The sequence below is a fragment of the Periplaneta americana genome, chromosome 1, assembly GCF_040183065.1.
Source record: "Periplaneta americana isolate PAMFEO1 chromosome 1, P.americana_PAMFEO1_priV1, whole genome shotgun sequence".
In the NCBI taxonomy this organism is placed as follows: Eukaryota; Metazoa; Arthropoda; class Insecta; order Blattodea; family Blattidae; genus Periplaneta; species Periplaneta americana.
Window position 1 is genome coordinate 154,347,056 of NC_091117.1, and position 281,790 is coordinate 154,628,845.

Genomic DNA, 281,790 nt, shown 5'->3' on the forward strand with positions numbered 1-281,790 from the left:
TAATAGCAATAAAAATAACAACAACAACAACAACAACAATAATAATAATAATAATAATAATAATAATAATAATAATAATAATAATAATAATAATAATAATAATAATAATAGAAATGTTCTTTATAGCAATAACTACCTATATGCCTTCACAATTACATATTAGTACTTTCATGCAAGGTCTAAAGACATAAATTCCTCTACAGTATATGGCATATGATGCAGCAGCAACCTGTTGACTATGATTTTAAATTTCTTTTATTTGCTATTATGGAGCTTAGAATTTTATCACAGTCTAGTATATACAGTCACGAAGCTCAATACGTAGGGAATATGCATCCATAGATAGTTGCTAACCACTAGGATCGCTACTATTGTCTCATCACAGAAAATATGAAATAGTATCGGCATAGTCTATTGTTCCTAGTACCCTCACAACTCAAGCTTCGTGACTGTATATACTAGAATGTGATTTTATTATACATGTTTATGCCTCTATGTAACATACTTTTAAGACTAGTGGTAATTCTATGAGTGAATAAATGAATATGACTCGATGTTCTCGTTTGATACTGATGTTCTTGTTTAGGCCTACCTATAATTAGCACCCGGATTTATATTTAATATCAAAGTGCGAAATATAAATTTAGTAAATATCAGGGAAATATGTAATTAAAAATGTAATATTAATAAAATATGTTGTTTAGAAATCAATATTCATTAATCCATTAACTTCACAAAAATGTACACCGATATTCATTCATTTTATTATGATATGACTTAAGGGACCTTAAAATTATTTTAAATACCTCCATATTTTACGAAAAATTTATTGTTGTTGCTTTAGATAATTTACATAGTCTACTACAGTCCGTATGCTAACTGGCTCCACAGTGAAGCAAGCGGCAGTATTTGTCCTGGCAGTGATGTAAAGTTGGTACTGTGTAGCGTCTGGTTTGAACACGTAGGAATATTACATCTCCTCTCTCGCTCTCTCCCACCCTCCACCATTCAATTCGGCTAAGATCATTGACTCTACCTGCAAGATACCAACACAACTGCTTGAGTCCCCGCATTCTGCTTGCCACTTCTCCTGTGGAGTCAATTAGTGTACACACTGTATTTTCTAATTTTTACGCTATAGTTACTTATAAATTTATCAAATTAACGACATAATCAAAATACTTCAAGATCATTTAAAAAAAAAAGTATTATACACTCTTAATTCGCGGAATGTATTACAAAATTCATTGTTGCAGCCAATTTCCTGTTGCCCTCATGCCATGAAAATAAAAAATAAGCATTACTAAATAAAATTAATACAGTCTTAATACGGTCTTTAAACTCCCAATTAAATAACACAATTAGTACAATACCTTTTTTTTTTGTGATGTACAATTTTTTTAAGGTGGAAGTTACCATACTATCAGTAAGCCTCTCCCTTCCCCAAGTTTTGTAAACATCAGGATACACGGACATATAAAAATTGAACATGTTATCAAATATCCGATGTTTTACGTATCTTACAAGGGACAGAACAATCGGATACAAATAAATAATGGGAAGCAGATAAAAGGTTATTGACACTACAACTTCCCGTGATTCAGAAATGATCTGTTCCACAACATGGCTTTGGAAATTCCGGGAAGATATACGCAATATTGTAACACAATCTTAGCATCCGTACAAACTACACTGACTCTCCTTGGTTGAATTTATTTGGAAATTGCTACGCAACAAAAGTTCACATTATACCACTGCTTCTGCTGTTACAACTGTATGTAGCAGTTCCTACCTAAAAATGTTCAGTTTTCTGTCAGAAGTAGATATTATGTACGGTATAACACTAATAGCCAGGAATAGAAAATGATTTTTAGCACGATTACAATTGTCTTTGGCTGGATTATTCGTCACTTTGTTTGTTTATATTAAACCCAGATTCTCATAAATATCAGAAAATATACCTAACTTACCTACAGTACTTTTTTTTTAACTTCAGTAATGAATGTTTAGAAAAGTAATGAGCACAAATTTAAGGTCCCAACGTATAATAATAATAATAATAATAATAATAATAATAATAATAATAATAATAATAATAATAATAATAATAATAATAATAATGTCGTCTTAACAGCTTTCACAGCCCTTACAAAGCAAGAAATTCTAAATTTTTGGTTCCAGTATCTGATGATGATCATAGCAGTAGCTGCAAATAAAACAATAATAATAATAATAATAATAATAATAATAATAATAATAATAATTTTTTATCCATGGTGCTACAGCCCATGCAGGGCCAAGACCGACTAGCCGGCTGCTGGCCTCACGTCCACTTGCTGAAGCAGAGGTGGACGATCATCCAACCAAAATGGAGGTATCGTGTGGTTAGCACGGTCCCATGCACTGGCCGAAATTTCATGAGTCCTAAGCAGGGGCTTAATAATAATAATAATAATAATAATAATAATAATAATAATAATAATAATAATAATTTTTTATCCATGGTGCTACAGCCCATGCAGGGCCAAGACCGACTAGCCGGCTGCTGGCCTCACGTCCACATGCTGAAGCAGAGGTGGACGATCATCCAACCAAAATGGAGGTATCGTGTGGTTAGCACGGTCCCATGCACTGGCCGAAATTTCATGAGTCCTAAGCAGGGGCTTAATAATAATAATAATAATAATAATAATAATAATAATAATAATAATAATAATGAAAAAAAAAGTGTAAAAAATTGGAGAGAAATAAATACCCGTATTCTTTATGCTATAAAATAGAGTACCAGTACTGGTATACAATAAAATTATTTACTTAAAACTTCAAGCTTATTAAAAAAAACATTGTGACAGAAACATAAAACATATTCTGGAAAGCCAATCCTAAATCCAATATTCTGCTTGAAACTAATGATAGCAAAAGTAAAAGAACCGAACACCATTTAGATACCGTATTTAGTATTTATTTATCATGAAAAAGCTTTCAATTGCATAAAAAGAGAACGATTTTTTCCAATCATGGCAGAATCTCAAGAAAAGTACAAATTAATATACCTTATTATTCACAGACAACTAAGTACCGGTACCAGTAATTGTATCAGACACAAAACCCAATTTACAGAAACTTACATTTAGATTAAACAAACTGATAACAGAATAGAAGTTAAAAATCTCTATAAATACGAAAAACAATGAACCTGACCCCATTAAGAAACAAAATCGTTACCTATAAAAAATCAAGTACCTAATAGACATCGGCGAACTTCTGCCTAAGGCCCCAATCTCAGAGGGGGCCTAGGCCAAGGATAATGATATTGGTAATAATAATGATAATAATAATAATAATAATAATAATAATAATAATAATAATAATAACAGTGGTATTTGTTGGTATAAGCTACTAAAACTTTCATATATATGAAGGGACTGAGGTAACATAGTGACAAACAACAATTGAATGTATTGGTAACTCCTTTATGAATATTTTACAATAATCAGAGTAATTTTCTGTAATAAAATTTGTGATAGACTTTTCAATGTCTAATAGATCATGGCATCTTAAACTTCAATTTAAAGGTCAGGCTTTTTAATCGTTATAATTAAAAAATTTAAGAGTTGCTCTCTAGTAAAATTTGAGTGTGGTTGTCAGTATGTTGCCCTAAGCTCTTCATATGAGATCAGCCGTTCGGCTCCCCAGTCATTCACAGAATAGGAGTGGTAAGCATAATAAGCCTCAGGCTGAAGTGCAAGTCCCTCCTCCATACCAGAGAGAGAAAAAAAAGCCCTTCATATATGAATCATTCACGTGCACAAAGTTGTGTCTGCTCTCCTGCATGCGATGGGAAACGTTTTTGCGTAAATCAGTGGTACTCATTATGCAGCCCACGAGCTGCATGCGGCTCTTAACCTTCCTATTATGTTCGAAACTTTGTCACACATGTTGTGAATGGGTCAGTTTGACCCAGGCTTTGAAAAATGGATATAATAGTAAAACATCTTTTATTTAATCCTTGGTTCAAAAAAAGCATATAATATCCTATTTTCCAATGTGTGAACACAAAATAATTACCAATTTATTCTAAGCAAATGTTGCAATAGGCCTAAAATGTTTGCATGATCTTGGCAGAGGAACCCTTTGCACCTATTGCCTTTTTATAGTAATTTGGCCTTTCTTCGGTCTACATTTCATTTTGTTGCACTTTCTTCTGAACTCGTTCCTGGAACATTTTCCAAACTTAGTTTTATCTTCTGAGGCAGACTTCTTGTCATCCTTTTTTTCTCGCATTACTTGTGTTAATTGTAGGTCTAGTCCAATTCCTTCAGGAACAATCTTCATCTTACAATTTATTTGGATTGTACTCGCATGAACATATAATACATAAGCATTTATTCCTGCAATATCGAGTACATTATAAAACACACAATCAGACGATCTTTTGGCACTCCTTTTGCAAGAGTAGGTACTGGCACGTTTATCCGTGGTGTCTATTCCTCCCTTCGTTTTGTTGTAATGTAATATGATTTCAGGCTTTCTGTGTTCTTCTAAAAGATAGACTGCAGTCGTGATGCACTGTGGACAGCAAAATCACTGATTTATTCTTCTAAGGCATATACGACACCATAGTTACGTCGGACTGAAATCCGAAAATGGTTGGACACCCTGGTCTCGTGCAGTTCAGCTGCATATCTTATGGTTTGTTTTTTTCTCAGAGTTCTGACTAACGTTAGATTCCTCTTGAGAAGTTCCTCAGCCAAAATATAATAATCTGTGGCGCTACAGCCCATGAAGGACCAAGACCGACCAGCCAACTGCTGGTCTCACGGCCACATGCCGAAGTAGAGGTGAACGATCATCCAACCAGAATGGAGGTATCGTGTGGTTAGCATGATGAGCCCCCCAACCGTTATAGCTGGTTTGCGTAACCGGATTTCGCTACCTATCATAGTTCCCCAAGTGCATCACGATGCTGGGTGGGCACCGGTCCCATACATTGGTCAAAATTTCATGAGAAAATTTCTTCCCTCATGAGGACTCGAACCCGTGCGTATTCCGTAACGTGAGTCCTAGGCAGGATGCCTTAGACCACGACGCCACGGCGTGGGATCGGCCAAAATATACCGGTAAAAAAATTGTTCGTGGTGATGTTGTGATCAGTCTTTTCAATGCTACCAACATTTCTGCCTTGGTTTGTTTCTCGTGGTCCACTTTCTGGCTTTGCTTTGCACACTTCTACTGCGCAAACATATTATGCTGTTTTTATATCACAATTTTATACTATACTTGCCTCTGGATTTTGTAAGTGTGTACTGGCGGTAGGGACATTTGTCTCGAAATGGCACCAACTGCTCATATACTGTGGCATCTTGGTAGGGTAAGAACATTTTTGACATGTAGAAAAAAGATATAATAGCAGCCAATTTATCATGACGTCATCTAACTGGTCGGACTGATTTGTTGTCAAACCTGAGAAACCTGCTAGTAGTAAGAAAAAACTGAAGTGATATTGTTGCACGGAAAACAGGTCCTGTAAAGCGGGGTGACTTTGAACGCTGAGGTGACTTTGAACAGTAATTTAGCTCCTTTCTAAATTAAATGCTGTAGCCAATTGCGAAAAAACTGTTTAAGTTGTCAATAAATTAGTTCAGTTTTTTCGCAATAGGGTGTAGAATTTAATTTATAAGGGCGCTAAATTACTGTTCAAAGTCACCTCGGCCTTCAAAGTCACCCCGCTTTACGGTCTACTATACATATTGTCCCAAAATTCTTGAAGTGATTATCCAGCAGATCTGTACACACCGGCTAATATCAGTGTGAGTGAGTGAGTGAGATTGTGAGAGTGTGTGTGTAAGAATGAGTGTGTGTGAGAGTGTGTGTGAGAGTGTGTGTGTAAGAGTGTGTGTGTGAGAGAGTGTGAGTGTGTGTGAGTGTGTATCGGAACACAACATAATTAAAATCAAAATCCGTGACTGGGTCTTAATGACCCAAACACAATAGGTGTGTCAAAGTGAAAAATATGACGAAGTACTATATTTTTGTGGCTAAAAGTAATAGGAAATATTCCTAATGATGTTTTTTTAGAATTACTCAAAGTCCTGTCACATTATCTCTGTTTTTGTATGTTTTGTATTAATTTTAGTAAATGCAATGGGTCAATTAGACCCATTCACAATAGGAAGGTTAAAGACATTTATTGCAGCTCTTGAATTAATATTACTATTACAACTCATTTTTTAGAATTTTTTTTAATTATCTGTAATAATATACAACTTATAACTTTAGTTACCCTGTATCATTACTGCCAATGAAAATTTTCAACAATGACATGTATTAATTTTCTTAAAAAGAAAAGGTAGGACCATATCTAATGTGCTTATTATGTCTTGATGTAATAATGGGTTATAATAGCGTGCATTAAAATTATGATAATGAGTATCCAAAACATTCTCAATCAAAGATAGAAAAACTGAAAATGTTAAAAATGTCTGTAATATTTGAACAAAAAGCAGTGTAATGTATTTCACTGTGCATGAAAACAAATTGCCTACAAAAAAGCATTATACAGTTATGCCATTTACAGATGCGGAAATTGTTAAGTAGTGACTTCTAGCTGTAGGTGACACTTTATTTTCTAAATTTCCAAATTCAAAACAGAGTACAGATGGAATAAGCAACAAATCAACCCGCTCGTATTGATATGCTTTTTCATTTTGAATCTTTCGTACACCACTTTTAACACTTTAATATAAATACTTGATTAAATAGCGAACTAACTCGTGTTAAACTCGTGTTAAACTCGTGTTCCCCATTTAATCAAGTATTGATATGATTTCGCATAAGATTAGAAGAGCCTGCCATTCAACTTGAAATATATAGGTGTTCGGTCTGTTTCATTATATTGAAATAATAATAATAATAATAATAATAATAATAATAATAATAATAATAATAATAATAATAATAGGCCAAATAATTTAACAATTAAAAATTCGCACATTAAGCTTCAGTAGTAGGGCTACTGTAATAGTATATTACGATACAAGGCTGGAAGAGTTTGAAAAACGAGCAGAGCGATACAAATACAATATATTTTGCATTGAAAATTTTAGAGCAATTTTATTCCAAAGCCTTGGCAAAACTGCAGTGTAATGGTAACTAAGTAACAATAAATGCACTGTAATCGGTTTATTTCAGTATTATGTTATGAAGAATGGTTTCCTTAGCAACAAGTTTCTGTGTGGGAATTCTTACTTCAAGACCTAACAACAATAGCTGTAAATACAATAAAAAAACACGATCGCGCAAAAAAATATATTGTGGCTTGGGTAAATTACTATTTCTAACTTTTTGCTCTCCTCTAATTTCTAGTGAGTACCACTGACCTAAATCAACAGTTGACACTATTATAGCTATTTGAAATTACTGTTTAGTCGAACAATGTTGCTTCTTTGATGGGTAGTGATCAAAAATTACTCAGAAAGGTAAAAGACAGAAAGTTAATCTTGCTAATTGTACAGATAACAAAAAATAAGGCGCTAAAACAGTGAATGCTCATATATTTCGAAATGAAAGCAACTTGTTCCTGGAAAACTACCACCTAATGCGATAAGTAGAACAATGTTGTTATATTAAAATTCGTAATAATTTATTTGTTTACGATGACAGACGACAATAAGACATATGAATCATATGAGGAAACGAAGAGGAAGGCAGTGAAAGATCTGCCTTTGGGCAAACACTAAATGAACTAAACGAATGAACATTCATGTGCTTATTTATTTACATATTTTAAGGCAACACTCTACTGAATTATGGTCACTTTGAGTCGTTTTTTTTTATTTTTTTAATATGGTACCAAAACATCTACGGTGTCTTGAGGAATACTATAGTGAAAAATAATTTCATCACAATAAAAGTTTAGGGCAGAAGAAGGTATCAGATGGTATGCGACATTAAGATTTATGGATCATATACGGCGATTAAGAGGAAGGCAGAAAACAGGAAAGATTGGAGAATGCTGGGTTTGCAGTGAAAGACCTGCCATTAGCAGAAAACTATGAATGAAAATTAATCTTTATTGTAAGTCAGAAATTCAGTTTATCCCCTATAAGGGTAACAATATTCAGGATGCCTATTATAAACTTAAAAGTGATTTTATCAAAAATCAGATTGTTTATATTTTAACTTCAAGAAATAAGATATATCTTGAATGGCTATATCTAGAGTAATGAAACTTTGCACATATATTCAGAACAGGTCTGGTGCATGAAATGCTGCATTCATTTACACGTACGATTATTGTTAAGAAAGCTGTAATTTTTTTATGTCAGCCAGTGAAGTTGAAAAGTCAAAAGAAATCAAATGCACGCAGTATTTTTTTTACTGATGAAGTAGATATATTCACCAGGAAAAAACCAATACACTGTTTCTTTATAGAGAGTCTTAGCTTCATTTAACTTAGGAAATTGATTATCTTTATGTGAGTCCCAGATAAATATTTACTAAAAATAGAAACTATTTTTAAATAAACAATTGTTTCTGGGCATATTTTTCAACAAAAAAATTTGAGAAAAATTGTGCGCATATATTTTAGCAATATCTAACTGATGTAAAATTTTCAAGAAGATATGAAAACAGTAGAAATTAAAAAAACTCAGTAGCACATCGCATGAATTATCTATGGCGCTAGTGTAAAGACCTTGCTGATCCTACTAATGCAAGCGATTGCATTGGAAATGTTACTGAGAATCAATAGTAGGGCTATACACAATTTTAAATACATTACACATCACTCAAAGGAATATATTGCTCTACTGCACACCCAGAAAAAATAATGTGGCTAATTGATGAAAACTAATATAGTTATAATAATGTAAATTAAAATAAAATTATTCCACCTCAGACTGGCAGTTTCCAACCACCTGTTATCGGGGCAGATACTGCAAATTAAACATACAGACCTACTTCTAAGTTCAATGAAGCATAACTTTAGTACTTAAGGTAAATACTCTACAGATTGCAGAGTATCTGAATTGAAGGTGCTTGGGGACTACTGATTTAGATTTACAGAGTTAATGCCAGGGGTGTATTTTGCGGACTACCGGTTAAAGTAATTGTTAGATTTATATGCGCTCTCTGCTCTCGAAAAGAAACAAGTTGTCAAGGCGGCATTGCTGGAGAAACCGCTTGCTACATGAGGTAGTCTGTGACCGTACCGCGCACGCTGTCCTGTCGCACAACTGCCCATCCCCCCTCTCCCTTCTGTTTCCACCGTGCAGTGTAGGCCGGGTGAGTTGCTGCTTTCGTGATCGGTTTCTTCACAGGCGCGAAGCAACAATACGCTTAGCACGCTAGCTCATGAATGTGATTGTGTTCTTGCAGTGCAGTATTTTAAATTTGTGATTTGTTCGAGTGTCTAAGAGTTATATTAATTGTGAATTATTAAGTTTTTAATTTCCCAATTAAGTGATATTGTGAAAAATATGGCAGAACAAGTTTCTGGAGAGGTTTGTGTTGAAAATGACTGTGTAATAGAAGGTTTATTAAAAGTGCCTTTTAACCGTCGTACATACAACGAGAAAGTTGAAATTGTGAAAATGGAAAGACCAACTCCTGAATTAAATTTGTCCATGGACGTAAAAGAAAAACAGCGTGAGTAGACACGCCATTTCACTTCAACATCATATGGTAAGTGGAATTGGTTGTGTGGTAGTTCTAAACTGTCTAAACTATTTTGCTGGCCATGTTTGTTATTTAGCCGCGAAACTAATGTGTGGTCAAAAGAAGGTTTTCTAATATCAACTCCCTTCGAACGGTAGTCCTAAAACACGACAAATCAAAAGCTCATATTTGTAGTAGCATGAACTTTGCAAACTTTGGGAAGACAAGAATTGATTTACAGCTAGATAAGCAAAAAGCTCTACATATCAACTAACACAATGCTCCTGTGGAAAAAAAAATCGGGAGATTTTACTGCGTCTTATTAACGCAGTCTGCTTTCTAGGAAAACAAGAATTGGCTTTTCAGGATCATAATGAGAGTATGGAATCAGACAATAGAGGAAATTATATTGAATATTTAAGTTCCTTAAGTGAATTTGACCATTTACTGGCCAATCATCTTGAGAGTTCAACAGTATTTCGTGGTACTTCTCCCGCAATTCATAATGACTTAATATTTGCTATAAGTGGGGTTATGATAAAGAACATAAAATCTGAAATAGAAGAAGCACCTTTTGCGGCCATTGTTGTTGATGAAACAAGTGACTGCTCTAATCAGAGTCAATTGCCCACTGTTTTAAGATACGTCGATAGTACTGCCAATGTTCAAGAACGGTTTATAGGATTCTGACGATGCCATGAAATCATTGTATTTCCTAAGGCTAATAAATATCTGTCTGTCTGTCTGTCTGTCTATCTGTCTATCTGTCTATCTGTCTGTCTATCTATCTATCTATCTATCTATCTATCTATCTATCTATCTATCTATCTATCTATCTATCTATCTATCTATCTATCTATCTATCTATCTATCTATCTATCTATCTATCTATCTATCTATCTATCTATCTATCTATCTATCTATCTATCTATCTATCTATCTATCTATCTATCTATCTATCTATCTATTCACAAATGTCAGTTCGGGCAAAACTGCTGCTGCTTGGTTTCAGCATGTGGAAGGTGTTATAGCAGAATACAATGTCGGCAATAAGTTAATTGCACAGACATACGATGGTGCTTCAGTTATGGCGGGAAATATTAATGGCTTAAAAACAAAAGTTCAAGGAAAGTATCCTCAAGCACTATTTGTCCATTGTTACAGCCATGTTCTCAATTTAGTTTCGCAACAAACTACTTCATCCATTCCAGAATGCCGCATTTTTTTTTCAAAACACTGTCGGGTTTAGCTGCATTTTTCTCATCATCTCCTAAAAGATCAGAAAAACTCAAGAATTTATGAAAAAGAAACTCCCAAAAGTAGCACCAACTAGATTGAATTTTACATCTCGGCTTGTAAATACAGTAAAGGAATACAGAGAACAACTGACTGCTTTCTTTGAAAATATAATTTGTAATGACTCTGAAGAAAACTGGGTTGATGATGTAATTGTGCAGGCTCAAGGATATTTGTATTTTTTTCACACAGTTTCAGAATATATTTCTTCTTGAAGTCTATGCCAGAGTGTTCGCACATACAGATGTGCTCTACAATATTCTTCAGACAAAAAGTCTAGACATAGCATACTGCTTGCAAGAGGTATCAAAGTTAAAAAATACTATATTCGAGTTCAGACGTAGTGGGTTTCCGTCCATATGGAGTAATATGGAAAATGAAAATTCTTCAGCCAATACAATGGAACCACCATTAAAGCGAAGAAAAGGAGATGATGAATTGAAATACAGGCAGCTGTACTACAGCATACTAGATCGTATGCACATGGAAATTACTGACAGATTTTCTGATTATGGAAAGCTTCAGTTCACATATCTTCTAGATTCTCAAAAATGTTCTGCTTATAGAGAAAACTTCCCGAATGAGGCACTAAACAAATTATTTCAGTCCTATAACAGTCACTTTGATCAAGTACGTTTGAAAAATGAATTAAGTGTAATATATTCAGCAGAAGTCTTTGATTTTTCGAACAAACCTATCCATGAAATATTATCTTCCATATATGAAAACCAGCTGAACCAAGTTATTCCTGAAGTCCTTAAATTGGCAACATTAATTGTGACAATACCAGCTACGTCAGAATCAGTAGAAAGAACATTTTCTGCGTTGAAGAGAATAAAATCCTACTGTAGATCAACTCATACACAAGAACGTTTATCCGGCTTGGCACTGATGTCCATTGAAAAGTCATTTCTACAGAAACTTCGCAAGCGGCCCAACTGTAATTTCAATGACGAAGTCATCAAAGTATTTTCGTCCCAATCAAGATGTCTGGAATTCATATATAAATAGGTAAGGAATTTTATTATAGGGACTTTAAAATATATTTTGTGTAATAATAGGGTCAGTGGTAGCCCAGGCCCTTAAACTAGTATACGCCACTGGTTAATGCTCACCAGTAACCTACATATATAATATGTGTGTGGGTCTAGGTACCGGTACCATATTATAATGCCAACAGACATAGCTCACATAGCCAGTGCTTCAAAGCCAACATTTTAACTAAGGAAATGTATTTTAAATACTTCGTTCTCAAGAATACTATGATTTATTAACATTTTGGTTAATTTTACTATCTGCCTCTCAGTCATTGATGAAAGATATTAAAATCGTTAATGAAAACAACCATACTTGTGCAACAACGCTATTTGAACAATTTCCAAAAATCTTATTCTGTTGTTAAGTAGAAAAGGTAAATCCTTCATTAAATGCATATTTTGAGAATATTTTATAAAGTGATCATACTACAAATGTAAATAAAATCTTTTAAATGCATGAAGTGATTTCTTATAAAAGAGCATCTATTTATTGTTTGGCGAGTTGGTATAGCGCTGGCCTTCTATGTCCAAGGTTGCGGGTTCGATCCTGGGCCAGGTCGATGGCATTTAAGTTCGCTTAAATGAGACAGGCTCATGTCAGTAGATTTACTGGCATGTAAAAGAACTCCTGCGGGACAAAATTCCGACACATCCGGCGACGCTGATATAATCTTTGCAGTTGCGAGCGTCGTTAAATAAAACATAACTTTAGCATCTATTTATTTGTCTATGATCCCATCTGATGACTTTTGCTTGGTCACAATCAGGAAGGACTAATAAAATAATGAAATGAATAATAATATTATTGACGGCAGGTAAATGTCATGTTTTGGAAATAACTTTTAAACTAAGCTCTATAATGCAATGTATAAATTACGTCTTTGGATGCAATTTGATGCAATACATCAAGGTATATGGATTTACTATAGCAATACATGTCGTACACACTGCCTGCCCACTATTTCTCAAAAGTTGGTATACCTTGTACAAATTGTAGTTCAAAAGTTGCCGGACATGACACACTCCTTTTAAGGAAAAAATATGGACGTGTATATTTAGTATATGGGTGTGCTTCTATTTCACCTTTGCTGTAACAACTGTTGTAAAGGTAATTGAAAACTGTATTATTTTCTGAAAGACTAGAATACAGTTTAACAATGTTATTTTTACATTAGGGTTAGTTGAAAGTATATTAGAGGAAAAGTATGGCAATATTGTGTGCACGTGGAATCTAGGTTATGAAAGTAGGTTATTTCTGCTGTTGGAATTGTCAACTATATTTATGAAGTTTTCATACACGAGAATGTGATTTTGATTGATATTATTCCCGTTTTTTAATAGGACTTCACGAAATTTAAAATGACTGAAGAAAAGGAAAACTCTGGTACCTTCGTTAAAGTCTTGTCGAAGAAGACACGCAAACGCCGCGCTCAAGATGATGAAACCCAGATGGAAGTTGAAAGAGGAATTGAAGGAAGACGTCGGCCACAACAAACCCCAGCAAAAAGAGGCAGACAGCGAACTGGAGAACGGGCAGAAATGAGGAAAATTGCAGTACCAGCGCACCGTTACAGCCCCCTGAAAGAAAATTGGATGAAAATATTCAGCCCTATCGTCGAACACCTACATCTTCAAATCCGTTTCAACCTTAAAACACGTAATGTTGAAATTAGGACTTGTGCCGAGACTGAAGATATCGGAAATCTTCAAAAAGCAGCAGATTTCGTAAAGGCATTTATTTATGGTTTTGAAGTTGATGATGCACTAGCATTAGTGCGGCTTGACGACTTATTTATTGAAACTTTTGAAATCAAAGATGTAAAACCCCTGAAAGGTGACCATATGTCACGAGCAATTGGTAGATTAGCTGGCAAAGGTGGTAGAACGAAATTTACAATTGAAAATGTTACCAAAACGCGAATAGTACTTGCGGATTCAAAAATACATATATTGGGGTCTTTTCAAAACATTCAGCTTGCTAGAAGAGCTATATGTAATCTTATTATGGGCAGCCCACCTTCCAAAGTGTATGGGCAACTACGTAGTGTTGCTAATCGAACATCAACTATGTAAAATTGGAAGAGTTTGTAACAATAATTTGTATTTATTTAATAGAGAAAGTTGCAAGAAATAATTACAGAATTGCTATAATGGTTATTGCATTCACATCAAACAAGTGTAGGCCTATTTTCTTTAATTTTGTAATCTGGAATTGTGTTCATGGTTGTTTTGTTTTTGTTAATGTGATATTAGCGGTAACAGAAGTGTTGGATAATTTAACTAAAAGGAATGAAGTTTTGTGTTAAGGTTATCTCCCACCGTAAGGTTAAGCAAATGGTACTGTTAATGTTTTTTTAGGTTTGTTGTGTGCAACTAACCAAATATAATAGCAGTGGAAATAAACAACAGAGAATAAGGATTGTCTTTTTATCATCATTTATATTTAGCAAGAGAAATACCTTACTGATTGGACGACTTGATGTTTAATTGAATTTCATACATGTTTATTTGAAATTGCTTTCACTTCTTGGATACAAAATGTATTTGAGTGTCAGAAGTTCTTTGAAGGTCGTCCAGCAGTAAGTGAAGTTCTCTTTCCTTTCAAGTGCCTTCCTGTCATAGGTAAACATTGAATATTTCGAAGTAACATGCCAGTTCCATCATCCGGAAATGCAGAGGGGGAAGAATCTGCAGTATTGCATCTTAAAGTGTCCTAAAACCCTGTAGAATAAAATTCTGGTCTCTTCTCTCTTTCATTTTCCTCACGTCCTTCAAAGAGCAATCTCCATAACCCTAAGTATCTGTAAATTAATAATCGTATAATAATGTATTCTTCATTTCTGTCTTTAGCGTCGGCTAGGAAGGTTTCACATTGCAGGCAATTAGTAAATCCCAAATATTTTCTCTTAGCAGGTTTGATAAACTGTAAGTGGATCTGTCCGTACTGAGGGCTGCACTCTGTGCTGCTGATGGCGATTTCATTCTTAGTTGTGTATTTGTGTTATACTGAAGTACCAGTCATTTCATATCGAATGTACGTACGATTTATTTTTTCATAAACCATATTAGCCTGTCTGTTTACCGCACGAGGTGCAGCGAATCAGGCAACACTGTACTTACATCTGCCTCTCTCCGTTCTCTTTCACTTTAACAAATGGCCCTCAAGAGTCAAGCTAGAGTTTTTACTTCCACTTGAAGAGCAGCAGGAAAGAACATGCTTTATTCACTTTTTAAAAAATGTTTCGCATGCTGTGTGGAGTAGGATTTCATGTATTTTAACGCTATGAATCAAATAATTTGATACTGTTAACAATCCAAGTGATATAACAAGAGAGTAGATTTGACTTACAGGGAAAGAACGTCAAACTTTCAAATTGCTCTTCTGAAAAATTTGCTAAAGTAGACATAGCATGTTCTCTTCCTGTGCTCTTCATTTTCCGTACAATATGTTGGATCGATCTCTTACCAAGAGTTGTTCTTCAGGACTGGTTTTTTTTATTTTTGGGTTAATAATAATAATGTGTATTTTCAGGTTAATAAGAATGATGGTTCACCTAACATACCTTAATTAGGAATCATTAAATCCAGACATTTGAGATGGGCAGGGCATGTAGCATGTATGGGTGAATCTAGAAATGCATATAGAGTGTTAGTTGCAAGACCTGAGGGGAAAATATCTTTGGGGGAGAGCAAGGTATATATCCTTTTCACTGTAAGAAAAATCCTAATGTAAACACGCACATGGTTGTCCTACCCGTGATTGGCTCTCAGTTGAAACACATGACACAGGAAAATGAGTTCCGTATTTGAAAATCATAACCTTGCATTATTTGAAAATAAAAATTGAATTCTAGTTATTAAACACGATGAAACATGCAACTTAACCCATATGTAAAACGCTATGTAAAAGAAAAGCTACTTTTATATTTTATTTACATTGTAAGTGGATGAATACTAAGTAATACCAAGGTAGCCTGTTCTTGTAATATGCTGGCGCCACTTGAGCTTGTTTCCATAAGCACGTGTTAGTATGGCTTCTGCATACTCAATGTGTGTGGTTACTAAACATAAGAATGGAAACTCAAAAGTGGAGAAAAAGAAATAGTGTTGAATGTATATAGTAAGTTCCAATTAAATTATAAAGAAACAGCTTCCTAAGAAAACCAATGCATAGTAGGGAGGTTAAGTCTACTTTGACGAGTAACGGGAAATGTTTAACATGAAACAGAATGTACAGGAATGGGTGGGATCACTTACTAAAAATCTCTGGTGCCAAACTGCGGCCAATCAAGCCTCACTTCAGTCACATGCCATTGTTTACTATAGGATTATTCTTACAACGAAAAGATTATAGATGGGAGAATAATATTAAAATAGATTTGAGGTAGGTGGGATATGGTGGTAGGGACTGGACTAATCTTGGACCAATGGTGGGTTTATGTGAGGGCGACAATGAACTTTGAACTTCCAAGTTCATTAAAAGCCATTTGTAAGTAATAAGAATAATGGTAACAAATTCACAGATAGGTTCATTGTGTCCACACTCAAACTTTTTTTATTGCATGGGTCTTTGTGATTACAAGTGCATTATTAAAGTCCCGTCACTCTAATTTCCGGCAGCCAATCACGTTACAGATTGGCTACATTTAAACATGTGCGTCTTGTGATTCGCTGATGAAGATGTTAAGCATTTCCTAAGGCTGGATAAATACTTAATATATAATCGCCCGCCATTTTGGCTCTTTCGTTGGCGTTTGCAGAAAGCACACGAGGACGTTATTTGCCACTCAATTATTTGCTGAATTACAGTGAGTTTGATTTATTATCATAGGAGCTACGACATGATAATGTTTAACGGTGTGGCAAATAAATCCCTCGTCTGGTAGCTCGGGAATGAAAGAACAAAAATGGCAAATAATACTACCTACCTAGAATTTATAGGGCCTTGACTTCCTAAGACGTAAGCAAAGAGGAGGAGTCACGCCGGGAATAACAGCATCGCGATTATAGTATTTCAATATTCTTTTGAGATATATGACTATGTAGGTGAACGCATACATTGTGAAAAGATTTTTTTCGTTTCGATTGTTATTCACCCATATGAAGCCAGTTATGTAGACCAATTTACAAACAGTCATTGCCCAGGAGGCTGGTCTTTTCTACACTCACAATGAAATTGAGTTTTGTTGGGATGCCACAGAGGAACTGCAGCTTCCAGAGAGAACCACTGTGTTATCTGGACCATGGCCTTGTCCAACAGTGTTCGAATCCAGGTCAAAAGGATTGTAAGTCCAAAGCTTTGGCCACTAGATCACTGTGACAGCTGCATTATGAAAGGAAAATCAATAAGGAATCAATTTTCAGCATCATAGACAGGGCTAGAGAATATAGCCTAAGGGCTGGCTCACAGCAACATTGTAACTGGTTCCACACTCAGTGATGTGATGTCACAGATGGCACAGCCAGTTGGTCATACTCCAGGCAGAATCCATTTGGCATTTGAAAATTTATATTTGAAATTACTTAGTGTCTAGTGACATTTTAATATCAATTTCAATATACAAGTTTTAAATGATTCAAAAGGAAGGCGTGAGAATGGGAATCCAAAGCCACACTTTTAACAAAATTGGTTTTTTGCGAGAGTTCATTTCTTACACATGTGGGGAAACCACTAATAAAATATTTAAAAAATTGCTCAACAAATGACGTAACTATGTGCTGAAGAAATTAAGATACTGCACCTAAGAGCATTGGACTCTCAATCTCGCCTGTAAAAGTTTGTCTCACACCTTCAATTGTTACTTTAAGAAGCAATGTCCTCAGTTATTGATAATCGAATCCAGTACACCTCTTGCAAATGTTTAAAATTTTTTTTGTATTATATTGTTGTCTTTTATTTAAAAAATCTAACTGCTTGACTATTGTGCGAAGTGAAACACCTTGATAAAAGCTTCATTCTTGACTTTCGAATTCGTTTCTTTATCAAAACAAAAGGAATACAGTACTACATTAAAAAAGATGATTACAAATAGGTTAGCACACACTGTAACTCGTATAAATTTTTACATATAAACTATTACAGTTTTAAAAAGTTATGCAAACACAAATAGAGCTTAAAATACTTGTTTCTACCAAAAAATTAGTTACGATACATAAAATTACTAGACTAGCATCTATATCCACTGTAAGTAAAGACTTTGTATATTTCACTAAAGATACAAGTTTGATAAAAAAAATTGTCACTCATAATATCCCAACACACACTATAGCTATCACTGTAAGGAAAACTAAATATAACATCTTGCTCCCATGTTGACTTGCCTCTCACTCTCTTACAGATTCAAATTAGGCCTGTCACTCAATTTTCAATTCAATTTTTTTTTCTTGATTTAATCCACTACACATTTTTTAACCACACTTCTGACCATTTTGTTTTTTGTTTAAATATCTTAACCTTACACAAGTTTGCAATCTGGAGTGTAAGTAAATTGCTTCAGAATGCACATTTTTAAATTTCCCTTCTCAGAATACTTCCTAAAAGTGATATTACACCTTTTTGTCTCCAGTGAATCACCATGCATTTTCACATATTCAATTTAAAATTACCTAATACTGTATTAGTTTTCCATTCATTAGCTGGTTCTGTTAACCTTCCAGATGATTTGAATATGAGTGAAATCGAGCATTTAAAAAAACACTACATTTTTATAAAAGGTTCAAACTTTTTTATGTACATTTCATACATCAAAGTAAGTAGCCACATGGTGTAATTTTGATCTAACATTATTTCTTACAAATCTGTTCGCAGTCAGAGTTATAAAGATTGGCCAGTTAAGGTGTTTTATAGAGGATTCTCTTTTAATCTGTAAAAGTACAGGTCTAACTCATAGCTCATTTTAAAGCTTAGAAAATGACTTTTCGTGCTATATATTATCAAATATAATTTGAATTAAAAGGAAACAAATTTGAGATGTTTTAATATTAATTTTGAAAATAGAAACTTAAATATGTTAAAACTCTGAAAAAATATTAGCATTTTCCTTGTTATCTATTCTAATGGTCACCCAAGTTTTAAAGTGAATTCCTTTTAGAAGTGAGATGCACTACTCCACACTCTGAAGTAAGGATTATTGTGCAATTAACAAACTGCTTGGTGTTTGTGGCTTGCCACAAAAGAGAGAGTAGAGTAGGGTTTCCTAAAATGTTTTTAGAACTTTATGATTACACAAAGGCCTTGAAGCATTTATGGTCCTCTTGTTGGAAGATCAAAGGGAATGAAGAATCAGAACTAGGAAACCCCAGTCTTTCATGTGTTTTCAGAGAGAATAATCTTGTCCACTTTAAATCTCACTTCGCCAGGCTTTTACAGAATACTCAGCGAAATAAATAATGAGTGATGCAAACGGAAGCTGGTATGATGTGTGTTTTAACCCACTCAATGAAAAAATCACAAATTTAAAAAAAGACAGTATGAGGGCTATTTTTTTTTTTCAGCTTCCGATGGTCCATAAAAAAAAGACAAGTATAAATAACAAAACGAATGTATTACAAAAAGTTATGTACAAACATGGTTACTTTTCGACATAATCACTGCTTATGAAAATTGAGGCATTTGTAGGCTGACCAGATTTTTTTATAGTCCAATAGGGGACATCGACAATTTCAAGAAAAACCATAAATGCTTATCTAGTCACTCTTTGTTGAAATGTTGCAGAAAATACATGTAACAGTAGATACAATGATAGAACTTCGCACACTAAATTTGTAGAGTACTGGTATCTTAACTGTTTTAATTAAATGCATAAACACACGTAACTCCTATACATAATTTATAGCCACTAAGAATTCAATTTCAGTATTGATGCATGCATGAACTCTAACACATGCATTTCAAAAGTACTTGTCTGAAGAATATATTCATTCCCATACAGCTCTGAGCATCCCTACTTCCTACCACTCGATTGACTGTTTACCAGCACAATTGGAGGTTGGGGGGGGGGGGAAGAAAAAAAACAGTCCTCGTATTTGTGGAGTGTGACACATGCCATGTTAGTAAAACTGAAGTTCAACTTTGATTTGTCATGTCAGCTGAAAGTGTGTGCTATTTCTCGGATAAAAATTTAAAGTAGTGAACTGTATGTGTTGGAGAGTAGTTCTCAAAATCTTACTGAACTCGAATCCCATGAAAATGCACAAAGTGGTGGAAGTAGTGATACAAACTCATCTGGTATGGTCTCTAAAAGAAGCTGTGAAAAGGGCCAACATATCCATTGTTAATGAAAGCTTGGTGTCATTAGGGGAAAATTCATTAAGGAAAGAAAACTCAGTCAAAAACATTATCCGCATCAGAAATTAGAAAAAACAAAAAGTAAACTTACAAAGTATTTCTTCGGAATATGTAGTTTATTGGTTTCGTATGTTAAATATTAGGTACAGTATCTTGTTGACTAGTTTCAGCCTGTTGTGGGCTGTCTTCAGAACACGCAAAAGTAATAAACTACATATTCCGAAGTAATATAGTGTTAAAAGTTGTGTAATCAAGATGTATGAAGTATTTCATAACGAAAGCAATTACTTCAAATGAAAAACAAGACAAAAGTCATGACAAATCATGAAGGATTTAGGTTGTGAGTGAAATAAGAAATAATGGTTAATATAACATTTAATTTGGCATCAATAATTTCTATATATACACTAATCATAAATAAATATCACATAAGACATATAATGTGAATTACAACGTAAGCAGAAACATGTACAATATGTATTTATAAGTATTTGATCAGGAAAATCATATAAATACAAAGATAATAATTTTCTTGAATAACAAGCTTCAGTGTAAGTGCACATGAATCCACTTTTACTTCCACACAACCTTGTTCTATCACAACTCTTGTTAATATCCTGTGTCAAAAGTATAACCTCACTGATAAAAAAACTTTGACATAATAAGCTGCGTTCAGCCGGAACAGCGCTAACTCAGCTATTAATTTTTTTATGAGTGGCAGCAGCTGTCAGGGGCTGAACTAGAAACTACGAAAAATGGCGTTTACTGTTACAGCAAAACTGAAGCGCTGTCAGTCAGCAAGGTGTTTTCAATGATTTTGCTGCCTTAGCGCTGTCCCGGCTGAATGCAACCATAGATTCAGTAATGTTAGGATTGCAAGAAACATTCAAATTACCATTAAAGGAACTTACAGCTAGTTTCAACAAATTATCGAGAACATTTTCTTTGTTTAGGAAGAAGCTACTATGTTTCTGAAAAGGTACTCAGCATGGTGACAAACATTGAATGCCTCTTCTGTAGGATGCATTAAATTGCCTTCGCTAATAAGTGTAACCCAATCATGAGGCAACCTCTCTGAGGGTTCTACAGTACATGTACTGCTTGTTGGAACGAACCTTAGTAGCAGCTTGTAGCTTCGCGGTGCTAGTAATCAGTAAATGATGTGGGATTGTGAGGTAACTGATGAAAACGATATCTCATCTGAGACAAGAGCCAAAAACAGATCACCATTAAACCCCACTGATATAAATAACTCCAACCTAAGCAGTGGCAATAAACGGGGCAGGGGGGGAGGGCATGATCAGTTCTGCAGAGGAGATTGGCTCAGTCGATTTGGCCCAAGGAATTCAAGCTAAAACAGTGTACGTGATCATGGAGGAAAGAAGAATGCTTCTGAAAGACATATCTTTGTTTCAAACAATGCATATGAGTATCATTGGCAGGAGATCAAGGATCTCTTCAGGACAGAAGTTGGGGAAGTTGCATATGAGGGGTTCACAACCAGAGTGGATTAAGTCCTTCTGGAATAATTTTGAGAAATTGAGTCAAAGTTTCTGAGTCATTCTTAGCAACCTTCACCTTCAATAGGAAATGCTCCCCTCTGTGGAGTAACAAATGAGTTATGGGCTTGGTTTGTTATGGCAATGAATAAATCTAGCCCACTCTGGTTGTGAGCCCCTCATATATATTGAGTTGTTCCATGATGAAAATGATAAGTCTCGAGGATGTGGAATAGTAGAGTTTGAATCTGCTGACTCCATGAAAAAAGCTCTGGAGAAGATGCATCAATATGATGTCAAAGGAAGAAAACTTGTAGTGACAGAGTATTATGATGTAGAGCGAATAGGCATGGCTGTCCACAGGAAGGTGGTGGTGGTGGTGGTATGTTAAGCAGTGACAGAATTAGAGATGAACTCAGGAGCAAATGGGACCCAATTCCATCTCTTGCATCATGTCTGAACCCTACAACTGGTGGATGAAACCAAAACAAGTGGAGAAACACTCGAGTCTTTGTTAATTAATGGACCCCTTGTGACCAGCGTCTTTTTTGTGAACGTGCATTATAAGGTAGACAATACGAAACTGAAAGAAGTATTCAACATTGCTGGGAAAGTTTTAATGGCAGAAGTGAATCTTAATAAGAAAGGCAAAAGTAGAGGGGCTGGAGTAGTGCAGTATGAGCATCCTGTGAAAGCTGTGCAAGCATCATCCATGTTGAACAATCAGATATTACATGGCCGAAAGCTGACAGTGAGAATGGACAGAGTGGAGCACAAACTTGAGGGACCTTCAAATTTACCAGAAGGTTTGCGAGGCCTGGGAATGGATCTCGGCCCAGGTGGTACATAAATAATTGATGTTTCTCGAAATCTCCCAAGTGCAGAAGCCGCCACAGGTCTAGCAGGTCTGCAGGAGCTGCAGCAGGATTAGAAGCTGGATTAGGTGCAGCAGTCTCGTCAAATGTAATTGGTCCATCAAAAGCGATGTTCTTGGATACTCTAACAAGCTTATGGATTACCCAACCAGCTAAGTAATACAGACCAGACATCTGAATTATATTCATGTTCACATCACTTGGAAAGTGGGAATCATATTCTGTATGCTACTCAACTGGCCTTCGGCATGAAAAAAACGTAAGATAGTACTCACCATCATCAACATCATAGGAAGAGGACTTATCTATATGCGAGTATGAGCTAATCACATATCTCAATTTTATTGGTGTGGAATAACTATCACCAGTTTCACGCACTTATGAAAAAAAAAATTCTCAACACAGTCTGTTGATAATGTATAAGTTAATAGATCAATTAAACCTCGTGAAAATAGTTCCTCAAACAATTGAAAGTGCTTGTGGTAGATAACTGCATCCCAGTTTGAACTGGTTTCCATACTACTTTACCATTGATAAGGATGGAAACCATTCCAAGATTTTTTCAAATGCAGTAGTTTACCAACATTGCTGTTGCTAAGAACATCACTTTTATGTCTACTTACCATTACTTCATACCACTTACATATTTGTTCTATAAACCAACTTGTAGCTACTGAATCGTCAGATATGATTCCCACTGATACACAAAACAACAAAACAGAAGATGCATTACTCGAGAAAAAATATCTGGGCACAGGTACACTCTAATTTTTTTCAAATGCACTATGTATGTATATATATATTTCATTTCGTCCTAAGAATCATACAGGATGATGTTGGACACGTCAAAAGAAATTAAAACTAGAAATAGTTCTAAAACTAATACACATTAGCAAAACAATAAGTAAATATTAATATATACAGGGCTTTCTTTTCAAAACTTCCCAGTCTAAATAACTAATTATTTAAATTGAATTCAATTTAAACAAAAAAAAATCACGTCAATTTAGGTATTGAGGGGAAGTCTGAAACTAGGCTTAATTGCATTTTAGATTTCACCCCCCCCCCCCTCAGCCACCCCCATTTTGAAATTTCAAATGGTAACCCTATATTTTTATAGCCTACTTAAATATGAAAGAGTATCCAATCCTTCATTTGTTTTCGCATCTTTTGTTTTCTATCATCGCCTGGCAACCTGGATTATTGTTATTGTTGATTAGAAGTGAAGAGAATAAAGCTACAAAAACTTATTGAGCATTTCATGTAATAGTTGTGTTTGCGTATTAAATTATTTTAAAATCGTGTATTCTCTTCAAGTGAGAACATAAATCATCCTTATTGATTAAATTTAGGGCATTTACACGAAATAAGCTGTGTTTTCATCCTACAATCAACTGATAATAACAAAAATACAGGTTGCCAGGCAATGATAGAAAACAAAAGATGAGAAAACAAATGAGCTGTATAAACAATTGAATGCTCTTTCATATTTAAGTAGGCTATAAAAATATAGGGGTGCCATTTAAAATTTCAAAGTGGGGGTGGGGAGTGAAATCTAAAAAGCAATTAAGCCTGGTTTCAGACTTCCCCCTCAATATCTAAATTGAGTTTTTTTTTTTTTTTTTTGTTTAAATTGAATTCAATTTAAATAATTTGTTATTCAGACTGGGAAGTTTTGAAATGAAAGCCCTGTATATAACAACATGGTGCATAAAATTGACAAATGATTGAACACTACATCTAATACAATATTAAATACAACTAAATTTACATATATAGAAGCAACTAGGATCAACTATCTTCATTGCAAGGTTAGGAACCATTACAAGACCAACCTTTTCTTGTTGTTGAACCAAACTTGTTACATGTTTTACTGACACTGTTTAATTTCAATTTATTTTCACTCACAATTTTTTCAGGTAAGTTTATATTTTGAGTCGCAAGCAATTTCTTATGTTTTTCAACAGGTGGGAAACATCAGTAACAAAATAAATGCTTTCCTCTGGCTTACAAGGGTGTGAAATTTTACAATTAACTTGATTACTTATAGAATGGATTCCAGTAACCCCCCCCCCCCCACAAACCTCTATTATTAGAACCCATATCACTTGTAATACACTTGTGAATACAAACAATCAGGTTTTTGACAAAATTACGTAACTTATTACATTTAGTGGAATGTCCTGTCAAAACATAAGCTACAACTTTTTTCCAATGAAGTGTCAAACCTCGTACAACCTTCAATATATATTTAGAATTCCTGGGGCAAACCTTGCCTTTCTTATTAAGACTCAGTTCTGCTGTTACAACTTTCCCAGCAGATTTGAACACTTCTTTCAGCTTCGTATCATCTACTTTATAGTGCAAATTCGCAACAAAGATCCTGGTAACAAGAGGTTCATTAATAACAAAGACTCAAGTAACTGGGCTGAGACCATATGTTACCCCACTTGTTTTTCTTTCCTCCAACTGCAGGGTTCAGAGATTATTCATTGGATCCCATTTGCTCCTGGGTTTATCTCTAATCCTGGAACAAACTTGCAAACTCAATCTTTCTACTTGGTGTCCTCGAGAAAGGCAATAGGTAAGCAGCACTTCTTAAGAATTCATATCTTTTGTTACCCACAACGCACTTGTAAGGCATGTCTTATTGTTTCGTTTGACCATTTATAAGGGTTTGTGTCACTTACTCTTTGCAAATACTAATCTCGTCTGGTTTTAAAAAGTTGAGATTATTCTTCATTGTATTTTGTTTTTCTGCGAGTTGTTTTATCTACAAAAAATAAAGAAATAAATTGTCAGGGATAAACTGTGTCAAGAAAATTAAGTGTCAAACATTTTTCAGTATTTCTAATCATTTAACTTTAAAATAAAGGTACTTTAACGATTATTAAAAAACTGTACATTTTTATTTACATACTATACCTGATTTTTAAGCTTTCTATTCTCTAATTTCAGCTTTGTCATTTCATCTATAGTACCGATACCATTTTGAGGCACTCACTGACAGGCATTTCATTTAATCGTATGCCTGAAGACTTCTCTGAAAAGAAAAGAAAATAGCACTAGTCTACAAAACTGAAATGGTCATTAATATACAATAAATAAGAGTACTGTAATAAAGATTATGAAAATATAAAGAAGTTATAATATATACATTTATATATTAATTGGAAAGGGATATTGTTGTTGGGTATGATTACGACTTTTTAAAGCTATAAGGAAAATTATTTATTTATTTTAAGTGTAGGTGTCATGTCTAAATCTGTAATTAGACAACCAGAATGTGTGTTAATATGATACTATTTCTAGTTACTTGAAACAAAAAAATTGATAAATATTAGAGACATTGCATGGTTATGGTTGTGACATTTGCACTCAATGTTTTGTTTTAAAATTAAGTTTAATCTAATATATAATGTTTATTTCAGCACACCAATTATTGAAATGTCTTCTTCTCAAGAAGAGCAAACACCTCTAACAAATAGGTTTAAAAGATCATTATAACAAATTAAGTACTGTATTTAACTTTAAATACTGGTGTGACTTTTTCGGACAGATTTGTGATCTTAAATGTTCTAATGAATAACTATGAATTATGTCGAGAGTAGTGAATATCACTATTTTCCAAGAATGTACAGTTAATGAGGTATCTATTCCATAGTCTTAAAGTATTTTTGGATTATAATTCTTTTAGATATGAATTTTTTGTTTGTTACAGGCATGACGAGCACAACAAGGTGTTGAATTAAGTGTGTAATATGAAGAAATGCTTTACTTTACACCAAACCTAGGTACTATACAAATGATGTCAGAAATAGATTTGGAAACTTATTTTTTAGTGAAGTACTAGTACCTTTGGTACTCGTAAGTAGGTCACACAATTGCAAATCATAGCCTACAGTGAACTTTGTAGGCCTACTCCCTTGTACAACACTGATAAAAATTAACATCAACAGCCCCTACGAAACTGATTTGCTTGAAATGGAAAATATGTTATTTTACTAATTAACTTATTTATAAATGGCTTTTAAAGGAACCCAGAGGTTCATTGCCGCCCTCACATACATCCAATATCGGTCCCTATTTTGAGCAAGATTAATTCAGTACCTACCATCATATTCCACCTCCCCTCCAAATCCATTTTTATATTATCCTCCCATCTATATCTCGGCATCCCCAAAGGTCTTTTTCCCTCCAGCCTCCTGACTCACTATATGCATTTCTGGATTCGCTCACATGTGCTACATGCCCTGCCCATCTCAAATGTCTGGATTTAATATTCCTAATTATGTCAGTTGAAGAATAAAATGCTTTCAGTTCTACGTTGTATAACTTTCTCCATTCTCCTGTAACTTCATCCCTCTTAGCCCCAAATATTACCTAAGCACCTTATTCTCGAATACCCTTAGCCTCTGTTCTCCTCTCAAAGTGAGAGTCCAAGTGTCACAACCATACAGAACAGGTAATATAACTGTTTTATGAATTCTAATTTTCAGGTTTTTTGAGAGCAGACTGGATGACAAAAGCTTCTCAACCGAATAACGGGCACTTCCCATTTATTCTGCGTTTAATTTGCTCCTGGGTGTCATTTATATTTGTTACTGTTGGTCCAAGATATTTGAAATTTGCTGTGATCTTGCCAGAGAATCAGTCCCATTCCAAGGCTTATGTTGTAGTTTCGTAACAAGTTGTTCTTTTACAGTGATGGGTTGTTAGACCTTTGCCCAACCCCCAAGCTGGAGGACCACCCCTTATCGGCTGTCTGTGCCTGCTTATTCAATATATTCGCAGCTATCCCCCATATCTGGACACCATCTCCTCTCTCAGCAACCTGAAATTATTAATTAACTAGGAAAACAAAATAAAAAAAGTAATAAAATTTAGTCAGCAATGGTTGAATTTTGTTAACGATGTAATGAACCTTAAAAGTTGGTCATTCAGCTCACTGATGACATATTTGAGAAGAGCTTCCACTTCTCTAGGTTTTGACCAGCTATCTACTTCATTCCACTGTCAGTAAGTAGCATTCTTTTCAATATTTGTCTCAGTTTGAATGATATGGTAAAAAAAATCTTAGTTTTACAAAAATAACACAGTCTAATCATACATTTTCCTCAGTAATGTTGCAAGATAAGATTTCCAGAAGTTCTCCAGGTATTCCACGAAAATATGGTACTTGCTTTTTACAGCTTCAACATTCAAAAGTTGAAATTTACATGATAGTGGCAGATGCAAACATTGTGAAGTATCCATGTTGAATCTTTCGTACACTACTTTTAACACTTTAATATAAATAATTGATTAAATGGCGATCTTACTCGTGTTAATTATGTAAGCATGTGCGGCTTACAGCTGTTTCAGTGCTACTTGGCACCATCCTCAGAGCCTTCTGTGTCTCGGCATCATCTCAACAGGAAGATAGGACCACATGAGGTCGTAATTCGTGGAACTTGGTTAGCCCAACTCATTCACTGCCCTTAGCATTCTCTTCTGTAAATAATTGAAAGGCTTCCCTTACAATAACAACCATGTATATCTCTTCTGGGAAATATGTCACTTGCCTGTTTCTGGATCTTTGACAGACTTTGTATCTCTTTTCTCTGGAGCCTGGTACCATAACTAATGTCATCTCTACAATAAAAGGGGTACACGAGTTCAATTTGTTCTTTCTAATAGTTCTTTGGGACCTACATTTGCTGCCTTCAGTCTTTCTTAAATGCACGTGGAATTTCCGATGTTAATTTCATGAGAATAGCCTGCTGCTTTGATGGACTTTTGGGGATTGACATCTTGACTCTGCTGACAACCTTTCTGAGTGACTGAATGAACTGATACGAACCCAATGGCGACATTTCTTTCTAAGGTAGTGGCTGCATGGAAGCAAGTTTTTTTTCTTTCCAGACATTTCTTCTGACGAGCATTGTCTCTTGTTCGTTTATCGTTTTAAAATCTGATAACTCAATTTTTTCCTTGTTTCTTCATTCGTTTTCTTTCTTTCAATAAGTAAGCTTCTTTCAAGTCAGAATCAGCCATTATTTTCTTTCTCCAAGCAGCGAGTCTTTTACAGGAGGCATCTACACACAAATATATGGAATGAACCGTAAAGTAATGTTAATAATTCTTGTGGGTGATCTTGAGTAAAGAGAAACAAAAAGTCAAATACCATTTTGCTATAGTCCTATTTTGAATAGTTTTCCAGAAAAACGTGCATTTTAAAATACATGAATTATGAGAATTTGCAATGCTGCGCCCTACAACCAGCTGGGAGTTGTGTTACTCGGAACAAACCCCTCCACCAGGATTGTTGAAGGTCAATGCCATCATCCACGTACATTGCATTTAAATTCGTAAGAAAAAAAATACAGATGATATGCCTTCAATTTTTGTGTTTAAATTGTGTTAGATAACGGAGAATGAACACTGCTTGTTCCAAGTTAATATCTTAGACAATTCAAAATAAACTTTACAACCTAGTTTTAATTAAATGTTGAGAGAACACAGGCAATAAAACAGCCTTCTTTCAAACTATATGGATAAGATTAAGAAATATTTCTACGCTCCAGTTCAATTGAATATTCTAGAGATTGTGAACAATAATGATGCTTATTTCACATTATAAAAACAAAATTTTAAAACATTTAAAACTCTAAAAGGAAAAAATAAAAATACAATATGCTTACTTCACGTTGAAGTAATGAGAAACTCGCTCGAGGTTTTCGCATCGAGTCGGCCTCTGTAGCGTAGTCTGTATAGCGCTGGAATTTGTGCTCGAGGTTGCGGGTTTGATCCCGGCCCAGGTCGATGGCATTTAAGTGTGTAGATTTACTGGCATATAAAAGAACTCCTGAGGGACAAAACTCCAGCACACCAGCGACACTAATATAAATTCTGCAGTTGCGAACGTTGTTAAATAAACCAATTTTTTTCGCACCGAACGAGACTCTCTTCCAGTGTGTGGATGTCCGTTTGAATCCATGTTATCAATCTGATTTTTCTCGCAACACATTTCTCGCTAGCGAAATCTCTTCAAGTGTGTAACGGGCCTTACACACATTGGTCTACTTGATTCTTAATATTATAATTATTTATAACTTTTCTTCATTATAATAAATCCACAACTCTAGAAGTAAATACAATACCCGCACTTAAAGATTTTTATCTTTCAGAAAAAGAAAAAAAAAAAAAAAGAAAAACAATTTCTGCACTCAAAAAGTGCACAAACTTTTCTAGACATGTCTAATGAATTAACCTGGAGCCATAGAGTGTCTGAAGCGAAAAAGTAATTGCGAATCCTCTGGAGAAGTAGAAAATACTGTATTTAAATATTACTCGTATAACGTACAATATACACGCGCTTATATTGCCTCCACACCATTTCCAGCCACCAGGTGCGCTATAGTCGTCCTGTAATATATCGAAGAGATGATTGTCTTCTCCTTGAACGTATTTGGTAATACATGGGTATATATTCTTCTGTTTTAATGTTTTAAGAAGCATGCATCAATAAAATATTTAGTTATATCCCTGCAAAGACGTTTTATAGTTTCCCTGATTACGTATATGTGCTCAGGGGTATATTCGGATTTTGTATTTAATTCTAATAGGGACTTTCACTTATTCATTTAGATATTGGCTACAGTGGTACCTTATTCTAGTATATAGTCACGAAGGTCAATACGTAGGGAATATGCATCCATAGGTAGTTGCCAACCACTAGGATCGCTACTATGGCCTCATCACAGACAATGCGAAATAGTACCGGTACAGTCTATTGTTCCTAGTACCTTCACAACTCAAGCTTCGTGACTGTGACTACTTTGGGCTACTTTCGCTTGGTGTTATTCGATTGACAGAGAGAATAGAACATTTAAATTATAAGATCTAAAATTACATGATTAAAGAGGATATTAATACACCTTTTGAGATATCAGATGACAATAAATAAAATATATTTATGTTTATAATGTATAGCAAATATATCAAGGACATACTTTGTTTAGATAACCGGCGAATGCAATTACTCTCATCCAAAGACTTCGTACATCAAAGGAAATTTCCCAAGATAGCATAATGGCTGTTTAGTTGGGTTGTGTTACAGATTGTGGCAATTTAAAATGAACTAGATGAAAGTATTCATATCAAGTGAAAGAAGTATTTTTGATACTTGTATCACGGGGTATGATTATTTGTATTATTTTTCTCCTCAAATATCTTAAAACATTAATAATATCAGGAATGTAGTCTACTACATTTAAATTCTTTTTCTTTGTGGATTAGAGGAAAACATATATTTATTTATTATTAGTATGCCTTAGAATGTAGTAAAAAATAAGAATGTATGCTGGGAATCACTGTGTGGGATGATTCTCGAGTCATTCAAATGTGATTTTCATTAATAATGCTGTAAAATCTAAGTGTAAACAAGACATCTAAATATTTGTGTGACAGCTTCTTTCAAGATTCTGGACGAAGTAAGTGTAGCAAATAGCGTTTAATTTTGAATTGTTTACTTGCTTCATTCAATTAACCAAAAAATTAAAAGAATTTCAGAGTATTGAAAGTATAAACAAACTTTTGCTGATTTGGATTAGTCATAACTAACAAAATAGAACTTCTGAATTAATTATAGAATTATTGTGGCTATGATGACCATATTTTCAAGCACTAACTTAAATATAAGCTTAAATAAATAAAACACTTTAATAAAAGAAACAAATATAAGGAAAGTTATTTGTAGTCAGCACTGATTCATCTGATATAACTTACGCCTCCTAAAATAAATTTCTTGTTACTTAACTTATGAGAAAAAGACAATTATTACTGAGTGATGTCTAAATAAGATGTCAATTAGGCCTAAATATGTGTTATGAATAATTTTTTGTCCTATTAGAATATTATCATTAAACATGCATTCATACTGAACTTCAAATGCATACAACAGGCCTTACTCTTCAAGACCATAATTCAGCCATTCCATATGTTATGGATGTTACTTTTACGCTTGAGTTTAGCTTCATTTCTTTAAAATTATATATCATATGATATATGATATGATATATTTAATTATTTGTCAGCCAACTTCATAGTTATGGTGGATCTTCACATTTCTGCTTTTCGATCCACCATCCCTTTAATACACACCATCCTTTTCTATTAATATATTCATTAAAATTATATATATTTCCTTACTTCAAGTAGAAAATACTAGAATAAGGTAATCCCAAAGAAGTGGTGTTACTGGGTACAAAGGTACATCATGCTGAACATACTGCGGTTTATGCTAAAGAATACAAAAAGCCACTTTAAATTACTTTTCAAAATATTATTAATTAAGACATGTATAGAAATATGTATTAAAGTAGGCATATACAAATTTCGATAACTGGGTAGAAAAGGCCTATCTTTTACGTAATATGTCGTTTTTCCGCTAACTTAATCTCGCTAGAAAGTACTATTCGTTGTCTGTGTATTTAATTTGTTTTTAATGTTTTTTTTCATCTTTATTAAATGCCAGTGAGCAACAGTGTACAAGTGGGGTACAACAAATACAAAATTACATTCCAAATGAGTTCAGATTTGGCTAATACATTACTTTGTTAGGTAGAACATAGAACTGAAGTTGGATCGAATCTCGACTAAGTCTAAGCTAAATGTAATTTGTAAGTAATTAAAATATAAGTCAATTAGGTCTATCCTTAAGAAAACTAAGCACATGGAAAGTTCTGGCGATTTTACTCAATTTGTAGGTCTATCGTATTTTTGGTCCAGGGAAAACATTCGTCGTTTTTTAATATACTAACATGATTCACTGAAGTAAATATTAAATAAACTTCATCTCCACGAAAAGTAAAAGAAAAAAAATCAGAAATTGGACCATTTTGATTATTTTATAAAATCACCTGAACTTCCCATGCTCTAGTTTCGCCCACCCTTGCGATGTGAAAAAATCTAATATTTATTTGTGTAATACAAGAAAGAAACATTATTACTGGAATGAAGAAATCGAACGCGAAATAAATTTAAAAAGAGAAATACTTAAAATGGGATACATACAAAAACTGTAGAAGATAAAATACTGTAGCTTTTAGCTTTTAAAGAGATTCAAGCACGAATAAGACGTAAAGTTGCACAGGAAGAAAATGAAAGTTGTGAAAAAATGTTTGCGAATAAATTCAGCTCTGAAGCCTGGAGGATTAAAAAAAAATCTTCGAAAAAAATTCAAAAGAAAAATTACATGTTAATTTACATATCTGTCAAAGTGTAGGATTCATACTTTCAAGAGTTGTTAACAGAAAATAAAGAGGATTTTATGGATTTGAATGAAGAGACATAGAACAAGAAAGCAATCATGTTAATTTGACCATAGAAATAGTTAAGGATGCTGTAAATACTTTAAAGAATGACAAAACAAGTGGAATTGGTGGAATATCTGCTGAATTAATAAAATTTGGTACAGAAAAAACTAATTATATCAGTTATTACAAAATTTATTTGACAAATGTCTAAATGGAGCAGAAATCGCGAATGATTGGAAAATTGGACACATATCAGTAATCCATAAAAAAGGAAAAACAGATTATTGTAGAAATTGTAGTGGTATTTACAGTCACATATACAGTACATCGCATATATGGGAAAATTATTAAATATTTTGTGGAAAAATAATTTAACCACTTGGAAGTAGAAGAACAAGCTGGATTCAGATCTGGCAGGTTAACAGTGGGCCACATTTTTTGTTTACAGCAATTAATTGAAAAAAAGAAACCTAGAGGACAACCACTACATCTATTGTTTTTAGATATACAAAAAGCTTACGATAGTGTTCCTTGGAAAAAAATATGGCAAATTTTGAAGTCCTTCAAATTCAACAATGCTCTTGTAAGTGCAATTCAAAACTTATATTTCGATTCTATATAAAAAATTAAAATAGGAAGACATTTGTCACATGGATTCCAAGTTTACCAAAGATCTTTGACAGGTATCTTCTTTATCACCAACATTATTTAAAATTTACATAATAAAAGCACTAGAACTTTGGAGAAGGAAATTTAAAGATATGGGTGTAAACATAGAAGATACTGTATACTCATTACACTTTGCAGACGACCAGTTAATACTTTTTTTTTTATATCCAATTTAATAAACCCTATTTCACCCTGAGGTATATTAGGGTTATAGTTGGCATCAAAATACATATTTTATAACCAGTAAACAATAGTAAGGCAGTTAATACTTGCGCATGAATTTGAAGAACTAGAATATATGGCAAGAAAACTTTTGGAAGAATATACAAAATGGGATTGAACTGTTAACATGGGCAAATTCAATTACATGACAATAGACGATCAAACTCAAGACTTGATATTAGAAGAAGATATGGACATTGCGAAAATTATAAATATCTTGGAGTAATAATTGCCAAAGATGAGAAACAGTATTATGAAATCAAAAGAAGAATAACAATGGGAAAATCAGCAATATCAACCTTAAATAGCATTCTCTGGGACAGAAAAGTATTACCAAAGAAAATAAATCACAAATTTTTAGAGCAATAATAATAAGCATAACAACATATGGAACAGAAACTTGGCAGCTGAAACATCAAACAATTTCTGAATTATTAGCTGTGACCAAGAAAATCGACCCTTGCCAAGTACAGTTTAGTGAAAATAAAAGAAGCCTGCAATAAAACGTGGTTTGGTTATTTCCAAGAAAGGCATCTTCTGTGTACCTAATAAGACTGGTAAAGCTCGGATTGGATTAATTTGTATCATTCCAGGCTTGTGTCAGGGGGTGGATTTGCTTGCTTCCCCCCCCCCCCCCCCCCTGGAATTAATTGAGCTTGTTTCATTTTAGTAAAGAGAAAGGAGTCACAAGGAGCTAAATCTGTCGAATAGGAAGGGTGCAGGATCACTGTCATGTTGTTTCTCATAAAAAAAGTCGCGTGTTTTGTAGACATAGTGAGTGGGAACGTGTTGTGGTGCAGAAGTCAGTTTCAGTCATGCCAAAGTTGCTGTCTTTTACGACAAATAACCTCACGCAGCATCGTCAAAGCATCGCAATAGAAATTGGTATTAACCATCTGGTTAAGAGGAACATATTTCTGGTGTACAACTGTCGAAAAAAGGCAATCAACATGATTTTTGTTTGGCTTCTGACTTCGTCTCCAGATCATAGCCATAAACAAAGTCTCATCCCCTGTGATGATCCTTGACATGAATGTAGGGTCATCATCGACCTGATGTCTGATATCTTCACATATATTCTTCTGATCCAGAGATAACAGATGGAATACGAACTTGGCAGATATGTGTTGCATGTTCAATTCACTTGTGATAATTGTCTGAGCTGTACTGAATGTAATCCCAATGATGTCTGAATCAATTGTGCGATTTCTTTGATATCTTCAGGGTTGTGTTTGTGCGGGGTTGTCCAGACTTTTCGTCGTCCTCAAGTGATGTTCAGCCATTATTAAATCTGGAGTGCCACTCAAAACACTGAATTCGACCCAAGGCGCTGTTATTGTCATAGGTCACTTGAAACATTTCAAGGGTCTGGATAGCAGACTTTAGAAGTTTAATGCAAAACTATATGTTGTTTGTTCCAATTTCGAATCCATTTCAAAATCACAAGACCAGATTGACAATACGTTATAACATTTCATGCAGCAAGAATTACAGCATTCTCAGCTTAAGGGGTTAGGTATACAGCTTACAGCAGTAAAATTTTGGAAATATTCAACATATTTTTCTTCCATTACTGTATCTTGTACAATAATGAAAATTAGTATGTATAAAACACTGTCTTTCTGCTATATGAAAAAATATATATATATTTTTACAACTTAAAAAAATAATTTACATTTTATTTTTCAAAATTGAGTTCACTGTGCAATGATGAAGCATTTCCCACATAACTCAAAAACTATCCAACATTCTGTGATGAAATTTTTTGTGTATTTATGCATGTCATGTCTACAATATGATGCAAGATTACTTCTCTACCTTTGGTAGATTGTGTGATAAAAAATTAAATTCATTTAAAAATGGTCAAATATCAATATTTTCTTCTAACACAAAATAAAAAAAATATATATATTATTTATTAAGGAATGTAGTTGAAAGAGCATGATATTGTAAACATGAGTTTCAGCAATAAAATGAAATAGAGAGAACATGAAAAAGTTAACAAGTTTATGAGTTATGAGGGAAACGCTTCATCATTGCACAGTAAACTGCCACCATATTGAATTTTGAAAAAAAATATATATAAATAATTTTTTTATCGTAAAAATATTTTTTTCATATAGCAGAAGGACAGTGTTTTAAACTTACCAATTTTTATTACTGGACTACATGCAGTAATGGAGGAAAAAAATGTTTAATATTTCCGCAACTTTTACTGCTATAAGCTGTATCTAACCCCTTAATGCTACTTGGCAGACATACACACAACAAATTGTTTAATGATCTCTGCTGCTACAAGACAGAGTCCGGATACATTTTTATGGTACCTCATTCATAAGATAACTTGAAGAAATTTATATGCGAACTTTCGAAATTTCATAAAGAGCTGTACTGAATTTTGTGAAGCAAGAATTACAAATCAATTCTAAACAATAAGTTCTCGGTATAGCAAAAGTATGTATGGTTCTAGTAACAAAATTCTAGCAATAATATACATAACAAATTTAATGAATGAATGAATGAATGAATGAATGGATGAATGAATGAATGAATGAATGAATGAATGAATGAGTTAATTAAGTAAATATATTACTTTAAGGTTGTCTCATTTAACTAATTTAGAAAAAGGGAAGTAATTTATTACATAAAAGGTGAAGGTATCCCCTATACGTGACATGAAGCTGTTTGGAGGACATGTAGATAGAGCTCCCAGGTTTTCATGACCTCATTAGAATGATGCGATGTGGTGTGGTGTGATAAGCACCTTGCTCCAGCCACCTTTTACCCCTCTGAAAAACTCTGTACTCATATAGGAATCCGAGTGAACCTCAGGGTCATTCTGGAAGTTTTGGCAATGAAAAAACCCCGCCACCATCCAGGATTGAGCCAGAACCTTCCAGCCCATAGCCAGTTGCTCTACAGACTGAGCTACTAGTATTTTACGTAAAAATGCAAATTTATACAATTTTTGTGTAATTGTAGTTCAACAGTACTTTGTAATTGTTGCAGGTCCTTCGTTCCAGGAGTTGCAAGGTAGATCAGCATGGAGAAGACAATGATACCAGCTTCAAGTTTGGTAGCTGATTGGGTCAGTAGTATAACTTTAGTAGGTTTAAGTAACTTATGGCTGACATTCGTTAATTTCTGATGGACCAAGTTTCTGCCATTTGTAGATAATTTGATTGTTCATTATTGACCTAAGTCATTTGCTCAAGGAGTAACATGTCGAAACTAGTTCATTTTGCCCATGGTGTACCTTCAGAAGTCAATCTAAGTAACATGGGAATGATGTTTGATGGAGAAATGGTGGAATTCTGTATTTAAGTTGTTGGACCAATAATGTCTCTTAAAAAAATGAAAAAAGTGAGTTCAATAATAAGGCAGCAGTTATTTGGATTGTATTATAATTCGAATTTTCCTTATTGGTTTCCATTCTTGCAATCAGATTCAAGGTTTGAAATCTCAGAATTGAATAATTTCGAGTGGAAAAATTGTTCCGGGGCCGGGTATCGAACCCGGGACCTTTGGTTAAACGTACCAATGCTCTCCCAACTGAGCTACCCGGGAACTCTACCCGACACCGATCAATTTTTCCCCTCTATATCCACAGACCTCAAAGTAGGCTGACAACCGTCAAGCAACCAACACTGAGTGCACACTAACTCTGTGTGACTTGAATTGTGGTTTTCTGTTACGTACAGTGACGTGTATTATGCAAATCAAGCTTTCAGGAATAACTCCCTGTAAAGTTAATTTGAATAATTTCGAGGGAAAAATTGATTTGCATAATACACGTCACTGTACGTAACAGAAAACCACAATTTAAGTCACACAGAGTTAGTGTGCACTCAATGTTGGTTGCTTGACGGTTGTCAGCCCACTTTGAGGTCTGTGGATATAGAGGGAAAAATTTATCGGTGTCGGGTAGAGTTCCCGGATAGCTCAGTTGGGAAAGCATTGGTACATTTAACCAAAAGTCCCGGGTTCGATACCCGGCCCCGGAACAATTTTTCCCTCGAAATTATTCAAATTAACTTTACAGGGAGATATTCCTGAAAGCTTGATTTGCAATCTCAGAATTGTTTGACGAAGTATTTTTATGGATGATAAATATCCTTGGCATGTTTCCCTTCTGGAAAGAAATTAGGTTGAGATTTTTGATGTGGTAAAAAAAATAGTGTAGGGGGAGTTAGGGGTACAGTTTCAATAAAATTCTAGTTAAGGTGTACGAAAGACAAAAGAAGGTTGGGAACTGCTAATCTAATACATCATGATTTTTGACCACGTCAGAACTCAACTCTGCTAGCTATCATTCTGTTAAAAGTTAACATTGAAGGCAACCTATCCAGGGAAGATATAGAATGTGCAGCTCTTGTTCCTAGCATTACTACCATGTTCACTATCACCAAAAATATAATATTTTAGGACTTTTAAATCCTATTCCATAAAATTCAAGTTAAAATACTTGTTCTTTTAACTCGTTTTTAGGTGTTTAGTGGTCTATTGATGTAGAGACATTTTGGTTAGTTATTCGTTGTTCACCTGTTATTATGTTAAGACTCAGTTGCATTGTTATTTCTGTATAAATTTTAGTATTTTTGCTTCAAGAATATTGGATTGTTGAAACCTTCATACTAAAAATGCATGAAATGATAATTTACTAAAAATTATAACAGGACATTTCCTTTTGTATTAGGTTACAGTCAAAGATGGGATGTTTCAAACTGGAGGTACCGCAGACACGAAAGAAGTTCATACGCTCACCAGAATAGCCACTATGACACACGAGAACTTCCTCAAAGCTCAACAACGAAAAATGGGTGGATATAACTCTGGAAACAACAGAACTGTAGGAATAGATACATATGATTTAGATCTATACACAAATGATAGAACGAAGAGTACAAATGCTTCAAGCAAAAGTATAGCAATTGATACAAGTGACTTAGAAGCACATTATGAATATTACAAACGAGAATGTGTCAAACGCACTAAAACTGTTTCAACAGATACAAAAGACCTCGACTACCTCAAAAGAGTTTCCACTAGTGCAGCTTCAGTAGATACAAATGATTTACAAGCATACGTTGACACTCATTTCATTAATCTGAATGGGATATGTAAAATCGAAATAGATGGTGAATGTGAAGATGGTAGTGGGCCGAGAGCTGGTCAGAAAAATACCACTCGTGTCCCCCCCAGTAAAAAAGAAAGCAAAAATAAATCTAAGGAAAACAATTGTAATTCAGGAACAAAACCACCTGTGTATACTGAGGATGACTCAAGTGAGGATAAGTATGACGTTGGGCTTGATGGTCATGATAACTCTGATACAAGTGACAATGAAGGAAACTATGATTCAGCTACAAAAGACGACGATATTTCCGAAGTTAAAGCAGAAGAAAATAATATTCCTTCAAAAAGGAAGGTTGGTAGACCTAAGGGGATGACAAAACGTGTAACCAAATCAGGTGAATGGTCAGCAAAACGATTTGAATGTGAAGTGTGCAAGGCCATGTTTACTCGCAAACATAGTCTCATGGTACACCTGTGTATTCACAGTGGCCTTCGCCCTTTTCCTTGCTCAGGGTGTGGAAAAGCGTTCTCCACATCTAGCCAGGCACAGAGGCATGCTCGCATGCACAAACAAACAACTACAGATGATAGCATCAAGGAGGAGCCTGGGTATGTTTACTTTCTTCTCTTTTGTAGTGTATAATTTACTTTAGTAATTTAATGTTGTTTACTGACAGGACGTTGTACACTTAGAAAACACAGGATGGAGCTCTATGCTGGAAATCCCATGTGTAAGCTTTGTGGGTTAGAGAATGAGATAATTTTGCACGAATCTGTGAATAAATTGGGTCTTAAAAGGTAACATTTGTTTGGTACAACACTACGGATTGACAGCAATCGTTTGAAATTAAGTTTTAGGCTGTACACCTTTCAATGTAAAAGAAATATGCACAATGGGACATTTGGACCAAAGTATTCATAATTAATCAAACTCTTCTCTCGTTATAAAAATGTTTTAGGTTTAATGTTTAAAATAAAAAAGGTGTGTTCTCTCACTACTTCGGCATTGATTTAACTAAGCATATTTGTATGCAAAGTCTGTGATTAGGGAGCATTTTCATACTGTTTTGTCATTAAGTGAAGTACTCAGAAGCACGTTAGATTTACATTCTTTGTTTTTATGGTAGGAACCAGAGACCAGAACTTTGGCAGAATGTCTTTTTAAATGTATTCTTCATTTTGAAAGTAAATCTGTACGAATTATACCTTTGTGATTGAAACGCCACAGTTTTATGTTGCCCTTTTCTGCTTTTTTTAAATATAAATGCCTAATTTACAAAATTAATGCTTTTTTTTTTTTGCCTTTATTTGATTATTTATCTATTATTTATTATTAAAAATTACCTACATGTATATTTTAATTTATTTCTATAACCGCTACAATGAAAGTGACTTCACCAAATGTATATTATTGTGTCATCAGTCAGTTCATATTCTCTTTGCAACAATGAGTGCTGCCTTGCAAAAGTGTATAACAGTAAGCATTTTAATTATCGCTTGTTTTTATTTGACAAGGCAACAATGAGTGCGGGTCTAACGTTATTTTTAACGGTTATTTTTCTTTCAATTTTCATTGTGAAGTTGTTGTAGTTAGCTAAATATTTCATATCACAATATATCAGTACAACTAAACACAAAAATGCACTTTCCAAGGCTACTGGGAAGATTGTTTCTTTGCTTCCAACAGTAATTGTAACATAGAGTCGAAAATCTCAATTTGCATTCGACTTGTGTAAAGCTTTTCTTGCTGCTGAAATCCCTTTGTGGAAAGTGCAAGATTGTGGGTCTAGTGCAAGGTTTTTGTGATTGCCTTTTATTGCGTATTTTAGCTATTTATTGCCTTTTTGCCTGCCTAAACTTCCGGTCTCTGGTAGAAACATTTGGTGCAGATAGGCCTACAAATCTGCAAGTAAAATAAAATTATGAAAAGAACGATAAAAGTCGATTCTGCCTTCTTATTGATTTCAAACACTGTTCTCTTTCATTAACAACTGAACATATGGAAGAGAAGGCCTTATGGCCTTAATCCTCTCATATTAAATAAATAAATAAATATGTTAAGTAAGCCATTATCACTTTGGGAACTTTGATCATGAAATGCGATATAGTTGTGAGCACCACAGGAAGTTCTTTCTCACAAAATTGCCTTTTTAATTATTCAATTTAAGATAAACGTATTTTGGGTTAAATTGGTGTTGAATTACTAAAGAAATAAGCTTCTTTAAATGTTAAACATTAAGCTAGAAACATTGTTACTCGATTTCTATTATTTATGCAGATAGTACATATGAAGACATTATTACAAAAACAACTCTTGTCAAAATTGCTATTTTTCAGAAAAACAATAAAAATAAATAGAACACACGTCAGTTGTTTCCATACAACTAGTGTTTATCCTAGTGGCTATTGCACCTGATGTGTTATTTTTGGAGTATATAAACATTTGAAATAATAGGAAATGTGTCCTTAACTGAATTTCATTAAAAATGACTAGGGCTGTTTTTGTAATAATGTCTTCATATACAATTCAGTATATCTCGTCAATCTATTGAGACCTAACTGTAACTCAAGAAGCTGCATTTCCCTAAACTGAACTGGATTTGATCTTCGGTAGATCCTGCATGCCTTGTGAACAATAGTGATAGTCTGGGAGATTTTCTCTGAATATTTTGGTTTCATGTGCCATTTCTGTTCAGTCATTGCTCTTCATTGTCACTGTAGATCATGTTCTCCCATCTCTGATTAATAACCTCTGCAGATAAAGAAGACTAAAGTAATGATCTTTCTTCTTTTTTCGAATCCATTCTTCATTTTCCTCTGTCATCCTCCTCTCTTCTCCATCCTCTTCCTACTTTTCTTCTTCCTGCACTTTCTTTGCCTCCTTTCCTTCATCATCTTCGTCAATCTCGCAGATCTGGGCCTTACATCAATTATGCCTTCAATATAAGATTGGTGAATAACTTCAGATCAAACAAAAATGTTATAAAAATTTACCTGCTCTTATCAAGCTAACACTTAAAAGTTCTGTCAATACCAATTGTAAAATAACGTTACTGTAATAAAATGGTTCATTTAAGTAGATCAATAGTGACTAAGTAAAATGTAGTTTTATATTTTGCCCTTTTTTTTTTACTGCAACCTTCAACAAAACATTTTTTGCAGACATACTATCCTGTAGTTTCATCAGAGCACTCTTAGTGATTTATTACAATTGTTCTAGATCTGAAACTGGTGGAGCAGTTACAGATGTTAAAGGAGAAGAGGAAGAAACTGAAGTTACAACAGACGATTTTACAGGTGATTCCAACTTCCTTTGTACGATATGTGACATGAAGTTTGATTGCAAACAGTCATTCACTCAGCATAGACGTTCAGCTCACGGTATGGCAAACCGACCTCCTCGAGAATGCTTAACATGTGGCAAGGTTTTCACATGTGCTAGTGCTCTTAAATGTCATGAAACTGTTCATACCGGTGCAAGGGACTTTGCTTGTGTCACATGTGGAAAGGCTTTTCCAACCAAGACTTGTCTGAAAGCACATGAAGCAACTCATACTGGTCTGAAACGATTTGTATGCCAGACATGTGGTAAGGCATTTGCAAAGAAGGACAGTCTTAAGGTTCATAATCGTAAGCATACTAATGAACGTCCATTCAGCTGTGACCTATGTGGACGTTCTTTTGATAGAGCTTTTACTTTGAAGAACCACCGGCTTACACATACAGGAGAGAAAACTCACATGTGTGCTGTCTGTGGAAAGGCATTTTCAACTCGGGGAGCTTTAAGCACTCATGAACGTATTCGGCATAATACAGATCCAGATAAACCCAAGGTTTACAAAAGAAGAGCTCGTGATTTTGAACCCAGTGTTTGTGATCAGTGTGGTAAAGTGTACTCAAATCGTGGGAACTTGAGAATTCACAAAGCAAGTGCTCATTCAACAGAAAAGCCATTTCTTTGTACAGCTTGTGGTCGAAGTTTTGCAAAGAAATACACCCTTCAGTGCCATGCTAGAAAACATTCCAATGAACGTCCTTTCCCTTGTGATCAGTGCAATCAATCCTTCTATCGCAAATCAACACTTAAAACTCACAAACTTCGTCACACAGGGGCACGTCCTTATGTGTGCCCATTGAACTGTGGCAAAGCTTTCACTCAAAGCTCCAGTCTCTCCTATCATGTTCGTCACCATGACAGGCCACCAAGAGCTACAAATGGAAAAAAACGAAGGAGAAGGAAACCAAAATCAGGTGTCGAGCCTCCACCATTAACTATGGCTCCACTAGCTTTAGTGGGACCTGTCCCCCCACCACAAGAACCTCTACCACCTCCTCCACCATTAGCATTTACAACAGCAACTTATCAGCCTAATGGGGCACCACCTTGTGGTACAACACAGTCTTTGGCTCAACTCTGATTGGTCTGTTGATAACGAGTTTTAGCAATTCAAAAAATATGTGCAGATGATTTATGTGTTCCTTCAAGAGATGTATTACTATGTCAATTGACATGTTATCTCAACTTTCTTCAAATTTAGACAGATTTTTATATTGATATATTTTTATATAATTTTATTATATAACATAACACAGATGATATGACGTAATATATCAAATATGATTGAATCTCTATTATTTTAGTGTCTATTCATATAAAAAAATATAGAGTGTACCCTATTCTGTCTTGTAATGATTTCAAGAGCAGCTGAATTGCTATTAATGTAATTACTTCGTACTATATTTTAAGGTCTCATTAGTTGCATAGCTTTAATTAAAACTTCGGTTTTCTGAACAGTGGTCTATGTAAGAATATTTTTTCTCTCAGGATTTGTAGAAATAGTATTGTCAATTAATAGTCATTACCAAAGATGTACTTCAACCCAAATCAAATAATATTTCACGACTAGTAACTGAAAATTATAATTTTCTGACGAGGCAAACTCCTCAATTTTCAGTACCTTAAAATGGGGTGAATGGGGAGGAAGTTTTATTATTTTTTATTTCTTTCTGTCAAAGATTAAATATAATAATAAGAGAGTGTATGTTTTCATTCATAATGAGTGAACAAAAACACTTATTATTATACTAGCCATACCCGTGAGCTCTGCTGCACCTGTTAGAAATAAATATAAAGTAATTACATAATTAAAATAGGACGTTTGATCCAGGGAACAACTTTTACAACAGCGCAAGATAATCTGCTTCGCTCATTACCCAATTTTTTTTGCATTGCATTCATTGCATATATATTTTATGTATTTTAACACAATTCAATTGAGCATAGTTAAAATTTGAATTATAAAATAATGGATTGCTAAGCTAACGTACTATTACTGCATACTAAATCAATACACTCTCGTTCGTTAATTCTCCGAGATTAAAATGAGTGTACATAATTATTATTTTAAGAAATACAGAAAACGAATGTACAAAATAGCCTATCAAATTTTCTGTGCATAAGAAGCTATTTTAATCTTACCTGTCCTCTATTTACTCAGACGTTACTGTAATAACATTATAGCAGTATGTCCATCTAGAGAAACTACACTTTCCAATGGTGAAATAATAATTAATTATACAAATCGATTAATTTAGCTTCTGATATTACTTCATACAAACACAGAAACATTCTCTGTAGGCTATTTTAATAGCTTTCGATTGTTTATGTCCAAGGCCCCTTATAGACGAAGTCATTTGTTCTTAATTCATTGCACCGTCTTAGATGGCGTTATTTTAATTTTAAAACTCATTTATCTCATTAAATATCAGTCCTATCAAAATTTTGTAAAGAATAAAACTTATCGGAAATCATTTTTAAAGAAACTTTTGTTATGTAACATTTTTCACAAAAATCAATAAGCGAGATATTTTGATTTATTTAATTCAGGCCCCCTTATAACCCCCCTTTTAAATAAAGTATTTTGAATGCCATGTAGCCTAAAATCTAAGTTACAACGAACTTAATTTATATTCCAATTTTCATATAAATCGGTTCAGCCATTATTGCGTGAAAAGGTAACAAACATCCAGACAGACAGACAAAAATAAAAAAAAAAAGCGATTTTCGGTTTCAGGATGGTTAATTATACATGTTAACACCAATTATTTTTGGAAAATCGAAAATTACCAGAAAAATTTTGGCTGCAGATTTATTATTAGTATAGATTTAATCTTTGACACAAAGAAATAAAAAATAAATAAAACTTCGTCCCTATTCACCCCATTTTACCATTACATAAAATAGAGAATCTACGTTTTAAGATTAACCAGTTGTATGATTATTTGTTTCTAGTGCTTCCAGATAATAAATACCAAGACTTCTCTGGACTCTGACACCACCCACCCTTGCAGAAGCATAATTACTTAAAACTCATAATTATAATATAATTATAATAGATGATTGCTAGTGGTGTATCAAAAAATAGCTGTTTAATTTTTCCTCATCCTTCTCATTCTTTTAAACAGAGAAAATTTACAGTATACGACCCCAACTGTATTTCTCGCTCTAAAAAATCATGTAATGGCTTTTTATCACCCATGAAATCCATTGCTCTTTACTGAGTTTGAGCCCGCAACTCTTATCGATTTAATGACACAGTTGGTAACCATTTAACCATCAGGGACGAGATTATTATGATATATGAATCATAAACAACAGTTAAAATTAGTAGAAATTTAGTTTTTACACTGTTTCAGATTACCAGAACTCATTGGCCAGTTACCTGATTGCAGTTTAACAAAGAATTTATTTCATATTTATGGCAAATAAAGTGATTATGGGATATATTTCACCTAAGTATTACCACTCTCATTCTGAACAGTGTTTCAGTAATATTAAGCATAATACAAAAATAGCAGTTTTTCCACCTTGAAATTGGCACCAAACTTTTATGTTTGTTACTATTAAGAAACACATAAAAGTTTACTGAGAAACAAAAGTTTAGGGCCTACTATTCCAGTATTTACCAGAATGTAAGATGACTGTATGCTATTGAGCAGCTTTTTTGTTTAATATCAAAGTAAAATAAGCTGCATCATTAACTGACTGGTAAAATGACTTCACATTTCTTAACTTCGCCTTTATATGATGTAGCAATAAACAAATATATAACACACACAACGTGATAAAGTACTAGAGCACAGAGTGATCTTGAAATAGTTTGTACTGCTGCATCTTGTTCCTTTATCAAATCAGTTAATTGCATAATTATGTTCATTTTCATGCAGCTGGTTTTGTATCATATGAGTATTTTCGAACAAGAAGTAATAATCGTGCTTGTGCCTTACATATTAATTTTACTTTTACCAGTATTAAGATCACCATAAAGAATTGAATAAAAATGTAAATAAAATAGATTTAAGTTTAATAGTTACTAAAGTGAAATTGCTATATTTTATTCTTCTTAAATTAATTATACTGTACTTATAGTTTTTAAGGAACCCAGAGGTTCATTGCCGCTCTCACATAAGACCCCCATTGGTCCCTATCCTGAGCAAAATTAATCCAGTTTCTACAATCATATCCCACCTCTCTCAAATCCATTTTAATATCTTCCCATCTATGTCTCTGCATCCCCAAAGGTCTTTTTCCCTCCTGTCTCCGAACTAACACTCAGTATGCATTTCCGGATTTGCCCATATGTGCTACATGCCCTGCTCATCTCATATGTAATGTTCCTAATTACGTCAGGTGAAGAATACAGTGTGTGCAGTTCTGCATTGTATAAATTTCGTCATCCCTCTTAGTCCCAAATATTTTCCTAAGCACCTTACTCTCGAACATTCTTAGCCTCTGTTCCTCTCTCGAAATGAGAGTTCAAGTTTGACAATCATACAGAACAACAGGTAATATAACTGTTTTATAAATTCTAACTTTCAGTTTTTTTGAGAGCAGACAGGATGACAAAAGCTTCTCAACCAAATAATAATAGGCATTTCCCATATTTATTCTGAGTTTAATTTCCTCTCGAATGTCATTTATATTTGTTACAGTTGCTCCAAGATATTTGAATTTTTCCACTTCTTCAAAGGATAAATTTCCAGTTTTTATATATCCATTTCGTACTATGTTCTCATCACAAGACATAATCATATACTTCGTCTTTTTTGGATTTACCTCCAAACCTATTTCTTTACTTGCTTCAAGTACAATTCCTATTAGTTTGTGCATTTTCTCCTAACATGTTCACATCATCTGCCTAGACAAGCAGCTGATGTAACCCGTTCAATTCCAAACCCTCTCCGTTTTCCTGGACTTTGCTAATGGCATATTCTAGAGCAAAGTTAAAAAGTAAAGGTGATAGTACATCTCCTTGTTTTAGCCCGCAGTATCTGTCAGAAACTGCCCTGTACAGACTCTACGTTTCACTGAGACACATTTTATTTAATCAAACTAATTTCTTGGGAATACCAATACTATTTTTTTCTACCTCATTCAGTTTTTCCTTCAAGTAATCTTTCTTTTTATTCCTAAGTGTATGACTTGCTTCACATCTTTCATTGAAATAATTATCTATTCACCTCAACTGGATCCTGTAAGAATTTCAGTTTTGCCTGTTTCCTTCTTTCTACTACCATGGAACAATTTTCATTAAACCATGGTTTCTTTTTTCTAGTCTCATAATAACCTATGCTCTTCTCAGCTGCAATTTTGATACTATCTCTGATATTTTCCCCACACACTATTAATATCTAACTCCTCCTCACTTTCGTCGGAACTTTCTAAAGCGGCAAACCTATTTGAAATTTTGATCTGATAATGTTGTTTAGTTTCCTCGTCCTTTAATTTCGGAATATTGAATCTCCTAATATTAACTTCTTGTTCTACTCGCTTAAACTAATTAGGAAGAACCTAAATTCTAAAATAAGCAGCTTATATTTTTATGTTGAAAATTAAACTGAAACTCCTTCAAGTTGTTGACGAAACAAGCAAACAATATAAATGTAACCATTTAAACCATAAATTTTTACTGAATCCTGAGAAGAAATACGTTAATCTAGTATTGAATTTGGTATTAAGAAGTACGAGAGCAGTTTTCCAAAATATAACATTATAACAGATCATGAAACTATTATTAGGCCTATTGTTGTTTGCTAATGCTCTTGGCTTTGGTTGTCCTCTATTTGCAGTCTTGCATCCCAATAATATTTCCTTAGCATATATGGAACTTGAAATTAAGTTCGTGGATTTAAGCAACAGCAGTAGTGGGGGGAGACCTGTTGCTGGTCAGTTGATAGGAACACCAGAATATTCGCTGGGACTCACTGTATTAATATTTACGGTATATCAAGAAATTATATGCGTTTTTTTGGCTTTAACAGTGAATGTAATCAAAATTCTGCAGTTATTCAGCACTCAGTGCAGAATTAGAATTTCTATATTAGATAGAATATAAAAATCGATCTTTAACACAGTAAGTAATATACTGACTTTATGATCGAACTTCATTCAGATTTTATATGTTATTAGTTGGTGCACTAAAATGCTCACATGTTCGATAAAATATGAACAAATTATTTAAGAACATTAAGTGGAAGTGAACCAATACTCAAAAGTTAAAATTTTTTAACAACTTGTATAATGACTTTCTTAAAATTAACGATTTTAAAAATGGACGTTCACATAAATAACTAATTTACTGAAATTGGCAACAGCTACATAAGCTTGTATATCAGGCTTGGGCATTATTAACTCGATTGAGTCATGCAGACCACCCTTTAACTCACCTTCCACGACTGAGACAGTAATGTTTTGGTGCGGTATGAGTAGGCAGGAAAGTCAGTAACAGGTTGTATCAGATGGACATAATAGATTTTACGAACTTTCGGCTCTCTCTGGTCACTTAAAATCTACCATTGATACACAGAGCCTTACTGCGCATTTGTTTGCAAGGCGATTTAAGCAAAAAAGGACATGGGCAGGGGTTTCTCCATCTCTTTCACTCCTCCCCCCCCCCCATACCCAGAGCTGTTGGATATGCTCATAGTAATTTTGAATCATTAACAGACTATGATTTCTACATAGCTCAGTCAGAGTGTTGGCGTGCTAAGCCAAAGATCCCAGGATCGATACCCAGCCCTGGAATGCCTGCACTTGGTTGCAGTCCCATTAGATCATCTCTGCAGGTCCATTTCTGCTTTTCAGGTATAGAGGCCATTCAGAAGTAGCTTTTTTCCTCCCCCTGCTAATGTAATGATTACAGGTTCAGCTTGCATTATGGTTTTTTTTTTTCCTTTCTTGTACGGAGGAGGGACTCAAAGGCTTGCACTGCAGCCTTAGACTTATTGCACTTACCACTCCTATTCTGTGATAGCCAAATGGCTGTGCTCTTGTACAAGTCCAGCATGCTGCACCGTGAACTGAACCTGGGCTATGATTTGTGAATTATAGTCCCGACGCTGTTATTTCCGGCGTGACTCCGCCTCTTTGCTTACATTTTAGAAAGTGAAGGCTCTAAAGTCTAGGTAGGTAGTATCGTTCGCCATTTTTGTTCCTATGTTGCCAAGCTACCATACGAGGAATCTATTTGCCACACCGTTAAACATTATCATGTCGAAGTTCCTATGATAATAAATGAAACACAATGTAATTCAGCAAATAATTGAGCGGTAAATAACATCATCTTGTGCTTTCTGCGAACGCCAACGAAAGAGCTAAAATGGCGGGCGATTATATTAAGTATTTATCGAGCCTTAAGAAATGAATCTGTGAATCACAAGACGCACACGTTTAAATGTAGCCGACTGCAACGTGATTGACTGCCGGAAATTAGAGCTACGGGACTATAATTATGGCGAAATAAGTCCGGAAGTTACCCAGCAATTCTGCTTCAATTGGTTGAGAGAAAAACCCAACCATGTAACTTGTCCCAACCAGGATTTGAATCCGGGCCTGCTTGTTTCACAAGTCAGACGCACTAATCGTTACTCCAAGCAGTAGAATGCATTATGGTTTACTTGATTTTGACTAAGAAATAAATTTCAGTCTCATGGCAACGTTAATAGAAATAAATTTCAGTCTCAGAACAATGTCAATAATTCTTTATTGCGAGCACACTTCCAATGACACATCGGGGAAAAAGGATCAGGAAGGTGACATTGGGAGATTTGTTTCAGAGAAACGAATATGGAAAACAGTTTTTCTGGTAAATGGCCCTTCGGGAAATTGTCTGGAAATCATAAAGAAAGTACCTTCAATTTGATTTGCATAAGATATTGTGAAAAGCAAAACATATTGTTTGATCAATGCAACAAAAGTAATTATATAGAATATCTGATTCTATCTGAGTGTTCTATTTTAACTCAGAAGTAAATCTCATAGAGACACATGGCTGACCATATTCATAAGTCAACAAAAATTGTGTGTGTAAATGATTTGCAATAAATGTATTAACAGATAAATGGTACAGACACAAGCCAATAATAGTGTCAACAAATGAAGTTGAATAAGCAATATATATATATATATATATATATATATATATGGCTATATATATATATAGCCATGTCATCCAATAAACAGTTTCATAAGATAGGATTGCTATAAGGAAAATTTGATGCAATATGCGTTACTTATATTATTGGTTTAACTGGTAATATATAACAAACTATATTCACTTCAAAATTATTTGAATGATGTTCCTGAGAAACACAGAGTCATGAAACTGACGAACTGTAAGTGGGAGATACACACTTATATTCATGACATTACCATACTACTCCACTTGGTATAAAGAATAATAATAGTAGTGGTTATTTTTGTTGCACTCTAAGGAATCTCATCTTACATTCTGATAATTGGGCATTCTTCATTTTCACAATACGTATTTAATTACATCTATATTTTTGATCTTCCAGAATATATCAGTACTGTTAATTTGTACTGTAAACAATGGTGCAGTTCTTCCAGAAATGAAGTAAATATATTTTTTAAACAGCCAACACTTAGTATTGTTACAGCTGGCGCCAACATTTTTGGCATGTGTCGTAGATACATAGTGCCCAGTTTGTGAGCATATTGCTAGTGCAGCTGAGAATACACGTCACATCAGCCATTTGTCAAACAGTTGTCAGACTGACTGCGGAAAATGTAAAACACTCGCACTTAACGTTGCCATTACTTATTTCACATGCCAAAAATGGTGACGCAGACTTTACAACCATTAAGGAGATTTGAAAAAAAAGATTAAACATATATATATAAATAAATCTTGTAAAACTAAAAAATATTCCTTCATAAAGTAAGGTGTGTAACCTTATTATAATCTCGTATATCACAGTTGTGTCTAGGTAAAAACTGTGATCTCAGATAAATGAGAGTTGAAGGGGTTATTTGGGAAAAGGTAGTGTGACTTATTATTTTGAAGTACATATAGATAAAACTTATATTGTACACAGTGATTTTTTATTCATGATATCATCTCTATTCTTTGCAGTGACGCAGGTTTGCGACTTTTGGTGAATTTGTGATACTCCTATGTGATAAGTACTCGTGATAGAGGAAGGTTTGGCAGCTGACTGTAAAAACGGAAACATACAACACTGAACTGGAAGTGCTTATTGTGAAAACACCAGTGACAATTTTATTGCTACTATCCAAATTGCATTCCATCAGTATTTCAATGTGCACAATGGATCTAGTAAGACGAGAGTATTAAGATAAGTTCATCAATTTGAGAGGACAGTATTTTTGAGCAAGTAAAGAACATAATGGGCGATCCATCAGTGAGAACCCTGGAAAAAATTTAGGAAGTTCAACAACATATTCTGTGAAGAACCAAAGAAGAGTTTACATAACTTTCACAGCAGATGTCATACAGTACTGTCTGGAAAATCTATCAAAGCGATCTCTTAGCTTATCCTTACACAATTTAGTTCAGCCAACCATTCATCCAAAATGCTACAAGGCATTCAGTGAACTTATGAAAGAAAATTCTATTAGAAAAAATAAATTAAAAACAAACTTTTCTTACTGATTCCATTACACACATTGAAATGTTGTTGGTATGCCTTTTGGTTTTACAATAAACATATTCTCTTTAGTGCTGTACATGCTTCAATTTTTGCAATCAGCTACCAACTGACTTTCCAAACCTTTCTCTATCACAGAAGCAGTGCTTCATTATGGAACCGAGAAATGTATCAATAATTATCCTATGTTTTTAAATAATTTTTCTTTGAACTCTGCTTGGGCCTTGAAAGCCTTAAAGTTGCACGAAAAGGAGATTAAGAATTACAAAATTCTTGTGTATTGGGCAGCAATCATCTCCCCATCTACTATAATATGTTCTACATAGAGTTCCGCCACCTTTTCCTGTGGAAGAGTATAACAAATTCACCAAAAGATGCGCACCTGCTTCACTGCAAAGAAAACAAACAGTGTCAAGGATAAAAAATCACCCTGTTTAGACTGATATGAAAAGCATAACATATGTGAACATTTTTGCTATGGAAATATTACAAGATTATAAAAATTATCTCTGGAAGGAAGACTTAAAACATGTTGTAAGAACAATGGTTGAGTATTTATTTCCTATGTAGATGATGTTTAAGAAGTTGTTTAAAAGATTTAGTATGTGAATGAAAAGAATAATATCGCATTATACACACTGTTTCGAATTTAGTGATCACTGAGTATATATATATATATATATATATATATGAGCTCTTATTTTTGTGTTTGTGATTTATCACAGAATATGACGTCAGATTTGTTTTAATTTTAGTTTGTGATGTTATATAAGATCTTATTCTAAGGCAAGTATCTCTTCTTCTTATATAAGAACTTTCTTTTGTATTTCCCAAATTGCCTCTCATTGTGAATCTAGTAACCAGCTTTCTTGCTATTGTTTGCTTGACCATCCTAATGATCCTGACATTAGTTTTCTCATCATGGCAATTTTGGATATTCGGTCTTCCACCATTGTGCAAACATGCTTATCCAAGGCTCTATTGGTTCTATGACCATCATATTATTTATCACTCAAGCAGTTTCTAGCCTTGCTCAAGTGGATTTTATGTCGGGGTTGGCTCTCCTAGTCAGTTTTCAGGCACAAGCAATTTTTCATTGCCTCACTTTAGATAGTGAAGGTGAAACCACAGTCTAGTATATACAGTCACGAAGTCAATACGTAGTAAATATGCATCCATAGATACTAGGATCACTATTATCACCTCATTACAATGCAAAATAGTACCAGCAGTCTATTGTTCCTAGCACCCTCACAATTCAAGCTTTGCGACTATATATATTACATATACATATATACATATACATACAAGATTGCCACCTAGTTACTACAATGAGGCAGTGAGTTACAATTTACAGTTAGAGGTAGGAGTTCAGTTACATGGCATTTTTTTTACATTTACAGCTCCATAAATTGGAGTTACCAAGACTTGTAATTGTCCTGAACTGGGAAAGAAAGTATATTTTTCTGAAGTACAGTGAAACTTCTAGTAAGAGTCAAAGTGTGGTTCCTAAAAAAATATTAATTATTTGTAAGGATGGTTGTTTAATATTGAGTTTATATTCTTGATAATGACTGTAAGTGAATTGTCTACACAACTAGCATCATATGAGTAAATGTTGAACAGTTGATTAGTCACCATTAGTAGAAAAAAAATGCATTTCATTCATAGTTTTAAGCACAAGGGCAAGTTTTTCACTGCACACTCAGCATTCTTCATTCTTTCCTCTTTTCGGTCTTCTTCTTAGTCTCTGCAAACGATCTATGTATCTTAATATTGTCAATCATCTGATATCTTCTTTTGCTCCGAACTTTTCTCCCTGTGCACCACTGTTCCCAGTGCATCCTTAACTAGGCAGTTTCTTCTTAGCCATTGATCCAGTCAATTTCGTTCTCTCTTTCTGATCAGATTATTTTTTCTTCACCCACTCTTTATAACACAGCTTCATTTCTTATTGTGTCTTTCCATTTCCCATGGTCCATTCTTCGCCATATCCACATTTCAAATGCTTCTAGTCGTTTCTCTTCACTTCATTGTAATGTCCATGTTTCTACCCCATATGTCACACTCCATACAAAGCATTTCACTAGTCTCTTCCTTAGTTCTTTTTCCAGAGGTCTGCAGAAAATGCTTCTTTTTGTTTTAAAAGCTTCCTTTGCCATTGCTATCTTCCTTTTCACTTCCTGATGCAGCTCATATTACTACTTATGGTACAACCCAAGTATTTGAACTGTCCACTTGTTCTACCGCCTTATTTCGAATTCGTACATTTACCTTTATTTTTCTTTTGATAACCACGGTCTTCTTTTTGTTTGCATTTATCTTTATCCCATACTGCCCACAGCTGTCATTTAGCTCCAGTAGCATATCCCTTAGTATCATCTCCTCTTCTGCTAACAACTCCATATCATCAGCAAATATTATGCACTTTATTCTTCTTTTTCCCCATGTTCTGGAAACAGTTCTTCACTAAATCCTCCAAGTAACTTTGATGATAAACAATATAGCTAGAGCAGCCTTGTCATACTCCTCTCCCTAGTCCACTTCCTTCTGACATTTCTTCTGTTATCGTGACTTGTGTTGTTTGATACAAAAATAAGTGAATAGCCTCCTCTTTTTCCAATCCATACTAATTTGGCCTTATGAATGTTAAAACCATTGAAGAAAATTGTGGTTCTTAAAATAGTAGTCATTTAAGGGGAGAGGATGGTATTGTTTGGTGAAAAATGAGTAAATTAAAAAAAAAAAATCTTTAAAATGCTCTGTGATATGTGTGGAATGCATAGCATAATATTTTGTGAGTATTTGTGCCCTTATCAGATGCTGAGACGCCATTTCTGAACTTCCTGCGTTATGGATTTTTAAATAACTACTCCTTTTATTGTTGTTTCCGGTAAACTGAATTTTCAAAAATTTTTTTTTCTTTAAAATACTCTTTGATATGGGTATTTGTGCCCTTATCGGATGTTGAGACGCCATTTTTAAACTTCCTACGCTATAGATTTTTAAATCACTCTCCAGCTTTTATTGGTTTACGGTAACTTCATTTTTTTTCTGCATTGCCAGACAAAAATGGATATAATTTCTGAACTATTAAAGACACATGCATGAAATTTAGAACACACATTCTTTAGACTATTAGGAAACTTTTCTCTGTAACAGAATTTTGTTAATTGATTTCATTTTAAAACTACGTCCGTTTCTTTGCAAGAAAGGAAATCAGAAAAGTGTTATTAAATTTTATTTTTTTATTTTACAAACGTAGGGACAAATATCAAAATTCTGTTACAGACAGTTTGTAAAGCATGCTTTTGCAAGTACATTGCAAAAACCGGGATGAATCTACCTTTAAAAATGGTTTAGATATATCGATTTTAGTAAAATCCTGCACTGGGTATATTTTTTTCAAATCTGGGCCCCCAAATAATTTTTTTTTTCAAAATATTTATTTTTGGTTGAGTTTCTACAGCTATGAGATCTCTACATACAAAAAAGTAATATTTTACACCAAATAGGAAAAAAGTTTTAAAAAATAGTCCTCTCCCCTTAATATGGGTGGTTAGGAGAAGTTTTACTGCATTAGATTTTTTTTTTGGGTACATAGAAAGATTGTCCATGACAAATGTACAATGTTTATAGGCTATATAAAATAAAATTCCCTCGTGTTAGATCTATAATAGGGGATCCAGTGCTTCAGGGATTAGCGAGTTATGGCTTGCAAGGCCACCGGCCGCAAGTATACTAAATACTAAAACTTGACGCTTAACCAAGCAAGAAATGAAGAGAGCAGAAAGCTCACGCAAGTAACTTGAAAGCTCCAAAGTATCTAGAGATTGATAGAAATAATGATAAAAATTATAGTTTGAAATATTGCCCAGCAAATAGTATTGTAATTTTTCAGCTTATCTTTTACGAATATAATTAGGATTATGGATTCACTAATATCAAAATGTTGGAATAGTTAATTATATAATTTTTTTATTATTTAGTTTCATATTTTCTTTAAAGGGATACTTAATATTCAGTTGTATAAGAATTGACAATAAATAATCATTCATGTGATAAATTGTAAGATTGTATTTGCAACAGTGTGTATGATGGGGTCAAGATATTTTATTCTGAATGAAAACTTCTAAAATAGTAATGTAAGGATATTTAACTACAGAAATACCTCAGTATTTTAACAAGAACTGATCAGTAAGTGTTGTGAATTGTATTAGTACTGTAATTGTATGTGTGTTTGTTTATATGCTACACAGTAAGATATCAGTAACATAAAGTAGTTCTAACAAATTGCAGGGATTATTATTTATAATATATAAAAGTTTCGAATTGCAAACACAAAATTAAAATTGCCTATTGTCTTAGAGCATGATATTATTCTCGACACTTCCAGTTTATAGACTCTTAGGTTTATTTTTTATACTCTGCAATACATTTATGGATTTATAGTAAGTACTAGATTCATTCTGCTGTATTTTTCTCGTAACAGTTCAAGAACTGAATCAAATATAACACGAGTGCTATAATAAATTTTCAAGTTTATGTTTAAAATGCATAAAAATGCAAAGAAAAGAACAGAGACAAATATAACATGAGTGCTGTTTAATACATTTTAAAGTTTGTGTTTAAAATGCATAATAATGGATACTTGTAAATTGTAACGAGTAATATTAAAAATTTTAAGCTTGGCTAATTTGTTATACTCCAAAGCACAGAATAGTTTAAATGGAAAATTCGTCTATTTTTCATTTCATTTAATCTTATGAAAGTCCTTTGTGTCGCAAATGACAGAAGTTTGTATGACAAATTCATGTGTTACTCATTTTATTTAATCATATACACGAGCAATACTCATAGTTTTATGTACAGTAGAACCCCACTAGTGCAAACACCCTGCTAATCCAAAATTCCAGATGACCTTGGGGGGGGAAAAAAAAAAAGGTATTTGAACTGAAACTCAATTTAATGCTACAGTATTTAGAAGCTCAAAATGTGTAACATACAGTACAACTTATTGTATCACTAGTGACAAAGTGACAATATCCCACCAACGCTTCATGAACTTCGAAACTGAACAAAGTGGTGGACAGTAAATGATGTCTCCCTCCCTTTTCTACTTTATCTGAAATTTAGATAATTCGAACAGGCCCTGGTCCCAATTAGTTTGGACTAGTGGGGTTCTACTGTACTTTATTGTAACTCAAGAAACGAAAATGAAAATTGAATTTTGTTTGTAACTATTTATTTCGTCTTATTAAAGAATTTACTTCGTGAAGTGCAAGTAAAAATATAATTTTTATCTAATTATTTGCATCTTATACCATGAACTACGTTTGCGAAAATTAAATTATTTTGCTATTTATTTAATCTTATATAAAGCCCATCATGTATACGAGCAAGAATCGCATTTTTATCAAATTACTTTTACTATAAACCATAGACAATTTTGTGTAAAATACGAATCTATTTAAAATTGTCCATTTTAGCTTATTAAACATACATATTTTAATTGTTTGTATGTCTGTATATGGAAGAATCGTATGTTCAATCTATTATGTTTCAAGCCACAGACGAGTTATGGAAAAAAATTAACATGTAGGTATTTCTATTTATTTAATTTTATTTTAAAAAATTACGGATTGTTATATTAAGAGGAATAGTATGTTTATTTAATTATGCTTTAAACCACAGGAAATTTGGTGCAAATAATCTCTCTCTTTATTTAATGTTTTATAAAAATATACTCTGTAATTTATGAGCATAAATTGTATTTAATCCTTAACCAGTTTTTTTTTTTATGGAAGCAATATGAAGTGTGCAAAGATGATAGAGACACGGCCTAATTGAATATTCCAGATCTTTTTGTATTACTGCTATAAAGAAAGAGAAGAAAATCCTTTGGAATTTATATCTTAGGATTTCTTGTATCTGTGCATTATTTAGTATGTAATTTTGTTTAGGATTTCAACATATGATCAGATTACTGGTATGTTGAAGAGCTATGAACTGGAAAACCCTGCTGTAATACTTTTTAATGTAATAAATGAAACATACAGTGCAGAAATAACCATATTGTTGTAGAGAAATATTTATATACTGTGTGTAGACTAATTATATTCAGAGTACAGCGATTGTGTGTGTAGAATCCTGCCATAGTCCTATTAATTGCCAATTTATGATATTATAATTAAGAGTACTGGTATTGCTGTATAAATATATAAGTGCAGGTGAATGATTTATATAATACCTTTTAAGTTATTGAAGATAAAGGTACATGAAATAAAGAAAAATAGAGTTGCTGTTATTGTGTGCACAAATCAAATCATGTGTAAATTTTGTAAATGCAAGTTTATTGTTTGGTATAATATTTCGTTGCCATATATATTTGGATATATGACTATTGTGGCTTTAATGTGCAATTTTGAAATAACATATTGAATTAAAATAATTGAAAAAACAAAAAAAAAAAAAAAAAAAAAAGACTATGATGGACAAGTCTTTCCTCATGCATTATTGTCAATTTTACATAAGATGAACAAGGTACCATGAAAAAAAAATCATACACTGACTGGCTAAAAAAAAAAAAAAATCACTTGGAAAATTAAAATCAAATTAAGTTTCAAGTTCAGTTACGTAGTAATTAGTAATTATAAAGCTGATCTTTTTGCAACAATATGGAATTTATTTTGCATACTTTTATAATTTTTTTAATATAAAATGTAACACAATTAAAACTAATTTTACACCATTTTTTTAGGAAATGCACATAAGTGCATTACAGTCCCTGATTTGATCCAAATTTTACAGCAACATTACAATTTACTAAATTTAACTAAAGAGGAAGATGTGGCCTACAAAAATTACAGAATTCGTAATTCACCTGAAACATATGCTCCGTATTTCGTGCAACCCCCTCTGGCCCTAATTACAGCTGCCATTTTCCTGGGCATACATTGTCATGGCACAGATGCCCTCTTGTAGAATACTATCCCATTCCTCCTGAAGTGCTGCATGCAGTAGAAGTAGGGACTCTGAAGCAGAAACCCGACCTCGGATGCGCCTACCCTACATAACCCAGATGTGTTCAGTGGGGTTTAGGTCAGGACTGTGTGCTGGCCACTGTACGTGAACAAGCCCCACAATGCGAAGGTACTTTGATACACAGCATGCAGCATGGGGACTGTATAAAAATGAACTCGTCCTCGATAAGTGGAACATATGGTACAACGTGGAATTTCCTCAGTGTAGTGGTGAGTGTTGAGATTTCTATTCTCGATGAACACCAGTTCCTTACGAGAATCAGAGGAGATGCCGGTCCACACCATTATGGAACCTCCACCAAAAGGTGTTCTTGGAGAAAATGTGCATTCTGTATACCGCTTCTCAGGTCATCTCCACTCTCTGCCTACCATCTGGACCTCTCGGTCCATCGACCATTCTGAGTACTGACGAGCGAAGTGAAGTCTGAAATCGGGAGATTCGATGCTGCACGGTCAATTTTGGACCTGTAGCAGGTCGACGTGACTGGATTCTCCTAACAGTCGTTCTTTCACTCACGCTGACACTCTACACATGCTGCAGTCCATTTCGGACTTCCACGTTACACCACAGTTTTTTCAGATTTCTCAGAACTTGACTGAAAATCGGTCATCACGGTTCGAAGTTTTGCTTTTCTGCCCGATCCAGGTTTTCTCGCATAGCTCTGAGTTTCTCTGAAGCGTTTCACAGCTTCTTGAACTGTGGTATATGGGTATATGGTGCTTGTATGGCGGCAGCAGCATGGCAGCAGTCGTCAATCAAGGAGACTGCCCTTGCGACACTTTCAGGACTTAAAGGTATCTTTTGAGTGAAATTCAATGGTGAAATGATAGGGTTGGACTGTAGAAATCGTGTTATTGAATTAACAAGAAGAAAAAGAAGAGCAATTCACCGATAGAACATCTAAAAATCTTTGTGATTGAAGTGATATAATCATAGTACATTCGACAATTTTGAGAAAACCATTGTTATGAAAGAAAGTGGAGGGAAAACAATAATATTCAGCTGCGCACGTTTACAGAAGTTTAAAAAATAAATTCCATATTGTTGTAAAAACTATCAACTTCATAATTACTAAGTAATTGAGCTTGAAACTTAATTTTATTTTAATTTTCCAAGTGATCCTTTTTTTTTTTTTTTTTTTTTACTATATTCTAAGTATAAGTTTCTTTAAACAAATAGAAGTAAAATAGGCATCAGCAGCTTGTTGCTTCGTAATTCTTACATAAATACTAATGATAGTTGGCATATCGAGTTATTCCAGACAGAGGAAGCAAGAAGCATCATCCTTAATGGAACAATAAATATAGATACTCTACATATTTTTGGCCATTTTTCTCATGGAAAAAATGTTTCACTTATTATCATCTGTTAACTGAAGTCAGATACTGATATAAAACGAGAACCTCTTAGTTCTGCCAGAACCTAAGAAGTTAATGGCCAAGCCATTCTTCTGTTTACACTATTGTAGGTCTTACGTGGTTTCTGAGTTTCAAAGAAATACAAATTCTTTTGCAGATATTTAAGTATTCATACATAGACCTACATAAAACTTAAAAACAAATACAAGTATAATTGTGTATTGTAAGTCAGAACTTGCAAAGACAATCATATAATTTTTGCGTAATTATTCATCTTTATACCATGAAATTTCATGGAGAAAAAAGTTCATCTTTTGTAACATCATCAGGAAAATAAAGCTATGCATTCGAATTGAAAATTTATTTTAGTGTGTATATTTAATGGTTAAATTTATATTAGATTCATAGTCGCAATTTCTGTACATAAGCAAAGAAATTAACGTGGCGTTTAACATTTTTTCCAAATGTCATTATTTCACAAGACTTGATCTTACACAGCAGTGATAGCATCTTATTTTTCTTTTAACGACTGATTAGTTATAATTAAATATCCTGTATATTGTGAATCGGCAGCAATTTTTATTATTTTGCTAAGAAATGTACATTTTTATTGTTGCTACAGTTTGTTAATAGTATCCAGGGTTGTGGTCAAATGTACACATTGTGTGTTTGAATTTGAATACAGAAGAAGCCAATTTCATTGCATTCTGACTTGTTTGATTTATATAACCATTAGTAATAATGTTCAGATTACACTGAACATGAATCCTGTGTCATGAATAATTCTTACACATTCCTTCATTTGAACTTACATTACAGTAAAATCCCAATATAGCGCAATTGTTGGTGGACATACTTAAGGAGTTAGGTACAGCTTAGAGCAGTAAAATTTTGGAAATATTCAACATTTTTTTTCTTCATTATTGTATCTTGTACAATAATAAAAATTAGTATGTGTAAAACACTGCCCTTCTGCTACACGATAAAGATATTTTTACGATTTAAAAAAATTATATATATATATATATATATATATATATATATATATATATATATATATTCAAAATTCAAAATGCTGGCAGTTCACTGTGCAGTGATGAAGTGTTTCCCTCATAACTCAAAAACTATCAAACATTCTGAGATGAAATTTTTTGTATGTATTTATGCATGTCATATCTACAATATGATGCAAAATCACTTCTGTACCTTTGATAGATTGTGTGATAAAAATAAATTAATTTAAAAAAATGGTCAAATATCAGTATTTTCTTCTAACACAAAATAAAAAAAGAAATATTTTTATTAAGGAATGTAGTTGAAAGAGCATGATATTGTAAACATGAGTTTCAGCAATAAAATAAAAGAGAGAGAACATAAAAAAGTTACCACGTTTATGAGTTATGAGGGAAATATTTCATCACTGCACAGTGAACTGCCACCACTTTGAATTTTGAAAAAGAAAATATATATAAATAATATTTTAACTGTAAATATATATTTTTTTTCATATAGCAGAAGAACAGTGTTTTACATATACCAATTTAATTATTGTACAAGATACAGTAATGGAGGAAAAAAAGTTGAATTTTTCCAAAAATTTTACTGCTGTAAGCTGTACCTAACACATTAACTCCCACGTTATAGCTGAACTGCGATATATAGGAAGTGATTATAGTCCATGAGTTAAGGTAATTTAATGCACTGTAACTCTATACATGAATTTAAATAATGTAATACGTACTGTAATATACGAGTAAACTAAACACTCACCAGTTATGCAGTTTGTTCCTTAAAACTTGTTTTTGTATTGTTTTTAGTAATAGTTCACTTCACTGTTAATAAACTATCCTGATTTACATAGACTTAAAAAAGTCTGTAACTTTTGTTTGGCGGACTAAAATTTCTCCACATAGCCTATATAAAATATTTTCACACAATTTTACAGATAACTGCTAAATATACTTTTAATTTCGGCAGAATCTTATATTTTTAAGGATTTTATGGTACGCACAACTACTATATTCGTTCGATCATTATCAACTACATCAGTGCAACTATTCAAAGATTATGAGAGGTGTATCATTATATTTAGAACAATAGCTTGCATTCAAATCTCAACAAATCAAAATTGAATTTGGAATGAATAAGGCTGTTGAGACAGGTTTTCTCAGGATACTCCCGTTTCCCCCGCCATCATTTCATCGATTCACTATTACCATCGTCTTGTGGGAAAGCTCTGTATCTTTTTAGCCAATACTGTAAGATATTGTGGCACACAGCAGAGGTTTCAAACCTCAACAAATATTGGAGCTGAAGACAGATTAAGAAAAAACTATTTTGTATTTTGGACTTCTTATGTTCATTTAGGGGCTTGTTTGGTACTTTATTAAACTTAAATTTTGAAACTGGAAAGGGTCATGAAATAAGTAAAATATCCTCAACGCCATAAATTCCGCATATTATGCATGTAGATTTGGAAATATCCTTAACTTGCATTGCATTTGAAAAATAGTTTAGAGAAAGGCATAGGAAAAGTACAAAACTCAACTTTTATTAAGCACTTCGTAGGACAATAAGTGGCACGTTTGGAAAGCCATGCTGTGAGATTAGTGAGCTGTAATTGATAGAAGGAAAATAAATGGAGAGAACAAGGGAACAACTACATGAAAAGCTAACACAAAATTCAGAGATTCTGCATCATAGCAGATATGATACTGTACATTAGCTAGATATTTAATGTCCACGTGGCCACTATGCAATAAACATTGCAATGTAATTATAATATAAAATATGTTCCTATTTGCTAACGAATTGTAATCTATATTTAAAATATTTTTCGTTAAAAAACTAGATTTTTACAATAAGGGAGCGACATTTTTATTTTGTTGTGCCGATTTTTCGTAAAAACGAAATTCATTAAATTGAAATACTGTAACATAAATAATAAGGAAAAAATACAAAAGGACAAGATAATTTCGTAATACTGAATATTTCGTTATGCTGGCATTCGTTATAACGATATTTTATTGTACTCTTAATGAAGGAATGAAGTTATGAGGCGCCAAGGCCCTCGGATGAAGCCCATGTATTAACTTTTTAGCCACCACCACATCTCAGAAATTTTCTGGTGATTGAATATTGATCCCGTGTTGGAAGGCCACAATTTAAACTAAGGAACCATGGTTAATATTTTTTGGAGGTCGTGTAGTACCTGTATGTTCATATACGGAAATAAAATTTGGAGCTCCCTTATTGTACAAGTTTCGCTTACAAACCACTGCGCATGTGCAGTAAACAAGAACCCCTGTATATATGCTACTTGTGGACAGTCTTGTGAAAATGTTGCCTACATAAAGGTGGACTCCCATCAAGACTCGCTCCAAATTTTAATTCCGTATCTGTATACTTAAAGAGTGGTATAGCTGAAACGTAAATTAAATTCCCACACTTTATAATTATAATGAAAAATCTACATGAATAAGTGATGCCAGTAAAAAAATGTAGTTATGCAAGGACTTGTGACAATTTCCTAAATTCTTAGGGTGCTATTCATAGACATTTCGCTAGCCCGCGCTACGAGCGTGCTAAACTAGCCCCGGCTATCGACTGGTTATTTGTACAGGATTCATATCATATCGCTAACACTGGTTTATGAATACGAAAAACGTTAGTTCGCTGATCATCCACCGGAAGCCCGCGCTAAGAATGTCTATGAATACGGCCCTTAGTTTTTACTTTAACATTATGGGCCGTATTCATAGACATTTTTAGCGCGGGGTTTCGGTGGATGATCAGCGTTTTCATATTCATAAACCGGTGTTAGCGATGGGATATGATTTGAATTCTGTACAAGTAACCAGTGGATAGCCGAGACTAGCTTAGTACGCTCGTAGCGCGTGCTGCGAAATGTCTATGAATAGCACCCTATATGCTTAAGCTATTCGACGAAATCTTGAATGCTATTTCTTAACATTTAAATTAATGACTTGTATAGTTTGTTGTCTAGAATTTTGTAAGGTCTACCAGTAAAATGTTACTGTGTTTTTATTAATTTTTGAGGACTCAAGATAGCTACGAAATTTCAAGTATTTCTCAATCTTATGACTCGTGTTCGAAACTATTAATTCCAGGTTCAACTGTATTTGACTTCCTATCTACGGTTTATGCTTCATGTAACTGTCACATTGTTATTTATCGTACAGAGGTTGAATTTTATATTATTAAAAGTTACGTCAGTTATTGGTTGCAGCACCTAATAATTTTGTGATATCCTGTTGAAAGTTCGTCTTAGGAAAAGGGAAAGCTGAGCAAGTTCACGACGAATACAAACATTAAGTGGAAAGTTTGAGTGTTTTTGTTGAGAGAAAAAAAAAACAATTATTCTAGAACAAACTATACTCAATAAAAAGAAAGAGAAAAGTGTATCTAAAGCATTTATAACACTACAAAGGATCTACAGTTAATTGTGATGTGCATGGCGTAGTAAGAAGTATTCCACAGGTCAGTGAACGAAGAGCAAAACCCATAACAATGTATTTTCCTTCTTGTATTGTGTTACAGTTGGTAATATTTTTTTAAAGATACTCTCTTCATTTCTGGAGAAAAAAAAATAGAGAATACATATTTCTGTAATATATTTTTGGTATTAAAATGCAGCAAGAAATTTCAGTGAGCTAAGTTCTAACGTATAACAATAAAATTAGTACGTCCAATACAAACTTATGATACGATACTTGGTAATTCTGTGTTCGGTACAGAAGTTGTTCAGAGACAATGAGATAAGCATGCAGTATTATGACAATGGCAGAATAAACTAAACTACTTAGAAAAACAGTCAGTTTTTTCAATATGGCTATCTATACAAAGAGGATACACCTTCCAAGTTAAAAACGGGAGTACCCCGCGAAAACCTCCACTAAAAACAGTCTTTGTAAATCACAAATTCCAATTGGACCCACTTGAAACTATATTAATTAATTCATAGTGTTCTGCCCAAGGGCAGGTCTTTCACTGCAAACCCAGTTTTTTCCAATCTTTCCTATTCTCTGCCTCTCTCTTTGTTTCCGCATATGATCCATATCTCTTAATGTCGTCTATCATCTGCATTTAACTCTTCTCCCGTTCACCATTCCTTCCTGTGGATCCTTCAGTAGGCAGTTTCTTCTCAGCCAGTGACCCCCTTTCTCTTCCTGATCAGTTTCATCTATATTCTTTTTTCACCCACTCTTTCTAACACAACTTCATTTCGTATTCTATCCATTTCACACGTTTTATTCTTCTCCATATCTACAGGGTAATTCACGAGGATTTACCGCCACTTACGGAGCTTATTTTCGAAGACATTCTGAGCAAAAATGTCACATAAACATGTGTTCTAATCTCAATATTTTCAGAGTTACATAATTTGAAGTTGTTAGTAAAATACCTTTTTTCTTTATATTACAAGTAGAGAATGAACTATTCAGAAGTATCATTTCTTTAATTGGATAGTGCTTCAAAGCTGAAAATGTGTTTTTTTTGCTTTGTATAGATTTTGTTTTTCAATTTTTAACAAAAAAATTACATCATTCTTACGCACTTATCACAACAATTGTTACAAATCATACGACTTTAGGAACTTGATTCTTTACAGTTTAATTATGCATCCTAATGTAAATCTTTAAGAATTTACAAAAGTGGCGTGATTTATAACAATTGTTGTGATAAATGCGTAAGAGAAATGTAATTTTGTAGTTAAAAATCGAAAAAAAAATCTGTACGAAGCAATTATGGTATTCACAACACATTTTTAGCTTCAGAATACAATTGATATTAGAGGAGAAAAATTAGAGGTTCTACGTACCAAGCGCTCTAACCATTGAGCTACGCCGAAGTTCAATCCACAGCACCGGATAGAATCCCTCTCCTCCAATGTTTTTCCCTTTGTGGCCTACTTGGTACGTAGAATCAAGGACCCGGGTTCGATTCCCGGCGCCGAAGCGAATTTTTCTCATCTAATATCAATTGTTACCGTAACTGATAAATTATGTAACCAAAAAATTAATCTTTACGTAGATTCAGAATATTAGCCAATTAAAGAAATGATACTCCTGAATAGTTTATTATTTATCTATATTATTCTTTTACCCTTAAAGCTAAAGAATAATGGTATTTTACGAACAACTTCAAATTAGTGTAACTCTGAAAATGTTGAGATTAGGACACATGTTTACATGAATTTTTTACCCAAAAAGTCTTCGGAATTAAGCTCCGTAAGTGACGGTAAATCCTCGTGAATCACCCTTTATATTAATTATTAACTCGTTATTTGCGTCACCATAAAGCCACGTAACTGACAAAAGGACTCAACTTCGAATATAGTAATTACTCGTCCCTGCAAACTTGCACAGTCATCAGAACGATAATTGAATAATTTCAAGTAACTTAGCCTATGTTAAAATGACAATTTATTCAGCGTGTTCAACCCAGTTAAATGTATACTGTATGTACAGATTGGAATTAATATTTGTAGGGAATCTTGATGGGAGTTCACCAGTATATAAACAACAATTTCACACGATTGTCCATATGTAGCATATAGAGTATACAGGGGCTCTTGTTTACTGCACATGCGCTGTGTGTTGTAAGCGAAACATAACAAGGGAGCTCCACATTTTATTTCCGTATCTGTATTTTCTTGTAAGCCATAACTTCGAACAAAATAATATAAGAAATAATATCGTTTATCACAATTATATTGATTATACTATTAATGGATCTCTCTTGGTGCTGAGTTTTCTGTATGTACCCCAGTGATCTGCCACATACAGGAATGTTAATATAAGGTAACGATATCCCATTTAGACATCATGAAAATGCATTTGAGGGACAGATGATAGAGGTTCATGTTTCGTGACGATCTCATGGCACTATAGAGCGTTCGGAGTTTAGAAAATACCATTGGGTATAATAGCCAGGAGTCTTCTTAGCGCACATCTCTTTTCTGTGTTCATTCAGTGTTCTGCCCAAGGGCAGGTGTCTTTCACTACAAACCCAGCTTTCTCCAATATTTCCTATTTTCTGTCTTCCTCTTTGTCTCCTCATATGATCCATATATCTTAATGTTGTCTATCATCTGATATCTTCTTCTGCCCTGAACTCTTCTCCCGTTCACCATTTCTTCCAGTGCATCCTTCAGTAGGCAGTTTCTTCTCAGCCAGTGACCCAGGCAATTCTTTTCCTATTCCTAATCAGTTTCAGCATCATTCTTTCTTCACCCACTCTTTCCAACACAACTTAGTTTTTTATTGTCTGTCCATTTCACACGCTCCATTCTTCTCCATATCCACATTTCAAATACTTCTATTTGCTTCTCTTCACTTCGTCGTAATGCCCGCTTGCCGGCGAGTGACGTAAAGAACATCATAGACGGCTCTGTAGTATATTTATCTACCACAAATTCCACTTGGATTCGTCAGGATTTTAATTAAAGTCTTCAGTTTTGAGCACTGATATTTCAGCCATTTGGCTCACAGTGCGCCATAAATGTTGTCCCTTTTGTATGGAACAGCTCGTTATTACCACCAAATTGTTAATTCTGCATCAGTTTTACCCTCGATCAAATGCACCATACACATTACATGCATAGTTTTGCCTCAATTTTCTTTGTATAAAAATGATTTTGTTTCACATCATATTTTGTTATCTAGATGGCAAAAGTGTTGAACCATCGGCGTTCCACTTGCTTGCAGTGTCTAGTGTCCTCCGTTCGCTGTCACACTATTGTTAGTGCCTCTTGGGTGAGCATCCAGGTGATGACATCATGTTTCGGTCACCTTGGTTCCACATGCATTGCCGTTTCTCCCCACCTCACACCCTTAAAAATATTTGCAAATACTAAGTGCTAGTCTATAATTTGTGCGAATTTCACTGTAATACAAACACATATTAATGTTTTTACTTATGTACATGGTAAGGCTCACTGCACAAGTTCTAAATACGGAACCATGGCCTAATATAAACGGGCATTAACATCGTAACTGCGTAGTGTGTTGAAATACAAGGCTATTATCATAAGAGAAATTGCTGAATTAATACACGTCCAGAATAAATTTGATATATTCAGGGATGGGCGCATTAGGGGTAGCAGGTGTGGTAAATGGAGAGAGGGGTTAGAAAAAGAAGTGGACATGCAGAAGCAAGTTACCTGAGGAAGCGACGGATTGGCGAATTAGAACCTTTCATCGTATTTGTTTTTTGTTTGGCAGAATATTGTCGTTCGTCATTTTTCCGAAAGAAATGCACTTGCGGATAATATGTTTAAGATACAAGATACCGCATTTAATAAAATGTAATCGATTTATTAAGATCTAAGATCATATCTTCAATTGTTTTATTAGTTGCATAAAGAAGAAATTAATAAACAGGCACAAGAAAACATTACAAACTGAAATGACAAACTAAAAGGAAGTAGTATATTAGTTGCATTCCTGTTACAAGGTATAATAACTTCTTAAAATTAAAACTCTGTAGTTTGTTATAATTATTACTTTATTAGTACGCCTAATAGTAATAATATTTAGTAGTAATCATCATAAAATTAATAATTATTATACTTACTGACTTTTAAGGAACCCGGAGGTTCATTGCCGCCCTCATATAAGCCCGCCATTGGTCCCTATCCTGAGCAAGATTAATCCAGTCTCTATCATCATATCCCATCTCCCTCAAATCCATTTTAATATTATCTTCCCATCTACGTCTCGGCCTCCCCAAAGGTCTTTTTCCTTCCGGTCTCCCAGCTAACACTATATGCATTTCTGGATTCGCCCATACTTGCTATATGCCCTACCCATCTCAAACGTCTGGATTTAATGTTCCTAATTATGTCAGGTGAAGAATACAATGCGTGCAGTTCTGTGTTGTGTAACTTCCTCCATTCTCCTGTAACTTCATAATGACACAGTAAGAAATTTACCTTTCAATGATACAAACTAATTTTTTTAATATATATAAAATTCCTTAGACCGTTATATACCTTTAGTAATGAAAGTTTTATTGTAAATAACGCAATGCATACTTTTCTCTTTATAAGAGAGAGAAAAAAAAAAAAAAAACTCGCCCCCCATTCTTCTTTACATGCTCCTGCTCTTCTTTTAATCGTAATGCAGTGGTGCGTAAGTTACTGAAATTCCGTCACTGCTTCGACTTGTGTGGATTATCTACCATTAGGTCGTGGTGGAGGGAGTGAGACGACACGAGACGTTATGACGTATTTGGACCCGGGTGCCAGATTTGCCCTACTTAATTGTTAAATTAATTTTAGGTATAAATGCAATAGTAACTCAGTTTTACATAATATTAAACAAAAAACATCAATTTTAGTAATTTCACTCATATTTATAATAATAATAATAATAATAATAATAATAATAATAATAATAATAATAATAATAATAATAATAATAGCTGTAAAATAAATAGAATGACAAGCGATAACAGACTATCCTATGAATACCTACATAACTCATGGAATGTTAAAGAGGTTGAAGGTGATGGTTCTTCATCATCATCATCATCATCATCATCATCATCATCATCATCATACCCTAAAGCTTGTTACGGTCTTGCACATGGATGGGCAACTTGTGCTCACGAAGTGTTAAAAACCTTGACGCAAAGAAAGACAGACGGAGCCAGCCGCAGCAGTTACAAGTTATTTGTAGTTACGCTGCAAATGCAGTTCACTGCCATGGTGCGCAGTGGCGGCTCATGCAGGTTTTCATATCTAATCCATGATTTGTATATCAGAATGACGCATGATACAATAATTATAGTAGTTTTATAGAAAAAATTATGGTTTATTTAACGACGCTCGCAACTGCAGAGGTTATATCAGCGTCGCCATGTGCTGAAATTTTGCCCCGCAAGAGTTCTTTTACATACCAGTAAATCTACTGACATGAGTCTGTCGCATTTAAGCACATTTAAATGCCATCGACCTGGGCCGAGATCGAACTCGCAATCTCGAGCCAGCGCTTTACCGACTACGCTACCGAAGCTGACTTAGTTTTATATAAACTGTAGCTAAACATATACTAAAATTCTATTGCTGCCAAGCTTTCTTAATTAGAATACGATATTACTGTATGTAGTACTGAAAACATAAATGGAACACAATCTTTTCAAGCTACAACAAATACACCGGTAACTGCAGCACTTATTTATTATTACATTATTTGTTAATATTTGTCTTCTTTGAAACATAAAACGTGAGAGTTTACAAGTGTTTATACATTAAAGAATATTCCTCCATTTTCAGAAGATATTATCCTACATTCCTAAACAGTCACAAATTCAAGGAAGTAATTGTTTTACATGTCACGGAAATGGAATAAACCTATTCCTGAGATCTTTCTGTATGTTTAGAAGTTTGACACTTCTTTCTTGCATTAAAATCTGGTTCAAATTTGGAAGCACTTATGCCAAGTCATTACAACTAAAAAAAACATACAAGTACACACTACAAGATCAATTTAATACACCATTTCAGCTTCACTATCATTAAAAATTTGCTCAATTTATTTAACTCTCTTATATTAGTTATATTATTAAAAGCAGCAAAACCTCTAAGTTGTTAAATGATAAAATAAGGCAATATAGAGATAGATGGAGAAATCATTTGCAGAGGACGGATAAAACTCGTTACTCTAAAATGACATATGATTATCAAGCACATGGAAGAAGAGACGTTGGAAGACCGATGAAGAGATGGAGAGAGAAATGAGGCCGGAACAGGAGAAATCTCCTAATCCATGAAGAAATGATGATGATGATTATGATGATATTAGTTATATTACATATTTTATTATATGCTACATATCTATTCTTACTCAACAATTTTTTATGTAACCACTTTTTCCTTGCATTGTCTGTTTCTTGACATTCTAATAATACAGGGTGTTAAAAAGTATCCAATATTTTAGGAGGTGCTAATGCCATAAAAATAATGCCTAATAAACATGGGTCCTAAAAAACATACTTTCTGAGGTCTGAACACTTGTTCATAGGAGGTGCTCAATGTGACGTCCATTGATAGCAACGCATTCCTCTGCCCCTCTGCGCAAGGAATCACGCACTCTTTGAAATTTGTTTTAATACGTTAATAAGAAAGTCCTGATAACGATCCCCAGTTAATCTCTGTGGTAGCATGTTAGGAGAAAATACACAAACGATTAGGGACAACACGGAAATTTTACTTGAAGCAAGTAAAGCGATCGGTTTGGAAGTAAATCCCGAAAAGACAAAGTATATGATTATGTCTCGTGACCAGAATATTGTACGAAATGGAAATATAAAAATTGGAGATTTATCCTTCGAAGAGGTGGAAAAATTCAAATATCTTTGAGCAACAGTAACAAATATAAATGACACTCGGGAGGAAATTAAGCGCAGAATATGGGAAATGCGTGTTATTATTCGGTTGAGAAGCTCTTATCATCCAGTCTGCTGTCCAAAAATCTGAAAGTTAGAATTTATAAAACAGTTATATTACCGGTTGTTCTGTATGGTTGTGAATCTTGGATTCTCACTCAGAGAGGAACATAGGTTAAGGGTGTTTGAGAACAAGGTGCTTAGGAAAATATTTGGGGCTAAGCGGGATGAAGTTACAGGAGAATGGAGAAAGTTACACAACGCAGAACTGCACGCATTGTATTCTTCACCTGACATAATTAGGAACATTAAATCCAGACGTTTGAGATGGGCAGGCATGTAGCACGTATGGGCAAATCCAGAAATGCATATAGAGTGTTAGTTGGGAGACCGGAGGGAAAAAGACCTTTAGGGAGGCTGAGACGTAGATGGGAGGATAATATTAAAATGGATTTGAGGGAGGTGGGATATGATAGAGACTGGATTAATCTTGCACAGGATAGGGACCGATGGCGGGCTTATGTGAGGGCGGCAATGAACCTTCGGGTTCCTTAAAAGCCATTTGTAAGTAAGTAAGTAAGTAAGGTAGCACGTATGACTCTATTAATCTATCACCAAGAATGCCTGCCCTAAGTTGATTGAGAAGCGGTGCTGATGCCTTGTTTCTTCAACTGCATGGGGATTTTCATCAGCCTAGACATGCTGATTACCAAAATTCACAACACTAGCTCTGCTGAACCCCACTCATATCCGCAACCAGACTTTTGTTTTCAGTATTCTTTGCGACGTATCAGTATTCCATGCCAGGGGCAGAAAAATGCATTGCCATGAATGGACGTCACATTGAGTACCTCCTATGAGCAAGTGTTCAGATCTTAGAAAGTATGTGATTTAGGACTCATGTTTCTTAGACATTATTTTCTTGTTTTGATGCATACTTTCACCAGTCTAGTATATACAATACGTAGTAAATATGCATCCATAGATAGTTGCTAACCACTAGGATCGCCAATATCGCCTCATTACAGACAATGCGAAATAGTACCGGCACAGTCTATTTTTCCTAGCACCCTCACAACTCAAGCTTCGTGACTATATACTAGACTGTGCTATCAACCTCCTAAAATATTGGATACTTTTTTTTAACACTCCGTATATGAAACGCGTCCACTGAGGACATAAAATATTATGTCTACTTCATTCTGTGAGGATGTTCGTTCTTTGCTTGTGATTTATATTCTTTTGCATATAGAATGTAGTTTATAATATGCGTATGACCTCTGTAACAAATTTGTCCAATAGAAACTAGGGAGTAAATTAATTCAATTGCTCAAAATACCGTAATAGAAATGTGCGACAGTTTTAAAACATTCTAATTACAAATCAGGATGAAAACTGAAAACTAACATAATATAATCAGTAGCTGTAACAGTGTTCTTGATGTATAGCGCAAGTTCAGACTCGTCGACCGTCCATTTAGCTACTGCACATCTTTCCTCCTCGGCTAGAAACAACTATTCCAACTTGTTTTCATATTTCTCATTTAATACTTTGGTATATCCATTATTTCACATTGTCTATAAAATCAATTTTAGTACGAGGCGCATCCAGAAAGTAAGTTTCCCTATTTAAAAAAAAAGAACACACTTTCAGGAAAACATTTATTGACAACAGGTACAGCAATGTTTCAGCTATTTTTCAACATAGCCACCATCAGAATTGAGACACTTGTCGTATCGTGGGATCAACTTTTGTATCCCTCTGTCGTAGAACTCTGCCGCCTGTGAATGGAACCAGCGTGTGACAGACGTCTTCAGCTCTTCGTCGTTGCCAAAACGCTCACCGGAGGACAGAAATTTCTTGAGGTGCATGAAAACTTGATAATCGCTGGGAGCAAGATCAGGACTGTAGGGTGGATGATCAAACAACTCCCAGCCAAATTCCGTCAAAACAGCTGCTGTGCGCCGAGCCGTATGTGGACGAGCATTGTCATGGAGGAGCACAACACCTGCAGTAAGCATTCCACGCCTCTTGTTTTGAATGGCACGTCGCAATTTTCGCAGTGTTTCACAGTAACGGTCAGCGTTCACTGTTTCACCTCTTGGAAGGAAGTCAATGAGCAGAATGCCCTTCCTGTCCCAGAACACCGTGCACATCACTTTCCGTACCGACAGCGTCTGTTTGAATTTCGTCCTGACCGGAGATCCACTATGCCGCCAATGCATTGACTGCTGCTTGGTTTCCGGGGTGAAGTGCGAAATCCAAGTCTCATCGCCCGTGACGATCCTGTCGAGGAACTCGTCGCCGTCATCGTGATACCGTTGCAGAAATGTCAGTGCTGCTCCTAAAGTTGCATTTTGTGTTCGGGTGTCAGGTTTTTCGGCACCCACCTGGCACACACGTTTTTGAACAGCAGGTACTTAGTGACAATCTCATGCAACAAGGATCGCGATATCTGCGGAAAATGGCTGCTCAGCTCCGTAATCGTGAAGCGACGGTTCTCCAAGATGCAATGCCGCACCAGCTCAACACGATCATCATTCATGAGGGACGGTCGCCCACTGCGCTCTTCATCATGGACACTTTGACGACCTTCGGAAAACTGCCTACACCAGCGACGCACCATCTGCTTATTCATGATGTTCGGCCCATAGACCTTACAGAGCTGCCGATGAATTTCAATTGGCGCAATGCTTTGTGCATTAAAGAACTTTATCACCGACCGAACCTCGCAGGCGGCGGGAGAAGGAATAAGAGCTTCCATTTCGGGCCACTGCTGCCACGCTACTGGCACCAGGCGGGACCTGTCCGGCTGGCATATGATTGATACGTCATAGATCTGTTATGCATGCGCAATTGACACGGCTAATTACGTTTACTTTCAAGGGGAAAAATCGGGAAACTTACTTTCTGGATGCGCCTCGTATATTGATTTCGTGTTCCCATAGTTTACATGTCGCCAATTTAATACACAGTCTATGAGACAAGTGGGGCAGTAACTATGGCATCTCAATTTATGAGGGCCACAAGAAACGTTACATTTCAGTTCTACACCACTGTTCTTGACACCACCTCAAAACTTCCTGTCCCGAATTAAACGGATTACTGAGCCACACCTAAGGAAGAGGAAAGAGCGAAGAACGCGGGGATTTTTTTATTTTTTACACGCAAAAGTTTCAAGGTGAAAGATTTTGTCTCTTTTTACACACAAGACATCTGAAATTGGTGGTTGAGCCATCTAAAACAATTAGGGCTCCTGTAATTGTCTTCAGTCGGATTAAAATGGAACCTCATTATTATGAAATCCCCCCCTTCTACCCTACCTATCCCTCCTCCTATTCTCATAGACGTTCGTGGCCCGTGTCATTTCGATTCGCTTCATGCTTCCATAGTTTTACTATGATTCATTCTGAAAACATACAGCATTAGAGCATTTCTTTGTGCTAGATTCTGAAACAATGTGCTCAAACCTCTGAGGTGCTTATCTTGCTAGGAACGAGGTAAATATACAATGAAATGCGAGTAAACGTTTAATACAATGAATCTGATGTTTTAAGGTTTGTATGTCACTGTGACAGTGATACCATAAATGCTTATTAAGTTGAGGGAGAAAATAAGAACATTTTATTCAAATATTATGTAAAAAAATCTAACAATATTAATGTAATGAATGCAAATTAAAACTGTTTTACTTTTTCTTTAAATATTTAAGGAAAGAATTTATGTACGTTTTTCTGAGACAAGCCGCTGTCGTATCTTTTTTCATTAGCGATACCAGAAAGTGAAATAAAATTAAGTAAAATAAGGTAGAGTAGAATAGGAGTAGATTAGAGAATGTATAATAGGAGTAGAGTAGACTAGGAGTAGGAATAGATTGGAGTAGATTAGAGAATGTATAATAGGAGTAGAGTAGACTAGGAGTAGGAGTTGATTGGAGTAGATTAGAGAATGTGTAGGAGTAGACTAGGAGTAGAGTAAAGCAGAGTGTAGGAGTAGGAGTAGAGTATTCAGTATAGTAGAGTAGGAGTAGAGTGAACTAGGAGTAGGAGTAGATTGGAGTAGATTAGAGAATGTATAGGAGTAGAGTAGAGTAAAGCAGAGTGTAGGATTAGGGGTAGATTATAGTAGAGTAGGAGTAGAGTGGACTAGGAGGAGTAGATTAGAGTAGATTAGATAATGTATAGGAGTAGATTAGATAATGTATAGGAGTAGATTAGATAATGTATAGGAGTAGATTAGATAATGTATAGTAGGAGTAGAGTAGAATAGAGCAGAGTGTAGGAGTAGAGTATAGTAGAGTAGGAGTAGAGTAAGTTATAGTATAGTAGAGTAGGAGTAAAGTGGAGTAGGAGTAGATTGGAATAGATTAGAGAATGTATAGTAGGAGTAGAGTAGAGTGTAGGAGTAGAGTAGAGTAAGTTATAGTATAGTAGAGTAGGAGTAAAGTGGAGTAGGAGTAGATTGGAATAGATTAGAGAATGTATAGTAGGAGTAGAGTAGAGTGTAGGAGTAGAGTAGAGTAGAGTAGAGTAGAGTAAGTTATAGTATAGTAGAGTAGGAGTAAAGTGGAGTAGGAGTAGATTGGAATAGATTAGAGAATGTATAGTAGCAGTAGAGTAGAGTAAGTTATAGTATAGTAGAATAGGAGTAAAGTGGAGTAGGAGTAGATTGGAATAGATTAGAGTGTAGGAGTAGGAGTAGAGTGTAGGAGTAGGAGTAGAGCAGAGTGTAGGAGTAGGAGTAGAGCAGAGTGTAGGAGTAGGAGTAGAGCAGAGAGTAGGAGTAGAGTAGAGTAGAGTAGATTAGAGTAGAGTAGATTAGAGTAGAGTAGATTAGAGTAGAGTAGATTAGAGTAGAGTAGATTAAGAGTAGATTAGAGAATGTATAGTAGTAGAGTAGACTAGGAGTAGAGTAGAGTAGAGTAGAGCAGAGTGTAGTAGTAGAGTAGGAGTAGAGTATAGTTAAATGATATGAAATAAAATAAAATAAAATAAAATAAAATAAAATAAAATAAAATTAAGTAAGTCTTGTCAATTCATTAGTTTCTACAAACAGCTTCCCCACAAGCATTAATATAGCTAAGTTTCCGTAAAATTTAAACGATGAAAACGTACGCCGAAGATTATATTTTCTTTAAAAGCAACTTACCATCTGGAGTGTTAAAATACTTAAAATGAGCAAACTGTCCTAATAAGCAGTGAGTCATGGCAGTATAGTCTGCATTAACCATATAATCAACTTGTGAAGTGTGGGAGGTTTCAAAGCCTACTTGACTAACCAGTGAGATAACATCAAGGTAAAGAAAGCGCTGTCATTCCTCTTGTTTGAAACTCTATAGACTAACATTATTGGTAATACAGCTGTGAGATTATCTGAAATAATGGCTTATTTTTTTAACCAACACAAAATATCAAAGAAATGACGAAAGCTCTGTTTTAACGCGTTTGATTAGTTAAACATGCAGAAACCATAAGGGCGGCTTGTCCAATGAAATGAAGTGACGCTTCATGTAGTTTTGTAATTGAAAATCGTAATTATACAATATTATATATTATCATCGTCCCCGATAATATAATTTTCCTGCCAGTAGAGTCGAGGTTAGGGAGTTCAAACCCGGTAGTGGTGGACGATGGGTTTTAACAGCTATAAGGAAAGTAAAGGAGGAGTCTTATACCGTAAGGATATCAAGTACCTACTGTAAAACAATATCAAATAAGAGAGTTTGAAGAGTTTTTTTTTTAAAGGAAATTTGAGCGATTCTGAATTTGACGAGCCATGCATTCGTTAATGCACGGGGTTCTTGAGATATATGTAAAACTTTGAATAATTTTTGCGCTTTGGTTTCTTATAGCTTTAATTTAACTGGATTTTTTTGTGCGCATGCTGCAAAAGAAGTGTTCGGACAATTATTAAACAATTAATATTCATTTAATCACTATTAAACAATTAGGAATATTGCTTCAAAATATTTCGTGATGCGAAAGAAAGAAGTATCTACCCTAACCAATGATTAAGAGTATACTGATTGTATTATATATATATATATATATATATATATATATATATATATATATATATATATATATATACACATATACATACACTTTATTAAATAAAAATCTCTGTAGGAATATTGAATTAGTTAACAATATTCTGTCAAAAATCTGCACTATTTCAATATTTTAAGTAAGCCTAAGTTTGGTTGACACTCCAAACATCGAAAAGCGTCCTAAGATATTTTCAACAGCTGCATTGTGGAAATTAATTAGTGTTACTCGCTTATGTTTTGAAACTTACAAGTCTGAAAAATAAACCTTACTTTTCTAATGGTGTTAATAATTTCACATTATGAGTGACGTTGATATTTTAAGAACTTTCATGAATATATAGGTCTTCCAAGAAGTATGAAAATTGTTGACGCTACCATTCACCATTCGTGCTTTAAGACAACAAACTTAAATTACTTGCAAAATAAAACTTCCCATTTTTTTGTGCTTAATCCAAATTTCCATCCATAGAGAACACTTTCCGAACTTAAAAACAGTCCTACTTTTTTTTTTTTTTTTTTTTGGAAACATCTTCGCTGATTTGCTGTCCTGGGTGGGAGCGCATATAGGAGTTCTGATTGGTTACTGAATACTGCATTGTATTGTATTATATTATATTATATTATATTATATTATATTATATTATATTATATTATATTATATTATATTATATTATATTATATTATATTATATTATATTATATTATACTAGAAATAAATAAAACATACATTAAAATGATTTTCTCTCGTCATATTATGAGGTAAACCTATTAATTTGCAGTAAGTGTCGTATTCCATAACATTGAACTAATGAAGTTACAATATTTATCATAAAATAAATAATTTCCTAGTTTGAATGCCAAAATGCCGTAAATAAAATTATTAAACCTTGTAATCTGAAATGATTATATTAGTCAATAAAGTAACACCAGAATTAATTTCCTTTTCATTCATGTTAAGTTATTATTTCGGTATTTAAATCGTGGCAGTTAATCTGTATGCAGTAACAGCGGATGTTAGTGAAGGTGGGTTTGAGGAACTGCCTTGCCTAAATAACTAAAAGCTTCATTTTTCTACTTGTCTTCTCCCAATTAATATGAATAAAAACAAGATATTTTTCTCAATAGGTTTGATTTGGTATTTTAAAATCCCAACACTTGGTATTTATAATTTTATAACCGAAATCCGAAATTCATGATCAAACTTCATGAACTGCCACTGGATAAGAATAGTTACTTCGATTCCTTTTCCACTATTAAACAGAGTATTGGAAAGACAGGAGGCTGTTCAGTAATCTTTATATGAAACATTGAGTCAAAGTCAGGATAGGAGAAGAAATGTCTTAAGAAAGTGATATAGGGAGAGGAGTACTACAAGGATGCCCTTTATCATCTACCCTGTTCAACATCTACTTGGAGGATTTGGTGAAGAGCTGTTTTCAGAACATGGGATGGTTGAAAGTAGGAGGAAGAAGAATAAAGTGCATACGAGTAAGATTTGGTGATGATGCTAAGGGATATGCTACTGGAGCTAAATGACAGCTGTGACCAGTATGGGATGAAGATAAATGCAATCAAGAAGACCAAGCCTGTTTGAAGAAAAATAAAGAAGGTAAACTTGCGAATTCTAAATGAGGTGGTAGAGCAAGTGGACAGCTTCAAATACTTGGGATCTACTATAAGGAGTAATATGAGTTGCAGCCAGGAAGTGAAAAGGAGGATAGCAATGGTCAAGGAAGCTTTTAATAGGAAAAGGAGCATCTCCTGCGGACCTCTGGAAAAAGAACTAAGGAAGAGACTAGTGAAGTGCTTTGTGGAGTGTGGAATTGTATGGTGCAGAAACATGGACATTACGACGAAGTAAAGAGAGGCGAATAATAGCATTTGAAATGTGGATATGGAGAAGAATGGAGCGTGTGAAATGGGCAGACAGAATAAGAAACGAAGCTGTGTTGGAAAGAAATGTTATGTTTTATTTAACGACGCTCGTAACCTGCCGAGGTTATATCAGTGTCGCTGGTGTGCCGGAATTTTGTCCCACAGGAGTTCTTTTACATGCCAGTAAATCTACTGACATGAGCATGTCGCATTTAAGCACACTTAAATTCCATCGACCTGGCCCGGGATCGAACCCGCAACCTCGGGCATAGAAGACTAGCGCTAACCAACTGCGCCAACCAGGCCGACTGTTGGAGAGAGTGGGTGAAGAAAGAATGGTACTGAAATTGATCAGAAAGAGAAAAAGGAATTGGTTAGGTCACTGGCTGAGAAGAAACTGTCTACTGAAGGATGCACTGGAAGGAATAGTGAAAACGGGAGAAGAGTTCGGGGCAGAAGAAGATATCAAATGATAGACGACATTAAGATATCTGTATCTTATGCGGAGACTAAGAGGAGGGCAGAAAATATGAAAGACTGGAGAATGCTGGGTTTGCAGTGAAAGATCTGCCCCTGGGGCAGAATACTTCTGTATGTATTCATTACACACACATATATTCCCCATTTTATAATAATTTCTCATGTCATATTTCTTCATTATGTACACTATTGTATAAACACGGCGCAGTAGGCCTATGCACGCAAATCCTATAATTCATATTATACATGTTATTTCATCATCCTCATCATCGCCATTTGCCACCAGTTGAATCATTTGTCTCGGTTTTCACTCTTGTAGGAATTTTGAACCAATAGTAGACATTTAAAAGTAGAGGGACGCTAGTTATGTGGTTAGCATGACACAATGACATCTTATACAGCACAGTTAGAAGAAACGCTAGACTAGACGATTGACATCATCCAGCCTCTCTTCGGGAAGGAGATAAATCGTCGTCCTCCGTTTGACTAGGGTCCGTAGAACTTACAGGTCTATATGAATATACTATCACTTGAATCACACTATTAAAATTACACATGTAATTCACACTTTAAACAGAGTGTTACAGTATTTATTTAATATTTTATAGCATTCAAAGAACATTGTACTGGACGACCGAAATCAAAATGGACTGAATAATTTGTTTAGCTTCTGAATGGGTTCTTAACCCATATATTGAAAGGAAGAAGAAGAAGAAGAATTAAAGAGATCGTGCAGAATTAACTGACCTCAGAATTGTTAAGCAACTGTTTTATAGCAACTAATAATACAGGCTACCTAACAAGCAGTCCTGGAATTTTGAATGAACTGTAGGTTGTGAAATCAGTGCGCGAGCAGTGATTCTTTGCCAATGACAGTAGAGCTAAGCTGTGTCATCTGGAAGCACGAGTCTTCGTTGCATCGGTGTCGCAAGTAGCCATCAGTTGACAAGAGTTGACAGTGGAGAGAGGAGCAACAGCTGTGCGAGAATCGAGTGCAGTAGCCAATCACAGTCGAGGTGCTCTGGTGTGAAGATGTGGTGTGTAGTGTCCGTAACAGCAATACTAGCGTTCCTGCAGCATGGCAGCGCTTACACACAGGAGAGGAGATATGTTGAGGTCAGTCAATATTTATTTATTATAATTATTTTTGTTTATATTTCCTTTTTTATACTTCACGAACTGAAACAAACTTCAAAATTATTCTCCTATAAGCAACCATTTCCATTGTCAGACACTACATTTCCCCGAAACGTATTATAATTTTGATTATTTGTACAGTGGCACAGCCAGGATTTTAGTTGGTGGGGGTGATAAAATAAGATATGCTTGCTAAAATTGAAGACATAATTAATAAATTAACGTCAAGTGGGTCCGCCGCGGTGACTCAGCGGTAGCGTACGCCCATCCAAGCGGTTCGTGGTTCGTTTCCCGGCGGAGGCAATGGTACTGGATGGTTGTTCGTTGTATTGTGATTATCCTGTAATGTCTCCGCGGTAGCCCTGCGTTGTGCCAATCCCACATCTAGGCAGGACAGCAATGTGTATATGTCCAAGTGTTGATTCAGAGACAATACCCTCCATCCTCTACAACACAGCGGTCTGTAAGTCGGTGCTACAAGGAAGGTAAAACAAGTGAAGAAAGAAAGAGAAAGATTATATTATCAACTAGGATGGTATGTTTGTTTCCAGATTTTCTTAAAAACGTCACTCCATTTAATAAAGTTAAGCTTTTATTATTATTATTATTATTATTATTATTATTATTATTATTATTATTAAAATCCATTCAGTTTTATTTATGAAGAGTTTGATATTAAATTTTTAACGCATAAAGACATAAATAATTTGATTTCGTTTTATTTTATTTTATCTTTAAATCTGCAATTAACATATCAGTATAAAACAAACTGGATATCGCGCAGGCGCAGATAGCGAGAACACGAAACTGCTTAGATCACAGCCTTCTACATTCTTCTACACCGTGCATAAATCCAATGAATCGGATCACGGAAGCTATAATCGGACTGATGCATTTGAAATCTTCACTGGATTTCCGTTACGACTAAAAATATTAGCCTAATGTAAACAACAATGCACTCTTCAATCATTATTTTCGAACATTGTGTAAAATACTTTATACTTTATTGCGTTTAGTATCACTGGTTGTAGCTAATACAGTGAATATTAATTAACTGAAAAAAAAAAAAAAAAAAAAAAAAAAACTCATCTGAAGTAGATTTTAGCTCCATAGCCTACCCACGTCGTGACTGCATCAATGTAATGTAACTCTTTTGGTTGTTCCATTTACTTTTAAAAGACGTTTCAATCTCCTAAGCAAGAAATCAAATAATTAAACCATAAACGGGAAAATGTAAAAGGAGAAGAATACTACCGGCATAGCCCAGGCGTTAGCATATTTGCCTGCTAATCCGGAGTTGCGCTCAGGAGTAGGTTAAATTCCCGTTTGGGCTGATTATCTGGTTAGGTTTTTCCGAGGTTTTCCCCAACTGTAAGGCGAAAGTCAGGTAATCTGACAAATTCTCAGCCTCATCTCGCCAAATATAATCTCGCCATCACAAATTCCATTGATGTTAAATAACCCAGAAGTTGATACAGCGTCGTTAAATAACCAAGTAAAAAAAAAAAAGGAGAATGGATTGAAACCATAGTCCATTCACCATAGAGAGCAGGAGTTCGATTCTGAATGTCTTATGTTGAAACAGCTTAGTAAAGAACCATAAGACTATGAACGCGGGGACAATTTAGTAAATAGAGACGATCCCTATAAAATCGGGACAAGTGGCAATCATACTCAACATATTAATTTTGAATGTTCATCTGAAACTCGCTTCAGAACAAATTCTAACATACCTAATAATTATATTCATTATTGTTAGTTCTACATTAAAACAACTTATTTTCAGAAATTGCTTCCAAGTTTCTCCTATTAGCCCTACTATCCCTAAACCCACTATGTTCATGATTTAATACGTTACATCTGGTTTAAATTTTAGAGTAATCTCTTAGGGCCATATTCATAGACATTCTTAGCGGGAACTTCCGGTGGATGAACAGCGAACTAACGTTTTTCGTATTCATAAACCAATGTTAGCGATATGATTATATGAATCCCGTACAAGTAACCAGTCGATAGACGGCGCTAGTTTAGCACGCTCGTAGCGCGGGCTAGCGAAATTTCTATGAATAGCACCCTTTATTTTTATCTTGCGTTTAGATGTTATGAAGATTGATTATGAATCTTACATCAATCACTACAAATATTCTACATTAAAAGCATTTGCCCATTACAATTTTAATTATGCGAGTTGCAAGGAAAGAAAATTGCTCGCCCAAGTTTTGTCCACACAAATACCCCTTCCATAAATTAAAAGAACTGACATTGCTACTGAGCGTAAGCTAAATAAATTGATAAAAATTTATCCTTATTTCTCATTGATTTCTGTCGTATAACGATTAAAAAAGTAAGGCACTATACAATTCTGCGTCCAGTGCGTGTATGCGTGAGTGTGTGGTAAGCGTACATTGCAGAGATTTCTGGACCACGTTTGTGATATTTAAATTTTGTTTATACTAACGTGGAAAAGAAAATGGATAGAACTCTGTATTTAAAAAGATGTCGGGACGAGTGGCTTGTTATAGTCCTAGATGGGCGTTATACAGTGAAATTTCCTTTGTGAGCTAATTTTTAAACTAGTCGCTGACCCCAACCACAATGTCGTTTGCCGCGACTTACACAGGTTTCTATTCAAGGAATCCTACTTTATTTACAACATATGTTGAAAATCATCTCCTTCGGCACATACTCATTATCTTCAACTGATCGCAAAATCCAAAGACAACAATTCAATCTACTGCCTTTATCTCTATGAATAAGCTAGTGTACTGAGGTTTCATATGGTTATAATTTAAGCAATTTTTTTTGGCGTTTCGTGCTGACGATTTAGTAGACACTCCTGTCTCTTGGGCAAGTAATTTTGTTGGTGTGTGTTACAATCGTTCACACATCTCGTCTAACTTATGCTCTGTTAAAACCCGGAGTTTCAGATTTCGCTTCTTTTCAAGTAATATTACAGACTTTCAAATTTTTCACAAGCCTTCTAACAGTTTTTCTACTCGGAACATTAGCGTAAGGAAATTTACTTCGAAACGTCTTATTGTCCGAAGAACTCACTCAGTTTTAATAAACGAATCGTACAGAAACACTCGTTGTTGTAAAGAATATTTCTTATGCGACATTTCGATGTGCCTATAGGCAGGGCCGGGTATTTATGGAGATCGCGAAAAATCACGACATAATAGATATACAATAGCTTTTTACTAATCTTTACGAATTAAGTGATTCTGATTAATAATATACGGATAAAACAATTGTGATAAATCGCGAAATAGAATTCTAATAGGGAAATATGAACATATTCGCGAATTATTAATATTGCGTCGTTTTATAGCGAATTTCATATTCTAAGTTTTTTCGTTTTTTTTTTTTTTTTTCCACTTAAATTTGTTATATATCCATGTAGGCTACATTCATGGTATTCCAGGTGTTCTGATTACATTAGTGAACTGAAAAGACTGAGAATTAAATATTTCACTAATAATTTGAAAGTGTTAATTTGAGGGCTGCAAGTTTTTTTTTTATGAATGTGTGTTAAATACAGTCTCAATCCAACAAAGTGGCCATACCGCGTATTTACCAGAATCCAACGAACCTTTAATTATTTGGAAAGTAATAGCCTATTCATACCGAATTAATACTCCAATACCAAAATAATTGTATTTTCCAAAATTTCCATTAATCTCCGCCAAGAGTACAAATTTCCGCAGACACCAATATTAAAAAAGGCACATGATAAAATTAATCTCCATAAATACCTGCCCCTGCCTAAGGGCCTACACTACTGAATTCTTGACACTGTAAATAAACATTACTTATTGTCTCACAAAGACAGAAACGCTAAAATCATGCTAATGCACTTAGTATACAACCGACCGAATACTGCTGAACAGGCAAGATATCCTAATGACACGTCACACCCGGTAACATTGTGGGAAAGACTGACTCACGAACGAATAATCTCACTGTAGAATGTGCTTTGAAAAGTCGAGAGAAATGTAACAATTCTCTGAAAGAAACTGCGTCTAGTGACTGATCTAGTTACTTTACTTAGTAATATCAGCGGCCATCAACCATCTTATAAGCTTACAATTTACAATTATAGATATACACTCACCTCCCATCATCATCTTCTTCAAAGAAGAATGTCGTAGTTGTTGATTATGATGACGATCATAACCATTTGAGGAGCTTCAATTATTATTATTATTATTATTATATTATTATTATTATTATTATTAGAAATAGGATACCTAAATCTAGTAGTAGACCTAGCTATGTGTAGAACTAAAACTGGGGAAGTATTAAATATATGGCGTAATTCTAGATATTTTATTCCTAACTTTTGAATTACAATTTTTCCATATTTGACAAGGCCTGCATAGTAAATTACGGAGAAAAAACAAAATTGTGATACCGGTACATCTACTTTGACCATATTCTATGAATGCGAGGTCCACGTAGACACAGGAATCAAATCAAACTTCAGGACGAGCGGAGGACGTAGAAATTTAGTTCACATTAACTATTAAATAGGCCTAACTTAAGAAAGAGCTGTTTCTTTAAATGATTGTATCATATTCCACATTTACTTAAAGCATATAATTAAAGATGCTAATCACAATTATTGAATCAAAATTTGTGTTTTAAGTGTAAAGGCGCTGAAAAATAAATTACCTTTTTTTTTTTTTTAACGAATTATAGTTAAATTAATATTCCAAATTTAATTAAGAAGGAAAGGAAAATATTGCGAGCGTTGAAACCGTGCATGAGTGTCGTCCATTTTAAACCGCCGTCAGATTGAAAGTTTACTCGGATGTGATTGAACTTCTGTTACGTCTTTCCGTTGAGGGGAGGCCTCCACAGAACTATATCCGTTCTTTAACCACTCAGCTGCGAAACGTTCGTCGGAAAAATCTTTCACGGCCCATTAATTGGAGCAACCATCAATGAATGTTTTTTATTTCAGCTTCGTTAAATTACTACCTTTTCATCAGAATGAAGTTCCGTTCACACTCGCACGGGGACTCGGGCATTATTTTTACTCTTCCAGTATTTATTTTAGAAATTTTCCTAAGCCATCTTGCTTCTTCATTTCCTTAAAACTGCCGGAAATTTTTTACAACTTAAATAATGACAAATATGTGTGCAGCTGTTTGAAGTTCTTAATTGCATAGTTTTACAATATTTTTTAGTCTCTTATTTAACGCCGCTTTATCAACTACTAGGATATTTAGCGTCGATGGGTTTGGTGATAGAGAGATGAGGCCGAGAATTCGCTATGAATTACCTGAAATTCGCCTTGCAGTGGGGGAAAACCTCGGAAAAAACCAATCAGGTAATCAGCCTGAGCGGGAATCGAACTCACGTCCGAGCGCAGCTAAGTATCAGCAAACAAACGCGTTCCCGCTGAAGCTACGCCTCGGCGCGCCGGTGGTCTTTTACAAAGTGACTCAATTATATTGTTCCCAAATAAGCTTAGATTTAGTTTATTTTGTGCTATGAGCTACTACGATTTATGTAACTCAACATTAAAAACAAAACTTACTTATTGTTTTTAAGGAGCCCGGAAGTTCATTGCCGCCCTCTCATAAGCTCGCCATTGGTCCTATCCTGAGCAAGATTAATCCAGTCCCTACCATCATATCCCACCTCCCTCAAATCCATTTTAATATTATCCTCCCATCTACGTCTCGGCCTCCCCAAAGGTCTTATTCCCTCCGGCCTCCCAACTAACACTCTATATGCATTTCTGGATTCGCCCAGAGGTGCTACATGCCCTGCCCATGTCAAACGTCTGGATTTAATGTTCCTAATTATGTCAAGTGAAGAATACAATGCGTGCAGTTCTGCGTTGTGTAACTTTCTCCATTCTCCTGGTAACTTCATTCCTCTTAGCCCCAAATATTTTCCTAAGAACCTTATTCTCAAACACCCTTAATCTCTGTTCTTCTCAAAGTGAGAGTCCAAGTTTCACAACTATACAGAACAACCGGTAATATAACTGTTTTATAAATTCCAACTTTCAGATTTTTTTGACAAAACTTCTCAACCGAATAATAACAGGCATATCCCATACTTATTCTGCGTTTAATTTCCTCCCGAGTGTCATTTATATGTGTTACTGTTCCTCCAAGATATTTGAATTTTTCCACCTCTTCGAAGGATAAATCTCTAATTTTTATATTCCCATTAGCATTGGAAATATTGCAATCGTATTATCTGCCGATTCCTAAAAGAATTGTCGCCTACCAGTTTAATAATGCCGTGATTTTATTGGTTTATCGATAGAAATAATCTTGCAAGCTTTTGTGCTGAATTTTCATTCTGAACAGTCTGGAGATTAACAATGTCGTATCTTTAGTTGCAGCTAATATAGGTTCCGATACTTACTGTAATTTTTAAAGAAGCTGTTATTACATCAAATGTGCTAGATCAAAGCGTAAAGAAACTGGTTTAATGGCTTTCAAAACATTGTTGTGTATAGTTCATTCCTGTAACAAGATTTCAAGACATATCTGCGGAAATCTTCAAATGCTAGGCTGTTTTGTGGTAACAAGGAATAGTCAGTTTCTCAGGCAGGAAAATATCTGAGAAATGATGGATAGCTACAGTAATCATTACAGTTGTCACTGTTGCTCTTGATATCCAGTGAATATAATTTTTTTCCTGCATTATGGGCTAATTTTCTACATACTTCTAATAAGTTACATTAACTTTTAGAACTTCCAGACAAATGAGAAAAGAAAGCAGAAGTCCTTCCTAAAATGACTGAGTCAATTATAATTACCACTAAAGTAGAATAAGGTCCAATTTATATAGCATTTTTTTAAAATTTTAACACTTTTTAACGTGTGACTAAACAATTTTATGTTTTTAACAAACAAAGTGTTAACGTAAACTATAATCAATGACTAAAGTAAACTTTCCAGATATTATAAGGAGACAATAGTGATGTTTTTCATGAACACTTAAAATACCCAAGCCACTCATTCTACCAACATTCCGGAATTCCCAAAAACAAGTGATACCTCCAAATTCCCCATTAGTCATTGAACTCTAAGGGTGCTATTCATAGACATTTCGCAGCACTCGCTACGAGCGTACTAAGCTAGCCCTGGCTATCCACTGGTTACTTGTACAGAATTCAGATCATATCCTATCGCTAACACTGATTTATGAATACGAAAAACGCTGATCATCCACCGGAAACCCGCGCTAAAAATGTCTATGAATACGGCCCTTAGTGTCAGTGATTTTGAGAAGCCAAAACGAAATAAGTTGCTGCTACTTCGCCTTTGCTCATTCTTTCGAACCCAGTGAAAGTACGTATTTCGAGTGTATTATACAGTATGTCATTGTTTTGAAAGACTTTCAACAATCAATTTTACTCTCTACTAAATTTCTGCTCTTTTTGCAACTTCATGAGTTTTTCATCATACAAAACAATATTAACTAAAAGATGGTATAATTCTTTTGTAAGAAAATATACAGAATGTTAAAAAAGTATCCAATATTTTAGGAGGTGCTAGTATGCATCAAAACAAAGAAAAAATGTCTAATAAACATGGGTCCTACAACACATACTTTCTGAGATCTGAACACTTGTTCATAGGAGGTGCTCAATGTGACTTTGATTTATGGCAATGCATTTTTCTGCCCTACAATACAGCAGACTACCAGATAATCATACCGTAGTTGATGGAATACTGATACGTCACAAGGAATACTGAAAAGAAAGGTTTGGTGCAGATATGAGTGGGGTTCAGCAGTGATAGTGTTGTGAATTTTGGTAATCAGCATGTGTGGGCTGATGAAAATCCCCATGCACTTGAAGAAACAAGGCATCAGCACCGATTCTCAATCAACTTATGGGCAGGCGTTCTTGGTGATAGATTAATAGGGCCATACGTGCTCCCGTAGAGATTAATTAGGGCTCGTTACCAGGACTTTCTAATTAATGTATTGCCTACCTTGCTGGAGTATGTGCCATGTCAGCAAAGACTACAGATGTGGTTCATGCATGATGACACACCAGCACATTTTTCCGCAATGAGCGTGAACACCTGATACTGCTATTTCAGGACCGCTGAAATGATTGGGGAGGCCCACACCTTGGCCTGCTCGTTCCTCAAATCTAAATTCCCTAGACTTTTGGTTATCAAGAACAACCAGGTCAATTTTAAAGGGTGCGAGATTCCTTACGCCGCAGGGCAGAGGAATGCAATGCCATGAATGGACGTCACATTGAGTACCTCCTATGAACAAGTGTTCAGATCTCAGAAAGTATGTGTTGTAGGACCCATGTTTATTAGACATTTTTTCTTTGTTTTGATACATACTAGCACCTCCTAAAATAATGGATACTTTTTTTTAAAACTATGTATAAGATTTACTTGTGTTATATTACAGCCAGTGTTCAGTCCAGCCAATGTAGGTCCGATTTGACCTGTCATGGAGTTGATTTTACATTTTACTCGGCAATTGAAGAGGGCTCTTTTCTGAATTATTTATTCTTCTAACTAATCAGTCACAATTTGTGTCCCTATTACAAAGCTGTAATTTTATTTTTCATTTTACGTAAGTAATAGCCTACTGCAAGAAATGGATTTTGTAATATTCACGGAAATATAAGTTTTCACAATTCTGATAATGCGAAAGTCATTTTTATATGCCGTTTCTCTATGTATAGTGACTTTTGAAATACTGCAACGGGTTTTGTTCTTAAATAAGAATGACACACATTAGTAGTACTTACTTACTGGCTTTTAAGGAACCCGGAGGTTCATTGCGGCCCTCACATAAGCCCGCCATAGGTCCCTATCCTGAGCAAGATTAATCCAGTCTCTATCATCATATCCCACCTCCCTCAAATCCATTTTAATATTATCCTCCCATCTATGTCTCGGCCTCCCCAAAGGTCTTTTTTCCTCCGGCCTCCCAACTAACACTCTAAATGTATTTCTAGATTCGCCCATACCTGCTACATGCCCTGTCCATCTCAAACGTCTGGATTTAATGTTCCTAATTATGTCAGGTAAAGAATACAATGCGTGCACTTTTGTGTTGTGTAACTTTCTCCATTCTCCTGTAACTTCATCCCTCTTAGCTCCAAATATTTTCCTAAGCACCTTATTCTCAAACACCAATAATAATAATAATAATAATAATAATAATAATAATAATAATAATAATAATAATAATAATAATCAGCCGTACCCGAAACAGTAGCAGTGTCTGACCCGTGCTCGAATTCAGCAGGGCGGTTTATCTTGTTTTGTTTTTGCTGCCTTTTTTAAGAGATATTCTTGCTCCGTGTGATTACGTGACTAAAGGGTTCCGCCATTTTATAAATTTTCAATGTTGACAAACAATTCTGTACGAGGACGGATGGGTAAAAAAAGCCCAAACCCTGATAGTGGAAATACAAAATTCTAATTTTTACATTTTTAATCAAAATAAAAATGTTATGTATAGTCGCCCTCTCTAAAGCACCATGACAGTAAAAATCTCCCTGAAAAGGTTCCATTACATCGTCTATTCAACATTTCAACATGGGGAAGGGTTTGAATGTATGATTTAATGTCGCTAGTTCAGTTTTTTAACAGAATAGAGAGATCGCACGGTCGTTGTTATGCTTAACGTTCTGTGACAGTCTGTTCGTCACAACCATCCCTGACACCTGACATTGCAGCAATTTCCGCACTCTAATGTCGTACGTTGCATTTCCCGTTGCATCACGAATCGGTTGTGAAGCTCCCATCTGATGTTTAGGAAGTTCCTTTTGTCATGACGTCAAGGTTGGTCGAGTTTCACATGCTTTTCCGTGTTTAACAAATAGGCAAAAAAATGATAATGAATAACATTTCATGTTGAATCTATTTCATGTTTGATATTATCACGACTTAATAGGCCTACTGTTTCTCGTTACTTATATTTTATCCAACTTGAGTGCAGTTTTGAATTATTATTATTATTATTATTATTATTATTATTATTATTATTATTTACACGGAGGTGACAAGTACTTTCTAATACATACAGTGGTGCATGAAACACTTCTCCAACCTTGGCCGTAGCGTAGGACAGCGCAACGAGGCCGTTGAGTAAAGACTGTTCCAAAATTGAGGTAAATTTTCTCAATTGAAGTTATCGACATTGTAAAGAAAAGAAATTCCTGTGCAAGACAATCTGCATCTTGTGAAGATCAATCAGTGATAGGGCTGCCATATGCCGCGGATTTCACGGACAGTCCGGAATTTTATAGTGCAAGAAAGTCGGCTGAAAAGACGGAAGTCTGCGATTTTTTATGCAGTTGGACAGAAATCCGGAAAATTGCAATAATTTGTGGGTTAGTGCCGAAATGACACTCAAGTGGAGAATTTTCAAAGTAATTTTGTTGTTCAGATATGTGTCTTTTTAACAAATTTCTTCTTAAATATTTAAGTCTACACTTATCGATGGATGAATATTTTATTATTGCATCTTATATACATTACATGTTTAGACAAATGTTTTCGCTTATAACAAGCATCATCAGGTCCATGTTACTGAACACACTGCTGGTAACCTAATTTAATTGTTGAATATTAGAATATCAAAATTGAAACATATTATCCTATTATACTGCATCAATTATTCATTGAACCATGTTAGCTTAAATTTCACGAGTTATTAAAATTTTTATAAAATGTACATTCTATGAATTTCAATTTACAAATTGGTTATTTTCGTTAAAATCGTGGTATATAATTTCATCGTCAAAACGTTATAATTTCTTTAGTACTTCGAACATCCAAGTTCACCTCAAAATACTAGAAATAATTCCGCATTACAAAACTCTTGTTTGTGGCCTTCAGTTTTGGGGCACCGCGCCGTCAAAGTTATTTTGGCTGCATTACAATCATGCGCCATTATAATGTAACCTAAAATTTCCTGGTAATTTTCGGATTTGGGAAAATAATTGATGTTAACGCGTATAATTAACTATCCTGGAGCTGAAAGTCGAATTTTTTGTTTTAATTTTTGTTTGTCTGTCCATGTGTACATTTGGTACCTTTTCACTCTATAATGACCAAATCGATTGCTAATAAAATTGGCATGCGACATATTTAGGCTCCACTTGGACTTGTGGCTATATTGAAATCAAAATACCTTATTTAAAAGGGGATTATAAGGGGGAGTGAAGTAAATACATCGAAATATTTCGCTTATTATTAATTTTTAAGAGAAAGTTGCATAGCAAAATTTGATTTAAAAATGTTTCCGACAAGTTTTATTCTACGCAAGATTTTGATAAGTAGGGCTAATATTTAACAATATATATGTAAGTTTCCTATGCCACATAATTATCAAATCCTCATGCATTCTGGCATAGCGGATGGATGTAGTGCCTGCATCAGATGTCATGGAAACACGATTGAGATGGACAATCGCTAGATAGTTCCTTATTCACCTGTACTTGTTGCGAACATTCAAAACGCACAGAAACGGGGAGTTTTGTAGCAGCGTCAATTTAGTATTAGCTGTTTATGTAATAAGTTGCGAAAAGGAAGTGATTTAAGCACGAGACTAAGATTTTCCACCAACGCCGGCGGACAACTTCTCGATTGCTTAAAACTCACTTTTTGCACGCGTTGCATACACAGTTTTTTAGTCAGCAGCATGAAAATAGTTATTTTAGTAAAGAAAAATTGATTTATTGTTCAGATGTCGTTGAAAAAGTAACATTTCAAGTAAGTACTGGTTATTATGAATTGTTTATAACGCCATTGCTATGTTGGACGCCATTAGTATTATACACGTTATCCAGATAAAATGTTGTTGCAAGTTATAAAAAAATCGGTTTAAAACGAGCTAATCTGAAAATTCCGGACATAGAAAATGCGGCAGAAGATGTGTTATCTACCCTCATACCACAGAAATCCAGTAAGTTGTACAAAAAAGCTTACGAAAAGTTTGGAAGTTTGTGTGAGAGAAAAAATATATCTACTATTACATACAAAGTTGAATTGGCATATTTCTCATAGATATCTTGCCCATTTAAGCTTTCAACTTTACGGAGTACCTATTCGATGCTTTGAACTTCAATTGCGAACCTTATTCTAGGGATAAAATAGCATGCAGTCGAGAAAGAGAACAATGAACAAACAGCCATATGATTAAAGAATTGCCTTCAGCTGTCGCTCATATTGAAGTCCGCCAAAAAGAAGAAAAATGGTATGTTACATCTCCGAATGTTCATATTTCTAACTTGAATAATTATATTGTCAATATTTGCAATAAATAATGAAGAATTTAAAAGTCTTCGTTTTGAATATTTCCACTTTAAGAAAGAAAGAGTGCGTCAAAGAAACTTTCGTGAGTAAAAGTAAGTCACTTCGAAACTAAAATGACAATCTAAATGTGACTATTATAGTACGACTGACTAAAAATTATATTTATATGCAAGTTTGAGAATAAGGGAAACGGCCAAGCAACTTTCGACATCCAAAATAAACATGATGTAGCGATGAATATTCCTCGAAATTTTATGTTTAAAAAATCTTACTGTAGGTACTTAAAATAGGTTCTATTCCAATGCAAAATAGATTGTAAATGAAAATTGGTTTTTGAAAATGTTGATTACATTTATATATTATTAGCCGTACCCGTGCGCTCCGCTGCACTTATTAGAAATAAATATAAAGTAATTACATAATTAAAATAGAACATTGGGTCCAGGGAACATTCGTGTTTGATAGAAGAATAAATCGTTTAATATGCTACTTAATTTAAATTGTATTTAAATAATTAAAATGCTATCATTTTGGTTCAGAGACCACTCATTTGGTGCAAAGATAATTCGTTTAACATTTTTTTTTAAATTAGTCTTGAATCCATCCTTTAATGAATCACTCCAAATTAATAGAGTTGATTGTTTACGGAGATAATTTTTATGTTAACCTTACTGTGCATCTTTTTCTTGTTAAGTTTATTTTATTCACGCCTTAACATCTATAGTCATGTCGCGTGTTTAGAATGTGTGGGTATATCAGTAGGCCGTTTTTACTCTTGTTGAGTTCCTGTTGCTATTGTGTGTTGTAGATGGTTTGTGTTCATGTAACTGATTATAGACTTTGATTAATGTTTTTGGTATTTGTAATTGAGGCGGTGATGAATAATGGCATGTATCTTTCCAATCCGGCATTTGCCTTTATGACTAAGGGAAATCATGAAAAACACCAGTCAGATTGGTCGGCCACGGGGTTTGAACCCGGGACCCCCGAATCCGTGTCTTAAATGCTACCGCCTGAGCCAACTCGCTCGGTTGTATATCATTGTTTATCTAAATAAAAAAATGAGGTACCCTACATAAATATTATTTTAAGAAACACAGGAAACGAATAATGGGTAAATTATGAACGCAGGAAGCCATTTCATGACACCTTTTAAAATAACTCGGCTCCAGTGATCTCTATGGTAAAGTGTATAAAATTAGAGTATTTTATGTGGACCAAATAAAGTTGCAATAATCAAGTTATACGATATTTCGACAGAATATCAAGTTTTCTGTGCGTACAGATTTCTTTTCATCTTACCTCAGTCCTCATTTGTAGCATTACATCCATCTAGATAAACTACAAATTTCAAATAGTGAAGGTTAATAGCTTCCGAGATTACTTCACACAAAATATTCCCTCTATATTAATATTGATAAACGTCAAGGCCGCCTTAAATAGACGGAGTCATTTGTTTTGATATCATTGTAGCCGTCGTCGTTCCTACAATAACTCCTATGTCACATACCGATTTTCAGATTTTTGCTCTATTAAATAACTTAAATAGTGATGCAGCAAATACAATCTACTATATATAACTTAATTATATTTTTTCTTTCAAAAATGTAAGAATTCACGATCTCCTATGCACTACTGCCATAGAATGAATAAACTTTTTTTTCTTCCTACTAAAAAATTTAATATTTTGCACATAGAAGTTACGGAACAACGACACTATAATCTGAGGCGGCTGTGGAAATGTGTTGTATTGTTATTTCAAAACTCGTGTATATCCTTAAATATCAGTCCTATCAAACTTTTGCATGGGATAAAACTTATCGGAAATCAGTTTTGAAGAAACTTTTGTTATGCAACATTTTTCACAAAAATCAATAATAAGCGAGATATTTCGGTTTATTTAATTCAGGCCCCTTTATAACCCCATTTTAAATAAAGTATTTTTAATTCCATATAGCCTAAAATCTAAGTTACAACGAGCTTAATTTATATTCCAATTTTTATCGAAATCCGTTCAGCCATTATCGCGTGAAAAGGCAACAAATATCCAGACAGACAGACTTAAATATCAGTCCTAGCAAAATTTTGCCTGAAATAAAAATTATCGGAAATCGTTTTTAAAGAAACTTTTGTTATGTAACATGTTTCACAAAAATCAATAATAAGCGAGATATTTCGGTTTATTTAATTCAGGCCCCCTTATAACCCCCTTTTAAATAAAGTATTTTGAATGCCATATAGCCTAAAATCTAAGTTACAACGAACTTAATTTATGTTCCAATTTTCATCGAAATCCGTTCAGCCATTATCGCGTGAAAAGATAAACATCCAGACAGACAGACAGACAGACAGACAAAAATTAAAAAAAAAAAAAAGCGATTTTCGGTTTCAGGATGATTAATTATACGTGTTAACACCAATTATTTTTGGAAAATCGAAAATTACCAGAAAAATTCCGCTTACAGATTTATTATTAGTATAGATTAATTAAAAAGTAATGTGAGATATAATACAGGCAAGTATACCTAATTCAGTAAAAGGGGGTTGCATATTAAAAAATTTTACTGATAATAAACACATCAACACTTTTCTAACATTTGAAGGGGTTGAGATGAGATGGTCCAAAGACAGACTTTTAACAAAAAATTGTATTTTGTGCGAGTTCATTTCTTACGTATAGATTGTTATTGTGGAAGCTACTAATAACATATTATAAAAATTACTCAACAAATGACTTAAGTAGGCCTATACGCCGAAGAAATGATATCGCGCCTGGTAACATTGGACTCTAAACCTTTAACATGCTCTCCTGTAAAAATTTGTCTGTGTGGCTTAGGACTATATCATTCACACCCTTCATTATCTCTTACAAGTAAACATTCTCATAGGAGCAGAAGAGAAAATTATTTTTTTTTCTGTCACCATGTTAATAATGTCAAAACAAGTACTTGTACAAATTTTGGCCACGCAATTACGAGGACCTTAAAGAATAATTTTTCCTGGCGCCGTTTACGGGAAGAAAACACAATTTCATTGGAGAAAATGATTGGAATAGGTACAACTGTTGAGCTATTTTTCAACATATTCCCCACTGGAATTGAGACATTTGTCATACCATGGAATCGACAGAGAGGTGCAGACGGCTGTCACACACTAGTTCCTATCCCAGACGGCAGACTTCACGGGGATACAAAAGTTAATCCCACGGTCTGGTAAATGTCTCAATTCCTGTGGGAAATATGTTGAAAAAATAACTCAACAATTGCTGTATCTGTTCCAATAAATCTTTCCATGAAATTGTGTTTTTTTTTCGTAAACGTCCCCAGGGAAACATTACTTTACGTTCTCGCGCTCGAGTAGCCAAAATTTGTACAAGCACCTGTTTTGACATTATTAACATGGTGGAAGAAAAAAATAACTTTATCTGGCCCCATGAGAACGTTTGCTTGTTAAAAGTCCCGGTATACTTTCTAAGGTTCTAATTAGGGCATACATTCTTATTGCAGCTACCGAGAAAAATGACAGGAACATGTTGGAAAGAGTATGGAATGAGCTGGATTACAGAATGGACATGTATCGGGTGACGAATAGAACTCACTTTGAGCATCTTTAAAGTAATTTGTAAAACTTTCAGTGTTTATTTTTCAAATGACACTAGTTACAGTTGTATGGCTATAATATTTGTCTTGGTATAATAAATGGAAAGTGTATTAATCATTTATGTACATGCTGTATAATACTAACAGCTAACTTGCTGTGTGTGCTCACCTCTCAAGAGGAAGGAGCATTAGAGGGGATCGCTGGAAAGTGGAGGAAACTTTCAATAAATGGAATACCATCCCATTGTGGAATCCTGGGAAACGAGAATGCGAATGCTTTAGCAAAGAGGGGCAGTACTGCTACTTACAGACCTCTTACTAAGTCTACGTAAGGGAAGTGTGCCTAATATCGCACCCATTTTGAAAAAGTAGTTTTTCAAGTATTAATATATTACATAAATTTGAAATAAATACGGATTTTTAATACGGGTTTATTATACTTATATCAGTGAAGTCAAATTTAAAAATTACTTTTATTTTACATTTGTTTTTCAAGTACAAAAGAAAAATTGCAAAAACGGTGTAAGGAGAAGTAGTGCTCCTAATATCGCACCCCTCATTTTGTGAAAAATACATAGGACAAATATTAAGTTTATTGTATAGAAACAAATTTTATTACATATTTATTATATATTTGTTGTATTTAAGCACAAAACATGTTTTTTTATTAACATACGAATACAACATGGAAATTATAAGATTTTCTGATACAATGTGTTTGACAATAAATAACTATATATTCAGCTATCAAGGTATAGAATGAATAATTTCGAGGGAAAAATTGTTCCGGGGTCGGGTATCGAACCCGGGACCTTTGGTTTAACGTACCAAAGATCCCGGGTTCGATACCCGGCCCCGGAACAATTCTTCCCTCGAAATTATTCAAATAAATTTACAGGTAGTTATACCTGAAAGCTTGATTTATAAGCTATAGAATGTTTGTTAATTAAACATAATCCAGATATTTAGAGAACTTAATCTAACTTTCCAAACAATAACACAATGAAACTTTTGTAGTCATCATCCCCAGAACACTCTTCATGGCACCAAATTCCACATTTAGTGCATATGATCCATTTTTCTCCCCTCTTGTCAAAAGAAAACTTCCCGTTGCAATATAGACATTCTGCATCATTTTCGCTATCTCCATTATCAATGGAGATGTATACTGGCTCATCCAACTCTTCGTCTTCTGAATCTGAAGATACCTGACTTTGTTTTTTCTGTCTCTTCCTCTGAGTAGGTACTTTATCAGTCTGCTTCTTTTGAACGCCTTTTCGTTCATAAGTGAGTAATTTCCTCTTAATCATCAGCCAATTCGTTTTTATATTGTGAACTTTTTAGTAGAGCAGCAGAACCGTTTTACGTCCTCTATCAATTGAACTTTTTTGTTGTAAGTTATTTTAGGAATTGGTGAAATGTCAGTAGGTGTAACAAAAGATAGAGTTTGCCACTCGATTAATTTTGTGAAGTTTTTGGCCCGTTGATACTGCTAGAGCCTGGCCGAGGTTGGGAAGTGTTGGCATCATCTAATCTATTTGGTAAAGCTTCAGATGAATGATCACTTGCTTCATGGGTATTAGGAGAAACTTCTTGAAATTCAAAGTCGCTGAAGATATGGCGGTTGCAAGGATACAGACCGATATTTCTGAAGCCATTTGTAGCTACAGCAACAGTTGCTCCTTTATTGAAAGCTTCTCCCAATAGCATACCAACCTGGTAGTGAGTCACTACTCTGCCTGCATTTTGTTTGAGCCACTGTTCAATTGCTTGAGCATAGTAAGTTTTGAAAGGTAGCATAAATGCCACATCCAAGGGCTGCATCTTATGCGTGCAATGTGGAGGTAAGCACACAATATGAGCACCATTAACACGTGCTAGCTCGAGGAGTTCAACAATTCTAGTGTGGGAATAATGCTAGAATTACTGGGTCATCTTTTGTAGGTTTCGCATTGCTGAGAATGTGATGACACCATTGAACAAAACTTTCATTCTGAATCCAGCCAGATTTGTGACAGACCGCTAAGCTACTATTTGGTGCTCCATCCAAAAGTTCGGCTTTCATGTTGACCCTAGGAAAAAACAAAAACGGGGGCAGGAAATGGCCAGCTGCACTCATTTGTGTCACTACAATCACTAAAGACCCCCTCTCTGCTGAAGATACAGATCCAACCTGCCTCTTATCTTTCAGACTAACTAGTTTGTTGCCTTTGTGTTGAATCACTGTCAAATCTGTCTCGTCACAGTTGTACAGTCTGTTTGGTGAATGGTTGACAGTGTTCATCAATGGTTCCCAAATGTCAAAAAAATTAATTACGTTCTCCTGATTGAAACCTCTGATCCTTGCCATAGGCGTGCTTTGTGGTTTCCGGAGACTCAATTCCTGGTGTCTTCTCAAGAAAGTGTGCAGCCATTTCCGTCCTGTGGCTTCATCGTTCTTCGAAAATGGGTGGTTCAGACCTTTCATAAATGCTAACTGAAAAGCCATAGTTTTTAAGTCCTTTGCAGATAAACCATAAAATCGCTACTCCATTTCTAAGCAATATGAAACCAAAGAATCTTCCAGTTCAAATGGAAGTACAGGTTTTATGCCAAGTTTCGTGCTCACTAGTTTATATACACCCCCTTTGTTATTGACTTTATCTTTTAAAGTATACTTGGGAACATTGAAAGTATTTGAAACACGTTGCAATCCCCATGACTTTGTTCCTAACTGATATGATTGCAGCCTTCATAACCTCCTCTTTCCACAGCTTACGACATTTTGGATTCATCTGCAATGGCAATTTTTTAAGAACCTTCGAATTACCAGATTCATTGTAGGATTATATTAGTTTGCAGTAACATCGTCCTAATATAGCACATCATCATCCAAATATCGCACTGTGCGATAATAGGAAAACAGTAAGTGTGCGATATTGGGCAAATAACATACACGAAACATAATAGCTTGTTCGAATAAAAATAAAAAGTTTATAATATTTCCATAGCTGATTAAAAATATTACACGACTAACTAAATCAAACTAACAGTGTATAAAAGTTTTGCTCCTTACCGTTGGCTGTATACTCGTCCCGAACACCGCACACTACAAATACTTTCCCATTGCCTATTCCTGACTCAAGGCGTGTAGTGTGTATTGAAGGCCGTAGCAATCCATCTGCGGGCGCTAACGCTTCTTTTAATTGAACTGAATAAGTTACTACTCCATTCAGGGTCTTATACCTGTTCTGAGCTCGTAAACCATGGGGTGCGATATTAGGCGCATGTGCGATAATAGGCACAGTTCCCTTATTACTCTGTGAAAGGATTAATTATTATTATTAAATCTATATACTTAGACTTCAACAAACAAAATTTAACACAGTCTCAAAGGAAAAAATGGAACTCTCTGCATCATAATCCACAGTTAATTCCCGATTTACCACGCAAATCGTCTGTGGCTGCATTTAAATTGGCAACAGGCCACGATTGTTTGGCCAAGCACCTACACAGAATTGGAATATATCAGTCCCCTAACTGCCCACTGCGCAATTCAAATCAAGAAATGGATTCGGAACATCTCAAAATCTGTGCTTCAGTGGCTGACCATGACAATATCTTTGAAAAATACTGGAGTGCAAGAGATCAAATGACTTTATTGTCAAACGCCTGGCACTAGAAAACAATATCAACTTTCAGTGAAGTAAAACAATAAGATAAATTCATTGGCATCAATTACGGTACATTACTTTCAACTGCATATTTGCATAACTATTTCAGTAATTGTTGCTGAATACAATTCCAGACTATTATTTAAATAAGAGATGTTCAACCTAAATTCCTGTGATTAGTAGTCATTACTATTATCATTGCAATACTGCAGGCCTAACAATGACGACAGGAAGACTGCACTCCAGCTTTTACGTGTGTGGTTAGATTATCGAGAAAGTTATGCTTCTGACTCTCAACAACAGGAATCAAGAAGCGTGTACGGTTGGGCATTCGAGAATTATGTAACGTGACGAAAATACAGTAAGAATAACTGGACTTAGTTGGAATGATATTCATGGATTGCTAGTTGATGTCCACCCAACTGACTTTCCTGTGACATACAGGTGAATCAAAGTAACAGCGAAATACAGTACCATTTTTGTCGCTTAGTTCTTACTCAGATAAAAAATGAATAAATATTAATGTCCAACCGTTAAGTATGTCTACACACACACACACACACACACACACACACACACACACACACACACACACACACACACACACACACACACACACACACACACACACACACACACACACACACACACACACACACACACACACACACACACACACACACACACACACACACACACACACACACACACACACACACACACACACACACACACACACACACACACACACACACACACACACACACACACACACACACACACACACACACACACACACACACACACACACACACACACACACACACACACACACACACACACACACACACACACACACACACACACACACACACACACACACACACACACACACACACACACACACACACACACACACACACACACACACACACACACACACACACACACACACACACACACACACACACACACACACACACACACACACACACACACACACACACACACACACACACACACACACACACACACACACACACACACACACACACACACACACACACACACACACACACACACACACACACACACACACACACACACACACACACACACACACACACACACACACACACACACACACACACACACACACACACACACACACACACACACACACACACACACACACACACACACACACACACACACACACACACACACACACACACACACACACACACACACACACACACACACACACACACACACACACACACACACACACACACACACACACACACACACACACACACACACACACACACACACACACACACACACACACACACACACACACACACACACACACACACACACACACACACACACACACACACACACACACACACACACACACACACACACACACACACACACACACACACACACACACACACACACACACACACACACACACACACACACACACACACACACACACACACACACACACACACACACACACACACACACACACACACACACACACACACACACACACACACACACACACACACACACACACACACACACACACACACACACACACACACACACACACACACACACACACACACACACACACACACACACACACACACACACACACACACACACACACACACACACACACACACACACACACACACACACACACACACACACACACACACACACACACACACACACACACTATTTTAACTCATTTTTTCTATTTAAAAAATCGTAATCTCCACGTATGTCTCCATTAGACGCAGTGTTAAATAGAGTCATTCAAATTAAATACAAAACACGTCAATTTAGATACTGAGGGGGAAGTCTGAAACCAGTCTTAATTGCATTTTAGATTTCACCCCCACCCCCAGCTCCCTTTAGAAATGTCAAATGGCACTCTTATATTTTTATATTTAAATATGAAAGAACATTCAATTGCTTATAAGTACACTTCATACATTTATTTCACATCTTTTGTTTTATATCGTTGTCTGGCAACCTCGATTGTTGTTACTGTTGATTAGACCTGAAGCTCATTACCATTGAACATTTCTTGTAATAGTTGTGTTCGTGTATTAAATTATTGTAATATGGTGTATACCTTTCTAGTGAGAAAATACTTTATGTATGGAACCAACCGAAATGTTTGTTACAACAGCTACTTTTGGAATTGACGTGGTGGGTTCGTTAATAAAGTGACGTAGTATTTCAATCTGCGAAGTTTAATCGATTTTCTAGGTTGGCCATTTGCTTTATTGCACACAGAACCAGTTTCTTCAAATTTCCATATTAGATCTATAACATCGATGACTTACGTTTTTCTCAGGATGCCTCTCGTTGAAAGCGCTAGCAGTTCTACGAGCACAACGGTTTTAAACTCCATAAAAAAATAAATATGGTTTCTGTTCTCTCTTGAAGGGTATACACCATTTTACAATAATTTAATACACGAATACAACTATTACAAGAAATGTTCAATGGTATTTGTAGCTTCAGTTCTAATCGACAGTAACAACAATCGAGGTTGCCAGATAACGATATAAAACAAAAGATGTGAAATAAATGAATGAAGTGTATAAACAATTGAATGCTCTTTCATATTTAAGTATAAAAATATAGGGGTGCCATTTGAAACTTCTGAAGGGGGCTGGGGGTGGGGGTGAAATCTAAAATGCAATTAAACCTGGTTTCAGACTTACCTCCCCACAATATCTAAATTGACGTGTTTTTTGTTTAAACTGAATTCAATTTAAATAGTTATTTAGACTGAAAAGTTTTGAAATGAAAGCCCTGTACAAGTATGAAATTATAGGATATTTAAATATTTTATGCTAGAATAAGATAACTATTTGCAAGTCATGTCTGAACGAATCTCAATTATTTACCAAGTGCCTAGTAAGTTTGCGTTTGAATTCACGTTGTTCTAACTTCTAGAATAAATTGTCTAGTCTTTATTAATCAGATTATCTTTTAGTACATCGATTTTTATATTTTAATTATAAATTTAATATTAATTTTAACTATAATTTTAATTGCATTCTTAGGCCGGGTGCACACAGAATCAGACGCGACGCGACGTTTTGCTACAACGCCTCGCGACAGCTTAAAACTGTCTGCTCGCGACAATTGATTTATTGGCTGTATGGGTTTGGAAAACTGGCCTAGGCTAGAAAATGGCGTCAATGAAAGAGAACTGTCTATATGAAAATTTCTATTGTATTTGATTATTATTTCCTAAGGACGCTTAATACGCCAAAAAATCTATACGATTGAAAGAGTCTTAAAATTAAATACTACTAATGTAGTGCACTAACGCCATTTTGTTTGTTTATGACTACTTCACGACTCACAAAAAAAATATTATATTAAATCAATAATGAGTGAGAATACAGAGCAGAGAAGTAGGCCTACTACAAATTCTGTGTGCACCCAACCTTAATATTGTAGTTGTAATTCCCTGGTAGAGGGGAAAAGAGAGCCTCATGGCGTTATCTGTACCAGGTTAAAAAATAAATAAACAAAATAAATATATAGTACAGCAAATAATAGCCCAATATCCCAGCCACTAACCTTTACAGAGGGGCCAGTAGAAGCCGGTGGGGGAAACTGTGATGCGACATAGTAGATCTTTAGTTCGTAGTAATCAGTGTGGTTATTTAATACCCTAAAATGAATTTTCCCAAAGTCAAGATAAATCTAAATCGCTTTATTGCACTAGAAAACAATAGATTTATCCACATTTCATAAAAATCCCTAGGGCCGTTTCCAAGATAAAATTTACAAATATATAAGAATTGGTCGTTTAATAGTAGACCTGTTTGATATGAAAGTATTCTACAATTGTGAATCAGCCGTTTAAATGCGAATGCTTCGAAGTGTGCCGAGGTGATTAATTTTTAAAGCCACGCTACACCTCTCTCATCGCTCTTTTTATTGCTGTACTTTCGTCGACAAGTTTACTACGTGCAGATAGAAGAATGAGACATGTTCTGATACTATCCCCTCCAATCGGGAAACGGTAACAATGCAACCCGTCATTAGACAGGAAGTAGAGCAAGTCAGCAGCTAGGCTATCCTGGCGGAACTGGCCCATGTGCAGTCAGTTTATGTCACAGAAATTGTTATGCGACTAGGAAGTAAATAATTTAATTGCAAGGAGACTAAATGAGAGAGACCCACCCGTGATAAAAGCTTTCACCTCAGTGCAATGCACGCGTTAAGCAGCAATTAGCAAGAATTTCATAGATTTAATTAATCTGTAATTTCCTGCAGACTTCAATTCCTGGCTAAAAGCCCGTCCTTTCAACTGGCAATACGACACATTTCCCGTGAATCCATAAGACAAACTATCTTCAAAAACTACTCCATATAGCAGCCTCACTCAGCTTTTCCACGTACAGTAGAGCGTCTCGTTTAGGTACAGTGAAAACAAACAAAGTGCAGGTAACGTGTGGGGTGAGGACGAGCCGTACGATAAACACGAGGGATGCACAAGATTTTAGTTACAACATTTATGGTGGAGCATTAATTGAAATTATATTTTCCAAAAACACACAAAACAAAAGAACACAAATTGCATAACGTTATCATATACACATTTTAATAAAGTTCAATTTATTCAAGTATACATTGAGAAGGGATAATTATGTTAAAGAAATAGTGTTGTCACTTCAGACCAATATACTGTAGTTTTGTTAATTCGGCCACAGAAGACTGTGATATTATAATAGTCATACAGAGAATTAAATTCAAGACTGTAAAAAATCCTGCTTGAAAGCAACATCACATAAGTAGGAGAATTTGATTTGTTATATTGAATTATTTGAACGTTACAATTTTATTGCTGTTTGTTGAAATGTGTATATGATAAAGTTATGCAGTTTGTATTCTTTTGTTTTGTGCGTTTTCAGAAAATATAATTACAATTAATGCTACTCCATAAATGTTGTAAATAAAACCTTGTGCATCCCTCGTGTTTATCGTACGGCTCGTCCTCCCCCACACGTCACCTGCACTTTGTTTACGTTTTAATTGTGCCTACACCAGACGCTCTACTGTACATATAGAACAATGCCGCTGTGGCAATTAGGCCTTTGTTGAGGTACTGGCCAACTTCCCCTTCCCAACCCCCAATCTTCGAAAGTGAGTGATTAGGACGAACTCTAGCGGAAACTGGAGAAATTAGCCTATCTTTCCAATATTACCAGTAAGAGGTGGAAATAGCGGGTAAATTACAAGAGAAGTAATAATGAATTTGATAAATTCCCACCGGTCGCGACATAACTGCTAAACCACGCAGATTTAACGTTTGATCTTTTCTTCATTGTTCTATATACACTTTTAACACTGTAGACGACATACTAATACTATATAACGGAAACAAAAGACAAATTGAAAACCTACACAAACACAAACAAAATACATCCAAAACTACACTACACACTAGAAACAGAAAACAACAAATCCATCAATTTCTTAGACATCACAATAACAAAAAAGACAACAAGTATATGTTCAAAAAACACAGGAAACACACTACCATGGTAACACACACAAACACCTCCATTCACCCCACAAAACATAAACACGCAGTATTCCTAACCATGATACGCACACTCAACATTCCTATGAGCCAACAAGACTATAAGGAAGAAATATTATCAAATACATAGCACAGGAGAAAGAAAACAACCCCAACATGATAGATAACATCATAAGAAAGACTAAACGCAAACAAGAAAACGCAACACAAACAAAAGAACAAATCAAATACATAACACTAACATACGAAAACAAGAACACAGCTACAAGTTACATAATCTTTCAAGAAACTAAAATACAACATTGCATACAGAATACACTACAAAAACATCTGAACAGTTAACACACAGACAAGACACACAAATAAATACAACTTAACAGGTGTATACAATCAAACCACACAACAATTCAACATACGCAGAACACATCACAAATTCTAATCATAACTACAGCAACATAGACACTGACATGAAAATACTACACATCCAACCAAAAACCCAGAAACTTGACACTCTAGAACAGTGGTCGTCAGCACTCGCTGAAATGTGCAATGGGTACGCGGTGCCGTCCCCTGGGCACAGTCGTGCAACAGGGAGAGATAGAGAGCATAGCCGCTAGCAGCTACAAGAGCACTATAGTGCACTGCGTTTTCTGCGGGTAAGAGAGGCTAGCCCTAGCGTGCTGTGTGCTGACGACCCCTGCTCTAGAACAATATTAAATCTACAAACATACATAAACACACCCCCAGCACATCCTGAACACAACTCAATTTCAAAACACAGACCCTTTTCGACACAATCATGAATACACCCCAACACAATAAGAAACCATAAGATAGCGCAGGACCTTCACTAGGTCTCAGACAATGAAGAATATCACTTCGAAACTAGTCAGCCAGGTAATTTCCTCATATTAACACAGTAAAGAAGATATAAATTTAAACAGTGATTAACGTTTGAGTTTGAATATCGCACAGAGCATGGATGTTTATCAACTATTAGTGTTATGCCATATTGTCTTATGTGGAGGTTGATACCACGTTACGGAAAACATGCCATGTATCCATTGTCCGCAGAAATGAGCTAAGGGTAAATCCCAATAAAAGTAGAAAAGCTCCTTGTTAACTAGGGCCTACATGACATTCCTTAGCAAAATTAGACACGTATATTGGAGGAGGTTGTCATGGCTCAGTGTGCAAATGCAGTATCACATAATACGTGTAGGTATATTGTGTTAAGTTGTAGATAGAAAGAAGAATATTATTTCACACGGATTACAGAAGCAGGAGAGAGTTTGTGAAAGCTACGGAAGTGGCATGGAATTTACTATTTCTGCCATTAAACTTCTTTCGGACTGAGTAAATGATTTCATGAGACAAATTTCAGTGAAGAAGACACTTTCCTTGAGAACTCAAGGCACAATAATTTTGTTTGTCATTTTTGTTGCTAGGAAGCGTATCTCACTACCCTCTTCTTCAACGTCAACTTAACATTATTAGCGGCAGCATTTGCAACTGGTTATGTTGTGTGAGAACAGTAGGAAATTCGAGATAAAACACAGTGGACTTAGTATCTTCAAAATATAAGAATCATAATTCGATAAGAGAGAGATAAACATCGGATATATTTAATAGGTCACTGATTAATAAATTTTTGGAGAAAGTGTTTGGAAGGAAAAAAAAAATTAGGACCAGAAGAGGTGGAGACATAGATAATGTACTACTTATCGCTATCATAATACATTTGCTTCGTCTAGAAACTATTTGACCTCTTTCTGTTGAAAGTGTTTGTGTATACTTCGTTACATAATGTCTGGCAGGAGAAGTAAACATTGTCGGCAGAGAAGGAGAGAAGTATAATTGCAATTCAACCAATGGCAGAGGTCTCATTCCACGCTTGTCTTGAAGTTGGGCGGAGGTAGAACGTTTCAGACCGCCAACTTCAAGACAAATGTGAAATGAGACCTCTGTCATTGGTTGAATTGCAATTATACTTTTCTTCTCTGCTGGCAATGTTTACATCTCCTGTCAGACATTCTGGAACGAAGTATAGTATAAACTGTTGATTTCACACATCTGAAGATAGAACACTACACTCGGTTGTGGTAAAAGTTTGCTTCTTCGTCAGAAAAAAAACAGCATAGGCCTGTATAATAACAAAATAGAGGGAAAGAGGGAGGCATTACGGAATTTCCGATATCTGGAAGGAAATGCACAATTTTGTTGGCTACTTGGCAGTTTTTAAATAGTAGGGAAAACAGGGTTCACCTCTTTCTTCTAGCGGTGGTCATTCTTTATCCTCCAGCATGAATGAATGTAACCCGCAGTTACGGATTAATCGCTATGCTAATCTAGACCATGACCTATCTAGAGCCACGGGCGATGTGAGATAAAAAGCTACTGTCAAGAACAAAATATGGACTATTAGAAATAATAATTTGATACAATCGTTTAATTAATTTCGGCATGAGGATATTTCATTGTTATGATAAGGGCCTTCTGTGTATACTTTACTCTGTTCACATAACTCAAAAGTATATACGCATCATGTGTGGATGATGCGTAATGTGCACTGTCAATAAACAGAGCGATTCACGAGGATTTACCGTCCTTTAAAGAGCTAATTTCCGAAGACATTCTGAGAAAAAAAATGTCATATAAACATGGGTCCTATTCTCAATATTTACAGAGTTACGTTTCGTTATTGGAACCCATTGCTGTGAACGCGTGATCTTGGTCAGCGTGCAGTCAGCAGCCAGCGCGAGCGCTACGGAAGTTAAAGATAGCCGTATGCAGTTACGTAGAGCGACGAGTGCCGTTCACAAGCGTGCGGCCAAGTGTACTCAAGCGGACGGCGACATTTTTTAAAATGTGTTGTAAACGCTCCAAGACTGTTGGTAAATTAGGATGCAAAATTGAACTGCAAATAATTAAGTCGGTGGAAGTGGTGTGATTTGTAATAATTGTTGTGGTAAGTGCGTAAGAATAATGTAATTTACTAGTTAAAAATAGAAAAGATGTTTGTACGAAGCAACTAAGGAGTTCACAGCACATTTTTAGCTTCATAATACTTGCCAATTAAAGAAATGATACTTCTGAATGATTCATTCGCTATTTATATTATTCTTCTACCTTCAAACTAAAGGAAAAACGTATTTTACAAACAAATTTAAATTAGTGTAGCTATGAAAATATAGAGAATAGGAACTATGTTTATATGACATTTTTTGCTCAAAGTGTATTCAGAAATAAGCTGCGTAAAGGACGGTAAATCCTCGTGAATCACTCTGTAAACTACAACTCGGAGTAAGAGACAACGCGGACGTGTCACTCCTCCCTTGCTGTTGACGCACGAGGAGTGCTCTTGTTTACTACGACAACCCAAATATGCCTAATCCTCGCCTACAGTATTGCTTGCTTGTTTCCTGCACGGACACTGCAACTTATCTACCTGCAGGGGTTAGCATTTTTATGAAAACGTGGGCCTGGAAGGAGAGTTTGGTGGACATGCATTCCCTATCTCAAACGGCTCCAAATGACCTGCCCACGAAGTCTTTAGCCTATATGATCATTTCGAAACATCATCTATAAGAACATGAGAATAGTCTGTAAATGTCATTGCCATTCATACATCTGTATGCGAATACTACCAAACTTTTATTAATTTCCTATAGTTACGCATGTATTGTGCATGCATCTGTTTCGCGTCCTTATCACAGCACATCTGAATAACATTTTTCAAATATATTACAAACAACCTCCATGAATTATAATAAACTCTTCCATGTAGGTTATACATACAGGGCGTAAAGGGTATGAGTGCCGTCCTTTTAAAAGTCGTCGGGGACGGTCTACAGGATCAAAAAATGTCCATACAACAGAGTCAAAACTCTATAGTTTTCCCAGAATAAAATATTTCTTTCCTTATTTTATTTTCGTTATATTGCTTATATCAGGCATGTCAATTGATGCCCACAGGAGCAAGTGCGCGCTTTGGAGCCCAGTAAACCCTGAGCGCTTTACAGCGGAAAAGAAAAAGACAGACGAAAGAGGTGGTATATGCCGCTTGGTCGAGCTATATTCAAGGATGGCCAGCACTGATTCAATAGATGAAGGGAAGAGAACTTATTAAAACTGTATCCATGTTAATTTTTAGATTTCCCTGAGAAGTATAAGTGCATTATAAAAATTTAAGTTTTAATTTTAATGCTCATTTTCACAAGTTTGATTTTTTTTATTCAAAAGAAATATTTTCTCAACTTTTCGTATAGAAAAGTGAAATTTTCAGGTCTATTTATTTAGTACTCTTACAGAATGTTTTCGTAAATCTAATATACCGTATATACTTATTACTGAAGATAGCGTATTGAAAATTTTTAAAATATTCGCATGAAAATTGTTTGTAAGGAAATGAATCATTTTTTATTTTATTTTTTATTGGGTTATTTTACGACGCTGTATCAACATCTAGGTTATTTAGCGTCTGAATGAAATGAAGGTGATAATGCCGATGAAATGAGTCCGGGGTCCAGCACGAAAGTTACCCAGCATTTGCTCGTATTGGGTTGAGGGAAAACCGCGGAAAAAACCTCAACCAGGTAACGTGCCCCGACCGGGATTCGAACCCGGGCCACCTGGTTTCGCGGCCTGACGCGCTGACTGTTACTCCACAGATGTGGACCGGAAATGAATTAACAAAGCAACTACTATTACATCATAAGCAAAAGATACGTGCCCATGTGTTGGAAAAATTGTCAGCTCTATAGCTTCAGCATATTTCGAGAAAATAATTTAATATTCTGATGACAGGAAGTTGCTCACAAATATCACCTTAAAAGCATAATGCGATAAGACTTTTGTTATGGAATATTAGTTACACTTAAAACAGATACAGTACCTAGGTAACTTTGCTTTGTACTGTAATATTGTTTTGATTAGTTTATTGATTACTTTTGTAAGGCTAAAGATACCATCATTATAAATTCCAACTTATCATGTCATACTCAATCTCTTTTTTGGAATATCACTTTCTTTATGAATGATGTGTTTCATCCACTTAATACAGTATAATATTATACTACTATGGAATTTAAGTGAATATTCCTTCTTAACTCTTTATTATGTTATTAAGATTTAAAACACAAGTGCAATATTAAGAAATCAGTGTTAGTACTTTTGTTTTACAGACAATATAGATAATGTTAAACAGAAAGAAGCCATATAAAAATAAAGACATAAAATTTCACGTTCCGTTTGAAGTTTGTGCACCACTGTTTTCTTAATCCAACAGGTTGCTTATTCATATACACAACCCTTCCTCTTTCCATACTTAGCGCTTGCTGCCCGCGCACGACGTCATGGTCAGAAAATGCGCTTGCTTTGACATCACTGGCTTATATCGTTACTAAAATTACGAAAACAATTACATCAGTAGATATATCTAGCAGTCCACACCTGTGGAGTAACGGTCAGCACGTCTGGCTGCGAAACCAGGTGGCCCGGGTTCGGATCCCGGTCGGGGCAAGTTACCTGGTTGAGGTTTTTTCCGGGGTTTTCCCTCAACCCAATAGAGCAAATGTTGGGCAACTTTCGGTGCTGGATCCCGGACTCATTTCACCGGCATTATCACCTCCATATCATTCAGACGCTAAATAACCTAGATGTTGATACAGCATCGTAAAATAACCCAATAAAATAAAAATATATATATCTAGCAAAGAGTTAATATTAGTTTAAATAAATATTTGTGTGTTCTATTAAGTTTTCGTGAAATTAAATACAAATGCATGCTTAAATTTGTTAATATTCTGGCGTGAGAGTTCTGGCAACGTGTTCAGCAGGCAGTACTCTACACAGACGTAAGTACAGGTGAGTTCAAGCTCTCTGTCCATAGCTCCAGTGCAGCCGCGGCGAAAATGCGACTCACGAGCACATTGTGGCTCGCAGTGCTTTTCTCTCGCTTCCTACCTACAACCCCCACCCTCTTACTCACTGGAGTCAAACTCCGTTCTATTTGTATTTGTCTCGGACCTGCGAGTGGCGTATCGTCGCAATATCCCTCTCGAAACCATGTACCTCTATAAAAAACGAAAGTTTCAAGTAGGATGGGAGGATGCATTCTTTTGCTTACAATATGATGAAAATATTAAATGTATGATTTGTTCACAAATATTACTAGGAAAACTGCATTATAAGTTACTACATGTTACTGATGAAACATTAAAAGGTTAAGTGTTATTATTATTATTATTATTATTATTATTATTATTATTATTATTATTATATTATCATCATCATCATCATCATCATCTCTGTACGTCGATTCTTTTACAGCAGATGTACGAATAATGCGGTTAGATTTTCAATTTAAAGTCACAGATTTACAATGTGACGTTAAATGAAAGCTAGATGTAATGACTTGACATATATTGAACTTTTCAAATCTTTGGAAAAAAATAAATATTTGAAACTTCGTTCTTTCGCTTGCTCTGTTGAAGCCATGTTCGCTGTAACTTACGTTTGTGAAAAATTATTTTCAACAATGAAAATAGTAAAAATCAAATTTAGATCACGACTGACAGACAAATACCTTCGTGATCAACTACGATTGGCAGTAAGTGACATCATTCCTGATTATGAAACTTTGTCGCAGAGACATTCTGAAGACAGTTAATTTTAGGTTGTGATAATGTGTCCTATGTTTTCTTGTTCATTTCTTTCTTCGTTACACGTCCTAAAGAACTTCCCCTTAGGTTGTCCGCCTCCCTCCATAGGTGCTATGCACGTTGCAGCTTACACAGTGGCTCGGCGCACCATGGCCTTTTCGCCACGGCTGCGTCTACTGCCGAGCGGAAGGTAGTAAAGTACAGGGTATTCGACAATGTCATTCACAGTTTAGGAATATCATGTTATTAATTTGTGAAGAAAGTCGTCGTAATTCAAGTGAGGCAAGAAGGATGTACCGTCAACGTTTTCCTTAAAGAAGGTTCTAATCGGCGAACTGTTGTAGCAGATTCTCAACGATTATTACAAACTAGAAGCCTCTTACCCCGTTTCGAAAATCACACAACCAGAAATTTGTTTAAAAATGATGCTGCTTTACGGAAGCGGGAGAGATTAAAACGTTGCATTAGAAAAAAAAAGTTCGTGTTTATAAATCCAAAATTATGAATGACACATTCATAATCATATTTTCAAGGGAAATTTAATGCTGTATTTGAACGACAGCGCTACACAACTTAAAAAATTGAAGGGTTCAAAGCCATAGTGGGTCAAGCGCCGTTTATTAAAAACGGAGAAACAAGGGTTAAATTTAAGTGAATACCATAGCTTAATGAAGAGTAACATGTACCACTTAGTCTTAATGTTTATACTTTATATTACTTGCTATATGTTTCCATTGAATTATGGTAATAACTTCATTCTAAACTTTTTTTCTATGGTTTTAGTAAATGGCGCTTGGCCCACTACGGTTCTGAACCCTTCAATTGCAATGGAGAATTAAAAAGAAAAAAACAAAACAGAAGATCAACCTTAGTTGTTAAGGTAACATGCAAATGGGTATTTTGGTATTTGAAGCGGTAAAATTGTAGCTGTGTTCATGAAACAATGCAACAATAGAGATACTTAAAACTTACTAAAGGTCAGGATCGTAGTTTTTATTCACAACTAGAACTATTGTTCTTGCTAAAAAGAAACAATGACGTGTGTCTGCTAAGCGTGGCAGTGTCGTGATTACTATTGTCCATCCCGGGAAGGAAAGACTATTATAATGAGCGAGTTAATGGACGTTATCCTGTGTTGGAGATACGCAGTTGTGTATAGGCGACATAACGAGTAACCTTAAAAGTAGAGATATGACCTTAATATAATATCTGTCCTCGAGTCTTTGAGATCGGAAGCGAGTTCTTCCAATAAATAACCACGGCTCAATTCTTCGGAGATAATGAGATTTATGAAGGATAAAACTATTATTTGAATATATTTGTTCTCAGTACTTTGATATTAACTGTCGGGAGGTGCCCACGGACACAAAGAGGCTTTCCTGTTTGCGAACAGTCTGAGCTGATCTCGAAGAAGAGAATAGCATGAAAAGAACTCATTAAGAAGCAAACAAACCTACCAGTTATTTTGTCATCTTTACTCGAACGCCAGCTGGCGACGTATGGATGGGGCTGGCATAAGAACGAGTGGGGTTGCCTGCTCGAAATCCTGGGAACGCAGCGAACCTTAGTGTTGTCAGCCGGTGTGGATTTGGGAATGAGCTTAGCTTAAGGGTTAGCGAGCAATAGATCTTGAAAGATCTCAGAGTTGAGTCGAAATGCCCCCTTCTCACGAAATTCCATTCCATTCAATTCCGTCTATTATCTTAACATTTCCAATATAAGTTCGCAAGGTGACGACTATAGTAAAATTTCCATCATACAATAATCGTTTTAAAAAAAAGCTAGAAACTATATAATCTAATTAAATGGCTAAATACGAAGGACATTTTTTTACTTTCTAATTATATGAATTGTAAAAAGAAAATGTTCTAATGTTGCAAAATATAGCTTTCGAGCCCTTCACGAAAATACTAGTTTTCAGAAACCTGGTGCCGATAAAAGTAGGCAATTTCTATATATTGACTTTGTCTAAACTATTGGTCTGAATGTGTTCATGATATGTAATAAGTAGAATCCCGCGTTTGGTTAATTTGAATACATCATTCATATTATATAGCTTCGCTTGGCACGGAAAGTAAGTTGTGAGTCAATAGTTCACCCTGCTAGTCTCCCCCGCACGCTCCGTATGTGTTTACGTCTGTTTATTCGTGTGCCTGTGTGTATAAGTCGGTGGACAACAGGAATAACTTGCTTGCCGATCCGGAGTTGCGCTCGGGCGCGGCTTCGATTCCTGCTTGGGCTGATTACCTGGTTGGGGTTTTTCTGAGGTTTTTCCCAAACGTAAGACAAATGACAAGTAAACTATGGCGAATGCTCGGTCTCATCTTTCCAAATATCATATAGCTATCACAAATCCCATCGACGCTAAATAACCTCGTAGTTAATACAGCGTCGTTAAATAACCAAGTTAAAAAAAAAAGAGGAATAGTACTCGTATACAAAGTACCACTTAGATTTAATAACAACGGAGTGTATATTTAAAGGCAATTTACATGCAATGAAAGATAATTTTACCAGGGACCGACTATAAAAAAAAATTCAGGAGCCAACCCCTTCATTTTCAGGAGCCACCATATTTTGTCCACTCAAGCAATCAGAAAATCATTCGAGCTAAGATTTACTGAAATATATTTAACAATATTAAATATCTGTGCAATGCGAAGGCACGCGAGACGTTCTGAAGCTATGTAGGACAATATTTTGAGATGCGCTACAAATATAACTATATTTATTTAAAAAGCACATTCGAATTTATTCCTACAACAGCATTTGTTAGTGTTGTGTACTAGTCGTAGTGACAAAAGAAATCGAAGTGATTCTAAAGGAAAAGCATTATATAAACGCATGTATTATTCTCAACGTAATTTATCAAATTGGCCATTCCCATGTTATGAAATAGCAACATAAAATGAGAACTAGCAGGAACCTCCCCGTCGAAAAGGCATTTTTGGTAACGACCGCTAGTTGCGCCATGCAATTTCATAAGGGCTTACAACGTGACTTTTACATTTTGCAAGATGGCAGCATGTTCTCCTTGTCGTCCCCTTGTTCGCCTTGTTTTCCCTTTGTATCAGCGAGAGGAGTTTTCATTTTTATATGACTCAATTCTCAAATTACCCCTTCCAAACTTAATGATATATTTCTATGTAAAATGGATTATATATGAAATATGGATTATAAACTATCTGATTAGCGGAAGAGGATATAAGTGATCCGATTGGTACTAAAACCTAGGCAAAATTGATATATTTACAGTAGATCATAGTTTAAAACATACGGCCAAATATTAAACATGTTGATACATCCAACCCACACAGCCACAAATCCACATCCCACCCACACTCCCACATACACACAGGTGGGCGTCAATTTCTTTATATCGTTCACGTCATTATAACAATTTTATTGTAATCAACATCAAACCACAAGAAAGATAAAAAAAATCATATGTGGCTTTCAGAGCTAAAGTGGATCAAGTCACAAATTTTCATAAATTGAGTGTAATTCATTTTCTGATTATCTGAAGTTGAATCTCTTCCAAGCAGTAATGGATCAAGTATTAATTCCAAGCATTCGCCGGTAAGTAAGTGACAACAGTCACTTTTGGCTTAATTATTATTTTGTTCACGATGTTCTGAGCCATAATGGATCAAGTCACCAAAGCGTTGCATCAATTAACATCACAATTATTAATATTTTATAAATCTAGAATTTGAGAATGGAGCAATAAAATTATTGCTAGTGAAATTAGATAATCCACTAGAGCAAGTTAACTTTAAGTCCTATTATCTCAAAACTACGTCTCATGGACTTGATCCACTTTAGCTCTGAACGCCTCATATATGTAGCTAGATGAAGTTCCAATGAGATTTTGCATCATTTGAAAATTTCTTCCCTCATGAGGACTCGAACCAGCGTGAGTCCTGGACAGGATGCCTTAGACCACGACGCGGGACGCATCATTTGATAAGGCATACAAAATTCTCATACGAGATTTCGCTCCATTTTACTTCCTGCATCTTAAGCATAACTAAATGCATTGAACATTTTCAATTTTCCTTAAATTCCGTTAGTAACAAAACAGGATCGTTTCAATAATTTCTGGCTGCCAGATGAATCTGTTTTTTGCTTATCTTTAATTCTATGAGATTCTTTATTGTGTTCTTTTTTTGACCTAGATTAGCAATAGACTTAATTGCGGTATATAATTACAATATTATGTACTTCTTAACTATGCCTAAAGCCTATATTTACATATATTGAGATTATTTCAACTAATTTCACTCGTAAATATGTTCACTTTCCGATGTTATACCATAAAACATCGTGTCAAGGTCACATGGCTTCTTATTGCAAACGCACAATTATTACATTACTGCTCCGGAAGTACAACTAAAGAGACAAAAGGTACATCGATTACATATGTTTATACATACCTGTGACGATATTATTTCTTCTTACTAAGCATCAGCCAAGAATAAGTAAATACATTATTTATGCACGGTAAAATCCACTGCAATTTCAAACCCTTCTAATTTCTCAAGGCATACAGCACCTTCAGCAACAGACAACCACTTGTCCAAAGCTTAGCTCCGACTGTGACAGTTGTAGTATTACGAACATGCAGTATCTAACTGAAGAAGTATAGATGTCACTGTCATACGTATTGGGATGGATTAATTTGCAAAATTTTATTTTACACATTTATTCACGAACTTAATAGGCAGTTGAAAATATTTTTTCATATAATAATTTTAAAATAAAAAATGAAAAACATATTTTCGATATTTTTCGTAACTCTGAAGACGATATTGAAAGGTCAAATGATGTTGAGAACATTTATATTGATTTGGATATGAAAACTCAAATCTCTAAGTCAAAGATTATGTAAGATGTGAAATGGTAACATTAAATTTTAATTACGTAGGTTGTAATATACCTTCATGTATAACGAAGTTAGACCAAATATAAATTAAGACGAAGTAAGCAAAAATCTAAATGTCATATTTGTGAAATGTTTACTGGATTAACGACTTATTAATTTACGTACGCACGTAGTCCTATAACTTATCATAAGAAGAATAACAATTTGTTTTTTTTTGGTTTTCCATTCATCGTATGACCTAGTACAGAGAAGACAGCCTCATAATTTTTCGCCTATGTGTATGCAATATTGAATATTATCACCATGACTCTGCTTAAGAATTTTTTTTTGCTTCCGTAAAATCAGAAGAAATGAAGTAGGCTACTTCAATATATCGATGGTGAAGAATGGAAACCTCCTATGTCAAAAATCGTTAGTTTTCAGGACAGCGAAAAAACCTTTTCTAAACATGCACATATATCAATAAAATTAATTATAATTAAATTCTTTTTAAAAATTAATAATTTTGGAAGTGTGATATGACACAGGAAATTACCGCAACCGATCCGTGAATATTTTATGAATTGCTTGGTACCATAAACCAGAAATAGCAAAATTTGACATAGGAGATTTCCATTCTTCACCATCGATATGAAAATTTGTAGATGAACTTAATTTATTATTTTGGAAAATTAAATGTTTATTGAAAAACCCTCAAGATGAAAATTCTCTTCATGTATGGTGAAAGAATACTGTCACATATGAGTGCAGTTTTACTTGAGTGTGACTAATACAGGTCGCTCTAGCCAATTTTCGAATAAAAGTCCAAACTTTTTGCCTTATCGTTTCATTAGATGTTCAGAGATGGCGGGACGTGTATGTACCAAGAGTTTCAACGTATATTATGACTAGACCTCGGATTTTAGGTTAAATTCCTATTTTTTTCTGTTGGGATAAACTAAAACTAGTTAAATAACTTCACATTTTATATAAAATATGAATATCTGAAGCGGTTTTATGGCGCCTAAAAATGTCTATTTTGCCCATTGAGATCTATTTTTAAGGTTTTAGAGCCTAAAATTGCCCATTTCTATTTGTTGCGTATAGATTTTTTAATTTTCGTGTAGCAGTGAAAGAAAAACAAATACAAATGTAAAAACAATTTAAAATTCCGATATTGAAATATAGTGTATGCTCACTTTAATCGCCTGGTCATTATCCGATCTACACAATAATTCGGTTTTCATCTCAGGACAGGAAAGTTCGTATAAGAGGGAATTTGTTGCATCCTACCACTAGTTCAGTATTTAATCTCAATTTTCCTTAGGCCACATTACACATGGAAAATAACCCGGATAATTTCTGGACTGTTAAGACTGGTGTGAGTTTTAAGATCACCGGTTTGCACTTATAATATCACTTCCTCCGACTTTGCCGGTCTAATTATTTTGTAATTAGTAAATAAACAACTTAACAATAATTTCAAGAGAAAAATTGTTCCGGGGCCGGGTATCGATCCCGGGACCTCTGGTTGAACGTACCAGCGCTCTACCACTGAGCTACCCGGGAACTCCACCCGACACCGTCTCAACTTTTCCCTTTATATCCACACAACTCGCGTGGGCTGACGAAACGCCAGAGATTCACAACGAGTGCACACAATCTCTGTGTGACTTGGAATTGTGGTTTTCTGTTAACGTACACAGTAACGTATATATTATGCAAATTTAGTCTTTCAGGTGAAGCTCCCTGTACAGCAGATTTGAATAATTTGAATAATTTGGAGTTCCCGGTTAGCTCAGTGGTAGAGCGCTGGTACGTTCAACCAGAGGTCCCGGGATCGATACCCGGCCCCGGAACAATTTTTCCCTTGAAATTATTCAAATCTGCTTTACAGGGAGCTTCACCTGAAAGACTACATTTGCATAACTTAACAATACTTTATATACTAGTGACTAATATTCGCACACTTGTTGAATGTAAATCTAAAACACGAAAGATGAAAAAATCAAATATTATATTCTCATGTTATTAAAATTACTACAGTATATGGAATAAGTTACACAAAGCAGAACTGCATGCATTGTATTCTTCACCTGATATAATTAGGAACATTAAATCCAGACGTTTGAGATAGGCAGGGCATGTAGCACGTATGTGCGAATCAAGAAATGCATATGGAGTGTTAGTTGGGAGATAGCGAAATCCGGTTGCGAATGCCAGCTATAACGGCTGGGGGGATCATCGTGCTAACCACACGATACCTTCATTCTGGTTGGATGACCAATTTTTAAAATGAATTTATTTTCTATCAGATAATCTATCAAAGATAGAGAAGTGATCTTGCGTCATATTGTAGATATGACATGCATAAATACACACAAAAAATTTCATCACAGAATGTTGGACAGTTTTTGAGTTATGCGAGAAACGCTTCATCACTGCACAGTGAACTGAATTTTGAAAAAAATGTAAATATTTTTTTAATCGTAAAAATATTTTTTTCATATAGGAGGACAGTGTTTTCCACATACTAATCTTCATTATTGTACAAGATATAGGCCCTAGTAATGGAAGGAAAAAATGTTGAATATTTCCAAAATTTTGCTGTTGTAAGTTGTACCTAACCTCTTAATTACCTTGCAAAGAGGTGGTGACGTTGAACCATTTGCATTTCATAACCAGCAGCAGCTTATCTGGCATCTTCACAATTAGGAAACTGTTACACACAGAACCCTTGCAGAAGGTCACTTTCCCTCCTGGCCTACAGAGGAGAAGGTGGTACAGTGAACCGACAATATATTGCTGGACGTAGGAAGTCCAACACCCTTGCTGGCTAGAGATCGTGTACAACTGTGTGCAACCCACTGTACTAACTTTCACGCATAAGTAGGCCTACAGAAGAGGAGATGAGACCTAGCATGTGAGCTGTGCGAAAGGGAAAGAATGAGCTACCAGAAAGAGAGTTTTTCATGATAATTAATATTATATTAAATTTATAGAATCTACCGACACGGAAGATCATATCAGCCTAAAATCTATCTCCCCCACACCCATTGGTGATATAGCCACAGTCACAGGACAGGTCTTGCCTCCTCTATTGTACCTAAGTTTAGGGAAAGAATCTAGTCATTTTTTTATTCAAAAGAGGAAAGATTTCCTGTGTGCTTACATTCTTATTCATTATTTCGACCAACAATAATTATAGATGATTACAGCTTAGAAACAGTTACAGACTGTAAATGTTGCCCTGCTATATGATTTTTATAAGTACCTGTAAATAGTAACAATATGAATGTTAAATTGTATAGATTCTACGCTATCTGTAGAGAAAGTTAAGGACACTTCAAAGAGAAGTTGGGAGGGTCTTTCAAATGAAAATGTTAAAAAAGTTTTGACTTGAGCAGCTTACTTTGTGACTTAGATATCTGGATTCCAGCACAGCATTTGTGGAATAAATATATGTATTATCATGTTTATAACCATCACCTTCATGATCTAGGGATTAGGGATTAGAGAACGGTGGCTAGGGACGGGTTAGGGACGACCCTTCAGCACGTCGGTCAGACTGAGGCATATAGTGCACCCCGAATTATGGTATGAATGAGGATGAGGTATACCAGCCCATCGGCCGCATGAGACCCCTCACCAGCTCATCCAATGGGCCCACTACATCCCCCGCTCTAAGTTCATACCGCCAAGGTAACCAAGCAGCACAGGATCCATTCCAACGGCCCTTCCAAGGGGAATGAAGGAATGAATCCTGGTAGAGATATTGCGGAAGGCTTGGAACCCACAGTCGGTTTCGGAGAGGACGCCCCTCCCGCAAGCGGACGAAGACATGCGTCATGACCTGAATATGCCTATGTAATGAGATGGTGAAGATGAATGATATGATATGAAATCTAAATTATTTTTCTACGGGGAAGAGGAGGGGAAATTGAAAATTCCAACCCTGCATTTGCTTAAGTAACTGTGGAAAACCACGGGAAAAGCACAGTCAGGTTGGTCGGTCCGAGGATTTGAACCGTGGCCTTCCCGAATGCGAGTTCCGTGCGGAATGCATGAGCCAACTCGCTCGGTTCATGAATCTATTTAGAAGTTAGAATGTTAGATCATTTTGCCTGTTCCGTGTTCAGGTATTGCTGAATTCTAATGGGTGTCAGAGTTAGGAGGAGATTTTCTGCCGACTGGCCTTGATGGAGGAAAGCGTTACGCCGGCGCCGTTCCGCAGTTAAGCAATTACCATTTTTGCGGATACAAAAATCTGCACTTACAAGCAAATATTCTGATGGGGGCAGATAAAATAGTTATTTTTTTTCTTTCACCGTGTTAATAATGTCAAAAGAAGTGCTTGTACATATTTTGGCCACTCGACCGCATTTTGGCAAAAGCGAACCCGGAGGGCTTTGGTGTCTATTTATGCAAATCTATGAGTTGTATATAAGTTATCACCGCTATCATCTACTAATCTTTGGACGAAACACAATGAACATCTATTGTGGCGGTTGGTCGATTCGGGGTCATGCAATATAGGAGATGTCCTATTTGCGAGACGGAGACGATAATGTGGAGAGTTCGGTGGAATAAGGAGGGAAAATGGGAGAACCCCGAGAAGAGAACTCTCACAACTCAGACCTTGTTCACCACAAATACAACTCCGTCCTCACCAGAATTTAAACTCAGGTCCGTGGGCGCAATATGCCAACGTCCTATCAATGAGCTACCAAGGTAACTTGGTTCTGCTTATTGTGAAAGCTCGTATATATACCTCTCTGCAACTCTTGTCTCCCTTAAACTACGAAAAACCTCGAAATGATAATGAAGAAATTTCGAAGTTAACCCCTCCAGTCCTGAATTTATATTTTACAAAATTGAAAAAAGAAAAAACTGGTCACATAATCATTCTGGGGGGTCAAAAGTTCCCATATCATGTCTTCACAGAAAATCAAAATTTGGGGACAATTTTGACCCCTGGAGCCCCAAAATTTTAAATTTTATTTTTAATTCAGGTATAGAAATGTTTCAAAAATAATATTCTCCATTTCTATCACATTGAATTTTTCAAAATATTTAAAAATATCGAAGACATTCCAAAAAAGAAAAAAAAAACAATGTACACTATAATATACATCAGACCTGAAGGGGTTAAATTAGCAGTGACAAGTATTATAAGTGCAAAACCTGTTCACTTGTTCTTTTCCATGTATAACGTAGGAAGCTATTAGGGTGTCTGATTCCAGTCTCTTCGGTGAGATAATGCAATCAATTCGCTGGTAGTTTTTTTTACCAAAGGGACATTAGTACGATTTCCGGCATTCTGTCATTTTTTTAACCTAAGCTCCATTATCACCACATCATCATTTCATTAAATCTCATCAGTTATTTAGTTTAAAGGGCTCACTAAACAAAAATTAACTACATATCCCTAGTTGCTCAGCTTGCTGAGCTGAAGTTAATGAACCCCCAGAATTGAAGGGTTCAGAACCATAGTGGACCAAGCGCCATTTACTAAAACCGTAGAAAACAAGGATTAAAATGAAGTTAATACCAGAATTCAATGAAACATATAGAAAGTAATATAAAGTATACACATTACAATTAAATGATATGTCAATCTTTATTAAACTATGGTATTCACTTAACTTTAACCTTTGCTTTCACCGTTTTTAATAAATGGCGCTTGGCCCACTATGGCTCTGAACTCTTCAATTCATGAAGGAAGATCGACATACCGTTTCGAAGTATTCTCCATCCAGGAAGTTATTTCAAACGAAATTTTTGTCGTCAGAACTTGTTAAATCAATCCCCCCAATATTTGATGCACAATTTGAGAAGATTACTACGTATTCGCAAAGGAAAAAAAGTATTTCAACCCATAGCTTGCGTAACTAATAGACCTTCGTGTAGAAAGAAATTGTTTTGACTACTTGTTTTGTTGAATAATTTATTATCTACAGGTGAAGATGGATGTTGCTACACTACTGCAGAGACAAGGCAGTGTCCATGGCCTCCTTGTAAACGTTGTCTGCAAGGTCTGATTTTAATCTTAGAACAAAAGTTGTTTTGGAAATGGAGCAATGTTTTCTCTTAACTGGATACAAACTGTAGAGGCAATTTAAATATTCAAGCTGTATATGGCCTATATATATATATATATATATATATATATATATATATATATATATATATATATATATGTGTGTGTGTGTGTGCAGTGTTCCAAAATTCGTGTATTAATATCTAAGTATCAATAAAAACATATCTATAAGTCTCGCATGCATGGAATACCGACGGAAGGAATGAGAATCAAACAGTGCGATAAGGAAGAGCGGGCGACAGGAAAGGTCACGAGATAACTTGAATGTTATTCAAGACTACAGTCGGAAGAGAAATGAATCAATAGAATCAGTCTTGCGCAGTGTTGCCAATTCAGCGGTTTTCCCGCTAAATCTAGCTTTTTTGGACAACTATCTCGCGGGTAAAATTATGTTATCCCGCCTAGCGGTAATACTAGCGGTTTTTAATCTTTAAATTTTCTGAAGTTAAATTCATATTAGCGTTATTGTTGTTTTTGCAATTTTAATACCGGTCGATTCTAACAAGCAATCGAACAGAAATAAAATGTGTCACATTGGTAATGATAAAAGTGTGCATTATATTGGCGGATGGATACTCTACCTTGATCTATGGTTATGGTTATTATTATTATTATTATTATTATTATTATTATTATTACTACTACTATTATTGAATAACAGTAAATACGCATTAAAATCTAGATGTTTTTGTTAGAAAATCGCGGGTTTTCGAAAGTCTATCTAGCGGGATTATATGAACAACTGTTGGCAACACTGGTCTTGCGTTGTGATAGTTACATTACGACTTTAATTTGTTCCATTGCATGTGAATGCGTGTCTTGTATCGCACGGTATTATTTCATTCGTAAACATATGTTGCGCGTTTAATTAGCTTCGAATTTTTCTCTTGCTACGTTTTTTATTTCCACAGCGATGTCCTCACTTGTTCATCTTCTTGGAAGAGACAGTACTTCCATCGGCTCGTACCTCTCGCCCCCTTGGCGTGCCTACATACACACGTCAAAACAGACAGCAACGCCACCATTGGTTTTCGGTAATCGTTTCTTGCGCGAGCTATATTAATTTAAAAGAAACAATCCTCTATCCATTGGCAATGACGTTCACATTTACTCGAACAGTAAATATTAGACTACTATCAATCCTAAAAACATGATATTTTAGGAATTAAAAACAGAAATTGAAGAAAAAAACAACAAAATTTCACTACACATCATGTTAAGTAGACCGACATGTAGAGTCTGTATAATTTTGGTAGTTGGTCCATGCGTAAATATGATGAACACCGAATCACTGTCAATGAAATGAAGTTTTTAAGAACTGCTGGCTACATTAGATTAGACAAGAAGAAAAATTAGGATGTTTTGAAATAATTAAATATTGACTCAGTTTTAGAGAAAATTCAAAATCATAGACAGAAATTGAAATCTCATTTACTCTGGATGCCTAGAACAAGGATACCACGTCAAGCACAACATTACAACCCTTAGGAACAAGATCTTTGGGCCGTCCGCTGAAACGATGGAGTGAGACCAGAACCAGAACAGGCCACCAGGCTTAATACGTGATAGGAAGAAGAAGAAGAAGAAGAAGATAGTGCAAAGTAATTTAAATTGTGGAGATGTTTCAATAATTCAGATTGTTAATTTGTGTTTAAGTAAAATAAGAATTCCAAAGCGTCTGCTTTGAGATTGCAAACAGTATTTGGAATTTACGTTCTCTTTTTTCAGTCATCCTTCGTTATGAATTTAAAATCATAATATTTTTCTTGCAACAACGGGAGCTAAAAATGCCTGTGCATGTAATGCCTTTAGTTTTAGAGTATTGTTAAGTACATGACATATTTTAAATTATAGACACGAGGAACATTTTAAATTGCAGAGTGTGTAGTTCCAGTTTTAACAGTAATGTACGCTGTTTTTGTGTAAGTTACGCAATTAGCTAGGAACTCTGAAATGTTCTAGGAAGTGATCCAGTACTAGAATTTTATGAATTTGAAGACTGCATCATGCTTACGTCATATGCGATAAACTCAACAAAATGAGCGAGTCCATTCATATACAAATGGAGTCCGAATATAGTAGCTATAGGGCTATATATAACCTATTTTGAAATAGTACATTATGCAACGAGCCTATAATGATAGTAATTAAGAAGCGAGTATGGATGTTTATGAAACGAGCGCAAGCGAGTTTCATAATTTTCATACGAGCTTCTTAATTACCATAATAATAATAATAATAATAATAATAATAATAATAATAATAATAATGATGATGATGATTTATTTTAGCTGGCAGAGTTAAGGCCGTAAGGCCTTCTCTTCCACTCAACCAGCAAAAAGAATATATACATATGCATGAACTTACAAGAATTCAACAATTTGATTTAGATTAGAGTTACATGTATACAAGAGTTATTTACGAATTAAACAACAAAATACTATGAACTATTAATTAAACACTGAAATAAACTGTGTAGCAGAATTAAGCTAAAATACATAGAATGTTAATATATTTCAAATAATATTAGATAATAGAAAGAGATTAGTATGAGACAATTTTGAAAATACAGCACAATCAGGATGATGTCTAAAAGAAAGAAGTAACAATGTAGTCAATGATAGTTTAAATCAGTATGATTGGAGTGAAATGCTAATAAGGTTATCTTTTAAGCTGTTCTTAAAGGTGTTTATTGTCTTGCAGCCCCTAATACTTTGTGACAAGGAATTCCATTGACGCGAGGTGGATACTGTAAAAGATGATGAATAACAAGATGTTCTATGAAGAGGTATACTTAGCGTGCCACAGATAAGTGATCTGGTATTTACGTCGTGGTTAGAGTATAGATAAGAGAAACGAGACGAAAGGTAATTTGGTGTTAAGGTGTGCAGAATTCGAAAGAGTAAAGACAAAGAGTGTAAAGTTCTGCGTTCTTTAAGTCGGAGCCACGAAAGACTTGCGAAGGACGGTGATATGTGGTCATATCGTCGGATGTTGCACACGTATCTGACGCACATATTCTGAGCTCGCTGTAACTTGACTGACAGTTCAGAACTTAGATCACTTAGCAAAACGTCACAATAATCGAAGTGCGGCATTACTAGGGTTTGTACTAAGGTAAGTTTTAGTTGCTGGGGCAAGAAGTTTCTCAAGCGACTCAAACAGTGAATGGAGGAACAGATTTTTTTTATCGTTTCTTTAACTTGAAAATTCCAACTTAGATTATTATCAAAAAAGAAGCCGAGAAGGCGAGTTTCATACGACTTTTTATGCTCGACCATATTTCTAACTTGAAATTATCCATTTTATTTGTATCTAACCGACCTTGAGCAATACCTCGTAAATTGTGAGATGTGCGCAGACGCGAAAGTATTGATTTTTTCCGAGGAACAGATGTCCACATTGACCTTGATAGCCTATAAGAACCTACAGAGTAAACTAAATATTAACTTTGATATAACATTGAAATTAAATTAGACATTGAAAAACGAGATGACAAATTTAATTTATTTGAATATTATTTACAATTAACGCTAATTATTATAGTAACAGAACATAACCTTCTGCGACAGTATTGGATTTCCAGCCTCCGTGACTTTTCGCTAATTCTCTTTCAATTGCATATCCGAGAATAATCGATACTTGCGGTTTTATAACGGTACAAAGCTGACTTGTCATTGGCTGAGGTTTTATAACGGTACAAAGCTGACTTGTCATTGGCTGAACACCTGTACTTTAATGAGTAGGTGTACTTTAATGACATGCATTAAAGGACTGCTACCAGGTGTATAATTACTACATTTCGGCATAGTCGAGCATAAAGTTCAGGTATAATAATTCACGGGAGAGTAAGTATATATTTAAAATAACAATGTTATTCAGTTATGCCCTAATTTGCTGGGGAAATGGAACCAAAATTGGAAGCGTCTTGATTTTACAAAAGAAAGCTAATAGAATTTTATGTAAATCAAACTATCTGGAACATCGTCGGCCACTTTTCAGACAATCACGGATTTTAACAATCATAAATTTGTATATATATGATCTAGTACTTTACACTCGACAAAATATCGACAATTACTCATTAGTGGCCAATATACATGATCATGAAATTAGAAATAGTGAACAAATTAATATTCCATATTGTAGATTACACAAGAGCAACACAAACTTTTTAATTATGGGGATGAAATTATATAATAAGCTCCCCAGTGAATATTATAACTTACCAATCAATAGCTTCAAAACTAGATTTTACAATTGGTTATTAAATAATCCTTTTTATTCTGTTGCTGAATTTTTCAACACAGATTTGTATGAAATTGTATTTTAATGAATAAGTTTAATTGCAATTTAGTTAGTTTTCCTTAATTTAAAAGTTTCAAATTATTTCATGTTTTCATTGTACGCGTATTATTTAAATTTTACTGTTTCTTTCATTAGTGTTTTTTAAAATGTATTTATATGTTTTTCAATGTATTCTGACGAAGCCAAATAAATTGAATTGAAGTGAATTAAATTATGCTTTAACAAAGACGCGAAATAGGCATGTGCACAATACATGCGTAACTAAAGACAGGTAACACAAGTTTGGCATTGTTATTCACATACAGATGAATTAATATCAATAACCCTATTAGGGGATAGTATCATGTGCTTTTATACAGTATATCAGTTATTGCTTCCAGAACAATTGGTCCCATCAATAATGTCCGGTCGGACATTTGGTCTGGTCGAAAAACTCTCGGATATTTTGTATGGTCGCACTGTCCAGGTAGACATTTGGTCGTATCAAATAATTGGTATTTTGCAAAATGTCCCGGACATTCATTTGGTCCCATCAATAATGTTCGGGCTATTTGGTCCTGTTATAAAACGGGTTAAAGAATGATTTGTTATTTATTTACTATTCTACCAACTTATTCAGTCTTCGTCTTCTTGAATTTCTGGATTCCATTTTATTCTCTATCCTCCTATCCTCGTAAGTCCTGAGAGTATAGTGTACTATACTATACTTCATACATGATTATGATATAAGATGTATGTGCAGAGACCCAAAATCTAGTATAATATACTTTCATTTGTGTCCTAACTGTAACGTGCAGAATATTTTCAGTATTTTCTCTCATGCTAGTGATTGTTTTTTGAAGTGTAGAAATATATTGGACTTTAAAAATAAAACAACAAAGGTTTCTGGACCCAGGAAGTTAAAGCAATCGCCCCAAGGTGTATGTCCATGTTATTACTATTCTTGTCTTCTTCATACTTGCTCACATTTTCAGCGACGAGTGCTTGATTCCGAATGTATTTACTGGAATTAGGAGGACGAAAATAGGTGTGACCACCAGAAGTTGGGTAATTAATGACTTGCTCATTATTTTCTTGTTCGTCTCTGGGAATTTCTAAAAACTTCCACATAGAAGGATAATGCAATATGATCAATTCTTTACACTTGCTATGCCACGCTTCTACCACATTATTGGTACTGTGTTCCCCATCCATGACTGCATTATACACATTCCACGTTCAAGATGGGAATCTTGGGGCGCCCCCGGTCTACTCCTGCCACGTCCACGTCAGCCCCAATGTACTCAATCAGATCATCCAAATTCCCGCGGCCAACCGAAAAAGTCCGGCAGGACCAAAATATCCGCCAACCTTGTTATTTGTTAATTATATGTGGTTCAGGAATAATTATTTACTTGTCCCTTTAATAGTACATTTTGTTTTAATTTTAATGCATTATTATTATTATTATTATTATTATTATTATTATTATTATTATTATTATTATTATTATTATTATTATTATTATTATTATTATTATTGGAGGACTGACTGTTATTCACACCTGATTTCATTCCTTTCATTACACACACTTAAATGTTACAGCAAAGAAATAATTACTTTCTAATTAGATTACCCTACTCTAATTTTATTCCTGTATAGACATTATATGTAATCAAAGGGATTTCCTCAAATCTTAAGTCACCTTTTTTAAACCGGTTATTTAATGACACCGTATCAACTGCAAGATTGTCTAATGCCGATATAATTGGTGGTAGCGAGAGGAGACCGAGGACTCGCGAGAGAATCGCCTGACATTCACCTTACAGCGGAGGAAACTCAGAAAAAAAATTCAAAATCAACTCAAGCGGAATTTGAACCCACGTTCTTGGATCAGCAGGAAAACGCGCTACCGCCCGAGTTACGCCGGTGGCCATAAAAATTATACTAGTTTGCTGTTAGCGTTTTAATTTCTATTGTTAGTCCACATATAGTAAGATATGTATTCAATTTAATGTCTAAGTAGGCCTATGAAAATTTCTTTTTCCATAGATATAACTTATTTATCCTGTAGTAAGTTCTGAAGATTTATTATTTTTTTAAACATATCCAAAAAATATATAGTCTACATATTTTACTTTGCAACTTATTATTAAAAACGATGTGACAATGATCCCCTTTAGACAAGTCAATTATTACACACGATCTCCTACGTCGGTGTTATAAATGGAAATAATGGACAGTAATAATTATTTCCTTTGAGCTTGCACAAAATAATGTACAGTACCATTTATTTACGCCACTCTATTACATAGTCTTGGGAATACCCGAACATTAGTGACATATCCTGCCCAGGAAGCAAAAGTGTGAGTAAAACAAGGGGAAATAGAGTGGTCTGAAATGGAGAAAGGCTAAGAGACGGTGCAGCCTCCCTCTAGAACTGTTACCTTATATAGCGAAAGCATAACGCAGCAGCTGGCCTGGATAACATGTAGCCTTGCATTAGAATACACCGTCACAAAATAAAACTATAAATTCACCGGCGTAATTCAGGTGGAAGTACGTTTACCTGCTGATCCAGAGTTGCGTTCGGGTGTCGGTTCGATTCCCGCTTGGGCTGATTACCTGGTTGGTTTATTTCCGAGGTTTTCCCGAACCATAAGGCGAATGTCAGGTAATCTATGACGAATGCACGGCCTCATCTCGCAAAATACCCTTTCGCTATCACCAATTCCATCGACGCTAAATAACCCAGTAATTGATACAGCGTGGATAAATAACCAAGTAAAAAAATAAGAGTTTGAGACTAGCTGAGGAAAACCTAAAAAGAAAACCCAGTTATCTGGCAGAGCTATTAATATAGGTTAAAATTGAACGACAAAGAGGATATAAAATAAAAATATATAATAACAGAGAACTGAGTAGCAATTTAAATGATCGGAGTGCATGTAACACCGATGGAGAGCAATAACTTTCTCGGATCAATTATGCTTGATTTGGCTTTATGAGGGCTGAATTCGGAACGGGTCCGTACACTTAGGCACGCTTTGGCCCATTGTGCGTCTTATATACAGGATATTAAGAAGTATCCAATATTTTAGGAGGTGAGAGTATGCATCAAAACAAGAAAAAAATGTCTAATAAACATGGGTCCTACAACACATACTTTCTGAGATCTGAACACTTGTTCATAGGAGGTGCTCAATGTGACGTTCATTTATGGCAATGCACTTTTCTTCCCTACAACACAGCAGGCTACCAGATAATCATACTGTAGTTGACATTCCTGGCATGGAATACTGAAAATAAAAGTTTGGTTGCGAATATGAGCGGGGTTCAGCAGAAATGGTGTTGTGAATTTTCGTAACTAGCATGTGTGGGCTGATAAAAATTCCCATGCACTTGAAGAAACAAGGCATCGGCACCGATTTTCAATCAACGTATGGGCAGGCGTTCTTGGCGATAGATTAAGGGTCATACGTGCTACCACAGACATTAACTAGGGCTCGTTATCAGGACTTTCTTATTAACGTATTGCTGGAGTATGTGCCATGTCAGCAAAGACTACAGATGTGGTTCATGCATGATGGCACACCAGCACATTTTTTCCGCAATGAGCGTGAACACGCGACACTGACATTTCAGGACCGCTGGATTGATTGGGGAGGCCCCACACCTTGGCCTACACGTTCCTCAAATCTAAATCCTCTAGACGTTTGGTTATCAAGAACAACCAGGTCCATTTCAAAGAGTGTGTGATTCCTTACGCCGAAGGGCAGAGGAATACATTGCCATGAATGGACGTCACATTGAGCACAAGGGGTCAGATCTCAGAAAGTATGTGTTGTAGGACCCATGTTTATTGGACATTATTTTCTTGTTTTGATGCATACTAGCACCTCATAAAATATTGGATAATTTTAACACCCTGTATATATGAGTGTAGAACAATTTAGCGTGTGAAATGGAGAGAGAATAGGAAATGAAGCTGTGTTCGAGAGAGTGGGTGAAGAAAGAATAATGCTGAAACTGAGCAGGAAGAGAAAAAGGAATTGGTTGGGTCACTGACTGAGAAGAAACTGCCTACAGAAGGATGCACTGGAAGGAATGATGAACGGGAGAAGAGTACGTGATAGAAGAAGATATCAGATGATAGTTCATACCGCCAAGGTGACCAAATAGCACAGGATCCGTTCCAACGGCTCTTTCAAGATGTCGAAGCGCCCTTGGAAGTGCTCTAAGAAATGAATCATGGCAGAGATATTGCGGAAGGCTGGGAACCCAGGAACGGTTGCCAAGAGGACGTCCCCTTCCGTAAGCGGACGACCTGAATATGTCTATAGAATGAGATGAAGCAGTTGAATGCTATGGAATATAAATTCTTTTTCTATACGGGAGGGGAAAGGAAATGGACCGTGGCAATGAAAATTCCAAATCACATTTGCCTACGTAACTGTGGAAAACCACGGAAAAACCAGTCAGGTTGATCGGTCCAGAAATCGAACCACGGACCTCCCGAACGCGAGTCCCATGCGCAACGTAATGAGCCATCTTGCTCGGTTTTAAAAGTGTAAATATGTATTCTTTCTATATGGATTTTTATAGCCTTTTGAATAATTTGGAATTAAATTATAAGTTGAATGAATAATTATTTAACAAATGACAAATTGGCATTATTAAATTTTTTTTGCCGGGATCCTGGAAAGTTTCGCTTTTGTTAATCATACCTCTGATTTAAACTGTTTCTGTTTCAAAAGATTACACACATATAGGCTGTCCGACAAGTCCCGCATCATACATAAAAATCGAAATAATTTTGAATTGTATTCGCAAAGTTATAAAACATAAGGTATGAATTCTTTAAGATTGTTTGAACTAAAATGCAACACTGCTACAGTATTTAATCATAGTAGTAGTTTAGGTGCAATAATATATAACAAATATTTAAATATCCTAATCTTGTCAATTCTAATAGTTCTAGTATTAAATTAAAAAAAGTTATGTATGGATTTTATAAAAATTAAAAAATTGTAAATTTAAATTTATATATTCTTATTGCGTAGTAGACATAAGACAAATTGTGTTGTATACTTCTTAATTTCAATTCAGGAATCCGCCCCTGAGAACGAGTTCTACTCTTTCAGGGGCGAGCTAAAGTTTTTTATATTTATTTATATTTTATGTTACAATTATTAGCAACATAAAATTAAAAAAAATAGGTGATATCATAAAATTTGTAGTGTGCGGAGTTGTCTCGACGAGAACTTCCATAATCGGTGGATAGGACGCAGAGGACCCAGAGAATGGTCTCCAAGGTCGCCAGACTTAAAACCCCTTGAGGGATTATCTGAAGGAAAGTGTGTACGAAGTGAAGAATCGTGATCTGCAACATCTACGAACACGGATCGAGGAAAAATGTTGTGAAAGCACCGCTGATATGTTACATCACATTCTCAATAGCATGAAGTTTCGCCTCCAGACATCTCATGAACTTGGAGGAGCTCATATCGAGCACATATTATAATTTACCCTATGGCGCGGGACTTGTCGGACATTCTATATATATATATGGAAAGGCTAGATTTTAGGAGGCGTAGTTACAACTCGTGAAACAGGTACTTATTGCGCCATACTGGCCACGTGACTTGTGAATGTCTAGTGTCGGTTCTTGCAGATGCGCAGCTGATTTTCGCTTAGATTTACGTAATAACAGTCTTGAAGGAGGTGCGCGACTGTTGAGGAGGGCGGTGCGCCGGCACGAGCCTGGTGGAACTGACGACGTGAGGTCACAGGCAGTGGAACCGAGCGGAACATTCAGGAAGTACAGTCCGCGCCACACAGTGCAGAAGATTCTTCTCATGTGTACCATCACCACCATCATTACTACTATTACTATTATTACTACTACTACTACTACTACTACTACTACTACTACTACTACTACTATTACCACATTCTAGTATATACAGTCACGAAGCTTGAGTTGTGAGGGTGCTAGAAACAATAGACTGTGCCGGTACTATTTCACATTGTCTGTAATGAGGCGATCGTAGCGATCCTAGTGGTTAGCAACTATCTATGGTTGCATATTTACTACGTATTGAGCTTCTTGACTGTATGTACTAGACTGTGCTATTACCATCTGTTTTTTTTTTTTATTTTACCACAAGTACATTTTATCGGCTATATATTGAAAATATATTCCAGACTGTGTCCAGCTTTGCTGTTACTACTTCTCTTCGTTATAAGTAAAAATGTCAAACTAAATTTAGCTTACAAACATACTAGAATGAACATCCATAAGACTTTTAACTCTTACGACAGGAAATCATGGACTGTACATATCATGAGCCAAAATCAATGGTTAAGTACTGAAATTCGATTAATAAGGAAGCTGTACACCTAAATTAAGAATTAATAGATATAATGAAACGGTACTGTATTATAAATCAAAACTTTCATAGCCTAATATCGACAAAATTGGACGTCCACATAACAAAAGATGAAATGGAGCTTTGATTGACTTAACAGCTCCTTGATGTAGGCCTATTAGAACGTGCTGAAACTTTGGATCACTAGTAGGATTGTATTTAGTAATTCAAGATGTCATATTGTAAAACTTCTATCTCATAGCAGGAAGAATGTAGATACCGTACATAATTCAAGGTTTAATGCGAAAATCTAATGCGAAATGTTACCTGCATAATAAAATTATTATTATTATTATTATTATTATTATTATTATTATTATTATTATTATTATTATTACTACTAGTATAGTGTATTATTTTGATACTGTTCAAGAATTTAAATATTTGGGTAGTATAATTGACAAGGATGGTGGAGCCTTTGAGGATGTAAAGAACCGAATAAAAAATGCAAATAGTGCATTTGTCCAGTTGTACCCAATATGGAAATCTTATATTATATCTAGATTTACGAAAATTAAAATTTTTAACAGTAATGTGAAATCAGTCTTATTATATGGCTGTGAGACATGGAAAACAAGTAAAATTATACGAAATAAACTACAAACATTTGTTAATAGATGTTTACGAAGAATTTTAAAAATTAGATGGCCAAATATAATAAAAAACTTAGAACTATGGAAGATAACAAATCAGAAAGAAATCACAATAGAAATCAAAAGACCAAAGTGGAATTGGATAGGGCACACAATCAGGAAAGAAGATGGAGCAGTAGAAAGAATGGCTTTGGATTGAACCCCCAGGGTAGTAGAACAAGAGGAAGGCCAAAAAATACATGAAAGAGAACAGTTTTGGAGGAAATTGCTAGGGAGGGGAAAATATGGAGCGAAGTGAAGAAGTTGGCTACAAATAGGGTCCAATGGAGGCACTTTGTGAATGCCCTATGCTCCTCATGAGGAGATACAGGAGTTTGATTGATTGATTGATTGATTGATCGATCGATCGATTGATTTATTGACTGATTGATTGATTTATTTATTGATTGATTGATAGATAGTGTAATATTACTGTTATTATCTCTTATTTTCACAAAAATGATACTTTATGTGTTGCATAACGAATATTTATTCCAGAATGTGTTCATCTTCAATATTACACTACCGGTACTATTTACATAGAGTGGAAGTAATATTTATTTATTTATTCTAATGCCGGGTGCAACGTGCATCTGCATTTCTAAGCCGTTTACCTTTTGTTGCCATGAAATCACCTCACTGGCGCTAATTAACTGCTGCTAAAATTGTGAAATAGGCCTATTGCTGTATAAAACACTAAAAATTACTAATTCGAGGAAAATATTTACACCTTTTCCATTTAATTTACAGGGCTCCAATATAAATCTAGGGGAGGCTCTCCAGTTCCTGAAGGAGTATGATCGAGAAGGCTCTGCAATGTGCTTCCGAGTAACGTCAGCACAATGGAACTACAGCACCAACATCACAGAAACCAACAGGCGCCGCATGGTGAGTGTTTACTGAAATGCGTTTTAAATAATTTTGCCAAGTTTGACTTCAATCCCACAATGCATTTTGTAGTAATTCACTATCCAAAAAGTCAAAGAAATGAAAAATATATGGTATCTGTAAAGTGAATTCCTATCTTCAAAGACATAATTATAATACGACAGTCAAAAAAGCTAACATTTATTCGGTCATGAAAGCTTAGGAACATTTAATACCATTTCGTTATAACTTAACATAGTACCAGCACAGTCTAGTATATAGTCACGAAGCTCAATACGTAGGGAATATGCACCCATAGATAGTTGCTGACCACTAGGATCGCTACTTATACTAGACTATGGTACCAATATTGGCAGTAGCTACATTTCTGTAATAACTTTGGCAAGTCACCTATAGTGTTTATTAAAAATTGTGAGGAACTCTGTTTAAGACATCATGGATTCCAACCTCAAATCATCCAGAATACAAGTAGTGTATCCTTGACTCAGCCCACAGAAAAAATCGTAAGGTATAAAGCTACGGCTTCTAGCAGGCCATTCTGTTGGTCCACGATGACCTATCCATCGAACTGGATAGTTGTGTCAGATCAGTTTGCGATCAGCTATGCAAAGTATGATGATGCACCGACCTGCATGAATATGATCTTTTCAGTATTATTATATTGAGCATTGGTCAGCAACTAAAAAGTCTGGAGTATATTTAAATAGTATTGAGGTTCACTGTGTCGCGTAGAAGATAAGGAGCTACCAAATTTGTGTACGTCATATCACATCAAACTGTTACCATAGTTATACCTTCCTCTACTATGGCTCAATTGGTAGAACCCGTGACTAAAAATTCGACTTATAGCTAGTAAGAATTATCTGAGACAACTGTGTATAATTTAAACTATTTTCTCTGCGAGTCAAGTGGTACAGATCAAGCGGAACTGGATTCGATTCTCAATAGGAAAATTACAAGTTTATTATTACCTTTCATAGCGAATTAAAGTTACGTATCTTGTGTTTTGTTTGTCCTGTGTCATCATAATATCTTCTTGAATATTTTAAATCAGTTAGACATTGCTGAAATATATGTGCACAATTTTTCTCAAATTTTAATGTTAAAGAATAAACCCAGAAAAAATGTTATTGTAGAAATTAAAAAACTCAGTAGGTCAGCTATAAGTGTGAAGAGGACCAAATGGCGCAGCCTTTGAAATAAAGGATTATTATAATTGGGTCTTAGATACTTTGGATATCTCGATACCGTCGATACTCTTTAGAGTACCAAGAACAATCGATACTCTACTCACCATATTAGGTGCTCTTTTTATGCTATTTTAGTATTTGGGGGGGTTTCTCTTTTTTGTTTTCTTTTTCTTTTCTTTCTGGTTCAGCGATGTATTAGACTTCCACTACGTCAAAATTCAAGGAATCATGTGGTTTATCCATCTTTGATCCGCTTTTACAGAAATGTGTTGTCTTTTCCACTATCCAGAAATAGTTTATAAGAGTATGTTGTAAAATAATCCTCACTCTTGATAAACCAAAACTTTTAGTAGCTCAACCGTAGGGCTGGAAAATTCCTCAGCAGTGGTGAGTAAGGGAAGTATTTGAATTATTTTTTGTTGTGTTGTATTTTCGGTTTTCTCTTTTGAAGTTGTAGCATTGAAGCTCTAAAACGGACATTGATATCAAGTATCGCGAAATTGTTGTATCGAGGCACCTATAATTATTACGGTATTCGAATATTATAAAATTATTTACTCCTTAAGACACCTTAAGTGCACAGAAGTGGTGTAAGTATGACTGCTCCACAATTCTTGCAATTTAGGCGTGTAGTTGCAAAATCAGATACATCACTATTTTTTCGAAATGAGTTAATGTTATATTTCATATCTTCATATGATTCTACAACTGCTATAGCACTGTTATGCTCCAAAGCCAGACACATCACATGGACTTGTATGATGAAAAATAGTATTGGTTGCAAATCCTTGGTGCCTTGCAACCTTTTTTCCTTCATACTGAAAAATTATGTTTTAGTGACGTATTTGATTTTGCAACTAAACGCCTCACTTAACAATACGAAGTAGGTTAAAGGAACCAAACTTTTGATGTTACAATGATGAACAAATGTTAACATTTTTATTAAGACTTACCTATAATGATATGTAATTAAATTTATTATCCATCTAATAAACAGTGCACATGAAATCATAAATAGACCACCAAACGTCAATAGCTAAAATGATAGTTTTACAAATCCCTTGCATTTATTATCAAGTTATCAAGCAGTCTTGGTAGCTCAGTTGGTAAAGCTCTGACGTAACGATGACTGGGACCCGGGTTCAAATCCCGACGTTGGTGGAGTCGTATTTGTGGTGATAAAGCCAATGTTCCTGAGCGTTTTTCTCGGTGTTATGTCATTTCCTCCATCATTCCGCCGTCACTCTTAATGTCAGTATTCATAATTACTTAAGGGTATATGTACGTGAACGACCACAAATATTATCAGAAAATGCAGGTTCTAAATTTCCAAAATTTTATAAGGAAATGAACTCACAATTGGAAAAAAATTACAAGGTACCACAACAAGACTTATTAGAACTTAAATATCTGATAAAAGTATAAAAAAGTCACTAATAATATTTTTTTGAGTTTACTTTTCACTTTAAATTAAATTTTCTAAAATTTGAAAATTTTCACACATGTTATTTCATAACTCCACAACCATTAGAGATAGAATTCTGAAATATTGTACGCTGGTTTAACATGCACTTAAGCAAAAGGTAGACTACAATAATGTCCATTTCTTTGACAATAGAAAAATTAGGTCACAAAACATTATGTAAATTTTAATATATGTTATATAGGCCAATAAAAAATTAATTGTATTAAAATAAACAACTCTACATGTCTGAGAGTAGTCTACTTTTCAGAAATAAGTGTTTATTATATGCGGGAAAAATATTTAAGATGTCAGAGAGACCATAACAATGTTATGGTTACCAAATGATGTAACTGCATAATATCCCCCCATATTCTGTTAAAACTGGTTCGAAAAATATTATTAGTAACCTTTTTTATACTTTTATCAGATATTTAAGTTCTAATAAATCTTGTTGTGGTACCTTGTAATTTTTGTCCAACTGTGAGTTCCTTTTCTTATAAAATTTTAGAAATTTAGAGCCTGCATTTTCTGATAATATTTGTGGTCGTTCACGTGCATATACCCTTAAACAGTATCTACTCAAAATAGTGCAGCTGAATGTAATATTGTGATGGCATCAGTCTGAGGAGGCGTAGTACACTTCTGGGGGGCGAAGGGCGTTCTAGCACGACTTCACTGGGCCTTGAGCCTACATGGCTCAATCGACAGATGGCACTATAGCTGAGTCACGATATCTACAATAAAATGGCCGTTCGGACATCAACAACCATTCCCATATAAAGGAGTGATAAAAGCACAATAGATAAACCTTCGGCCTCTCCTTTATGCAAAAGGAAATTTGAAGTTATCTGTCAAATCCAGAAGTTATTGATTCCATAAATTGTGACAAATGATGTTTCTGCATTGTGACAGCTAGAAGAACAGGTACTGAGCTCGAAGTTTCGTCGGTTGTCTTGGAGGAGAGCGACATCATTCACATGGACTAGGCTGCCAGACCCTATAGTCCGCAGACAGCTACATATGTTGGCGATAGAAGGAAGATCCGCTCTCCCGGAGGAAAGATTCGAAGAGGTGAGTCTTGTAAAAATTAACCTACATCTCCAGTTCAGAATGTTCTGGACAATGTATGTAAATCTCTTTACGAAATTTGATATTTAAAAAAATAGAAAAAAACAGTAATTAATCACTAGTACCTACATGTATCTGTATATGAGGCGTTGAGAGCAGAAGTGGTGTAAGTCAAAATGGGTAATGAGGGTTAGAGTAAACATTCTGTAAAATACAGCGCAAAGTAGCAATTAATATTGAATTTATTTAAACTATTAGTAGTCAGTGGATAGCACGAAGGACATATTAATTGCTACTTTGCGCTGTATTTTATAGAATTTTTACTTTAAACCTCATTATCTAATTTTGACTTACACCACTTCTGCTCTGAACGGCTCATATGTTCCAAAACTTTTTGTAACAAAAAGAACATTTCACTGTATTGTGGTAGAAACCGAAAAGAAATATGTAAACAAATAAACCAAACAGCGCAATCCAAAACAGCGTCAGGACTTTGTAGGTATTGATATAATACTTTCAGCTGATAAAAATTCAATAAATATGGAACATGAAAACTTGTTTAATTTTATAGGCGAAACTCGGCTAATTCCGCAGTACGGGCAATTCCGCAGTAGTGTATATATGATTTTACTGTGGCTTTACAATAGTGTGAACGTAAGTTTTGAGACGCTGTCAACAGGAGGCATGTCCTCTGCAGTGCTATATAAAAAAAATCAAGGATATTGGTCGAAATCTCTGTCGACAATACAGTGAAACATCGAAAGCTGGCTGTTTTTCGTGTTTTGCTACACAGTTGTGAAGAAAGTGGGCATTGTTACATACAAATTGTTCCTTTTATGTTACTTTCATAATGTATTTCATAATTATTTACGACTGCGGAATTAGCCAAGTCCTATTGCGGATTTATCGGCACTGTTGCGGAATTACCCGAGTTGTTCTTTTTCAACTGTAATGTATGTACAAGTAAATATATTTGCATTTTAATAGGTCTCTTTATCTCATTTGGTAATGAAAGGTTTCAACCATGTCTACATACCTTGATAATATTTTCCAATAAACATTTTAATAAAAATATGATAGATTTACTTCTTAATATTGCGGAATTAGCCGAGTCTCCCCTATGGATCTCAAAATAGAGATACAATCAATTGGAACGTGCAGGTTAGGTTATCACAAGATCAATTAATTAGCATTAGTACTTAAAATATTACATAAAGGCGACAAGCAGTACCAGTGACATTCCTATTGCTACTAAACAATCTGTTATCCCGTGGATCTTCATGACCTGTGATAGAGAATAGAGATAAATTTCACTACACTCTACTAATAAGTAAATAAACAATTGGTGCTTTTCACAATGTTATGAATTCGAGAACTAACGGAGATCTGCAACTAGCACAACAGATAAGTAGAAGAAGTTGCCACTCTGTCAAGGCAAATTGTAATTATGTCTTACATTAGAAGTTTAGAGTCCCAAGTTACAGACATAAATGTAACGTCTTGCCAAAATGACAACCAGCAAAAGAATTTCTTCATAGTAATACATATTGTAAAGCGGAACCTTGTTTCTGAATTCTCCTAGCAGTATCAATGGAAGTAATAACATTAGTAATGGTAGTAGTAGTAGTAGTAGTAGTAGTAGTAGTAGTAGTAGTAGTAGTAGTAGTAATAGTAGTAGTAAGCATAAAGTAGTCTCGATTATCCATATCCAGTCTAAATGAAATCGAAAATAAATTGAATAACAGACATTTCCAATCGACAATCGTATTTGACCTTATGTTCTCGAAAATTAAATGTTATACAATACATTATGATTGGAAATAAAACATTTTTAAATCCTTTATTCCATTGAAACCACGAATATTTTGCTTTCAAGAGTCATGTTCAGTTCAACAAACACTAAAAACAAATTAAAACCAAAACTCGAATTAAAAAATTACATAATTAGAAAGATTACCAAGTGTTGTAGTGTATATCTTACGTTCTTCCATTCCTAGTCTCTTTCCTTCACCAAATTAGTGAATTGTTCTCGATTTTCCTTTACAAATCGAGTAATAAAAACGCAGAAAATGATCGAATAATCCAGACTACTATTTTAATGGTTATGGTACATAATCATTGAAACTTGTTTTGAGTTCACGAGAATTTCATTGGAAAATACCGACTTCATACAGTTTCATAATCCGTATTTTTTTCGCTCTATATCGTAATTATTTGTCAATCAGCTTGGTCAGAAGTAATATAATAAATTTCCACCGCACAGATCGGAATCAGATTATAGTAGGCTTGGAATGCTTCTATTTCTGCATGTATAGTCTACTTGCTTACTTACAAATGGCTTTCAAGGAACCCGAAGGTTCATTGCCGCCCTCACATAAGCCCGCCATCGGTCCCTATCCTGTGCAAGATTAATCTAGTCTCTATCATCATATCCCACCTCCCTCAAATCCATTTTAATATTATCCTCCCATCTACGTCTCGGCCTCCCTAAAGATCTTTTTCCCTCCGGTCTCCCAACTAACACTATATATGCATTTCTGGATTCGCCCATACGTGCTACATGCCCTGCTCATCTCAAACGTTTGGACTTAATGTTCCTAATTATGTCAGGTGAAAAATACAATGCGTGCAGTTCTGCTTTGTGTAACTTTCTCCATTCTCCTGTAACTTTATCCCTCTTAGCCCCAAATATTTTCCTAAGAACCTTATTCTCAAACACCTTTAATCTCTATTCCTCTCTCAAAGTGATAGTCCAAGTTTCACAACCATAAAGAAAAACCGGTAATATAACTGTTTTATAATGTATAGTCTACTACAAAATGTAATCGATAAACACATTCATAGCTGGCGGAATTGTTAAAGTACTTGTTACTTTGTTTTAGATATCGACTTTATCGTATTTTATTTTTTCTCATCTTCTTGCGAAATTATAACTTTTACAGGCGCAGTTTCCCCAGGATATCCAATAGAAAATACGAGATTGTTCATAACTTAGCACCACGCGTGCTAACAGGAGATGTTTACTTGAGACTTAATTGTGAGCTTTTGTTAATCGGTCTTACCCAGCCGTGACGCTTTTGAATCATTGACAGTACACACCAAGCTCAGCTTATCAGATGACATCATAACTTATTTCAATGGGTCATCATTGGAACTTGAAAAATGCATGGTCAACACACAAATGTATTGATGTGTCGAGTAGTATAAAATTGCGTTTCTTTTTCAGCTGCAACAACTGATCGCAGAGATGAAAGACATCTACTCACGGGCCCGGGTCTGCCCCCACATTATAAACAGCATCGGCTATGGCTACAGACAGGGAGGCAACTGCGATCTCGTACTGGATCCTGGTGAGATTAAACCCCAAGTTTCCAAACTTGCATTGTATTTATTTATTTCTAGCATTATAAGACAATTTAACATGATTATTGAATTGTAGGCTTCCAAACACACAGCTTTGTAGTGATGGTTGCATAGGTATACCTTTGTAGGCGTCATTGTAACGGACTTGGTTGACGTGGCAGTCCAAAATAAAATCTTTTGTGTGGATTACTTTCACTATCCCCTACGAATCTACGAAATATCCATATTTTGCGATTATTATGCGACTAAAATAATCTACTCTTAACTTATAAATAATGCTGTTTTATTTCCTCATATGTAATAATATGGAATAATTATAGGCGTACTCAAAGAATTAACTTTGAAATTTTAACAGAAATAAATGCGTTTTAAATCTTAGAGTTAAAAGTAAAAGTAGCCTACATTTAAATGCCGTTAATCACAAAGCCAAAATGTCTATATCTGACTCTATTTCTTACCTTTTTTCATTCCTTCTTTTTCTGAGGCGCCATATAAATAGCATATATAATGTGAATAGTATAGTTTGTTATTCTACTTAACTGTTTATCAATATTTTTAAGAAATTTGAAGATGTGTTTACTTCGAAGGAATTAAATGTCCTTTACGCTGTTATAAATGTTGTATTGTTCAGTGTGTGTCTGTGACAGAAAATTTATATTTTATGCCTTTCAATAATGACGCATTTCGGAAATACCATATAGTTTTTGGAAATACATGACGCATCAAAGTTCATGACATTCTTTGTTTTTGAGTTTCCATTATATTTACGCTGAGAATTGTTTTGCTTTTGTTTATTTGTGTGTCTGTGACAAATGGAATAGCCCTCTGCAAAATAAGTTGTATTTATGTTTTAATTAGTTTCTTCTGCTCTTGTAGTTTTTCACTAATGAACATGAAGGTTAGTTAATAGGCAATTATGTATAGGTAAGCTAATTATTTTGAGTTCTCCAAGCGTGTGTTGAGATCAGATTTCTCCGACGTTTCTAAACTACTAACAGATCCGTATTTAACTTCGCATTGCCTAAGACGTCAAAGAGCGTCGCACTCTGTATTGTCTGATATAGTAAATTAGGCCAGGAACTGGACTAGCTAGAAATCAGGGATACAAAACTGTGTTACAATTGTGACAGACGTCACAAGTCGGAACATGTAACTCATCCCTTCCCTACAATCCTCGCGTCATTGGAAATGATAGGAGGAGAAGAGATATGTATTCAGTGTGCTTGCCAAACGTCACAGATATGTCATTGAAGGCCGGATGATTGTGGACGGGGGAACAAACTCTTTCCCCATGCTTTCACCCCTCTCTTCCCCAGTTCTGCATCCCTGAGCTAGTTAGTCAACTTCTTAGCACAGCAGCACGGACATAACAGAATAGGCGAACTTCTCAGATCTTGATACGATCCTATGATCGGTAGGTCCGAAATATTGGAGAAATAATATCTCAACTAATTATTGAGAAACGAGAAGCATCCAACAAGTGCAGTGAGAGTGAAAATCGTGTACAAATAGTGCAACAGTCTTTCGGTAGTTCGAGGCGCGCTAGAGGAAGTGACACACCATCAACACGGATGAGCTTAGCGGATTCTACCAAGGAAGATGAAGTTGAGGACGATCACTTAATAAGAGGTAAAAGGTCATATAGAAACATTAGCAGAAAAAATTATGACCAATCAAATACAAATAATGATAGACTTACAGAACAAAATTATTTACTAAGAGGTAGGCAACAACAAAAACTAAACTTTCCTGTAATCAGAAAAAAAATCTGAATAAGTAAGAGGTATTTAATAGTAAAATTCTATTTTTAAGACAACATTAAATTAATTTGTATATACAAGATTTTAATTTCAATAAGATTACACATAGAATAAATTTTAAATAAAAGGTAGAATAGAATTAAACGAAGACTGACAAGGAATGTTGTAACTGTAATTGATATTGATTTACGTAATTAATATGTCAAGTGAGTTTACATGTATGCTGCAAGATGTATAAATGATACGCAAATAACTACTCTGCTGACTATATGTCAACAACTGCTAACATGAATGCGGTATGATGACACGGAATAATTAGTTAACATGCATAAGTGAACCTATTACTAAACATGAATAGGAAAGTCATAGAATAGATTTAGATGATTAAAGTAGAAAAGAAAATTTATTTTAAAATGTTTATTGTAGAAAATTGTCTAAAGGAGCAGATAAATAAGTTTTAAAGTTTTAATGGTTATCACGATTGGTTTAAACATGCACTAAAACCAGGCGTAAATGCAAGTTTATGTTTAAACCAATAAATTACTGAGATTTGTGATAGGCCTAGATCAATTAGTTAGGAAATTGTATATTTATTATATATAACTACTTTTCGTATACAGATCGATTTTAAATTATTAAGTTTGTACTTTTGTGAACTAATATTAATAAATCTATCTACAAAAAAACTAATTATTGGAAATCTAATATTTCCTATGCTCAATCACCATCAAAGCCTAAAATCTCACGTAAAAACTGAACGTTATTTCAGAATAAATCAACGTGTTTCATTTGGATATCTGTTTGTATTTAATGCATTACTTTGTTCATGGTCGTACTATTACAGATTTGACGCGGATTTTGTCTCATTCACGGGACTATGACGAGCAGCTCCATGTGTGGAGGGCGTGGCGGGACGCAGTGGGTCCTCCAATGAGGAGCAAATACATCCGTTATGTACAACTAGCCAATCATGCAGCTAGGCTAAATGGTAAGTATATTTATCATTCTTGTCTAATGTTGTCTCGTACAGACTGATTATTTAGTCCTGGCAGTTCAGCGACGCGAAAGAGTGGAAGTAATAGGAGTAGTGGAGAGAGTTGCGGAGTAGAGATAAGAGCGAGCCGTCAGTAAAAAAAATGCAGTACAGCTTAACTGTACAACGCAACAGTCTACTGCACGCGTGACATCCGATCGCTCTGAATGCAAGCGACTGACTAACCTGAACACCCCATGACGTAACTTAATGGACTCGCCTGATCCAGGCGCACATTGTCGGCTACTGTCAGGACTAAATAATCGTACTGTACGTAAAGACTCAAACTCAGGGATTCTCGTCGTTGCGTGTTGAATGGAAGTTTCGTCATAAACGTCTCTTGAAAGTGTGGAGAAGCTGATACAGTGCAGCAATTTCCTGTTGTTACTGAACTGGTGATAAAGGTGATTATGAATTGTTGATAAATAATGGAATGGTGATAGGAGAAACAGTATTGCATTGCAGTGGGCGGGCGAATACTTAGACCGCCCTTATGGGACCACTGACATCTTCTCAGGGACTCAAACATCACTCAAGTCATCCAAGGAATTCTAGAATGCTAGAGATAGACGGCAGTGTTGCTCATGGTGTAGCTATTCCAGACTAGTATGCCATAACAAATTTCCTTAAATTTACGAGAACAGGACAGTGACACAATGCACTTTCTGCTGTTTCATTTTCACCCGCGGCAATCAGAAAATAGACGCCAACACCATCTATGTTTACCGAAAATTCTGCTTGCATTCACCGTTAAACTATAAATTCGCCTTAATCCATTATTAATATAATGTAATTACATTAGTATTGTTGCAAAAAGAACACACACATTCAGAACTTTAATAATATATTAATTTTTAACTTTCAAAGCCCCATATTTCAACTGGCCTATATGATCTGTTTTAATAATTGAAAGTATGTAGTTATATTTTAGCTTACGGAACTATTCTTCCTTTCGTACACGATAATGTGTAGATTACTTATTATCTAGATACGGGTGCGGCATAAAATCTAAACCACTTAGAAGTCGACGGCAATTCGGAAGGCGGTAGTCTGCTAGCGTTTGCGTCGAGAGAGACAGATAGAGAGGGCAAGGCAGCGTACAACATTGCCACATCGTACTTCACGCGCACGTGCGAAGCAAATAGCGGAGGAGAGAATTTAAATCATCAAAAGACAATAATGACCTTAGCGTTAATTACTGTAAGCATGACACCAAACAAACCCTGATTCCTTCACTAACAAAATTCTTTGCACTGTTCTCAATCCCATACCACATGCTTCTGCAGTCATTTCTTGCGCGTTGGCAACGTTGCAGCCAGCATCAAGATGGCCGGCAGCGTTCCGCTCGTCAACGTTTTTAAAATAATTATACACCTTGAATAATGTTTTCCGCGCCTGCCTGTGCAATACTTGTTTTTTTAAGTCTCTTCTTCCATTTATTTATCTTACACACACAGTAAATGTTAGTTTTACTTATTTAATGTATTGAAATACTCACACGTGAACAAACGAACTTGGGAAGTACTTGTTACAGACTGATTCCGGTTGGTTCTGCTGTACAAGCTTGTGACGTCACATGCCAGAAATGCTACGGCGCATATAGCAGCCAACCGCCTTCCGAACTGCCGTCTAGTCTAGCAGAGTTGTCAGGTCTCCCGTATTGTACGACATATCTCGTATTTGAGGCCTGCAAAACTTGTCCCGTATGAAGTTCATATTCATACGAGACACCAAAAATTCCGCACTTACTGATATTAGCCTATGTCATAGATGGCGATAGCTTTTATTCTTCTTTTATTTTTTTCTCTTACTGTTTGTACAGATATCGTGTTGTAGAATTATTATAAGAAACAGCCCCTTTTATTATTAACATGAATGTCTTTATAAATGTAACAACGAAGCAAATAAATTTAAACCTCTGCCTGCTTCTTTTCAATTAAATAGTTATTTATGCAACAAGTGGATAACCTTGACATATTATTACTTAATGAAATGTCTCTTAACATGTGTAATTTTGCAGCTAAGATTCTGGTAATCTTTGAATCCACTTATGTCTGCGAATTTTTTTTTTCTAAAATAAACTCGAGAAAAATATTGCGCGTGCACGTCTAACAGCCTATCATCTCGTAACTGCTTTACGTTTATGTAGTAATAGTATTCATCCTAATATAGACTGACTCGTCCTGACCAAACAGTATAGGCGATGTAGAGCTTATAAATTATTATTTATAATGAGTGCCAAGCCATAATGACCATACGAATGCTTATGTAACAATATGACTTGACTTGAAATGTTTAATGTAATGACATGCTGCATTAGTTTTGTACAGCCCTAAGCGGAAGACAGGCCAAGTCCATGTGATGTAAACATGTTCGAAATATTGTAGAAGGGGTGAAATGGATCACATTTATGTCCCCTTCGTTATCCCCAACCCTGTGCTAGATGAAAACTTCCAATCTAACAAAACAAGAATTTTCTGTGTTGCTGGGAACATTTTTACGAGACACAAGGCAGTGGTGTCGAGACCGTTACACAGTCTATAGGTAGACTCTATTTAAAAAATAACATAAATACTTGACGTGTTTTGTTTGATGGCCCAGGTTTCCATGACGCAGGACAGCAACAGAGAGAAAGTTACGAAGACCTGGATATCAACGCACAACTTACAGAGCTGTGGGCAACTCTAGCACCCCTCTACAGAGAACTCCACGCTTACGTCAGACGGCGCTTGGTGGATAGATACGGACCTGAACGAGTGCGTCCAGACGGACCAATGCCGGCGCATCTTCTAGGCAAGTGCAGAATGACAATGTGTAGTTGACTCAAGCTAAATTGAAAAAAATGTCGACGATTGCCCTCCGAGTTCCAGGATTCGAGCACTAGCAAACATGAGGCGACTTGTGGCTCTGGATAGATTTCCTACGATTCTTTGTTCTTTTTTTACCATTTTTCGTTATCGCCTTATCAACGTACATACTATGAATTTTGAATAAGAACTACCATTGTAAGATCATTAAGTAAATAACTTCTCTCTTATTTATTTTCTTACTTTTCTCCTCTACCTCGCCTTGATTACATTTCCTCTTTTTCTTCAACTCATATTTTTATCCACCTCTTTTTCTTTATGCTCCTCTTCTTCTACCTTCTTCATATCTTTCTTAAATCAATGCTGCTCCTTATCCTTTTCCTGCACCTTTTCTCTCCTCTTATACAGGGTGTTTCAGGGCTAGTGTTACAACCTTTTAGGGATGATGGGTAAGGGCACATGTATCAATTGGAGATAAGGAACCCTGGTCCGGAAATGACTGAGTCGAAAGTTATAAGCAAAAATAGTTGTGTGGAAGTGAAATAATTTTATTCCTCTGTACACCTTATTTATGTGTATTTATCTGTACATCTTACACATACTGTATTCATCTGATGTTGTTTACATTGTCTACTCACAGTATTCCATTCAGTGCGCTGTCTGAGGGATGGGGACAGGAAACTACACTAAAGCAACGCAGATAGCGTAATGTGTAACGGATATGGTCGGTCCTGATATGCACGTCTGTAGACAGCAGTGTATGTGTACAAGTTGCAGTGTCCAGTCGATCAGTCCTAGTGAAATGGAGGAGTACACGAGAGCGGAATATGCAGACAGTAGACACGCTCACAGATTGTATCGGGCAAGTACCCACGTAGGAGACATCCGGCCCATACCATCTTTCCACGACTGTTCCAAAGGCTAAAGGAAGGAGGGCACGTGGTGCGAAATTACAATTCCATTTCCACACAACTATTTTTGCTTATAACTTTCGACTCAGTCATTTCCGGACCAGGGTTCCTTATCTCAAATTGATACATGTGCCCTTCCCCCATCATCCCTGAAAGTTTGTAATACAAGCCCGGAAACACCCTGTATATATTCTCACTCTCCTATTGTTCTTATTTTCCCTCGTCATTATTCTCCACCTCATCCTCATCGTTATCCTCTCGCTACTCATCCTCCTCGTATCTTCCTCTTCATTATCCTCGTCGACCTCATCCCCATTGCCGTCTATAGCCACGTTAGTTTCCTCATCCCCTCGCTCTCATTTCTATCGTCTTCTGTATTCTCTCCAATCTCCTCATTCTCGTCGCTCTCATTTCTATCGTCTTCTATATCCTCTCCAATCTCCTCATTCTCGTCGCTCTCATTTCTATCGTCTTCTATATCCTCTCCAATCTCCTCATTCTCGTCGCTCTCATTTCTATCGTCTTCTATATCCTCTCCAATCTCCTCATTCTCGTCGCTCTCATTTCTATCGTCTTCTATATCCTCTCCAATTTCCTCATTCTCATCGCTCTCATTTCTATCGTCTTCTATATCCTCTCCAATCTCCTTATTCTCGTCGCTCTCATTTCTATTGTCTTCTATATCCTCTCCGATCTCCTCATTCTCGTCGCTCTCATTTCTATCGTCTTCTATATCCTCTCCAATTTCCTCATTCTCGTCGCTCTCATTTCTATCGTCTTCTATATCCTCTCCAATCTCCTCATTCTCGTCGCTCTCATTTCTATCGTCTTCTATATCCTCTCCAATCTCCTCATTCTCGTCGCTCTCATTTCTATCGTCTTCTATATCCTCTCCAATCTCCTCATTCTCGTCGCTCTCATTTCTATCGTCTTCTATATCCTCTCCAATCTCCTCATTCTCGTCGCTCTCATTTCTATTGTCTTCTATATCCTCTCCAATCTCTTCATTCTCGTCGCTCTCATTTCTATCGTCTTCTATATCCTCTCAAGTCTCCTCATTCTCGTCGCTCTCATTTCTATCGCCTTCTGTATCCTCTCCAATCTCCTCATTCTCGTCGCTCTCATTTCTATCGTCTTCTATATCCTCTCCAATCTCCTCATTCTCGTCGCTCTAATTTCTATCGTCTTCTATATCATCTCCAATCTCCTCATTCTCGGCGCTCTCATTTCTATCGTCTTCTATATCCTCTCCAGTCTTCTCATCCTCATCGATTTCATCCCCATCGTCTTCTATATATCTGCCAGTCTGCAAATCCTTGTCAATCTCATCATATTCATCAGGTTCCTCATCCTCATCTTGCGCACCATCAGCATCTTCAACCTTATATATTATTTTAATGTACCGAAGTACATATGATATTTCCATGCAGATATTCTGCGTCATCATACGATGAAAGAGTAATGGAACGGAAAGTTGGAGCTTAATCTGAGACGATTCTGTCCGACGCCGGGGTGGTATCCGGTGTGGCTTAGTGGATAAAGCATCAGCACGTAGAGCTGAAAACCCGGGTTCAAATCCCGGCGCCGGAGAGAATTTTTCTCCGCTCCATTACTCTTTCATCGTATCCTCAACCTTGTTCTTCTCGCCTTCACCATTATTCTCATCATTCTTATCTCTCGTCTTCATCATAGTCTTCGCTCTCCTCATCTTCCTAATGCTCATCACCTTCCTCCTTCCCTTATCTTCCTCTGAATCCTCTTCCTCTTGCTCCATCTCTTTCTCCTCCTATACTTCTATCTCTTCTCCTCTTTACACATCCACACACTTCTCCTTATTATGTTCATCGTTTCTTTTCTACTATATCATTCCACAATTTTTGTTCTCATTATTCCCCGTCCTCATTCTTCTTCACTGAATTGCACAGGCTTCTGTATACTACAATTTCGTTTTTCTCTCAGCCTTCCGAAGTCCCTTTTGTCGAAATTTTCTGTTTGTTATGGTCGAACAGAATGCAAAAATGTTAATTTCTCTGTCACACTAAGTCCAGGGAAATTTAAATGCTGAAATACAATGTATCGAAGTTGACCAGCATCCTTTTTATATAAAAAACAACAATTTCTTTTCCATTTTTTAAATAAAATTATGTACTTCATTATCATGACAAAGTATGTTTTCAGAATAGAATTTAAATATGGGATGCATACGTTCATAATATAATGGTAAATCCATAGGAAGTAGGCAGTTTAATAGTGTTCACTAACACGTTTAGACACAAATACATAATATGTAATTACAGCTAATATATTTTCTTGTATAATTTTTCTCGAACCTTCCGTCTACAGTACATTATATATAAGTATATTCTTTTCTTTTTTGCTGCTATAACTGTCTCCTTCGCGTAGACTATTATAAGCCCACTTTCACTTCAATAAATTCCATTGGTTGAAAATTTAACGTTTCCATATTCAGCAAATTCGAAGTCATTGAGTTAGTTTTCATTCGTAAGAATTTTTTCCGCAAAATATAAAAACAAATGCTGCTTGTACCAATTTTAGTTCCTTCATTTCACATTACGATAAAATTAATGCTAATGCCATACTCATAATATGACTTCATAATAGTGAATGTTTTTGAACTTGAACTTGTTTCGAATAATGGGAAATGTCCCCTGGATTAATTAGGAGCCCATTGCAGAGTAAGTCCTATAGTGAACTGCCACCTCAAGCCTCCGGACAGTCTTCATGGATATAGCATTTCTACTCTATCTGATAGAACAGTTATACTGCCGTAACTCGGTCTCCAAAGCCTCGTTAGTTATAGCAGATTGCAGAGTTCTCAGAATATCACTACATTATCTTGAAGCTCATTAAGGGGAGCATTTATGCAGTCTGAGACAGCAATATAACATTTATGATCTGTTTCTACATATATTGTACACACTGTATGCATCGATCTCTTGACAAGTGAATATTTTAACTTTAGAAATTAATTATATTTGGAGTGAGAAATATGTCAGTTTGTTGATTTTTTGTAATTTCATGGACGCTTAGCATTAATAATCTTGTTCCGTGCCTTTCGCAAGTTTTAATTATTTTGTATAAGATTTCATAATCGTGGGAGAAGTGCTAGGATCTGATTTATACTTTTGTTTATTCAAACTTTAGTCTCACAGAATTATGGATGTATCTGTCAGTGAAACAGAAAACTTTGGGGAGAAATCGCCGATAGGTTTTGTCTTGGGTCCTCTCATTCAGGGACAAAATTATTAAAAGCGCCGTAAATCTACATAATGACACTCCCTGTTTTGCTTATCTTCCAAATAAAGCCATACTTGCAATTTTTATCGCCGAGAATAACTTCACGAACTTCAAACCTAATTATAAATGTGGTACTTTGACTGGTGAAAGGTTGATGGGGTACTACAGTCATTGTTATATTATTATTATTATTATTATTATTATTATTATTATTATTATTATTATTATTATTATTATTATTATTATTACTGGTATTATTATCATCATCATTAATAGAGAATGGTTTAGAATGATTTAGTTCTGTGCCATAAATATTATTCTAGTAACATTATTATTATTATTATTATTATTATTAGTATTATTATTATTATTATTATTATTATTATTATTATTATTATTATTATTATTATTATTATTATATAGTTTCTGAAATTTTTAATTACTATAAAATATCAACTCAGCAGCATATATCCTAACTTAAACTTCTTATTATCCAAGTTTCAAAACTCTGGAAGAGTAAAGGGATGCTACAGTCAAAGATATTGATGACTTTCTTATTCCTTCCTTTACATACGACTAAAATACATGGGAAAAAATGTTTGCAGTTTCTTTCAATTTCACTTAATTGATTCTGTTTAAAATATGTTGTTGTTGCTGGTGCTGCTGCTGCTGCTGCTGCTGCTGTTGTTGTGTTGTTGCAAATGTTCTGATGAATGTATAGAAAAAAATCGCTGAAGAATATGTATGACACTGAATTGTCATTGTTAATGCTCTTCATTGCAGGGAATATGTGGGCCCAAAATTGGCGCAATCTGGCTGATCTAGTTTTGCCATTCCCAGGGAAACTAACACCAGATGTTACTTCAGAAATGTTAAGACAAGGATATACACCACTCAGGTACACAGTATCACTTCGCACCAGTAACCATAGTAGTACAAAAGACAGCAACTATTTTGTGAATGCACTTGACAATGTAACGTATTTGATTTATTAATTTAAGAAATTACTATTTACTTTGTAACTGCAGATACCATTTATAATTGTCTTCATGTTTACATGTGGCCTAAAACGCACACCAGGCATGTACAGTAGTGGGAAAAAAAACCGGACCGACCCCTGTAGTTGATTTCAGAGCCTTGTTCACTCCAGAGCACGATAGACTGGTAACTAAGACTTTCGTGGTTTGAATCCTGCCTGGGAAGGAAACTTTTTTTTTTTTTTTTGTTCCTTATTCAAATTTATTCCCAATACGTTTCGATTGCAGCGATATTTTACTACTTAATTAACTTACTATTCCCAGAACATGAATTTTACCAGTAATCGAAAAGTATTGGAAATAAATTTGAATAAGGAACGAAGAAAGTTTCCTTCCCAGGCAGGATTCGAAACACGAAAGTCTTAGTTACCAGTCTATCGTGCTCTGGAGTGAACAAGGCTCTGAAATCAGCTACAAGGGTCGGTCCGTTTTTTTTGCCACTACTGTACAATGTCATTTAAATGCCGCATATTATAGGGTGCGCAGCATATACAACTTACCGGCATTATAATCGATTGTAGCACGCATGTTTGGTGGGGAGATCCGACCGCTCTCTCGCATGAAAGAAAAACGAATCTGTAGTGAATGGCGGTGTTTTATGCCTATAGTCTCGTGCAATAGTAATGCGGCCATAAGAGGTAATAAGTAAACGTTACACTGTTCTTACCTTTTGTCAAAGCATATGTATCTGTAGATGATGATGTCCCCCTTTTTGGATACAAGAATCACAACGGCGTAGAAAATTCTAAAATATCTCCTGGAACTCTATATTTGTAATTTTATTCACAATCAGCACTCGCCTGATTTCACCCTCAAGCTCTTCAAGATCGTGCGGATTGTTCACATAAACTTTCTGTTTTAAATTCCTCCGTAGATAAAATCACAAATATTTAAATCAGGGAAAGGAACTGGCGAACGTGCTAGACCAGCGTTTCTTAAACTATGGTCCGCGGACCATCTGTGGTCCTTCAAAAAAGACAGAAGAAAATAAAATTCAAACGAATTGCGCATCACATTATAGCTGAAAATCTCAGAGTTTGTAAATGACACATGGCAATTGCCTTTCACTTTTTCTCCCAGTACTGACATTTTGTGAAATTTATTTACGCTACCCGTCTCTTGACTTCCCTCTTTACTCTCAGCAACAAAAGAGGGATTTAAAGCACTATGAACGTGGTGTTTCTCGCTATCTTTTCCGTGCACATCTGACGCCGTGTCTGTAACCCAGCTAGGGATCACCCGAATTCTTAACAGGACCAAAGTACCGAACCGTTTCATGTATTTATGAATTTCTTAATAATTTGGCGACACCCAGTCTGCACATTGAAATGGTCACGTATGGTACGTCGTACACCAATAATAGAACATGCAAAATTGCATCTTTACTTGTTGAAAATGAGGCATGTTTCTGCATTAATTTTTTTTTACTTCTGTTTTTATAGATGACGATATAATAATTTTTTTTCTATTAACATTAACTTAAATAGTTAATACTAATATAAAATTAATTGAATTAAACTAATTTTAATTAATTAATTCTACATAAAATGTAAGTATACTGGTATTAAAATATGCTGCATCAATGATAATTTGCTTCTGAAGGGAACAAGAGTAATGTGGTCCGCAGAACTGTTCCGACTTAAAAAAGTGGTCCTCACTTCAGAAAAGTTTGAAAAACGCTGTGCTAGACTAATTACACGATCACCAAACACTTTTTCTAATGCTTCTATTAATATATATCTCCTGGCTTAGTTGCCTCATGAGTGAGGCCTTACTGGTGTCACTTATGAGGTCAGATGTCTTCGGACAGTTGACTAAACAACAACAACATGCACTAAATGAGAATTTTCAGTATCCCAGTGTCTAGTACCGGTATTCTGAGAGCGAACAAAACAGCTCTAATGGAACTTTATCCATCAAGTAAATTGAAGGAAATTCTTAAGGAAGTCTAAGTGATCTGTTCAAAAGTGTTCATGAAAAGCTTCCAAATTTTAAAAAGTGACAGTTCAATATCCCCGGTACAATGCAATAAATTGTTCAAAGTTTGTTAGTTAGTGGGGTTTAAAAAGGGCGCGTCAGCAACTATGGCTATCTACGCCCTTATCTAAAATTCTTTACAGAACAGAGACATAATACAATAATCAGAATGCTTAAAAGAACTAAAAAACGTTGTCACTTTCAAAGTTTGTTCTTCTGCATGAACTCACTGTGGACTGATCAGAAAAACAAGTTGCATATAAAGACAGTGAAATCTGTGCTTATTGTGAAATCATTTTTCAGCGAGGATTGAGTAACATTTCATGACTTAATGTTTCCCAACTTAATGTTTGCGTGTGCGTGCAAAAGGGGGTAAGTCAAAATTCTTCAAATCCCTTTTTTCACGTACTATAAACACTATTTCTGTACTTGACTCAGAAAGTTCAACTGCATAGCATAACAGAAAGAGGAGAGAATTATCGCGCTTGAATCATCATTCAGAGTACGTTTTGCTTAATAATGTCAACATAAGAACTCATTTTGCTAATATTTAACTTATCATCTTTTTCACGCGCACCCATGAATTGTTACAAGAAATTCATTTTTCAGAAAAGTGTTGTACGAGTGACATTTATAACAGTGTATTCTTACGCGAACCTGTTTCGTAAGTACAGCTTCAATTCATTTTGTTCAATTCATTCCTTAATATTTTATTTTCAATAATAATATTTATTTGATTTAATTGTATTGTTTTAATCTATTCAAAGACAACGTGTATAAGCATGATGGAAGATATACATCAATATTCAATTCAGAGTATCCCATATTTTTTTGCTTCTGGGAAGCCTGAACTCAGTCACTCTTGGTATTTCAATACAAAACAGACTAAAGTTTTTAGAGCAGAATATCAACGAAAATAGTAACAATCATCTCCAGCGACTATCGTGAATTCACAAAACGTTGCTTTTTTTAACTAACAGAAATAAATTGAGATAGTAAAATGTTTATATTTTTTTTATTCGTAGTAGCCTATAATGCTAGTCGTACTCAAAGAAATATGTTCATCACAAGGAATCATATTTAATTCTCAGTACTTAATGTTTTACTAAATCAGTTATAGACGTAGTTATTCAAGCAAATCAAAATTCTTTGCAATAATATCATATAGCGTTATTTTTGGTCGGGTTACAACTAATAAACTCAAACTCAATCGAAGAGTTTTAAAGTTAAAAAAAAAATTGACAATCGCCTTCCATGGTTAATTACTCTTACTTCAATTTCAATTTCTTCCAAGCTCTTTTGATAGTGATTAATAAATCATTTTGTTACTTACAATTCCACATTCAAATCTCAGTCAGTTCTGAAATTTGTGGTTAAAATAAGTTTTGTGACATTTTCTCGGAGTACGGTATTTCCTGGCTAATAGTATATCACCATTTCTCCATTTTCTCTCATCTATAAAGGAAATATAATGAATGTGTGTCTGTGTATACAACAAGCCAGACGTGAGTATAAGAATGTGGGGATCTATAAGACCTTTTCCCTTCGTCCTTGTCCCTCATTCCTTCTAGGTATTACTTTTATTCTGCATTATGTGAGAAAAAATCGAGACATTTTAATCATTAAAAGTATGTATAAATTCATCCACAGTGCAAAAGTTTAATATTTTTTATAATCTATAATTATTTCTTCATTGTTGTGTACACTCTTTTAACACTTGTATAATCACTGATTAATGTTATAATTTCTTTACTGTGTTAATACTATAAAAATACCTGACTGACTAGTTTCGACGTGGTGTACGTCATTGTCTAGGACTAGGCTTGCTATAACGACAGCTAATAAATACTATACTATACTATACTATACTATACTATACTATACATACTATACTAATGACGGACACCATGCAGAAACTAGTCAGCCAGGTAATTTTTATAATATTAACACAGTAAAGAAGTTATAACGTTAATCAGTGATTATAATTATTTTCCTTATGTTTTTTTTAGACAGGTACTATGTTATTAGGAAGAATTTAATTAATTATTTATGATATTTTATGTTCTGAGTATCTAAATAAATACTGTAATAGGATGTTTCAAATGGCTGAAGAATTCTTCACATCAATGGGATTGAAACCAATGCCACCTGAATTCTGGCGATATTCTATGCTTGAAAAGCCTCTGGACAGAGAAGTGGCTTGTCGAGCTTCTGCATGGGACTTTTGTAATCACAAAGATTACAGGTAAACCATAAAGACTTTATTAAGCCTCAGGCACTCCAAGTGTAATATCCTAGATCATATATGTAACAGATATGTCGGGCTTATAGGCTTTGAGGTTAACAACTTTTGTCAGGTTTACTATGCTGCCATCTAGTTGTTACATAAGGAGTCACGTCATAATTCCCATTTGAATTGCATTAGCGACTGTGCTGCCATCTCGTGTTCGTTTACGACGGATGGGTGGCGATCCTGGCGGTTGTTCTCTTCAAAGTGCTGCCGATTTTAACGTAGCGAGGAGTTATCTGTTACATATATGATCTAGGGTAATATATTAACATTTCACCCATCTTGTAATATTTTTGTAGCTGCAGTAACTAACTTTTGACAGTATTTAGTGTATTTCATATCTATATTTTATAGCATGACGAGACGTAAAATAAATGTTACCAGTATGCTCTGTACAATTTGTTCTATCTCTTTCTAAATTTGGTTTGAAATTAGGCTCATATTACATTACTGTATTTACCGTACTTTTTTATTATTCTTTATTAACTTGACTTAATATATAGCAAGCAATAAAATTATCTGTTGTCTTTCAAGGAAAACTGTATCGTAATTTAATTTTCATTTGTATTAGAAAACTTACCACATTCAGGAGAAGTTACGAAGACTATATTTTATGAAGACAAAGATATATAAGCATTATCTTTTATTATTAAAGTCGTTCTATGTAATATTTTCTGCTAAATTTAATTGCATACAGATGAAATAGTAGTGTTTCTATTTACGAATTCAGTAAACTAGGGTTGGATTTCCAGGTCAGAAGTAGAAATTTATCTTCCTTCCATAAAATTAGGCAAGTCTATAGGAAGTAAATGCTTCAGCAGAAAGGTCCAATTGCTTATTAATACTGGTAATAATAATAATAATAATAATAATAATAATAATAATAATAATTGCAACAGATAATCATTAAGTATTATTAATCATCTTTTCTAGAGAATGAATTTATATAAGTTTTAGTTGGAAAAATGTTTTTTTTATTTTATTTTAGTAGGTTATTTTACGACGCTTTATCAACATCTCAGGTTATTTAGCGTCTGAATGAGATGAAGGTGATAATGCCGGTGAAATGAGTCCGGGGTCCAGCACCGAAAGTCACCCAGCATTTGCTCTTATTGGGTTGAGGAAAAACCCCGGAAAAAACCTCAACCAGATAACTTGCCCCGACCGGGAATCGAACCCGGGCCACCTGGTTTCGCGGCCGAAAAATGTTCGGATCTCAATAACGAAATATCATGCTATTAGGTAACTAAATATTAATAATATGGGAAAGAGTAATAAAAAAAAATGTAGTGTATATTTAAATAAATTGTATAGGTTAAACTTGTTCAATTTGTATAAAGGTTATTTTTAAGACAAAACTTTACTCGAAATCAATTCGAAATATATTAACAAGTGTAAAATTTGGATTATAAACATTGCGTACAAGCATTTTAAACAGAAATGTTATAGTATTAACTAATTTCATCTTTCATTTCAGAATTAAACAATGCACTTCAGTGACGATGGAGGATTTGCTCACTATACACCACGAGATGGCTCACATTCAGTACTATCTTCAATATGCAGATCAGCCATTACTCTTCAGGGACGGAGCCAACCCTGGTAAGGTTATTTACAAAATTATTTCAAAATCTACACGATACAGAGAGAAAAGTGAAGAGCGTGACAAAAAAAAAGCAACACTTGTGTAATCTACACTCTGCAAGTACCGGTACTTGATATGTCCAAGATCACATAGAAATAGAGTTCCCAGACATTTTGGAAAAAATACGGGACCCTTATCAGTTTTCATTGAGTAAGTTTAGCATGCGCACCCATCAAATATGCCAATCCTTCACTTTACTAAGGGGTAAGTAAACAAAATTATACATCTTGATTACACAACTTTTAACACTGTATCACTTCGGAATATGTATGATAAGAACTTTCTTGTGTTAAATTTTAACGTATCTTGTTAACATGTTTCGACCTCCGATGACATGTTTTCGAAGATGACCGAAAATAGGTCGAAACATGTTAACAAGATATGTTAAAATTTAACACAAGAAACTTCTTATCATACATATTCCGAAGTAAACAGAATTCTTAGGGAGCATATTTGCATTAAGTTTAAGCTTATTTATGTAAGTTGTCTACAAATTATTTTTACTAAGTTATTACAGAAATAGCTACAAAATATATTACTCACGTGACAATATTCTTATAAATCAACCCGCCTTCACCTTGCAATATTTTTCTGAAGAATTAATTTCACTTATTGGTAACAATTGTTTATTTTGAAGAATTATGTATGAAAAGCAACACAATTCTCACTGAAGAATGATTTTACAACAAGCATTGATTTTACTGTTTTTACAGACAATTTATTTTTCTCATCAGTCCATAGAGCGTTCATGCGAGAAAATAATCTTTAGACACACACATTTGTTCCAGGGATACATATAATGAACGCCATTACCCTTTTCAAATTTGAGAGTTCTCCTTCAGTACTTTTAAAAAGATCCACCCAGACTTCATCTAAACGTTTGGTGTTGCCATCACTCGCCTTGAGAAATTAATAACTCACAATAGTTGTTTCATAATAACACATCTACAATGCAATGATGAAGTGCATTGTTTGTAATTTATAATGTAAAATAGACATTGTAGCTTTTCCATTTTTTCTCAGTTTAGAACTCTAAAATATGGGACAGAAAGTTGTCCCGAAGACTTTTCTTGGGACAATGGGATGCATTAGCGAAAAATGGGATGATCCCGTATTTTACAGGATGTCTGGGAACCCTGCATAGAAGTTAATTATTGTGGGAGTTTTGCACCTATGTTTGCGCTTATAAGCAGATGAGGCCACTTTAATGGCACATTAGTGGCATTGTGAACGTGCGTTAGTGGTGCTGCGAACGTGCATTAATGGCGCTGCTTTATAAATTAAATTTTTATAGAGAAATTTTCAGTCTTCCAGTGAACATGAATGTAGAAGGAGATATACAGAGTGTTTCCGAGGTAGTGTTACAAACTTTCAGGGATGCTAGCGAAGGGCACATGTATCAATTTAAGATAAGGAACCCTGGTCCGGAAATGACTGAGTCGAAAGTTATAAGCAAAAATAGTTCTGTGGAAATGGAATTGTAATTTGGCACCACGTGCCCTCCTTCCTTTAGCTTTTGGAACAGTCGTGGAAAAATGGTATGGGACGGATGTCTCCTACATGGGTAGTTGGCCCGATACAATCAGTGAGCTTGTCTGTTGTTCCCATTGGCTCATCCATATTCGAAAATCAGGTCTGCTTATTCCGCTCTCGTGTACTCCTCCTTTTCACTAGGACTGATCGACTGGACACCGCAACTTGTACACATACAGTGCTGTCTACAGACGTGCATATCAGGACCGACCATGTCCGTTACACATTACAATATCTGCATTGCTTTAGTGTAGTTTTCTGTCCCCATACCTCAGACAGTGCACTGAATGGAATACTGTAAGTAAACAACATAAACGTCAGATGAATACAGTATGTACAGATAAATACACATAAATAAGGTGTACAGAGGAATAAAATTATTTCATTTCCAAAGAACTGGTAGAGTAGCAATAATAATAATAATAATAATAATAATAATAATAATAATAATAATAATAATAATAATAATACAGCTTAATTCGCTAACAATAATTTAAATAAATAATCAATTCTTCATTCATGCTGTGAATTTCTCAATAACGACTCAATTGTTGCAGATGTGATGAAAGTAATGATTGACAGGTACCTGTCTCAGGAAGGATTCGTAGTAGATTTGTGCTTATACTATTTACACTTCAAAACAGAGCTTAGGATACTCTACAAGTGTCTAGGTATGACTATTTTTATTCCCTATATAACAACAATGAGCAATTATAAGACTTTTTTATTAATAAAAGTTTTTTTTATCAAGATAGTCGACGGTATTTGAAGGAGGATCACTTTTGAGATAGAATCTTGTATATAATTAGATTAACATACTTCTGTATCTTTATCACTATCCAAACTTTCCAGGTTTCCATGAAGCAGTTGGAGATGTGATCACACTATCGGTGTCTAATCCTCGACATCTTCAAAGAATAGGACTTCTTAATAATGTCACCGATGATTATGGTACGTATAACTGTTAATTATGACTTGATAATTCTTTTATATAGCTTGAAACCAACACATTATACTACGAGTATTTTAGATTATCGTATTTGACTGAATGCTTTTCATTTCTCTGTTGAAATAATAATTACCCGTTTAATTATTTAAATAACCAAACTTTTATACTGTACTGATAAATACTGCTTCCATTTGAACTATTATGTTACATTCATGTAATAATGAAGCCCACAGATTGTTATTCTATAGTACACTTATTCTAGTGTTACCTCAGTAAATTACTCTCGAAATATCGCTTTTCTTTTTTCATGTACCAACGAATAACATACCATACTTAAATTTTGTAGAACCTAAAAAGACCTAATTCGTAGGTTGCTTGTCAGAATCTAAACAGATCTACTTCGTTGTATTTAACTATACATCCATATTTTATTTATTTTGAAGTGACTATGAACTTGCTGAAATGATATTGTTGATCACTGCAGCCTAAATAACTCACTGTAGGCAGCATTCTTTGAAATGAAAGCTCTACATCTACAGTGTGGTGATAATGTATTAGAGGACGACAGTCTGTAGAAACAGAATTTTAAAAGAAAAGGCACATGTCAGAGTTAGACGTAGCACAATCATGCGATCATGGAAAGAGCAAAGAATAGTCAGCGTTCTCTCCAACTAAAGCGTGAGAAGTTCGATCCGTTACCATTCAGTAGTGAACTAGTGATACATTGCACTTCAACATTGTTATTTGTACAATATAATTCAGTTTGCTCAATTATTAAAGGGATTTTTAACTAGGAAAGATCTCTTTACTTGAGCAAACTGAATTGTATTGTACGAATAGTAGACACTTATTGAGGATTTTGAAGAGGTTTTACTCCTGAAAATATGTCAAAGTAGACCTACCGGTATTTTGTTGTACAGAGTCATGTTACAAGCACTAATTAAATGAGGGCTTTGCGGGTGTAATAATTTAATAAAGGTACAGTGTTGTAAACATAATAGACTATTAATATGTATTAATATTAGTAAATAATTCCATTAAACATTCCATCACCACGTGAATCATCACACTACTTTTTAGATTTCTAATGTTATAATAGCGGATATTTCAATGTGAGTATATTAGTATTTCAATATAGGAACAGTATGTTGCTTGTTTTTAATTCTTTTCGTAAAAACCTATAAATTCCGAAATAGAAGATATTAAATAATCCTTAAAAAAGATTGACAAAACCTTGTTTTAGTTTTTAAACCCTAAAAATCTGGAGCTTGGTAATAATTAATTCATACATCTTGATTACGCAACTTTTAACACTGTATCACTTCCGAAGTAATTAATTCAGTTATGTATATTTCTTTTCCAGAAAGTAATATGAATTTTCTTCTCATCATGGCTCTTGAGAAGGTCGCATATCTTCCATTTGCTTACATTGTTGATCAGGTATTGTCAAAAAAATAATAATAATAATTTGTACTATAACAAAAATTTCTCAAGCATCCTAGACTGCCAATTTTTAAGAATGGAACAGCCAGTACTGCTACGACTATTATTTGCTACTACTACTACTACTACTAAGTTCGTAAATAGTTTCCATGGTATCTATTTCACGATGGCCTTAATTAGCAGGTCATTCTCATTATTTTTACATTCTTTATTGTTTGACTCACAGTTGAACAAGTATTCAGTAGCTTTGTTTTCGGTCTGGTTGACGATTCAGTCTTTTGATTAAGAATCTCTTCATGACTGAAAATACTCTGATAAGAAATGTAGCTATTGAAATAAGTGAACAGATTTTTGTAGTTCCATTCAAATTTCAACTCTTAGGCTAGTTTTATATCATTCTTTACAGATTTTATCTAAACGCATTATTATTATTATTATTATTATTATTATTATTATTATTATTATTATTATTATTATTATTTTATTAGAGTCCAGATGTTTAAGCATTTATTTTGGTTAAAATAGGCAGGCATATAGAGATTAAAAATAGTAAAAATAGGCAGGGAAATAGGCATTTATTAATCATGGAAACAGAGAAAAATAGACAAATACTTAATAAACTATTCCATATGGTACTTCATTAGAAGAAGAAACGTCTTTTCACCATGAAAAACGTTCTCTCTGACACTATGCCATTTTAGTACCCGGTAATTCCAGTCTTATGTTTCGTTGTTGCAAAATGTTGAAATATAAAATACTTTTTTCCACGGTTCATTGTTTTTTCATAAACTTTGCACATCAGAACAGTGCCATCGGTATCTGAACCGAATTCGCGGACATAACCATGTAGTTTACCACTTAAGTATGCATGATAAATATTGCAATAATCACGAAAACTGGAGATGTTTAATACAAGTTCAGTCCCAAACTAACATATTATTCTACTTGCTACAGTGAAGAAGCTATATCTTCCTGTCTCTACTTTCTTTCAGAGATCGGGAAAAACCGACTGTGTATTGCCTTAAAAAGAGGGGTGTGGGAAGGGATTAGAGACTTCAAAGTACGCATGACTTGTGCGTGCAAGCGACAACAGTAATGGAACCTGGAGACTTGCTCTTAATACTTCCCTCATCCCCTTTCTTTCGCTGGTAAACCCCGAAGTGATCTGAGCACTGAGGGTTATACTGTTCAAACATCTTTTTTAAGTGACATAAAAGATGGAATCGGTAGGGGAGAAAAGTTTACGACTTCTTGGAAACATATGTATTGCTGGAGAACAAGATTCTCAGCAAATATTTGTGTGAAGTGAATATATTTTTACTTTGTATACAACCTTTCCTTTTTTGTTTTTGATATAATTTATGTGCGGTTTATTTTACATTCATTAAAAAATATAGAAAATATACAATACCGGTAACAACGTAAAAATGCAAAAAAAGGCATTTAACCTTAAAATAGGCAATGGGAGCTAAAATAGGCAAAAAAGGCAAGATAAAAATTGGGTGTATCGTCCCCAAATGTGTGGAAACGTGTTTATCTCTAATAGGTCTATCATACATACACTCAGTTTGAAAAAGGCATTTTGCCTAACATCCAGGCTAAATGTATTATTATTATTATTATTATTATTATTATTATTATTATTATTATTATTATTATTATTATCCTTAGTATTATATATTCCAGTTTATTGCGGCTGTTTTAATTTCGTTATCAATAAATTTAATATATTTCTAACTCCAGTGGCGATGGAGTTTGTTTGCTGGTGACTGGAATATTGATGAAATGAATGCACGGTGGTGGGAACTACGACTCAGGCATCAGGGAGTCATCCCTCCCATTCCAAGAACAGAAAATGATTTTGATCCAGCTTCAAAATACCATATTCCTGCAGACATGCCGTACACAAGGTAAAGTGATCACATTTTCATATATCAAATAGATGCTACTGGTACTGTGTAATTACATTTTCAAGAGTGAAACAGAAACTGAAGTATCTTTACTACGTAATAGAAGAAAAATTAACAATAAATACAACTTGCAAGAGAAGTTAATGAGCTCTTGTCAAAACTTCCCCCCAAACTGAGCAAATTTTAGATTTCTACAGCACATAGCTGACAAATACAAAAAATTAGCTGTCCATACTAACTGTAAGGTTGCGAAAAATAAAATGATAGTTGATAGTATAAACAATAAGCAAATGATTTCCTTTGTATCTCGGAAAGGAAGTAGAAACGAGCAAAACTCTATTAAACTTTTTGTTTGAAATATCCCAAAGAATAACCCCCTGAAATTAATGACATTACTTACGATTCACTTTGTATAATTAATAATTCTTAGAAGGTCATTGATGTGCCTTGCATAAAGCCTTACTGCCATAAAGTTACAGTCAGAATAGCTGACAGCTAGAAGGTAATTTATGTGAGATGCAAATAGAATTTTTTGCCATAATACCACCAGTTCGAATCTCACTGCCATAAGGCTACTAGGCACTGTAATTTGTTTCAATGAACAATTTTCTTTCGCCCAACAGTCAAAGCCTCACCACATATTAAAGTTTAGAATCAGTAGTAGTTGACAGCTGAAAGTAGGATGGCGAAAATGGTTGATACCGTCTTGAAATGTATGCAGTGTAGAGAGTACAGGAACATACTGAAAGCCACGGCATAGCTCAGGTGGTAGCACGTTTGCCTGTAGATTCGAAGCTGCGCTCAGACTTGGATTTTTTCTACCAGCTGTAAGGCGAATATCACATAATTCCATGGCGAATTCTCTGTCTCATCTCACTATCACCATTCCATCTATGCTAAATAACCTAGTAGTGGATAGAGCGTCATTAAATTGTCGACTTAAAAAACGCATGCTAAACATTTGCGAAAAATATAAAAAGGAAAAAAAAAAAAGAAACAATGAAGTAAGTAAATAGATAAAAGGAAAACAGACAAAACTGGGCATCATTGACAAAGATAGTCGCTAATGCCAAAGTAGGTATTTTTTTTTATTTGTACCTAAGGGCAATTTTAAGTACGGTATTAATACAAAAGCTGAAGTATATTTGTGCAAAAGAAAAAAAAATACTTCTGCCTAAAATCGGCTGTCTATTGATCATTAATTTCTAAGAGATGCCTGAAGTTCACAGTTGATAGTTGATCTTATGTAAAGATATTACCGATAAAAACTTATCAGTTAGTGGGGTTTGCAATAAAATGCTGTAAAATGTGAAGATATTATGTTTAAAACTATTTATGTCATACATAATAATTATTTACAGGTATTTTGTACAGTTGATAGTTGATCTTATTTAAAGATATTACCGATAAAAACTTATCAGTTAGTGGGGTTTGCAATAAAATGCTGTAAAATGTGAAGATATTATGTTTAAAACTATTTATGTCATACATAATAATTATTTACAGGTATTTTGTAAGTTTGGTGCTACAATTCCAACTCCATCAAGTTCTTTGTGAGGCAACTGGCCATTTTGGTCCACTTCACACCTGCAATATCTACAGATCTAGAGAAGCAGGTAGACTGCTAGGGTAAGTGACATTTAAATAAAACATGACAATTGTAATATACAGAGATCTTGTACGTGTTACACAACTAATTCAATGAAGCACTATACATCTCCATGGTATGGTATAGTTCAACTCCTGGTGCAAACTGTGAGATTTATAATGTAGAAAGTGTCTATGGAAGTTATGAGATATATATATTTTTTTAGTACAGTATTTCGATTACCCTGGTCATTCTCATTACTGGTACCTATTCCATAATGTCATACTACAGGGTTATTCAAAAGGAAAGAGCAGATTTCAAATATTTATTTTAAACTAACTATAAACAGTAGAAACACTTGCCGCACACCATTGGATAGAGAAAGGTTTAAAATTTATAGTCCATGAGGTTGCAAACACTCAACATGCGCATCATGTGTTGCGCGACAAACATAAAAACGGTGGTCCATTTCTTGCCACACAAGAATCAACTGGTCCCTAGTTATGGAATTCACAGCTTCAACAATTCGATATCGTAGATCTTGAAGAGTAGCAGGGAGGTGTGGTACAAACACCTTGTCTTTTATGTACCCCACAGATAAAAATCACAGGGGATAAGGTCGGGGGACCTGGGGGGCCACACACGATGAATACGATCTTCTCCACCTCTTCCAATCCAACACCTCGGAATGGTGTCATTCGGATAATGCTCCACTAAAATAAAAGTTCATACACTTTCTTTACAGAAACGGCGCAAAAAACGTTCACCTTTGGTGAGTTCTTATATGTTCGACGACTATGCAAGGATTTTCAGTCCCTCAAATTCGGACTGGCGAGTCACTGCAGTGGACAGGCCATTGCTGTTTCCGCTTTGCTTATGGCCCTGGATCGAGTATCACGTGTAATCAAACGTTAAAAAAAAAAAAAAAAAAAAAAAAAATTGAACCTTCCTCTATTCATTGGTGTGCAGTAAATGCTTCTAGTGTTTATACTTCGTTTAAAATAAATATTTGAAATCTGCTCTTTCTTTTTGAATAGCCCTGTATATTACATTCTCCAAACAGGCTGTATAATCTAAAATTAACGTTAAATAAAGTACCGTACCTATATCTTTTAAACTTGGTTAATATTAACTAATTCTCAGTTTTCTTTTATTCTGATTACTATGTCACAATATTTCTGGTCCCAAAGATCAGAATTTGTGATAAAAATTCAAGATGCAAATCGTTTTATGCAGTGCTCCCATCTCTCCTTCCATAATATTATTATTTCTATATCATGTTCTAATTAAAATTTGTGGAGCATAAATGTGTTTGATATTATGTTCTCGATGTACTTCTGCTTTCACTGTCGGCATATCACTAATTATTCATATCCATATCATTATTAACATCCAAAGAAGTGTCGGGTTTTGCGAATTTATACCGGTAATGTAATAACATATCAAAAGACACAAAATAAAACCTTCACTTTGGATGAAATCAGATTAAGAGAAAAATATAAAGAATGTATTTTAAAAAATACAGTTTACAAATATTTTGTTTATTAAATAATCTACAGCTGTTTATTAGAACTGTCACACCACTACAACATACAATACGTATTGTTAATTTTTACAGAGAAGTTTTAGCCCTGGGGTCTTCAAGGTCGTGGCCAGAAGTCATACGAATCATGACAAGGGGACGAACTGACAAACTGGATGCTCGGCCACTGTTGGAGTACTTTAAACCACTGTCAATATGGTTAAGCACTCAAAACCGTGATGAGAGCTTGGTTGGCTGGAGCACCACTGGGGAAGATACAGGTAAGGTTATTAATGTATCACAACTAAAAAAAATGTTGTAGGTACTTAGGGTGATAACCGTAAATCATTGAAAAGAAAAATGGTGTTTCATCTCCTCGTTTTTTCTTCTTCTACTGCTATTTATAGGCCTGCTACTGTTAATTTCCTTCCTCTCCTAGCCCACCTCCTTCTGTGATTTGTCCTTCTTCTCAATGCCCTGTCATGCTACTACTACTACTGGTACTACTACCAGTACTACTACTACTACTACTACTACTACTACTACTGCTACTTCTACTACTACTACTATTACTGCTACTGCTACTTGTCCTTCCTTCACTTTCTGCTACTACAAGTACTAGGTACTATTACTTCTACTGCCATTTCTTTTTTTCTTCCACACTCTTTTCCTTATCTTCCTTCTTCCTTCTTCTTCTTCTTCTTCTTCTTCTTCACATTCTTATACTCCTTATCCTCTCACACGTACTGCTACTATGACCATTTCTTTTCCTCCTTCTCCTTCTACTACCAGTACTTGACTTCATTCTCCTCCCACTACTATTACTACTAGTACCGGTAGTACTGGTTCTAATACTACTCTACTTTTTCTCTTCCATTTTCTTCTACTACTTGTCCCTCATCTTCTACTACTACTATTAAATCTACTAGGCTACTATTTCTTTTTTCCACGGTCTTTTCCGTATCTTCCTTTTCTTCTTATCCTTCACAATCTTATATGTACTATTTATCCTTACCTACCTTATACTGCTACTACTAATTCTTTGTCTTTTGTATTTTCTTCTATTACTTGACCTTCTTCACCATCTACTACTACTACTACTACTACTACTACTACTACTATTCTTATTTATTTTTTCTTCTATATGTTGGTACTATTTGTTCTCCTTCACCTTATACTAGGCCCTACTACTACTACGCCTACTCCTGCTACTACTAGTATTTCTTTCTCCCTTGCATTTCTATCTACTTATTTTTTTCCTCTCTTCCATTCCTACAGAGAGATCCAACGAAAAGTGGAGTTTGCCATCAGCCACCCAGTTTTATCACCGCTCATCCCATAATATATATTAAGTATTCTATAAAAATAATAAATAAATGACATAATTGATAACAAATTTAATTAAGTAATAATAAAGGAATATACAAAATAAATGAATGAATTAACCCAATAATAATTATATTTCTGCCACATATACGTAAGGTAGAGTGGTGCATAGTGAGACAGTATAATTTTAAGAGTAACAGAAATGCTTATGATAAGTGGCGCCTCCTGTAAGGAAAGGAGATATAATACTGCATGCTATCAGAAGTTCGCAATTCTGAATGTTGTTTAGTTTTTTTAATTCTGCGTGATTTGTTATTTCAAGGTAAGATTGGTAAATGTTTGTCTATTTATTTTCTTCTGCAGTATTGTTAAGCTATTAATAAACTACTGTAATGTTTTATTCTGTTGAAAGCATAGGCCTACATATATAGAGTTCCTGCAAGCAATGTCTGAAATATGTAATCATTGTTAGGTTTTTAATTATTATAACCAACAAATCAGAATGGTGCACAGTGAGACAACAAACATGGTGCACACTGAGACACTGTCTCACTCTACACCATGCAGTTGCCATTACTATAATAAATTCATAATCTTACATTCGTGGTGTGATGATGAAAAATAGAAGAAAAGGCAGAATCAATGACTCTTAAAAAAATCAAAGAACCAAAGAAAACTGTTTTCTAAGACAATAAATGAAGATGACAAGAACGAAGAGTAACTTACAGCAATATGGTTCAACATTTCATGTGATGGTGGATTATAATTATTTGTGAATGAAGGTCCTGAAATTAATTTTGGTGAATTGGGTCATTCTCCGAAGGAAGGAGATTTGATTTTGGTAGGAGTTTAAAACAAAGGCATCAGTTTTCTATGTAGTAAAAGCTTCAAAAGAAGCAGACTCAGCAGGTAAATTGGATGTCCAATTTGTTTGAATAAGCCTAAAGCAGATAAACTGTTTTTACTTTCCTCACATTGAAGATATAGCATCAGTTGCTGACAGTGATGTTAAGATTATACTACCCAATCTCTCAAACGCCAAAGGGACAAAAAAGAACAAATTCATTTTTCAAATTTGAAGTCAACTTTTTTTGTGTTGAGGTACGATAGCCAATTTGTTTTTTTTTTTTTTTTTTTTTTTATCTTTCAGCAAATATGTAAGTTTCTGTTATATTAATCTTTCAATAAAGCATGTCTTTAAAAATGATTTGAAAAATAAAAAACACTGATTTTATTGAATTATATCCATGTCTCACTCTGCACCACATGTGGTGCAGAATGAGACAGTGTAAACTTTTTGAAAAATTTGTGACAATGAAGAAATCATAAACGATATCATCAGTTTCAAAGATGACAATCATTACAAATGATGAAATATAACTTTGATTTAAAATTCAAAGATCTGGGGGACAAATGCGGCCACTATGGGACTTTATAATAAAAATGTCTCACTGTGCATCACCCCACCTTATGTTACAAAAGCGTTTGCTAGGTGTGAGCATACACTCCTTGAATAGTAACTAATGGATTCATTCTAACAGCATCCAGGACTAGCGAGTGGCAACAGGAGTAGAAAAAAGATAGTTAGCTCCCCTTTAGGGAATCCTGGATCCGCTAATTATTATTATTATTATTATTATTATTATTATTATTATTATTATCGTATTATATTTTTATTGTTGCTACCACCACCATTATGATCCACATCTTCATAACTCGTTACCATGCAACTAACGGTAGTACGTCTTTTCTTTTCAGCGCTGTTTGCTAGATGGTCGCAGGATGGAGGTTTCACCATAGTACCCAGTATTATACTCATAGCAACAATCTTAACTGCAGTGCTTTCAATTGCGTAATTAAATAAATGCAGATCATTCTGCTAATAACAAGAACTCTAGCATGAGAAAAGTGAAAAACTAACACACGTTTTCTACATAGAAATCGACAACATAAAGATCTTTTGAATGACTAAAGTAAAGGAGAGAACTGAATTTTCATGACAAGTACATAGCACGAAGTTTTTAAATAGGTCTATAAAGTATGGTACCAGTAGTACCACAAAAAGGGAGGTAGAGAATTTAAGCCTCTTAAAAGAAATGTATGGGAAATTCCGTTAATAACAACACTAATATTAAAATTTAAAACTGAAGACTTGACATTTAATGTACTGAAAAGTAGCATCCTGTCAAAATAAAAATTGTTTTAGATAACTAATGAATAAAACAATTACCATGTTTACACATAAATTCCATTAATTACTACAGATCACAAAATAGAAAACAATACCGGTACCGTAAAAATAATTATGAAGAAAGGAAAAAAAAGTATGGTGAAGTTCTATGAAGTGTTGGCTATTTTGCAATAGGCCTTTTATACGATACTTTCTTAAATATACATACAATGTAACTGAAAGAATAGAAGCATAAAAACCAACGTAATAACAAAACGGGTTCTAAAAGAATGTTATAATATACACCGAAACAATGCAAGAATATTCAAAGTTGAAGCAAAATATGGAGATAAAATTTAAAATGCAATGGTCTGAACCGCATTACAAAATAAGAATGAAGAAGACTAATATTACCAACTACCCATCCATAATGCTCTTCTTCCCATGCTAACAAACATATGAGCCATAATTTTAGTTGCATATTACGTTATCGTACTTGAAAGTATTGCTATTTTTTTCAGGTGAGTACGTTAACCTAATTTTAAGACCTATCAACAAATTCTTGGAGATGTAAACCATAAAATCAAAAACTTTTGTTACCGGTAATATGAAAGTTTTTATTGAACCCGTAATGAAGAGTGCACTCTAAATATACGTACCATTGTTCTATATTAAAGGTTACAAATGTGTATAATTGTAATGTAAAAATAATTCTGTTGTGTAGTTATAATGCAGCGAATAAGGTGCTTAATAGTTATCCACATGAATTTTAAATCTGAAATATTAATATTTATTAACATGTAAAATAAATTGTAAAAGAACTGTCTCCTCTCAAACGAAATGTACAATCTTTTTTAATATAATTTTGTAGGTGTATTAAAATGTAGAATAAACATACATAGGTATATTATTGTTACGGTACTTATATGTCCTTTATTACCATTCATAGAATATTATTAAATATGAGCCCTTAAAACTCACACACTTCTTCTCCTAAATGGCTCTACATTCCTATATAACTTACAACTTCGTCTCCTTTACCGACATCTTAAAGTCTTCTCTATCTTTAGATTTTGCCTCCCAATTAACAATTCTGTCTTTCCTTATCTTTATATACCAGTACACAGTCCCACAATCTGGATTTGGGTATGCCTCTCAGCCTATTCCCCTTGATAAAGATTGGGTGTGCTGTTCTTATAGTATGCATTCTATTAATAAGGCCTAACCATTTGAATCTATTAATTTTTATGAACGAGATAATATCTAAACCTCCATTTATCTGCATTAATTCCTTGTCGTTTCTTTTCCCCCAACTATTATCTACTTTTATGCCCCTCAGTATTTTACTCAGTGCCTTTCTTTAAAAAATGGCCAGCCGTTTACTAATTTCTGCACTAAGATCCATGTCTCTGCTCCATATATTAAGATAGGCCTTATTAATGTTTTATAGATTCTCATTTTATAATCTTTGTATACAGAATGGCTCTTCTATATGGAAAATAGTGCATAATATGTCTGTGAAGCTCCATATCACTTGCTGCAGTTTCCTTCAAGAAATGGAGGCAATATTTTTTCGGATTCTGTCTTTTAGTTTTTCCACATCATATATTCTACCTTTAAAGTTCCTCCAGAGGTAATAACAACACGGGGTTAGATCCGGGGATCGAGGGGGCCATATATTTCTACTGGTGATCATATCCTCAAACACTTAACAAAGTACGTCCATGAAATTATCAGCTGTAAGCCTATGCGTTGTTGCTGAATCTTGTTGGAAAAATCCAAATCTCTGCTAGTTCATGAAAAGGGACGAAAAATTTTTACCATATGTCTCTTAGAATTGATAGTAACTTAAAAAAATGGAGTCTATTATTCTTATTGTATTCAATACTATATCCTTCCACTTTAACGCACATGCAACCACTGTTTCAGACCTTGAGCTTCATACTGACTCATTTATAAACCTCATATGAATGTGACAGCAATAGCTGACAGAGCAGCATGCATTGTTTCGTCATCCAACAGCTGTGTTGTGGTTCTTGGCTTATATTAGTGCGTTCATCATTAAACTTGTGTTATGTTGCGATCCTGACGGATTTGATTTACTCAGTATAAGCTTATTTTAATGGGAAAATGATTAAGTAAGCTAGAATGTTGTTTTCCAATACTAGTACCTCTATATGTAGCTAAAAATTACCTTTCTAGAATCCTACTAGTTTGACAGAATTGAATTCAATCTGAGAGGCACCTTTTAAAGACAGAATTTGTTAGACTAAATGATAGCAGGAAAAATGAAAATTGTCATTTACCAGTCAATTTCAGAAATCTAGTAAGGGACCGAAGAAACATATTTTAATTTAGAGAGTGACAACATGTTTTTACATTATTAAGGAATTTCAAATTACTTTCTGATTGGATTGGTAAGTTTCGTCCCGAGTCTTTTCATTCAAGCACACAATTTCTTAAAGTACCCTCAGTAGTACTGTCTTCGCCAAGATTTGGATCCATGAACTGTGGGCCTGTACAGAATTAGTGCCTTAAGTGTAGACGGAGTAGACAGTGGACTCTTGTGGGCTGTATTTTTTTGGAACATCCCCAAGTTTATTAAAATAAACTGAGTAAGATAGGTAAGTGTAGAATTCCAAAATTCTACTTCATAATCAGGCTCTGCCACTATCAATATTACAGCATAAACCAGTTATTCAACTATTCAATCACGACTTCGATGAATAGCCTATGGTATTAAAATAATAATAATAATAATAATAATAATAATAATAATAATAATAATAATAATAATTTAGTTGGTTATTTAACGATGCTCTATCAACTACTAGGTTATTTAGCATGGATGAGATTGGTGATAGCGAGATGGTATTTGGCGAGATGAGGCCGAGGATTAGCCATAGATAACCTGGCATTCACCTTACAGTTGGGGAAAACCTTGGAAAAAACCCAACCAGGTAATCAGCCCAAGCAGGGATCGAACCTGTGCCCGAACACAACTTCAGATCAGCAGGTAAGCGCCTTAACTGACTGAGCCACGCCGGTGGCTAATAATAATAATAATAATAATAATAATAATAATAATAATAATAATAATAATAATAATAATAATAATAATAATAATAATAATAACAACAACAACAATAATGTCTAAATGAAAAGACAATAGCACTTACATTCATTTATTACAAACAGGTGAAACATAGTACATAATATACTAACAGCAGCAAAAAAAATATATCTTGCTAAAATAGTTATTTATACAACTTCTATTCGTAGTAACAAAGTATCTTTTGAAGGCTTAAGTTGAAATGATTTTCATTCAGTAATGTATCACAGATGTTTGATTTATTATTAAATTTTAATGAATTTATTAACTCAAGTAGTTTTTCGAATTTTCTACTATTTATAAAACCAAACGTGTAAAAACAGACAAAAATACAATTTTAAATTCTTGTCTGTGTGCCAGTCTAAAAAAGTATAAGTCATATTCATGTTCTACAAGTAAATTTTAAATTTTAAAGAAATGCAAAATTTACTATTCTCTACCAGATAATATAGTACCTAGGACCAACTCCATTGTGTGCCACTTGTTAACAATTTATAAAGATGAAAGTATAATAACAATAAACATATTTTCTATTCAATAAATTTAAATTAATTTATTTAAAACAGCAAATTTCATATATCTTAAGAGAATAAGTGGTAGACGAGAAAGAGAAAAGAAAATGGTGATGAGAAGAAAAATAAAGCAGTAGTAGTAGCAGCAGTATCAGCAACAGCAGGAGCAGCAGCAGTTCTAAAGTCTAAGAATCTTTGTTCTTGAACACTCTCCTTCTACAACACAAGGACCAGGAGTTAGTAGTTATGTACAACATTCTGCTATAGGCCTATTCAAACAGTAGTAGTGCACTGATTACTCAATCTATCTTAAATACGAAGAAATTAATTGCAGTATCCAAGTTAAGGTCAAGAAAACGGAAACTAGTAGTAGTAGTCAGGGGAGTCTTGTTCGCTCCACTGCAGCCTGTTGCGGGGGAACAAGAAGCCCTGGCTCGCCTTCCCTTGCTTCTCATTGCACGAAGCACATGAAGCACATCCATCACCGCATTCGACCTTGTCTCTGTCTTCCTCAGGAACTTCTAATCCTTCCTGATTGCCATTGTAATCGACACAGAAGCAGTATCCACGTCTACACTGTATCCGATTAAAATTCCCGTTGCTACAGCAATTTGGCAACTCCTCCACTTCTTCACGTTCTAGCAGCCACCTAGTCCGTGCACAATCTAATAGGAAATCAAACAGGTAAGAAAATGGCTACAGAAGTTCGGAATCAAATGCTCATCAATCACCATAATTCATTTTCATAAGAGTTGAATATACTGTAATACAAAAAGAAGTTGAAAGACGAGAGATATAGGAAGAAAAGCAGAGGGGAGAAAGGAGGTGGTGAAAAGAAGTAAAATGGAGTTAAAAACGTTTAGGAGAAGAGGAAGAAGTTTTGTTGTTGTGTTAGGGGTGGTGATAGTGTAAGTGGTGGCAGTGATAGTGGCAGTGATGGTGCGGCTATGGTGGTGGTGGTGGTGGTGGTGGTGGTGGTGGTGGTGGTGGTGGTGGTGGTGGTGGTGGTGGTGGTGGTGGTTGTGGTGTTGTTAATGTTGAGAGAAAGAAAAAAGAACGAATTAGTGACAAAAAAGTAAGAGGAGATATAAATATAACTTAAGAAATCGGTAAAATTTTATATTTTAATATGTATGTCCTTAGCAGTCAAAAATAGGCTATTCATTTTTATAGCTTCACATATAGGATACTTACTACAGTCCATTATATCGGATAAACTGTCATTTCGCAATATCTTGTATCCTAAACTGTTGCCATCAGGGTCCACACATATTTTCCTGTTGAAAGAAGTAAAGCAGAATAATAATGATTGCAATGAAATGTTGTATTAATTATACAAATTATTTTACCCTTGTAATAGAGTATTATTTTATCCAATGATGTATATTTGAGTGTGGTTTTAGGCGTAAAGATCAACTATTGATCAGATATTTTGTATTCGACAGATAATGGAGGAAAAATGGGAGTATAAGGGTACAGTGCATCAGTTATTCATAGATTTCAAAAAGACATATGACTCGGTTAAGAGAGAAGTTTTATATGATATTCTTATTGAATTTGGTATTCCCAAGAAACTAGTTCGATTAATTAAAATGTGTCTCAGTGAAACGTAGAGCAGAGTTTGTATAGGTCAGTTTCTGTCAGATGCATTTCCAATTCACTTTGGGCTGAAGCAAGGAGATGCACTATCACCTTTACTTTTTAACTTTGCTCTAGAGTATGCCATTAGGAAAGTCCAGGATAACAGAGAGGGTTTGGAATTGAATGGGTTACATCAGCTTCTTGTCTATGCGGATGACGTGAATATGTTTGGAGAAAATCCACAAACGATTAGGGAAAATACGGGAATTTTACTTGAAGCAAGTAAAGAAATAGGTTTGGAAGTAAATCCCGAAAAGACAAAGTATATGATTATGTCTCGTGACCAGAATATTGTACGAAAATGGAAATATAAAAATTGGAGATTTATCCTTCGAAGAGGTGGGAAAATTCAAATACCTGGGAGCAACAGTAACAAATATAAATGATACTTGGGAGGAAATTAAACACAGAATAAATATGGGAAATGCCTGTTATTATTCGGTTGAGAAACTTTTATCATCCAGTCTGTTGTCAAAAAATCTGAAAGTTAGAATTTATAAAACAGTTATATTACCAGTTGTTCTTTATGGTTGTGAAACTTGGACTCTCACTTTGAGAGAGGAACATAGGTTAAGGGTGTTTGAGAATAAGGTGCTTAGGAAAATATTTGGGGCTAAGAGGGATGAAGTTACAGGAGAATGGAGAAAGTTACACAACACAGAACTGCACACATTGTATTCTTCACCTGACATAATTAGGAACATTAAATCCAGACGTTTGAGATGGGCAGGGCATGTAGCACGTATGGGCGAATCCAGAAATGCATATAGAGTGTTAGTTGGAAGTTCAGAGGGAAAAAGACCTTTGGGGAGGCCGAGACGTAGATGGGAAGATAATATTAAAATGGATTTGAGGGAGGTGGGATATGATGATAGAGACTGGATTTATCTTGCTCAGGAGAGGGGCCAATGGCAGGCTTATGTGAGGGCGGCAATGAACCTGCGGGTTTCTTAAAAGCCAGTAAGTAAATAAGTATATTTGACTCTGCGTCATTCACTCAAGCATCCCTCTGTAGGAATGACACTCCGAAACTGTAGATCTTTTGGTCTCTGCAGCATTGCCCTTGGTGAACCAAGTGAAGTAATCTACAGGATGATGATGATGATGATGATGATGATGATGATGATGATGATGATGATGATGATTATTGAAGTAATGGTAAAATGACAGTAGGAAGTACTCCACGAAAACCTACCACCATGAAACATCTTTGTTCACAACAAATTCCACTTGAACTCACGGGGATTTGAATTATCAGCATGAAAAGCAAACACTTTAGCCATTCACTTAGATGTGCGTTTTTTTAATTCAGCATTTGAATGAGTACTTGACAAGGAACACGTATATTTAATTTATCTTAATGAAAGCTACTTCTGTAAGATCAATGAATACTGAATATAAATTCTTAAAGTAACCTAGAAATAAAAATACAAGAGTCATGTAATCCTTGCAACAGTCATTTGAATTCAAGTACGATGTGTGTTAATGATTTCTAGAGGACTCCATATGAATAAATAATGAATGGCAAAGCTCTTGTGTTTATTGTCGTGATAAGTATTCATGCGGCTTAACATTAAGTTAGATAAATTATAAATCTGTGACAAAATGAAGAAACAATTACTTGATTTTAATCAAATCTGCATGTGGTCAATAAATTCATAATTATATTTCTAACTAGCTGAAAAAAGCTGTTATTACAATAGTCTATACACAATTATTAGGGAAGGGATTTTTTACTGCTAAATAATTTCAAAATAATTATTCCTATGTGCAATTTTCTTTTTAACATTTGTTAAAACCATAAAAGTATTTCCATTAGACAACAAAATGAAAATCATACTCATCAATTGCAGTTATTCATTAGACGTAAAAAAAAAAAAAAAAAAAAGGCTGGAGTTGCAGTGAACAACAAAAATATAACTTCCAATTTAAAGCAAGTAAAGTAATCTGTGGTGCGAGAGCAAAATGAAAATCACTAGTTATCAATTGCAGCTGTTCATTCGATGTAAAAACGTAGGCTGGAGTGTCGGCCTGGGTAGAGCATCTGGTAGAGTGCTGGCTTACTGTGCCCAAGGTTACAGGTTCGATCCTGGCCCAGGTTGGGAGAAGAGTTCGGGGCAAAATAAGATATCAGATGATAGACGACATTGAGATATATGGATCATATGTGGAGACAAGGAGGAGGGCAGAAAATAGAAAATATTGGAGAAAGCTGAGTTTGCGTGAAATACCTGCCCTTGAGCAGAACAATGAATGAATGAATGAATGAATGAATATAAACATTCATTATCAGTATACTTTATTATTTTTTATTATTATATATTGACCGTCTATACAGTTAGCAACTTGTTATTTTTATGGACAAATGCGTGTTTCGGGATAATGTATCCCATCTTCAGTATTCTTATTGATATTATTAATTACCGTACATCATGTCTGTCCATTTTTTTAATTTATAGAGGTACTGTAAATCTATTGTATTAAAATGATTTGAGGGAGGTGGGATATGATGGTAGAGACTGGATTAATCTTGCTTAGGATAGGGACCAATGGCGGGCTTATGTGAGGGCGGCAATGAACCTCCGGGTTCCTTAAAAGCCAGTAAGTAAGTATTGTAAATCTATTGTAAGTTCCGGACCTACAAGGTCAGCTGTTGCAGCAGTAGTAGCATATCTTCAATTTTATTGAAGGATTATGCGTAGTAGTGCATATGAATACATAAGGATTCTATTCTATTTCCCACAAAATACAATTTAAGTATGTTACTACTACCGTACACAAAGCACTGTTTCGATTATTTTGTTTCATACTTTTAATTATCGTGCATTTAAGGTCATTCATATCACTGTGTAAATGTAGTCATCTAATGGATGTTCATTAATATCTACTAGATCAAATTATTGTTTTGTTTCATTTTAATAATATTTTTTTATAAATTTAAAACGAAGAATGTGGCAAAACTTTGTAATTAATATAATATCGGAATGATCTTCAATATACAGTTCAGCAATACAGCCCCATCCCTACTTCCTTGCTATTACTGCGATGCAACGTAAACATCATGGCAGATGAAGCATGTGCGTATCTGTCTAGTGTGAGGCTACTCAATTTGTTTCGACTGATAAAGTTACCTCCAAAAGAATAACCTGCAGTGTAGATAATGGGCTAATTTTTGTTAATGCCTTTTCTTAACAAGGCCCTTCAGTGTGCAAAGTTTGGAAAAGAATCTCAACATGACATAAGCTAGTTGAAGGTTCCCTTGTAAGAGATTAACGAAACAAACGACAAACGTGTGATACGGTATTCATTCAAGAAATCTGAAAAAAAAAAAAAAAGAAATAGACGTAAGGTGTTAAACTATCAAATTATTGTTCTGAAAAGAATATTTTCAATAACATGTATACACAAAGAATAGTATTTCACTCACTCTGTATCCATCACCATGACTCTACTGTAACGGCCATCATATTGGCAATCTGGTAAACGAAAACCAATTGGAATAATGCCTTCATCCAGAAGGTTTTGTGCTTCTTGCATCATTTTAAGAGCTTTTTCTTCACATTTCTGCTTGTATCTGCCTTTCTCGTGTATTTTGGAGTCAACTGAAACAGTGGTGACATTAGTAGCTCATACTTTGACAAAAACTAGGAATTTAGGATCCATTAATGTAACAGAGTCCTTTACTATCTTTACACAAACGCTGTATTCAGAATATAAAAGATAAGAAATTATAAAAAGCTTGGAGTGAAATATCAGCTATGAAATAAGCTACATTTCATATTGAGAGTCTTTCTACATACAGGGCTGCCAAATTAAATTGTAAAATAAACTGGAAATCGTGTTAAAAAAAAGTTGACAATAACAACAGAAAAAGCTGACACCATTAATTATTATTTTCATAAGAAACATTATAAGTAAATACATTACCATAAATACAATAACAAATTATTCAGAATTGAAAATGTGAAACACACAACATGAACAGCCAGAATACTATGAATTACTTTTATTATACTCTTCAGTAGCACGTCTGCCTATATTAAAATATATTTCATCAAATATTTCTTCAGGCACTTTCCCTCATAGTTTAATTTGCAACATACAATGGAAGACAGAGTTATGTCTGTTGCTAACGTTATTCTAAAATAGATAGGCTACAATAACGAAAACGAATGAGGGTGAAACAAGCAGTGCAGTGGAGTGCTGTCTCATTATTTGGCGGCAATTTTACAAATTTTGTGAAGATTAAATTTAGAGAATGCGGTTGATTAGTTCTTAACAGTTGGGCTTCATGCAGTCTCTAATAAGAATCGAAACCATCACATACCATTCCATGCCTGTATTTCATTTTTATATTGAAATATGAGTATCTTAATATAAACAACTTTAACAACTGATAATTCAGATATTTTTCGTCGGATATTCTGAGTCTCTTACATCAAATTGCTTGTCTACAACTCCTCTATAACCAGATAAATTTCTTCGGTTGAATTCTGAAACACTCTGTATATGGATGATGGCTCTTTCTGCAGAGTCAAATTGAAAGAATTAAACATAGGCACTACAAGAAGAATAAATAAACTTCTGTCATGGGATCATTAAATGAGTTTTGAAGTTTCCATAAAAGTTTAAATTGAAATAAACTGAATTACACAAAATACAGTCTGGCACAGCACTTGTGAAAAAAGTTGACAAACGGGTATTTATAGGTTTTGTTTTGTTTTTTTTTTTTATTTCTTCTTTAGTTATTTTGTATAGTGATGATTATATAGATGGGGATATAAATATTAATCGATTTAATTTATTGGTTCTTATATTTGTAATATCTATAATATTTTTAATTATTAGCCCTAATATAATTAAAATTTTATTGGGTTGGGATGGTTTAGGTTTGGTTTCTTACTGTTTAGTTACTTATTAGCAGACAGGCTGACAGGCTGACAAACCTTAGAAAATGCTGTTGTCAGCTTTAAAAGCTGACACTTGACAGGCCTGTGTTACATATTGAACTGAAAATGCATGAATTCAGTTAAAATATACTGGCAAGATAATGCCGTCTTTAGGGACATGTCATGGGCATTACTTATGACCCCAAGTGTAGACTATGTGGGAGGGAAGAAGAAACTTCCTCACATATTCTGCTCTAATGTCTAAAGTAGATTTGGATCCTTTATCTTATGCAAGTTCATAGTTGACTCTGGCTTGCCTGTTTAATCCTTTTGAATGGGACACACAAGGGACCAGAATAATAGACATAACTGCTTCAGACCATTTTAGATTGCTCTGAAGACGAAGAAGTATTTTCAGAGGGAGTTCAAGACAAAATGAGATGCTCACAGCAAGATGGGCTGCCTTCCATGAGATTAATTTCGAGAATACCGTCCTCACTCATATCCAGCTCATTGGTTTCTGTCTTAAGGCATCTGCACATGTCGTCACTACACTGAAGAGGGTCATAACGACCATCGTCAAGACAATGTACTGACTGTGAATAAACTCCCATTTCCTTGGCAAGCTGCTCAGCCTTCCATGCGGCCAGGGAACATTCTGTAATAAAATACTTCACGTTCAAATTAGGTATTCTTTATAAATTTATCACAAATACCTGCATTTATTTATGTACAATAACTGAGATAGTTCAGTTATAATTTCACTTTGCTGCTTATGAGTGATTAATACATAAGATTAAAAAACTAATGTGATAATTAAATCATACTGTAAGTCAAACTTTCGTGGTTTGCAATGTAATAAACTATCCAAGTTTCAAATAATACTTGCTACCATTATGAGAGAACTCAAAATATAAGTTAGAAAAAACACAATAATGATAATTTACAAATTTCTTGCTTTATGGTTAGGAATACTGGTGTCCGAGAAAAGGCAATAAAAGGAGAACAGAAATGGTTGAGATGTGATTCGTCAGAGGAGATATAGATACAGTTAAGTAATAAGAGAACATACATGAGTTAAATACAGATATGTGGAGGGAGAAAATATATAAAAAATATTTTCAGTAGAATGAAGTGTAATATCTATGAAGAATCTAAAAAAAAAAGTAGAGGACAGAAAAACATGGTTGAAGCAACAAGGTAACAGCCTTTAGAATTGACAGGCTGACTGACTGACTGATTGACTGACTGATTGTATTGATAAATTGACTGATTGGTGGATGGATTGATTGATGTGAAGGAAGAGAGAAGCATATTTACTGATTGATTGATGTGAGAGGAGAGAGAAATATGTAGAAAATATAGTAAAAAAATGTAATCCCAAATATAACACTTACAAACAAAAAGAAAAGAAAATTTAATAATTTCGAGGGAAAAATTGTTCCGGAGCCGGGTATCGAACCCGGGACCTTTGGTTTAACGTACCAACGCTCTACCACTGAGCTACTCGGGAACTCTAACCGACACCGATTCAATTTTTCCCTCTATATCCACAGACCTCAAAGTGGGCTGACAACCGTCAAGCAACCAACTTCGAGTGCACACTAACTCCGTGTGACTTGAATTGTGGTTTTCTGTTAACGAACAGTGACCTGAAATCTTGATTTGCATATACACGTCACTGTTCGTTAACAGAAAACCACAATTCAAGTCACACGGAGTTAGTGTGCACTCGAAGTTGGTTGCTTGACGGTTGTCAGCCCACTTTGAGGTCTGTGGATATAGAGGGAAAAATTGGATCGGTGTCGGTTAGAGTTCCCGAGTAGCTCAGTGGTAGAGCGTTGGTACGTTAAACCAAAGGTCCCGGGTTCGATACCCGGCTCCGGAACAATTTTTCCCTCGAAATTATTCAAATCAACTTTACAGGGAGTTATACCTGAAATCTTGATTTGCAGAAAATTTAATGATCAGCAAAATATTCACTACCAGTATCATAATTTCAAACAGAAAAACTAATTTCAGAAACGTCAAAATAATTTTTAAAATTTCAGGGCCATTTTAAAATGCCTACTTTAAAAATCATAAAAGAAACATTTGGAGCCAGAACATGTTTAAATAGCTCTAAATTTCGACAGAGAAGAAGACAAAGAAAAGTAAGACATTTCTTACATTATTTCAATTGTTTACAAGAAATGTTTGAATAATAAATACGTTGACAAGGCTAGTAGTAATTTAAAGTATGTAATGTGTAATAAATTAGTAGTTGCAAAATTTGAATGGAAAATATTTATAATCTTAGTATCATTACTATTAAAATATTTAATATTGTAATATTAATAATTATAGCTGATATTTGCAACAGATTCTACGTACCACAAGTCATTTGATCTTGAATGCTGGAAGCTGAAAAAACTTTTTCCCCAAATATTCTTTCGCCATCTGGATTTATACAGTAACAACTATAAAACAAAAAAATAAACAAGTAGTAACTAAAAACTAAAAAAGATCAAAATATTATGCGGTTCTATTTTGTACCTTTTGAGATTACGAGTATAGGCTACATGTTTAAGTTGAGTACCGGTACTATAATAATGCAACTAACACAGAATGAGTCAGTGAGAAAGTAAGCTAACCCACATATTATATATAATTTATACTACCGGTATTTTATTAACTTGGTACAATTCTTATGTCGATAAAACATTCTTTTTATAGCAGAACGATATTTTAATAGTTTTTTTTTTCTGTAATACTGGTAATTAGTATTCTAAATACACATAGTATTATATTTGTCCTTAAATAATATATGGTCACCAACTGACCATATTTACAATTTTTCATTATTGTGCAAAGGCATTTCAATTCTTGTGGACCGTCTGCAAGCAAAATCTCTTCTCAAGTTCTCTTTTACAATAGGTGATTACTTTCCAACTTATTTTCTCTATTTCCAGCATCTTTCCTGACTCTACTGTAATTGTCTTGTATCATGCCAACTTATTTTGTTACAGTACTACTACTACTACACTGTAAACATGCTCTTGGCCTTCCTAAGGATTTTTCAGCATTTCTTATCTCTACAGCTAATCTGAAAATATTTTCTTTTTCCTTTCTTTTGCAATATCAAAATACCTATTTCTTTTGTGTTGCATCAATGATATTGAAGGCTTTATTTTTATGTACCTATAATTATTATATCTCTTTTATTGTCTAATAAGCCGATAGTTCATTTGATACTACCTTCCACAAAAAACAGAGCCCGGAAGATTACAATTCACCTCATTGATTAAAAAATTTATTTTATTGATTTCAAAAGATATAATACCAACTTCTATTAACCATTACATTATTCCATAATTCAAACTTTCGAGAATTATAATTTTATAGATCATTCGTTATCTCGTGAAACTTACCTGCGTGTAAAGAGAAGCAGGAAGTGAACTGCGAATCTTCCCTCCCTTGCTATGTTTCTACTTGCAGCTAGCTAGCTCCCCTACTCCCTACTGTAAGGTTTTTACTGTAAGCCACGGTGCATACATGCATTTGGTTTCACGAGATAACAAATGACCTATAATCAATTAAATACCTTTTAAAAGAACCATTATGAACAATTATGGCCACAGATTTACTTACTCATTCACTCGCTGAATCACAGAATGGATTAGTCATCATGTCCTCGAATAAAAATTCGACTTCTTCCAAATCTCTATTTACTTATTTTCTAATTCACAATCATCACATCATCTCTATGATACTAAGTTTCATTTATTGTTAAACATTCTATAAACAAGAACTTAAAAAGTAGAATATGTCTCTCACTTCAGGATACATGTCTGAAAACATAAAGTAGTAGTATCACCCAAGGCCTGGAAAGGAGTCTGCTATGCCCAATATGTTGGGAGGAGAGGGAAAGAAAGAAAGAAAGAAAGAAAGAAAGAAAGAAAGAAAGAAAGAAAGAAAGAAAGAAAGAAAGAAAGAAAGAAAGAAAGAAAGAGAGAAAGAAAGAAAGAATCAGAATTTGCTTTCACGATGACTGGATTGTTAAGATTGATTTAGGATTCATTCATTCATAGTGTTCTGCCCAAGGGCAGGTCTTTCACTGCAAACTCAGCATTCTCCAGTCTTTTCTATTTTCTGCCTTCCTCTTTATCTCCTCATATGATCCATATATCTTAATGTTATCTATCATCTGATATCTTCTTCTGTCCCGAACTCTTCTCCTGTTCACCATTCCTTCCAGTGCATCTTTCAGAAGGCAGTTTCTTCTCAACCAGTGACCCAGCCAATCCCTTTTCTTCTTTCTGATCAGTTTCAGCATCATTCTTTCTTCGTACACTCTTTTCAACACAGCTATGTTTCTTATTCTGTCTGTCCACTTCACATGCTCCATCCTTCTCCGTATCCACATTTCAAATGCTTCTAGTCGCTTCTCTTCGCTTCATCATAATGTCCATGTTTCTGCCTCCATACAATGCTATACTGCACACAAAGCACTTCACTAATCTCTTCCTTAGTTCTTTCTCCAGAGGTCCGCAGAAGATACTCCTTTTTCTATTAAAAGCTTTCTTTGCTATTGCTATTCTCCTTTTGACTTCTTGGCAGCAGCTCATGTTACGTTTATAGTACACTTCAATTCGCAAGTTTACCTTCTTTACTTTTCTTCCTATGATTTACGATAGACTATTTTAATATCTCCGATGTTTCAGAACTAATTGTGTAGGTTCCATCATAACAGACCAAACAAATTAAACAACCTCTCCAGGGTTTGGCTAAACGACTCTGATGATAGAACCTGCAGGTAATTTGAAAAGTCTAATTTATTAAATCTCAAGACACAGGTAAAAATACCAAATTATTCTTCACAATCCAATCACAACCAAAGCCTAAAATCTAATATAAATAAATTCAGCATATAAGAAATTGAAGAGGTAAGAATTATATAGTCCTAAGCCACACAAACAAAATTTTGCAGGAGAATGTGTTAAAAGTTTAGAGTCCATGCTGTTAGGTACGGTATCATAATTTCTTTGGTATATACTTACGTCATTTATTGAGTAATTTTTATAATATTATACTAGTAGCTTCCCCATATTATGTACAGTATAAGAAATGAACTCGCACAAAAGAAAACATTTTTGTTAAAAGTGTGGCTTTGGACTATCTCATTCTCACCCCTTCAATTATTGTAAGTATTTGAAGTATTGATTCTAGCGCTGACTTACATTGAGCCAGCGATGCAATGAGCTGGTTTAAATTCGCCCTTAGCATCACATTGAGGTCGCAACTGTGTAAACCCCAAATTTCCATCCTCATATTTCTGATCATATTCATCTTGTTTCTTCGTACACTCTGAATCAACTATTGACAAAGAAAGTGTAACCCATCATGTATTAGAACAAATCATGAATTTCATTAAAACTATTTTTTAACAATCATATTATTTATTTATGTATAATTATATTACCGTATCTTAAAAATATAACAACTAATCAATTGAACTGGTGCATCTGGTTTGAAATCGGTTGCTTTACTAACTGAGATACTTAGGCTCAATCTACATATCATAAACCACAGAGAGAACCACTGAAGTGAGAACCAAGGTGAAGTATGTGCTATTAAGTGTAGCCCTCGCTACTGCATGCACCTATCATAGACTGACAGTGATACAACCATACATATGTACAGTTTTCTTAACAATTTATAGAATAAAGGCAGTTAAAAAGTTAAAAAATTTATGAAAGTGGAGTGGAGTGAAACTGGAGTGATGAAAAGTTTCTTTAAAAAGTACCAAAAATGCATAGAGAACGAAGGTGGCTAGTTGGAGTGATTGGTGATAAGTTTTCCCAATCCATTTTTCCAAATTACTTTTTTCTCCCAATGTTTGAAATTGACAACATAGCGTGAGTTCCAATGCTCATTTTCCCACTCCTCTTCTCCAACTTCACTTATCCCAATCCTTTTTTTCCCAATCACCTACATTTCCTAATACAATCTTATGACAATCTACTCGACCCTCTGTTATATGTTCCGTAATAATGAATGTTGTTTTATTGAATTATCATGAATTCTATGTACGGTAAACTTATGAAATTGTAAATTCTCAGAGTACCAGTATGGAAAGACTTTTACATATTGATGGATATTTATATTACAAACATTATGAAAGTCATCATCTCTGGGACAACTCCGTAACTAGCGTATTTTTTACATGTAGAGAAATATGAGGAGTATAATAAAAGAAGTGAAATTTTAACTATTTACGAGCAATTAAACACAATTTGAGTACTATACACAACCGGAAATTGGATATTGGTAATTAAATTTTTAATGATTATAATGCATAGGCCTAATGTATAAAGTAACATTACCAAATGGATAATTGAATCTTTAAACAAATTGTGAATAGGTTGAAAAAATAATAATTTTGAGAAAGTAAAGTTTTGAAGTGTTTGACGTTCGGAAAGATGGATTGAGAAATGAAGAAGTTAGGAAAAGGTGACAATTGGTATTATTTTCTTTAGAGAATTATGTTTAGGCCCTACTGGAACCATCATGTCTGGAACTATCTGTTAGTGGGAAAAATGAATTGGGAAAAGTGTCTACCAGAGGTTTGAGCTCTTCACTTCATAACATTGGAAAAAAGTAACATTTTTAACTGATTTTATTCCATAAATTATCAAGGAAACTATAGGCCTACATTATGGTTGAACAATGGCTCACCTTGTACGTGGGGTGTAACTTTAATAGTGGCAACATTGCTGTAAAAGCGAAACGAGACAGAGTTAACTGTTGTCACTTTTACCACATGTCAGTCTATGTCTGCCCTCCTCCCCCCTAAAAGGACTCTTCCGTTCAACTCATAGCGCATGCGCTGTGGAAAGTTGAAGTTAGTCTCCTGTTAGTTATAGCTCTAAGCGGTTGTGTTTCGCCATGTTTACAAAGCAGGAACAGCAATCCTGGCTGAAAATTCAATCTGCCTGTGGTCATACAGCACGACAATGTCTTGACGGTCTTGTTGAGGCATGTGGAGAGACGGCTTTACCATACAGCACTGTGGCAAGATGGGTCCGAGCCTTCAATGAGGGGCGTGACCACGTAGAAAACATGCCTTGGTCGGGTCATCCAAGTGTTAGTGAAGAGGAAGTGCAAGCTGTTTCTGCGCTATTAGACAATGATCGACGACAGACGGTATGTGAGTTAGCCCAGGAGATAGGAATATCGTATATGACTGTGTTTCGTATTCTAAAGAATTGCCTAATGCAGGATAACGCAAGGACGCACACGGCACACTGATTTGTACCGTCACTGGGGGGTGGGAAGTGCTTTTTCATCCACTATATTCACCGGACTTAAGCCCCTGTGATTATGACTTAATCCCAAAGATGAAGGACCCACTTTGTGACGTTCGATTCCGTACTGTTTCCGATATTCTGCAGGCAGTAGGGTGGTCCATCAGAAACATCAACAGAACAGGAGCTGCTACAGGGATACTACGACTTCCACATCGCTGGCAAAAAGTTGTAGACAATTTTGATTACTACATTGAAGGACTGTAGAATTTTCACAGATGTATAACTTGTATATTCGTAATAAATAAATACTTACTTACTTACTTACTTACTTACTTACTTACTTACTTACTTACAAATGGCTTTTAAGGAACCCGAAGGTTCATTGCCGACCTCACATAAGCCCGCCATCGGTCCCTATCCTGTGCAAGATTAATCCAGTCTCTATCATCACACCCCACCTCCCTCAAATCCATTTTAATATTATCCTCCCATCTACGTCTCGGCCTCCCTAAAGGTCGTTTTCCCCTCCGGTCTCCCAACTAACACTCTATATGCATTTCTGGATTCGCCCATACGTGCTACATGCCCTGCCCATCTCAAACGTCTGGATTTTAAGTTCCTAATTATGTTAGGTGAAGAATACAATGCGTGCAGTTCTGTGTTGTGTAACTTTCTCCATTCTCCTGTAACTTCATCCCTCTTAGCCCCAAATATTTTCCTAAGCACCTTATTCTCAAACACCCTTAACCTATGTTCCTCTCTCAGAGTGAGAGTCCAATAAATAAATAGTTGCCATTATTAAAGTTACAACCTATGTATAATTCAAATAGTTTGTAGTCGCCCTTGGTGGTCTAAAGAAGATACAATGCTAGCCATTGGATCCAAGAGTTCAAATTCGGCTGTGAACGATGGATTTTAAAGTGACATAAAATTCTTAGGAGGGAAGTAAAGTTGGGAGGTCTACATTGTGGAGTTACAGCACATAAAAGAACCCTGTCCCTAATAGAGAGCTCCAGACAAAATTTGTCGGTCATTACACACCACACGTTGGATTTTGTTGCTGAATATACGTCTGCAGTTGAAAGAGTCGTTAAATAAAGCACTGCTATTGATACTGCCACTACTATGACTACCATAACAACTACCACGACCACAATCACAATATTTGTGTTCTGCTATACATCTATTATCGAACAGTACATCTCTTAACTTTATAAAAGCTTCCACATATGAATAATCTCTTAGTGCTAGATGAGTCTCCAAATAGTGTAAGTATTACTGGTACCGGTAATTCATTCGACTATATTATGTGTGGCATGTTACAGAAATACTGTATTAACAATTTTGGCGGAAATTATCATCCTCCCACCATACTTGCAAATGAATTGCTAATATATAAATTGATGAATTAACACTTAAATAGACGCTGTACTAACTTGTAAGAGAAATTACATTTAAAAAATTCGCTCTTTTCATACTGGTGGATGCTACTTGCACCTCTGGCGGTGAAAAAGAAAAACATTTAAATGAGCAAGGAGAAATAAGGATAATTGTGAACCGTATACAGTAGCTAATCAACTAAAAATTTTAATCCCTGTTGGTACTGCAATAATTATAGTAGCTGTGCAATGTATTCAAACATTTTTTTTCTTTCACTAATGGCGAGTACTTTTTTATATTTGTTTATTTTACGATGCTTTATCAACTGTGGCGGGTACTTAATTATTCGTCAATCGTTCATATGCAGCCAGTTGTGTAGGCCAATTTACCGATACTTTGTTGGGATGCTGCAGGGGAACCAGAGCTCCCGGAGAAAACCCCTGGACCACGGGCTTGCCCAACACAAGTTATAAACTAGAGTTACACTAAGGCTTAAACCTGGGTTCACACGGTTATAAGTCTAGTGCTCTAGTTACTAAACCACCGTGATGATGTATTTAAACATTAATAATAATAATAATAATAATAATAATAATAATAATAATAATAATAATAATAATAATCTTACTACGACCACAGGTCGGAAATTCTTCATTTCCTTCTTTTTTGCACCATAATCCCGGTCCACAGACAGACTTAAATAGGGGCTGTCCTGTTCCATCGAGAACACAATCATCCCCTTCATCTGTAAAGCAAGAACCATGGTATGACTCAGATGTAACATATTATTAGACATTTACGAATATTACAAAGAAATACGTCTATCTTATCACAGATAAGCTTCGCATCACTTTCAATACATTGTTGAGGATTAGTCCTAGTTCTTCTTGTGTAATGTTAATATCAGCGTATTCCGAATCTCACCAGTCAACAATAACGTCACGCTGCAGCGAAATAGGAACAAAACTGCTGGAAGGTTCGATGGCTATCATGGCAGCTGTACAAGTTGTTGTCTGTGCTATGCTAGCAAGATGTAGCGAAATTTCCGTACTGTCATCTCGTTCAAAGAAAAGATAGCATAAACAATTTATTTATTGAACCAGTAGTAATAACTGTCCGTTGACATGTTCGCTCATAAGCCATTCACATATTGCTTTTACGTTGTGCTCATTACAAACAATACAGCAGAACCAAAGCGGAACACACCGCCATGACACAACAGTGCACGATGTCATTCGTCTGCTAATTCCCGCCCTATACAAGAACCAATCAAATTCACTGATGGCGGCTGATGGAGACTGCCACCACCTTGATGGAACCGGTGCGACACCGGTGGAGCATCAGTGACGTCATCATTGAAATTCGGAACACCGTGATGCCATCAAATTGTTCAGCACTGAGATTCGGAATACGCTCTATGTTATTAACATTATGAATGCCATGTAAGCCTAATGGGCACTCATGTAATTGATGAAGTGCTTAAATAGTAATTATTCTGGGAATTTATCATCTTGATAATTGTAGCCATGCCTCGTCAATAAAAAATATTTCTGGATTCACAACTTCTCCATGTACAGACTGCAGGAACCAGGTATGAAACTGAAATTTTAAAACAGAAAACCTCCTGCTTTTCTGTTTAAAAAAAACAAACATATTTCTAAAAACAACACCATTTTAATTTGTTTACAGACACCATCTACATCACAAGAGTAAATGCAATGAACTTCCTAATTGAGCGCGTGATATTGTAGACTGACGGGCAAAGTATCTCATCCAAATAAAAGAATACAGAAAAAATGGCAGAGAAATCTTTTACTTGTACAAGTCCTGGGCGAACAAAAATCTCACAATGAGAAAACATTGGCAAAATCCAGACAAAGTCATGGGATTAATAGAATGTGGTGGCACAACTACTCATTATTGCAAATATCAATTCTCTGGAAGCGCAGTTGATATTTCCAGCTGAAGCAGCTACCTTTGATTGCCATGGGCAGATGAACTCTGGGAACTTTGAGAAATGGTTGAGCGAGAGAGTTTTCCCAAAAATGCCTCCTGCTTCCTTCAGTGGTTGTGATGGATAATGCCCCACATCATAGCGCATAAGATGATAAGACATCATCTAAATAACAAGTGAAAGCGTTGATGGTTCATTGGTTTCTGAGAAAGAATGTGAATGTTGACATGTCCTTGCTAAAGCAGTGTTAATCTTCCTAAAGGCCAAAAGAAAAAAAATATACAGATTGAACAAATTATTAGAATGTACTAGTCACACAGTAGTATTCAGATTGCTGCCCCATAACTGTAATCTGAGCCCAACTGAGCTTGCTTGAAGAAAAATGAAATATTACAAAAGGGAGCACAATCTAACAGTTGACACCTCGATGTGTCTCCTCTTGAACCTGACAAACGAAAGAATGAAGCAGTTAGTCCATAGGACTGGGAATCATATTGTCAACACGTCGTGAAGTTAGAGGAGGAATACTGGAGAAAGATGGAATCCTAGAAAAACTCATAGATGAAGTTTCTGTGTGAAGAAGACAGTGATACTGATGACATATCGCCATGTGACAGCGAAATAGGAGGAAAGTTCTCAAAATAACGCTGAAGTCACTGTAATATAATTTTGTTTTTATGTAAATCAGATTATTTAAGAAGAAATTGAATACAGATATCAATTTATGTAGAATGTTTAATTCGCTATACTATATAAATGTTTATGTTCGACCATGCCGAAATGTAGTAATTATACACCTGGTAGTAGCCCTTTAATGCACCTCATTAAAGTACACCTATTCATTATAATTCAGTTGTTTAGCCAATGAAAAATCACCTTTGTACTGATTGTACCATTATAAAACCGCAAGTATCGATTATTCTCGGATATGCAATCGAAAGACAATTAACGAAAAGTCATGGAGGCTGGAAATCCAATACTGTCGCAGAAGGTTATGTTCTGTTACTACAATAATTAGCGTTAATTGTAAATAATATTCAAATAAATTCAATCTGTCATCTCGTTTTTCAATTCTAAATCAATTTCCAGGTTATATCAAGCCTAATCTTCATGTTATTCTCTAGATTATATCAAGGTCAATGACATTCGTGTTTCGGAAAAAATCAATACTTTCGCGTCTGCGCACATCTCACAATTGAGGTCAGTTCCACTCGTTCCACATAACCATAACATGAATACTTCTGAATAATTTCAAGTTAGAAATATGGTCGAGCATAAAAAGTCGTATGAAACTTCCCTATAATGGTAATTAAGACGCTCGTATGAAAATTATGAAACTCACTTGCGCTCGTTTCATAAACAAACTTCTTAATTACTACCATTATAGGCTCGTTGCATAATGTACTATTAATGCATAGAACGTGTTTACTGGCCTAAATTATGCAAACTATTTTACGGGATCTGTCGAAACTTATAGAGGTCCATGACACCTAAAAGTTGGGAACTCCTAGAAAGCAATAAACATGAAATTATTTCAAACTCGCCAGTAGTACCAATAGCAAATGATTTTCATTCAGTTAGCAATGCCTTCTCTGCAGTGACCATCAACTGAATTGTGTTGACTGCTTCTTGTTTGTAGGACTAGGGGGCTCAGAGCTCAAGTTATAAGGCGCACACAATACCGGTACAATGTCAGTATGATCACTTGAATACCAGGAAACGTGGATGGCCTTTCCCATACGAAGCTTTCATGAAAGCGGGGGTGCTCGATATTGCTTTAAGCTCTTTATATATGACGAACTTCGGAACTCTCTGCGTCATAATCCACAATTAATTCCCGATTTACAACGAGAATCGTCTGTAGCTGAATTTAGACTGGGAACAGGCCATGACTGGCCAAGTACCTGCATAGAATTGGAATATATCAGTCCCCTAACTGCCCATTGTGCAACTCAAACCAAGAAATGGATTCGGAACACCTCAAAATCTGTGCTTCAGTGGCTGACCATGATAATATCTTTGAAAAATATTGGAGTGCAAGAGGTCAAATGACGTTAATGTCAAACGCCTGACATTAGAAAAAAACAACAACAACAACAGTTTCCTCAATGATGTCATAGGTGTGGCTACAAATATTGATGTCAAATTTATAAAAAGTAACATATTCTACACAATTACTGTAAAAGATTAAATTTGATAATTGAACGCTTTTTCTGAATGTCGCGTTCTTTTTTTTAAGTCAGAACTATCAGAGAAAAAAAAGAGTGTTTTTTTGTGGACAGTATCTCCAATGGTACTACGTACTAAACTAATAACTACTTACTTAAATATTCCAGGCAGAAATCACAGCAGTTGCAGACAGAAGGATCTAACATCATAATGCCATTAAATGTAGGACTGCTGATGTTGCAGTTTTTAGGCAACTTCTCACATGGTTCCTGCTCTATTAGTTCCTATAAATAGGACACATTTTAATTCTGGAGATCAATATTAATCATTGAGAATTACTACAATAATTTTATAATAACTTATACCGGTAATTCTTAAAAGATACTAGTACCAGTACTGTACCTATTAAAATATTATATAGGTATCAAGGCATATCTTTACAACAAAACATTAATGAAACTCTTTATAATAGGTAGGCCTACTCTTCCGAATAGCCTACAATGTTATGAATCTATAATTTTTTTTACAGATTTCAGATTTCTTAACAGGTTAGCCTATATACTGTAAAATCTTAGTAGTTAACAATCTGTAAAGTAGAACTGATTGTGTTCGTATTTATAAACCCCAGCATTCCTAATATCGATATCACAAGGAAGATTATGAACAAAACAAAAATTTGACAAACATACTACATCATTTGGAACATAAGGCATACTACGGTCAGTATTAGTTAGTAGATCTGTATGTCTATTTTGTATTAGAACAATCCACTACACAATATTAATATTGCTTTTTCAGCGTTTTTACTCTCCATTGAGTAAAAGAGCTGGAGTGTTAGACCACAAATACATTGTTGGTGCGATGACTCTCCTATGTTTAATTGCATGATTGCGGTGCTGGCATAGCTTGCATAGTGCCTATAGGGCACACTATGAGCCAATGCAAGTTTAAGTGCATGGATTCATTCCGGATCTAGCCTCCAAAAACCAGCCAGTGAAGCCCTAATCCGATCCAATTTAACTAGGGTACTGTTTTAATTAAATCCATTGCATGGGGCGAATAAAACATCACACAAGGCAGACTGCTACACACCAGGTACAGGCAAAACTTAGCAGCAGCAATCCAACAGAATGTTAACTGTGCATGTAATAATTATTAAATATAAGCACTTTAACATCATTTACTCATCCAATTAAGAAGACACTGAAACATTTTTAGTAACTTTCATGAAGTTACCCTTATTCTCTACCAGGTTATGAAGTTACCCTCTCACACCACATTTCTCGAGGCTTTTTTTTTCGCGGATTTTATTTTTAATTTCTTTCAGATTATGTGGATTTGTTTCGTACATTATATAAAGTATTTAAAGAAATTTTCAATGGATTTAACTTCAGAAACTTTATAGCATTTTGCACAGGACCTTAAGTTATGTGCATTTCTTGAAAAAATTATGAAGGGATTTTCTGTAAGGAATTGTCCATTTGATATGCAATGTCATCCATTTTTTTCAGTGAACCTCCGGGTTCCTTAAAAGTCATAAGTAAGTAAGGACCTTATGTCGTTGTCTGTGCTTAACTTCAACATTTTTTTGTCTCCCGAAATTTATTAATTAATTCATGGGTAGTTTTGACTTCGGATCATATGATTTTCTTCCCAATATCTACATTAAAGATATGATTTGTAACAAGTAGGTAACTTAGGAAAAAAAAAAAAAAAAACTTCACCAATGAAATTACCTTACAAACTTCTTCTGAGCATAGGAAATTAGCTTCTTCACAGAAGACAGATCCAAGGAACACTGTTACCATTGTCACTACCACTACTGCTTTCATTCTCAGTTTCCTCTATATTGAGATAAAGAAAGGTTAGTAATGAACATAATAGTCAAAACTTCATAAGAGTAATTGGTACAGTAACAACAACAACAACAATAATTATAATAATGTTATTTATTAGCACATATTCACATTTTTTATGATTTGTTGAAAGCCTAACGTGTTGGAAGAAATTGGAGATTATTTTAGAATTCAGCACAAAAAATCCATTCAGATTTGCATATCAGATGCAAAACAATAGAAAAAAGTTTCAAAATGCAGACCAATGCACAGAAAGTTAGTTTAATGGATTTATTACAAATAGAGTAGCACAGCATACAATACACGAGAGTGCTTCTTAGAGTATGGTAATTATTTTCATAATGCATTGAATGCAATAAAATAAAATGGAACAGAAATGCACAGAAAATACTGATGGAAAAGCTTAATTACAAATGCTAATGAAAAAAATAACTGAACCTAGCGAAGATACCATTTAGATTTTCAGACATACCACACTTTACAATGAACTACAATGTAATCTTCTATTGTACATAATGCAATGACACACAAGCAGCAATTATTAATATGCACATGTGTTTATTCTGAATTATTATCCTACAACCTCAGATCCTAAAGTTTTAATATCAATATGAATATTCTCAGTACGTACCAATACTAAATACACACAGAAAGTAACATGGAAATGTGTTTCACCTGATCACGGATACTGACTGGTGACAGTTCCTCTCTTCACTGGCAGGCTACACACGTCATTTATCTTGTACAGATAACAGATCTACAACTTATCTATAATGAACAATATTCCTGATATCTCAACTACAGGAAGTGTTGATATGAATTTCATACTGGTAGGGAAATTATTTCTAGCAATGATGTACTGCAAAGTGAGATCATTAAACAAAGCTCTACCATTTTAAATTTGGAAAAAAAAATAAAATAAAATAAAAAAAAAATAAAAAAAATAAAAGAAACACTAATAACTAAGGCCCTGAGCTTAGGTTCAATACCGGTAACTTTCCTTTTAGATCTTTTGTATACAGTATATAAAATAGGCTCTTGTAGTTTTTTTTGGTAGTAGACCCTATTTAGGGACAATATTTAGAACAAAACCATTTAGTTTTAGGTAGTACCAGTAGGCTGTATATTAAACATGTTTATTTTACATAATTCCAAACCATGTCTAAAAAACCCTTTAAAGATCATTTTATACAGATTCCTCTGGCTCTACAGAGCTACTTCAATTTATCAAAACACATAGCGAAATGTCTATTGTCAATTTAATATAGTTTAATTTATTGTGATGGATCAACTGATTTTTACTGAAAAGTCATTATTCTCTTGTTTCAGACAATAACTTCATTTAGGTCAAAATTACATAAATTCTTACTTAACAGATGAATTACTGATTAATATGTGTTACTTATAATGAAACTAACATCTGTCCATTCTTATTATTGTTAGCATTAATTTCTCTAAATAGATTTACAAAACCTCTAATGGCAATTACATTAATATTCTCATTATAGAAATAGAAATATATATATATTCTCCCTGTAACATAATCCTAGTAAGGTTATATTAAATTAAATTTTCATCATTTTACTAGCTATTTCAAATATTAAATTAATTATAATTCATTGAATTAAATTAGCTCATAAATTAAGTTACTACTTTACCTTATAGATTTATCTAAATTTAAATAAATGTGTAGTGAAGAATATTGCTGGAGAACTTTTTAAGTGTAGAGTAAATATTTGTAATTTAAATTTATGTATTATATTGATTAAGGCTGGTTGAGTGGAAGAGAAGGCCTTATGGCCTTAACTCTGCCAGCGAAAATAAAACATTATTATTATTATTATTATTATTATTATTATTATTATTATTATTATTATTATTATTATTATTATTATTATATGAATAAACAGGCTTCAAATTGTGAAACATGTGTTTAAGTTAAAAATATAAAAATGAATTGAAAATTATGTGTACAAAATAATTTTAAAATACTTAGCCTAACTTATTTTGTCAAAAGATTTCTCTTCAACTCGTAAAGAAGTAATTCCTTGCCACAAGTGTGATTTGAGCCTTGCGACACCCATAGATTTTCCCACCCCTGGTCAACCTCAACACCGGCGAAACAATGCAGCAGTACCCAAGGTAGGTTTAAGGGCTCTGCAGCTCCCCCAGCTGCAGGGGGCCCCGAGCTCGAAGAGGGGTTCCATCATCACCTTCCTGCAAAACCATTACTAGTAAAAATTGGTTAAATTTCCCGCTAAAACTGTCTCCCTGTCATATAACAATGGAATCAACAAGAAAAAGGGTGGAACACAAGTTTGTATGCTCCAAGAAAGCCAAACAGCTCTCTACATACCTTGATATTTGCTCAAAATAAGAGCTTGGTTGTTTGTGATGCAGCTAAATCTTCAGTACCGGTAGTTTCTTTGTTATAGTACTGGTATACCGTATATAATGTTCACTTCAGTGGCCTGCGATAGGGTGACATGAAGGGAAGCGGTGCCCGTATTTTTTTTTTATTTTAGTAGGTTATTTTACGATGCTTTATCAACAGTTTAGGTTATTTAGCGTCTGAATGAGATGAAGGTGATAATGCTGGTGAAATGAGTCCGGGGTCCAACACCGAAAGTTACCCAGCATTTGCTCATATTGGGTTGAGGGAAAACCCCGGAAAAAACCTCAACCAGGTAACTTGACCTGACTGGGAATCGAACCCGGGCTACCTGGTTTCGTGGCTAGACGTTCTAACCGTTACTCCACAGGCGTGGACCAGTGCCTGTATATATGCCATTGCTCAACTGGGTTTCGATGCCTGTTGCCTACATACAGTGTTTCCATGGAACCACTTCCCTGAAAACATCATCACCGCACGCCGCTGGTTCACTTTATTTTCTGCATCTGTGAAGCTCTGGGAAATTCCGACTACCGGTACTAATGTACACTGAACACTGAAAACACACTCTGAAACCAGATAGGAGACTAGAATTGAAAGTGTTAAAGCTATTAGGTACAGGTTTAACAACATAAGACGTGCTTTACTGTGTTAACATTAGGAAATTACCTGGCCGACTAGTTTCGAAGTGATATTATTCATTGTCCGAAGCCTAGTTAGCCAGCCAGCTAATTTCTTAATGTTAACATAGTAAAGAAGTTATAAAGTTAATCAGTGATTATATAAGTGTTAAACGTGTAGGCCTATATACTATACAGTAGAACAATGAAGATAAGACGTGCTTTAGAAGAGTTGAAAGAAAATTCTAAAAGGAACCCATGTGTTTCAATGAGTTAGGCAGACTGAGGCCACAAATGCGCATTACATTTTATGTAATATATTTTTCACATTCATTCATTTATAGTATTCTACTCAAGGGAAGGTCTTTCACTGCAAACCCAGCATTCTTCAAACTTTCTTATTTTCTGCCTTTCCCTTAATCTTCCCATATGATTCATATACCTTAATGTTATCTATCATCTGATATTTTCTCCTGCCCGAACTTCTCTTCAATTCACCATTCCTTCCAGTGCATCCTTTAGTAGGCAGTTTCTTCTTAACCAGTGGCCTAGCCAATTTATTTTTCTCTTCTTAATCAGTTTCAGCATTATTCTTTCTTCACCCAATTTTTTCTAGCACAGCTTCATTTCTTATTCTGTCTGTCCATTTCACATGCTCCATTTCTTTCACCAAATGCATTAGTGTGGTGTCCAGATAAACTGTTAGCTAAGTCCTCAAATCATAAATTTACCGCATTACAAAATCAGATGAGTTATACAAATCACATAGTTGTCCTACATCAATATTTACAGTCTGGAGTACAGTATAACATTTACTGCTTGAAATCTCTTTAAAATAGTCTCCGAAAGAACTGTCATAAATGCTGTTTCCAAAGTACTGAGACTTGTCATTAATGATGTGGCCTCGTTGCGTGTTTGGCCTTTTACATTTTCTTGTTGTAAATGAATTCTAAAGATTGAATTACTCCCTGCCAATCATCTTCCAAAGAGTGACTCATATCATGACGGGCAGATCACCGCGTTTTTCTTAGGCTCTGGAGTTTTAGTTTGCAGTTTTGACTAAGAATTTTCCACCTAAAGTGAGAAAGTTAGAGAGTTCTTAGAACAGTAAAAAAAAAAAAAAAAAAAAAAAAGAGCATATGTGCAACTCTCAGCAGCACATGAACCCATAAGATTAAGAGAATGTGCAGCACATGGAACATAGTAAGCTTCGAGAGAAAGTTGTTTTATTGTGTCTGAACTCCTGAGTGCGTTCCAGCCATATTTGAAGCATTGTTACACTATAAGATTGGCCTCTACAATCTGAAATATCTATGTCGTATTTCTTCAAATACTCAAAAGTGGATTTATGGAAGAAGATAGACATATGCCCTTTATACCATCTGAAGTTTTTTTTTTTTTTTTATTCACATGGAGGTCTAACTCAAAATCACGTTCTTGTGCATATAATCCCTACAGGGCCTAAAACGCCTAAATGAACCATAAACTCCTATAAATGCCTAGTAACTATGTTTGTGCCTGAAAAGTTTCTTTTTAGTATTTTCCCTATGTTTAAAATAAGAATACCGGTACTAGAAATTAAAAAAAAAAAACTACAAAAATGCTATTTAAAATGTACGTAAAAAAATTATCTTACAGACAAACAGTTTTTCAGTTGCAATATCCTGATATAGAAAAAGTTATTTCAATGGTAAAGAAGGTGTTTATGAAGGCGCCTTCACGTGCGTTGCTATTCAAGGACATGCTACCAAATGTCCCTCTACCATTAGAGTCGTGCTGACCTGGTAGAGCACTTGGGTCGAAGCAGCGATCTACTATGAAGCATTAATGTTTGCTCCAATAACTTGTTGTGACGTCGAAAGAAGTTTCTCATTTACAAGCGGCTGCTCAGGGACAACTGGAAGAAGTTCACCATATAGGAAACATATTATGGTGGTGTATTGTTACAAACAATAAAATTTTGTATTCTACAAATTGCATTTCTTTTAGTCAACTACAGTTTGAAGAAGATGCACAAAAATGACTTCTTTGTATATAAATTGCACTTAAAATGGAATATTTACTAAAATTAAAATTACTGATTGACTTTATAACTTCTTTACTGTGTTAACAGCCTAAGTTACGGACAATGAAGAATAACACTTTGAAACTTGTCAACTAGGTAATTTTCTAATGTTAACACAGTAAAGAAGCTATAAAGTTAATCAGTGATTATTTAAGTGTAAAACAACGTGTGTATCCAACAATGATATATATAATTATTAATTTTGTATAAATTCCTAAAAGTTCTAAACTGGATTTTATAAAGTCCTAAATTTCTTTTTGTTAGCACCTAAAAATGCATTCCCTAATGATTACTCATCAAAGTAATTAGTTCTTCATATTTAGTTTTAGAAAGATACATATGTTTCTCCAGAGCCCACATTACTATATGCTCTAAAGTGTTGTGCTATATTTCAGTTTTTAGGTCATCAAATGACAAACATGGAATAAACCCCTCGACTCTGAGTATACCAGCCAATATCTTGTGTATTTTTTTTTTTCCATTAGTCAAATCGTAAACAAAGAGGTGTTTGGTAAGATACCTGTCTTTATAAGCATATTATGTCCTCTGAAATTTACTGAAATGCATTTCCAAATTCTATTTGACGCCATGGGCTGCTACATAATCGCGAAGCTGTTCACCAATTTTCCATAGTGCTGGATCTCTGCTTGGCACAAGATTCTGATTTTCATTAACATCTATTATACTCTTATTATTAACACTGTCACTAGTTCCAATTATAAGTTTACTGAAGTTCAACCCTGCAACTGAATATTCATTAGGTGATCCATCACTGAAATTCTGATATGATGTCTGTGATGCAGATGCTTCAGAGTTCAGTATTTGCAGGAGAATCTTCGGAAGGTGCAGTATCAGGTTTTTAGTACCGGACTAATTACATTTCTTGACATTATCTTTCTTCGATATTAACAGAAAACACTGACTCCATAAAATTTTCAGGCCAATTAGCCTTTCTCATATATTTCGTTGCGTAATGATAGAATTTCCTTCTTGTCTTTACCCAAGCATTTCACTAATTCAATGGGAATTCTATCAACTCCTGTTGCTTTCCCATTCTTCATTTTCCCTAGTGCTAGCTTCCATTAGAATAGAAAATCCATTTTTGTCTTCTAATAAGGCTGCTTCATCTTCTATAGCTAAGTTATCTGGACGATTCTTTGTCTCATATAGCTCTTCCACATATTTCTTCCATCTGCTCAGTATTCCAGTATATGCGATGTAGGTAGAACTAAAGTATCTCAATTGACTACACTGGGTATTACCTTTCGTATAGCAAAAACACGAGTAATTTTTTTTAATTCTAAATAGCTAAAATTTTAATCTAAACTTAATTTTTGTCACTGAAAGTGGAACTTGAAATAACGTTTTCTCAAAACATAAATTTTGCACTAATATATGCCTTTGGCTCACAGACGACATTCAAAAGTAGTTACTTAATATATGACACAATAAATTTTAAGACTATATCAATATTTCTTTGTTAAATAATAAGTTTCTTAAAAAGAATAATGCCATGTTTTTTATTACTCCAACATTCTTTCTCTTTTGTAAAATGGATGTATTTATATGACGACACTATTGACGAAAATTGAATAAGAAGATGACTAAAGGAAATAGAAAGGAAGTTCAATATAAATATCTCATTGCAAGTTATATTATCTGTATTTATTTTCAAATAAAACTGTGAAGGTTATCTTATAATATGAATAACAACAAATATTGGTGTACATGACATCATACAATCATCAGATTGATTACTATTTTATTTATTTCCTAAAGATAACCACTAGGTACATGACAAATTAATTAGGTACCTAACAAAGTAAAGAAAAATATATCTGTTTTATCCTTTAACGGCCATGTATAAATTAACATAAAATAAATTTTTATATACTTATTATTCTACTATTCTACAACGAGAATACTGTAACAGAATATGGAATGTGATTTCACAAAGGAATTTATGTTATCATACATTTACCATATATACTAATAAATACATATGAACTATGAAAATTATTCAATTAAAATCAGATATGTGGAATGTAAAATTGTGCTCCAACTTGTCATTTTATAATCGTTTAACTGCAGTGATTACTTTTGTAAATGGTTTAGAAAACATATAAATAAACATCTGAACGAAAATTTAAAACAAGGTATCCATATACAGAGTAATTCACGAGGATTTACCGTCACTTACAGAGCTTATTTCCGAAGACATTCTGAGCAAAAAATGTCATATAAACATTTGTCCTACACTAATTTGAAGTTATTTGTAAAATACCATTATTCTAGAGTTTTAAGGGTAAAAGAATATTACAGATAAAGAATAACTATTCAGGAGTATCATTTCTTTAATTAGCTAGTATTCTGAAGCTAAAAATGTGTTGTGAATTCCATAGTTGCTTCGTACAGAATTTTTTTTTTTTTTTTTTTTTTCGATTTTTAACTCCAAAATTACATTTTCTTACGCATTTATCACAACAATTATTATAAATCACGCCACTCTTGTAAATTCTTTAAGACTGTGCATTAGGATGCATAATTAAACTGTAAAGAATCAAGTTCCTAAATTCGCATTATTTGTAACAATTTTTGCGGTAAGTGCGTAAGAATGATGTCATTTTTAGTTAAAAATTGAAATCTGTACAAAGCAATTAACAACATATTTTTGGCTTCAGAACACTAGCCAATTAAAGAAATGACACTTATGAATAGTTCATTCTCTATTTGTAATATTTTTTTAATCTGTAAAACTAAAGAAAAAGGTAATTTTACTAACAACTTCAAATTAATGTAACTTCGAAAATATTGCGATTAGGACAAATGTTTATATGACTTTTTTGCTCAAAATGTCTTTGGAAATAAGCGCCATAAGTGAATCACTCTGTATAATTATACTCAGGGTTGATTTTCTATGCGACATAATTATTTTCATATAAGTAAATTAACAAGTTATATATTCTATTATGTGCTTGAAGATGCTGAGTCACAAACTGTACATTGAGCAGTTGTTAATTTCAAGTTTTGTGGGAATAAAATTCAGTACGTCAAACTTACTACGGTAAGGTCTTAATGCATACAACATGTCGTCTTCAACTTTTATTTTTAATACAGGATCTTACTAACTTTAAAATCACTTATTACAGTTATTATAAACTCAAACTGGCCACTTCATCACTATCCTGTGAACTGAAATTGATTATTTTTTTAAATTTTATGTTTTCTCGCTTAATATTGGCCTCTGTCAACAGGACTTATTCCATCAGCAGATAAAAGAAAATAAACGAAGTCAGTATTAAGCACACAGACATTACCCATTACCACAATGACATAAGGAGTTCGGCAAAAAAATATGAAAATCAGTAAATCAGTTCGGAAGAGTTCAACCTTGCTGAAGATTGCCCGATTAATTGTAAGTGATATCATTGTAAAATGGAAGCAACAGGGACCAACAGCACCACAATCGGTAGACCACATGAAATGACACATGGGGACCATCGAGTGCTGAATAGGATAATGCAACAAAACCACATATCATCAGTTGGGAGATTCCACACCGAGTTCCAAAGTGCATCAGGAAACACTGTCAGTGCCAGAAATGTTAGTCAAGAGCTCTATAGATTAGGTTTCCATGGCCAGCAGCTGCACACAAATCGAACATCATCAAGATCAATGCCAGCTGTGGATTGAAGCTGGTTGAATCACTGTAAACAACGGTGCCATTGGATTCCTGAGCAATGAAGCAAGTTCTATGGAGTGACAAATCATGATTCACTATCTGGCCATTTGATGAATGGGTCTGGGTATGGAGGATGCCAGGTGAATGCCACCTTTCTGAGTGTGTACTACCAACTGTGAACTTTGGTGAAGGAGGCATCATGGTATGGGACTGTTTTTCATGGTATGGACTAGGCACTCTGGTTTCTGTGCATGGAAAGCTAAAGGTTGCTGGATATCAAACAATTCTACACAATTCTGCACTTCCCACATTATGACAATAGTTCGGAGAGGGCCCATTTCTGTTTCAACATGTTCCAGTACATAAAGCAGCGTCTTTATAGAAATGGTTTTATGACATGGGAGTTGAAGAACTGGATTGGCCAGCTCAGAGCCCCGATCTTAATCCCATCGAACATCTTTGGGATGAGTTGGAACGCCAACTGCAAGTGAGACCACAACGCCCAAGATCTGCTCCCGACTTGCTACAGATTCTTCAAAAAGAATGGAAGTCAATTCCTGTGACAACATACCAAAACCCAGTGAACAGCCTTCCCAGAAGAATTGCGAAAGTGACAGCAGCAAAAGGCGGACCATCTTCATACTAGTAACATTTCTATCAGAGGTAAGTTGAGAATGGACATCTGCCCAGAAACTTTTGGCCATGTAGTGTAAATTACGCATTTTTACGCGTATTTCACGCATCATGTAGAAATTAATTTTTTATGCGTAACTTCCCAACCCTGTTCTTTTTTCTTTGAATTTAAAAATAATATTTTAATTGAAACAAAATAATAATAAATAATTAACTTAATGTAATACAAATTCTTATATAGAAAAAAACTATATGTTCATAAATGAATTACATAATTAACTCGTTTTTATGTAATAATTCTAACGAAGAGAACCCCACCTTGAAGCAAAAAAACGAACAACTCTATTATTGAGATTAACCCAAATTTCAATTGTCATTCAATTAAAAAATATTTTAAGATTTTACATAAAAGTAATTCCAATTGTTCCATATCTTATTTTAGAACTACTGAAAATTGTCCTTTTTGACCCATCAAATTCTGAGTACCGGTATGACTTTTCCATTTCAGAAATATTTTTTTCTACCATGCAATGTAAGGATTAAAATAATTATATTAAAATATTTTTTGCTTTAGTTATGATCTACTCATGAGGCAGTCTACCTCAAAAAGCATTTTACAGGCATGTTCTATTTCTTCAACGCATTTAATTAATATGTATATATATATTCTGTAATTTATATTGAAAACTATTGTTATTACGCAGCAATGACGTTTCCTTCTAAGAGAGAATGTCAAGTGAGGAAAATATACTATCAACACATATAATGGAAATGTAAGATAATTAGACAAGTGAAACAACGGTAACGCTAAAAAATACATATGACTCTGTCAACAGAATTTCCGAATATAACAGTAAATACTGCTGCAGAACACAGTCTAGATAATATGTACATTAAGAAAAGCACAGTTAAACGTTAAAGAATGACAAATATAATAAAGGCAAATTTCGTTGCATATCAAATTGTTATATTATTAAATCAAGTTATAAAAGTACTGAAACAATTTCAAATATAATTTCAAAGGAAAAATTATTCTGGAGCTGAGATTGTGATGGTGTCGTGTATAGTTCCTGGGGTAGCTCAGTCAGTAGAGCATTCGTGCGCTAAGCAAAGGGTCCCGGGATCGATACCCGGCCCAGAACAATTTTTCCCTTGAAATTATTCAAGCCTGCTTCACAGGAAGCTTCTACCTGAAAGCCAGATTTGCATATTTCAAATATAATTATCTCACATTACAACCATCTTAAATTAAATTTAAGATAGCTATGGCCACTCTACTCCATTATCTCCTGGCCTAGTTGTCTCATAAGTGGTGCCTTGTTGGTACCACTTGTGAGGTTCAGACCTATCTTCGGACAGTTGACTAAACAACAACAACAATAGCTATGCTCACACGGAATAAAACAAATAATTCCCGAAACACACAGGAAAAACTTGTAGTTGCATAATAGACATATTTATTAATAATTTTCATAGATATAAATCACAATGTCATGTCTCAAACATATAATTTAACAACATGTAAAAGGTTAATTACAGAGACCTTTCATTTCACAAAAGATTTTTAACTTGCATCAAAGACATGAACATGTATTGCAAGTAATAAATTCGTACATAATATTAATGCAAAAATAATAGTATTTCATCATTTATGCATAAAATGACCACTCTCTTACGTTTCAGAATTTTTTCGTATATATTTTCGCTTTTTCCCAATAAAGAAAGCAAAAACAAAGCAGCATGACAACAAATTGATTATTCAAATCTGGATTAATAATTTTATAAAATTGTTAAAAAATATTTGTGATGGGAGTATTCGAATACAAAAATACGAATTATTTGATTCTTGTAAGTTCTCGAGGTATATCTCGAATCGTGAACAAGTATTTGAATACTTTGCTCAGATGGTAGATGCTGCGAGAAGTGAAGAATGAGAACAGGAAGAAACAGTATAGATAAGGAAGCTCTCAAGAACACTGAATGCTCATCAATCGTATACATTCCGCTAACCTCGCCTACAAACATGAGTAGTTATGTGCAATAATCGTCCCCCTCTGTCTCACCTCTTTCTCTTGTCTAATTATGAAACACAGGAATACCAGTACATCTTTATCGGAAGTTGCAGATAGCTAGAGCATGTGATTGAAAAAATGAAAAAAAATATATAGGCTATAAACTTCTGTGCTTGCACAATACACTGCTGTCACTGCTATCGTAATCGCTGTCATGCTCGATGTTGGATAAGAGAACCGAGAAGCAAGAACCTGCCAGTGAGTAATCAAATCGTTATTCGAATGATAAAAGTATTCGAGAACTTTTATTTGATTCTTAATATTACTCGAGAACAGATTATTCGATTCTGTCCATCACTAAAAAATATAAACTCCTTCCATCTCTTATTAAAGACAGAACATTTTAAAATAATTTACACTTTCGAGTTTTTCATCTGCATAATTAGAATAAAAGCAAGAAATAATATGAATTAAAAAATCAGATAGATCAGATGACGTCTGGACAGGAGTGATGGGGTTGTCACTATGCATTTCTGATGCATTTGCGGTGGGGAATGGACAGTTTCCTCCCGAGTATCATTTATATTTGTTACTGTTGCTCCAAGATATTTGAATTTTCCCACCTCATCAAAGGATAAATTTACAATTTTTATATTCCCATTTCGTATAATATTCTGATCACGAGACATAATCATATACTTTGTCTTTTCGGAATTTACTTCCAAACCTACTACCTGGGTTAAATCCCAAATCTCTCTGCAGTGCATATGAAGAGAAGGCATATGTCACTGCTGATAGTGATTCATCTGTCTCATGGGGATGTTAAGCCTGGTGGCCCCCTTAGTGCTATTCGACAGAAGTAGGCTACGTGCCAGCACTGGGTTTCCCCTTTTCCCTTTCTCACCTTCATCATCATTCTCACCCACTCCCTACACTACACTTACACATACACTCACTTTAGTACACGACATAACTCTCCACAGATACACATCATGCATAACGTGGTCCGCCGAAGTGGTGTGCAACTTGAAAATGGGTCACATCTACCAGCATTATGCAGAACTCGAATCATGCAAGTGAAGTGGGTAGGTATTCACTACACACATACAGAATCACCTCTTAAATTCTGATGCATCGGTCCCCTTCCACCCTGTATATGACCACTGCAAATTCAAATTTAAATCATCTGAACTTTGAATTCGAGTTTTTTTTTTACTTGGTTATTTAACGACGCTGTATCAACTACGAGGTTATTTAGTGTCAATGGGATTGGTGATAGTGAGACGGTATTTGGCGAGAAGAGGCCGAGGATTCGCCATAGATTACTTGACATTTGCCTTACAGTTGGGGAAAACCTCGGAATAAACCCAACCAAAAATGAGCCTAAGCGGAAATCAAATCCGTACCCAAGCGCAACTCCTGATCAGCAGGCAAGCACCTTAGCCAACTGAGCTACACCGGTGGCTCCTGAATTCGAATTGAAGATAAGTTCATTTATATATCTGCAAACAATACAAAACAATAAAAGAAACATTGTGCATATATAATGGAATTAGCTGCTCCTGTGAGAACAAATGCAAGAAGTGTTCAAATAACCAATCAACAATATCTTCTAAGCCATATTTCGTTTTGGTAACAATGTTTATTTTTAACACATTTTATAAAATAAATGCACGAGTTCATATTATGAAATTGTCAGTACTTTATATACCAGTATCTCCGTTTCACGAACATGCAAAAATATGTATTACCATGATTCATATTTTAAAAGATTATGGTGACAGGTGTTTGAAACTATGGAAAATATGTGTCCTATCAACTAATAGAAAATGTATTTTCATTGCCGAAAGGGAACCGTAAACTGGGGTTACTTTGAACACAGAGGAAACTTTGAACATTTTTTCAGAAAATCTTATTTAGGTTTCTAGATGCTACAGTTGTTAAATGGAGGTAAATTTGGTATGAGAATGATTTTTATGATAATTTACCTCCATCTATACCAAGTGCAGCACGTAGAAACCTAAATACGATTTTCTGAAAAAAATGTTCAAAGTTTCCTCTGTGTTCAAAGTAACCCCAGTTTACGGAACTCAAATTCATGAACTATGGCAGTGGGGAGGCGTCAATGGAAGTGGTGGAAGCAGCGCTTTCCTTTAATTTTCAGTTTTAGAATAGTTTTTACACTCTATATGCCTATATTTTACTTTTTATTTATGAAGAAGTAAACTGGGCTTCTGCATGCACGTTATGTCAAGTCTTAGAAATGCTATTCTCGCCTGCTCTGCAGACGACAGTATGGTCTGTGTCAACTGGCCGCCTCACATTCTCACAGTCTCACATAGCAGCATTATGACATGGGATTGCATGTATACACAAGTCTTGGAAGCACTCTTGTCGACAGCTTCGCTCATGATCTAGAGTATAGTGTTGAGTATAGTTCGTTAGCCTTAGTGCAAGCTAGTAATGTTTAAAAGATTGTGGTTAATGTAATTACGTGCTTTTACAGTGTAATATTATGGGAAGAACTTCCTAAATATTATCTTGTGTGAGTTTGTAAATGAATGAACAAAACAGCTGTCTTTATTATACACAAGGAATCTTGGTTTCATGTGATGATGTAACGCCTTGGAAACAAGGAGACTGAGAGTGGCTGCCTGGATGGTGACGTAGAACAGAGTTGTGCTGAGCCAGTTACTTGTCAATGTGCCATTGAGAAACTTTTATTACATTCATTTAGCTCTCTTTCATTTCAAGAAAAATCAGAAATAATAGAAAACGGTAGGTCTACACAACTTCTTAATGATTTAAGTACTCAGGTTAAATGTTGTTAAGGTTTATACAAGACATTTTAACACAAATACATACCATGCAGCTCCCTGGCTGTGTGGATGCACTAAACTTAAAAAACTGTTCTACTGGCCCTGTCTTTTATCGAGCTCTGAGAAGAATATTTGGAACAATGGTTTCGATGATTTAAACAATTTCCATAAAGCTAAAAAAAAGATACACAAGTCTCAAATAATTAAAACAATTTGGCAGTACAAGAAGAGAATTTGTCTTAAGCCAGCAATTTCGATAATCAATTGATGCATATAACGAAAAATTAAAAAGAACAGAATATTTAGCCATATGATCAGAGTTGTATGCTTTTTAGGAAAGCAGGAGTTTAGAGGGCACAATGAATCACAAACATCGTTAAATAAAGGCTTTTAATGAATTGACTGAAGGTGGTATAAAGCTGAAGGACATTAATCAAACGTTTTCTGGTTTGTCTAGTGATATGCAGAATGATCTAATTTCATCTATTTCTGAACTTATGATAGCAGAAATAAAAAAAAAAAAAAAACAAATCGAGTAATCCCTCTTTGTATCCATTATCTTAGATGAGACTACAGACATTACAACTAAGCCCCAGCTGTCGACTACTGTTAGGTACGTGACAAAAACTGGCTCTATTGAAGAAAGGTTTCTGGGATTTAAGGATGTTAGCAATGGTCGCACAGCTATTGCCCTGACAGAGCATGTCTTTCAAGATGTACAAGAGTTTCACTGCGACAAGAAACTTGTAATCCCAAATCTATGATGGTGTAGTGGTGATGCCGAAAAGAAAAATGGTCTTCAACAAAAGTGTCCTCAACCAATTTTTGTTCATTGTTATGCGCATAAATTAAACTTAGTCTTTTATCAGTCTCTTGGTTTCATAAAATACTATAAAATATTTTTTAACAATCTTTCAAGTTTCGGGGCATTTTTCTCAAAATCAACGAAAAGAACAACTTTACTTGATGGTGAGATGAATAAGAGATTTCCAACTGTAGCTCAAACACGATGGAATCATAACAGAAGGCTGGTAGAAACTATATTATATAAACAGCATGATGTTATTGTGAAAGTAATGAGTTCAATTATTGATAATGCTGACAAATGGGATAATGAAACAGCCTGTAATCCTCATGGTTTTCACTCAATTTTGAAAGATTTTTATTTTAATTTTTTTCTGGCTTTTTTCAACGATATTTCCAGAAACTGATATTCTATTTCAGATTTTGCAGAAGAAGATTTGTGATACTGTCTTTTGTCAAAACAAAATACGTTACTTCTCAGAACTCTGTGAGAATTTTGACTCGATCTGGAATAAATGTATTGATAAGGAAAAGAACGAAGATTCCCTAAGGAAAAAGATTCGAATTGATATTATCCCAGAGAAGAAAGAAAGTCTTTCTACAGAACGTTGTTCTTCCAAATTATAGATATCATTAAGTTGAACACTGAACAATGGTTTCGAGAAATTCCAAAATTAAAATTTACGAGTTTATTGGATTCTAGGAAATTTAAATATTTTCAAAAACATTTTCCGGAATCAGAGATGACATATCTTAAGGAAAACTACGGAAACTTCTTCGATTTTGAAAGCTTAAGAAGTGAACTGACTGTTATATTTAGGGATATGGATATGCACAAAGAAACTGTATTGAAATTCTGCCAGTGCATAGTAACCCTGGATTTGGTCAATGTATTCCCTAACTCTACAAATTGTCTCAACTGATAGTTACTATCCCGGTCTCCAGTTTCTCTGCAGAGAGATCCTTCTCGGTTCTAAAACACACAAAAACCTATCTGAGGAATACCCACGGAGAAGAAAGATTAGCAGGCTGTGTGTCAAAAATGAAAAAAATAGTAAATTAGCTTTGGCGTTACACAGGACTTAGTTCAGAATAAAATCTATTCCTCTTAAATTGACAATATATTGTACTACAATTAAGTTAGGAAGGCATAAATAACACTAACATTCTTTTTTCATCATTCTGTTCGAAGTAGTCGTGAAAATGGACAAACACTACTTCTATCATATTAAGTTTACCAAACAGAGATTAACTTTTAACGAACATTGGTATTGATTCTGTACGTTTCTAAAAGACTCTCACAAATTACTTCCTATCAGATTATAAATTATAAACTGTGCATACTTTAAGACTGGTCCAATAATTACTTGCAGTGTTCATGCTCCCCAGTCAAAGTATATTTCACAGGATTAGACCTGAAATTGTAAGAATACTTGATAGGAAGGAAAGTTGGAAGTATCAGTCACACCTTTAATTTGGTACATTCTGCCATTTTATTAGAATATTTTTGTTCAGGTGTGTATATATTTCTGTATAAGCAATCTAAGAGAAGTGTACATATATTATATAATCCAGTTCTCAGTCAGTGTATATACTTTGTGTTCCATTTTTCATTTAAATAAAAAAATGCCTGTTGACAGAATCATAAGATGACGAACACACTTAAAATATTAAATATTCAAGCACAAATATAGATTAAACTATTAAAATATAATACAAATTAATATGTAATACTACTGAGTTTGATAATGGAATGTAACTGAATTTGTTGATGTTACAAGAAATATGTAGCTAATCAAATCCATGGGAAGACTATTTATGTAGCAATTATTTGCTGCCTTTTTAATGTATAATATTTTTAATTTATCCTTTTTTTTTTGGGAACTATTTATTTCATTTGAACTTGAAGAATAAGTATATAATATTGACTTCAAATATCACTGCAATGAGATCATGTACAAACCTTTCTCACTATTGTTCATTATTTAAAAAGTTACTTGAAACCCTGTGATAAATAGTTGTTATTCCTGCAATTAACATTATGCTATTTTATCAACTCGCAGAAAAAAAGTAATATCTTTATAATGATCAAAGATACATCACCATTATATTTCAATTATGTGAATTAAAATAAAGTCACAAATGCAAGTTTTTTTTTTTCCATTTGAAATTCTATATGGGACAACAAATGACGTCATGTTTTATATTATTCAGGTTGCCATAATGACAATTGCACTCCTTAGTTTGTAGATTTAAACACTATAGCCGTAAACATTTGACACATATTTTGTAACACCATTTTCAATTTTAAAATATAATTATTTATGAATTATTACGCAATTCATATATCAAGAATTATAATGAAAATTCAATTATTAAAGACATATTTTCGGTGTACTATAAAATTTATTAAAATGAATTTCCTAATGGTAGGCTACTGCATATGTACATTAGTAAAAAAAATCTTACAAAGTAACATATCTTGTTAAAATTACTTTTCTATTATGAAATTATTTCTTCAACTTGTGAAAATTTAATTACTTTTCCAAATAGACGAGTAGGAAAGTCACTAAATTCATACTGAAACTTTATGCAAATTAAATATGTGCAGTAAGAAATAGGTGCACACTAACCGACACTTGACCAACACACAATATATAATTTCGAAGGATTGTGTTTAAACAAGTGCTAATTAAAGGGAGATCATTTCTAATGATGCCAGGTAAAAAATATTTTATATACAAAAAAACTTGCAATTGAATAATATGCATACAAATTTACACATTTAAGTACGAGAGTGTTTATGTTGATTTTGTAACAATTGGAACCTCTGTGGAAAATTACAAAAAACACTCCATTAAATAACTGTAATTATATTGTGTTAGTACTGTGTTAAGTTACTAACACAAAATATTAATGTCTCTTACTTTGTACAATGTTACTGTAAAAAATTCATCTGTTTCTGTTTAGAAATAAAAATATTCGAGTTTATCAAAGTTAAAGGTCAGGGTTTCTTTATTAGTGACCTATAAAAACACTTTTACTATTTTACTACGAGAAAAAAATATCGCACATCCCTGATGTTTTAAATTTCAGAATATGAACATGTACAGGACAATGGATAAACGAATATACAGGAATGTCTGATATGAAGAGACAGAAGAAAATGTCAAGACTGGCGAGGCATCATATGAATAAAATACTTCAATGGCGGTTTTCATTCATGTATTTCCTACTGCCCATATTCAAGTGGGTAAGCCATTTCCCTCATGTACCCTGAATCTTCGTTTTCACTGGAAGCTGTATGTCACTTCTTTGAACTTCTATATCTGCTATTCTGTTTGCATGTGATCCCAATGCACCAAAACACCATCTCTAGATCCATGTCCTTTGATTTCTTGATATCTACTATCATGTTAGATGTTCTATTTTTTCTTCTTCTGTTGCCGAAGTTTCTTCTTCTCATCACGTTTCCGCTCTTTTTCTTTCAAGCTTTTATAAAGCTTATATCCAAAGAATACTGGAACATAAAATTGATTAAGTATATACTACACAGTTATGTTCAGCACTCAGAATATGTTCTTCAATATTATGAAATTATACAGAATAACATAAAACATAAAAAAGCGCACGCACGCACGCACATACACACACAGTGCTTTTCTTCTGAAGCTAAATGTGGTGGAACTCTGTGTAGAATATATTATAGCAGATGGAGAGATGATTACTGTCCAATGCATGAGAATTTTGGCATTTTTAACACTCTTTTCGTCCAACTTTAAGACTTTCAAGGCCTAAGTGGAGTTCAAAGTAGAGTTACGTTAAAAACGTAATTAACACACATCGATTCCGTGATGAAAAATACAACGAAAAGGTGCCAGAATGTCGTTCGGGCATGTTCCACCAGAAAAAAAGTACTGCATGCATACATATATTGATGCATGTGCACGCGTGTGCACACACACACACACACACACACACACACACACACACACACACACATACATACACACACACACACGCTATAATTACATAGGCCTGCAATGAAGAAAAAACTTTTTTTGAAACTTTTCGCAGTCCCTTACGTATTTTTTTTTGTGCTAAAACAGAAAATGACACTTAAAACGCCACTGACATTTTTTTCACAAAATTGAAATTAATCTTTGAATGATATTAATATACAAAATGGGGATGACAATTTACAGCATTCAAACAACAGTTCTCTTAGTTGTGAGTGTATGTAACTTGTTAGTGGTCATTGCAAACAAAGTCTGGAAGACTGTGTTATACTGTAACACCGAACCTCAACTTTGCAGTGAGATGTGAAATATGCTAAGTGTGGAAGTGTCATCCCGATATTTGTCCTAGTGCCCTGGGAAACCACGAAACCAATTCGCCACTCCCCCCCCCCCCCCATCAGCTCAACACAATCATTCAATGTTGTGTGAACTCCTGAGATAAATTTTGTTATATTTGTGGTGAGTTTATGAGTAAGGAACATGACAGAAACAACAGAATAATGCTACATTTACTTTATCTAAAACTTCCAACCAAAAATTTGGAAAAATGATAAGTGATAAAGAAAAACTGATCTCAGTTTTGGACTCAGCACCTCAAACAACAGTGAATTTAGTATAATTCTTTTTAAAAGTTTTATGAACCTTAATTTCACAGACCTGTGTTACTACTGAATGAATAAAAAGTCAACTCTTTTACAGTTCTTTCAAACTGTAGATACTTATTTCTAATTTATTTTAACCTTATTATTAAACAACAATGGGAACCTATACACTTGCATAATAAAATAAAATACAGTATTTACACAACAGAAATATATAAAGTAATTTTAAAATCAACAACTTAAACATTCACGAGTTATTGTATTGTTACTTTCCAACATCCATAGAAAGAAAGTCGTAGTTTTCCTTAGCCAACCTGTACATACAGTAAAATTACAGGGCTAATTTCCGACAGAGAATAACAATTCAGTCCATTTTGTAGAAGAAAATATAATTAAAAAATCAACTGAAACTAGTATAAATGTTCAAATATTTCTTCCTCTTTTTCTAACAAACATGAGACAATGGACAGTCCTTGTCCGCTCTAAGGGAACTGAATCAAGATTAGCTTAATTCGTAGCTGGAAGCACTAAATTCGAGCCTTTACAGAAAGCATGTTTGCATATTTATGACTATGTGTCGAAAAATTCGAAGTAATAATTATTATGTTTAATTTCGTTTTTTTTAATACTTATATTCTTCTTACAGTAATACATCTATATCTGGCAATGCACAATCTTAATAATTGTTAATTCCACTCACTTTAAAGTAACGATGGTGGAGGTGGTGATAGTAGCAATAATAATAATAATAATAATAATAATAATAATAATAATAATAATAATAATAATAATAATAATAATAATAATAATAATAATAGTAGCGACCAAATGGATGAACTGTATACAAACAATATCTACACTCAAACACTACCGAAACCCCTGAAAATATTAGGGATGTGCTTGTTGTCACCAGAGTGCGAATTAATGGGGGGAGGGGGAGGGGAATATCCCACCTGTTGGAAAGTTATCCCCCTCTCATAAATTCATATTAACATCCCTGCCAGGGATAACTTTTATCCCCCTCACAAAATATAATTTTATTGATTTAATACGAGTATACTTCATAAAGTATAAAGTAAGCAAAGAAAATAATATTGATGTATTATCATCACCGGCAAGCTGACAACAATCAATAACTTAGGAATTACACATCTTACCTTAAGCTTGTTCATGGATATAATAATTATTATTATGATCAAGATGCAAGACAAGCAACTCAGGGCGACAAGCGTTGAGCCGTATTGAATGAGGATAATAATAATGTTATGTTGGTATTCTCTATCTAGGATTCTATCCCTGCCCCCCCATCAGAAATCTTAATTCGTACCCTGGTTGTCGCTATGATGTCGAGTCCTATTCATTCTGTCCACATGCCAGTAGTTTAATTTACAACTTTCTCGCAGTAGTCTTTTGGACGCATTTTACATGACGATTTCAGATTTCATCCTTACAGACTTCAAGTTGTGCAAGAGCTATCCCAACGAGACAAAGGTTGTCAAAGTTTACTTCTAAGAATGCAAAATAAACCAGTCTTCGTTAGATATTTTTTTAATGAGAAATTAGGCGAATTTTTACTTAAGATAGGCCTATTATATAATATAATTTATTTCCAAGAAATAGTCTGCCCAGGCATCCTGGGTTGCCAAAAACACAGAATAACACACATATAAGAATAATAACGATTACAGTAAAATAGATGAGTCAAATTGAAATGTGAACTAGGAGCTTAAATTTAAGAAATAACAAATTTGTACATATATTTGAAACAATCACACACTAACGAATAGAAAAGGGGGGGGGGGATTATGATATTCCGTATAAATGATTTTTCAGAATTGCCACAGACCCTTTAATGGTTGAAGTAATTATTTTTGGAATGATGTCATGGATGCCAAATGTTTTGATAGTGTTTACAGTTGATCATGGGATGGTGCCCCTTGCTCCGATCATTAAACCATGTACTTCCCAGGTGCCTTCTATCTGATATTTTTCTCGAAAATACGGAATAATAGGCTCATAAATTTGTTGTTTCTCTTTGTTGACCTCAGATGGTTGGGTCTGGCTCATCTCAAATCTAACAGTTGGAGAACTTCAGACTTTGCAACATCAATCACTTGCAAACACGCATTCATGAGGGAAGTGACAACATTGATCCCCAGTTTCCCGAAAAGGTGATGGAAAGCTTCCGTAAGTTATTGATAAGGCTGGCGAACATCTGGAGGACATTATTTTTTGAAAATAATACCCAAGACACATTTCCAACAAAATGTAAAAACACATTGGTTTCAATAAAATAGTTTTTGTTTGCTACAATTTCTTTAATTATTTAACATATTTAATGGATCACTGAAAATGCGTCACTCTGTACCACTACCACGACCACCACCACCTTTTAAAGCTGAAAAGTAAGAAAACTGTAATACAGTTTTATTAGGACATTAAAATCAATATACTATTAACTGAAGACTCATACCAAAAATAAGAATAACAAGTGCTATACAACCCACAATAATGGTACTATGCCACATTTCCAGCAAATATCGAATTCTTGCAGCAGTGGTAAATTGAGTTGCCAATTTATCTTTCAAATCCTGTTTGAAATCTTCCTTTTCACTGTCACCAAGTGTTTCATATTGTGACATCATATCTTTTAAGCGAGTTTTAAGTTCTGGTGACAAATTTTCGTTAAGACGAGTTAGCATCTGTATTAATTTTTCTCCCATTGGATCTAATTTTCCTTCACTTGCCACTGTGTTCTCCATCGTCTCTTCACCTTCACTAGCCATATTACTATTTCTTTAGGTCGAATTAGTGCACACACGATACTTCCTTTAGTAAAATATAAGACAAACTGATACTGCAAAGGAGTATGAAATCTGGATCAAGTGTTGATAAAGTGAAAAAGAAACAGAGATAAACCCCGACAATAAAAAACACTTGAAAATGTTTTATTGCCCTCTGTTCCATTTTTTACAAACATATTACTTAAGAAATGCCTATAGCTAAATTACCACTTGATCTTTGTAACATCAATGTTCAATCAAATGTTTTAGATTATGCAATCAACATATTAACCAGCAGATAAAGCAAATAGATTATTAAACTGATAATATATCTGGCAGAGCTGTGGTTTGAACGTGTTTCACAAATATAGAGACGTAGAGTTAATGCTTAGCAACCCATATACGGTTGTAAAAGGTTTTGGTTTCATTAATCATTAAACCAATACAATGAAATTTTAATGTTTTAGAACATAAATACAATTGAGTACACAATTCAATACTTTTAAACTTAATCATGCAATTCTTCTTTTTACTCTATGAATCAAATAATTCCTGATTTCCATAACAAAAATTAGATTTAAAAAAGTATGAAAACAGCACTATTTGCAGATGATATAGTTTTGTGGACTTCTGGATCTTACAGACATAGAGACAAAATTCAAAATTCTGTTCTTAAAGCTCTAAATCAACTACATGAATGGAATACATCAAATTTGATGACACTCAATTTAAGCAAAAGTAACTACCAAATATTTTCACTTGGTAAAAAAGAAAGAGAATTCAATATCCAATACAATAGTCAACACCTTCCTAGGACTTACAAATCCAAATATCTTGGAGTTATTTTTGATAGTAAGTTAATATGGAGCAACCATTTGAAATACATTTCTGAAAAAGCTCGTAAAAGATTCTCCCTTCTAAAAAGACTAGCAGGAAAGAAATGGGGATGCTCTAGGAATACTCTGAACACTACATACAAAATGTTTATACAGCCAGTGCTAACATACTGCGAAGAAATTTTAATTACTTCATCTTTCATAAACGACATAGAATATGTTCAAAACCAAGCTCTCAGGCTCATTACTGGTGGAATCAAAACAACCCCAATAGATTCTATGAGATTCCTCACTAATATTAACAGTATCAAAATGACAATAGAAGAAAAAGCACTGATTCAATATGAAAAACTTATCAGATTACCAGGAAACAATTGGCATTCATACAGTTCTCTCTGTAGATTGAAAACTCAAAAAAGTTTCATATCCATGGTTCAAGAATTAAAACAGAAAATCGATATCCCGAATTTAAAAGAAAACTTACAAATTAAACCAAACCCTTTAACTCTATTAAATATAGAATATAATCTAAATTTAACAGAACAAATACTGAAATCAGAAGTAAACACTGAAATAATGAAACAATTGTCTTTAGAGACAATTAATATTAGGTTCCCTCCACAAAACTGGCTTCATTTATACACCGACGGATCCTTGATCTCCAGAGAACAAGGTGCCAGTGCAGGTGTTACGTGCTGTCTCTTCTCACTTTATAGATCTCTTGGATATAGAACAACAAGTTTTGATGGAGAAATCATTGCAATAAGTGAAAGTCTCAGGAATCTTCTATGCCACATCAATAAATTTAAGAATTCAGTTATATTGTCAGACTCCAAAGCAGCTATTCTATCAATAGTCTCTAAACACACACCTTCATCTCAAACAGCAGAAATAACTAAAATGCTCTCTCAATTAATATCACTCAATAAAAGAATTGTATTCTAATGGATACCGTCCCATAGCGGAATCCTGGGAAACGAGAATGCGGATGCTTTAGCAAAAAGAAGGGCAGCACTGCTACTTACAGACCTGTTACTAAATCTACGTATTACTCTGTGAAAAGATTTATTAAATCTACATACTTAGACTTCAACAAACAAAATTTGATAACACAATCTCAAGGGAAAACATGGAACTCTCTGCATCATAATCCACAGTTAATTCCCGATTTACCACGAAAATCGTCTGTAGCTGCATTTAGATTGGCAACAGGCCATGATTGTTTGGCCAAACAACTGCATAGAATTGGAATATATCAGTCCCCTAACTGCCCACTATGCAACTCAAATCAAGGAATGGATTCGGAACACCTCAAAATCTGTGCTTAAGTGACTGACCATGATAATATCTTTGAAAAATATTGGAGTGCAAGAGGTCAAATGACTTTATTGTCAAATGCCTGGCATTAGAAAACAACAACAGATTTAAAAAAGTGACTGTGACGTAGGTTAGGTAGCAGCTGCTTTCAGATAACAGTTTGGACCTCTCCTCCCCTGTTGCCCAACAATATCTATCTGAACCTATTCCCTGACATTTTCACGACAGTATATATTTAGTTGCAACGGTGGTTTAGACAGTTAACTCTAATGCAACGCATTTTTCTGTGTAAACGTTATTTTAAATACAAATCAGTTTGTCAAGTGCATGCGGAATTACTAGACATTTCCCAATCAACTGCCTCCTTCACAACCACAATTCGCGGTACCGTGCAAAAATATGAATCTATTGGTTCAACACAAAACAAAAAATACGAGCGAAAATGTACAGTTTTAACAGAGGAAAAACTAGACGACATTGGTGCAAATCTTGAAAACACACCTACAAAATCACACAGTTAACAATACAAATCCTCATATATTGAAAGAACTAAAGGAAAATATTATAACTGAAATCAGAAATATTATAGATTTATTCATTTGTCCTACAGAATAATCTCTGTAATGTTGACAATTAATATTTGAGGAGAAAAATTCGCTCCAGCGCCGGGGATTGAACCAGGGTCCTTGGTTCTATGTACCAAGCGCTCTGACCACTGAGCTACGCCGAATTCAATCCACAGCACCGGATCGAATCTTCCTCCTTCAGTGTTTCCCTTTGTGGCCCGACTCCAAGTTAGGCATATATGTTGACGTATATGTCTAGTGTCAACTGCCATTATACTAGGAGCACACTCAGTTGAGTGACTTATTTGGCCGGGATTCCACAGTTATGATGCACTGCTAGCTATGAGAATACTATGGATTTATAAAACACCGGATGCTGGAGCGAATTTTTCTCCTCAAATATTAATTGAAATCAGAAACATTACAGTGATCAAATTTAATCATGTCAATCAGAATGTGTTTTCCCGACATAATTTCTGTTTACCTGAAGAAGGACGGAATTTCCAACAACTTCTGTAAGGGTAAGAATTTATGTACGTTTTAGGAAGTGGATTTGAAATACAAGTGCTGCCATCTGTGGCACACTCAGCAGCCGAGACATAAAACACCGCATGTGTGATGGACAAGGTTAATAAACAAAGCCCAGTCCAATGGATTCAAGACAGAAGCAATTTTGGGTTTAGTAAGTCTTGGTACAAGCATACAGACTAAACAGCCCTCGTTTCTATCACAATTTTGTACTTATTTTGGCGCGATTATTAATGCAATCAATATCAGTACAGTAAAGGAAAAATAATCACACTACAATAAACAGAAAATATTACAGTTTTAATATTATAATAACTGAATAAATCTAACACTGACAACCACAAAATAGAGGGCTTTTTGCAGTGTCCGGTTCAATTAGCCTACAACAAATTTGTTCAGAAATATCACAAAAAATGTGCTTTCAACATTTGAAGAATAGTCAAGCAAGGTGACTGAGAACGATGAAAGAATCATGATAGCCAATATGAGTTTCATAATTTTTTTCACTCACTGATGGAAAATTAATAAAGATAACTACAACTAGCTAAATACAGGTCAATTACACGACTAGAACAAACATTTACAAATTGATAAAATATAGTACAAAAAAAAAAAAAAACAGGAAAACTATGTAAATACAGAACAATCACTCAAATGATAAGTTTGAGAAGATTTTCAGTGATGTTAATCTCTTTATTGAATATCCATTAAATGTCTTACCGAAGCCAATGAAAAGAATGATGAACATAGACATGAGAACAAAAAATTCTGTAGATAAAGGAGGTTGTACTGGCTCCTGAGGCTGTTGTCCCATCAGTAGCTCTTGTCTCAATTGTTCTCGATCTTCATCACTAATTCCTTTTAGCTGATCCAACACAGCTAGAAGCTGTTCTGGAGTTGGAGGGACAAATTCCGGAGGATCTTCATCACCAAAAGGATTGGCAACATTCTCCGCAGTTTCATCAATGTCAGCCATGATTTTACAAACTCTTTTAGCTGTTACAGTAATTCACCCATTATGAGAAAAGTTACAGAAGTGTTATCTTAATTATGTTCATTAATCGTAAATACATAATTTTAAGTTATACCTTTAGCGGAGATTTCACTGAACATAAAAATATCAGGAAAGCGAATGCTTGTAAAATTTGAATCTTAAAATGTGAATAATGTCCCAAATGATAATAATCCTCACATCTCCTAATATGGCAAAAGTTACAGACAATATTACCAATACTGCATTTGTTTTACCTGAATTACGTCTTCAATTGTGAATATATAGTTTGTATCTTTTAAGAAGACTTCACAAAATACCAAAATATGAGAAAAGTGGTATCTTAAAATTAAAAATCTGAACGTCAGTCACTTACAACCCTACATCATAACTAAATTTCTGTTAACGTGAACATAAGTAAAATTATATTACGAAGTTCATTTCTTGCTTCGAACTTTTACATGAAAGAATAAAGTTACAAAATGTTGATACCAATATGTGTTTTAAGTAAAACAATTTTAACACTACTACATAAACTGCTGTAACATTTCACATGTAAGGTGAGTTACATAACAACAAATGACAAGAGAAATTCAAAATGTGCAGTTGTCTCCAAGAAAAAATAAAAACTTAAAGAATTAATATTATACTCTTCGTCATTATAGCATACTGATCATTCAAAATTAGATTCCCTACCTTTGTTCCAAATGCTAATATAAAAAATTGCATTCTTTTTTAAGTGATATTTCTTCAATATTTACATTCAAAAGATTTTAATTTTCAGACGTCAGAAATATGATAATGGTATTCTAAAAATATTATCCAGAACTGGGAAATGGGCAAATTAACTCTGGTTTCATATATTATGAAATTAAGCTTTATACACTTTAACTCAGATGTTAACCCATTAGTGCTCAGAACTATTTTCGTTTTAATTTTCTACATTTCTTCACATATACCTGATCTATGCATCACTCATGTAATGGGAAAAATACTACAAAATTCTATAAACATCAGAACACGCTAAAATTTCATGGCTACTTTAGTTGCCACCGAGCACTAGAGAGAACACTTTTATGGCGTTGAAAATCTGGCTCACAGAGAGTAAATTATCATCTGACATATGGAAAGAAATGCACTAACTTTTGCATATTATAGTGCTCAGTGGTAAACAAGATTTCATAACACTGCAGGAGGATATACCAACAATAAAATCATTGTCATAAACTAGCTTTAAAATATTAAGTAAACATTCTGAAATGTATTTGAGTGAGATTTGAAATAATGAAGTAAGATTTAACAACAATAATTATATTTTAGTTTCATGTATGTAGATACACTCAAAATCACTACAGAATTTCGCGTTTGCACTCCCCAACAATTGACTTCGAAATGAAGGATTGTACCTGAGATAATGGGAACATAGTATGTCTAGAAGAGCTTCTGTCACAAAAAAATAGTGTCAACCTACGCCTAACATTAAGTTTATTACAATTAAAAAAAAAGGCGACTGAAGTTGCCACTGAACACTAATGGGTTAATGTCAATCTGAAAATATATTTCGTAGAGATCGAACCTACGACTTCACAGCCTACAACCTTCAGCCATTTACTTGAATTTACTTGATAGGTTCAAAAATAATTTTTTTAGTAAGTTATTTTACGACGCTTTATCAACATCTTTGGTTATTTAGCATCTGAATGAGATGAAGGTGATAATGTCGGTGAAACGACTCCAGGGTCCAACACCGAAAATTACCCAGCATTTGCTCATATTGGGTTGAGCGGAAAACCCCGGAAAAAACCTCAACCAGGTAACTTGTCCCAGCCGGGAATCGAACCCAGGCCACCTAGCTTCGCGGCCAGATGCGCTAATCATTACTCCACAAGTGTGGACCAAAAATAAATTTGCTACAACATAAGCTACATATAAATGAAATACTGTATTCTAAAACAAAAACCATAATGAAATAAGGAAATGTTAGATTTGGCTTTTGCCATTGTTGAAAGACAAAACATGGATTTCCAGAGAATGGATCTAAGTTCTGCTCATAAATTTAATCAATGGAAGAAGTCCGCATAAATGCCACTATAATTCTTTTCTTCACTAAGTCAATTACAATATATTTAGGAAGGACATTTGTAGCAATATGAAGGGGGGAAAAAATAAAATAAATTTAATATAGGTAATATTTTACGGTTGTACAAAAATGTAATTCAAATAAACATTTAAAATTATTTCAGGAGTCCAAAATACAATACACCACAACAAACAAAAATCTCTATGACAAGGATGTAATTACAGTTTTGAAAATAATTATATTTTAGCATGTTTAAAATACTTGCACCTGTAAATTTAAAACATATATGTATTCAAAAAAAGTTATGTTCGTGAAGAGAAATTGTGTATAAAAATATGAATGTATTTCAAACATTAATTGATAAAGAAAGCATAACAGAGATCCACTTTCTTGCAATCAACTGCACCTTTTAAATAACTCTCATCTGCAACCCGCACACCCACTCTACCAGCACACTACTGCACTCTTAACAACTGAAATGAACGTACATAAAGCAGGCAACTTGTTGATCGCAAGTCAGCAAATCTGCCAAGACTCAATCATATATGTCTAATCAGCAATTAGGAGGTGAAAGACAGGCATTCTACATTTCTACTTCTGATTGTGTTGGCTACTACAAACTAATTATCTCTGAAAGATAGTGGAACACTTCTGATAAGAATTTTCAACTGCCAATCATTAAGTGCCACCATGCTCTCCAAAACTGTCATCCATTAAAGAAACATGACGCCGACAGTAATAAAAAATAACTTACTTTAATTATAACAGTTCTAAAAATATATATTAACTTTCTTTCCTATGCAAAAAAAGTGGCAATGATGCAGAGGAAAAGATAGAAAATGTTTAGTCTGTGAATAAAATTAAATTATATTACATAATATATAATGTATTATAGTCTTATGTTATTTCAGTAAATATACTTGTTCATAATAATAATAATAATAATAATAATAATAATAATAATAATAATAATAATGATAATAATAATTACAGTAATGGTAATTATTATTGTTATAACAATAATAATTATTATAGCAACAACAATAATAATAATAATAATAATAACCATATTTTTATAATATTTATAAGTTTCCTCTGCCTTTGTGTTTCATAAGTATTTGAATTTTGTTTCGGAATTCTGTTTCGTTTCATTTTTTCAGTATGTTCTAACTATTTTTTCCGGTAATTCTGAAGCTGTACTGTATATATTCTGAATCTTATTCAACTACAATTTTTCTCTAATTTCCTAATTTTAATTAGAATGTGTAAAATGAAAAATAAGCAGATGAGATTTTTAAAACCTCAACTCGGTTTCATTGGACTAAATCACGATATTAATGACATAAGTTAAATAAACGATATTGCACTTTCTGATTTAAATATCAGACAGCTAAAACAACAACTATTTTAAGCCACGGTTTGTTAAATTATTCACAACACATTCTTACAAATCCATTCCTCTTCCAAAATCATACCATTTTCAATATCTGATTTCCTCATTTGCGCTACTATTTCATATGAATATAAAATACACAGTAAAGAGTGTCTTGACTTGGCTTTTCGAGAGCTAGGCCCAAGACGGATCCATACACTTTGGCTTACATTGGCACATTGTGCATCCTATATATGCGATAATTGTCTACTCCGACAGGTGGCATTCATAAATCAAAATGCTGACAAGTAGGCCATACTGCCAAAGTCCTAACAGAGCTAGGTTCAAACCCCGGACAGTTACTTTTTTTTTTTTAAGCCTTAGACCAAGGAGTCCTAAATCCTTCCTGTATCGGCATCTTTTTTTTTAATATTGCAGATAACAGACTGAAGAAGTGGAGGTGGAGTATGTTGGTGGAAAGAAACGGGAGTACCCGGAGAAAATCCCTCTGAAACGTCTAATGTGTCCACTACAAATTCCATCACGACCTGACTGACTGCTTGGGTAAATGACCAGTATGCTAGGTCACAGACGCCGGAATAAGGAGTGACATCCTCAACAGAAATATGCTACCTTCTCCCACTTCACCCTCATTCATGATCTGAGTGCCAAGCTAGAAATTTGGGGGATGTCTAATAACAACAGTCCATCCAAAATAAGAACTGCCCATGAAGTAAACACTGACCAAAGTACTCAGGACGGAAGAGAAAAAAAAGAGTTTTACTTTTCATTTTTTCTTGGATATACGAATTATTTCACAATTTATAGCAAGTTCTATCCTTATTCCTTCTTAAAATAATACATAACAATGCCTCACACAATGTGAAACTGTGCACAAAAGTTATCTGTATTATTGACAAATGAAAGTTTAACAGCAACGCATTACATAATACGGTGGACAGTGATGAGTAATATTATATTTGTCGAATAAATTGGTAATTGAAGACCTCTCTCGAAAAAAAAAAGTGTAACATCAAATTAATGAAATATGTGACTTCGGTGAAAAAAGCACTTCAGAACACTGCTTGTACTTGTGCACAAAGACTGTGCAAATTAAAAATAATTAAAACATGTTTTTTTATTGATGGCACAAGGGTAGATAAATAAATAAGTAAGGTAAAAGGTAAAAGGTAAAGGTATCCCCGTAACATGCCATGAAGGCACTTGGGGGGCATGGAGGTAGAGCCCCATGCTTTCCATGACCTCGGCACTACAATGAGGTGGTGTGGTCAGCACCACGCTCTGACCGCCTTTAACCCCTGGGAAAGACCCAGTACTCAATTTTATAGGAGGCTGAGTGAACCTCGGGGCCGTTCTGAAAGTTTGGCAACGAGAACAAATCCTGTCACCACCTGGGATCGAACCCCGGATCTTCCAGTCCGTAGCCAGCTGCTCTACCAACTGAGCCACCCGGCCGCCCAGATAAATAAATAAGTACATAAAAATATTTGTTCCCTGGATCAAAAATAAATAATTCAATAAAGCAATAACGACATATGTACTTATACAGTATTCTGAAGTCGTTTCAAAGCAATTCTGAAGCATTCATTTATAACAATAAATGAATGCATCCAATAGCTGAATAAACTTGTATCCTTGATTAATCAAATGGTTCTACTAGTAAATGTAGGTCTAACGAAATATGCCCCTGAAATTATTTTCTTTTCTCCTGAAACATGCATTATAGATTTGCTGGCTACATCCTTATTCGAGAGAGGTCTTCAATTGTAATAAACAGCTTAAATATTTTGTTTAATGTGTCGTCAATTTTTTATCTGAATGTAGTATTTCATACAGTGAACAGCGTGGTATAAATGCAAAAAATACATTTGAAATTGAAGAGTTCTATGTAAAAGGGGCCGTTTTTAGGAAGGTTGGATTTTCTTATCTGCCACACATTTATTGGTAATCCTGCAAATGTTGGTTTCAATATCTTTAATGTAGATGAAACTGTAAGCAAATGCATCAGCCGTTGTGTTGTATAAGCTATACTAGTACATGTTGGTGTCGAGTTAAAAACAATAACAAATGTCCTCTTCATTGTAAGAAATGCTGAAAACTTTGTTTCAAATTGGGCCAAAGCAATTCAACATGTGGCCAGTTCAACAAAACCTAAGGCAAAAAATCAGCTGTTCAAGATAGTCATACCGCTGACTCAGTTACCCTCCATCAGGGGGGTACTTGCTTTTAATTCCTATGATGGTCCTTATCAATCATTCGGGTTCTTTAAGAAACAAACCAGCGAAATAGACATAGCATTTCCTCCCACAGTACTTGTGAAAATAAATCCATCTAAGGAGACAGACGTAAGAAGCTTATGTAAGTTTATGAAACCTGAAATGATGATGATCTTCGGACTTGTATAATCTATTAAAGTGAAGAAATACTGCCTGTATGTTTTTGTTAGTGTTCAATATCGAGCTCACAAAACAAGTTCCTTTATATTGTACTACCAGTTTGTAACTTTTTTTTTTGTCAATAATACACTTGGTTGCATTAAGCTTAATAAAACTCGTATTTATATGTGATACAAATCAAAATGAGGAGGTTGATCTTTGGACTAGTTCATAGTAAAACTCATCTTAATATGTGACACAAATCAAAATGAGGAGGTTGATCTTTGGATCAACCTACACTGTCAAATTTTTTCATTTTCAAAAATAAATCTACCTATATAAGATGCTCTGAGTGGTGTTATTGTTAAAATACAAAACTGTCTTTTTCTGCAGTAAGAAGATGTCTGGAAAGTCAGAATTGTTTCCATAATTATAACAGTAGCCCATATCTAATAACACTTTCAAACAGTGCAAAACTGACATGTTTTAGATAATATCTGGGAATGTTACTGATAAGACTTATTTAAAGATAAATTAGTCTAGAAAGTCTTTTACATAATTTACATGACTGTTCCACTTTAATTTTGATTTCAGATACAGGCCTGACAACTTTACAGGCCCACTTTCCAGATTATTAGGAGCTTGTTTCAAATTAAGACTTAACATGTTGAGTTTTCTCACTATTAACCACAAATTTATTTCGGAATATAAAGCATTTTATATACTTTATATTCCGAAGTGATAAAGTGTTAAAAGTTGTGTAATCAAGGTGAATACAAATTTATTAATTGAAAGACACTTTCTTATTACAGCAAGTACATGTTTCATAAAATTAAGCCCAGCAATATTATGTGCAATAAAAAATGTATAATCAATGTACCAGTACATTATAGATTTAGCTGACACATTACATGGCAAATCATTTATTACTTCATTATAATAATAAACAAGAAAGGGGCAAGAATGAAGCCATGTGGAAGACCATATTTAATTGCAGCTTCAGCAGTTTTTATCCCATTTACTTCAACCACATGGCTACATTCAACCAAATATGAACAAAAAAAAATTGTATCTTTATGCAAGTTTTATTAATAATACATCATATGGAATGGAATCAAATGCCTTATTTAGATCGTTAAATATGACATAGCTGTAAGTTTTATTCTCGGAGGTCACATATATAGAATGCTCGTAATTTAATGTGCAACATTTTAAGTGCATATTCCTTAGTGAATTCTACATCGAATTCCTTAACATACCTTAGTAAACTTTTTAGCAGTTTATGAAATACACAAATCTAAAGTTGGAAATTTTGACAATTATTTCTCTGATAGTACATGTTAAAATAGGGCAGTAATACCACAATACACAAAATATGTTTCTTATTATGAAATTAACAAAGTCCTGCAAAAATTTATCTCTACCTCGAAAAAGAAAGACATGAAAAAGATACAAATAATAACAGAAGAGCAGCTCTTCATAAGCTTCCAAGAACTTTTTACCATACAACATTAAACAAAAAAATAATAAAAAATTAAAAGATACAGTGAATAGATGAAACTTTGTGGAGTTAATGCCAGTTTGCCTCGAAATTTCCTCCTTGAGATTTCCTACACTTTTCAGCTTGACGTAGTACTGAATGCAAGGCTTCCGCAATAATGACGGGATGATGTCAAGTACTCTGCAGCACTGTTAATTCTCAACTTCGGACTCGTATACCAAATTTTTTATATGACCCAACAAGTAATAATCTAGGGGTGAGGTCGGCCTCAGTAGCGTACTTGGTGTAGCGCTGGCCTTATATGTTCGAGGTTGCGGGTTCGATCCCGGCCCAGATCGAAAGCATTTAAGTGTGTTTAAATGCGACAGGCTCATGTCAGTAGATTTACTGGCATGTAAAAGAACTCCTGCGGAACAAAATTCTGGCACACCAGCGAAGCTGATATAACCTCTGCAGTTGCGAGCGTCATTAAATAAACCATATTTATTATTTATTATCTAGAGGTGAGTGATCTGGGGACCTCAGGGGCCAGGGTTTAAATCCACCACGACCTATCCAGCAACTTGGATAGAGTTGCTTCAAAAGTCCTCACACACTGCAGGTAAAATAGGCTGGTGCACAGTCATATTGGAAATACATTTCCTGCTGCACTGTCTAGAGAACTTCTAACAAGAGTGTTAAATCATTCCTCACAAACACTTCATATCTTGCTCCCACCAGATTCCCTTCAACAACTAAAGAACCTAACAGTTGAACATTCAGCATTCAACCTCACACATTTATTTTAAATCTACGCTGGAAACTCCTTTGTCTAATCTGACTGGGATTCTGCAATGCTCACATGTGCGCATTTCGTGAAATGTACATTCCGTCCCTGGTGAAGGTTGCATCATCTGTAAATTAAAGGTTTCTAATTGTTTCCAGATAGGCTATTAGCCAGTGACAATTGTTCAAATGAGGGAAGTCTTCAGGTTGCAGACGCTACACAGGGTATACATAATAGAAATACATGTAGTATGTTCCAAATGTGGAATGATGTGCAGCAATTCTTCTTCTGCTTAACGTGGATTTTCATTTATAATCTCAATAAATGCAGGGTTTATGTCTTTATATCATTTTAGTTGCGCTTCTTTATGTTATACATGAGAACTTGGAACATTTCCACGTTCAGCTAAATCCCAATAAGTAGGCTTATGTATATATACCTTTAGATTAGATGCCTTGGGTCTGGAAAACATATCTGATATTCCTGGGCAGCAGCTGCAGCATTATCATTGTACAATCTGTAAACGAACACAATATCAGTGTATTCTTGATGAGAATATATGAGTGGCATTTTCATGATCACACAACACTGAAGTATTTCTTCAGTTGCCAGTAGGTACAAGAACGTACTATATTGTATTTACATCCATTGTGATCACTCTTTCAGTAGCATGTCCCTTCGTCACTGGCTATAAGCTGAGTGAGTGATGCAGTGATGTTACAGTGCTCGATGCTGCAAGAAGAGCCAACAATTATACACTATTATCTTCGTAATGGTTGATTTAGTACAGGGGTGTGATGAGTTATATCACTGTAGAATTACTCAATAAATAAGCTCCTACAATATTGCACATTAAGTTACGAATATTCTGTATAGCCCTCAAAAGATCAATTGCATCCTTAATAGTTTTCTCCTGGATAGAAGCTAAATTGTGACGGAATAATAACTTTGTGATATTCAAAGTATTTTCTCAGCTGTAGGTAGAGATAATAAAAGTCTTACGAACATTACTAAAGATGGAAACAAATTTACTAAGTCTTAACTGAACACAGGTTTTGAAAAATTTATATGCTTACTTACTTGCTTTTAAGGAACCCGGAGGTTCATTGCCATCCTCACATAAGCCTACCATTGGTCCCTATCCTGAGCAAGATTAATTCAGTCTCTACCATCACATCCCACCTCCCTCAAATCCATTTTAATATTATCTTCCCATCTACATCTCAGCCTCCCCAAAGGTATTTTTCCCTCCAGCCTCCCAACTAACACTCTATATACATTTCTGGATTCGCCCATACGTGCTACATGCCCTGCCCATCTCAGATGTCTGGGTTTAATGTTCCTGATTATGTCAGGTGAAGAATACAATGCGTGCACTTCTGTGTTGTGTAACTTTCTCCATTCTCCTGTAACTTCATCCCTCTTAGCCCCAAATATTTTCCTAAGCACCTTATTCTCAAACACCCTTAACCTATGTTCCTCTCTCAAAGTGAGAGTCCAAATTTCACAACCATACAGAACAACCAGTAATATAACTGTTTTATAAATTTTAAATTACAGATTTCTTGACAGCAGACTGGATGATAAAAGCTTCTCAACCGAATAATAACAGGCACAAGTTTTGAAAAGCTACTGATAGAAATTATAATGCTAGTCCTTACAGTTATTTTTAATAAGATCAATGAAATAATTCTTATGGGAAGAGGCAGTGTATTATACAGTGCACGGTATATACAACTTACTGACATAAGAAGTCGTAGCACCCATTTAGTGGGGAGATCTGACAGCTCTCTTGCACAGGAGGAAAACTAATTGCCGATGAATGGAGATGAGTTAGGCCTACAGTCCCGTAAAAGCAACGCACCGGTAAGAGGTAATAAGAAAATGATATACAAGTATGTTGACCTTATCTTTTATCAAAGCATATGTTGAAAATAATGTCCACCGTTCTGGTTGCAAATATCACATCTGTGTAGAAAATTCTGAAACACTTTCTGCAACTATCTGATTGTCATTTCTCTGAGAACTTGCCTGACTTCATTCTCCAGCTCTTCAAGGGTGTGGATTGTTTACATAATCTTTCTGTCTGATATTCCCCCCACAGATAAAACTCACAAACATTTACATCCAGGAAACGAGCTGGCGAATATCTGTGACTAATTACATGATCATCGAACAAGTTTCTAATGCCTCTAACGTTAAAGTGGTTGTATATGCAGTGGAGTTATCCTGCAGGAAGTAAGCATACTAGTTTTCATCTTCAGTCAATATTGCAAAAAAGAAAAAAAAAAGTCGCGGTATGTTGGGACCAGTTATCTGTGTGCAGTAATGTCACACCACACACCCACTTTCTGATCGTGAAGAGGAACTCCATGCACTAAATTAGGATTTTCAGTATCCCATTGGAATGGACATAACAGCTTAAATGGAACCAAGCTTCCTCCTTCATTATTGAGATGGATGAACAGTACCATCATGAACAGATTGCAGCATCTACTCACGAAAATTCACTCATATGTCTGGATCCATTTGCTGTAATTAATGAACCACTGTTCCTCTATAATGATAAAAGCGCAGCATTTTCAATCTTCCTAATGCTAATCTTCCTGACGAGGAAACTGCGGATAGGGGAGAACTGTCCAAGGAATCTGAAGCTGACAAGGGAACTGCTGATCTTCGTAAATCTCAGGAAAAGGATACCTCCTAAAAAGCTAAGTGATGATTTTTTATAAACAGATCAATCAATAGGATAGATAATATTGGTAAATTAATTACACTTGATATGGTAAAGACTTCTGGTAATACTAATAATATATTCAACTCTACTGGTATGTCAATAATGCATCAAAACTTTCAAAGCCTTAAAAATAAGTTAAATGAATTAGAAGTACTATGCAGTCATGAATTACGAGATATAGATATTTTGTGTTCTACAGAACACTGGCTAAATGAAAAAGAAGTAACTTTATTCCATATTAAAAATTATAAACTTGCAAGTTTCTTTAGTCGCACAAAGTATAAAAATGGAGGCTCAGCAATATTTGTAAAAGCCACCAGTAATATATCTCATATTGAGAAAAGACAAACATACTACCTTAACCGAGAAAAGGATTTTGAACACGTAGTAACAGAAATAAAATACTCAAATTATTGTTTCACAGTAGCCTGCATTTATAGATCACCAAGTGGATCTTTGAAAACATTTCTTGAGAATCTTGAAATCCTATTGCACTCGTTAAAAAACAACAATAAACCATTAATTTTATGTGGCGATTTCAATATAGATTTTTCAGAAAACAATAGTGCAGCTTCTGATTTCAGATCACTGATTCATTCATTTAACTTAATAGAGACTATAGATTCCCCCCACACGTATAACTCCTACATCACAGACATGCCTGGATCAAATAGTTATTGATAATGATTTCTACCCATTCTCAGCAGAAAATATAAAAATGGGAATTTCAGACCATAATGCTACATTTTTACATATAAAATTAGAAGCAAATGCTGAACCTAAAGCTAGTAATAAGTCAGTCAGCTATAAAAGATCATTTAATGAGTCAAATATAGAATACTTTAAATCTATGCTCCTAAAAGAAGACTGGTCTGATGTGTTTAACAAAACAGATGTAAATGAAAAATCAGTGGAATTCATTAACACTGTAACACATTATTTCAATATCGCATTTCCAATTAAAAAAATTATTCTTTCAAACAAAATGAATAAATAAAAAAATTGGATAACGAAAGGAATCATAATTTCTTGTAAAAGGAAAAGACAATTGCACAATATATGTCAATATACAAATGATTTAAATCTCAAACTATATTATAAAACATATTGTAACATCCTAAAAAAAGTAATCCATAAGGCAAAATTAAATTACAATCAGGACTTCATTTTGAGAGCAGAAAATAAAAGTAAAGCAATTTGGGATGTGGTAAAAAGGGAAACCGGGAAAAAATCAGACACAGCAAAAGTCAATATTGAATTATTAAACAATGGTAGCTTAATTAAGAGTCCACATAAATTAGCTGAAGTGTTTAATAACTACTTTGCAAATGTTACGCAAACTTTAGAACCTGCACCAACAAGGAATCCACAGCCAACCTTTCAACATACAGGGAATAAAAATACAATTTTTTTAAAACCAGTAATCACAGAAGAAATTCACAAAATAATGGGAAACCTAAAATGTAGCCTGGCATCTGGAATTGACGAAATCCCGGATGCAGTAATAAAATCTTGTAATCATCTTCTAGCTCTGCCAATGACAGACATCTGTAATTTATCCTTAGTCACTGGTAAATTTCCAGAGATCTTTAAAGTAGCAAAAGTTTGCTCAATTTTTAAGAAGGGAGTTAAACAAAATATTGAGAACTATAGGCCTATATCCCTATTATCTGGGTTCTCGAAAATCCTTGAAAAGGTTATGTACAACAGATTAGTCTCATTCCTAGAATATAATAATATACTGTCAAATTCTCAGTTTGGTTTTAGAAAAGGTAAAGGAATCAATAATGCTGTAATATTGTTTATCGAATCAATCCTCAATGCTAAAAACAATAAAGAACAAACCGTTGGACTTTTCCTGGACCTTAGCAAAGCATTTGACATGGTTAATCATGAAATTCTAATCTGGAAACTACAACAATTTGGCATAAGGGGATTAGCAGGGAACTGGTTCATCTCGTACTTAAGCAATAGGGAACAGGTTGTACAAATTGGCTCAGTAAAATCAAAATCTGTTCCTATGCCCCATGGTGTCCCTCAAGGCTCAATTCTTGGTACAATATTATTTCTCCTATACATAAATGATCTCCCGTTAAATATAACTGAAGGGAAAACTGTCTTATTTGCAGATGACACAAACATAATACTGAGTGATAATAAGGAAGAGAACTTGCAAATGAAAATTAATGCAACATCAACGAAACTAGACAAGTGGCAGCAAATAATAAGCTTAAATTAAATGTAAATAAAAATGTCTATGTATCTTTCAATCAATATCCAACTGACCAGATTCACATAGTTCTTAGTAATACCATAATTACCGTAAGTAGAATGCTCTAAATTTTTAGGTATATGGATAGATTCCAGTCTAACATGGGAAAAGCATATACAACATCTAACTGAGAAGCTGAGTCACTTATGTTATGCTTTTCGAGTCCTTGCGAAGATATCATCCATGGAACTTTTAATATCAGTCTATTTTGGATATGTTCATTCAATACTATCATATGGCATTATTACTTGGGGATCTTCTCCAAAAGTGACACAAGTCCTCAAATTGCAGAAAAGAATACTCAAAATCATTAAAAAAGTTCCTATTCGGACTGAAAGTATAAAAATTTTCAGAGAACTAAAAATTCTTACTTGTACCCTGCATATATATTTTAGAAACAGTGTGCTTTATTCATCAAAACATAAATTCCTTTAAAACAAATTCAACCTATCATGAGTATAACACCAGAACATCCCAAAACATACATCTGAATTACCACAGGCTTACCAGAAGTCTTAACAGCATATCACATAGAGGCAGCAATTTATATAATAAACTTCCACAGAAAATCAAAGAACTTAACATAAGAAAATTAAAAAAAGAGGTAAAGAACATTTTATTAACACATATGCCATTTTGCACAAATGAATATCTAAATTTAAAATTTTAGTATTTAACGTTTCTTGATACTGCCCTTGACCATTTATGTTTCAGGTAACTCAGAGTTGAAGAAAAGACAGGGAAAAGCAAAAAGAGAAGATACTAGATAGAACAGTGGGGACTGAAGATCAAGCTTGTCATATATATATATATATATTTTTTCTTTTTTTGCATGTCACGTAATATTAAACTGTTAAATTTATTTAGAATTAAGTCTATTTATCTATTATATTGTATGTTATGTCATTTTTCTTGTGTACTGACGACGCCATGAATGCTTGTAATTCTATTCAGCTAATAAAGATCTAATCTAATCTAATCGCATTCTTATGCCAAATGGCGTGAAGATTTGCTATGATTTAACTGTATTCTTGCCTGAATATCTATAAGTTTCTGCAATGTGATTCTTGTATCCAAAAAGGTGGACATCATTTTCAACATAGGCTTTGATAAAAGCTAAGATTAACATAACGTTTTCTTATTATATCTTACTTACTTACAAATGACTTTCAGATAACCTGAAGGTTCATTGTTATCCTCACATAAATGTCACCACTCCCTATCCTGAGCAAGATTAATTCAGTTCCTATCATCATATCCCACTTCCCTCAAATCCACATTAATATTATCCTCTCATCTACATTTCGGCCTCCCCAAAGGTCTTTTCTCCTCAGGTCTTTCAATTAACAGTCTATATGCATACGTTCTACATGCCCTGCCCATCTCAAACCTCTGGATTTAATGTTCCTAACTATATTAGATGAAGAATACAATGCGTGCAGTTCTGTGTTGTGTAACTTTATCCATTCTCCTGTAACTTCATCTCTCTTAGCCCCAGATATTTTCCTAAGCACCTATGTTCCTCTTTCAAAGTGAGAGTCCAAGTTTCACAACCATGCAGAACAACTGGTATTATAACTAGGAAAAGGAAGTTCATGCATTTTCATATTTATTCTCTATGTTGTGTGAATATGCTGAAAGATTATCTACATGAATCACAAATTTCTGAATACAATTATGGTACTTTTATTGTGCACAAAAGTGCATATTTTACCTTTATTTATAAGAGCATCATGTTTTAACATTTATGCAGGGAAACTGCATATTATGTATGTTTGTCTTTCCCTCATTTTTAAAAGTGCGTAACCTCATAAACACAACTAATTTATGTTTATGAATTTTGAACGTAATGACGACGTCCTCATAGGGAGCCTCTCCAGTTAGCAATTGGTATTCCTTTACTGCAGTCTTTAGCAGATTTCGATAGAACAATATCCAGTTTAACATCAGTTCCAGGAAATGTAGGAGATAAAGTGAACGAGAAAACAGCAAATATTCTTTCCAAAAACTTATCAACTTAAAGAAATTCAAGATATTCTCGAAGGAAAAACATCCCAAAAACCAACAAAATTTTCTACAGAACAGCTCACAGCTTTTGTGCAAGCCCCTCTTATTTCTTGTGACGTAGAACGAAGTTTTTCACGCTACAAAGCTATGCTGAGAGACAACAGGCGAGGAATAACAACAGAAAACATACGTCACTGCTTAGTTGCGAACTGTAACAGCGAATGGAGCATTCAGCAATGAGGCAAGCACTTCAAAATCCATAGACTAAACGTAAGTTACCTATACCTTATTATTCTGTTAAAATAATCTCAGACTGATAATGCATATTTTATAGCATATTTATCTATTTTTACTGCATAAATGCGTACATATTCTTCACGTTTTTAGGGCGTGAACTTCCTTTCCCTGCTTATAACTGTTTTATAAATTCTAACTCTTGGCGTTCTTGAAAGCAGACTGGATGACAAAAGCTTCTCAACTGAATAATACTAGGCATTTCCCATATTTATTCTGTGTTTAAATTTCTTCTCGAGTGTCATTTTTTTTCTGGATGTACTTCCAAACCTATCTCATTACTTGCTTCAAGTAAAATTCCCGTGTTTTCCATAATAGTTTGTGGATTTTCTCCTAACATTTTCATGTCATCTGCATAGATAAAGCAGCTGATGTAACCCGTTCAATTCCAAACCCTCTATGTTTTCGTGGACTTTCCTAATGCCATATTCTAGAGCAAAGTTAAAAAGTAAAGGTGATGGTACATCTCCTTGCTTTAGCCTGCAGTGAATTAGAAAAGCATCAGACAAAAACTGACTTAAACAGGCAGACTCTGCTGTACGTTTCACTGGACACATTTTAATTAATCCAACTAGTTTCTTAGAAATACCAAATTCAATAAGAATATCATATAAAGCATCTCTCTTAACTGAGTCATTTGCGTTTTTTTTAAATCTATGAATAATTGATGTACTGTACCCTTGTGCTCCCATTTTTCCTCCAATCCAGAGTATTCATTGCGCTCTTTGTACACAGCCCTTCATAATTTTTGTTGTTATTTACGTTGGTGTAAGAACAATTATTGCAAAGTGCTTCATACAAAAGTTGTTTAGTTTTTTATGAGGAATGAGAAAACAACATAAAAAATGTAGGTTCCTATTTAAAAAAAATAAATTGACCCTAAAATAACCATCATAACGTCCTCCAAATAAAACACAACAAATGGCATTTACTTTCCCCCATAATATCAAGCAACTTTTAATCAAGACATTTGTTTCTACAACACTTAGTTTTGGAGATATTGAACAGTATCAACTTAAATGGTCCAACCTGTATATATATTATTTACTAATAAACGATTTCAATGCAAGCATTTACTAGTAATGGTATAACAAATAATTATGTATAGTAATACAATGCCTCATACCAATGAAAACCATTCAAGATTCGAAATCACATGCTGGTTTCTGAACTATGATGGATTCAGTCATTCAGATAATTTCATTGTGTTTACATTTTAGAACACACTGTTAGAGAGTGATCAATTTATCAACTTTTCATGCTAGAGACCCAAGTTCAAATCCTGATATATCCAAGAAATGGACACAGCCAATGACGGCAAAGATTTTCTCTTAACAGTATCATGCCCCCTGCTCTTGTTTCATCAATTTTCCACCATACAAAGAAATAGCTGGGCAAAGTAATAATACCATTATGATGTGCCCACGAATTTGATAATCAATGACAGATGTAATGATTCCCATCCATGAGTGGATTTAGAACGTCACAACAACATATTTTTCTTTATCTTTTTGAAACTCGAGTAGTTAGATTAGATTGAAAGCTATGGTCATAGCCTTTAATGTTACGTCCATTTTCTCATTACACTGTACTCTTAACAACTCAGTCTGCTCAAGTAGTCAGCCATAACACTTGTTATGTGCCAGATGAGACAAATATATGAAAGACACTAATTTTCATTCTGAAATTTAAGCAAACCTTAACAATATTTCCAATACTTCAAGACCGAAAGTCGGCATCGGTAGCATACTTGGTATAGCGCTGATCTTTTACAGTCGAGGTTGCAGGTTCGATCCCAGCCAAGGTTGATGGCATTTAAGTGTGTTTAAATGCGACAGGCTCATGTCAGTAGATTTACTGGCATGTAAAAGAACTCCTGCGGGAAAAAATTCCGGCACACCGGCGATGCTGATACAACCTCTGCAGTTGCAAGCATCGTTAAATAAACCATAATTTATTATTTATCAAGACTGAAGTTGGTTAAAGCATGTAACACAAAAGTTTGGGCTTCAGAAGAAAACGAAACAGGCTACAAGCAAATTGAATTGTTTTTTTTTTTTAAAGAAAATCAATAGGATACACACTTTCAAACTAGAAAATTAATTAGGAAAGGTTAGGAGAACTGGAAGTAGAATCAGCTGATAATAAAATCAAAAATTTTAAAACTGACACGATACAACATCAACTTGTCTATCAAGAAAGCTTAATAGCCTATAATGAATTAGAAACAAAAATATAAGCAATTGACCTTTGAAAAGAACACGGTTTCTAAAGGAGAGGTCAAAGCCACAGAGATAGTACTAGACTAGGAAGTAGCTCGCAAGGCAGTCTTGAGATGGATGCACAAGTGACACCCAAGTCTGGGGATCAAAGAATGCGCTATGGGGATGAGGTTTCTTCCCACTTAACCAATAGCATTATTCTGTAACAAGTGTATACTTCTTGAGAAAGTTGTTGCTATTATACATGTTTTTATAGAGCTTTATGCAATTTCGAAAATATTTTAGAATATCGAAAGTAGTCATGGATTCAGGAAGAAGAAGGTGTTAAGTTTTGCACAGACAGGCAATGGAAGTAATATCTGAAATGCACAGGTATTTATATTTTGTAAGAGTGCACTAGTAGATGCCAAAGCAAAAAGAAGGCGAGAGGTGCAAAGTTGCCATACTTCACAAAGACTGCAATCACTTACTCTGTCAGTCAAATGTATCTCAAGGATATGTGATATATGACCACTCTACTCGTATCTCTCTCTGCTCAGTGCTAGCAGACGACCTGCCATCTGAGATGATTTCTAGTCTAATAAACTTGACACTTGTAATCTTAGTAGACTCTAAGGCAGCAATAGAAGCAGTTTCATCTTGCATCAAACAGTACAACAAAAGTTGTGTCGATTTCCGAAAATCGGAAGTTGTTAGCATTGCTTGGTAGACAAGAAGAAGTTATTGTACATCAGTGAGTTCCTTCACATGTTGAACTTCTTAGTAATGAGATGGCACATTTTCTTGCAAGAAAAGATTCTAGAATACCGCAGTAAACTAATTCCTCTAAACCACTAAACACAGTAATACACGAAATTAAAACAAAAGTAGACCGAACATATACGACAGAAATTAAAGCAAAATACCATGATAAGCAATGAGTGCACATTGATATAGGAAGAACCCTAAATTCCTCAGATCATAAAGATGCTATTGCAAAATTCAGAATCCAGATTGGCCATAACTGGTTGGCACATCATTTAAAAAGGACAAATAATTGTGTAATATGTAAAGAAAATGCTAACATGAACGCAGACCATCTACTTTTGATAACGACAATGATTACTGCATGTGATGAACTATATATTATCTGAACACAGGTAATTTCACATTGAATCTGAGAATATACCAATTTATTCATATGTAACTGGATGCTGAGTTGAAATTTGAGGCTGTTAGACTGCAAGGGATACTTTATAAGCATCATAAACCTCTCAGAAAATTCAACTATACTTTTTCCCACCAAAAACTATAATTTTTTTAAAAGTCTGTCTTTCTTTTGACAGCGTTTATCGAATTCACACTTAAATACACTTGAAGTCAATTAATTGCTCCGCAATACATAACATAAGTTCTACATCATAATATCTCCTGAGGTCATACTCATACTCGAATTCACACTTAAATATACTTGAAGTCAATTAATTGCTCTGCAATATATAACTAACACAAAGTTCTAAATCATAATATCTCCTGAGGTCATACTCATACAAGGCTTTATTTGAAGATTTAGCATGAAGTATTGTACTTCATGAAGTTCTTGGCAAGTCACGATGAAATGCCCCAACCACTGGTTGCGATCTTAAAAAAACGCTGTTTTACTCGAAAGGTGCAAACATGCCACGGATATAATATGGGATATTAAAAAACACATATGCAGCAATGTTATTATAGCAAAATCAAAACTTAGACAGATTTACAATTTTTTAAGTCTAAATGAAAATTTGAAACTAATATTTTCAGCATAGTGCACGCACACTCTGAAATATCGTTTTATTATAATAAAATTACATGTAAATGCGCTTTTAAATGTATTAAACCAGGGCCGGCAAGGCATACTCCCCGCTTTGGCAATACAGAACTGGAGCATGACCGTACGGGAACACAGCTGAGTGGGTGAAGTACCTGCAGTACTATGCAGTGACGTGCACTAGGGTTGTGCAGTACATTAGTGGCATGGAGGTGGAAAGTCATGCTTACTTACTTCTTATCAGTAGTACCACTGCTTGTGTGATTGTAAATAAATTGGAACTAATAAAATAAGCAGTAACTAGAGAAACAAACTAAATGAACAGTAACTAAACACGATTATTTTACTTGTATTAAATTATAATACTCATTACTATGCTTGCACAGTAGTAGTGGTAGTGATGGTGGTGGTACTAATAAAATTATAGTAAACAAATCATAGGTTTTACGTTAAATTTTGTGTCAAAGAAAATATTATTATCATAGTTGTAAACCTAAAACTTGATAAACAACGTAAGCATTTGGTGTTGTGTATTCTAAGTTATGCAAACAGACAAAGTATCGAAACTTGTGTTCCTATACAAACATTTGAATAAGCAGACACCATTAAATACAATCCAAGATGAAGAAATTACAAAGAAGTTGGACGGTTTTAGAAGGCCAGTTACTCGGCAACATGGGTGTTTATGGATATCTATCGACCGTGATTTGTCAGCACTTCTGATGCAATTTTGTGTAATCATTGAGGTATGGAGGGCGGAGCATCATGCTTTTATCGTCAAGACGTTTTCCAAGAATGGTGATTCAGTTGTGAAAAACAGAGTGTCTTTCATCTCCATTTTAATGTTGGCCGCCACAGAGCTGTTCTTAGTTGCAATACCATATTGAGATGGGTAAAAAGCTTTCGATTAACAACATCAGCTTCCAATAAAAAATCACAAGGCCATGTGCGAAGTGTACAGATGCTAGAAGTCACAGAGCAAATAAGAAAGGCATTTATGAGGAGTCCACATCGATCAGCTAGACGGCAGGCTACAGCAGGCTACAGCATTGCGGCTTGCAAATCGTTTTATGCAGTGAATCTTACATTTAGATCTCAGGTTTCATCCTTATAAACTCATGATTGTTATGCCCAATGTAAGACATTTGCCGAGATAATACTTAACATTTTGGTAGACGAAATGGCTGTATTCATGAGTTACGAGGCACATTTCCATTTGAATGGTTATGTAAATAAGCAAAACTTTAGATACTGGGCACCCGAAAATCCTAAAGAACTACATAAGTAGCCACTTCACAGCGCAAAGGTACAGTTTGGTGTGCCATAGATTCTGTAGCATAGGCCCTTAATTTTTTGAGGAGATAGTGAACAGCGGAATCCTGACGAGATTTCTTCAGCCACAACTGCGTAGGCAGTGGGATTAATAGGCAGATGGTATGGTTTCAGAAAGATGGTACCATGGCTCATATGGCAGAAAATTCCACGACAATTCTGCATTTCATGTTCCCAGGGCACATAATTTCTTGGTGTGGCAACATTTCCTGGCCTCCCTGTTCGCCTGATCTTATCATCTGCGACTATTTTATGTGGTGTTACCTGAAGTCGAAATGCACGTAAACAGGCCCCAAACAATCGATGACCTGAAGATTGCCATTGCCCAGAAAATCACCAACATTGGTAGCGAAATATTGGAAAGAGCAACACATAACTTCAGAGAAAGACTTAAGAATGTATGGAGAGGGATGGACAACATTTGAGGAACATACTTTTCAAGACAGCTTTCTTTATTGCTTATCAGAACCAAACATTACAAGCTCTACAATAATACAGCTTGACTTTCTCAATTTGAGTTGCTGACTACAGCTTACACCAGTACGGTACCTTTAATACCTGGCAGCAGGTTTTCTTGCAGTGATCCAAGCCTGTATTCGTCATGGCTACTGTCCATTAATTCATCAAGGCATTGTTGGTCAGATTATCCCACTCCTCAATGGTGATTCGGCGTAGATCTCTCAGATTGGTTGGTGGGTCATCTCGTCCATAAACAGCCATTTTCAATGGTATTCCAGGCATGTTCGATAGGGTTCATGTCTGTGGAACATGCTGGCCACTCTAGTCTAGCGATTTCGCCATCACAAAGCAAGTCATTAACGAGACGTGCACGATGGATGCAAGAATTATCGTCCATTAAGACGAATTCCTCTTCGAAATTCTGGCAAAACGGTTGCACTAAAAGTCAGAGAATGTCATCCCTGTAGTGTATAGATGTTTCATTGCCATCTATGACTACGGATGGCATACGGTGTCCTTACATAATGCCATTCCAAAATATCAGGGAACCACCATTTTGCTGCACTTGCTGGACAATGTATCTAAGACGTGCAGTCTGACAAGACTGCTTCCAAACACGTCTCCGACGATCATCTGGTTGAAGGCATATGTAACACTCATCTGTGAAAAGAACTTTATGCCAATTCTGACGAGTCCATTCAGCATAATGTTGAGCCCATGTGTATCGCGCCCCGTGATGTCTAGGTTTCAGAGCTGGACCTCGCCATTGACGTCAAGAGTGAAGTTGCGTATCATGCAGTTTATTTCTTACAGTTTGAATTGAAACATGAAGACCTGTGGCTGCACGAAAATCATTATTAAGCATGGTGGCATTGCGTTCCGGGTTCCTCCAAGCTGAAATCCATAAGTAGCAATCATCGACTGCAGTCCTAACCTTTGAACAGCCTGTGCGAGGCAAGCCATCAACAGTTCCTGTATCTCTGTACCTTTTCCATGCCCGAAAACATCGCTCTGGTTCCCTCTATGACATCTCGAAACTTCCCTCGATGATAACCCTTCCTGACACAATGTGGACATGATCAAACATCGCAATTGACATTCTAGCCATAGCAGAACTGCAGACAACACGAGTAGTGTACTTTCTTCCTGAAGTTATGAATGGAACTGATTGGTTGTCTTACCTGCTCCATTTGATAGTTACAGCTTGTGCATGGTTGTTTACATCTTTGTGCAGGTTTAGTGACATCTATGAATAGTTTAAGGGGCTATGGTATTGATGTAATATAAACATTCAATGTCAAGGTTCAGGAACTCTTGGGACCGAGGTGATGCAAAACTATTTAAAATAATTTAAAGAAAAGGGCCAGGTAAAGTAAATAAGTGTCACGTAACTTTTGACTTTCCCCGTTTTGTCAACCCTACGACATAACCACTTAGTCGGGCAGTACACTGACATTCAAAGATACCTGACCCCACTAATTGATAGTGTTTGATAATTTGTTCGTGTGTCATTCCTTTAATTATTACTTCTATGAATAGACAGCGAAGATAAGTCACTGCTACCAATAGTACATAAATATATCAGCATTAAAAAATTCAAAATTTCTTCCCCACTCTGTTTGTAAAAAAAAACACTACAGTTAGTGGGAAACTACTGATACTGCCAATTATGAGAATAATTTAATATACCGTACGTACTTAATCTAGCCTATATCAACATTTTTCCATATACTTTTTTACCCGTCCCAATTACAGGATCACCTATTGAGAACTAGCAGAACTATTTCAAACTTTGTCAATTTGTTATATCTTTGATTATGACTTCTTCCACTACAAGTCGAGACGTTCACCCACACCATAGCGCTCGCAAAGTCCAATCTGATATCAGTTCGTAATTTTGCCCGTGTCCTTGACATATCTGGCCTAACCTAATCTAACCTAACCTGTCATTGATTTGACCTTACGAAAACTCGTCTTTTGTCTGTGATTAGAAAGGAAACGTACGGATATGAGATTATGTGCTGCCACCTACCCTTTCCACCACGAGGGGGCATTCCCACCTGCACGCACCTCGCTGCCGGCCCCCACTTTCACAGCAATTTTCCACACTTCTTTCGGTGCGAAATTGGTGTCGGCACTCAATTTTTCTTTTGTTTGGGGTACATATGAATCCAAGTAAATTATGTACAGGACATTCGTTATCTCGTGAAACCAAATGTTTGCGGGCGCCGTAGCATATAGTAAGAATCTTATGGCGGGGTTAAATAAACTCGCTTTTCACAAGTAGCCGCGTAGCGAGGGAGAGAAGCTTCTCAGTCCAAGTTCTTCTTCCCCTGACGCGCAGGTAGGTTTCACGAAATATCGAATGGCTTACAAATACATTAGTACTTTAACGTGGTAACGCAATTGTAAAGAAATCTCTTATGCTCCTATGTGGCACTAATACACTCTACCAGTAACCTCAATTCAAGCGAAATAAAAGTAATGTTGTAATAGAATCAGGTCACTAAAATGTCTTAACTTTATATCGTCTGTTGTTACTATTAATGCTAACTTTTAGAATAATATCATCACGAAGGTTAGAAGATTGTTCAGTTATTATTGTTCACTATTTACTACCAGTTCAAAATGATCTCAAGTTTTCGAAAATGGGCGGGACTTCGCTAATGTTGCAGAACAAATAATAGATTAAGAAGCAGCACGCAGGATAGGCCTATATGTTATTTGTTGCTTTTAACATAATTTTCGTTATCAGACATTAAACAAATGAGATTAATTAACCCTCCTTACGCATATGGAAGTCAAATGTAAAGGAATCTTTATTTCTGTATAGTTCTTCACATACCTGACAGACCAAGAATGATTATCCCGGGAATTATAAAAACAGAATTACTAAACCCATGTTCAATCGGTCCATCGGGTCCACCAGATAAATCAACCATGTTCTGTTTCTAAAAGTCAGCACAGCACCCACAAACGTCAAAGTGACACAGCTGCCATTTCAAGATTTCAGTCATATCAACAGTAGCAGGTTCGCCAACTGAGGTGTACGGAAAGTCGCCAAACAGTAGTTTAAAAGTCGCTATAGTCTAGGTTACTTGTTATCAATAGAGAAAGAAAGTTTTATCTTCGTCGTAAAAGGGTCCTGAAAAAGACACTAAATCTCAATTTAAGCAATATAAACAGAGTATAGGAAATTATTCGCTGATATAAAAGTTGACAAATTTTCTCCAAAGAACAGTTAAAAGTCGCTTGATTTAGTGATAAAATCATTTGTATATTCCTGAAACAGCCACAACCAGCAGTTCGTGCCATAATATCCATAACCGATATCGTTGACCATCCATTCTTTAAAGTCCCAAGTTCCTCAGTTTTTAATAATAATAAAAAAAAACTTTACATTTCATAATTTATCTTCAATCGCATTGCAGTGCTTTCCCCAGCACCTTCTTGAATAATTATTAATTATGAATACCAACAAAATTTAGCATAGGCCTTGATGGTGAGTGAACATTTCTTCCTCGTTCTAAAAATTCTTGCCAAGTAAAATTTCAACTTTAATTCCTATATTGTTGGATTTGGCTACCGAAATCTACCAATTTTCGTTGTTATCCTCGTAGCTAAATTGGTTGGCGACACTGCGTTTCAAGTGTCACCCCTTCCCCTTCCATAAGTCACTGGATGATATAATGTTTATCAAATTTATCTGTATTCCGCGAAGTCGACATTCACCGCAATAACCTTGAAGCGGTAAAAAAAATCGATGATGATTCAGCGTTGAAGAACACAATAGTATAACATACTTTCATTTGATGTAGTTACAATCAACGTTTATGAATTAGAAGTGAGGTTATTGTGATTAGACTGGCAAGACAAGTGACCTGTCAACTGTGAGTCTGTGAACTGAAAGTTTTGAACTTTGTAACCGGTTGACAAATTTAAATAGTACTGATATCATAAAACGTTCATCTCGAAATATGGCTCGTTCTCTTATAAAATTTGGTCACTTGCCCGAGAAGCGTACAGCATTCTTTCTGTGCGACATTCAAGAGAAGTTTCGTCCTGCTTTATCACATTTTGAACAAATCCTCGAGGCTGCAAATAAGTTGGTATGATTTTAACAGATTCCCTTGAACGGCAATTTTATGTAATGATCCACTCGAAGACTTTACAGATTATATAGCCTAATAATATTAATTGTTTTAAATAAACATTAATGGAAAGATCTGACAACTTGACACATGATGCAATGAAATGTGTGAATTATTGCAATATTGACAGGAATTACTAATGTAAGCATATCTTGGGTAATTTTAAAGATACGATGGAAAGATATGTCATGGAAGAGAGAGGAGACCAATGTCTGATATTTGTTACCGGTAATGAGCAGATTGTTTCACGATACTGTTGTCGAAGTTTATTTCTCAGTCACATTTTTATAACTTGTGCTCAAAACTCTTAAATGGATGGCTCATAATAATTATGTTCAGATGCACTGAAATTTCTTGCACAAGGTCAAATTACTGAACACTTTTTTTGGTGAGACCATCAGCTTCCTCTCCTACACCCTCGGAAAATACATGGACGCTCTTATATAATGGACAGTTTTCTTCAGTGGAGTAAACTTATGGAAATGTACTGTATGAAACGTGATATGCAGAGTTTCCCATTTATCTTGCTCACCCAAAATAATTTTTTTCTTGGGTGCCAAATGAAAAATTGTTTGAAACAAAAGTAAAAGTACAATGGGGAATTAATACTATGGGCATATCTTTCTTATAACTTTGTTCATTAAGAATATACGAGTAATGACTTCATTTCTTTAAATGGCAACATGTACCGGTACTTTTTACTCAAGGAATCATTTAACTTGAAGGCCTGTTCAAACATGTATCACAGTGTACCACTCTAATACACAAAACGTTGAGGGACGCAAAATATAGAATCCATAGTGTACATATTTATTGTAAATTGTTTGAAACAATTTTTCATCTGGCATCTAAGAAAAAATATATATTTTGGGTGAACAAGATAAATGAGACATTCTGTATACATATGTGCAGTATGTATATTTGTAAAGTTATTCCATCTTTCACTTTCATTTGACCATGAAATAACTCAGTACAAATCACACTTCAGTCTCATGTGTCGTGTGAGAGGATATCAAAGTTTCGTTTCATTTCGTATTAAATGTTATAGGTTCAAGCTTCAAAAATTTTAAATGTTCCACTGGTGGTGACAGAGCAGAATCCAAAAGGACTAGGCAGGACAGTGGCTGAGCTGGACATATCACATGCCCATGGCGTATATCCAAAAACAAAATTCAGTATGGTGATACCAGAAGTTGCTGCAGAACTGGGGACTCTCTGTGGTGGGAAGCTTGAGTGTGTCGTATTGTTTGGCATAGAGGTACAGTAAAAGCTCTCTATTTGATTACTGACGATCACTTGATATAAAATCAACAAATATAAGGATCAGGACGTATCTTTGTAGGCTCACGTATGTGTGGAGCAAACTGCTGCAGAATTGTGTTCTCGAGGCCTACAAGTTCATGTGGCTGCTGATGCCTGCACCTCAAGATCACAGGAAGATCGTTTGTTAGCATTCGAGGTAAATAAATAAAATTGTAATACTTTATTTAAATTTCCTTACAGCAATCGAAGGAAGGAATGTGCACTGAAGTGCAAAGAATGGGTCTCCTTTGAATAACAGAACTGTTCTACACTCTTGGAGGTTTTCGTTCTTAGCTGGTTCTCCTCAATGAAAGGGAAATAATACAGGGAAGCCTTAATTATTATCATCACTGAAATTGCATAGAAATTTACTGTAATACTGACTCAGCAAACAATTATAATTTTATAAACATTTGCTGCTTCTGTTTTCGTTTCAAAATCATAAACATTTCTCTAATGCAGGGCTGGGCACCAAGAGCGAATTCTATTCTCTCACGGGGAGCCATATGACTTCTCTTCAACCCCTTTCTTGCCCTCCGAACACTGCGCAGCGTTGATGCCGTAAAAGATGAATATTAAGCATTCCTGTTTAGAGTTTGGATTTGCTCCCAGTACCCAGCCCTGCTCTAATGAGTACATGTTGTTATGTTGCACAATGATTAGTGCTTCTTATCAACCTTATGTCATCAGTATTATGTTCTCCCAGACCTGCTCGTTCAGTTGTGGCTAATTTCACGGTTACATTTTCTTAGTGTATTATAACAATGACTGAAGTAAAAGTAATGATAAGTTATCGTCTGCAGCAATATATTGCAGAATTTAAGGATATTTTTGTTCAGATGGATACGTCCTGCAATGTCAGTCACGTGGAAAAGCAGTAAAGGCTGACCGCTGTAACTAACTGCCAATAGCTTTTTAATTGAGTCTGTCCCTGTCTTTCTACATTGTTAGGCGAATCGGATTCAAAGATTTCGTCACAGCAAAACATTATTATTATTACTACTACTACTAGACCTATTATTATTGCAAAAGATTTTGGAGATTACGAAATTAAAATCTGCCCCCTCATCATTCATCCACCTTCCACATTTCAGTCTCTTTCTTTTTCCTTTTTAATTTCTGAATTTTTTGCGTAGGTTTCGTGCGTCCTCTCTAAGAAGGCACCCTAGGCCATGGCCTATTGGAAAATTCAGTCCTGGCCCTATTTATGATTATATATTGTGATATATACTCGACCCTGAGTCAAATTTGAATTGTCTTGCCTTTTCTTTCAGTAAAATGCATGACAAGCACAAGGGGAAAATAGCAGCTAGGTTCTGTAGAAAAAGATTCATTTTATGCTGTATTGTCAGTAATCAAATTATATAAATATCTACTTTCTACCTTCAAATGTTCCGTAAATCTGTATAGAGTGCTTGAAAGGATGAAAGAGCAATCTGAGGGGGTTAAATAGTCGATGAGGATGTGTAAAAAATATATAGTCAGAGTTTAAACCAGTCATACAGCAGCATTACTCTTGGAAGTACAAGTTTCCCTATTTGACATGTGGGGAAAAATTGCACTATTATGTTTGTGACGTGGTCTATTATGCCTTGTTGTTAGCAAGTAGAATTTAGTATCGTCTGTATATACAAGCGTATCTTACCAGTAAAACCAATGTAAAAATTATGTTGAAATATGAATAATTGAAGTGACATGTAACTATTTCCTTTTTGCTTCAGAGGATGCGCCAGATAGGTTGTTTCATCACAACAAGCGAAGCTGTCATCTTCAAACTCTTAGGTGACAAAGAACATCCAAACTTTGCAGATATCCGCCCTCTCATCAAGACAATTTCTCCTTACACTGGGCTTGCCAGTAATACAGCTAAAATGTAGTTACCTTTTTATGTATTTTATAAAAAGTATATAAGGCTGTGTCCTAATGGGTCAATATTTTATATTCTTAAGTTTCTTTCACATTACAGTTGTTCGGTAGCAGAAGAAAGAGGAGATGAACATGTTTCATATTATGAGCATAAATGAGATACCGTACACAGTTTTATAAGAGAACTGTGGAAACATTAAGACTTAATTCTTTATCTTTTGAATATTATACGCATTGATTTTCTTCTGGAGGAAAAGGTGATTGAACTCTGTGTACAGTACGATTATTTAGTCCTGACAATCGCCGGAGATGTGCGCCTGGGTTAGGCGAGTTCATTTAGTTATGCCAAGGGGTGTTTGGGTTATTCACTCGCTTGCCTTCAGAGCGATCGGATCTCATGCGTGCAGTACTGTTTCCAGTACAGTTAAGCTGTACTGCATTCCTTTACTGACCGCTCGCCCTTATCTCTACTCCGGAACTCTCCCCACTCCTCCTGTTACTTCCCCTCTTTCGCGTCACTGAGCTGTCAGGACTAAATAATCGGTCTGTAGAATATATTATAGCTGACGAGGAGATGATTACTGTTCAGAGCACGGGAATTTTGTCGTTTTTACCTCCTTTTCGTCTAACTGTAAAACTTTTAGAAATGGGTATAAGTTTCACGAAACTAAATCATCTGTGACTTTGTTATACTTGTATATACCGTAAAATGGGGTGAGTAGGGACAGCATTGTGGAAAAGAGTTATTTCGGACGATAATTATTACAAAATATGGGGTAAACATGTAACAGCCATTCCTAATCCTGGAATTGTTTGTTATGTTGTACGCCTGTGGATTATTTCGAATTTCGATGTATTTGCTGCTGGTAGGCATGCCAAGTTACAGCTGCTGTTTTTCAAAGTACCGGTACACATATAGTGGGGAACTTCTACTGCGAATTAATTTTCATTTCATGACTATAGCTGAAACCATAATTAAGTAGTTATATAGTTATTTTTGAGGCTATGTTAATGAAAAAAATATGATTAAAAGTTAACAACAACATTAACTTTTGAACAACAGGCTTAAAACTGTAATTCATATTGTTTTCTTGGGGTGAATAGGGACACCACGGGCAGACAATACAAAAGTAATCCAAGAGGAAAATGCCACAAGTATGTCTCGCAGGATGTATTGGAAAAGACTTTAGATATTATAAAAGTGAAAGTCTCAGGAATCTTCTATGCCACATGAATAAATTTAAGAATGCAGTTATATTGTCAGACTCCAAAGCAGCTATTCTATCAATAGTCTCTAAACACACACCTTCATCTCAAACAGCAGAAATAACTAAAATGCTCTCTCAATTAATAACACTCAATAAAAGAATTGTATTCCAGTGGATACCATCCCATTGTGGAATCCTGGGAAACGAGAATGCAAGACTTCTTTAGCAAAGAAGGGCAGGACTGCTACTTACAAACCTATTACTCTGTGAAAAGATTTATTAAATCTACATACATAGACTTCAACAAACAAAATTTGATAACACAATCTCAAGGGAAAAAATGGAACTCTCTGTGTCATAATTCACAGTTAATTCCCGATTTACCACGAAAATCGTCTGTAGCTGCATTTAGATTGGCAACAGGTCATGACTGTTTGGCCAAACACCTGCATAGAATTGAAATATATCAATCCCTTAACTGCTCATTGTGCAACTCAAACCAAGAAATGGATTCGGAACATCTCAAAATCTGTGCTTCAGTGGCTGACCATGATAATATCTTTGAAAAATATTGGAGTGCAAGGGGTCAAATGGCTTTATTGTCAAATGCCTGGCATTAGAAAACAACAAATTATAAAAGGAGGAATGTCTCTTCGAAATGCAGCAGAGAGATATGGAGTCTCAAAATCTGCACTCCAGAGATATAATAAATTAATTCCAGTTGAGCTGAACATTCAAAAAAGGAAGGAGGCTAAACAGCTCTAACCCCGAATTGTAAGACAATGCTTGTGAAAAGCATTTTAAAATGTTCAGAGTGGGGATATCCAATGAGCGTCTTTCACATATGTTTAGGGTTCAGGAAGGCTGGAATTTATCTTCCCAATGAAAATCAAATTTTAAAAATGTTCCCAAATGGAGAAGATGAAGCTGATGACATCAATGACAGCTTAACACAGTTTTTGAAAGAACTGAGATATGGGAGTGAAAACCAACAGAGCAAATCTGGAAGAAAGGGGAAACTTAATGCACCAGCAGGCAGGAATGATCAAGCATATGATTTAACAGAGGAAACCAATGAAACCTGTAGTGATGAACTGATGAGATTGCTAATGAAACAGGTCCCATTAAACAAAATATTCAAATCGGAGAATGGGTGAAAGTTGCAATCAACAGCTCTAAGGGAACACTACAACACTTCATTGGGACAGTTGTAAAGATGATGAAGGAAGGTGTAACTTATGAGGGATCATTTCTCAGACAATTGTCAAAGAACGTGTTCCCCACATAGAGGACATATCAGAATTCGATCAATCTGATGTAGTACATATTTTGAAAGAACCATCAATCAGGAGGGGTAGACATGTCTTTAAGTAGATATTAATGATTTAATGTTCATAAAATTGTAGTACTGTATGTATTTTTAAAAAGGATTTTTATGTCCCTATTATCCCAGTACATGTTTGAATAGGGACACATTTTGAACATAAATATATAATACCGGTATTCTTGTAGCACTTTGGAAGCAGAGTAAGCAAAAACAGTCTATTAATACTCTATGTTTCGAAATAAAGTAAAAAAATAAACAGTTTCCAATATTAGTAGATTTATATATGAAAAACGTTAAAAATTGTCCCTATTCACTCCATTTTACAGTATTTATATTACAGGTCTTTCATTTTTATTTTCATTTTATATTTCTGAGCTTCTATTAACAATGCAAAGTAAATATGACTATACTTTCATTGTATATATTGCAGTATGTACAGATACGGAAATAAAATTTGGAGCTCCCTTATTGTATAAGTTTCGCTTACAACACACTGCACATGTGCAGTAAACAAGAACCCCTGAATATATGCTACTTTTGGACGAAATTGTTGCTTACATACAGGTGGAATCCCATCAAGATTCACTCCAAATTTAAATTCCATATCTGTACACCGAGAAAAAGATGAGTATTATGACAGGTACCGTAATGCATTAATGCAGAAAGTAGAGGTAATCGTGAAAGATTAAAGTTTACATTATATCTATTACAGACCATGAAGGCCTACAAAGTAGAGAGAGTGTAAGACTCCCCATCTTTGCAGTTGGCATTAGTAGCAGTACTGATGTCAGTCCTGCATGCTTGCTGCCTTTACTTCCTTCGAAAAACTCCCAGATACTCATTTCAATTACAGACTGAGTTCAACTCAGGCCTATAGTGCAACTGGAAGGATTAGGTCAATTCGAAAAGTCCATGACTCCATCATAAATTGAACTTACGACCTTCGGCTTTGTAACATAGTGCCTTAATCACTGTGCTACCGCATGCCTTACAGATGAAAGATCATTTAACTTACATACACGGCACTTTAAATATTCTATGTATATTGTCGTACTAGACATGGAAGGGCTAACTGGATTTTCATTAAAATTAAGAAATTCATATTTTTTGTTCTGATAGTTGCCATTTTGTTATTCATCAGAAAAAATATTTATTTGGTATTATTATTTCTTAAAATTATTTTACGACGCTTTATCAACTGTGCTAAGGTTTAGATATCTAATATCTGAATGAGATGGTGATAATGCCAATGAAATGAGTCCAGGGTCCAGCACCAAAAGTTATCCAGCATTTGCTCTTAATGGATTGAAAAAACCTCAACCAGGTAATTTGTCCCAACCAGGATTTGAACTCTGGCCTGCTCATTTCACTGTCAGGCACTGTTACTCTACAGCAGTGGACTTTGTGTTATTATGAATTTTTATGTACATAATCTGTTCTTATTAAAATGAAGTCTATATTACGACATTTTCTTTTAGTTATTCTAGCATCTTTTACTAAGCTTAAAAGTTGTAACTGGATCATTCCATGATGCTGAGACTACATTTTTTGGGTTAAGCCTGTTAATTACTTTTATTTTTGTGATAATTTTTCGGTGGAAAAGCATGGCAGATGTTCTTGAATGTGCACTCTTTCGATTGAGACAAAAAATTTGGTTTTTATGATGAAATAGCAATGAAAATTTTGAGGTCAAACTTGCATTCTGGACATGATGCCTTTCAGACACACTTATTTTTCCTTTCTGGAAAATCCTAAATCTCTCCGAATTAAGATTTTTTAAGTGAAAAAAAAAAAAAAAAAAAAATATCGGACGTTAACTCACTCTTCAAGGTTTATTTTAACAATTTTCGGAACTTTATACCAAAAAACTGCACCAGAAAATAAAGAAAACATACATTTCGGATATGACGGAAAAAATTAGTTCTGGACATGTCTGAAAATGCCCGTATAAAAGTTATAAAATTATATATATTTCTTAACATGCTGCTATAATATTACATAAAGATTACACTAACAATGTGAAAAACCTGACTCAGATGTGTACAATTTTAAATAACACTTTTGTTAACAATTTTGGTACTTCAATTACATCATTGACATAGAAATTTCAATTGCTTTCAATAGCTCGATTCCATCGTACAGTAATTAATTTGTATACTGTATTATTCTCAAATTTCAGGACAATGAATTCGCAGTAACTGTTATGGCTTTATTTAAAATATAACGAGACTGGTTTCAAGTTAATTTTTCAAATATTAGCCTTACTTACAGCTTAGTCTACCTAACATTATTTCAGATGCCAGATATTCATATTTTTGCATTGAGAGATATGTTTATACAGTAAAACACTTCTCTTATGACCTATTCCTTTAGGCTCAATATAATGTACAGTCAACGTGGGCTACTTTGACCCTTAAGGTGTTACTTGAACCCAGAAGAAAAAAATGTTTTCGTCGATGTAAAATAACAGTTTGGCGTCGAAAGTTGTGGTTTTTTTTTCTCTGCAAACTTTCATCTGTACAAATATTTTCACCTAAGTTACTCCAATGGTAAGAAAACATTTTTTTCTTCTGGGTTCAAGTAACATCTTAAGGTGTCAAAGTAGCTCGCATTGATGGTAGTTCATATGTTGAAGGAATTCGTCTCACATTTTCCCACAGCGAACTAAGAGATGTCAGTTGCATTACTTTAGACTCTTCCTCGGTAACAATCATAATAGTTATACCTTTGGTTGTTTCTGATGATGCAAGTCTAGAGATGCTTCTTCAGAACAGTGGTAGTTCAGGGTTCCCACAGAAATAAGGAACTGCACTGGCTGTGTGAATATTCTCTTCTGTAATGAGATACAGAGGGCTGAAAACAATTATTGCCAATATACTAAGCCTTCCCAGCAGTAGATACAATATTAGAAGCCAATTCGACCATATCTACAGCAAATACTGCTTTATTTGTCTAGCATTTGTTATGCCAACATTGTTGAGTATCGGAGAACAAAATTGCAGATACAACTAATAAAATAACAGTTATTTTCACATTTACAGCTTCAAAATCTAGAAATCTGTGCAAAAAATAATGCTGATTCACGTGGCAGTCCTAACTCATTTTTTCCAAAAATGTCGGTTACCCCGTCTGTGCTTAGTATGGCAGTATAAGGGAGCAATACTGAAGGTGAACTTTGTAAAACATTTGCTGAAATACAAATGTAACAAGTCATTATGCATATTACTATATACTGTCACTGTAAGATATTTACTTTGTACGTAACCCTATGCTTTGAATTATTGTGACATTGCAATTATTTGTGTTCAGGGGAACATTTTAGAGTGGATGACTACCTCATGAAAATTATGATGTATGAAATGTAATGTGAAAGTTGCTTAAGTCTGTGGCCTTGATTATTGAATTCTATTATTATCTTTGATTGTAAATATATGCACAAGGAATGGTGTTCAGGTAAAAGTTTTAATAAGAGGTCCATTCTTGGATTATATTTTTCTTCTTTTACATAAGCATTTCCCGTCCGTGGAAGAAACAATATGTATGTTAAGAATGTGCAAAGAGCCGTTTTAGCTTTTGTATACTTTGTGTTTCTTAGAGGTGATTATCTGAATGCATTTTGTCACAAAACAGAACAGAGACAAGCAAGTTCATATTTAGATGTCAGATACTGAGCTGTTAGAATTTATTGTAGTAAATATGTAATAAAGAATTTATACAACTGTATAAGCACCGACTTATTTTGAGATATTAGAGGATGGGGTGGGGGGCAGAATTCTGCACAAATGTTCGAGAAATCTTTAACTGCTGTTTCTAAAAAAAAAAAAAAAAAAAAAAAACCTTACATATTTTACAGAAAATAAGTCTGATTTTTCATATAGGCCTAATAACTACAGAAATTGCTTGAAAACTAGTCCTTATGCACTCTTTTCCCTTTCACTGCTTTGCCCATCCTTCAGTGATCCTCACAGCAATGATAAACATGAGCTATCAATTTCACTGCTACTCCTTCAACCCAATTTATCATTCTATTCCCGTTCATTGCAGTTTTATTTTGGACAGTTTTCTTTATTAAGAATTTACCAATTACTGGTATCAGTAGTTACATTGCAATCACTGATCACTAGAGCTGAAGAAAAGTATTGATATCAGGGTAGTAAATCATTTCTATATGTATTGTTTACAAAATCCGTCACATTGTCGGGTGTGCCTACTGCAAGGAGCAGAGAGTGAATATCTGACTCTCCTCAATAGTAGACCTGCTTATATGACGTGAGGTTGTATCAGAATGCCGAAACAAAAATCCAACAAAGAACAGACAATAAAATAACTGAATTTAGAACTTGGGAAAATTATGTTTGACTTAATTGATATTTTTTTTGTAAATTTAATATTTGTTCTAAGTTAATTAATTTGAAACATAAGTAATCCTCTAAATGTAAATTCTATTACGAGTTCATATGGAGCAGACTGTACAAGCAGCTGCTCCTGTAACTAGTTGTGCATGCACATAAGCATTCTGTATGTACAATGCAGCATAACCTATAACCAATACTTTTTTTCAGCCCTACAGATCACTTAACAAGTACAGACCCATCACGACGATCATCATAAAAAAAACCCGATCACTGAAAATGAATGTTGATAACAGTTACTTTTAAATTCCGTAACAAATTTGTTTATGAACAAATGTTGAACATTAATAATTTGTCAACTGATATTTAGGCAAAAAATACAGTGAAATACACTGTTGATTGAACTGTTTATTCCGTATTATTATTTCCTCTTGGTAATAATGTTACTCTTCAATCACAATAGTTGATAGACTTGAAATGAATTGAAAAAAAATCGTGGATCATAGACAAAGAAGTGGAGTCACCATTCCATCGATCTTAGAAGAATGTAATACATTCACTTCCATTCTGTATAGGAAAAGCTGGGTTGCTGGCCCAATGTAAACCCCCAGCCACGAGTACCACATTTTTTGCCTAATTTTATTAGTTTACCAAATGGTGAAGAAACATATAGACAGAAAATTATGAATGCAAAAACTAGGTAACTCGAAATTTACGTTTTTTAGTTATCTCTTGTTATAGGACAGCAAAAATCGCACAGAATGTAATGCAAGAACTAGGTAACTGATCGAATGATACCAGCGACATCTATTTCCCAATGTAGCAAATAGGTAAAAGAAAATGAGACATATTCCTTAGTGCAATAAATAAGTAAATAGGAAATATCTCAAAATAGGAAAAATTGAGTTACCTAGTTCTTGCATTCAGGTGACGATATTATATCAGTACATATGTAATCTAGTCCTTCCAAAGGAAAAAGAGAAGGAAAGTAATTTCCTTGTTTTCTCCTATTCTGTATAGCTTTAATGTAAGTAATTTTGTTGACGAGTGGACTCGTAACTTACATACTTCTGTTTCCTGTGCCAAACACTTAAAAGATTTTTGCAGGCTGTGCTATAATCTCTGTCCTATCTCGTCTAATTTTTCTTCTGTAAGAATTTGTATTTTACGATCATTTACTAAACCTGTTTGAATTTTTTGGCTAACCTTATTGTAGTGACATTAGGCACAGGTCTTTTTGGAAATTTGTTACAGAAGTTCTGTCGTGTTCTCGCACAAGATATTCTGTATTTTATGTACATAGTAACCATATACACATGTTCACGTAATAAAAATCGCATTGCAACACTGAACACACATACACAACACGACTAATTTTCAACTTTCACACATGATAAACTCACAACTATCACTGTATTGTGCAGTTTTCGTTAGTGAAGCAGGCGGGAAACACGCTAGCTGTGCGAGCAACGCAGCAAATGAAAAGCCCGCAGTGTAACAAAACAGTGTCACTATATTACTTCTAGTAAACACAATACTTACCATACAACAGCAGCATTTACAAATGAAAATTAAATAAGACAAATTCAAAGATTTAACACCTGCCATAAATTCTCATACTCCAAAAAAGAAAATGTTGCCAAGTAACTCAAGTACAAGGGTGCTTCAAAAAGTAAGGTAACAAGAGCTCTCATGGACAAACTTTATTTCATAGGCAGATATATTGGTACACAGTAATAGTGCATTAGTATGCATTACTTTTCAACACAGTCACCACACTTGTCCATACATTTGTTCCAATGGTAGACCAAGGCATTGATGCCAGCATAGAAAAAGAAGAAATTTGCATCAAGTCCCTGAAACTACGTCATGATGGCTTCTGTATTGGTGTTGAATCACCACCCAGGTACTTCTTCAACAGTCTCTGGGTTCCATGTCGAGGCTGTAAGGATGGTCCAGTATCTCCCATCGGAAGTGCTGTTTCACATGAGATACCTCAAGTTAACGAATTTCTGCTTTAGACACAAAAAACCCGATAACACTATGCATTTCCACGTTTCAATGCCTGCAGCAATCTTACAACCAGTACTGCAAGGGTCTGATGCAATATATGCACCATCTAAACACTGTGTGATAAAGTTGTGGTATGTTGCTGTGGTCCTGGCAGAAAATTCGAAGAGAGAAAATATATCACCCGTGAGAGCTCTTGTTACCTTAATTTTTCAATTACCCTCGTACTTTTTGATCCCATCAATTCCAATATTCAATAGACATAAGTATCGATAAAGTGTTTAGTTGCAAGAAACTCTCTTTTATTTCAAAAGCACTGTTAAAAAGTAAAATAGTTTAGAAGCAGAATAAAGTAAGAGGGAGGGGAGGAAAAGACTCCAAATGAAAAATTTGATGGATATGAAGTCTAAGACTAGAGAAGGTGACAACTACTTGTATGAAAGCAATTACAAGAGTGGCATGAGAGAAGATAGAAGTGCAGTATAGCATTAAACAGGAGTAGATGAATGATGCAGCAATGTAAAATCCAGTAAACAAACTTTATTTCAAGTAACTAAACATTTTCTCAGAACATCAATTTTAAGATTCAATGAACACTCAGTGATTATTGTTTCAAGTCATGATAAATTGTAAATTATGTAATCACAACCAGAGACAATACGTACAATTACATGCAGACCTCCTTACAGTTCTCTTACACTTCTAACCTCGTGAGTTATATCTATACATTAATTATACAAATTACCAACTTTTATGAATGCAAGGGCCATTCATACAGATCATTTAAAATTACTGACAAATGTGAAATATATTTAAAGCCTAAATTATTTCTGAGAACATGAAATAAATACAGCAAACGATGTCAGTCTGGAAAGTAACGGCCATTTAATAATATATACGTATATAAAAAATGTAACCTATTTAGGATGATGAGCTAGTCCCTTTCAATGTACTCGCCTTGGAGTCACACACTTATCCCAGTGTTCCTTCCATTCTGCGAAACAAAAGTCCTCTTTTGGGAATACATTCAGCTGTCCCATGACATTTCTAATCTCGTCTAAGTTCTGCAATTTCATCTCTTACAAAGGCAATTTTAGCCTTGGGAAAAACCTTGAAGTAGCAAGAAGCCAAATCTGGACTTCATGGGGCCTGACAGACATGGGTGATGCCATGTCTTGCAGGGGAGGGAGAGGGAGGAAGGGAACGAATTTTGCCACCAGTGGAAAAAAATAAACCATGGAATGCCCAGATCTTCTAACTCTCGCACTGTCAATCACCAATTTTCGTTGATTGCAGCCTGCATGCATTCAACATTTTCGAATATTCTGCTTGTTGAAGGCTGTTGGTCACTGTGAAAGCAACAGTCACAGTGGACAAGCTCGTCTAACAGCATCTGGCGACTGGATAGCAGCATAATAGTGACTACTGGTGCATGCGCACTATGACTCCCCTCTGGCTGCCAAGTTACATCAAGGTCATAAAACCAACTCTCGAGATATTAAAAATGACCGGAAGCTGACACGTGCTGCAAAAAATTCTTAATCATCTAACATTATTTTTAACAGCACATAAATTACATAAATTGTAAATGGCAAGAACATGGAGGTAGGGGGAAGGGGAAACAAATTCCAGATAAATTATAAAATTATATCATATGGTGCTGGACATTTCTGTAACACTTATACATTCCAAACCAATTACTTAATTCTGCATAATTACAACAATGTAATTCTGAAAACAGCAGTGAAATAATTTTTGGATATATTGAGTAATGTCCATCACAAAGATTAAGGGGTTAGGTACAGCTTATAGCAGTAAAATTGTTGGAAATATTCAACATTTTTTTCCTCCATTACTGTATCTTGTACAATAATGAAAATTGATATGTGTAAAATGCCGTCCTTCTGCTATATGAAAAAATATATATATATATTTTTACGATTTAAAAAAATTATTTATATATATTTTTTCAAAATTCAAAATGTTGGCAGTTCACTGTGCAGTGATGAAGCGTATCCCTCATAACTCATAAACTTGTTAACTTTTTCATGTTCTCTTTTTTATTTTATTGCTGTAATTCATGTTTACAATATCATGCTCTTTCAACTGCATTCCTTAATAAATAATATTTTTTTTTTAAATTTTGTCTTAGAAGAAAATACTAATATTCGACCATTTTTAAAATGAATTTTTTATCAGACAATCTACCAAGGTAGAGAAGTGATTTTGCATCATATTGTAGATAAATAAATACAAAAAATTTCATTACAGAATGTTGGATAGTTTTTGAGTTATGTGGGAAATGCTTTATCACTTTACAGTGAACTGAATTTTGAAAGAAAAAAAAAAAAAAAAAAAAAAGGTAAATATATATATATTTTTTTTTAATTGTAAAATATTTTTTTTCATATAGCAGGACAGCGTTTTATACATACTAATTTTCATTACTGTACAAGATACAGTAATGGAGGGAAAAAAATGTTGACTATTTCCAAAATTTTACTGCTGTAAGCTGTACCTAACCCCTTTAGTCAATCCTAAGATACCATCAGCACTACAGATTGTGCTCATTAAGATGTGGGATGTGTATTAAGAAAATAATTTGTGTTGTACAGAATTTAAACTTAAATAAATCCACCTTTGGAAATATACTACTTATATAAGCACTCACTAGATGTAGAAAATTTCGGTAATCACTTAAATTTGTAGCTCGACATGGTCTATTGACTACAAAGGCACTAACTATAAATATTGTCTAATAACTGATAATGTTTTAAGTCTTATAAATCCTATTTTATTAGTCATCTTGGTAGCCTAGTAATTAACTTACTAGCCACTGGATCCAAGGCTCACAGGTTCAAATTTAACCAAGGACATGCATTTTGAAGTGCAATAAAATCCAGAAAAGGCTGGGAGGCCCATTTCACAGATTTACGGCATGTAAAACAATTCTGTCCCTGATACAGGGCTCCAAGCAAAATTTGTCTGTCATTTTTCACTTACGTAAAAATTCAGAGGTAGCACAATAGGCCCATATCAATAGCCTGAAAGCATGTGAGTTTTTCGTAACATCCATTCATAATCTATTCAGCAGTATCTATTTCTACTCTCACCTCAAAATATGTGGGCCACAGGCCACAAGTCTTTGTCCCCATAACTTGAATATTCTTGAGACAGACAAGAAACTGCTCATTTAGGGTTTTATTCCCAGCACTCCTCTGTGATTTTAAATCTCATCATCGAACAAGTACTGGGTCCTCATTGTCCTGTTAGGGTCTCATTGGTCTTCTTAACCTTCTTTTGCCTCTTGGAATATATATACCGGGCTTTCATTTCAAAACTTCCCAATCTATATAACTATTTCAATTAAATGAAACTTAAACATCACGTCAATTAAGATATTGAGGAGGAAGTATAAAACAGTGTTAGTTGTATTTTAGGTTCCACTGCCACCCCTCCCTTTGAAATTTCAAATGGCAACACTATATCATACTCAGTGGTGGCTCGTGGGTATTGAATTCAGAGGGGCTGCATACAGTATAAACCATACAACTTATTTAAAGATTAGTTCCGTGCGCCTTGTCTTGTAGGTTGCAAACATTTGAATCACCTTCTTAGTAAAGTCCGATATGTCGTTTAACATAGTCTTTTCTATGGACAACATGGCTAATGCGATCAGTCTCTCTTCTCTCAGCGTATTTCTAAGATAGGATTTTACTCCTTTCAAATACGAAAAGCAACATTCTGGTTCGAAAGTTGTCATTGGTATGGTGATAGCTATGCATAGTAGTTTCACAACTTCTGAAAATGAGGCCTGCAACTTCTCAGATAGAAGAAATTGCAAGCGTTTGACTGTGTCACTGATATTTCTGAATTTTTGTCTCTGATACGAGTTCCGTTTTTAGTTTGTCTTTATCGAACATTGAAAAAAGCTTCACACATACATTCAGATCATTTTCAGGAAATGAGCTTTTGTAGCATTCAAATTTTTCTTGACACAGAGATGATCTATTAACTGCAATAGAGTGTTAGCTTGTGTGATAATGAGGTCATACACTTCCTTGGCTGCCACAATCCTTGTCTGATTCCCTTCGACCTTACGACTCTTGCTAGGGTTTTCATTTTCACAGTTCTCGCTGCTCAACTGTTCCGTATTGTCTGTATGGCATTGACAAATCTTGATATGCAGATTTGAACCTTAGAAACATCTAACTGGCGGTGTTGTAGTTGGTTGTGTAATGTATGTACATGAGACATAAAAAAAAAATAAAATAAAAAAAAACGGGCCCGAAATTGAATTCAGGATCTTCAAGAGTACGCACCAGGCCACTTGCCTATTTATTGTGATGTTGTTAGATGTTTCAGATTCCATTATGATTTCAAAACATTCTAGCAATGGCTCCTTCTTCTCATGAACAACATTTACTGTTCTTATTTTAAAATTCCATCTTGTTACCCCAACTGATGGAATTCTTTTTGAACCATGAATCATATAGACTATGTGGAGATTGAGAGACGAAAGCAGGGATACTGCTTTTCGTTTAAGCTAAATTTAATTGAAATAGTTATTTACAGTGGGCGATAAATAAGGTTGTAATTAAAATTGCTTAGGCGAACTTACTTGTGCTGAGGCTTGGCGTTATCTCGTCAAGTAAATCATGACCCCTTTTACATCATCCTTGGGTCATGAACTGTGATTGGGCAAGATAATGCCCAGTCTCCACACACGAGTTTTCACTCATGCAGTGTTAATTACAACCTTATTTATCTCCCACTATAAATTGGAAAATTTTGAAATGAAAGCCTTATATATTGATTTGCTTTGGTGATCTTCCTGTTTCCATTCTTACAATTGTTACTTCCTCTTGTGTCTGTATTCCACACTCTGATGTGCAACAGACTCTGTAATTCTTTTATCCTTGCCCCATGGTAGTCTAGCATGTTTATTTATTCAGCTGTCTTTATGTCATAATACTATAGTTTTAAAGGTAGGAATTGGAAAGTGTAGTTTTTATTTCTATCAAGAATGCCTCGAGTATATTTTCAAAGTCTACGTTTTGAGTACGAATCTGGATTATTTTCACTGACAAATTTTATTGAACGACTCACATGACTGAATATATCCCTCCTCCTTGAGTACTAAATATTCCTTCAGACTGTCAGATATTACTTTTGTATCTAGGAGACTGGAATGTCCGACAATTTGAAAAATGTTTCTTTGTTCAATTTATGCACCCTTCTAAAGAAGCATTTACTACTTTCCCCTGCTTTACTCCTCTGAAAGTTCATATTTGTTGATGTTCATTATGCAGAAATCTTCCTTCATTATTGTATTTTCCCGTCCATAAGTGATATTCGTAAACTTCAACAGAGCAGCCAGGACAAGATATAGAATTATTATTGTTATAACGTAATGTATCTACAAAATCCGAAATATCCTTCACTATTCTTAGTGCTAATACTAACACTCATTTCTGTTGTTAGATTTTGTAGCGAACCTAAACCTGCTTTACTTACACATAAGCACCTCAAACCAGGTTATCAGTGACTGCAGATATAATTTTTTTTTTTTACATCAAAAACATTTAGATGAAAATGATATTCTTTGTTCTAATTTTTTTGTTTTAAGTGACACCATCTCTTGCTTTCCAATTAATGCAGTCAGTTCATATTTTTATAGAATTCAACCTGAATCAACTTTACTGCTGCCTGTGAATTTGATATCAGACACAAGCCAAGCCACAAAATTTCACTAAATCCTGAAGTGGACGCCACAACTTATTTTCTACTAATTGTTCTTCATTCATATTGACAGCATAAGTATAAAACTGTATCACATTCCACTATTATTTTTCAGAGTGAAAATATGAAAAATATGCCATCATTAAATTTAATTATGATATGAAGCATTTCTGTTCATTCTTCAACCTGTTCTGATAATTCATATAATGGACAAAAGTGTAAAGATATAATTGAACCTGTATCAAATACATCTCAAGGGAAGTACTGGTATAATTTAAAATAGTACTTCTAAGCAATAGGAGATGCATTTAGTATAAGAGATAGACAAGGAAAAGATACAACAGAAGTCAAAAAAAGGAAATAAAATTATATGAAAGGGAGACCAGGGAAAAAGGAAGAAAAGGTTTGGTGAAAGGTGAGGAGAGAACAAAGTTTTGCATTTCTCTAAGAGATTCGATTACATTATCTATGATTAAGATCTCCAGCCCTGAACCTCAGCTTTTGAAGTTATTTTCCGTGAGCTATGCAAACCAAGTAATTAGCAAAAATCTCTTTCACCTGGGATTGAACCTATATAGTGCCACCAGAGCAAGTCGATTTCCACAGACACACTTCCTTAAAGTAAAACCCTAAATTATTATCCAGCATTGGTAAGGGTGTTAAATGAGTAGAGAACACCACAGCAATATAATTTAACATATCAGGACAATTTTTTTCTTTAACTTTCTTACACAAAGCTTCTAAAACGACTAATTCAGACTTACGCCTATTTCATTTAAATATCAGTAATTGTTATAAATATATTGACATTTACAGTTATCTTTAAAAGTAACAGTCGACAAATTGACTTCTCGCAAATTTTATAATTATCAATGTATGGTGAAAACAGAATACAGCATTCTCAATATCAGTACGCAATGTGTTGTTACATCTTTATTACAGTATGTTTATTATTTTAGAAGAGGGCATGCTACAAATGCTACAACAAAAGACATGCCAAGAACTTCTTTCAGGTACTGAAAATCTTTAACCAGAACAAAAACTGAACATTTTAATATTTGGCTGAAATTTGTGAGGGCACCAAAATATCTAAATGAGGGCATAAGACTGATTAGTCTGGAAACAGTCTCATAACAATCGTTAATCACAGGAATGCAACATACTCTACAAATGAATTCTGTAACACAAAATAGGACAAATATTACTTCTGTGCTTAATAGCCACATCACTTATTTGAAGGTAACACTATTTGGTATTTCTGTCACAGGCTCTGTGCTACCTTGGTATGACAATATGGATGTGCCAGTCCTCCAAATGTAGAGATCACCACTACAAAATCATCATAATACTGTCAAACTTCACGAACTCCAGAAACATGACTTTAATTGGCTCCTGTTGAACCAAATCCATTCTGTCCTCTTTCGGTTTCTTCCAGTTCCTTGAAAGACATACAAAATTCTGAATTACAATACTAATAAATGCAAATGTTAACACATTAATGCTAAGATATTTACAATTAAATCTGCACATGTTCAACTTACTAAGTATTCAGGTTACAAAGTATTTTTTTCAGTAGAGTTTGTCATAAATACAAATATAATCAGTGTGATGCTTCTTTTTAATTTAGTGTTAACTCTTAGACCTATTAGTGCTTTCTGGTTGTGCTGATGGCATTATATGAGAAAATTTGTGTTAGGTTTCTGTCTAGCAACAGCCGAGCCCGGAACTTCCAAACCTGGAAGCCAGCATTTTGAGCACCAGATCACGGAGGCACTCTTTATTTATTTATTTTTTGAGAGCCAATTTCGTCATGTAATAAAAGGTTTTGAAACAAGCTTTCTGAAATCAATTTATAATCCTATTATAAAAATTGACTGATATGCATGATTTTAAAGTGATATTGTGAAAGTTATTTCTAGTTTCAGATTTCATGAAGTTGAAAATACAATCCACCCTACTCTCTCCATTACACTCCATGCTCACTACCAAATAAACACATCTTGAGAGAGTAAGTTCTACAATTCCATTGAGATGTCCAGTGCTTTTCTCCTGGAAAAAAAGGTGGTGGAACTCTGTATAGAATATTTTATAGCGGACATGGAGATTACTGTCCAGTGCATGGGAATTTTGTCGTTTTGAACCTTCTTTTCATCCAACTAAGACTTTCAAGTCTAAGCGGAATTAAAAGAAAAATTGTGTTAAAAACATAGTTATTCACACATTTTTCGGTTCTATGATGAGAAATGCAACAAAAAGGTGCCAGAATGCCAGAAAAAAAAAGCACTGGACATGTCTATCATTTCAGCACCATAGATTTGTTGAAAAAGTCAAATAAGAAGCACGAAATCTTAATTGAAATCCTTCATAAACTTGGGATACCACCTCCTTGAATTCTGTGAAATCTCTGAAATGTTAACATTCCTTTTTATGTTTAACTAGCTGAGAAGTGAAACTGAATATATGAAATATGAACTACATGTCTTGCAGCTCACTTTGAAATTTTTTTTTTCCTTCGGGAATCCCTTTAAGATATGTAAAACTTTTTCTTAGAAAAAATGCTGCAGACATTTCCCTGCACTCATTCAACAGATTTAAGAAAGCAAAGAAATATTTTAATACTCCACATTAATTTTGTCCATTAACGAAATAAATTATGACTTTCAGCTCTAAATAATGACAACTTTCTATAACAGTCCGCAAGTATGGCTACTCATAAGAAATGAGATGTCAGGGATGGCCAACCTTTTTGAATGTGAAGATTACTTTTCATTTAAGAAATTACTGGACATCTATCAATAAACTAATGATATCGATATAAAATTGACATGACTTATTTAATAATAATAATAATAATTTATTTAATCTGACAGGATTAAGGCCATAAGGCCTTCTCTTCCATTCTACCAGATAGCACATATAAATACAAAAAAGAAATACAAACACTGATGAAAAGGATACAAAGTAAGTTAAAGCCCTATAGAAGGTCAACAGAGTCAAAAGTACATTATAGTGCTCTCATCGAGCTAATACAACAAAAAGAAAGAAAACAGAGATAGCAATGATGATATTGATAACTGACAATAATAATAATAATAATAATAATAATAATAATAATAATAATAATAATAATAGTAGTAGTAGTAGTAGTAGTAGTAATAATAATAATAATAAATTACATTACATATTAATTTTCAATTTTACAACAGCATAGTTATCATATTTACTATATGTCATGGGTTAAGGTGAAGTTGCGCAACCTGACATGTGTTCAACAAGCAATTCCACGAACTAGAATGTGATTTTTTAATTTAAATTTGAATTTTGATATTGTCCGACAGTCTCTGACGTGGTCAGGGAGAGAATTCCAGAGGCGTGGAATAGATATGCTGAAAGATGATGAGTAGAAGGATGTTCTGTTATTCTTAAAAAAAAAAAAAAATCTTTTTTATTTTCTAAGAAATATTCACGAGTAATGAGGCAGTAGTCCATCGAAAAGACATGCCTATTGTGGTCGCAGAGAAGAAGCAACCTTTGACAGCTCAGTAACGAATATTTTTAACTCTCTTCCATCCCATCCACTCCCTAAATTCCTCAGCCAACAGGAACTGGATATACCACACATGAAGACTTATCAGCCTGCCAGTTCACTGCCTGTCCTCCAGCTGGTCAGTCATTGGGGTGAGGGAAGGGGGAATGCTGTTTAGTTGCAACATTGTGCTTCAGCTCTGTACATTCAATGGGCTTCACTAGAAACAGAAGTTTTATCTTTCTCTGAGACCACAGTTTATTTATTGTTTACTGTATTTTTTTAGAGAAATATTTCACTTGTCAGACACAACACTACAGTCCAATCAAAAAAGACACTAAGTTTTTGGTTCTATATTGAGTTTTTATTACATTCATCACTGACTCATATAAGTCTGTAGATACGAAAAATGCCAGCTCTCGAACATCTAGATAAGATTCTGTTGTTGTTTTCTAATGCCAGGCATTTGACAACAGTCATTTAACCTCTTGCACTCCAATATTTTTCAAAGATATTGTCATGGTTAGCCACAGATGCACAGATTTTGAGATGTTCTGAATCCATTTCTTGATTTGAGTTGCACAATGGGCAGTTAGGAGATTGATATATTCCAATTCTATGCAGATGCTTGGCCAAACAATCATGGCCTGTTGCCAATCTAATTGCAGCTACAGACGATTTGCATGGTAAATCGGGAATCAACTGTAGTTTATGATGCAGTGTTTTCCATTTTTTTCCCTTGAGATTGTGTTATCAAATTTTGTTTGTTGAAGTCTAAGTATGTAGATTTAATAAATCTTTTCACAGAGTAATACGTAGATTTAGTAACAGGTCTGTAAGTAGCAGTGCTGCCCTTCTTTGCTAAAGCATCTGCATTCTCGTTTCCCAGGATTCCACAATGGGATGGTATCCATTGGAATACAATTCTTTTATTGAGTGTTATTAGTTGAGAGAGCATTTTATTTATTTCTGCTATTTGAGATGAAGGTGTGTGTCTAAAGACTATTGATAGAATAGCTGCTTTGGAGTCTGACAATATAACTGCATTTTTAAATTTATTGATGTGGCAGAGAAGATTCCTGAGACTTTCACTTATTGCAATGATTTCTCCATCAAAACTTGTTCCATATCTAAGAGATCTATAAAGTGAGAAGAGACAGCACGTAACACCTGCACCTTGTTCCCTGGAGGTATAAATGAAGCCAATTTTGTGGAGGGTAAGATTCTTCAGACAATAATTTCCAGACGTCAGGTGCACTGCTATCAATATCTCTTGTTTCTAACTCACCATATCGTTTTCTGGATTTTAAAAACTATCCAATTTCTGGGGGGAGGGAGGGGGAAGCTCCCAAATCTACTTAAAAATACAGTACAACTGAGCCACTGTATAGATATGCAAAATATTTCTCCATGGTCAGCTTCACATTCTTCGAGCAAAGCTCGAAACTGTCTTTTTGTACACTCCTAGCACAAATCGAGTTGACAATGGTGGATGATGGGGACAAGAGGCTGAAAAAAGGGACAATCCTATTAAAAATGGGACATCTAGTCACCCTACTGTAGATACAACACTTTCAAAATTAATTTGTTACATCAAAGCACACAAGACATAAGCCACTGTACAGCCTATTTAACTATATAGAAAAAGAAAGTTTCCTCACATTCTACTCGGATGTCCTGAATTAAAGCCATGTATAATACAATGGCGAAGCTTCAGGGTAGGCAGGGTAAGCTGAGCTTCCCCAAACATTTTCAAAGAAGGGACAAGATCAATTTAGAATTTAGTTAATTAAAAACAGGAGTGTTTCTGTGTTTCGTTTACCTTTTAGCAACGTAAAGCACAGCCTAAATCACCATGCCTTCAGCCCAGCTTACCCAAAATTTTTGTCACGCTTCGCTACTGGGTATAAATACTATTATAACTGCACTTTGGTTCATGACATTTGAAAGGAATTTAGCCAATCAATTTAAATAAATTCATGCTTGTCTCTAGAATGTCTGTTTAATCTCTGTAGACAAGATTATTAATGGGTAAAATAATGGCCATAAGTGCTCATTTATTTTAGGTTAACTTATAGAAGAACACCATAAGGTACGGTCACACATCGCTACTTTTGCAGCGCTGCAGTACAAAACACTGCGCAACTCTCGTACTGCGACATGTGAACAACGGTGCAACCCAAAAAGTAGTGGCTGCCGAACCTGCTGCTCACTACTTTTCCATGCTGCGCGCAGCTTAAAAGTAGCGACGTGTGAACAGGGTTCTCAGGGTTGCAGCCGCAGCATTTTTGATATCGGTTTTGTTGAAACTTTTGCTGCGGTTGCGACCAGTGTTGCCACCCAAATGTGCCAATGATACTTTTATTGTTTGGATGTATTTTAATGTTAGATGTGATGAAAATAAATTATTTATAAAAGTTATTAAATGCACAATACAGTCCGAGCATATTTGCTGACGATATAATTCACTTTTTTTTATTTTCTGTAGCGTAGTTTCAAACAGGAGGGTTGCCAACATTGATTACGTGAATATGCTGTTTATCATTTAAGTATATAGGCGTTTTTAAAAGCTTTATAGTAAAAATAATGACAATTTCTGAATACTAGTTAGGACAGAAAAGCAAATAATAGAGAAGTAAGCTTTCGCATGAGTTTATTAATAATGCGAACATAACCACAAAATGTATATTGAGAAGTCAACACAGAGATGGAAACCTGCAGCATGACTGCGGCTGCAAAAGTAGTGCCTTGTATGTGAACAGACTCGCAACCTCCAGTTGCAACTTTTGCAGCACGAAAAGTAGCGTGCAGCGCGCTACTTTTGGCTTACGTGTGAACACGACACGCAACTTTTGCAGCTGCAGTACAAAAGTTGCGCAGCAAAAGTAGCGACATGTGACTGTACCTATAGTTTACAGACACCGTGAGAAACTGTCTTGTGGGCATCCTGAAATATAAACTAGTTCTTTACTAATAATTATTAAAACTCGAAGTGCATTTACAGTAGAGAAGAGCATTCTTGGCCAGTAGAACAAGTTATGTAGTAGCTTCAGCAAGTCAACAAGAATAATCTTGTTGTGCATGATCAAAAACTAAAGCCTTGCAACAAAAAGTGAACCTGTCACACAACTCTTCTATAAATCGCATATTTGTTATAGATTCACTTTCATAAAGAATAAAACCACGGCAAAAAGGGCTCGACACTACTGTAATTGTGTGTACCTCAACTTCTTTAAGGTCTGGATAAAATATCTTCTGGCAGATAAGTTGTGCTACGCGATCTCCACGAGAAATTTTAAATGGCTGGTCAGAATGATTGAAGAGCACAACACCAACATTTCCACGATAATCTTCATCCACTACACCAGCTGCAATAAATTAATATTGTAAATTAAACATTTTGTACGATTAAAAGACATATAAGGTATATATATATGATGGAAGTAAAATACATTATGTAACTTTTCGGTCTGCAAAGGAATTTTACAATGTTACATTTGTTTGGATCAAATTTCTGCACATTTAAAGGACAAAATTGAAATTCTTTTAATCATTTATCATCATAATACGCTGCTCATAAATTGACCGTGCTTACTGGGAATTTATTCAATAGTTTTCTCAAAACACGATATCTCGAAAGGAAGCAAAAAAACGAGCAAAATTATATTAAATTTTTTGTTTGAAATAGCTCAAAGAATAAACTCCCTGAAATTAATGACATTACTTATGGTTCACCCTGTATATGTATGTGTGTGTGTGTGACACACATAAAAACTCTTTAATATAAACTAAAATACATTAGGAATCTGACTTACAGCCATTCTTTTTAACAAACACATCATGTTAAAAAAATTGAAGTATTTACCCTGGTGTAGTAAAATGTCCGAATATATCATAGCTTAATGCGTTCACAGAATATTTGTGAAGAATTAATTTTCATATTAAGCAAGTCTTATGTGGTAACTGTGACATACGTTACAGAAAATGAAATTATTATTTTTCTTAATAAGAATAAACAATCATGGAACTTTAAAATGAAAATTTTCTTAAGAGAAATAATGATGAAAGTTAACACGAGTCTAGGAAAGAGAGCAAGGTGACAAGGTGAGAAGAAGAAGAAGAAGAAGAAGAAGAAGAAAAAAAAAACCTTTTTGCATTTTTAAAAATTAACTTCTAAAAGTATGTGCAGGTCACATCCGTTACAAAAGAATGACTGTTTAGGCATATGAATATCGAAAACTTTCCCAAAGTTTCAAAATTTATCAATTATGGTAAGATATCTACAGTAACTTTAACTTGCAAAATTTCTGAAGATGGGTTGTATGCTGAGACTAAGAGAAAGGCAGAAAATAGGGAAGATTGGATAACGCTGGGTTTGCAATGAAACTATTGGCAGAAAACTATGAATGAACGAATTTCTAAAGGTGAAAATTTAATAGGGGTAAACTCTATCTATGGGTTGAGGGAAAATCCCGGAAAAAACCTCAACCAGGTAAAATTGAAATGTGTTGTGGCTGTGATAAAAGTGTTGAAAATTGATTTATAGCGGCACATTGGCTGTGATAAAAGTGTGCAATATTCATTCAGTGACTAGTAAATAACTTACTCTACCTTGTCCCAATTGACTACAAGCATTAAACAACTAAACAAACTGATTTTAAATATTAAATCCATTGGGTATATCATTGTTAATATCATGGCGGGGATAATCTGAAAGAACAGATCGTAGAAGCTCTGCCCACTATCCCCTCCACTAAGTAGGGAATGACACCTAGCGGAGAAAAGTGTAACAAGAAAATGCCATCTAGGATGCAAAAGTAGAATTTCGTTCTGTCTCTCTCTCGAATCACTATTTCTCTTCTTCTTTTTCTTATTTCTTTGCTTACGGTGGGAAGCGATCCGTCCAAGTTGCCTACCGACCACATGTTATTGATAACGAGTAATGCTTTAGACCACACAGCTACCACAAGACATGCTGAAAATAGGGAAAATGAATCTACTTATGTTCAATGGGCAGATAACGTCTGTAAGTGAGGAAGCAAGGAAGGCGAGTTTGAGTCTCAAAGTATTACTTTCAGAAGTGTGTGTTGTATTGTGCTAAGTACGGTCATTTTAAATTTGTTATCAGTGTAACTATTACCACGTGAGGGCTGTCGAATGCATACTAACTTTTGCAGAAGTGAACTAGTTAATACATGGAATTTTTACCACTCGAGTGTCGATTGCACATTTAATTTTGGCAGAATTGAGCTAGTTAATAAGCGTAATTTAGATTTGTCGTGTGTTGTGTTATGCTACATATATGAGTGTTGTTAAAAAATGTTATGTTTTATTTAACGACGCTCGCAACTGCAGAGGTTATATCAGCGTCGCAGGATATGTGCCGGAATTTTGTCCCGCAGGAGTTCTTTTACATGCCAGTAAATCTACTGACATGAGCCTGTCGTATTTAAGCACACTTAAATGCCATCGACCTGGCCTGGGATCGAACCCGCAACCTTGGGCATAGAAGGCCAGCACTATACCAACTTGCCAACCGGGTTATGAGTATCAAATACACATTTCATTATGTGTTGGCTTGGAAGTGAGCCACTAGGGCAGGGAGTAGACAGAAAGAGCAGCTGCTGTGTAGCGAGCGTGCATTGAGATAATTTCCCCTACTGGCGATCTATTCTTTCAGATTTAGCCACAGAATGTATCTGTAAATTATTACTTCAAAAATTAATAACAAACATAGTCTAACTTAAAAAAATAATTCACTGATTTTTATTATAAAAACAATTTGATTTGGTGAAACTAGCGGTCAGTTAATTCCGGGATATTTTGTGGAGATGCAGTTGATGATATAAGAAAGGCATAATTAAAGCCTAAACTAACCAAACCTAACGTGTCACAGATTCGTATGTGCAACAGGCATAAGCGGAGTATGAAACAAACTACCTTAGCGCTAGTTTAGCCTTTGATTTAAACCATTCCACACTGACAGTGAGCCAGGATGTGTACTTAAATCGTTTTGCCAAGATTATCGAGAGAAAATAATGCATTTTTATTACTTTGGTCCACAGTAAAATACTAATTTTGTTGCACTTATATCGTATTCTTGGTACAAAGAAAATACTTGTCTTTTATGAAAATAGCCTACTACCGTGATTCACTGAAAGATGGGACTAAAGCTTCTATGTTACACGTGCCAGTAGGGTCTGCAGGTCATATAAAACTACGATGCTTCCAAAAATAAACGAGTCTTCTATCTAGCAAGGCTACGCACCGCACGGGACTGACGTCTGATGACTATACAAATATACATGAAGTACCTAGAGAAATAAATAGCCTAGGCCCTAACAGTTTTCGTAAGATCGAAAACCAGTGACAGGTTAGATTTGGTTATTCAGGCTCATAGTATATACGCTTTCTGATAAATAGGTATAAAAAGAGATTTACCCTGGACAGGAGGAGGGTAGGTAGCCTATACCGAAAGGAGTGCTTTCCCGCGTGCTGCAACATACTGTAATGGTAATGCCTTTGTGTTACGTTATGATTTCGTGCGAAAATCATAAAGGAAACAATATTAATATGGCTCATACTTACTTCCGGATCCTTTACTTTTGTTATACATATTTATTTCACATTTAAACTTACGTACCTCCTACATCGATATGGTGCTTCAATGCTAAACCAGACCGCGGTGCAACTCGACCATAGCAGCCAGCAGGTAACTGTATTTGTAAATCTGTCTTTATTAACTCTTTGCCCCTTGCTGGAACAACTGCATCATATGCACTAAAAAGAAATATAGGCAAATAAGTTCCTACAGACAAATAACAGTTTACCAACTACACTAATCCTGTAAGTTACAAACCACCCAATAGGTTATGTCGATTAATGTACAAATTAAATCAAGATTTGAAGTCCTATTTTGCTTTATAATAATTATTACCTTCTGAGATCGAATCCAGCAGCTTTTGCAGAGCCCTTAACGGGTGGAAATGCTTTTTCAGTCAGCTTCACAAATCGAAGGACCGTGTAAATTTCAGATGGCATTCTAATTTAAGTTAGGAACTTTACACACTGAAACACCGTAATATACAACTTCAATCTCTCAGAATGAGAATAAGTATTACTTCTTCAAACAATAATTTTTTAGCTTCCAGCACCTTTTATTTTCCTGGACACAAGAGAACTGTTTTGTCTGTTACCGACAGCAACTGCAGAAATGTACACAATGTGACCGTTAAAAATACCGCAAACTTTTCCCGTATACATCACTAATCTGTTATTGGTTAATCAGTGTACAACTTCACAGCCATTGGCTCCTTAGCAAAACGCCAACCCCTAATTTTTAGCACAACCAACCCCAAACATTGCCGCCACCAATCTCCCTATTTACTTACAGGCTGCACGGTACAGCATGGTTCTCACATAAATTCCCGCGTTCATGTAACGTTCGCGGTTCTTTAAACTGCCCTAAATTTGAATTAATATTGCCAAGAAACAAAAATCAGAGTCATATTATATCAGAAATTTGTAAACAACACAAGAAACTGTCAACATACCGTGTTTATCATTACACTATTTGTAACCAGACATGTTCGTATCGCCGCGTTCACCATGTTTTTTGAGATGTGACGTCACTAGGTAGACAACTCTCGCGGGAGATGTGAGCTCTTCACGTTTTTAGAACTTTTGAATGTGTCAAATTCAGGATTCTTTCACCTTTCGATCCTTTAAACCAACGAAACGGGATATTTTTATATTTTCCTGTACGAAAAAAGGGACAAAACGGGACGTCAAAATGTACACATTTTAAAATAAACTGTTTCCTATAATACATATTTATGTTTAAAAATAAATGAGTACATTTATACTGTGTAAACAACTCTCATACCGTAATAAAGTGATGCGCGCTGCACTCCAACCTAAGACACTCCTTTATAGAATTAGAACAGCATTCAGTGATATTTTGCCGATGAATGTATCTTCTGTAACATGTTCTTTTTATTACACAGCATATTGTAGAAGTTAACATAAATGTGATTAAAGTTAATTTTATTAATCAACATACTGTAGTCAGGTTTGGGAAGTTATGCGTAAAAATTAATTTCTACACGACGCGTAAAACACGCGTAATTTTTCATAAACGTAAAAAATGTAATAAATTCAAACCTTGCTACCTGCAATACATTATATTATATAGACAGCGTTAAATTCTTACTCGAGTTTCCATGCTACCAGCGTGCATTGCTTGCAGTAATTCATTCGAGATCTTCATTTCTCTGAAGACTGAAACCCTTGCCCACGTCCAAGATCAGTGTAACAGACGTTTACTCCTCCGAAATGCCAGACACCATCATGTTCGATCTTTAATTGCAACTGCTTTAAGAAAAAAGTCTTGGATAGTAGAAGAGGAAGTTTTTTGCCTTGCTACTAATGGCTCCTCTAGACGTATTGACATCATAGCATATTCCCAGACTACCAAGAAAGGATATATAATTGATCCTACCATAAGGATTGAAACGGGGAGTAGCCAGCTGGAGGATGTCAATAAAGAAAAGATCAACATTTATCTGCCAACAGTTGATTACTTCAAAGCAAAATACCAGCTTGAAGACATTGATGCGATTGGTCTTCTTATTGGAGCTCGTGGTGTGATTCCCAAGTTCTTTGAAAGCTTCAGAAAGACTTTTTAACTACCACAGACACTTAGTGCTGACATCATAACTTCAGTTTTGAAACGCTCTTGCCAAATTCTGAGTCATCATATTCACTGTTTAATTTTTTTATTCACTTTATATTCATATATGTTTATTTCAATTTTCTTTCTACAAAATTTATGTAAACATTTAATATTGTAAAATTCATGTAGGAGAGTATACTGAGTCCTTCTGGGCTACCTCCATTGGGAGGCAGTTATTATCTTATCTTATCATAGTATTAGACTGTGATTTCTCCTATCCTTTGAAATGAAATGCCAACACTACACATGTTTCTGCATGTTGCTTAGCTACTCGTCGTGCCAATACAGATCTCAGAGTTTACTAGTCATTAAAGGCTGCCTACGGTTTTCTTATTTGATTATTTAATGATGCTGTATCAACTACTGCGTTAGAGTAGATGGAATTTGAGAGAGAGAGAGAGAGAGAGAGAGAGAGATGGTATTTGGCGAGATGAGGCCGAGAATTCGCCATAGATTACCTTACATTCACTTTCGGTTTGGGAAAGCATCGTAAAAAACCCAACCAGGCAATCAGCTAAAGCGGAAGTCAAACCAAGGCCAGAGCACAACTCTGGATCAGCAAATGCGCTGCCGTCTGAGCTATACCACTGGCTGCTGACGGTTTTCATCATGTGCATTTTGTTATTATGTTTCCCACTGATATAGTCTAGTATATACAGTCACGAAGCTCAATACGTAGTAAAAATGCATCCATAGATAGTTGCTAACCACTAGGATCACTAATATCGCCTCATTACAGACAATGCAAAATACTACCGACACAGTCTATTGTTCCTAGCACCCTCACAACTCAAGCTTCGTGACTGTATATACTAGACTGTGCTGATATCTTTTGTCTTCAAATTTTTTCCTGAACTCCTTACACACAGTTGGCCAAAGAAACGAAAGATTTTAATTTTGTTGTTGGTACTACATGGATTATTTTAGTATTCTTAGATTCATTACGATTGTTTGGCCTGATTGTTACAATTTATTAAACATGAAGCATTGGACTGGTGAGCAACGAGAATTTGCTGTAAAACCTTATCATCTAAATGGTCAATGCGCAGAAGCTGCTCATAGGGAGTTTTGCCGCCACTTCCAACTCTGTCATCATGATCCTGTGTCCTCTTCACATCTGATTAAAACCTGGGTTCGCAATTTAGAAGAAACAGGCTCAACACCAGGGTTGGCTGGTTTAAATCAAATGATTTAAAAAAAAAATAAAATAAAAAAAAACTGCTCTTTTTACTGATTTCTTATTCTTGCTCTTTTTACCACTTTCCAATTCAATTATTGGAACAACAATGATTGTTTAAATTTAAACATTTTAATAGTTTATCGAGTGGCACTTTTCGGTTGTTAGATTAATATCCAGCCAGTGTCATATTACTTCACATCCTTGTTGCTCGTGTCATATTTGGCAGAATTTCCATGTAGAAAGGGAAGGCGTGTCAAGTGCAAGAAATGTGGACATGAAGTTGAAGGTGAAGTTACAAGAATGAAGAAGCAACAATTGTTGGATTATACATCTTGATTACACAAATTTTAACACTATATCACTTAGGAATACAATATTTGGTGATTACTTTCATGTGTTTATACTGAACTAAGTTTATAAATACCTAGTTGATTAGTTTCGGCTTGGAAGCCATCTTCAGAACTCAATTAATATTTGAGGAGAAAAATTCGCTCTGGTGCCGGGGATCAAACCCGGATCCTTGGTTCTACGTACCAAGAGCTCTGGCCGCTGAGCTATTCCGAATTCAATCCACAGCACAAGATCGAATTCTCCTCCTACAGTGTTTCCCTTTTGTGGCCTGACTCCAAGTTGGGCATATACGTTGACGTTTATATTTCAAGTCAACTGCCATTATACAAGGAGTGCACTCAGCTGAGTGACTAATGGCCGGGATACCGCAGTATATACCCAACTTGGAGACAGGTCACAAAAAGGAAACACTGTAGGAGGAGAATTCGATCCGGTGCTGTGGACTGAATTCAGCATAGCTCAGTTTCAGAGCACTTGGTACGTAGAACCAAGGGCCCAGGTTCGATCCCCTGTGCTGGAGCGAATTTTTCTCCTCAAATACCGTCACTATAACAGATATTATTCTGTTGGACAAATAACATCTTTAGTAAATTCGTCTAGCTATCAGTGCATGATTCTGTACAGATTGCTGTGCACTTTACTGCGGTATCCCGGCCATTATTCACTCAGCTGGGTACACTCTTTGTATAATGGCAGTTGACTTGAAATATAAACGTCAACGTATATGCCCAACTTGAAGTCAGGCCACAAAAGGGAAACACTGTAGTAGGAGAATTCGATCCGGTGCTGTGGATTGAATTTGGCGTAGCTCAGTGGTCAGAGCTCTTGGTACGTAGAACCAAGGACCCGGGTTCGATCCCCGGCGT

At 34.8% G+C, this 281,790-nt stretch overlaps 7 protein-coding genes and 1 long non-coding RNA gene across 14 annotated transcripts; 4 read left to right on the forward strand and 4 right to left on the reverse strand.

Annotated features, from left to right (window-relative positions):
- Positions 1-12,971: 12,971 nt before the first annotated feature.
- l(1)G0004 (lethal (1) G0004) lies at positions 12,972-14,125 on the forward strand. Its single transcript, XM_069829920.1, has 2 exons — positions 12,972-13,098; positions 13,332-14,125. The coding sequence occupies exon 2, from the start codon at positions 13,350-13,352 to the stop codon at positions 14,061-14,063; it is 714 nt and encodes a 237-aa protein (XP_069686021.1). The 5' UTR covers positions 12,972-13,098; positions 13,332-13,349; the 3' UTR covers positions 14,064-14,125.
- A 9,633-nt stretch (positions 14,126-23,758) lies between these two features.
- On the reverse strand, positions 23,759-117,640 carry LOC138702492 (uncharacterized). Its single transcript, XR_011332847.1, has 3 exons — positions 117,467-117,640; positions 25,577-25,694; positions 23,759-25,424 (listed from the first exon to the last, which is right to left on the reverse strand). It is a non-coding gene; the product is annotated as an uncharacterized lncRNA (long non-coding RNA).
- On the forward strand, positions 30,716-52,539 carry LOC138702388 (zinc finger protein 431-like). Of its 2 annotated transcripts, none has more exons than XM_069829922.1 (4): positions 30,716-30,830; positions 36,850-36,928; positions 38,537-39,525; positions 42,137-52,539. In XM_069829922.1, exons 2-4 carry the CDS (start codon positions 36,884-36,886, stop codon positions 43,332-43,334), a joined length of 2,232 nt encoding a protein of 743 aa, XP_069686023.1. In that variant the 5' UTR covers positions 30,716-30,830; positions 36,850-36,883; the 3' UTR covers positions 43,335-52,539. The 2 variants fall into 2 exon arrangements, with proteins under 2 accessions (XP_069686023.1, XP_069686022.1); XM_069829921.1 differs by having other exon boundaries at positions 30,747-31,125.
- On the forward strand, positions 81,014-172,594 carry LOC138702414 (angiotensin-converting enzyme-like). The gene is made up of 15 exons (XM_069829924.1): positions 81,014-81,218; positions 136,095-136,232; positions 139,800-139,958; positions 143,182-143,305; positions 145,923-146,066; positions 148,713-148,904; positions 153,871-153,985; positions 158,194-158,346; positions 159,869-159,993; positions 162,422-162,520; positions 163,882-163,958; positions 165,705-165,871; positions 167,378-167,500; positions 169,078-169,262; positions 172,066-172,594. The coding sequence occupies exons 1-15, from the start codon at positions 81,135-81,137 to the stop codon at positions 172,161-172,163; spliced, it is 1,983 nt and encodes a 660-aa protein (XP_069686025.1). The 5' UTR covers positions 81,014-81,134; the 3' UTR covers positions 172,164-172,594.
- Positions 172,595-175,648: 3,054 nt separating this feature from the next.
- On the reverse strand, positions 175,649-198,030 carry LOC138702430 (uncharacterized). 2 transcript variants are annotated; one of them, XM_069829925.1, is made up of 10 exons: positions 197,911-198,030; positions 197,160-197,267; positions 195,578-195,707; positions 191,929-192,045; positions 187,851-187,986; positions 185,005-185,090; positions 183,080-183,289; positions 181,170-181,344; positions 177,296-177,378; positions 175,649-176,766 (listed from the first exon to the last, which is right to left on the reverse strand). In XM_069829925.1, the coding sequence occupies exons 2-10, from the start codon at positions 197,253-197,255 to the stop codon at positions 176,465-176,467; spliced, it is 1,335 nt and encodes a 444-aa protein (XP_069686026.1). In that variant the 5' UTR covers positions 197,256-197,267; positions 197,911-198,030; the 3' UTR covers positions 175,649-176,464. The 2 variants fall into 2 exon arrangements, with proteins under 2 accessions (XP_069686026.1, XP_069686027.1); XM_069829926.1 differs by having other exon boundaries at positions 197,955-198,001.
- A 9,307-nt stretch (positions 198,031-207,337) lies between these two features.
- Positions 207,338-226,615, reverse strand: LOC138702456 (uncharacterized). 3 transcript variants are annotated; one of them, XM_069829928.1, is made up of 3 exons: positions 226,517-226,615; positions 223,678-223,953; positions 207,338-215,826 (listed from the first exon to the last, which is right to left on the reverse strand). In XM_069829928.1, exons 2-3 carry the CDS (start codon positions 223,931-223,933, stop codon positions 215,732-215,734), a joined length of 351 nt encoding a protein of 116 aa, XP_069686029.1. In that variant the 5' UTR covers positions 223,934-223,953; positions 226,517-226,615; the 3' UTR covers positions 207,338-215,731. The 3 variants fall into 3 exon arrangements, with proteins under 3 accessions (XP_069686029.1, XP_069686028.1, XP_069686030.1); XM_069829927.1 differs by having other exon boundaries at positions 226,435-226,588; XM_069829929.1 differs by lacking the exon at positions 226,517-226,615 and adding an exon at positions 224,206-224,230.
- A 22,213-nt stretch (positions 226,616-248,828) lies between these two features.
- On the forward strand, positions 248,829-258,755 carry LOC138702545 (isochorismatase domain-containing protein 1-like). The gene is made up of 4 exons (XM_069829934.1): positions 248,829-249,284; positions 250,375-250,584; positions 250,669-250,785; positions 252,350-258,755. The coding sequence occupies exons 1-4, from the start codon at positions 249,153-249,155 to the stop codon at positions 252,503-252,505; spliced, it is 615 nt and encodes a 204-aa protein (XP_069686035.1). The 5' UTR covers positions 248,829-249,152; the 3' UTR covers positions 252,506-258,755.
- A 3,161-nt stretch (positions 258,756-261,916) lies between these two features.
- Positions 261,917-278,260, reverse strand: dUTPase (Deoxyuridine triphosphatase). Of its 3 annotated transcripts, none has more exons than XM_069829936.1 (5): positions 278,213-278,260; positions 277,597-277,727; positions 277,303-277,439; positions 273,882-274,027; positions 261,917-268,571 (listed from the first exon to the last, which is right to left on the reverse strand). In XM_069829936.1, the coding sequence occupies exons 2-5, from the start codon at positions 277,698-277,700 to the stop codon at positions 268,515-268,517; spliced, it is 444 nt and encodes a 147-aa protein (XP_069686037.1). In that variant the 5' UTR covers positions 277,701-277,727; positions 278,213-278,260; the 3' UTR covers positions 261,917-268,514. The 3 variants fall into 3 exon arrangements, with proteins under 3 accessions (XP_069686037.1, XP_069686038.1, XP_069686036.1); XM_069829937.1 differs by lacking the exon at positions 278,213-278,260 and adding an exon at positions 277,814-278,183; XM_069829935.1 differs by lacking the exon at positions 278,213-278,260 and having other exon boundaries at positions 277,597-278,181.
- Between the last annotated feature and the right edge of the window lie 3,530 nt (positions 278,261-281,790).

Bases quoted from the DNA above. Each gene is read 5' to 3' on its own strand.
- LOC138702388 (XM_069829922.1), top strand. From the start codon at position 36,884: ATGGAGAAGACAATGATACCAGCTTCAAGTTTGGTAGCTGATTGG. The intron at 36,929-38,536 runs GTCAGTAGTATA...CTTTTGTATTAG, and splicing joins CAAGTTTGGTAGCTGATTGG to GTTACAGTCAAAGATGGGAT. The intron at 39,526-42,136 runs GTATGTTTACTT...CAATTGTTCTAG, and splicing joins AGCATCAAGGAGGAGCCTGG to ATCTGAAACTGGTGGAGCAG.
- LOC138702414 (XM_069829924.1), top strand. From the start codon at position 81,135: ATGTGGTGTGTAGTGTCCGTAACAGCAATACTAGCGTTCCTGCAGCAT. The intron at 153,986-158,193 runs GTACACAGTATC...ATACTGTAATAG, and splicing joins CAAGGATATACACCACTCAG to GATGTTTCAAATGGCTGAAG. The intron at 163,959-165,704 runs GTATTGTCAAAA...TTCTAACTCCAG, and splicing joins TTGCTTACATTGTTGATCAG to TGGCGATGGAGTTTGTTTGC.
- LOC138702430 (XM_069829925.1), bottom strand. From the start codon at position 197,255: ATGAAAGCAGTAGTGGTAGTGACAATGGTAACAGTGTTCCTTGGATCT. The intron at 192,046-195,577 runs GTAAGTAGTTAT...CTTGCTTTACAG, and splicing joins TTTCTGCCTGGAATATTTAA to ATGAAGGGGATGATTGTGTT. The intron at 185,091-187,850 runs GTAAGTCAGCGC...TTTGTTTTATAG, and splicing joins CATTGCATCGCTGGCTCAAT to TTGTTACTGTATAAATCCAG.
- LOC138702456 (XM_069829928.1), bottom strand. From the start codon at position 223,933: ATGGCTGACATTGATGAAACTGCGGAGAATGTTGCCAATCCTTTTGGT. The intron at 215,827-223,677 runs GTAAGACATTTA...TTTATGTTCCAG, and splicing joins CATTCTTTTCATTGGCTTCG to TATTCTTTGGATATAAGCTT.
- LOC138702545 (XM_069829934.1), top strand. From the start codon at position 249,153: ATGGCTCGTTCTCTTATAAAATTTGGTCACTTGCCCGAGAAGCGTACA. The intron at 249,285-250,374 runs GTATGATTTTAA...TAAATGTTATAG, and splicing joins TCGAGGCTGCAAATAAGTTG to GTTCAAGCTTCAAAAATTTT. The intron at 250,585-250,668 runs GTACAGTAAAAG...GTATCTTTGTAG, and splicing joins TCGTATTGTTTGGCATAGAG to GCTCACGTATGTGTGGAGCA.
- dUTPase (XM_069829936.1), bottom strand. From the start codon at position 277,700: ATGCCATCTGAAATTTACACGGTCCTTCGATTTGTGAAGCTGACTGAA. The intron at 277,440-277,596 runs GTAATAATTATT...ATTTCTTTTTAG, and splicing joins GCTGGATTCGATCTCAGAAG to TGCATATGATGCAGTTGTTC. The intron at 268,572-273,881 runs GTACACACAATT...ATGTCTTTCAAG, and splicing joins CAGACCTTAAAGAAGTTGAG to GAACTGGAAGAAACCGAAAG.